The following is a 218,678-nucleotide window of genomic DNA, read 5'->3' on the forward strand; positions in this document are numbered from 1 at the left end:
CCACTTCTCCGTCCAACGTGAGGCCGAGTCCCACGTACAGCAACTAGAAGGATGTGAACCTATGACATACAACTATCTACTGGGGCTTTGGGGGGAAAAAACTGAATAAATAAAATCTTTAAAAAAAAAAAAAAAAAAAAAAAAAGGTCAGGACAGCTGTGTGGGACAGGGAACAAAGTAAAATTTTGCTACATGGGGTTCATCTCAATAGAAATCGTGCATCTATTGAATAAACGAAGGACTCATTCCGTATTTCCTGTTCATGTCCATTACAGGTAAAAGTTATTAAAAGTTAAATTGTGACATATTGCCTGATAGCTTAGTATGTATTCACTGTTTTCAAAGAGACATGACATGAGAAGGTCTGCATTTTCTCATTTTGCTTTGTCCCATTCTCTCCCTGATGTTGCTGATTAGAACACAGCCCTCTCCAGGAAGTGCTACAATTGGATCAATGTGGAAAAGCAAAATGAGATGAAGGGCAGGCGCAGGGAATAAATATGGAAAGAAGAGCCTCTGTTCTCTAAAGATTTCTTTTGTACAATTCGGCTTTCAACAGCTGTACGGCCAAAGATTATACCACCCTGACATTTAAACACACAAAAATGCTACAAATTCCAACAATTTTTTGTCGAATATTAAAGAATGGTTTTGGTGACTTCGGAAGGAAAATCTCCCTTTGAATGTAACAAATGTCATTCATTTAATTTGGTAGGTGTTTCAGTGATTTTTACAGTGGTGGTTTATAAAATTTATTGAAGTTATAAGGCACTTTTTCAGTTTTCTGTAGCCTTCACATCTCTGATTGGGGAAATTATAAAATTAGTGAAATTCTGTGAATTAGAGATGTTTGTGAAATGTGAATAAGAAATAAACTTCAATATATTTGATATGATTTACCAAAATGTTACACGATTGCCTTGTATTAAAAACCATGTTAATGTTTTAACTATGTAATAGTAAACTGTTTAGTGGTTAACAGACGTTAAAAAGTGTCTACATTTAAGTATGTTTGAACTATCTTGATTCGGTAATAAAGAGCTTGGAGGAAAATAGTCAGAACTTGTGAATGAGATGGAATGAAATTTATATTAGTGCTTCTGTTTTTTTTTTTTTTTTATTGGGGAGGATGCAGGGGAAGGATCATTATTAAGACACATCAGCTTTCCTTAGGAGGTTAGTGTCCAGGTTCTTTGAAAGGAAAAGTTCTGAATGAAGGAGAATGATAAACGAATTTCAAGGAACTAAATTGTGCAGCTTCATTTTTGCGAAATTTTAAATATATTTCTGCCTAGTGTTGTCTTGTAAAATGTTTCTAGGAAGTTTCTTTGGTAACAATTTACTACGCAAAGTGCTTTCTATCAGTAATATAGAGAATTGCTGCAAAATCTATGGAGTTTCAAGATAGTGAGAGACCACTTGTTCTCGTCTGTGGTATTTCATGATTGTTCTGTTGACAACACCAGATAATTTCTGTAACATACACTGTGTACGTTAGAGAAGTATAATCTACAGAGAACTGTTTGGCATGATTCTGACTGTCATGGACATAGTCAAGAAAATGGGTTTACTTAGTTTGGATCAACAGTTTTCATACTCACTCTGTGGATTTCTATTCACCTTTTTTTGTTGGTAGTTTACAAAGGTCTGAGTAAATAGGGGCCAGGGTAGATACCAATAAAGAATAAAAGGTAATTTAAGTAAAGGTAACATGAGTTTGGAGTCATTAGGTATTTTTCCCAGTTACTATTCCTTTGGAACGATTTAAACTTCTATTCATTGTTTTACCTTCTCTGTAATTATCACTCTGTGAAGTCATGTGTATCTGTTAGAATTAGAAAAGCCATAGTATACATCTGGTTCTGTGAGACATTTTGTATTCATTTTCTCATAATCTCAATCCTTGAAGTAGTCCATTTTATATATAAAGAAACTGAGATTCAGAGGCTAAGTAACTTGCCCAAAGTCATATAGCTAATAAGTGCTACAGTCTGAATCAGAGTCCAAATTTTCTTCATTACTCTTCATTACTCTAGCTCAACACCTTGGCATAACCAATGACTATCTTTTTCATAAATTGCTTTTTATAGTACCTCAAAATATTTTTTAAAAATTTTCTGTTTGTATATACTTTAATAAAGCTTTCCTAATTTTGCACTAATGGAAAGTTTGTAATGTGTCTCAATTGTGAAAAACCTATGGCAAAATTGCTTAGAAGTAATCAAATTGCAAAATACTTAAATCCGTTTAATTTAGTATTTAAATCATTTCCCACACCAGGTCAGTGCCTGAGTCCTAATTTGAAGGGACAGATGATCATAAAAACTGTGTGTGTTTTTTTTTCTTGCTGAGGAAGATTCACCCTGAGCTAACATCTGCTGCCAATCTTTCTCTTTTTGTATGTGAGCCACCACCACAGCATGGCCACTGACAAACGAGTGGTGTAGGTCTGTGCCCCAGAATGGAACCCCAGGCTGCCGAAGTGGAGGGTGCCAAACTTAACCACTCAGGCCGGCCCCAAAACGGTGCTTTTTAATTTTTTTTTAAATTTGTGGTACTGTAGTTTGAACAAGAGGCTTTGTTCTATCACATTTTCCAATTTTTCCCTCTAATCTGTAGTTTCTACAGCCAAAAAAGCTGGCTTAGACTATTTATCTTTTTCCCCACGTGGTGATTAAAGTAGCTTTTTCAAGTATATGAAATTAATTTCATGATAGGGAGCTGTAATCTCATCTATTGCTCTTTCCTTTGAAAAGTGAATAAAGAGAGTAAGTAAAATCTTAAAAAACAAAGGCCATTTTTACATGTTAAACCACACTGATCAAGATTGGAAAGAATCAAGGTATTAATGTTATGAGTATTTTTCCTTGCTTTACAAGTCTCTTTAGAAAGTATTTCTTTTGAGCCTTTCAAAGGCAGGAGTAATCACTCAAGTCAGAAGATCACATTTTGATAGGCAGCCATTCAATTATACATGCTTATTTTACGTGGTCTTAAAGATCAATTATCTTTTTAATCATGAGCAAAGAACTGTTTGAAAGGAAATTTAAATTTCAGAGTCATTTAGAAGGTTTTGTTTTCCTGAATGCTGCTGTTTGGGTAGGTGGGTGAATAGAGAGGGTACTAACAATGTAATTATAACTTAGGTGTGTGTCCATGTTAGTTAAGGTATTTTGAGACCTTCAGGGATAGAGTAGCCAAATTTTTAGAGGCAGTTTGGTAATTCTGCCCATGCCCCAGTCTGTAACACTGATCAGCATCGACCGCGTGCCAGGTGTTGTGCTGGCAGGAGCGCTTCCGTGATGAGCATGATACATGGGCCCTGCCCTTGTGGAGCTTACGGTCCAGCAGGAAAAACAGTTTACAATTATGCAAAGTGCCACAAAGACGTGTAGGGTGTTGAAAGGTTGTACATCTAAGTGATGTGTGAGATGAGACCTAGAGGATAAGCTGGAGTTAGACTGGCAAAGAGAAGATATGTGGCAGTGGGCACAGTGTGTGCCCCTGCGTGAAGAAAGCAAGCCTGATGGTTTTGAGGAACTGAGAGAAGGGCGCTTTGGCTGGAGCCATTCTGCTGCAGAGGGGTGGTGTGAAATGAAGTAGGAAAGGTAAACAGGAAGAGGTCGCTCCAGGCTTTGTAGTTCCTGTGAGAGATTCAGACTTCTTAGGGTGTTCTTAGAGCCAGTGGAAAACACCTGAAGTGCTATATGCATGGAATGACTTATAAGTTGCTGTGTGGAAAGAAATGGAGTGGAGGGAGAAGAGGTCAGTTAAAATATTGTTGCTATAATCCAGGTGAGAGAGAATGGTTGTCTGGACTAGGATGAAGACAATGGGGTGTTAAAATATCATGAGAAGCTAAAAGGTAGAAACGACCTGAATGTCCATCAATGGATGAATGGGTAAACAAATTGTGGTCTATACATACAATAGAATATTATTCAACCATGAAAAGGAACGAAGTACTCATACATGCTACGAGGTGGACGAACCTCAAAAACATTGTGCAAGGGAAAGAAGGCAGACACGAAAGGTCACGTATTGTAGGATTCCCTATACATAACATATCAAAATAAGCAAATCCATAGAGACACAAAGCAAATTAGTGGTTACCAGGGGTTGGGGTGAAGGGAATGGGATGTGATTATTTAATGGACATGGAGTATTTTTCCTGGGGTGATAAAGTTTTGAAAATAGAGAGAGGCAATGGTGAAACAACATTGTGAATACACTAAATGCCACTTGATTGTACACTTTAAAATGCATGTGTTAAATGAATTTTACCTCAATTAAAAAAAGGTATCATGAGATGCTTTATCCATAATAGCCCAAAAGTGGAAACAACCCAAATATCCATCAACTGATGAATGGATAAAAATATTGTATATCCATACAATGGAATCTTTTGACCATAAAAAGGAATAAAGTACTATTTGCTATAAAAAGAAATGAAGGAATAAAATATATGCTAGAACATGCATGAACTTTAAAATCGTTATGCTAAGCAAAAGAAGCCAGACACAGCCACGTATTGTATGTTTCCATTTATATGAAATGTCCAGAATAGGCAAACCCGTAGAAAGTAGATTAGTGGTTTCCAGGGGCTGGGCTGGGGGTGGAGGGGTGGGAGGAAGGAATGGGGAATGACTGTTAATGGGTACGGGGTTTCTTTTTGGAGGGATGAAAGTGTTATGGAATTAGTGGTGATGGTTGCACAATTTTGTGAATATACTAAAAACCACTGAATTATACACTTTAAAAGGAGGAATTTCATGGTATGTGAATTATATCTCAATAAAGCTGTCATAAATATATGAGACTATAAAATGTACCGCAAATATCTATTTCTTCCTTAAGGTACAGCCCTTACCTCTATCTTCCTCAGTCAAGTTAAGACTATGGCTGTAAAAGTAAACTGCTGACTGTGACGTTAGCGTGCTAAATTCCATACAAATGAGTAGGAAAAAATCCACCATGTGGGAAAGGTTGGAAATTGCCTGGGAGGAATGAATGACATCTTAGTCTCTAGTGATGCAGAGATCATTAATTTTGAAGAAGCACTTCACAAAGTGAGAAGTTGAGCCACCAACAGTTTTGCTCTTTATTGTAAAAAAGAAAGACGAGCAGATGGATTGTGAGAAAAGCAGGTGCGTATATAGTGTACAAGAAAATCTCAGTTAACCAAAATGTCAGGAATCGGTGGTTTTATTTAATGAACTGCAAGGTAACCAGAAATCCCCTTTTGTTTTCAATCCTTGATGGATTTTTGTCTGATTGCTTCTCTTTTATCATATGCTGAATACGGATGGTAATTCAGGGATTTGTAAAGCCTCATGGGCCATCAGTTATGATGGTTCACACTTTTTGTACGGTACCATAGCTGTAGAGGGTGTGGGGCTTTTGGGTGTATGTACACTGGCCCTAGACATCAGTGGATGTGGATGAGTGTGTGTGTGTGTAATCCTCAGTGTTAGTTTGAAATCTTGTCATTTGCCTCTTTTCTAAAACACAGACTGAAGAGAAAAATCTGATTTACTAAGATTGAGAATCTGTTAACATGATATTGCCTGTATTAGCTAGGTACTTTAATGTTATCTTACTGTATTCTTTCTTTGTGTTCTAGTAGGTTGTTTCAAAAATTGGTGGTTTCATGTGTAAACTATATATAGTCCTGTGAGTTACCACTGTGCTCCAAAATGGTAGGCTATCTCTAAGGACATGATATTCCTAAATTATTGTTATATTTTTAATATATATCAGTATATCTATCTTTCCTGCCATAAACAAGTAGAACATGTTTTTAGAAAATACTAGCAAAATTTGGTATTCTGGAAAGAGATTCTGTGAGTTGAAAGAACTCAGCCCCTTTGCAAGGCTAGTAATTCACATACACGTAATTGTTAGTCTTCAGACATGAATTAGAGCTGCTGACAGGGTGATTGTCCGTTTGTAAGAGGGTGGATGGAAACCTGGCAAAGAACCACGGTCCTTTCATCTCCAATAGCGCTCACATTCTGGCTATAGTTACATCTTACTCCCAGATATGAGGATTTGTCTCTGTAATCATGGCCTTGTACCTCAGTGTCTCCCCTCACCCTTACCAAGAATATAAAGCTTTTTTGTCATGCTAAATCAGAACCATTCATCTTATTTATCTTTGTTGTGTTTTGAAACTTTTGCTCTTTTAGATCATTACCTATGTCTGATAAATGTTGTTACTAATATTTATAGCAACCTTTACTGTGCCAGGTATTGCATTAAGTACTTTACATACAATGTATCATTTATTTACAACCGTCTTGTCTTGTGTGGTCGGTATTTATAAAGTTAAGATTTTTTTTTTTGGTTGCAAGCAACACAAAACTCAATACACAGCAGGTTCAACCTTAAAGACATTGTTAACAAGAAATCTGGAGCTAGGTGGACCAAGGTTGGCTCAATAGATCAGTGCTGTCCCCAAGGCCCTAGGCTCTTTTGGTCCTTCTACCCTGCCATCTTCATGTGTCAGTGATGGTTCCCCTCATGTTCAAGAGATGGCTGCCACGGCACCAAACGGCATGTCGCAGCAACAGCATCCAGATCAGGAAGCAAGGGAACAAAGGCAGATGGACCTTCTCTTCATGTGTCTCTCTTATCAGAGAGCAAAATCTTTCTCAGAAGCTTCTGGCAGATTTCCCCCTTGGTGTCCTTGGCCTGGATTAGGTCACATGCTTTCCTGTAGACCCTGTAAACCAGTCACTGACAACAGGAATGGAGGATTTAGATGAATGCGACGCATCTGCTGGGATTACGTACATCAGGACCCGAACAAAATCAGGATTTTTTCTTGTTGTTGTTGTTGTTAGCAAGGAAGAAGAGGGAAATGGCTGTTGGGCAGGCAACCAGGGTCTGCCCTTATATTCTTTTCCCTGTTTTACAGATGAGGAAACTGAGGCTCAGAAAGATTAAGTAAGTAAGGTAAAACCATAGTGACAGACCCAGGGTTCAAACCCCATCTGTCTGCCTCCAAAGCAGTTTGCTGTTACGTTACTCGCTTTAGCCTGGAACTTGCTATGAGGCAGAGCTACTACAGATCATATCAAAGGGATTTATTACTGAAAGTGTCAGAAAAACTGCTTTCTAACAGTGACTAATACACAATGAAGTCTCAAAGCCAGGAATCTTTGGGCAATGGCGATCCATGGATAACCAGATATGATTAGCTATAAATTTTGCTATCGTGCTCTGAAAAAAGAAACTGGGTGAGAAAAAATACACAAAGAAACATATTAAAAGAAAGCAAATGTTTATAATCCTGTTTTGTAGGCATCCTCAGTCTTTTCATTTTGTACTTTTTTCCCTATTGACTTTCCAGAAATGGCCGATTTCTCTCAAATGCTGTATACTGGAAAAATCCAAAGGATTCATCAGATGAACACATGTCAAAGAACCACTACCAGTTTTTTTTCTCAAGAAATGCATCAAGCATCTGATTTGCTGCTGATAAATTCTCTGTAAGTAGCATTATAATTAAGCGCACACAAAACTGTTCTGTGTCTCCAAGAATACAGCTGGGCTGGCACTGATCTGGTGATGGCGCACGGGCACCGAGTGGGAGGTTCCAATGCATCTCAACTACCATGTACCTTCTTTGTGCCGCCACCAATCTGTCTCCCCCGCCCCCGACACCCTGTGAATCACAGGCCATTGCCCATTCACCCCATGTCTGTCACTGAGCTAGTTTACTGGGCTCCTTCACTGAGCCTTGAGGCTGGCTGTCCTGCTTCCAGGCTCTGGTCAGGAAAAAGGCCAGGAAACTGAAGTGGTACCCCTCTCCCAGTGTGAGCCTCCACCACCCCCAGACTGGTAGACTTGGCCTGGGAAATGAAACAATGGTATTTGACAAAACTGGGGAAAGAGAGAGGCAGTGGGGGGGGAGGCGGCAGGAAAGGCCAGAGTGGTCAGACCGGGCTTCCACACCTGGTGTCACCACTGCTGGCCTGCATGGCTTTGGCAAGCTACCTTACATCCTCAAGCCTCAGTTTCCTCATATGTAAAACGGGGAACCACAGCACCTGCCTCGAAGACTGATTGTAAGAATTAGCAATGATTTACGTAAAACACATGGTATAAGATAAAAGCTCAATCTATTATAGCACTTATTATTACCAGTGCCTTAGTAAAATGTTGAAGGCTGTTAGCATGGAAAGATTTAGCCTGTGTTGTTATTGTTGTTATGGTTGTTCTTGGATATATAAAAGATATATTTGCTTTAATTTTTAATGCATCATAAAGTACATAACCCTTTGTGGGAAATGCAGCATGTAGGCAAATGAAAAGCAAGTAGCCTGGGGGTGTTGTGTGTATAGAAGCCAACAGTGGCAACCCCATCTCTCCCTGGCTTCTGTGCAAACAGTTTCTTTTACAAATGTGTTTTTGGTATGCAAATCACTCTATGCAGATTTCTGTGTGCAAAATACAGCATAGAAAAATGGCCCTCTTGCCAAGGAAGATAGGAGATGTTGGCTGCCATCAAATGAATAGCAGCAAATTTTAGATTTCTTTTCCTACTGCTCTTTCTAACAATGTATGGGGTGAGTATATTTTTGGCACATTAAACCGAACTATTTTGGCTTTAGATTGTGTGTTCTTGTGGTAAAAGTGTGCTTATTGAAGCTGTAACTACTTTTTGAAGCCATAATAATGCTTAGTGGTATTTAATTTAGTATTTCACAACAGTGTGCCACCTCTAGTTAGTAAAAATGCTTGTTCTAAAGTCACAGATGGCTTCCTGGCTAAGGTTAGGCTGCTAGTCTCCTGTACTTCCTACTTTTTAATGAAGATTTGTGCTTATTAACAGATTTAAGTGTATATTTCGGAAAATGTTTTCTCCCTAATTAATGTATGTCTTAGCAAGTGAAAGGAATACATTTAATATTAAAATCATCTCTGCGTGAGCATGGGAAGCCAGCACTTAATTCATCAGGCCGTATTGTACCATCCAGGCAGAATAACAACATGTCTCTTTCGTGGTGTTCCTTACCATTTTCAAGGTCTTTTCCTATTGGCTCCTCTTATGAGCTGATGGAAGGAGATGGAATAAACACTCCATCTGAGGTCGCTTGTAACAGAAGACCCAGGCCTGAGTGCTTTGTTTTTCCTGATGGTGCTCAGGGAAAACAGCAACTGTAGGCCAGTGGCCCCGCCAGGCTTCCCCTCTCTCCTCTTCTCTCCTTTCCCTTCCACCCAAGCATTTTTTGCTTGTTTTGGGTGTTTCCAACTTGCCGAATGAGACACTCATTAATTTTATAGAAACAAAGCTTAAATTGAAGGCATTTTTCAAAACAAAGTACCTCATCTGAGAGAGAATGACAAGTGTAGCTTACTTCTATTGGACATCAGGAATGGCTGGAAAAGAGGGAGGAGACTAATGTCTTCATGTACTCATTTACTCATTCATGCATTCATTCATTCTTTCATGCATTGACTCATTCATCAAACATCATGCCTAGTTTGTGTCAGGCATTGCCCCAGGCACAGGAACGCAAAGATGAAAATAGTCCCACCCATTGAGGAGCTCACTGTCTACCGGGAGATGCAGATGTGTAAACAAACTAGAGTGGCATTGATGCCCCAACAGAAGTAGGTACACGGTACAAAGGTGGGATCATTAACTCCATCACACTTGTAGTGAGGAAAGACTTTTTGAAGGAGTCACATCTGAGCAAGGTTTTGAAGGATGAATAGGTGTTCTCCAGGTGGGTGGGGGTGTGTGGGGAAAAGAGCACTTGAGGCAGAGAGAACAGTAAGTACAAAGGCCAGAGGCCTGAACCAGCAAAGGATGGGGAAGCTTTTCTTTGGAGAAATTTCTTTGGCCTAAGAACAGAGAAGGAGAGAGGTATGGGAAATGTTCTCCACATCTCGTGTATTTGTTTCCCCGTTTTAGTTCTACTCCACTACCCATGTTAGGTCGCCTTATGGCTTATCCAAATTGTCGCTGTAGCCTGTAACTGGTCTTGCTGCCTCCAGCTTCTTCCCTCATTAACATAGAACACTTCAAAGGCGCCTGCAGTATTCATCCCCCACCCACATGGACACCACTGTGGACAAAATAAAGCCCACAGCCCTTACCCCAGAGCATTGAGGGCCTGTTATGACTCGGTCCCTCCTGGCCACTGGCATTGGCCGTTTCCCGCTCCACTCCACTGCCCACCCCTCACACTGGCCCTCAGGTCCCAGGCCCTAAGCCTGGTCTGCATGCTTCCACGTCCCCTCCTTTGCCCATGTCAGTCCCGCTGACCAGGCCGTCCATCCCTCACCGATCTTCACTTCAAGCCTGCGAGATTGAGCTCAGGCATCCTTCGTCTGGCTGGACTTGGCTCCAGCCTCCCGTCTGCCAACACTGTGTCAGGGACTGAATGAAGGCTTGGGAGTCCCAAGATGTGGTTCCAGTCTTGGCTCTGGCTTTAGACAAGTTTCTGAGACTCAGTTTCCCCAACTGTAAAAGATGACTGCCTACCTTGCACAGTTGTTCTAGGGTTAACAGAGCATGTTTATTAAGTGCCTGACACATAATCAGTCCTCAGGTATTAGAGCTATTATTATTGTTGTAGTAGTTTAATCTCTCCATGAAATTCAGGCATTGGTAACTACTTTTCTAACTTGCCATGAGGGTCTTATAAACTGATGTATATGAAATTTCTGTAAACTGAAAAGTCCTTTACATAAAGTTAATTGTTGTTCGTATCTCTATTAAGGTATTCATTCATTTTTTTCGTTCATTCATCCATTTCCTCATTTAACGTTTACTAAATTCCCAGTATGTGGTACATCTCAACCTCAGCATGGAGGACAGCAAGATGAGTTTGAAATGCCCTTAAAGAGCGCAGAGCCTCATGGGAAAATCAGACAGGGAGGCAGTCAAGTCTAAAACCAGGTGGGGAACCCCTGGGACCAAGTTGGGTGCGTGGAACATGGGAAGGCTGAGAGCTTGGGGATGAGTTCCAGAAGAGCAGCCCTCTGCTTGGGTCTGGAAGGATGTGAGGAGGCGGCGGAGGTCATGGCAGGTCAAGGGAACTGGGTCAACCTGGGCTCGAGGGTGAGACTGCTTAGAATGTCTGGGACCCGCAGTGTCCACCGAGGAGCCGAGCGTCTGGGGCTGTGGGTTAGAGGGAAGGAGAGTGGAGTGGGGTGGAGTGGACCTGGGGAGACTGCGGCAGGACAAGAGGTTGGGAAGGCAGACTGGGCGGAGGGTGAAGGTTCTGAGAGCCTGTGCGCTTGGGAGGTGCTGAGGGTTCCATGGCCCGGGTGGGCTGAGAGCTCCTAGAAGGCAGAGATGGGTTTCTGTCATCTCTTATTCCCCCCAATCCTCACAGCACGCAGGGCCCAGTGCTGCGCAGTGAGTGCAGAGGGCAGAGTGCGACAGGAAGTCCTCAAGTGCAGCAAGTCAAGCTGCCCCAGCCACCACCCTGGCTGTGCCCCCATGCGCCCCAAAGCCCTCCCTCGAGGCACAGAGGGTGGGGGTGACATGTTTTTGCCAAGGAGCTGTAACATCCATAATGTAATAATACAAGTCAACAGGAAAACAGGGTTTGTGTTACAGAATTTCACCTTGAGTAAATTTTGCTGAAATGTATATAGTTACAAACTGAAGGACAGTCGGCTGCCAGAATGCTTTAAAGCTGCGGAAATGATTCTCTGTGACCTCTTTTCAGAGCCCTTGAAGGTCTGCGGAACAAGGCCAACAACATGTAGGTGTTAAACCTTAACTTGTTGATCACAAAACGGGCTATAGGATACTGACTATAAACTGTCAGAGGTTGAGAATTAATCTTTTTTCCTCCATATGTGGAGAAATAAGCGCTTAGAACAGAAATCCCCTCTATCCAAATACCCGGCATCCAGTCAGGCCTGGTACTATGTTACCACCACCCTCTGAAGGAAAGTTTTGAAAATAAACACTTGAAAGTCTGCCCAGATTGTTATAATCTTATTAATCTAACAAAGAGACTCAGTAACTGCCTCAACCAGGGGGATCGGTGTTTACCATGTAATTTGCAACAAGCTGATAAACACACCCTTGCCCCACTTGCAGAAAAATCTCATGCTCCCTGCAAGGAAGCAGTTGGCAGAAAAACAGTAATAAAGGATTAGAAACCAAAAAACTGTGGTTTAGGTCCTGGGTAAATGGTCGTCTCCCCTACCCGCTGGCCTCCCAGCCCCCTGCCATCTCCAAGTTCAGAGGTACAGGGTGTGGTTTCTCCCTGTCTTGCCCTCCTAAGGGCTCTGTCATGATGCTCTGGCCCTTAGGGCAGTCTGCCAAGATGTCCCTCTGCGGGATTTCTGCCCTGGGGTTTTGCTGGGCCACTCTGAGGTCGTTCTGGATACTGTGGTGGATTTTAGAGCTGTTCTCTCTCCCTAGTCTGAGGGGAGCCCAGATGGCTGTGCTCCTCTCCCCCTGGTCTCTAGGGGGCAGTGATATTCAACAATGCCTTTGAGCTTGGCTCCTCTAAGAGTTCTTGGTTGTGCGGAAATTAAAAGAAACCTAGACTAAACTGGAGTTGGGAAGGCCTGTAGGAGGAGCTCTGGTGCACTATCACAGGTCAATTACTCCAAACGGGAAGAGATGTTGGTTTACCTCCCCAACAGGAAGTACAACTACTTTACTACTGAAGGAAGATTTCTCTCCCCACCTGGCAACAGCCCAGCCAATGAGAAGTGCTGCAGCTCAGCCAATGAGAAGCTGTTGTTGCCCTGAACTGTTACTTTCCCCCAATGGACTTTCCTTTAGAATAGCCCCTCCCTACTCCCCCTTTATCTCTAAAAAAAGCAGGGGCCAGCCAGGCGGCATAGCAGTTAAGTTTGCCCGTTCTGCTTTGACCGCCTGGAGTTTGCAGGTTCAGATCCTGGGTGCAGACCTATGCACCGCTCCTCTAGTTATGCTGAGGCGGAGTCCCACATAGAGCAACTGGAAGGATGTACAACTATGACATACAACTATCTACTGGGGCTTTGGGGAGAAAAAAAGGAAAAAAAAAAACAAAGCAGCCCCCCTCCTTTGTTTTCTGGATTTGCCGATAGTTCGCCATAGCATGTACATGGTGAATTACAATGCTTTTGGCTATACCTGAATAAACTCATTTTGAGGGTAAAATAACAGGTGAATTTGATCTTTAAGTTGACAGTTGCAAACCACTGGACAACCTCTGGCTAACTCAGCAAAAAAAGGAATTTATAGCAAGGGCAGAGGGCAGGAGCCAGAGAGGTTAGGCAACTGGGGTTATGCCAAGTTACCACAGGGACAGTCTGGCTGCCCCACCCCACGGCCCAGCCACCCCTTCCTCCTGGCCACCAGCTCTGCAGATCATCTCTAAGGGTGGTCCTTTGTCTCCCTCCCTCAGGATTAAAATCCCAAGTGGTGGGGGGGGCTGTTTGGCTGCCTCCAGGCCCACTTTCTACCTCCTTTTTGTGGGGGAAGCCCTGCCTCCCACCAGGACCCACACAAGAGGAAGAGATTTGGATGTTGGGTAGTAAAAAAATGAACAATATCCACTTCACTCTTCTGAATAATAATAGCTAGCATTTACTGAGCACTGTGCCAAGCACTTTAAATGGATGAACTAACTCATTGAGTCCTCACAACCAGCCTGTAAGAAAGGGCTCCATTTTACAGATGAGAAACTGAGGCACAAGAAACCAAGTAACATGCTCGAGGTCACACAGCTAGGAAGAGACAGAACTGTGAGTCAGTCTTCACCGTGGGGGGTTGGATGGAGGTCAGTTACTGTCTACAGAGGCTTGAGAAGCTACATGTAAACCTCGCCTAAGGTGAGCCTCTCACATTAGTTGGCTCACCCCAGTTTCCATCTCTAACCTTCTTGTCTTCCTGTGTGCCCTGTTTTGCTTTGCTTCCAGGCTCACTGACTCCCTCGCCCACCTCATCCGTCCAGGCTCTTGGCTTGGCCCTCGTACCCCCATCTGCCTGTGCACGGCCCTTCTCTTATTTAACCCTGGTTCGTGAGAGGATGTGGCCCAAATCGAAAATGCACCAGGATGCCGAACGCCATGATTAACACCTCCACTATATTTTAAAAACTGTTTGTCCTTATGAGGGTCTGTTTCAGGATCTGAATCACTGAGTAAAAAACCATATCAACCTTGACAAATCTGATGTTTCTAATTTTAAAAAAGTGTCTTATCAATCAGTGATTGTAACATGTATAGCAATAGAATTTGACATTAAGGGATTTCTATTCTTTTTTTAAAAATTGATGTGCTTGGAGTCTGGTACATGGTGGGCACCTGATCGATAAATGCTGCATTAAGGTGTGAGAATCAGAGGCCTGTCACTCTGGTAATTGCAGCCTTGATTGAAAGATTGACATTCTTTTTGTGAGCATGTTACAAACAAAGCCTCATTTTCAGCCTTAAAATATCCTGATTTTTTATTCCTTTATTTATTTCCCTGATTCTAACCTCCTTTTGGGTTACTGATTACCTCCACTTTCACCGTTGGGAGAGAGCTTTTTTCTTTAGAAATAATTTTAGTGACCCCCCCACACACACACACAACATGAGAGAGGTCTCCCTGTTCCACGCCATTACTGACATCTAAACACGACTATTTAGATTCTGACTCTACCAGGCGGAATGTGTGTGTCAGTCTGTCTTCTGCATGGCCCATATCCCACTGTGATTTCTCAGCGAGACATAATAATTACCCGTAATTGGAGTGGGCATCACAGACAAAGTTTGAACATTAAACTCATCCTTCTAAAACAAAATACATGCTCTGCACTACAGCTTTGCAGTCCCGAGCTGTGGGCGGAAGGCACCTGACAAGCTCCTTAAACTCAACTCTGAGGAAAGTTTCTAAAATGACATTGGACCAATACTTTAGAAATAAATTTGTTTTGAATGAAAAGAATTTAGGATGTAAGACTCCAGGACTGATATGAAAAGGAAAGGAAAGGCCTCGAGACGCCTTTTCCTAAATCAGAATGACTGAATTCGTGTCCACCAGCTTGATCCTTTCCTGAAGGCGGCAAACCAGAGTACATCCAGTCGCCCTCAAACATCTCATCAATCTCCTGCCACAAAAATGAATCAACGTTACGTCCAGACCCTCATCCTACCTCCCCTCAGCCGGAGCACCCGCCAGGCTGCGTTAGCAGTGAGTGATGCCAGTGCAGATGGACGCCCGTGCTCCAGTCCTGGGGGCCCGCGGAGGGGAGGAGGAGCCCCCACGGCCCAGGCCGCCTCTCCTCCAGACAGTCGGGCTCACACTCCCCGCGGCGTGGAGCTGTCTACCCCATCGTCAGCGGCAGAGCGGGCGGGCAGATGTGTGCGTGGTCAGACGGCTGAGATGCTGCCACCGCGGGGCGGCTGCCAGGGGAGTGTTTCTGCGAGAGAGTGACAGTCTGTCCGCAGCTCAAGATCATCTGGGGGCTCGCCTCTCCCAAGCGTCTAAACCCCGTAAAAGCAGTTTCCTTAAACCTTCTCTGAGTTAAGTCCCTTGAGGGAGCTACTGGGAGTCAGCGCATCCGGAGCATCCATTGAAACCTCTGTGGCCCGACAGCAGCGATCTTCTTCCTGCCTGGACAGGCTGCTGAGAGTCTCCTGAGGTCCCTGGGCCTCCCTGTGGGGCACACAGATCTGGGGTCAGACAGCTGTGGGTTGAGATTCTGGCACAGCCGCTCAGGCAAGTTCCCTAACTTCTCTGAGCCTCGGTTTCCCTACAGGAAAAGTGGAGAGTGATACTCGCCCACAGAGGCTGCTGTGAGGCTCAGATGTGCGCACGTCCGGCACCTGGCCTGGCACCTGGCGCGCTCTGGGTGTCCTGCTTCCTGGACCAGCTTGTTGTCAAGGTCTTTAAGAAGGCCACCTGTGCGGCATTTAAGAAGCTGTACTGAGATCAGAAACAGAGAGGAGCCACCCGGGGGAGAGGCCTCCCCGACTCCGAGAGCCTGGGACTTCTCCTTTCCCCGAGCTCTCCGACAGCGTTCACTCCCGGCCAGGCCCCGGCAGGTGGGCCTCAGCTCCCTCGCGGGTGTACTTAGCTTGCCTTGTGAGAGAGCTTGTGGTCCACCCCATGACTGCTTCTCCTAAATGCCTCTCTTTTCTCGTGTGCTCCTTTCATAGTGGCATGAATGGCTTCAAAGAACCGGAAGGGACTGTAGTGACCATCTGAGTCCCAGATGGGGTAACTGTGGTGACGAGCTGTGGGTGATGTCCCTGGACTCCTGGTCCAGTGCTCCTCCTGTTCTCCACGCTGCCCTGGGCATGCGTGTCCTCAAGTGCGGTTGCCCAGGGAAACGCTCTGCAGCGGTGCTGCTCCTGCTGCCCAGCAGCACAGCCACCCGGTGCAGAAGGGAAGGTGGGCAGCAAATGCTGTGCTTAAAGCAGCTGTTTTGGGGTCTGGCCCCTGTCAACTGGGGAGCCCCTGGAAGACTGAATACGAGTCATCCTGGCACCGACAGTTACTGCCTAGAGACTTAAACGACATGAGCATTGCCCGTGGTTTTCTTCAGATCTTGCAAAGTTTACAGCCTGTGAGCACGTCCTGGCCCCCTCCTCTCCTCACCAGGCCCAGACTCCACCTGCACACCTGTACCCCAGGCCTTCCCGTCACCCTCCTGGCAAACCCCACCCAGGGAAAATCCAATGGGCCCCCTCCTCCATGCCTACCCAGGCTGCTGTGCCCTGCTGGCTTCTGAGCGCTGCTGGCTTCTCAGCACTGCTGGGCTGTTCAGAGCTGTCATTCTCCCTGTTCCACCCAACCTCCAGCTCAACCCCTCACTGCTCTCCTGAACCCTGCCCACTCCCCTCAGCAAATGACTTGGACCTCCCTTCTCAGAGACGACAGAGGATACATGCGCCCTCCCCACCGTATCTCTCCCAGCTTACCTGCACCCACGCCCATCCTGTCTCCTTCCCTTCCAAGCATCTGAGAGGGCCTGTCAGGGATCCAGCCTCAGTGGTCCTCTGTCTCTCCATCCTCATCCTCTTGTTCCCTGGCTCCAACTCTCCCTGGGAAATCTCCTGGGCTAAGGGCCTGGCACCACCAATCACCCTGCTGCCTGGCGTGAAACCTGGGAGTCATCCTTGATTCCCCTCTCCCTTCCCACAGACTGTCCATTCTTCCTCTTGAACAAGTCTCGATGGGCTACCTTCTCTTGGTTAGTGGTCACTATCATCCTGGTTCAGGCCACAGTCACCTTTGGTCTGGGTTCCTACAGTAGCCTCCATGGGCACCCTGCCCCCAGCCTGCCCCCTCCCCCACTGCTCCCCCATACTGAATGGGTTATTTGTCCAAGTCAGACGTCCCTCCCCACCCATGACCCTCAGGGCTCCCCACCCCCCTGGGTGGAGTCTACCCCTGACTTTGGCAATACAGTCATGGCCCTCTGGGGTCTGACCTCTGCCAACCACTCTACCCCTCTGACTTCCTGGGCCTTCTCCATGCAGGTCCCCTGCCTGGCGGCCCTACCTCCCCTCCCAGCCCCCCTTCAGCTGACTGACTCTTTGCTGCCCTTCCAGACCCAGCTCCTGCATCGTCCCCTCCCGGGATGATGGGTTTATGGTTAAGGTTGCAGCCCCTGATCATCCCTCTGTCCAGCCTGGATCACAAGGCGGTGTTGTGGAAAGTTTACGCCTCTGTCTCCCACACATCCCGGGCGTACTTCCAAGGCAGAGGCTGTGCCCCATCCACCTCCAGGTCCCCCAGCCTGGCACGTGGTGGGCGGTCAGTGGCTAACTTGTGGTGACGCTCAGGCTGGAATGTGAATATCCAGTGCTCATGCCTCTGGCCTGCCGGACAGAATAACGTGTCTTACTCACATGGAAGGACCATATCTCCAATTTCATCTTCTACTCCTCTTCAACTCTGACGGCAGGAGCAGGGCTACAGGGTCAGAAGGTCCCCACTTCAATACTGACTCAACCACTGACTGGAGTCGGGCCTTTGGAGAAGATGCTTAACTTCTCTGAGCCTTGGTTTTCCCATGTGTAAAATGGGGATGATCATACCTGTCTCATAGGATCTGATAAAAATTAAATGAAGTGATGCAAATAAGGATCTGGTGGAGGGCCTGCACCTAGTGAACACTGAAAAATGGGAGCTAATATTCCAGTGGGCTTTTTGGTGACCATGTATTAAATTAAACAGAACAGGACTGAATCCTATACGAGGCACTATTGCATTAGCTCCAGAAGCAAACCAGAGGTAAGGGAGTGAGAGCTGGGATAGGAACAAGAAGACCCCAGCTTCACCTCTGTCACCACACCAATGTCCTCATTGGTTTAACAAAAGGGGAGAAGGTCTGATTAAAATGGTAACTAGGTTCACTCCCAGCTCACGGATCGTCTGATCCTAAGATTCCTTAATTCTACAATTTCATGAACTGCCATGTGTAGCCTCCGGCTCTATTGAGGTTTTTAAGGGAAAATGCATCCAAAACTCACTTCTGTTGAAGGGCAGAAGACCAGCATTGGAAGGCCAAGTCAGGCGGCCAGTCCTTACCTGCAAATATTTCCATCCACGTGAGAAGGTGACTTTCCCTCTGAAGGGTTCAGAGACTATAATGCTCAAAACGGCCATTTTGTGAATCCCAACAATGCTTAGCATTCCAGGAATCCCTGTGAATGGCTGGCAGGAGCTTATGTCTGCAAATGCAGCCATCTAGATGAAATTTGCAAGGAAATAGAGGCTTTAGATATTACAGTATTTTCAAATATCATTATTACTGCTCTATAAATATCCCACGCCCACAGTGTTTCAGGTGCCACATGGGAAATATTGGATTCGGTTGGAGATTTTCTTAAAAGACCCATAACAGTACCATATGCCAGTCATATTGGATAATATTTATGTACATGCTGCAGAAGCAAAGATTAGCTGTGTCAATATGTATAGAAAAACCCCACAAAAGAGAGTCTGTGGGATGTATATTATCTGCACTTATGTTCAAAAGTGTTTGCCTAATTTCTTCACTTCTTTAAGAGCTATTTCACGCATAAACTACAGAAAGTTTGGAGGAGTGAGGAATTAATACAGCAATAATCATAGGGAAATTATCAGAGATCCCCGGGGCCTCCTACTGGGAGGAGTTCAGAGCCTCTGCTGCTACAAAGAGCAGTTCCAGAGCTGTGAACAGCAATCAACCCTTCCATTTGCTTTTAACTAATGGGATTCAAACAGTTCATTCCTTTTCGATTGTTCTCATCAGCATACAAAAGAAGAAATTGCTTGGAGGAAAAAAGTTTTTGTATGGGAGACACGCAAGAGGAAAAACTATTCCCACGAATGTTGATTCCAAGCGCAAATTTGCACATGAGCACTGTGCAAACAACCAGTCAGCCATGTTAGTAGATGGGTACTGTGGATTGAACTGTGTCCCCCCAAACTCATATGCTGAAGCCCTAACCCCAATGTGATGGTGTTTGGAGACGGGGCCTTTGGGAGGTAATTATGTTTAGATGAGGCCAATGATGGGATTAGTGCCCTCCTAAGAAGAGACACTGGAGAGCTTGCTTCTTTTCTCTCTCTCTCTGATATATGGCATGTCTACAAGCCAGGAAGAGAGGTCTCCCCAGAAACTGACCAGGCGTCATCCTGACCTCAGACTTCCAGCTTCCAGAACTGTGAGAAATAGATGTCTGTTGTTTAAGCCAGTCTGTGGGATTTTGTCACGGCAGCTCGAACAGACAATGCAATGGGGTTCTTACACTCTGAGCTCTCATCTTGGACGACGACAAGATCAGAATTCAGGATTACATTAAGCAAAGAGACACATGCGAGCAGCCGTGTGGGCAGTGGGGTTACTGCCTTTGACAGGCTGGCGAGGGCAGGGGTCGCTGTCTCCCTATTTTCTTGGTAGAGCTGGTTGTTACGGACTGAAAGTACGTGTGACTCTCTTAGGGAATCAATCCTGAGCTAAAAATATGAAATTGTCCAATTATTTGGACAGCAGAGCAGTACTAAACAGCCTAATGCCAGCAAATGGTTTGAAATTGAGAAGCCACACTGGGGAGCCCAGGCAGGTGGAGGGCAGGGAGAGGGAACAACTTATTTATTATGAATTGTATTTCTCTTTACTGCACAGTTTTATTTTTAATTGCAAAGTGTCCAGTTGAGCAGTTACTAGTGAAATTTACTTTTGTAATAAAAGCTCTTTGTTAAATCATGGTTTTTAACAGTGACATGAACTGGATTTTGCTGGAATAAATAAGATGCTGAAGTGCTTTTAAAATTGGAAAAAACTCAGCAGCACACCCCAAATCTTCATATGACTGTTAAGAAAAAAAAACGGTGACCTAATTAGATTGAGAACTCACGAGTTACTTGTGTTAAGCATGCTAAGGGCTTGGCTGGCCTCAGAAGCCTGGTGGTCTGGATTCAATTTGACCCCAAATAGCTGTGTGACCTGGAGCAAGTCCCTTCCCTTCTCTGGGCCTTAGTTTCGTCATCTGTTGAAAATAACACAAAACAAACACAAAAAAAGAGGCTGAATCTTTCCGTGACAATCTTCCTCAAGCAAAAAAGAGGAAGATTGGCAACAGATGTTAGCTCAGGGCCAATCTTCCTCACCAAAAAAAACCAGGCTGAATCTTTCTGCTCTGACATTCTCCTCAGGAATATGAGTCCACCCAACATCAGGCAGCTCTGAAAGATGAGCTCCCAGACCTGGCAGAAAATGAAGGGTTAGGGCCAGAATTGAAACATAAAAACCATTTACCCAGGTGTGGAAGCCCCAGTCTATCACCATTATTACCCTCTCCTCCGTGGTGCACCAGCTCCAGCCTTCACGTCGTGTTGGCGGCCAGGGGGTGTCCAAAGCCGTGTGTGGGAAGCTCCTGGTCGTGGGAGGAAGGGCCGAGGCCGAGGCACTACAGGGGAGCCTGGCCCAGGAGTGGCCTGTGGAAGCAGGCTGTTCAGAGGTGCCCCCTGGACTGGTTACTTGGGTGCTAGAGGAGGACTATGTGCTCCTGGGAGGGCTGGGCAGGTGTCAGGTAGAGCCCACAGCACAGTGCAGTGACTCCCCCCACCCCAGCCTGAGCCAGCCCAGGGCCACCCCAAGAAGCAGACAGGAAAGGCTCCAGCTGCCCTCGTCCCGGCAGAGCAGGGGAATGTTGGGGTTTGGGGGGTATGTTAGTTTGTTAGAGCTGCCATAACAAGGTAGCACAGACTGGGGGACTTAAGCAACAGACATTTATTTTCTCACAGTTCTGGAGGCTAGAAGTCTGAGATCAAGGTGTCGGCAGAGGTGGTTTCTTTTGAGGCTCTCTCCTTGGCTTGTAGATGGCCGTCTTCTCCTCCTGTCTTCGCATGGTCATCCCTATATCTGTCTGTGTCCAAATATCCTCCTCTTATAAGGCGGATTAGGGCTCACCAGAATGACTTGACTTTAATCACTACTTTAAAGAGCTTATCTCCAAATACGGTCACATTCTGAGGTGCTGGGGGTGAGGACTTCAACATGTGAATTTTGAGGGGGCACAATTCAGCCCATAGCAGAGGTTGTTGATGCTTTGTTTTGATAGGGACCCTGTATTTGTTTCCTACAGCTGCCGTAACAAATTACCACAGACTGGATGGCTTAAAACAACCAAAATTGATTTGGTCTACGGTTCTGGAGGCTGTAAGTCTGAAAGCAAGGTGTTGGCAGGGCCATACTCTCTCTGAAGGCTCTTGAGGAGGTTCCTTCTTTGCCCCTTCCAGGTCTGGTGTTTTCTGGCAATGCTTGGCATTCCTCGGCTTGCAGACACATCATTCCAATCTCTGCCCCCATCTTCACATGACGTTCTCCTCTCTGTGTGTGTCTGTGTCTCAACTTCCCTCTTCTTGTAAGGCCCCTTTCATTTAGTATGACCTCGCTTAACTTGATTATACCTGCAAAACCTTATTTCCAAATAAGGTCACATTTGTAGGTACTGGGAGTTAGGACTTGAACATATCTTTTTGGGGGACACACTTCAACCCACAACAGACCCCTTCTCCTTATGCCCCTGCCCTCCCACCCTCAGAGCTGCTCAGGTATTACTTTTCGCTTAAAGGTTCAGAACTGGCTTCCCTTGTTCGATGCTTTTTTAAATGACTAACATCTTTCTGTTTCCCTGGTCCCTTTTGTCTCCCTCTTCGTCTCTTTTCTTTTGTCTCCCCCTCCGCTCTCCTGTCCTCCCGGGTTTGTATCTATTTGCTCTGCCTCTCTCCCCACTTTCCCACTCTCCTCATCCCAGCCCCTCACTGTCTCCCCTCCTTGCTTAGGTGTCTGAAAAACACCATTTTTGCTCAGACGTGGTGACCAGGAAGAATGTTTCTCAGTTATTATAAAAATCCTGAGTCTCTGCTTTGCTCCAGTGACCATGCGACGGTCTTCTTTCCCAGCTTGTCATGGATTAGGTCTGTTTTTTCAAGCATTTTATAATAATTATTTGGCTTTTTACCCTTCTGAATTTTCTCTGGAATTAATAAAGTTAAAAAAAAAAAAAGAGAGACTGTGCGTTTTCATCTTCTAAAGAAGCCCCAAACTGCGATGGGCCGGTTAATTCCACATGAGACCACTTTGTGCTCAGTGGAGGAGACAATCATGGTCCCTGGCTAATAAGAGCCCGTAGAGAGCCATGTGTGGGGTTTGTACGTGGACACAAGATCGTGCAATCACACCATTTCCTAAATTTTTGTTGCTAACACCCTGAAGCTTCTGCCAGGTTTTTTCTAGGCTGTTCCTGGCTATCTGGTTGGTCTATTCTGGGTCCAGATCTTGTCTCTTCGCCATCATGAAGGAATATGGATGCTTAAGTCCTAAGTAAACCATTAGCAAACCAAATCTAGTGGAGTATTAAAATAATAACAGGTTATGACCAAGTAGGGCTTATCACAAGAATTCAAGGAAGACTTTGAGACACACCACACCACGGATGAATCTTAAAATCATTACTCTGAGTGAAAGAAGCCAGACAAACTGAGAGCACATATAAAACTCTAGAAAGTGCAAACTAATCAATAGCGACAGAAAGCAGACTGGTGCTGACTGGAGAAGGGGGTGCGAGGGAGGGGCCAGGAGGAAGCCGTTACAGAGGGGCATGAGGAGACTCTTGGGGATGACAGATATGCTCTTTCTCTTGATGGAGGAGATGGTTTCACGGAGGGTATGCATGTGCCAAAACATCAAAGTGCACACAAAAAAGATCACAGAAGATTCCCCATTTGAGAAATCCATTAATGCAGCCGCGTGTATAAGGCTTGGTATGAGGGGTCAAGATGTAAATCAAAAGGCACGTGGCCGGTGGGGAGACAGGGATCTCCCGTCCTTCACTCCCACGCGGGTTTATTCAGTGACGGTGGATTCTGGAGCCCAGCCCTCTCCCGAGCTCTCAGCCGTCTCCGCCTGCGGTTATAACCGGGAGACTCGTGTTTGGGCTTTGAGCCTGTCTTCTGCAAAAGGAGGAGAGTAACTGTGAAATGACGACAGTAACGCCCACGACTCGGGCCGTGTGAGGCTGAGAGGTGCACGTGTGAGGCGTTCGTGACAAAGCAGGGCCTCCGTAGGTGGTAACAGTGAGGAAAGGGCTATTCCTCACACCGTCTCCGAGAACCTTCTGTGTGTCTGGTATCACCCAGCAGCTGGGACCCTGAGAGGAAAGACACGGTTCCTGGAGGTGCCTACGTGCAGGAAGAGACGAGGCCTCCGCTGGGTGTGGAGACTGGCCCTTCCATCCTTGGCACATCGATTAGTCAGGGTCTCTTTTACTCATGAGTCTAGCCCAAGACTCCTCACCAGCATCCCAGAAAGTGTTTTGGGATCCTCCAGGGGAGGGAGGCCTTTTCTCACCAGCAAACAAATTTTAACTGTCTGAAAAGCATTTTGAAAGCAGAGAGTAACAATAAACACAGTATAATAAAATATATATTTGAAAGGAAATTCAGATGTGCTTTTGAAAAGAAAGGAAGTCATAGTATTGATCCAGAACAAAGGAGAGCATGACATTGAGGGAGTAAAACACTAAGGACATTTTTTGTTGAGTTTTTAACTTGCAGAATACATACCAAGGTTCTTTCGGTTTTGGAGGGCCTGATTCCATCATTCATACGTGCCATTCCCGGTGGAGGCAGAAACGGGCGATATGGTGGGAGGAGGCACTCTCAGAGGCTGCACGGGGGCTGCGACAGGTGGAGGTCTAGTTGCATGATGGGGCAGGCCCCTTCTTGGATCTGGTCAGGTTGCAGGAGGACAAACCCATCACCATCACCATCACCGTCACCATCACCATAGCAGCAAGCTTATGTTGAGTGCCTCACTGGTGCTGGGCAATGTTTGAAACACTTTCCGTCTTTCATGTACATCTTGTTTAATCCTCACAACAGCCCTGTGAGGCTTACTACTACTATTATCCCTATTTTACAGGTGAGAAAACTGAGGCGTAGAGAGGTTAAGTAGTTGCTAAAATCATATTTGCAGGATGGGGAGGGGGAGGGAGTTGAGACGCAAGCAAGAAGAGTCATTGGGGGGTGTTCTTGTTAATGGACTGTTAATCTAAAATTTTGATTTTAAGGATATTGGCTCCCTAATCCCTAGAAGGATACAGGCCTGGGGACACTCAACCAGTGTGTGTGGGGGGATGCATATCATGACCATTTCAATGATGTTCAGAAAAGAGGAGTAGGGGCAGGACTCTTGACTCCCTGGCCAAGCATGGGGCATGGGGTGACTCCCCAAGTTTTCTGCTCACAGAACATCTGAGTGACCTCACACTTTGCAGAGGAGGAAACTGAGTCCAGAGGAGCTAAATAGCTGGGCCAGGGCCCCAAAGCAGTACAGAGCTGGGACTTGAACTCAGGTCTTCAGGGTGCTGGCTTTGCCACAGCTCTAAGAACTGTGAGAGTCCCCTCTTATTCAGGCCCCAAGAACTGAGGCCCTGAGAGGCGAAGGCTCTTGTTGAGGGCAAGCTAGCCAGAGCCAGGCTCCGAGCCTCTCTGTCTCTCTGATCCTGATCCTTTGTCTCATCCACATGGACCCGACTCCCACAGGCCAGGCCTCACGGCTGTGGATGGTCATGGCTGTGGATGGTCGCGGCTGTGGATGGTCGCGGCTGTGGATGAAGGAGCTTTCTCACCACGGCTGCCCACACCGGGTAAAGAGACAGACCCTTGCAGCTGCCTCCCATGTGGACAAACAGGGCAAGCAGGGGTCCTCACATGTCAGCTGGCCCAGCTGACACCCTGCTGTCTCTGCTGGGCTCAGGAGGGGCAGGCATAATCCAGAAGAGTGGATGCAGCTTTTAAATACCCTTTAATACCTGCTCATTGGAAAAAAGAACATCCACACGAGAAAATTAAACGTATACACTGCTCAAAAGACTTTGGCTGGGGAAGGCTCTTGATCAGATCTGGGAATGCAGCCAGGAAAAAATCATTTCCACAGACCTGCTGGGAATGGAGACAATGACCTGGTTAGAGAAGCCTTTGGGGGGGGGGGCTGTCCTCACTGTCCCCTCCAAAAGGGGCCCCTGCCACCTCTTTTCTCCCAGAACCACATTATCCACACAGGTCTATAGGACCTGTGATTGTTCTCCCTTAAAAAAGAAGGGGGTTGGTCCCTCAACTGGGGACTGGATTAAACCAACTGTGGCACATCCTGACTGCAGAATACCATTCAGCAATAAATAGGAGTGAACTGCCAACACACGCAACGACATCCATGGACCTCAGAAACAACATGCTGAGTGAAAGAAGCCACCCTCGGAAGGATCTATACTGTACTGCTCCATCGCTGTGAAATTCTGGACCAGGCAAAGCCGTCGTGATGGAGATGGAGGGGCCTGTGTGGCCCGGGCTGGGGCGGGGAGACATCAACTGCAAAGGGTCCCAGGGAACTTTTGGGGATGATGGAAACACTGTTTTGTGGGGTGGTGGTTACACTTTGTCAAAACTTCTCCAACTGTGGTAAGTAGGTAAACTCTATTGTATGAGAATTAGACCTCAACACGGCTGAGTGAAGATCACTGATAAATAGATAAATAATAAATGAAGGGTAGCAGGCACAGCTGCTGGTCCCAGTCCCAACCTTCATAGTCTTGAGGGAGGGTCCCTTCAGGGTCTTTCTGGGGAGGGGCAGCCCTGTGGAGCCCTCGCCAGGCCCAGCCCCTCTGGCACTGACACACACACTTGTGTGTGAATGAATGAATCCAGAGACAGCTCACCTCTGACCACAGCTCCCACAGATAAGGTGGACGGCGAGTCCCCAACCTCTGCCCAGGGGGCTGCCTGGAGACACTGTCCTGGCTGGCTTCCCCAGGACTGCCTGCTTCCTTGGCCCCACCCTCCACAGAGCCCCTCCAGGGTGCCAGGCCCTGTGCAGGTGCTGGGGACAGGGCCCTCCCTGGAGGGGCTCACGCGCTGGCGGGAGTGGCAGAGGAAGCTGCAGACAATTCTGACAGGCGGGACCGGGAGAATCCTCCGACTGTGGAACCCCAGGGAGGGGCTGATGCTGATGGGAGGTCAGAGGGGCTTCCTGGAGGAGGTGACAATCGGGCTAAGCTGGGACGGGGTGAGGAGGGGTGAGCCAGTGGGAGGCCAGGGGGACATCATGGCCAGGACAGGCATGAGGCAGCTTGGCATGCAGGAGGGAGGCCAGGAAGGAGACGGTGGTTGGTTCCTTCTGAAGAATGACAGAGGAGGCTCCGGTAACAACCCTCTCGGGTCCTGAAGGCTCCTGAGTCTCTTGGACTTTGGACACTCCCGAGGCACTGGTGAGGCCCCTGGAGAGCAACGTTGTCGGGTCTTCACTGCAGAAAAATCCCCGCGGCAGGGGGTTGACAGGAGCCAAGGGCAACACACGAAAGACGCGGCCAGCTCTTGCAGGGCGCCTGTGTGAGCGCCGTCTCCCGTGACACATGCAGAGCGCTTTGGGAGTTCTGTACGGAGATGACCCACCTCACACAACCCTGGAAGCCAGCAAGGGTTTGAACCCACCTCACGGGCGGGCAGACGAGGCCCAGGCATTTTGGGGTGGGCCCCGTTGGAGCCTGGCTGGTTCCTCTCCACCAGCCTGCTGAAGAGGGAGGGAGAGAATGTCACTCACACATCTCCGTGTTCAGTGGTTGGGTGCCGTCTCCCCTGGGGTGCCACCTGCCCAAGCCCAGGAGGACAGCCTGGCAGGCCTGAGAGCAGAGCAGGTCTACATGGCCCTCCGAGCCCCTGTCCACACAGCGAGTGCGTGGCGTGACAATTGGGCCTATGGCCAGCAGGGGGCGCGCCAGGACAGACGACTTCTTTGGACTGGACCACAAGGATCACCCGGGAATTGTGTCCTTCATACACTCAAAACCAGCGTCCCTGCTCTTCCTCTTCTTCCCAAAGCCCAGACAGTCAGGTGTCATCAATAAATCATGTTTGGAAAAGCCCTTCCCTTCAGAGAGAGAGGTCCTTGAAAAGCCCCCACCAGGAGGTTTTTCCGAGATAATTGGTCAGTCCCATTTATCAAAGGAAGGGGGACAGACAATCTTAGGGTGAGGGCTGGGGGGATGCTGATTAAAAGAGGTTTCGGGGGCACCCGATCGGCATTTACCAGAGCCATTTCTTGGAGCCCACTCAACCTGCTCCCTCACCAGGCCCCTCACTCTCAGGGGATCTACATGCCAGGAGGGGTGTCGGAATCTTGGGACCCTCTCCCATGACACCCTTGCTGGGCAGATTTGGCTCTGACCCAAGGCCAAGGGTCTGGGTCAGGTTCATCCTGAAGTCAGTTCCAAGGTTAGCCCAGCACTGCCCTGGGATGGCAGAAGGGACTGCAGGGCTGGAGGGAGGTCTTCTCTACTTATTTTAGGGTGAGAACAGGCGGCCTTGCTCAGGAGTGTGCAATGTGCTGTGCAGATAAGCATCAGATGAGCAGAGGTCAGTGCTGTAATTAAATACTGCACACAACAAAGTGAATCCCACACCTACTTAAAGATGCATGTGATGGTGACCATGTGGCATGATAATTGGGCAGAAATAGAAAACGTGTTGTGTAAATGACTGTAATTAATGCTGCTTTTGCTCTGCAAACCTTTTTACAGCTTCCTGTCCTCTGCTAGTGCTTTTCTGTCTAAAGGCAGGGTTGACAATGAGTCATCATAGTTGTACGTAAACTGACACCAGTTTCATGTCCATCCTACCCACCCTGACAAAGATATTGATTTTCCTGGAGGAAGCTTCCTTCCCCTACTTGCAGTCCATGTGGTTTAGATGGTGCTGACTCTATGCCTAACCTCAGGGGTGAGCATGTGACCCAGACATGCCCAGTTAGAACATTGCATACACCTGTGCCCCAGTGACTAGTTTAGGAATGTGCACACAATCCAGTGACGGTCAATGAAACTCAACTCTTAAACTCTGGTTAGATCTGTTGAGAAGAAAGAAATCTCTCTTTCTGCTGGCCTTGATGTGGGGAAAGTGAGGCCAACCCACATTATGCTGATGAGGACAAAAAACAAAGCAGAGAGACCAGGTCCTATTGGCATTGTTTGATCTCCTGGATCCAGCCATGCCTGAAGCCATTCTGAACTTTTTAGTTATGTGAACCAATAAATTCAATTTTTGGCTTAAGCCGATTTGAGTTAGGTATTTGTCACTTGCCACTAAAAATCTCCTGTCTGCTACACATTAGGGAAGTTTAAGGCCAAAGGAAGATAGGTAGAAAATGAGAGGGAACCAGTCAGATGAGGGCCTGAACTTGGACAGGTACTAGGGAGAGAGAGAAGTGGACAGATCCAAGAAGAACTTAGCAGGCAGCATCAATGGGACTCCCTGAAGGACTGGATTTGTTGTGAGAGAGAGAGAGAGAGGAGTGAGGATAAGCCAGGGGCCAGGGTCGTGCTGTTCACCAAGACAGAGAGTATGAGGAGGGGCGGGTACGTGGAAAGACAGCAGCTTCCGCTTTGCAAATGTGCGGTTTGGGTGCTCCTGGGCATCCTGGCAGTTGTCCAGTGGGCTGCTGGCCGTGTGGTCTGAGCAGGCACTGTGGTGGTCAGCAGAGGGGAGCATCTGGAAGCGTTGAGAGTGGAAACATCGCCCAAGGAGAGGGGAGAGGGGACAGAGGAGCTGAGGCCAGGCGCTGAGGGCCACCTATGTTAAGGGAGGACAAAACACTGGAAACAGACAGAGAAAAGGGTTTGGAGATGACAACTCCAGAGAGCCTGCCAGAGTCATCACCAGCTGCCACCAGGCTGTCTCAGGGCAGAGCCCGTGTCTGATTCATTCCCCAGGGTATCCTCAGCACCAGCCCGCGCCTGGCGTGTGAGGGGTGCTCAGTAACCATTTGCTGGATGAATGAGTGAACGAACGAGGGAAAAGCAGACGGGCTGGTGGACTACAGATATGAATTTGGTCCAACTTCTTAACAAAAAAATCAGATTGGGACATTAGGACACCAGGTTGGCTTGTTCCTTGGGATGGGCACTTTGTCTGGCACCTCTGAGAGGGCCTCGATTCTCGGGCCAGGGTCCTCCCCGACTCCCCTTCTCTCCCTTATGCCATCTCAAGTCACAGCCAGGAAGGAGCTGGCAGGGAAACAGGCCACTCACTTTCATTTCCCTTTTCAAGAGCCTGGTCTTCCCTTAACTTAACTTCCGTTAACTGACGTCTCTCCGACTTCAGGCCCTTGAATCTGGCTGGTTCATGCTCACTCTTTACCCACCCTCCTCTGGCTCCCAAGATCCCCTGATGACACCCCAAGTGCAAGCGGCAACCAGCCTGCCCCCACTCCCACCCCGGTCCCTGGATCCTCTGGACCGCAGAGTCTGCTGCTGTCATTCCCCAAAGCAGCCTTTGTTATTCCCTCTCCTTCCCTATCCCTGCCTGGGCTCCAGACACTGTCCTGCCCAAAGAGGGTTAAATCAACTCCTGAACACGCAGGTGGGTGTTTGGGGTGTTGGGATGGAAGCCATGGGAGGAGAAAGGGGGCAGACAGCCTCCTTCACACTGCCAGCAGGTTGTGAGCCAAGCTGACTGTACTGCCTGGGAGCCAACAACTCAAAGTGGAGGCACCCTAGTGGGTGTGGCATCTCCTTGTGGTTTTGATCTGCACGTCCCTAACGACCGATGACTTGGAGTGTCTGCATGGACTCATTTGCCCTTCCTGTATGCTCTTTGGTGCAGTGTCTGTTCAAGTCTTTTGGTCAATTTTTAAAATTGAGTTTTTATCATCTTATTGAGTTGCAAGAATTCTTTATATATCCTAGATACAAGCCCTTTGTTGGATATATGTTTTTTTTGTTTATAGCTTTATTGAGATGTAATTCATATACCGTAAATTTCACTCTTTTAAAACGTATACTTCAGTGGCTTAGAGTATATTCGGAGAGTTGTGCATTGATCATCACGATGTCAGATCTATGTTTGCAAATATTTTCTCCTGGTCTGTGGCTTGCTTTTTCATTTTCTTAACAGATTCTTTTGAAGAACAAACCTTTATGATTTTGATGAAATCCAATTCATTGATTTTTTTCTTTTGTAATTTGTAGTTTTTGTATCGTATGTAAGAAATCTTTGCAAAACCCAAGGTCATGAAAATTTTCTCCTAGAAGTTTTATAGTTTTAGCTATTACATTTAGGCCTATGATTCTTTTCAGATTAATTTTTGTATAGGGTGTGAGGTAAGAGCCAAGGTTCATTTTTTTTTGTCACTTTGGTCATAAAATTGTTCCAGCTCCGTTTTGTGGAAAAAAGCATCATTTCACTTTTTTCACTTTCTCAAAAATCAATTGACCAGTATATGCATGGGTCATTTTCTTGATTCTCTATTCTGCTTCATTGATTTATTTGTGTATTTTTATACTGACACTACACTGTCTTGACTACTGTGGCCTTAAAATACATCTTGAATCCAGGTAGTGTATATCCCCCAAGTTTGTTCTTCTCTTTCAAAGTGGTTTTGGCTATTTCAGATCCTTTGCATTTACATATAAATTTTGGAATCAGCTTTTCAATTTCCACATCCTTGCAAAAAAGCATGCTGGGTTTTGATACGAGTGCATTGAATCTATAGATCATTGACATCTTAACAACATAGAGTCTTCTGATCCATGAACATGGTCTATTTCTCCTTTTACTTGGGTCTTAATTTCTCTCAGTAATGTTTTTTAATTTTCAATGTTTAGGTCTTGAATATCTTTTGACAAATTTATCTTAACTATTTCATATTTTTGATGCCATGGTGTGATATTGATTTTAAAATATCAATCTCTAATTGTTTATTTCTAATATGTAGAAATACAATTGATTCTTGTACATTGGCCTTGTATCCCACAACTTTGTTAAACTCCCTTATTATTTCTAGGAGCTTTTTTGGAGGAGATGTAAGATTCTCTACATATATGTTCATGTCATTTGTGAATAAAGAAGTTTTACTTCTTCCTTTCCAATCTGCAAGCATTTTATTTCTTTTTCTTGTCTTATTGCAGTGGCCAGAGCCTCCAGCATAATGTTAAGTAGGACTGATAGAGAAGATATCCTTGCCTTGTTCCTGATCTTAGAAGGCATTCAGCTTTCTTAGATAGCATTCAGTCTTTCACTGTTAAGTATGATATTAACTGAAGGTTTTTTGTAGCTGCCTTTTATCGGGTTGAGAAAGTTCCCTTCTATCCTTAGTTTACTGGGGGCAATTTTTATCATGAATGGAGACTAGATTTTGTCAAAATTTTTTTCTTTTATTAAGATGATCATATGTTTTTCTTTTTTAGTCTGTTAATATGGTGAATTACATTGATTTTTGAATATTAAACTAACCTTATATTCCTAGGATAAACTCTACTTAATCAAGATGTGTTACGCTTTTTATATATTGTTGGATTCCTTCTGGTAAAATTTTGTTAATAATTTTGCATCTGAATCTGATTTCTGTTCTATTGGTGCTTCTAAGAAGGCTATAAACTTCCTTGTGGCAGGAAACATCACTCTATATTTTATTTTTAAATCACATGCTATTAATACTCTCAGGCAGTATATTTGCTCAATCTTTGTTTATGGATTCTTGCAACATATAAATTATGTGACCCTCCTCATATATCTGCCAATGTGAAATAAATTGCAGGTTCTCAAAGGGAAAAAAAAAAAGAATTTTGCATCTACAGCTGGTGGGAACACTAACACTTCCCTATCTGTGTGAGCTCGTGTCCCTTGTTCCTTTGGGCAGCTCTTTCCGCAGCCTCAGTTTGCTCCTCGCACACACCTGCATCTGTTCTCAGCTGAGGCTCGAGGGAGGCCGATCTCCAGAGCTTTCTCTCGGGGCAGCTCCGTCCTCCCTGTCCTCTGCCCCTCAAGCTCTAGTCATCTTGGCTCCTGGACTTTGTCTCCTCGGCTCAGGGGACCCGGCTCCACCTGGGCTCCCCTCTGCACCACAGCCCAAAAACTCTCTCCAGGCAGGAGGCTGGGCAATCAAAGGCTCACTCCTCAGGGGTGCCTCCTCTCTCAGTGGTCACTGTCCTGTGCTGCCTTGTGTTCAATGTCCGAAAGCCATTGTTTCATGTATTTTGTCTAGTGTTTCAGCTGTTTCAGGTGGGAGGGTAAATCTGGCCCCTGCTACTCCATCTTGGATGGAAACGTAATTCCTGTCTTTTTTCTAAAAGAAATGTCAGTGTTTAGGTAGTCAAGATCATGTTTTTCTCACTCAGCATTTCAACATAAGCATGCTTGTGGGGCTGTAAACTTTCCAGAGATGTCACTGTGAGGGCTGAGAAATATTCTGTCAGAGGTGTGGCCAAGTTTCACTGATCCTGCCCCTAAGTCGGGACAATCCCCATACCGGCCATGTGGAAGGAGGTGCGGCCTTCCCACTTCAGGACTCTGCCCACTCCTCAGACTCTGCCCACCACCGATGCACTTCCTCACAGGAAGACATTATGTACCACAAACTTCAATGAGGTGGTGATTAAGGAATGCAGAAGAAGCGCTTTTCAATTTAAACCTACTTTTTTCCTGAATGGAGCAGGTGTCTGAAAGTCACAGTTAAGGAAATGAAAGGATCATATTATTCACCATGTTCCTGTAATTAAACTCATCCACTTTCTGAATGAGGCCCTATGCCCAACATAATAATAACTATAGCTCCCGCTTGGGGGACCCTCCCTGTCTGTGCACCGGCACCCGGTTAGGCACCAGAGCCAGGCTGGGGTTTGCTCCAGATACTAGTGAACCACAAGAAGTCCTCTCCTGGGAGCCCAGAGCAGGCCAAGGTCTGATGTCAGCTGAACTCCTGCCCGGACTGCGTTTCCTCTCCTCTGGTGCCGGCAGAGACCTGGGGGAGGAGATAAAGGGAGCACGTTACAAAAGGATTGACAAGATAAACTCAGCAACAACATAATAATTACTATCATTTCTTAAGACTGAGTGCTAAGTGCTTAATCCTCACAAAAACCCTGTGACGGACAGACTGAGAAATTATAGTTCAGAGATATAAATTAACTTGATCAAGGTCACGCAGCAAGTTGGTGTTACTGGGATTCTAACCTGGGCAATCTAACTCCAAAATCATTTCTTTTAACCACTATGATTTGTTTAGCTAATAGAAGTCCCTTACCCCCAATCCTCACCCACCCTTCTCTCCACAAGAAGCCCAGGGATGCTCAGGTGACTGGGACAGCCTGAGAAGTGCTGATCCCCAGGAGAACGGCGGTCCTGGGAAGTGACTGCAAGTGACCAGAGCACACCTAAAGCCAAGAGCACACAGAGGCCACACTTCCTTCCTGGAGGAGCCGAGTTGGCCCACTGCCCAGTGCGGGTCTCTCCTGTCCCCAGGCCCACACTCTACCCCAAGTCCCAGGGCCGTTTTCCTGCCCTGAGCTCTGAGGGAACCAGACAGTCCTTTAGTGAAGCCAGTCGTTGTCCTGCCAACCCACACTCCCGGCGCGGTGCATGACGGTACTCTCTTTTGGAATTCTCTGGGTATTGTTCTTCCAGCTTTACTGACGAGGAAACCATGGCTAGGGAGTGGGAGACGATTTGTCCAAAGACAGTGAAGGAAACAGGATTTGAACTAAGGTCTGAGATCCTGTCGTCTTGTTCCGAAATATGACCCACTGGTGGCGAAATTCTGCGTCATTTATCAAGAGCCTCCATGTCCCTTATGCCACGCTTGACTCACAACTGCTAAGAGAGTGGAGAACAGAAGGCGCTCTGTCCCTCCCAGGGGGCGTGTGGAGGATCAGATCGATAACGGATATTACCCTCTTAAGCCCGGGCAGCCCTGACCACACAAATTGATTCTGAAGCTTCCTCTAAACCGTTCTGTGGATTAATTACGGTCAGAGTCTTTGGCTAAGGACAACAAAAACAGACTTGAGCAACTGGAGCAGAAAAGGGGCTTGTTGAAAGGATATTGACTTGAGCCAAAGGGGCCGGGCTCCTGAGGACCTAACCACAACCGTGCCGCAGAATCAGGCTGCTCATGTCGTCCCTGCCCCACGACTGGACGTCCCTCCATCACAAAGAGCAGCACAGCCGACCTTCCCTGAGTGCTCACCAGGTCCAGGCACGCGCCAAATGCTTTACCCGTGTAACTCATTTTATAGATGGGGAAACCGAGGGAGAGAAAGGCCGAGCGATTGCCTTAACAGCCAATAAGTGGAAGGGTCAGGATTCCACCTGACTGGCTATTTCCCGAGCCCGTGCTCCTCACCACCATGGTTTGCTTTCTTGCTGCCATCCCTGATGGTCCTTTCTGCCTTGTGTCCCTCCTTCAGGACCCCAGGTCCCAGCAGGGTTCTGAGCTAAGCCCATGTCCCAGCTTTCAGTGAGAGGAGAGGAGGCCACCTGTTCTGCCTAGGTTTCCAAAGTGGAAGGCGTGGCCCTGCATTCCAACTATCTTGAGACTCCCCCAAATGTGCAAGGGGATTCAGATGCTGGGTAACCCTCAGACGTCAATGGCCCCTACGGACTGAGATGACTCCTGATGACGACTGTCTGCTACGTCCAGCCCTCAAACCTTCAGCCCCCAGCTGAAACCTAGATACACCAACTTTGGGCTTCTTAGCAAATAAGTTCCTGGGTTCCAGGGTAGAATGGGTAACTTGTGGCATGGGCTGGTGGTCCTTCATGGGAACAGCTGGGCTGGGGTCCCCTGGATGCCTGGGGGGCCTTTTCCATACAGGCCAGGAAGCCATGTTTCCCAGATCAGTGTCGTCATCCCTCACCCCATTTTCCTGAGAGGCGGCGGCACCTGCCTCCCCATTCCTGGAGGCACATCTCAAGGAGAGCAGAGCTGCTATCTTTGTTTCGCATTTTTCAACGTCAGCAGCAGAGAAGCAAAATCTGCCCAAAGGGCTGTTTAATTGCAATATGTAAAATCATGCTTTTTCAAGGGAAAAAAGGAGAGTTCTCCACCCCTTCAGTTTCCAGCGCAGTATCATATCTGCTGATTCGGTCCCATTCAAAGGCAAACGAGCACATTCATCATCGCAGAAACTGCCATTCACGTGCATGCTCTCCACAGGGCTGGATTTCGCCTCAAATATTCCCAAACCCAATTAAGCCTGGCGCAAGCTACTGAAGCCCAGCAGGGTGGGCGTGGAGAACACCCTCTGGCTCCTCTGGTTCCCCCAGGGCAGGAGGAAAGTCAGCAGGCACCCCTGGCTGAGTCAAAAGTCCTGGCCCAAATGCCAGCTGGGACCTGGGGCGTATCCCTTCCCCTCTCTGGGGCTTAATTCCCTCTCTGTAAAATCAGAAGGTCAGGCTGGGTCAGGGATGGCAAGTATGTGAACCTGGCACCCCCAGTCTCCCGTACCTTGCCCATGCCAACATCTCTATTACTCAAGGCTTTATTTACTGAGCCCAGCTTTGGTCTCAGAATCCTTCTCAACACAGCACTTCAGGCAACTGGCCCTTGAGATGAAGCATAGTAGTAACAGCCAACAGGCCCTTGCCATGTGCCTTCTGTGGGCCAGACAGCGTTCTGAGCGCTCGGCCCATGTGAATACTTCACCCACTCAACAGCCTCATGAGTGTTACTAACGGCCATACTTTATGGAGGGGCAGAGACTGGCCCAAGGTGACACAGCTGGCGAGTAGAGGATAGGGATTCAGACTCAGGTCGTCATGTTCTTGACTCTGAGCTTCTAACCCCTGGCTACTGTGTAGGTCAGTCAACAAAGAACCTAGGGAGAGTTAGGGGCCCCCCTGGGTCATTGTTATGTGCCCAGCACTCTGCCTTCGACAAATGTTTGTTGAATAATCAAATGAATGAATGAATGAAGTGGAAACTAGAAAAATGCTGGGAACAACACAATAATAACAGTAATAATGGCTGCCATTTATTAAGCACTTACTGTCTCCCAGACGTGACCTCCCTCCCCTTGGGAGGAGCTCAATAAATATTTGTAGAAAAATGAGAGTAGTTACTAACATAATCTCCCCACACTCCTTTGAGGTAAGAGCCCCACGGCCTCATTAATCGAGGAGAGAATGGACCAAGATTCCTCTTTTAGCAATGAGCAGAGCTGGGCCCAGGTCTGACCCTAAATCCGGCCCCTTCTGGACTCTCCTGAAGCGCTATGGGAGGCCCAGGGAGAGGGCAGCTGGAGATCTTGGAGGGGACTGTGTCCTTGTTAATCCTGTCCTGGAAACCCCTCAAGCTGCTGAGAAGGAGAAAGTTAGAGGCCAGCCTGGAGCAGCCTCGGGGTTTCTTCTGTTGTGTCCAGTGCTTGCTCTGCCTGGTGCTCTGTGACAGGAGGCCTGGCCTGGGGGAGGCACGTGGAGAGTAGCAGCGCCCTCGGGAACCAGCACCTCCGCTCCCGCTTCATCAACTCGAGCCACCAGGGAAGGAAAGATCCTGACCGTGCTCAGACAGAGGCTCTTCAATCCTTTGACTGCGACCCACAGAAAGAAATTTGTTTTATACACACATTCCGAGGCAACAGTCCCACAGAACAATATTTACCCCTTCTAATTGCGGAGTGTTGTGACAACTTTATTCTATTCTATTCTATCAAAAGAACACACCAGTGGTGATGCACTAAGTTGATTCCATGGCCCATTAGTGGGCTGTGTGATTTGAATTATATCACTCTAGGGTCATGCACAAATAGCAGCTAATATTAATTGAGCGCTCACTACCAACTGTGCAGGGAAGAACCCATTTGACCCAGGCAACAGCCCTATAGGTAGGTCACTACTGTTTCTATGTTTCCGATGAGAGAACTGGGCCCAGAGAGCTGGAGCACCTCAGCAGTGCAGATCTGATGTATCTGTCAGCTACGGCTGCAGAACGAGCAGCCTCAGAAGCTCAATGGTGCCAGACAATAAGCACGAATTTCTCACTCCCCAGTTTGTGGGTTGGCTGGAGTGGCTCTGCTCCACAGGTCTCGTCCTTGTCCTGGGACAGCAGGCCTAACAGTGGCAGGGGCACACAGGCCCCACCGCAAAGTACATTTCCAGCCCCTGTGCGCGTCACATCTGCCAACTCCCAAGTCACGGGGATGCACTGCTGCACTTCACTTCAGTGAAGGCTCTGGGCTCCTTGGAGGAAGAGAAAAGAGCAGACCTAGGTGTGTCAGCACAGCGGCAGTTCACGCTCCATCAGACAGCTTTTTGGGTGTGGAGTCAAATAAAAACAGCATTTAAACATCGTCCATTTACATAATCTATGGCAAGACTTATAATTCTTTCTGTGCTTCTAATGAATTCATTCCTTTAAGAAGGAAGGCAGGCAGGCAGGCAGGCAGGAAGGAAGGAAGAGGGAGAGAGAACGCAGTGGGTGGGCAAATGGCCTCGTCTCTGAACTGAAATTTCTTCACCTTTAAAATGATGACACAGATGAATACGTTTTAACACATTGAGTGACAAAAGTAGGTTACAGCACAACACGTAGAGTACTGTCTCCTTTCTGCAGCTCTATATTCCTATTTAATATACACGCACGTGTGTATGTATTTAAGTGCATAGAGACATGTTTGAAAGAGGTTCAGCTAATTCTTACCAGTGGTTATTGTGCAATGGTGAAATTTGGAGTGATTTTTATTTTTTCTGTTTACTTTCTCTGCTCTGCATGAATGCTTTTACCAGGAGCACATATTACGTAGATCATCAGAGAAAGCAACAAGCAATCGCGTTTTGCTAAACAAAACCACAGTCACCAGTGCCTGTGTTCCGTCCCAGTGCCCTCAGGTGGCGGTGGCCCCACCTGCTCGCCGGCCCTCTTTCAGAGCCCAGGCCTGCTCATCCCCCACACGGGGCGCGGGCCCACGCACACTGCCCCCACAGTCTGGCCTTGTGTCCTTGTTCCTGCTCGCTGCCCAGAACACTCTGGACACCTTATCTCTCACATTCCATTTCCCTTCCCCATTCCCATGACCTTCAACCACATGGAGTTCCATCTTCGCTAACACTCTATGAGGTTGGAATTCATTCTTTCCTTCATTCATTTGTCCATACATTCATTCATCTATCCATCCATTCACCAACATTTACTGGTGCCCACTCTGTACCAGGCTCCTTGCTGGATGCCAGAGACCCAGAGACAAATCAGATGCCAGCCCTCAAAGTACTCTCAGTCTACCATGTGGCACGTACCAGCTACGACACAGGAGCACAGAGGGAGACTTTGATTTTCCTGGTCTAACCCTCAAGTTTACACACAGAGAAATCTTAGCACCTCCATTCTTCAGAGAAGCATGATGGAGGCCCCAGTGTCGGAGCCAGAAAGCCCTGAGAGGCATCTTTCAGGGATGGTAAATACGTGGTGCGTGTAGCATCACTCCTCCCATCCTGTAACCATGGCAAACGTCACTGATCCAACAGGCATCTTCCCCCACGGACCCGGGGCTCCTTTGAGTCAATGTCCACTCTCCGTCCCAGGCAGCCATGCCAGGCGACTGTAGTTGCCATGTGTATTTCAAGTCCAATCCTGGATGGGGGAGTGGAGACTTAGAGAGGCTCAGAGGTGCTGAAGGTCACTCCACAGGTTAACTTCCTGACTCCTTGCTCTCAGAAACAGAGGGGACTGACTGCAGAGGGGCTAGGTCAGGCTTTGCTGTGTGTTACTCCAACCTGCCTCCCTGCACGCTGACAGGTGAGCTCTCGGCTTTCGCCATTCTCTGCCCCGAGACAGGCAAGGAGGGCTGATCCTCAACTGAAGCAATCTGGGAGGCATTGCGGCAGGGCGGCTTGTTGGCGGGCCCGTGAATTGCCAAGTGGATTAGGAAGGACACAAAAGCCGGAAGACACCAGGCCCACACACGGTAACAGGCACAGTTTGGACATATTTCATTTCTGATCACACCGGAACAGAGCAAGAATTATGGACAAAGTTCATAAACCTAAGTGGCCGTGCCTGATAATTTACACTCCTCAATGTCATTTTTAATGCGCCGTGTCTGCCTTTCTCCAAGCTGGGAAACACTCAATCCGGCCGCTTGAAGAACCCTTCGTGCTACGATATGCCAAGAGTCTTTCCAAGACTTGGCTCGGCTCCCATGATAGCCTCCTCACACCCCGCAACCCTGCTGTGGGGACGAAACAAGAGAAGGAGTCTGGCAGAGGGGCACCCGGCACAGTCTGTACCTTGGCCACCGAGCACACACACAAGCCCATATCCACACCCCTTCTCTCTCAGGCCCCATCACACTTTAGGCACTAGAACAAGATGGGAGCATAGGCTTTGTGCTCACATGGACTTGGATTCGAGTCCTAACCCCAACACCCATGAAGGGTAGGACTTGGGACAAGACACTTAATGTTTCAGCCTCAGTGCCCTCATTTGAAAATGGGCTAATAAGATCGACTTGGTGGGGTTACCGTGGGGAGTCCGTGCTGAGAGTATGTGTCTGACACAGCACAGCTCATGGCACTCAGTTAGTACTTTAAGCATGACCATTATTATCATGGTTATTGTCTAGACACAGGATGAGGGATCTGCCCCTTGGGGCCTGTCTGAGATGCCCTCCAGGCCAGCATTCACAGAGCCCCCAGCTGGACACAGGATGGACTCTGTATATATTGGATGGATGGATGGATGGATGGATGGATGGATGGAAGGATGGATAGATGGACAGGTGAATGGCTAGATGGAAGGATATTTGAATTGGTTCTATTTCTGGCACAGAAAACATCAAAGCAGGAATTTGAGAAGGCCCAAGTTCGGCCTGCCTGAAGTCAATCCCAAAGGTGACATTTCCTGCTTCCCTCAGTAACCCATCTCTCACCCACCAGTAGAGAATTTCCCTAAGCTCTTCCCAAACCTATCCAGGTCCTCAGCAGGACTGCATAGCCCTGCCCCGTCCCCGCCTTGTTCTGCCTCATCTAGTCCAAAATCCTAAACTTAGCACGGAGACCACTGTAGCCAGGCCTGTCCACTCACCCCCTGAGCTGGGCACAGCAGGGGTCTCTGTGGAGGGCAGGGTGGGCTCTGTGAGGTGTTGAGAGCCCTGCTCTGGCTCAGCTGTTAGAGCTGAGGCATCTGGGGGAGGTGCCCTGCCTGCAGGGTGACTGGGGTGAGGCTCTGGGCCCCTTCAAATCTGCAGAGCTGTTCAGGGTCTGGTTCTCCGCTCACTTGGGCCCATGGGCACCATTCCTTCCCAGCTTTAATCAACGGCTGTGAGTGCCCCTGCTTGGCAGCCTACCATCTCAGCCAGATGCCCAAGGTGGCGCAGGGCAGGGCCTTCTTTGTATCTCCTGCGGTCACTTGACACACAGTAAATTGCTTTTCATGAACTGGGTAGGAGGCAGTCCAGGGGGAGCCGCTGCTTCGTGTGACATTCGTAAGGTGCAATCTTCATTCCGCGCAGGCAGGCTTGGGGCTGCCTGGCATGGGGAGCCTGCAGCAGCGCGGCTGCTGTACCAGGGCCCGGGGCCAAGCGCATCCACCAGCAGGGCTCCACCGGGGACAGACATCAACAGAGACACAGGTGGAGGTGGGTGAGGTGCCCTGAAGGGACCAGTGCCAGCTGCCCGCTGCTAGCTCCGAGCCTTGGTTTCCTCCTCTTTAAAATGAGTGCACTGGCCTCTCCCACTTCACTATATTTTCTGAGGATCAGACAAACAGAAGGCATAACAATGAGAACAATGCCTGCATTTGTGCAGCATTCTACAGTTAACAAAGGCCCTTTCCTTGCCAGGAATACGATTCAATAAACATTCTCCCCTCACCTGTGAACTGCTGCCTAAAATTCCACTGTGAGAGTCGAGTTCCTCTATCCTAAGCCTTTATTGCTCCCCCCTGCCCCTTCCCAGAGGGCAGCGTTTTGCCAGCTCCAGAATGGAATGTTCAGGGAGGAGAAGCAGCAGCTGCTGGCTCCCCAGCTCGGGCTCTGGCCTCTACACCCCGCTGGTCTCCTTCCACCCTTGCTGCGGGCGGGTTTAACGAGGAGCAGGAAGGTGCTCGGGGCCTCCCTGCAGGGGGAAGGCCAGGACAGGTGGTCTGGGACGCCGCAGAGGAAGCTAGCTCTTCTACCTGGGGAGGATGAAGGGAAGGGAACTGTCACCCCAAGTGCCGCCTGTTCCCAGATATGCCCTGGGCATTTCACAAACTGTCATGCGATGCTCCCGACAACCACTGCTGGGTAGACACAGCTTAATACCCCCATTTACAGGGGGAAACGGAGACTCAGAAGGGCAGGGAGCACGTCCCAGCCACAGGGTAGGAGGTGGCCGAGCCAGTGTTCAGATCCGCTCCATCTGAGGTGGGGGAGGGTGGATGGGGGAACAGAAGACAATTTGATGGGTCTGGGATCAGTGGATAGACAGACAGGTGAGTAGGGAACGGAATGGCGGTGGATGGTGAAGGGTGGAATTTGGAGGGTGCAGGTTAAGCCACAAGTTAATAGCGCAAGACTGAGCCAGGCTTCACCCCTGCAGCTCAGGGTCCCGGACTTCTCCAGCCTGGGCCCGGGTCAGCGCAGGAGAGGCTTCACCTGGGCACAGTCTCCAGGAAGCCTGGAGCGCCCCCGGGGGTAGGGGTAAGAACAGTAGAGGAGGTGGACTTCCTTCCACTCCCATCACGGAGGGGCGCCCCCTCCTCCTGCCCCCTGTCCCCGAGGTGTGAGGGCACAGCCGAGGGCCCTCTGGCAGGAGAGCTGCAGCGGGAAGAGCGCCGGGTGGAAGTGATATTAGAGAGGCTCCTGGCTGCTGGAGCAGAGGAAGCCCCCGGGGGGGAAGGGCTCCCCTGGGAGGCCTGCAGTGGCCTGGAATAGACCCTCCCCTCATCAAAGACTCAGCCTCCACCCTTATTCACCAGGCCCCGGCTGCCCCCCCAGATCCACACGCACTGGGGTCCACTCCTCCCCCGGCTCCTTTCACTCCTTTCACCCGGGAGCCTTGCACATCAAACGCCTCCCTCTCTGTGCCCTGTTTCATTTTTAAATACACTCATTTCCTGCCTCATCTCCTAATCCATCTGCAGGGGCAGCTTTTCCTTCCAGTTGCCCAGACCAGAAACCCTGGGATCCTCCTGGAAGACTCTGTCTCACCCACCCACGTCCAGTCCGTCAGACCTGTGGGCTCGTCCTCCAGCTCCAGGAGCCCCCCACTGCCCCCTGGGCTGGGCCCCCACCGCCTGGACCGGGACAGTCACTGTTGCTGCCCTTTGGTCTCCCTGCTTCTGCCCGTGCCCCCTGCAGCCTCTTCTCAGCTCAGTTTCGAGAATGAGCCTGATCAAATCCAAGTCAGATCACGGCCCCCCGGGCTCAGAACCCTGCGTGGCTCCCACTCACTCGAGCAAAACCCAAAGTCCCCACCGTGGCCCTCAGGCGCCACCTGATCTGACCCTGTCCCCTCTCTGGGTCCCCCGTCCATTCGGTTCCCACCTCACTGGCCTCCTGTCTGCTCCCGGTGCCTGCAGGCACGCCCCCACCTCAGGGTCTTTGCCCTGGCTGTTCCCTCTGGCCGGCACACACACCCTCTTCGATACACGACAGCCTGCCTCCCCAGGGCAGCACGCCCGACCCTTCGCCTGCTCTCCTGTTTCCTCGCTGCAGCTCGTGCCTTCTTACAGCTGCATGGTCACTTATTCACCGTGTCCACTCTTCACTGTTCCTGTGCGGAGGCCACACAGGTGGGGACTTGGGTCTGTCTTACTTGTCCACGTGTCTCAAAGAACCACGCTTGGCCCACTGGAGGTACACACTAAATATTTGTTGGGTGAGTAAAATACAAGTCACTAGAAACGTTCTCACTGTGTAAGTAATCCACCATGTTATAAAAAGAATGGAAACCAGAAAAGAAAGAAGAAACGAAATTACTCCTGGTTTTACCACGTAAACACAGCTGATCCTCAATGTTTTGGGACAGCGTCGTCTAGCCCCTTTTGTTAAAATTTTTATAGCAGGAAACGTGAATTGCTTGTCCACTATGGGCACTGTCCTAGACCACTTCCAAATGTCGTCTCATTCTTTTTCACAACAAGCCACGTGCTAGGTATTGCACGTATTTTTCAAATGAGGAAACAGAGGCCCAGAGCGATGAAGATATTTGCCCAAATTTGAACAACCAGCTTAACAATTGTGTTAGTACTGGAGAGGGCATTTTATCCTGCCCTTTTCACTTCACTACTTCATGATCATGTCCCCATGTCATTAGAACTATTTGTAAACATAATTTTTAATGGCTGGAGAATATTCTGCCCAAAGGACATGCTATTATTTCCCTAACTAATCCCTTGTTGTTTAGAATTTTGGATATTTCTTTTTTTATTATTTTAAATAATAAATGAATATTCTTAAACATAAAGCTTTTCCCACATTTTAAAATTCTTTCATCCAGATTTCAAGAAAGCAAAACCCAAGGGGTAAATTTGTACAAACTTGTAAAAAGTCTCTGGACGCTGTTACCAATGCCGCGATGACGTCTGCAATGGAACGGTTGCGATGTGTGAGTTTGTGTGTGGGGCTCGTCTCAGATGTTTTCCTGGTGTCTGTGTCCCATTCATGGGCCAGAGCCGCTCACGTTTCTCCAGGCGAGGCCCTTGTTCATTATTGAAGCCCCGCCCTCGGTTTGGCTGCAGCCAAGTCTTCTGGCCCACCACATTAATATTTATTGCAGGCAGGGCTCCTGAGGACCTAAATATTTGATCAGAGCATGTGCTGTGCTGTCAGGGAGCCATATTCGGAGCAAATGAGACTCTCCTCCCCTTCTGCAGTTCCCAAAGTGGCGTGAGGCCTGGCCACCGTCAGACATGCGGTCAGCTGTCTGTGGAATCTCATCCCTGTGGGGAAGGCAGGTTAAAACAGCAGCCTCAGCACTCACTCTCCATATCCCACATCTAACAGCCTGCAACAGCATCCCACCCTCTGCAGGGAGGGAAAGGCAAGGTCCACAACAGCCAGCCCGAGGCCTGGCACACAGGAGGCCCCACGTGTTCGTCTGTGAGTGGATGACTTGTCGTTGGAAACTGGGAATGTTCATGTAGTTCATTCTCTCACCAGTTATTAAGAACCTACTGAGTACCAGGCTCTGTGCTATGTACTTTGCAGCGATTATTTTAATTGCACTTAGAATAGTGCCTAACACACTGTGTTTTAAAAGGGTTAGCTATTATAATAATAATAGAGAAATGCTATTATCTCAATTTTATGAGAGAGGCATGATCATTATTCCCATTTTACAGATGAGGAAACAGAGGCTCAGAAACTCAGCTAAGGAGTCAGGAGGCCAATCAGACTTCAACCATTCATCCCAGATCTAGAACTGGGCGTGGATGCCATGGCCCTGGCCTAGGCTCGGGGGTGCCTGGGACTCCACGCCTGCCTGTCCAGGCTCCTCCCTCCCTGGATCCAGCCCCGGGTCCCCTGCACCTGCTCCTCGCCCACCATCGGCTATACGCGGAGAGGGACAGACAAACTCTTGGGGCCAGTGGATCTGCGTCACCTCACAGGCATGGCCCTGAGGGGAGAAGACCCCACTTTCGCAGAGGAGGGGCCCCACCTCAAGCTGGCATCCAGCCTCTCCTCTATTCTGGAGCTACAAGGCCTGGGCAACAGGGCCTGGCAGGAGAACAGGAGCTGCAGGGTTGATGATACAGTGCACAGGATGGTGATGGAGGAGGCCCAAGGCAGATAGCTGGCTCAGGGACACATTTGGCTGTATGACACCACTACAGAGCTGGCACCTCGAGATGAGGCCGTCGGGAGCAGCCTTGTCCTGGGCCCCAGGAACATGTGAAGGTCTGCCCTGCACAGAGTCCAGGGGAGGGGCTCTGTCTAAGAGTCACCACCCCATTGCTGGGCGGCCTCTGCCAGATGTATCCTGCTCCCCATGCTCTCCCATCTCTCTCTGTGACACCATGGGCTGTCTCATGTCCCAAGAATACTAACTAGACCACTTCTAGGAGTGTCTTCTGCAAAATAATCAGGGAAGCGTGTGGATTACTCACAATGGTGTTCATCGTGGTGTAACGATAACGCTACATCCACGTGACTGGACCTGTCCACTCACAGTCACTGATCCTCTCCCTCCCTCATTCATTCATTCGTCAGACATGCTAAGAGGGGCAGAGTACCGCTCCTCTACCTTAAATCCTCCAGTGACTTCCCTTCCTGCTTAGAACCGACATCAAACTCCTGCCCTGGCCTACAAAGCCCTAAATAATCCTCCTGGGCCTATCTCTCCGATGTGTCTCTGTTCCTCCGTTAGGATCTGCTGTTCCCTTTGTCTGAAACCCACCTCCCCACACTTCCCATCACCTTTCAGTCTCAGTTCAGCCTCCCGTCTACCCCGTCATCTTGTTTCAGTTTCTCAATAAATTATCTTATTTAGTAATTTACTTGTTAGTGGTCCACCCCGATTGTCAAAGCCCCATGAGAACAGGGCCTTGTCCTGCTCCCTGCTGTACGCTGAGTGTGCATGCTTGTGTCTGGCATTGCTGCAGGAAAGAAGAAAGGGAGGGAGGGAGGGAGGAAGGGAGACCAGCGGGTTCTCTGGGCCAGCTCTGAGCGGGTTTGGGGTACAGTTGAGAGGGCCGAGCCAGCAGACTGGGTGGAAGGGAAGGGAAGAACGCTGCATGTACCAGGACCCAGTGGACCCGGGGCTGTGGAGTCTTTATCTGGAGAGAAGAACAGAGCAGCTGTGACTTGGCCCATTTTACAGATGAGCCTTGGAAGAGAGGGACAGGGCCTGGGATCAGAGGCCCGGCTCTCCCCCTTCCTCTGCATCCTCCCTGTATTCTGGGGCGCTCCCCCTCGACTGCCAGGTGCACGGAGCTGGCCAGCCCTGCTTGTCATTCCGGCCACGGCTTCCTTCACTCGCGCACTTCCCACCGCGCCAGGAGTGGGTTTGTGATAACGTCCAAATGAATTATTTAAGCGACTTTCAGTGAAGCGGGGCTGAAACTCCAGGCTGATAACCGGGTAGGGGCTGAGGGGAGGTTCGGGGTTTCTGCGCCAGCTGGCCTGACCGTTTCATCTCTCACCCCCTGCAGGAGCCTCCGCATTACGTGTTAATTACACCCACTGGTGGGGTGGGGACAGGTGTGGGGACATCCTCACTCTTGAGCTCAAAGAACCACGGGCGAACCACGCGGCAGGGAGAACAGGCCGGGACCATAGGCTGAGAGGACCAGAGGGAGCCCCCCAGAAGCCCCCCAAATGGGAAAGTGTTCCTGATACAGGCAGGGCTGGCTCCAGAAGAACTGGGGTGGAAAGCCCCCGTGGGAGTGGGGTGCAGGGAGGGCTGGGAGGGGGGAGTCGGGGGGGAGAGGGGAGGACCTGCAGGAGGAATGTGGTTGTTGCCTGAGGAAATGCCTCTGAATTAGGGGCAGAAATAGAGGCCAGGCCTTTCAAGGGCCCTGTGTTGTCACCACTGGGACCCAAGTGTGCCTGTGGGATGCCGGCAGTCCTTCCACATGGCCAGGCGGGGGGCCCACCAGGGCGAGGGGCTTCAGGCGGGTGACTTGCTCTCTCTCCGTGAGGGTACCAGCACGGCCCCTCAGGACACCAGCGTGGGGAGTGAGGTAACCTGGTGACCAGCGAGTGGGGCTGCTCAAGCCCACGTTCCCGGGTGTGTGAGTAGTACCTTCCCGTTTTTGCCAAGAATCAACTTCATCTGCCCAAGGTGGTGAGAAGAAGAAGGCTAAAGCACAGGCTGGTCCACACCCGTCACTGCACAGTCCCGCTGTCCCCAGCCCCCGGTGCTGGTAGGCCCCGTGGCTCTGAGGCCTCAGGCCTGGGCCCTGGGGTCCTCAGGTCTCTGGAGGGGCTGGAACCATGTGGCCTTTCCTGCTCGAGGGCCCACCTGTCCCCCCAGTGGGGGCTGCAGGCTTTTCCCTCTGGGGAGATTCCTTCCTTCCTCTCCCCAAGCTTCCCTCAGAACCCCCAGCAAGCATGATTTCCATAATGAGCTTTTGAAATCCAGATGAGGAAGGGAAGTGTCTAGCAGACAACTTCTGCTTTGGGCTCTGCCACAAACCTGCCCTGGAGAACAGAGAACAGAGCCCTTGTTTGAAAGAGGATCAAGAGAAGAAAGATACTAGGAGAAAAGCATACACCGCTCTCTCAGATGGTGTTCCTGTAATCCTTGGTGTCAGCAGCGTTCTCTGGGGGCTGCCAAGACTTTATTCCTCCTCTGCACTAAGGTGGGTGACAGGGTAGCCTAGTGGCTTCGAGGGGCGGAGCAGGACCCAGTGGCCCTGGGCAGGAGCAGTGGTGGGAGGAGAGGGATTCTCTGCTAGGGAATGGGGCCCCGAGCCTTGGGTTTCTTTCAAAGTCTCAGGGGAAGTGAGTGCCTACTTGGTGGGCTCTGTTCAGGGTGTCCTTGAAAAGTTTTTGTTTGGGAGACAGTTTGGGGCAAAGGACTCAAGCCAAGTGGGTTCAAGGCCTGGCTGCCATGTGCCAGCTGTATGACCTTGGACCAGTGTTCTGACCTCTCTGAGCCTCCACTGTCCCATGTATAACTTTAATGTAAAGCACCCTCGTGCTCCTCGTGCACCTGTCCAGTCTTGGGCTGGTGCGAGGCCCTCCAGTGCTGAGCACGTAGGAGGTGTTCTGAATCCTGAGGACTTCGAGGAAGGGAGCTGGGGTGGTGGCTGATGGGCTGGTCTAGGAGACGAGGGCGCCAGGAGTGAGACCCGCGTGCAGTATGTGGGGCTGTGTGATCTTCGGAATCTGATTTTAGGAGTCCTTTTCCTGGGCCTCAGTTTCCCTACTATCAGTGGGGATCATAGCCCTGCCCACTTGCAGGACACAGATAAAACAATAACAGCTCATGCTCACGGAGTTCTTCCTGGGGCTCTGCTGCCTGAGAGCCATATGTGTATACCTCACTTCGTGCACACAGCAGCCCTGTGGGGGTAGGCACTATTATCCCACTTTACAGAAGAGGACACAGAGGCACAGAGGACTAAATAACCTGCCCAAAGACACAGGCAACGGTGGCCAACAGTGGCTAAGCTGGCTTCAGAGTCAACGCTCTTAACCATCACATCATGCATGGTGGAGGGATGAGGAGGATTTGCTTTCCAAGTTCTTGGGTTGTCAAAGGTGGCCCTGGCCACCCCCTAAGACCAGACACTGGCAGCACTTTCCAAGGCCCCAGAGCCTGTGGTGGGCTCTGCTCTGCCGCCTCAAAGTGGACCTGGAGGAGGCGGAACCCAAGGACTCAGGCTGCTGGAGCTGCGGTGGGACTGTGGGAGGAGAGAGGAGGGAAGGTTGGGGGTGGGAGGAGAGGACAGACTGTCAACAGGTGGCAGCAGCCTCGCCTCCATCCCCAGTCAAGGTGCAGATCTGTGTCATCGTCACTGGGGCCACCTCCCGCCCCCTGCCAGAACAGAGCAATTGCTCCCCATGAAGAGCAGCTGCTGTGTTGGGAGAGGGGCCCATGGCTGGTGCCGTGTGGGAGGCCGAGGCGTCGGGCCCACCAGGCTCCCAGTTGGAAGGGTGAAAAGAAGGCAGCAACACTCCTACAAAACCTCTGCTGGGCCAAGCCCCCGAAAGCAACGCCTCATTTAGGCCTCACAGCAACCTGCAGCGCGCAAGTGTTATGACAGCCCATTTAACAGAGCAGAAACTGAGGGCTGGAGAGTGTAGGAAGAACAGGCACAATTGAAAGCCAAGGGACAGCCCAGCATGGAGAGTTTGCAGGCCCCAGGCAGGCCCTCAGGAGACACACAGGGCAAAGGCTCAGAGCCAGCATTTCTGAGCCCCTGTTTGTACCCAGCAGTGTGTTGGGGCCATCAGCTCCATTTTACAGAGAAGCAAACTGAGGTTCAGGAAAGAGGAAGTGGCTGCCCTGGGTCACACAGCTGCCTGTGTCAGAGCTGGCTTGAAGCGGTTCTCTGCCCTCCTGGATGGTTTAGTCAATTGGGGGAAACAGATTCATCTCAGACCCAAGGCAACTGAGCTGTGACTGAGATATAAACAGACTCCTTTGGGAGACGGAGACGGGAGGGAGAGTGCCAATCAACAGCGTTTCGTGAAGGAGAAGGAAGTGTCCGGGACATCAGGGCCGTTGTGTACCAGTTTAGAAGGCAGGAGGAGGGGAGGGTGTTCCAGGCATGGCAACAGCAGGAGCGAAGGCACGGAAGCAGAGTGGATCAGGGCAGTGCCCAGAGAATTGTGAAGTGCCCTGGGCAGCTGGAGCGCTGGCCATGACAGTAGGTGGGGGCAGGCAAGGCGGCCCCCTGGTGGGGTCCCGTGGGAGTGGAGAGCCTGTCTGAGGTTTGGAGCAGGGGAAATGGCCACGGAGAGCAAGAGGGGAGACCCGGGTGTGGAGGGAGGCACCGTGGGGCTCCTGGGTTCTGCTGGGACAGTCGTCTTGGACTTAGGCTCTGGCATCAGGCACAGCTGGGTTTGAGTCCTGGTCATGCCCGTACTTGCTGGGTGGCCTTGGGAAGGTGCTTGCCCTCTCTGAGTCCTGGCCTTCCCCTCCGTGAAGGGAAGAGAATCACAGAACTGCCTCCTGGGGTTGTTGTAGAGGCAGCTGGGAACCCAGGGCTTTTCATTTAACAGCTCTGACCTAGGAGGTAGGAGCTGTCATCACCATCCTCTCACAGAAGGGCAAACCGGTGACTGATCGTGGCCAGGATGTGCAGGTCCAGACCCTATGATCCACCGCGGGGTAGTTTAGATGGGCCACAGAGGCTCCAGGGGTGACTGAAGCTCTGTTGGACCAGCATCGCCCTTCAACTCCTCTCTCTACCTAATCCTGCTTCTGCCTCCTCCCTTCCACAGGTGTTGATCCCTGATGAATATCCTCCATGTCAGACTCCGTCTCTGGGTGTGCTCCCGGGCCACCCACCTGCCACAGGGCTCATTTATATTCCAGCCGGCACGGCAATCCTGAGGCCTAGACAGTGCCCACAGACGGTGCTGCTTTTGTGGGCAGCACAGCCTCAGTGGCCAGTCCACCCCCCAACTCAAAGAGGAGCCAGGACCAACCCATGAAAATGAGGAACCTGTCTGCGAGGTGAGCCAGGAAGGGGCCTTTGGAGCAGCCGCACTGGGCCCTGTAGTGGGTTGAATGGTAGCCCCCCAAAAGACACGTCCGTGTCCTAATCCCCAGAACCTGTAAATTTTACCTTGTTTGGGAAGAGGGTCTTTATAGATATATAAATGAAGGATTTTGAGATGAGGAGATGATCCTGGATTATTCAGTTGGGCCCTAAATCCAATGACAGTGTCCTTATGAGTGAAGCAGAGAGGAGAGACGCACATAGAGAAGAGGGTGATGTGAAGACAGGGGTGGAGATTGGAGTGACGTGGCCAACAGCCAAGGAAGCTGGCAGCCACCAGAAGCATAGAAGGAACCCCCTCAGAGCCCCTAGACGGTGCAGCCCTGCCTCCACTGGATTTCAGACTTCTGGCCTCCAAAACTGGGAGAGAATACATTTCTGTTGTTTTAAGACACTCAGTTTGTGGCAATTCAGTACAGCATCCATGGGAAAGGAATACAAGCCCCATACCCAGTTCCTGCCCTACTCCCTTGGGAAGCTTGGACACACTTTCCAGGAAATCCTTGGAGGTCCCCGAGGTTGGGCACCACGCTGGTCTGGGCTGGGGTCAGAAGAGAGGAGGCAGACTCTGCAGAGGAAGTCTTCTTTATCTTGGATTTTGACATTGAGCAGGGAGTCCCATCAGGAAGGGAGGGGAGAAGACAAGTCAGGGGGAAGAACATTGTTTGCAACAGCCTGGAGAATGAAAAATCATGGTGCTTTCCAGAAAACACGACTTGCAGATATGGTGGGAGTGGAAGGTGCCTAGAGGAGAGAAGAGAGGGACATAACTCAACAGGAGGCGAGGCCTGACCTCGGAGGTCACTGGATGCCCATGCAAGGCTTATTTTTCTAAACTTTACATTTTAGAATAGTTTTAAATTTCCAGAAAAATTGCGAAGGTAGTAGATAGGGTTCCCATACACCCAGTTGCCCTTATTATTAACATTTTACATTCGTGGTACATTTGTTACAATTAATGAACCAATATCGATACATTATTATTAAGTAAAGTCCGTGCTTTAGTCAGATTTCCTTAGTTTTTACCTAATATCCTTTTTCTGTCCCAGGATCCCATCCAGGACACCACGTTACATGTAGTCGCCATGTCTCCTTAGGCCCCTCTTGGCTGTGACAGTTTCTTAGTGTTTTGTTGTTTTTGATGACCTTGACGGCTTTGAGGAGAACTAGTCAGGGATTTTGTAGAATGTCCCTCCAGTGGGATTTGTCTGATGCTTTTCTCACGTTAGACTGGGGTTATGGGTTTCGGAGAGGAAGAGCACAGAGATAAAGGGACATTCTCATGACATAGTAACAAGAGCACTTACTGTCAGTGTGACTTGTCACTGTTGATGTTGACCTGACCACCTGCAGAGGTTGTGCCTGTTGGGGTTCTTCACTGTAACTGGAAATTGACCCTTTTTTCCTCCTTTTCATACCAACTCTGGAAGGAGGTCACTGTGTACAGCCCACATACACTCATTGGGTAGGGAGATATGCTGCTCCTCCTTGAGAGGGGAGGGGTTTTAAGGAGAAAATTCACATGGTCAGGTTTTCTTCTTAAAACACAGTTTTGACAAATATGTGGGGCAATAGACACCCTTGTACGCTGTGGGTGGAAGTGTAGACGGGAACGGTGTCTGGAGGGACTGTTTGACGCATCCGTCCACCTGTCAGATGCACACACCCTTTGACCTAGCAGATCAACCCTGCAGAAATGCGCGGGCACAGTGACAGCTGACAAAAAAGCTGGTGGCAGCACTATTGGTAGCCACCAGAAATGTGACACAACCGAACGCCCATTGACATGACAATGGATGAGAAAAATGAGGTGGATTCATATCACAAAATACTAAGCAGCCATCAAAAAGAAGGAGGGAAGTCTATGCATGAGGACATGTGAGGTTCTCCAAGACACCTTACGGGTAAAAAAAGTCCTTGCAGGCTCATATGTGTGATACGATTTCATTTGCATGAATAAAAAAGGTTACATTTACATATGCACTTATGAAGAGGACGTGTGTGGCAGGACCCACAAGAGCCATCAACTGTGGTGGCTCTGAGGGAGGGGACACTGCAGGGGCCAGGGGGAGGGGCATTTTTACTTTTTACTTTGTACCTGTTTGTTTGATGGTTTGTACAGTAAGCAAGTACTGCTTTCATGGTAAAATGTTTTTAACATTAAAAATATTTCTTTGAAGATTTGCATTTTAAGGAGCCCACTGTGGCTACTGGTGAGGGATGAGTCGGGGGAACTAGATGCAGTGGGGAGACCAGTTCGGAGCTATCAGGGTGCTCAGATGACAAGTGGGGGAGACAGGAGAAGAGGGTGGATTTGGGAGTTCCCTACAAGGTACAGTTGAGAGGACTTGGTGATTTTTGTGGGGTGGGGGTGGGAGAAGGTAGAGGGCGTTTGCCACAGGGTCCTGGCAGGAAGCAGATGGCGCACTCACTCTGGGTGATGAGGGAGAGTGTGACAAAGCGGTCGCCTCCAGAAGTCAGGCAGGTTAAGGGGAGCCAACAAAGGTAGGTGCAGCTGCTGGGCTAACCGTCGGCACCCCCAGGCCTAGAGGCAGAGGGACGGCAGGGTCACTGGACAGGACAGCTGCGGGAGAGGGTGCCTGACAAGAGCTGTGGCTCAGAGGGCCCAGCCTGGCCTCCACCTGGCAGGGAGGGAGACGGGGGAGCAAATCCCCAACCTTGCTCCTGCCTCCCCACCTCCCATTGGCCAAACCTGGAAGCCAGAGGGCAAGTTCAGAGCAGGGTAGAGAGGGGCGAGGGGACACAGCAGGAAGAGGGAGGGGTCTGGGTTGATGTCCAGGCTCCTGTTTTGGATGCCTGATGGATGGACATGCCCCTTGAAGGTGGGAACACAGAAGGAGAAGCAGGTTTTCCCGAGGATGAAGAATTCCATTTATGGTCTGTTGCAGGCAGGGTAGCCTACCTGCTTAACAAACAGCCCCAAAATATGTTGTAGGGGATGGGGATTGGGTTGGAGCTTAGATCCCAAATAGTCTAGCTTCCTGTGGTGGTGCCCCGGGCACCTTTTGAGGTCACCCACCTTCCACCCCTACCTGCCTGGATCCCTGCACAGCCCTGCCCAGGCGCCTGCCTGAGTGTGAAGGACGGAATCTGGAGGACTTGTGTTGGGTGGCACACTACCAGGAATGTTGGGCCTCCCCCAGGTCTGCAGGGTGGCCAGGGTGGCTGCTGTGCGACCTGTGGAATCTGTGGGTGTGGCCAGACCCTATGAAGGTAGCCTGGGGAGGTCCTGGGCCACTTCATAACCCCCAGACAGGGGAAGATCTTTCAAGAGAGTTTGGTTGTCTGTGGAGGGGTGGGCTGTGGGAGAGGTGGGGAAGGGCACTGTCCCACCAGCCTGTAGGGGACTGGAGTTCCTCCGGGATGGCAACCCAATCCCCAGAGGAATATAAGACCCCAGAACAATGCAAACAGGGTGTTTGCAGGGAGAACAAGGAACCCATTGGCACTATCAGCACATTCCACAGGATTCTGTAAGAAGATTAGCTCCCAGGAAGGCCCAGGAGAGATGGGAAGATGGGGTGGGGAGAGAAGGTGGGCAGGGAAAAGGCCTGCCCTCTGCACTCTCCTGGGCTTGCCTCCCCCAGTCTAAGTTGTTTCCACCTCACCATCTAATTGTCCTCCTCACTGTCCCTATGAGGAAACTGAGACCCAGAGGGGGAAGGGGGCTTATCCAGGGTCACACAGTGTGAGGATAAGTGGTGACCCCTATCCTGCCCTTCCTCCACGGATGCTATTTCCCCAGCCCCTTTGGGGACAGTCTCATCCCCACCCCACACAGGACCCAGCGCAAAATGAAAAAATAGGGCCCCTTGTTCAAACATTATGAAGAATTTCAAGATGGTGACTGCAGAGCACTAACCTTCCGACGAAGGGGCCCTGCGTGGCTGCACAGATGCAGGAAGCTGGCCCTGGCCCCACGCCCAGCTCAGTGCAGCTTAGTGCTGTTGCTCCTCTGTCCCCCCACCTGGTGAACCCCCAGTCTTCCCTTAGGTCCCAGCACCCGCCATCCCTGGGGAGGAAGCCTCCCTGGGCTCCAGGTGGGTCAGGGGCTCCTCTGAGACTGCAGCCCCCTGGTGGCCCTCGTGGTACTGGGGGGAGGAGCATCATCTCTAGCCATCTGAGAGCTTCCTGAGGGGACTCCCGCAGAGTCCCCAGGGCCCAGCGCAGGCCTGTGGGTATTTGTAAGTGATTGAGCACATTTCTCCTGGCTAGGACATTTAGGGGTACAGCTCAGAAGCTCCCTCCCACTCTGGGTCCCCTGGGGCACAGCAGAGAGAGCTGCCAGGCACAGCACCTCCCTCCAGGCTCACCTGGACCCAAGACCAGGCCTCCCTCCCTCTCCGGTGCCCCAGTGGGGTGGGATGGCCCTCCCTTTCTGGGAAAACGGTGAGGACTAAGGAAGATTAAGGAGATCAGGAGATTTCACAAAGAGTGGCTGGCTGTAAAACTTGGTGACAGGGGTAGGGATTAATAGATTAATATCCAGGGCCAGGCTCCCGGCTCCAGGCTCTGAGCCCAAATCTTTGCCGATAAGTGCTGGCTAAAATTCAAGGAGTTCAAGGAGTACAACTCCTTCCAGACACTCAGTCTGGAACAGGTAACTGGTATTATTCCCCTTGTGCAGGTGAGAAACCGAGGCTAGAGAGGTCAAAACTCTTAAATGTGGCTGAGGTGCAATTTAAACCCAGTTCTGGCCCAAACTGCTCCCCACTGTACTGGGACTCTGAGCTGAGCCAGGCCCTGTCCCCACCCTCATGGCACCCACTGTCTGGTGACTGAGACACACAGGGAACTCAGAGGAAGGAGGGGTCGTTGTGGGCTACGGCAGTCAGAGGAGGCTTCCTGGAGGAGGTGGAGAGACACGTGAGCAGTCTTTGAAAGCTTAACCACCCTCTTCAGGAGAGGGCAAGGGTAGCTACCACCTAGGTAAGCAGAGCAACCTGAGCAAAGGAGTGGAGGAGGGTGGGACATGGGGGGTTGGGGTCTCCACACAGGGCCTGGTAGACCTGAGGTCCTAGCAGGGCCCCAAGTACGCAGCAAGCAGGCTGAGGAGTTTGGCCTCGTCATCTTGGCCAGGGAGCTCTGGACGGGGTCAGGCTGGAGACCCGGGGAGGCTATGAGCAGGCAGGAGATCTGCTCTGGGCTGCAAGGAGCAAGGACCAGTTCAGCTGAAGCAAGTCCACAGGATCCAACCGTGGTCATCCAGGAGTGGCCACAGGAGATAATCGAGGAGCTGATTCTGCAGAATTTACCTGTCAATGAACTCCTGGCCCTTGGCCCAAGGGTCTGCAGAAATCTCAGTTCCAGCAGGTGCCCCCACTGCCTCACGTAGGAGTAGGCCCAGAGCCTTGGGGTCAGTCATCTCCCACTTGAGTGCCTGGCACTTCTCGGCCCCAGGACAGTTACAGAGAGGTAGACAGTGACCAGCAAGCCTCGGGAATGCCCATTTGGCTGATGGGAACACTGAGGCTTGCAGTGGGAAAGGATTTACCCCAGGCAACACAGCTAATGAAGGCAGTGGCAGCCGAGAACATAGTCTAGGATGGGTCTTTTAATTCTCTTTAGGGAGAGGAACAGTCATCGGTGAGCAGGCACAGGTCAGGGGCTTTGGGGGCAGGCATTATTGTCTGTCTTGACCACTTAGGGTGACATCCAAGCTCAGAGAGGCTAAGGCCCTAGCCCAAGGGCACACAGCTAGAAAGTGGGCAGATGACTTCTTTGCCGAGCCTCAGTTTCCCCATCTGTGCAAGGTGGGATCAGGCTGGGAGAGGGTCTCAAGGAACAAAGGAGAGGCCGGGAACCTCTCCACACTTGTCCCCACACCAGGGTTCCAGTGATCCCAGGCCCTGGCACCAGGCCCGAGCCTCCCTATTCCTGGGGTGGAGGGGGGGCCCAGCCTCTTCCCTCCTACACACATTTGTGCTCCTTACAAGTTGCCCCAGCACTCTGCTGCAGTAAAACTCTCCTGTTTATCACAAGGATGTCAACCCCTGCATGAAAGCCTTTGCCTCCCAGTCATCCCCGTTCCCCACAGCTACGCACCTCACCGGCCCCAAAAACCCAACTAGATGAATCCCTGCCCCCAAGGAGCTCATCGTGTGTGTGTGTGTGTGTGTGTGTGTGTGTGTGTGTACACATGTGGTTGGGGGAGGGTGAGGACTGGAGGGGGGAAGAGAGAGCAAAGAAAAGATGGTGATGATATAGATGGCTCAGCACCAGGGAAGGGAGACCAGAGGAGGGAAATCAGCCTGGAGATCAGGGAAGACTTCTTGGAGGAGGAGCCATGGAGGAGGGAAAAGCAGGGGAGGGCATCGTAAGCAAAGGGAGGAGCCAGAGCTCAGGTGGAGAGATGAGGAGCAGCTGTTCTGTCTGGGGACCTGCAGGGGGTTTGGTGGAAGCTGCAGGCTGAAAAGGGGGTGAGGGTGAAATGAGGGAGCCCCAGGTCTGGATGTGGGAGTTGACTCAGTAGTGAGGGAAGCCACTGAAGGTAAGTGTTTCTTAAAAAATATTTTATTATAGGAAATTTCAAATAGGTATACAAGTAAAAAGAATAGAATCGTTAACCCCTCTGTTCCTATCTTTCTGTTTCAACAATTATCTGCTCATGGCCAGGCTTGTTTCATTTTACCTACCCCCACCCCATACCCCAGCACTGGATCGTTTAAAAGCAAACCCCAGGTAGCATATCATTTAATATATTCAAATTTCAGTGCAAAGCTTCAAAAGATAAGGAGTCTTAAAAAACATAATCGCAATTTTTGTGGGCTGAGTTGTGTCCCCCCAAAATTGATATGTTGAAGTCTTAACCCCCATTACCTCAGAATGTGACTGTATTTGGCAATAGGGTCTTTAAAGAGGTAATTAAATTAAAATGAGGTCGTTAGGGTGAGCTCTAATCCAACATGACTGGTGTCCTTATACGAAGAGGAGATTGGGACACGGACACCCACAGGGAAGAAGATATGAAGACTCAGAGAGAAGACGGCCGTCTACCAGCCAAGAGGAGAGGCCTCAGGAGAAACCGACCGGGTCGACACCTTGATCTTGGACTTCTGGCCTCCAGGACTGTGAGAAAATGCATTTCTGTTGTTGAAGCCACACTTACTTGAGTCTGTGGTACCTTGTTATGGCAGCCCATGCAGCCTGATACAACGTTATTGTAACGCCCAAAATATTAATCAGGATTCCTTAATATTGTCAAATATCCAATCCCAATGGTCTCATGCATTTGTTTGCTTAACAATTGGTTTGACTGAAGATTCAAATAAGGTCCGCACACTGCATTAGATTGCTAGAGCTCATAAGTCTGTTAATCTAAAGTTTTCCCCTCTCTTTTTCCCCACCACCTAGATTTTTCTGATTTGCACACCTATAACATTATTTAACGTGTTCCTCTGTCCCCTGCATTTCCTGTAAATTGGTGGTTAGATCCAGAGGCTTGATCACATTCATGCTGATTTTCTGGAAAGAATAATTCATAGGTAGTATTGTGAACTTCCATCAGGAGGAATGAAACGTCTGGTTGGCCTCAATTTGTGATATTAGCAGTCATGGATGCACATTGACTAGACCCATTATGTCGTTAGGGCTTCAAAATGAAGATATTCTGATTCTAGTATTGCTTTATCATTTATTAGCTAGAATATTTCAACAAAGAGAAGCTTCCTTTTATCAACTATTAGGTTACCTTGAGGTACAGGTGTGACAGTCTAAGCAGAAGGGTGATAGGATCAAATTTGCCATTTCTGAAAGAAAATCTAAAAAGACCAAATAGCACACAATATACAAAGGGTATTGTTAAAGAGCTATTCTCCCAAATCACCATACTCTGAAGGTTTACAGCTGGATTCTTCTAAGCCTTTTGGGCATAGACAACTCCAATGCTAAGTAAACTGTCCCGAGCATAGAGGAAGGAGAGCTTCTCATCGTTTTCATCAAGACAGCTTAATGTTGATGACAAACCACAATAAAACACAAAATAGAAAACAATAAATTTATCTCACACAAATATTGGGGATGTTACTATCCTAAGTAAAATGATAGTTTTAGGAATTGTGATGGGTAATTTTATGTGTCAACTTGATTGGTCAGATATTGGACCCAGATATTTGGTCAAACATTATTCTAGGCATATTTGTGAGGATGTTTCTGGATGAGATTAACGTGTGAATTGGTAGACTGAGTAAAGCAGATTGTCCTCCCCAGTGTGGGTGGGCCTCATCCAATCTGCTGAAGGCCTAAATAGAGCAAAAAATGCTGAGGAAGAGAGAATTCTTTCTCTCTACCTATCTTTGAGCGGGGACGCTGATCTTCTCCTGCCTTCAGACTTGGACTCTAACTAGAACTGACACCATCGGCTCTGCTGGTTCTGAACTTCTCAGTCCCCATAATTGCATGAGCCAATTCCTCACGATAAATCCCCCCATATATATACATATGCACACACATCCTATTGATTCTGTTTCCCTGGAGAACCCTGACTGATACAGGAATATGGTTTAGAATCCGGAAGCACTAAGAAAACAACACACTTCTGTAACTAATCTTCACACAGTTCATTTTTAGAAAATCTACTAATGTAGATTAATATCAATAATGTAATATTAATAGAATGTCATCATTAATAGATCAAAAGAGGAATAAAATCATATTTTCTGTATAGATGCTGAAAAGGCATTTGATAAAATTCAACATTAACTCCTGGGTTTTAAAAACCTCTTGATAAAATAGAAATAGATGGATATTTCCTCAGTGGGATAATATATACCAGGGCAAAAGCCATCAGTATGGACAACAGTGAACCACCTGAAGCTCTTCCAATAAATTCATGAGCAAGACAAGGATGTCCCCTCTCCCCAGTTTTGTTTAACATTACTCTGGAAATCTTAGCAGCTATAATTCTGCAAGAATAAGGGGTGTAAATGTTGGAAAGAAAGAAAGAGACAAAAGAATTGTTATTTGCATACAATATGATTATACACTTGAAAAACCCAAGAAAATAGAATAATTATTACAAACAGATAATTTGGTAAGATAACTGAATACAAAATTAAAATATAAAAATTAATAACTTTCCTATACAATGACAATGAGTTATAAAAGACAAGTAAAGAAAAAAATCCTGTCTACAAAAATGGCAAAGAAGATATAGAAGATAAAATATCTAACAACACATTTAATAAGAAAAATGCAAGATCTATATGAAAAAAAATTTAAATGCTATTGGACACCTAAAACAAAACAGGAACAAATGGAAAGAGATACTCTGTTCTTGGATAGGAAGACAAAAGAAATCAGTTTTCCTTACATTTATACATTTAGAATGATTCTAATAAAAATAGGTTTTTAGGAGTATATGTTAATTAGTGTAGGCTACTTGCTTTAACAAACAAACCCTGAGTATATAATGGCTAGAACATGATAGATGTTTATTTCCAGCTTACATAAAGCCCAAAATAGATGATCCTGATTGGTGGGCATCTGTGTGTGTATGTCTCTCAATCAGACTTCTTTAATCTTTAGCTTTGCTATTTTCAACACATGGTTTCCAAGGTTACCGCGCTCATCTGCCTGAAGCTGGCAGAGGACGTGAGTGATCAAGCATGGGAGGTTTTTATGGGCCAGTCCTGGGAGTGGTACACACCACTTCCACTCATACTCCATTGGCTAGAACTCCATCACATGACCACATTTAATTACAAGAAAGGCTGAAATGTGTAGTCTATTGGGTGCTCAGGAAATAGAGGGATTGAGGTGGAAGCACTCTTTGTAATGTGAAAATTCACGGATTCTAAAGTGCACGTGAAAACGTGTGCGAATAGCTGGGGAACATTGTAAACAATTTCATGCAAAACTTGACAACTTAGATGAAATGGACAAGGTCTCTAAAAATGCAACTCTAGGAAAACTGACAAAAGAAGAAATAGAAAACCTAAATAGCCCCATATCTATTAAAGAAATGGAATTTGTAATAAAAATCCTTCCCACAAAGAAAACTCCAGGCCCAGATGAACTTCACTGGTGAATTCTATCAAACATTTAAGAAGAAATAATACTAATTCTATATAAACTCTTTCAGGAAATAGGGCTTTTAAAAATCAGCAATGAATGTTGAATTTTATCATCTATGGAGAAAATAATATGAGCACTTCCAAAATCGTTTTATGAGACCAGAATTACCCTGATAAAGATATTACAAGAAAAGAAAATGCAGACAAATATCCCTCTGAATATAGATATGAAAATCCTTAACAAAATATTAGCAAATAGAATCCAGCAATATATTAAAAGAATAATACATCATAACCAGGTGAGATTTATTCCAGAAATGCAAGGTTAGTTTAACATTCAGAAATCAACTAATATCTTTCACCATATTAACAGAATAAAGGAGAAAACCCACAGGACCATTCCAATAAATGCAGAAAAATCACTGACAAAATTCAAAATCTATTCATGATAAGAACTGTCAGCAAACTAGGAATAGAAAGGAACTTTCTCAATATGATAAAAGGCATCTACAAAAAAACCTGTAGCTAACATCGTACTTAACAATGAAACATTAAGTTTTTCCTAAGTTCAGGAATGAGGCAAGGATGTCCACTCTCACCACTTCTATTTGATATTGAACTGGAAGTTTTAGACAGTGCAATAAAATAAGAAAAAGAAATAAAAGGCATAAAGATTGGAAAGGAATAATTTAAACCGTTGGAACTCACAAATGATACATTGTTTACATAGGAAACCCTATGGAATCTATAAAGAATTACTGTAACTAATAAGTAAATTTAGCAAGGTTGCAGGATATGAGATGAGTTTATAAAAATCAATTTTGTATCTCTTACTAGCAAAAAACATTGGAAAATGAAACAAAAAATACCACTTACATTGTCATCAGAAAACGTCAAATTCTAGGAATATACCTAATAAAATGTGTGAAACTGTATCTAAAAGCTACAAAATATGGCTAAGAGAAATTAAATAAGAATGAAATAAATGGAGAGATGCACCATGGATTTGAAGACTTGATATAGTTAAGATGTCCATACTCCCCAAATGGACCTGCAGATTCAGCACAATCCCTATCCTAATCACAGGAGGCTTTTTTGAAGCTGACAAGCTGATTCTAAAATTCATATGAGAATTTAAGAGTCTATAATAGCTAAAACAATCTTGAAAATGAAGAAGAAGTTTGAAGAACTAACGCTGCCTTGTCTCAAGACTTACTTTAAAGCTATAGTACTTAAAATAACATAGTATCAATGTAAGCATAGACAAATAGATCAAAGGAACAGAATAGAAAATCCAGAACTAGATCTCATGTGTGTGGCCGCTTGAGTTTCAACCAAGGCACCAAAACAATTCATTGGAGAAGGAACATCTTTTTTAACAAATGGTGTTGGAACAACTGAATATCCATATGGGAAAATATTAAACTCAGCCCTTATCTCACTCCAAACACAGACATTAATTTGACGTGGATCATAGACCTGAATGAAAATGACAAAATCATAAAGCTTCTAGAAGAAAACAGGAGAATATATTTGAGACTTTAGAGGTAAGCAAAATTTCTTGGACAGGACGTAAAATAACCATAAATGAAAAATTTGATAAATTAGACTTGGAAATTAAAAGCTTCTGCCATCAAAAGACATCATTGAGAAAATGATTAGGCAAGTCATAGATTGCTAGGAAATATTTGCAAAACATATATATCTGACAAAGGATTGGTATCCAGGATACAGAAAGACCTCCTACAACTCAATAATAAAAAAGACGATCCAATTTTTTAAATAAGCAAAAGATTTAAACAAATACTTCACAAAAGAATTTATGCAAATGGCCAATAAGCAAATGAAGAAGTGTTTGACAGGGTTAGTCATCATGGAAATACAAATTAAACCACAACAAGATATAGCTACACACCCGCCAGAATAGTTTAGAAATTAAAAAAATAATTGACAACAGCAAATATCAGCAAGGTTGTGGAGAAACTGGAATTCTTATATATTGTTGGTGTGAATGTAAAATGGCACAAACATTTTTGGAGAAAAAGTCTGATAGCTTCTCATAAACATACATCTCCCCTCCAACCTAGCAATTCCACCCAAGAGAGATGAAAAATATATATTCACAAAAAGATTTGAATAAGAATGTTTGTAACAGCTCTTCATAGTATTCCCAAACTGGAAACAGGCCAGGTGTCTGTTGATAGGAGACTGGCTAAACTAACTGGAATAGCCAGATAATGGAATACTGTGCAGCAATGAAAAGGAACAAACCACTGATACACACGACAACTGGGGTGAATTTCAAAAGCATTATGCTGAGTCAAAGAAGCCTGAAATAAACATGTGCATACTGTACGATGCCATTTACATGAAATTTTAGAATAAGCAAAAAAATCTATGATGAAAAAACTCAAAGTTGTTGACTGTGGGATGGTGGAGGTGGAGATTGACTGGGAAGGAGCATGAGAGAATCTTCTGGGATGATGGAAATTTCTGTCTTCTTTTGAGTGGTAGTTACACATTTAAAAAATTGCCAAAATTTACTGAAATGAACACTTAAAATCTGTGTATTTTTTTATTGATGTTTTAATAGTTTATAACATTGTGAGATTTTTGGTTGTACATTTTTGATTGTCCATTGCCATATATATGTCTCCCTTCACCCCCGTGCCCACCCTCCACCCCCATTGCCCCTGGTAACCACAATACAGTTTTCTCTGTCCATGTGTTGGTTTATATTCCACATATGAGTGAGATCATACAGTGTTTGTCTTTCTCTTTCTGGCTTATTTCACTTAACATAATACCCTCCAGGTCCATCCATGTTGTTGCAAATGGGACACTTTTGTCTTTTTTACGGCTGAGTAGTATTCCATTGTATATATATACCACATCTTCTTGATCCAATCATCAGTTGGATAGTTGAGGGACATTTGGGTTTCTTCCACTTCTCGGCTATAGTGAATAATGCTGCAATGAACATAGGGGTGCATAAGTCTCTTTGGATTGTTGATTTCAGGTTCTTTGGATAGATTCCCAGTGGTGGGATAGCTGGATCATAGGGTATTTCTGTTTTTAATTTTTTGAGGAATCTCCATACCATAAAATCTGTGTATTTTATTTTATGTAAAAAACAAAAAGAATGGCTGGGAAGATGATAAAAAAGAATCCAGAATTAGACACAAACCCATAGGAAACTTTAATTTGTTAAAGATGTCACTTCAAATGAGTGCGTAAAAATGGATTGTTTAATAAATGATGTTGAGGTAACTGGAAAAAAGTAGGTTGGAACCACATATCACTGCTTACACCAGCATTAATTTTGGATGGATCAAAGATTTAAAGGTAAATAAGTGAAAGTACCGAAGCACACATAGATAATGCTTCTGTGGTTCTTCACTTGGGAAGGGGAAAGTCTTTCTCAAAATGATTCAAGCCAAGAAGCCACAGAAGAAAATATGAATATGACTTCTAGAATTGAACATGTCTGATTGGAAAAAAATACCACAAATAAACTAAAAGAAAACGAACAAACTATCGTGTATAGATAGATAGATAGATAGATAGATAGATAGATAGATAGATAGATAGATATGATAGACCACATGTCAATTTTTTTTAAAGATCAATAACCCCAAAGAAAAATGGGCCCAGGACATGGACAGATGGTTCACAGAAGGTATATACAAGTGGCTTCTAAACATATGGAGATGCCCACGCTCAACTACAGTAAGAGAAATGCCAATAAAAGCGATATCAAGTTACCTTTCCCCATTAGATGGCATTGACCACAATTTCTGATAATATCCTGTGTTGGGAGTGTAGGGGAGCACGCTCTCTCACGCATTGTTGATGGGAGTGTAAATTGTTACAGTTCTTGGGAAGACAATCTGGAGATACCTATCAAATATAAAACTGCACGTACCCTGTGACCCAAACATTCAACTTCTAGGAATTAATTCAACAGATGCACTTCCGCATGTCCGGAAAGACGAATGACAGCGATACCCAGGGCAGCCTTGTTCGCAGTGGCAAACAATGGCCATCAAGAAGAGGCTGGATAAATTAATGACCGTGTCCGAATGTAATGAGATTCCGCGAAACTGCTTGAGTGCGCCAAAGCAGATAAACGTGGTCCCTCAGAACCACAGGCCTGGGTCCTGACCCCAGCCCTGCCACTTACTGGCTGTGTGACCTTGGGCCAGTTACCTAACCTAACCTCTCTGTGCCTCAGTTTTCTTATCTCCAAAATGGAGTTCGTAGCAGCAATAATAATGCCACCTACCTCAAAATGTGGTGCTGAGAAGTAAATGAGTAAAAAAACTGGTCTTAAGGCGTTGAGACCCGCACCCCAGGAACCCCATGGCACATGGCAAGTACCATATATGTGTATACTGTAATTATTACCAACCTGAAACAATCTCCAAAATATATTAGGTACAAAAAACCAAGATGCAGGTCCAGTTGTATAAACCCAAGTGTGCAGGACAGTTATGCTTGTGTGTGCATAAACCACCTCTAGAAGGAGGCACTGGGAACCAGAGACCGCATCTGAGGAGTGATCAGGGGTGGGAGACAGTTCTCACTGACTAACTTTTATACTTTCAAATATTTTTTTACAAAGTATATATATTATCTATTCCAAAATTTTAAAATAAAAAAAAATACATATTTTGAAAAGAAGTCCCTTGGGCTGATGAAACTGTTCCGTGTCCTCATTATGGGGGTGGTTACACAAATCTGTATGTGTGTTGAAATTCATAGAACTGTACATCCAAAGAAAAAAGTAAATTTTACTGTACGAAAATATAAAAAATAAAAATTTAAGAAAGAAAGTCTCTTTGACCTCAATGCATAATACAGAGCAAGCCTGGAGAACAGGAGGCCAGTGAGGAGGTGATTGCATTTTGGGGGAAAAGAAATTCTTAGAGCCCGGGGAAGGAACAACAGCAGTGGGGACAGAGGAGAGAATTCAGAACAGTAGAGGAAGAAAGCGCGTGCTTCCTTCTTTCATGAAACCCATCTGACTGAGCACACGCTGTCCGCTGGGCACCATGCATGTGCTTTCTCCGCATAACAATCCCGAAAGATGACAGTTACTGTCGTCCCAATTTTCCAAATGAGGTTAAAGAGACTTGCCCAAGGTATAAGAGGCAGGGCCTTGGAACTAGGCCTGTCTGACTCCAAAACCTGCACTCTTTTCAGCACAAAAGACTCCTTTTCCCTAAAAAATTAGATCTGGGGGAGTCTGGGAAGGCTTCACAAAGGAGGTGACATTTGGACTGGGGCCTGGAAGAGTTGATCCAGGGTTCTGTCCCGCACAGTTCCAAGCGCTGCCGTTCACAAGGCAGTCTCTGTGACCGGTTCCCCCTGTGGTTGTGCAGTGCACAACCTGCACAGCCATGGGCAGCAGCTCTGAGTTCTTCACACAGGAACGGAGAAGATGCACCAGTTAGATTTTGCTGTCTAACAAATCGCCTCCCAAATTCAGCAGTTGGTTATAAACGATAAGCATTTACAGGTCAGCTGGCCAGTCCTTTTGATCTTAGGTGGGCTTATTCTTGCCCCTGAGTCAGCTGCAGAGTGATCAACCATCCTGGTTTGCCTGGGACTGTCCCTGTCACAGCACTGAAAGACCCGCACCCCAGGAAACCCCCCAGTCCTGGCAAACGGAAACAGCTGTTCACCCTGGTTGATGGGGGCTGTCGGATCTAAGCTGGCCTGGGCTGGGCCGGCTGGGCCCTCCCTCCCTGCTGTCTTTCATCCTCCAGCAGGCTCGCCCAGGCTGTTCTCAAGGCAGCGGCGACACGGGGCCAAGAGAGCCAGTGGAAGCACGCCAGGCCTCTTAGACTCAGAACTGGCCCATCATCGCTTCTGCCACATTCCAGTGATCAAAGCAAGTCATAGGGCCTGGGGTAGGAAAACAACCCCTCCCTTTTTTTGGGGGGTGGGGGGAGGTGAGGAAGATTGGCCCTGAGCTAACATCTGTTGCCAATCCTCCTCTTTTTGCTTGAGGAAGATGGTCCCTGAACTAACATCTGTGCCAATCTTACCCAAATTTTGTATGTGGGACGCCACCACAGCATGGCTTGATGAGTGGTGTAGGTCCACACCTGGGATCTGAACCCATGAACCCCGGGGCTGCCAAAGCAGAGCACGCGAACTCAACCACTACGCCACTAGGCCGGCCCCCTAGCCTCCCCCTCTTGATGGGACGAATTGTAAAGTCACATTTCAAGGGGCATGGATTTTGGGGGCAATGGCAGAGACCCCAGGCCAATTTTGTCATCAGTCTGTCACAGATGGGACGTCCTGACTCAGGTGCAGCAATAAGCCCAGCTGAGCTGTAAATGTTCATTGTTTTAAACCAGCCACTGCATCGGGAGGTGGTTTGTTACACAGCAAAATCTAACTGGTACACCTTCTCCATCTCATGTGGCACATCTGGGGAGAGGCAGGAAGTTCAGTGTGGCTGGGGCATGGTGGGCTGTCAGAAGGTGGGCAGAGAGATAACAATGGCTGAGTCTAAGTGTTTTCTCATCTCCTGGACTGGCAGGATGAGGACAACAGGAGAGGGACCATTATTCCTTTATACAGGTGAGAAAGACTGGGGCCCAGGGAGGGCAGGCATGCCCTCAAGGCCACACAGCCCGTCAGCACGGGCAGATTGGAACCAGGGCTTTCCCTGCTGGGCCCAGGGAGGCCATGCGAGGAAGAGGGGCTTGAAGGTACTTCTGCAATCTCTTTACTTAAGACTGAGAGGCCGTCGCGTATCCATAAAAGAATGGGGCAAGGTGGCCTGATGAAGATGGGCGGGTGTTGAAATCACTGAAACTCCCCTTGGCACCTACACTCCTACAGGACTTCACTTATTTATTCTTTCAATTTGAATGATTGTTTTTTCCTCCAAAAATTCCCTGGGGCTCCCTCTACATCGTTAGCAGCAAATGGATTTGCAGGTGTTTAATTAGGCTGGAAAATTATAGACAGGCAGAAGCCTTGACCAGGATTCCCCCACCTCCTGGAGGGGCCCCCAGGCCAAGAAACCAGGCCAGTTCCGGTGAAAGGGCCTCCCTGCTGATGTCCTGGCCAGCCACACCCCTGTAAATCCACCGACCTGCCAGTAACTTGTGTGGCCTCTGACTCGCTGCTCCCCTCTCTGGGCCTCAGGCTCCTGGTCTGTACCATGAAGATGGGGACGAGCCGAGAAGCGTGTGGTGGGATCTGAGACAGCAAGGAGGCCTGGGGTGAGCAAAGTGGCAGTGGCAGGACTGACCATGAGCTGTGCCAAGGACATTCCAGCCCCCAGCGTGGCGGTGAGGAGCCCACTGTGCTCTGGAGCAGGGAGGAGATGGGAGGGGCTCTGTCCTCTCTTGGAATGGGCAGAGGATATTCTGGTTGACCAGCAAGCCTACTGTGTGCTGGGTTGCACTAGTCTGCACTGACCCACCTCAGCTTCTCCACACCCCTGGAGGGAGTGTGATCTACCCTAGTGGGCAGCCGGGGACAGTGACTGTCCCGTACTGCACAGCAGGTGTGAAGCATGGCAGTCTGACTCTGGCTTCCAGGCTCTTCCCTCAAATCTGCTGACACCCTCCCTACTACGACTGCCCAGGCCTGGACTGGACACCCTCCGTTTGCCCTTGCAGACACACTCTCCACCCTTCGCTCTGCTTCAGACCGCTCACGTGAGCTCCCTCGCCCCCTGGCTTCTGGTTGGTTCAGTGGGTGGGAAGCAGCAGCAGGAGCTGGGAGGCTGGGAAGAGAGAGAGGCTGGGGTTTGTTCCCTGCTCCCTGCTGCCTGGCCAGGTTGTGTTCAGGTGGCCCTCCCCCAGAGCCCCAGCCCTCGCGGGACTCAGACAGGGCTGCCTGCCCTGCCCTTCCGAGCGAGCTGCCTCCCCACTGTGGCTAGTCTCAGGGTGTTTCACCATCCCTTAACCAATCATTAGACTCACTTCCGTCACAACCTTGTGACAGCAGAGACACCCCACAAGGCAGCTCCCACCCCCAAAGAGCTCTGTGCTCTATCACCTCACCCGGAATTTCTCCTCTCCCCTCTTTTTATCCCCCGGGGTCTTCTCCTGTGAACACAGCTGACCAGGGTTGGGAGGAAAGCAGGCTGATCGGACTGGTTCCCTGCAAAGCAGTGTTTCCCACACATCGGTCGCTGCAAATCTCTAGAGCCAGGATTTAATATTTCCCTTTAGTCAACTCTCTTTTCTGTAAAAGATTTTTTCAAAAAAAATTGAATCTGAGTTTTTTAAATATTTTTTTTATTTTAGAATAGTTTTAGATTTACAGAAATACTGTGAAAGTAGTTCAGAGATCTACTTACTTCTTAAACTTGATTTTAAAACGAAACTTTTCATTATTCCTGCAAAAGGAAAACCAGCATGACTTGCCTCAAATAAACTTTAATCTTAAAAATACACAGTGAAAACAAAGCAATGTTATTAAATTTTAAAAATTGAAATAAAAAATTAACAGCCCTATGGAAGTACGAATAAATTTGATTTGATTTATAAAAATGCATTCTGTGCAGAACTGGCTGGGATCTGTGTGTGTGTGTGTGTGTGTGTGTGTGTGTGTGTGTAAGCAAAAGAGGAGGCAGGATGTGAAGGCCTTCACAGCGCAGGGCCATCGCCAGGCACCAGGCGGTGTTCCACCATGACCCACGCTAATGACCCTGCCGGGAGTCTCCAAGGAATGGGCGCCACAGCACAGCCAGCATGCACGGAGCACCCACCGCGGGCGGACAGCGTTCCCGTGGCTTACATCTATTACCTCATCAGAGACTCAGGACAACCTGACAAGGTGGTAGGTACTATTATTACCTCACTTTTCAGGTGGAGAAACTGAGGCAGATTTAGGACCTGGTTCAAGGCCACAGCCAGGAGCCATGCCGAGACAGCCGGCTCCCAAGCCTGCACTTGTACCCGCTGTGGTGTTGCCGAGAGCAGAGAAACAGGGCCTGTCTTTAAGTAGGGGTTCAAGGCAGGTCTCAGTTTTATTTCCCCCAAGCGACTTTGTACTCTGAAATTCCTTAATTACGTAGAAAAGGTAGAAGATCCGAAATGAACACCCCATAACTTTCTCCACGATCCAACAGTTGTTCACATTCTCTCTCTATGTGTGTGTGTTCTTCTGTTTCCACCTGAAATGCTCACAGCCTTTCCCCGTGTGTCCTTGGCAATGATACCAGGTTTGATGTGCTTTTTTTTTTTAAAATACATTTTAAAGTAAATACATTACTGTGCAAATAAGGAGATGTTTGCCTATGTACCTTCTAGAATCACCCTGTGCACCCCTTCTGGTGTGACCACCACGTACTCGGGAAATGAGGCCCTGAACTGGGAGGGATCTCCACGGAGCTCCGTGGTTATTCTCAACAAGGACGCCACCCAAACCCACATGCTCCCTCTGGTGGCAGGGCTGGGGCTGTGTGGGGAAGACACTGTGGGGTCCGGTGGGGAAGGCAGGGGCATCCTGGGCGTCAGGCATCTAGACGGGGACGAAGGCCGTGGGGAGGGATGTGGGGCAGTGCAGACATGGCTTTGCACTGGCTCTTCCCTGTGACTGAACACTCTTCCTGCGAAATTGGAGGCACCCTCCCTCCCTTCAACCCGGTGTCTGCTCAGATGCCCCTCTCAGAGAGGCCTTGCTGACCACCCAGCTACAGTGGCCCCCCGCCCGCTTAACCTGCTTCGTTTTTCTTCAGATCACTTCCAGCCGTGATGCTGTTTTCTGCACTAGTCTGTCAACTCCATAAGAGCAGGGGACACATGTCTCTTTACCCAGCACCACACCCCCGTGCCTGGCACAGAGCCTGACACGAGCACACGCTAAATAAATGATTGTCGAATGAGCAGACGAATGAATGAATCCGTGGCCTGGGGTTCAGATTCAGACTCTAGGCCTGGTGCATCACTAGGGGCAATCCAGCCCCTGCTTGCATGCCCTCTGTGGTGGGGATCTCAGTCCCTACATTCTCAAGAGGTGATCACATTTGGAGAGTTTCTTTCCAGACTTTTTCCATAGACATGATTTTGTATGTTCCTCCAAAAACTGAGACTTATGTGTATTTCAAACAGTAAGGTAACTCCCTGAGGAAATGAAAGGGAGTCTGTGCCCAGCGCGGGGTGCCTGCCAGGGACTCAGGGAGGGCAAGGACCCTCTGCTTTCTCCCAACCCTCATTACGCCTATTTCTGAGCAAGACCCCAGTTCCGCATCAGGATCTGGGCCAGCGGGTCCTCATTCCCCCTCTGTTTGCTCCTCCCCTGACCCTTCCCTATTGGTGGGGAGATGGGAACCTCCTCCTTCTGCCTGGGAGGCCTTGTTGACAAAATCCTGAGCTGGATGGGGCGGTGGAAGGTGCTCCCGCTGAGAGACAGCAGTCCTGGGTTCTCTGCGCAGACTCGCTGGGTAACCTTGGGCCTTGCCTTCCATGCCTGTAAAATGGGGACAAAGAGCTTGTTCTGATCCCGGGGATGGGAACTATTCCAGGTCAGATTTCCAAGCCCCAGGGGCCTTCTGCAAATAGCAGCTGAACCACTCCATCCCCAGAGGCCTCGGGCACAAATCAGCAGCAGAGAGCACTGTGGGGCCCAGTTCGCCAAAGCAAAGGCAGAATTACGGCAGAGCAACCAGGCGAGGGGCTCCCTGCGTGGCCTAATTCAGAGCTGTCAGGGTGAGGTGTGGGACAGATTAAATTCATAAAGTCAGGGTGGGCTGTGGCAACGTGGCCACAAACTGCGCTCCTTGGCCACCTGGGAGCTGACAGAGTTGTGCCTTGGAAGGCCCAGCCCAGTGTCCGCCATGTCCCCCTGCCCTCCCCGCTGGCCATGCAGAGGCTGGCACCAGGCCTTTGTTTAGGCCGTATTCCTGCCCCATGTGCTCAGCCGCACAGCTCCTGGTCAGGGAGCACTGGGCCTGGAGGGAGTTGAGGCACTCGGTGGTGAAGTGCCTGGACCAGTAGTCTGGGTTCAAGGCCCAGTCTTGGGGTGAGGGTTGCCCCCTGTCTGGTGTCCAATGAGTCAGGAGTGAATTAACTCCCAGGCTCCACCAGGAATCCCTCCTATTGGGACTCTCACAGAGTCCCTGTATAGAAACCACCCATCCTTCAAGGTCAACATCAGGACACCTCCTCCAGGAAGCCCTGCTGGAATGGCCCAGAGCCAGCTTCCTGAATCCCAGGCACATGGGCTTATCCCAAGATGGAAGGTCCTGGGCTGGGCCCACCAAGATCTTCCACGGCCACCCTGTGTAAAATTCCAGCATCCTCCTTGCCTCGGCACTTCCAGTTTCCATTCCCTGCTGTATTTTTTGAGCATGGTCCTTATTGCAGTCTGATGCACCTTAGATTTGCTTATTTGTTTATTCTCTGGCTCTCCCACTAGAATGCAAGCTCTCTGAGGGGAGCCTCCTGGTCCTTCTTCTTTGCTTTTGTATCTCTGTGCCTAAGCTGTGCCTGTGACCAGGAGCCTCAAATGTCAGGTAAAAAAAGAATGAATAAAAAGAAGGGTGCATAGTATATGCAAAGGCCCTGAGGTGTGAAAGGGCATGGGAAGGAAGACGGTGCCACAGAATGTAGGATTTCTAGAGTGGGTGGGGGCCTCAAGAGGAGAGAGGGGAGAAGGGAGCAAGGCCTATACTGAGATTATCTCATTTATCATCTCATTTATCCCTCACCATGGCCCTGTGGTTGGGACCCTTTCCATCCCAGGGAAGAAGGGGTAACAGGGAACAGCAGGCCACTTATGGGGTTGCTGGGGGGATTAACTTAATTAACGCAGGTGAAGTGCCTGGGAAAGAGCCTGGCACACAGCAGGCGGTCAATAGCCATCAACGCACGAGTCAGGTACATTCAACAGCAGTGAACTCTGTGGTGAGCAGATGAGGCCTCCAAAGCTGGGAGAGGTTGAGACTTGCCCAAGGTTACAGGGCGAGTGGCTTGGAGAGGATTCTCGAGATGGGGAAACACGTGACTTCCTGCAGTGGGGGCAGCCACCCGGGAGCAGGTTCTGATGAGGGGCCAGGTTCAGAAGAGGGCATCTGTGCAGGGGCAGGGGGAGACTGGGAGGGCAGAGGGCTGGGGTCATGGCAACTGGGTTCTGGGCCTGGTTTCAACTTTGGCTCTTCAGGTTTCCTCCATGCCCTCCCAGCTCTGCAGCTGGTGCCCGGAGGCTGCCACCCTCCACGCTGAACCCAGCACCCTCCATCCCCCTGACGCACCCAGTGGGCCCTCTCCGTCCAGCTCCTCGCCTTACAGATGGGGAAACAAAGGCCCCGAGGAGAGGCAGCCTGCAGGGTGGAGGCGCCTGGGTTTCAAGTCAGACCCACCACGTTCTCATCCCAGCCCTGCCACTTACTAGCTCTGTGACCCTGGCCAAGCCTCTTAACCACCCTGATTCTCTGTTTCCTCATCTTTCATGACCTGTCCCACGCAGAGCCAGCAGTGAGGACGCAGGTCCCAGGGATTCCCGTCCCAGGCTGCTCCCCACCCCCATCCCTCCAGCCCCACCCCAGGGTCTGGTTGGGTGCAAAGGCCATAACCACCAGGTTAGAGAATTAAAGGCTGAGAACAATGCAGGAGCCGCGCCATCCATCTCCCTAGAAACCTGAGGCGGGGGTGGTCCAGCTGATGTGGGGAAGGAGTTGCCATTTGCCTCCTGTCCTCCATCCTCACCTGTGCCTTCCCTCGCCCTCGGTTCCCTGAGCCTAGACCTGGGACCCTACAGCAGGCCCCACAGGAGCCATGACCACACTCTGCCTTCTCCTGACCTATATCCTGCCCTTCAGGTCCTTTCTTAAGTAAGGACACTTTCGTGACATTGTTCCAACACGTTCTCTCCAACTTCTGGGCCTTTTCTCTGACCATCCCCTCTGCCTGAAGGCTCTCCCACACTCTTCCAGAAAGACTTCCTTTTCCCTATAAGCAGTTTGTCCTGTCTTCCTCTGAAATCCTGTGGTCCCCATGACCCCTCTCATGTCCCTGTGACACACCATTGTGATTGTGTATGCATCTGTCTCAACCCCTGGCCTGTGCACCTAATAGTTTTACTCAAGCAAACAATCCCCTCCAAACACACAGCAACACACTCAGAAACATGCAGCCACGCACAAATACACCACAGCTCTCGCCTCATAAGGGACACGCAGACACCCAAAAGCCCAGTTACACAAGGGCACATGCACACATGCATGACCCCCTAGGGAAGACGCCCATGTACATGCTTACCCATGTCAAGCAAGCAACAAAGTGACATCTCTGAGTTTTCACACACACACACACACACACGCACGCACACACTCACAGCAGACATCAAGCACACAGAGACACAGCTACCCACACAGAATCACATACTTCGAACGTCAGCCTTCTGCACACCCGAACACACACACAAATGCACGATCACGCAGAAACACGCACCACAACCAACAGTGGGGTCATACACGGTGGTGCCGAAGTGCACACACTGGAGTCAGTCCTGGGTGGGCTGGCCGGCTCTGGCCCGAGGCTTGGAGGATGTCTCCTCAGAGACGGGCTGGAGGCCCCGTAGCAGGGCCTGGGAAACCAGGCCACCGCCTCCCGCTGAAGCTCCCGGCGGGACGGGAAGATAAATGATGTGTCCATCAGGCTCCTGGGTGGAGGGTCCTGGGTGGGAGGGGGGCTCTTGCGCTGATTCTTGGCTCCTGATTCCTTCTTGCCAGATCACCTTGGGCCCAGCAAGGCCCTGCCCCCAGGCCAGACCCCAAGCCTGGCTCCAGGCACCCTTGGCAGCCTTGTCCTTAAACAATAAAAGTAAATGTAAATAATACATTGCTGAGCACAGGGCCCAACAGGGAGAACTCCCCGCCCTGACAGCACTGACATCATCTCCCAGGATCCTCTGCACACCTCTGACAGGTAGGATCATTCTGCCCATTTTAAAGGTGTGGAAATGGAGGCTCAGAGAGGTGAAGGGACTTTTCCAAAGTGACACAACCAGTGGGACATGGGACGGAAGCTCCTGGGCTCCTGGTCCCTGGGCCCCCAGGCTGGCGCTGGGTCCCCTCAGCCCTCACCCGACACCCAGGGAAGCAGCAGGAGCAGGGAGACCCCAGGTGGGCCGGAGTCTTCCTTTGGGTCTGGGAGGCAGCAGGGTAGATTTTGCTGGGGCGCAGCCCGGCCTTTCCGGCTCTGGGAAGCCACCCCCTTGACACGCCAGGAGAGGGGCTCCAGGTCTGACAGCCACAGACATCAGTGGAACAGCAGTGGTGGGGGCTGGTACCTGTACCCCCAGCCCCACTTCCCAGTCCTGACAGGCTGTGGCCCAGATCCCAGGTAGAGGCAGCATCCCCGGCAGGTTCCTGTGGGACCCCAGGCTCCTGAAACCCCTGACTGGAAGGAGCTGAGTGTCTCAGGCTACCCTGGGCTGCAGGAGACCGGCTGGAGCTGGCGCCAAGGGCTTCAGAGATTATGACGAGAAAAGCTTACAACTAAGAAACCTCCACGCCTGGCTGATTGCCTGTAAGAATTAGGCCAGCCAGCCAGGGGCAGACAGGACTCAGGTTTAGAGGGAGCAGGAAACTGCTCCAGGCCTGACCTCCCCGCCCACCAGGACCCCAGGGAACACCTCTCCTGGGACTCACTGAGTGAGTCACACAGCCTGCCCGTCTCCGGGCCTCAGCCTCCCCAGCTGCAGGGCTTGAGTGGAGACTTTCAAGCTGTGTTCCCCGCTTTGGGAGTGGGCACTGGCGGAGCGCTGCCGGCTGTGGAGCCTGGGACTCCTCTCCGCCCTTCAGCGGAAGCACTCAGTGTAACCACGGGCTCAGAAGGCTTGTTTCTTCTTCCTGGGCCCACAGGCAAACTGCATTTCTTGCCCACCTTGCTAAGGTGGCAGAGGCCAGTAACGGGTTCTTTGGAAGGAGTCTGGGCAGAAGTGACATCTGCTGGTCCCAGGCTGCTTTAAAACCTCTCATGTGAGGCCCTTTGCTCTTTTCTTTGCCTCCCAGGTGACAATGTCATGAAGTTATATCACACATAGGGCACTCACTATAAGATGGAAGGAACTTGGATCCCTGAGTCCCCACGTGGAGGAGAGAGGCTCAGCAGAGCTGCTGACCCCCACCGTGTTTGTGTGAGCAGGAAACAAACTTTTGTTGTGTAACCTCGTTGAGATTTCAGGGTGTATTTGTCACCTCAGCAGAGCCTAGACTAGTACGACTAATACACTCCTCTTTGGTGGATTTATATCTTGAGGTTTCACAAAGATTTTATTGAAGAAAGAACTCTGTGACTAAAATCCCCCATCCAAGGTGTCCGCTGTCAGGGTCTCCCGAATCCCAGGTCCTGAGATTCTGTATTCAGTCAGCCATGGGGCAGTGGAAGTCAAGGGTCTAGAGCTTGTTCATGGATCCCGACTGTGTGGCCTCGGGCAGGCTTCACCCCTCTCTGAGCTCAGTGTCCTCCCCTGTAGAGTAGAGGCAGTGATGCTTCACCTTCCAGGGGTGCGGGAGGATAGACGAGGACCTGTGAAGGGGGACACTGGGCTCTGGGGATGCAGTGACCTGTTGTCATTGTGCACATCCCACCCACCGCACGAGCACAGGCAAAGACGGGGAAAGAGACATCAAGGATTTATTTCTAAGTGGGGTACCTGGAAGTCGTGAAATTCTATTCATTCAGCACATATTTATTGGGTCACTGCTCTGGGAGCAGAGGGTGCAGCTGCAACACCCCACAGTCCTTGCGTCTGGGTGTATATACTGGCGGGGGACACACCCAGCCTGGGCTGGGCCCCAGCCATGAGGCCAGTCTCTCTTCCCAGCTGCAGTCTCCTCTGTGTTGGAGGAGGGGGCGGGGTCTGCTGCAGTAAGAATGAAGGCTCACACCCATCGAGAGTTTATTGTGTTCCCGGCCCTTTATGATTCAATTAAGGTTGATACTTTCCTCATCCTCATTTACAGAGCAGGAAACTGGAGGCCCAGAGAGAATGAGCCACCTGCCCCAGGTTACAAGGCAGGACGTGGGGCAAGGCTGGGATTTGACTCCAGGAAGTCCTCCGCCAGTGCCTGCACACAGGACCGCTGAGCTACTCAGATCTCTGAGCGTTGGCAGGCACAGGTGTGCGGGCGGCGGGCGCGGGATTGGGGAGGGGAGGCTGGCAGGGAGTGGGCTTCCAAGACTAGGCAGAATAGTAAAACTTCTCTGTTGCTTTGTCCCCTTCTGTCTCTCTGACTCTCTCTCCCCAATTTCCTTCTTAATCTCATTTGATACGACTCTTCGTGACTTCACAGCTCTCTTTGCCTCGCTCTAATTCTTTCAGTGCCTCCTCGCCCCTCAGGAGACAGCCCAAGATCCTGGGCTTGGCATTCAAGGCCTCCCTTTCCAGTCTTGCTCCCTGCCGCCGTGGGGCCCGTGCTCTGTGCTCTACCTAAATTGAATTGTGCAAACTGCCCTCCCTGAGCCCGGCTGGCTCCTTCCCACCCCACGGCTCTCTATGTGTCATTCTCTCTGCCTGGAGCATTTTCTCTGCTTTTCCCACCCAGCTCCAGGCAGCCTTCCCTGGCTGCCCAGGTTGGGCTGTGTTCTCTCTTCTGCAGTGCCACAGCCCGGGCTCTCACTGCTCTGATCTTCTGGGTTGTCATAGTCCCCATCTTCGCCTGAACCTTGACAGCTCCTCAAAGCACAACGGGGACGTCAGTGACCCTGGGTGGACCTGGATTGTAGGCGAGGTTTCAGGGACTCTGGAGGATGGCCCCACACAGAGTGACAGGTGGAGAAGAGGGCGGGGTGGGACCCAGGGTAGCCTGGGGTGTGAGGACTAGGGCATGGGGAGGTCAGAGTGGCCAGAAGGGGTCACCTGAGGCCCCAAGGACAGATACCCCGACTGGTTCAGAAGGATGCCAGGGCGAAACCACAAATATCCTATTAGACTGTGGCCAGGTTATGGCCATGGTATTAAAAATTACATATATTATGTAATAATAGATACATATAAAAGAGATGGATGGTGCATTTTTATATGAAATAAATAGGATAGTTGTATAATTTATTATCCAAATCAGGACCTTTCTGAGAAAGAAAGCATATGGGATGAATAATTATGTTGTGACATCAGGTATGAATCAGGACTGTCCTGGGAACACTGGGTGTATGGCCACCCTGGATAGGAAGTGTCATAATGGACACCTGTGAACCCAACGTAAACATGACGGCATGACCAGTACTGTGGGCTTCTTCCTCATCCCCTTCCCCTGCCTTCCCTACAGATGTAACCACCAGCTCGAAGTTCAGGTGAATCATTTCCTCAGTAAACAAACAAACAAACAAAACCCTTGTATCACATATGTATGAAAACCTAAACAATCCAGTTTATTTTTGCTTGTTTCTGAGCCTTATAAATGTCGGATCGTCTCATACGTGGTCTCCTGCGACGAGCTTTTCTCACTCGGCATTATGTTCCTAAGATTCCTTCACACCGTTGGCTGCAGCTACATGTGATTCATTTCCACTGCTGTACAGGATTTCATTACATGGGGATGGCACAATTTATTAATTCATTTCCCTGCTAAGGACATTAGCTTGGTTTCCAGGTTTTCACTGTTATAAATTGCACTACTAGGAGCATCCTCCTACGGGTCTCCTGGTGCTTGTATGCAAGAGTTTCTCTAGGGTTTACACTTAGCAATGATGTCACAATTCCACAGTGGTGGAGCAACTGTCACTGCACTAGGAGCATAGAATTCCTATTGCTTCACCTCCTCACCAAGACTTGTCACTGTCAGACTCCTTTTCTGTGGGAAATCTCATTGTGGTCTTAATTTGCATTTTCCTCATTACTATAGGGTTGAGCATCTTTTCTTCAGGTTTATTTTCCCCTCGTATTTCCTCTGCTGTGAAATGCTCGTTCATATCTTTTGCTATTATTTTAATAGTTATTTGTCTTCTTATCAATTGGTAAGAGTTCTTTACGTATGCTGGGTAGTAATGCTTTGTTCGTCATTTGTGCTGGAGTATATTCTCTCAATTTGTGGCTAGTCTTTTCAACAATCAGAAAAAAATTCACTTGGAGGAAGCAGAGACTATGCACAGTGATAAATATTTTAGCACAAACAACAACAAAACATTATTAACATTAACATACTCAAAGAAGAAAAAATATTGCATCCATGAAAAAAGAACAAGAAACTATAAAAAAGGAAGAGTCCAAGAACAAAAAAGGAGCTCTTGGGAACATAAGAGAAATTAAAAAGAAAAAAATAACTCTGTAGTGGTTTGAAGAGATTTCCCAGAATGGAGAACAAAAAGAGATGAAAAAATATAAGAAATGTAGAAGACCAGTCCAGGAAGGCCAATACTGGAATAATTAAGGAGATCCAGAAAGAAGAAAACAGAGAAAATGGAGGTGAGGAAATCATTATTGAGGTAGTTCTAGAAAATTTTCTCCAAACTGAAGATGAATTTTCAGAATGAGAGGACCAACTGTGTGCTCAGTACAACGAGTGGAAATAGATTTACTCCAAGACACACTGAGGGCACAGGAACCTAAAAGCTTCCAGAGAGAAAGAACAGCATTCCTATAAAAGATTAGGAAACAAAATGGGACTGGATTTTTCAACAGAAACTAGAAGACAATGGAGCAAAACTTCAAAATTCAGAAAGAAAATTATTTCCAACTTAGAATTCTATACCTTGTCAAACTATCGATTAAACGTGAGGCACATTTAGAAATGCAAGGTCTCAAAAAATTTACCTAGAATACCCCCTTTTAGAAAGCTATGGGTAGATGTTCCCCCAAATAGGTTTGAGAGTATAGAAAGAGGAAAACAAGGGATCTAGAAGCAAGAGTTTCAATACTTGAGAAAAGTGCAGAGAAGCCTCCAGATGATGGGGAAGGGAGATCCCACAGAGAGAGCTGAGCAGCTGGCCTCAACATCAACAGTCCAGGAGGGAGCCGTCAGAAATCAGTTGGACTTCTTCCCGACAAATAAGTTGGTAGACTACTTAACATAGACGATTGTATTAAGAGGAGATTTACACTAATGAGGGAGAGTTTGGGAATAAGGGATGAATACATAGAAAACTAAGCAAAAAATAAAACAATCAAACAAAAATATCAATTATTAATTCCAGGAAAAACACAGCTGTGCAGGAAAAAATAGTAATCACGGCACACTGCGATAGCATTAATTTTGTTATGATTGCATAAAAATCCTTTCAAGATATGACAGCAAAACAGAGGCAACAAAAGAAAAAATAGATAAATTGGACTACATCAAAAATAAAAACTGTGTATCAAAGGATACAATCAACAGAGTGAATAGGCTACCCACAGAATGGGACAAAATATTTGCAAATCATATATATGTGATAAGGGGTTAATATCCAGCTTATATAAAGAATTGCTACAACTCAACAACAAAAAACCCCCAAACAACTCAATTAAAAAATAGGCAGAGGACATTTCTTTTAAGAAGGCATACTAATGGCCAATAAGCACATGAAATGATGCTCAACATCACTAATCATCAAGGAAATGCAAATTAACACCATGAGATGCCAACTCACACTCATTAGGATAGCTACTATCAAAACAAAGAAAAACAGAAAATAACAAGCGTTGGCAAGGATGTGGAGAAATTGGAACCCTGTGCACTATTGGTAAGAGTGTAAAATGGCACAGCCATTATGGAAAACAGTATGGCAGTTCCTTGAAAATTTAAAAATAGAATTCCTATATGATCCAGCAATTCCACTTCTGGGTATATACCCAAAAGAATTGAAAACATGGACCTAAAGAGATATTTGTACACCCATGTTCATAACAGCATTAGTCACAAAAGCCAAGACATGGAAGCAACCCAAGTGTCCATTGATGGATGAATGGATAAGCAAAAGTGGAATATATATACAATGGAATATTATTCAGCCTTAAAAAGGAAGGAAACTCTGCAAAATGCTACAATATGGATGAAAATTGAGGACATTATGCTAAGTGAAATAAGCCAGTCATAAAAGGGAAAATACTGCATAATTCCACTTATGTGAGGTACTTAGAGTAGTCAAATCCATAGAGACAGAAAGTAGAATGTGGTTGCCAGGGGCTGGGGACAAAGGAGAATGGGGAGTCATTGTTTAATAGGTTCAGAGTGTCAGTTTTGCAAGACCATTACCAAGCAATGGGCCTGCTCTGCTCGCTCAGTCTGAGCCAATTAATCACAACGAGTTAGGGATCGAGAAAGGAAGTTTTAATTCGATTAGCCAGCACAATTGGGAAGATGGCAGACTAAAGCCTCAAAAACCGTCTTCAAAAATTACAGAATCTTGAGGTAGTTATACAGGGAAAATGGGCAGTAAGGAGGGGGTTTCTTTCAGGCATGATGGACTCCAGAGTCTTTCGTTGTTCCATTCTTCTGTCAGCTGTGATGGATACCTTGTAGGTGTGTTTCCCACCTGTGGTCAGCCTGTTCCTGGAAAGAAACTCATAGAACAAAGTTTTAACCTATTAAGCTATTGGGGAGTATATATGTAAGTGGAGGCCATAAATCAGGAGAGCATGTGAATTTTTTAGAGTATGTGCAGAGTAGTCACACAGAGAAGGGGCTGGGGCCATTTAGCATAAGAAGATGGCCTCACTTATGCTCACTCATGAGATGAAAAGAATGCTGTGGATGGATGGTGGTGATGGTTGCATAACAATGTGAATGCACTTAATGCCACTGAACTGTTCACTTAAAAATGGTTAAGACGGTAAATTTTATGTTATGTGTGTTTTACCACAATTAAAAATGATTTAAAAATTTAAAAAAACTTTTAAAATCACATAATCACAACCATATTGGAAGGATGGGTGGGGTTGACCCACAGAGAGATGGGTGTCTGTATGTGCATGTGTTTGGGGTGCTGGGGGTGTGCGGGAGAGCTAAATCCTCATCTTCGTGGTGGGACATCAAAAGATAGTGCCTAAAATTGAAAGCTCAAGAAACAGAAATAAGTGTGTTATTTAGTGACAGGGAACTAAATTCCAAAAGAATCAGCTAAAGGAGTTGAAAGTGTTTGCTTCTGGGGAGAAGGAAAGGGAGGTGGAGAGTGAACGACTTAAGTTTTTCATAACAAGCCTTGTAGAACTATTTGATTCTTCAAAACAGGTGAAGTAAAACTTTGATAAGAAAAAATAAAATAAAAACTAAACCAAAACAAAAGCAAACGGAAAATTGCTGAGCATCCCCTAGAAGGCCCTGTGACTCAGGCAGGGGGCACTCAATGGCACAGGCTGAGTCACAGGGCCTGGCGGCCTCCAAGTCACCTTGAGGAACTCGTCATGGGGGCAGGGCGGGCAGGGCTCCTGCCCTCCATCCTTTCCCGGATTAAGTGGGGGGACCCAGAGCTGATGGCCCTGAGAAAAGGGAGACACATCTGGATGGACAGAGGAGCATTGTTTATTTGCATAAGCACACATTTATTTTAATGTGTATTGGAAATATATAATTAGCATATCAAACCTGTGATTTCATGGAGATTACTGCTTAGGATGAAGCTTAATTTATTAAGTGAAAGGATTTAAAGGAAAATGCTAGGACGACAGTAGAGGAGGTGAGTGGAAATGGAGAAAGTCATTCGAGGGGATGAGAACCACTGGTTGTGGGAAATACTGACCTAGTCCACGCCCTCATGTTAGGGATGGGGACCCCAAGCTCAGAGAGAGAAAGGGACCTGCCCGGTATCCTAGAGCAAGGCAGCAGAGGAGGCAGACGTGACGCAAGCTTCCTGAGAGTGCACAGCCAGGAGGCGGGAGAGCGAGGCTGGGATTATCCTGCTCTGGCTCTGGTCTGCTCTGAAACCCTGACACGCCTTCATCCTCTGAGTTCCTGGTTGTCTTCCTCTGTATAACGAAGGACTTCTGCAGCTCATAATAATGTTCATGATAATTGCAGATAATCGTTATGAAGTGCTTACTATGCACCAGAAACAACAATAACGATAATAATAGCAAACACTTACATAGAGTATACTGTCTAAGGAACACTCTTCTGGGCACTTTTCATATATTAACTTATTTCATCCTCACTAATCCTATGAGACAGTGTGGCAGCCAGTCTCCAAGATGGCCCACAGTGACTGTCGCCTCCTGGCTGTCACACTCCCACACGGAACAGGGCTGACCTGTGTAACCAAGAGGACACTGCAGAATGATGGATGTGGCTTCTGGTGTTAGGTCATAAAAGACACTGTGACTTCCTCCTCGCTTTCTCTGTCTCTCTCTGGGATCGGTCACTGTGGGGAGGCTGGCTACCATGTTGAGAGCACACTCAAGCAGCCTGTGGAGAGATCCCTGTGGTGAAAAACTGAGTGGTCCCGCCAACGGCCAACGTCAACTTGCCAGCTGTGAGTGAGCCAACCCAGGCCCTCCAGCCCCTGCTAAACCTTCAGAAGACCGCAACCCGGCCTGCATCGAGACCCAACCAAGCTGCTCCCAGATTCCTGACCACAGACACTGTGAGAGATAATAAATATTTACTGTTGTTTTAAGTTGCTAAGTTTTGGGGAATTTGGTTATATAGCAATAGATAATTAATACTCTTAGGTAATATTGTCATCCCCATTTTATGGATGAGGAAATCGAGGCACAGAGAATTCAAGTAACTTGTCCCAGGTCACACAGTGAACAAGTGATTTAAACTGTGGCAGTTTGGATCTGTATAAAGTTCACATAATGAATCAGAATCCTTCTTTCACAGAAATGAAGACACTCTGTCTAGTCAGAGAGAGAGAGAGAGGTGGTGTAGTGGTTGGGTTCACATGCTCCACTTCAGCGGCCCAGGGTTCATGGGTTGGGATCCTGGGTGCAGACCTGCACACCGCTCGTCAAGCCATGCTGTGGCAGGTGTCCCACATATAAAGTAGAGGAAGATGGGCACAGATGTTAGCCCAGGGCCAATCTTCCTCAGCAAAAAGAGGAGGATTGGCAACGGATGTTAGCTAGGGCTGATCTTCCTCACCAAAAAAAAAAAGAGAGAGAGAGAGTTACAGAGAGACAGTGACAAAGAGAAATTGGCAATTGGCTTGCAGTACAGCATGAAGGACTCGGGCTAGACTTCTGTAAAGAGAAGGTAGTGGGCGGTGGGAGATCTCTGCTGCCCTTGCAGCTCGGATGTGATTAACTCTGGGCCGCTGGTTTCTGACCCTGGTTGAGCGGGTGATGCAGCTGTGGGTACCTGGGGTTGGGAATCGGACGCCCCTGAGCAGTCTTCTCTCCGGGGCTCTTATCACCCTGCACTGTCACTTTCTGCCCCCAGACCAGAGATCCTCAAGGGCAGGAATGGAGTCTTGTTTATCTGTGCCCCTCACCTAGCACAAGGCCAGCCAGAGCAGGCGTGGGGAGGTGTATGCAGAGGGCCCTCTGGCCCTGGCCCTGGCCCTGGCCCTGGCCCTGGTCCTGGTGAGAATTCATACGGTCACACTTCCCTTTAACAAGTCATCACTGGGGACACAGCAAGGACTAGGATGACCCCGTTTCTGACTTGAGGAGCCAACACTGACAGCCCAGTGTGAGCAGAGTGATTGGGACACACAGTGTTGTGGGAGCCCAGAGGAGCAGGGAAGACCTCTCTGGAGGAGGCTGGAAGGCTTCCCAGAGGAGGAGGCACTTGAGCTGAGGCCCAAAGGATGAACAGAAGTCAGCCAGTGCAGAAGTGTTCTAGACAGAGGGTATAGCCTGGCAGAGGCCTGAAGCTCCGGTTCTTGGGGAGCAGGATAAGGGGGTAGAGTGTGCATGGGGTGGGCTGCTGAGCCTCTGGTGGCTCTGGAGGTGGGATGTGGAGGCTTGGGTGGGGCAGGGTGCCACGCTGACAGTAGGTGGAATGTCACTTGTTTCTGTCTCATGGGGAATTCATTGCACTTGAGGTTGGGTTTGAGGGTTTTCTCTGGAAATCCAGGAGCGGACAAGGCCCATATACTTGAGTCAGCCCAGGATGGAGAGAGAAGACAGGTGAGGACAAGAAGCGATACCAGGCCCTCAGGACCCATTTGGTGTCTGGTGTGTGCTGAGGGCTAGGCTCCCTCCATTTGCCCCTCACTGAAATTAACCAACTTATGCCCTGAAAAATTTCCAGTTCTGCTATCTGGGTTCGAATGCTGGCTCTGTCATTTGCTAGCTGTGTGCCCTCCCCATTCCTTAGTTTGCTCATCTGTAAAATGGGATAAACGTAAGACCTGCCTCGTGGGGATATTGTAAGGACTAAATGAGTTAAAGCATTTAAAGCACTTAAGACGGTGCCTGTCCCCAGCAAGTGTCCAACAAGCATTAGCGATTATTATTACTTGATAAGGTTCCCTTTCAACTGTTTCAAGTATTTACACATCATTTATCTAACGCTTGTTATGTGCCAAGGCTTGTTTTTATCCTCTGGAAACAAGGATGAGGCAGACATAGTCCTCCGAGGGGTGCAGAAACTTTCAGTAAAAGCAGAAACAAACATTGGTCAGATGTGTCCCAGGCCAGGGACCCAGAATGCAGGAGAGCTGGTTGCTGCTCTCAGAGAGTTTGCAGGCTGACTAGGACAAAGGGAAGTGACCCAGCTGGGTGGGGGCTGAGAGGAGCCTGGAGAACCTTTGATGAGGGTGCTGTCGAGGGACAAGGAGTTGCCCATTTTGGCAACTGGAGTGTGTGAGACATGTGAGCAAAGACCCCCTTTGGAGGGGAGGTCAAGGGATGCCTGGGCTCAATCTTTATTCTTTTTTTTTTTTTTTTTTGGTGAGGAAAATTGGCCCTGAGCTAACATCTGTGCCCACTTCCTCTATTTTTCACATGTGGGACGCCTGCCACAGCATGGCTTGATAAGCAGTGCGTAGGTCTGCGCCCGGGATCCAAACCTGTGAACCTTGGGCCACCTGAGCACGTGAACTTAACCACTATGCCACCAGGCCAGCCCCTCAATCTTTATTCTTGAGGGTTGGGAAGTCATTGGGGTTTTGAATAGGGAATTATGTTTGAACTACACGCTGTGCATACATAATCTCATCTAACATAATCCTCGCAACCCTGTGAGTCCTGTCATCATTCCCATTTTACAGATGAGGAAACTGAGCCACAGAGGTTAAGAGAGTTGCCCAAGGTCACACAGCTAGGAAGGGAAGGAACAGACTCACCCAGAGCCTGTGCTCTTCATCTCCCTACCTTGCTGCCTCTGAACTTCAATCCACACGATAATCTTAAAACTGGAAGGAACCTTGGAAATTCCCTGTCTCCCCCATTTTGCAGATGAGAAACTGAGGCTCAGAAATGGGGACTGACTCTCCTAAGACCACAGAGTGAAGGAGGAGAGGCTGAGCTGGGGGTCAATCTGGGCTGCAGGAGGGGCTCCACAGTCCCAGGCATCCTGCTGTCACAGCGGGCACTGCTGTGCTTGGAACAAAATCCAAACTCCTTGCTGTGTCTACAAAGCCCTCCTGTGATCAGGGCCTCACTGACTCCCTCCGACCTCACCTGGGGCACCCACCCTCTCCTCATCACCAGGCTCCAGCCCACCTCAAGGCCTCTGCACTGCTGTTCCCTCCGCCAGGAACGCCCTTCCACCCGATCTTCACGTGGCTGGGCACTGTCTTCGTCCATTCCCTGCCATAACAAAATGTGACAGACTGGGTGGCTAATAAACAACAAAAATTTAATTCTCACAGTTCTGGAGGCTGGGAAGTCCAGGATTAAGGTGCTGAAAGATCAAGACATGTGAAGATTTGGTGTCTGGTGAGAGCCCACTTCCTCGTTCACAGACGGCCATCTTCTCGCTGTGTCTTCACGTGGCAGAACGGGCCCGAGATCTCTCTGGGGCCTCTTTATAAGGGCACTAATCTCAATCATGTCCTAATTGCCTCCCAAAAGTCCCACCTCCAAATACTGTCACATTAGGGATTAGGTTTCAAGATATGAATTTTGGGAGGACACAAACATTCAATCTATATCAGGCTCCTTCTCGCCATTCAGTGAAATGTCACCTCCTCAGAGAGGCCTTCCCTGATCACCTCTCTAAAGTTACCTCTCATCACTCTCCCATCACCCTGTTTTATTTTTCCATAGCAGTTATGAGGATCTGAAATGATCTTGTTTTTAGTGAGGAAGATTAGCCCTGAGCTAACATCTGTTGCCAATCCTCCTCTTTTTGCTGAGGAAGATTGGCCCTGGCTAACATCCGTGCCCATCTTCCTCTACTTTATATGTGGGACGCCTGCCGCAGCATGGCTTGATAAGTGGTGTGTAGGTCCATGCCCGGGATCTGAACCTGCAAACCCCAGGCCGCCAAAGTGGAGTGTGTGAACTTACCCACTACACCACTGGGCCGGCCCTTGAATGATCTTTTTTGTTTTCTTGCGTTTGTGTCTGTCTCTCCCAACTAAGACGTAAGCTGCAGGAGAGCAGGGAGGAACTGCATCTATTTCTACGCAGTATCCCCAGGCCTCGGACAATGCCTGGCACATAGTAGGTGCTCAGTGAGTTTTTGTTGAAAGTATGCCTGCATTTCACTGTCTGCCTGTTGATGGTGTGTCTCCCCGCCAGTCAGGGACCTCACTGGGGCTGGTAGCAGGTCTGATTTACATTGGTACTCTAGGCCCACGACAGGGTTGGCACAGAGCAGGGCTGGCCTTGTTGGATAACCGAATGAACAAAGGATAGAAGGTGGCAATGGCAGGAGCAGCTGCTGCACTCTCTGAGGTCTGCACCTCTCTCCCGTGGGGTGGCCACGGCCATTGTCGAGGGGGCTGCCCTTTGTGGGAAGTAATAGAGCTCAGGAGGCTGCTAATGAGACAGAGTGGCTTCCAGGCCTGGGGCTAACAGCTCCTGAAGCCCCCTTTCCTGCCCCTCTGCCATAGAGGTGAGGGAGCAACAGGGTAGGGGAGAGCTGACCTACACTGGGCCCAGGCACCTGCAAGCCTGCCTCTGTTAGCTGCCAATGCCCTCAAACCTCATTGTCCAAAAAAGGTTATGTGGGTTGGGCCTCGATTATCAGCAGGCACCTAAAATCTAGTCCCAGGTCTGCCCTCTACACTCTGCACCCTGGCATAAGTGAGGCAGGGCTGCTACCTTCCAGAGGAGGGGGCTTCTCATTCATGCAGAGGCAGCAGAGGTAGACAGAGGCCCTGGGTGTGTGTCCGCTACTGGCAGGGATGACGAATCCCTTCTGTGGTGCCCCACGGTCCTGCCCTCTCCATCACAGCAAGAACTAACATGTTGTCCCTGCTGGTCCCCTGCTTGTCTGCCCCTCTGCCTGGCCCCGTGGAGAGTACCGAATAAGGATGGGTGAATAAAGTCTGTGGGCCAGGCCCAAGCCACCTGCCTCACATCCTTGGCCGTGGTCACATGAGTGTGTAACATGCACAGATGCACATGGCTGCATTAACCAGCTACACAGATGTGTAATATGGGGTTGTAGCCAGTGAGGGGTGCAGAGGTCCCGCCCTGCTCCCCCACCTTCTCGATCACACACATCCTGGTACCCCAACCCCTATCTATCACCACTCCTGCTCCACGTGCACACTGCACAGGCCTGTGCACCGGGGAACATCATCTCCCCACCCGCCCAGGTTCACTCCTAGGCATCCCTCAGCCTCCTGTAAGCCTGTCACCTCCTCCAGGCAGCCTGTGCTGCTTCCTCTGGACTGTCTGCTATCTTTGGGTGGCAGGGGCCTCGCCTGGCTCATCCCAGCGTCTGCGGCGCCCAGCACGCGGGCGGGCCCAGAGCAGGGTCACCAAGCGCCTGCTGAGGAAGGAGGGGACCAAGGACGTGAGGGAGGCAGCAGAGGAGGCGGCGGCGGGAGGGGCGTGGGGCGGAGGCGGCGGCGGGAGGGGCGCGCGCGCCGGCGGCGGCCGCCCAGGGCCGGGGCCGCGCGCCCAGCCTGAGCCCGCCCCGCCGCCGAGCGTCACGGAACCTGCTTGAAATGCAGCCGAGGAGCCGGGGCGGGCGGCAGCGGCGGCGGCGGCGGCGGCGGGGGCAGCGGCAGCCCGGCGCCGCGGCGAGGACTCGGCGGGCTGAGGCGCGGCGGCGGGGGCGGCACCGGGTGCGTGGGGCGCGGCGGCCGGAGCCCGGGGCCCGCCATGGGCCGCCCCGAGCGGGGCGCGCTCCGGCCGCTGGCGCTGCTGCTGCTGCTGCTGCGGCTCCAGCATCTCGCGGCGGCGGCGGATCCACTGCGCGGCGGCCAAGGTGCGTGCGGCCGGAGCCGCCAACAAAGCGCGGCCCGGGGGCCGAAGGGCAGGGGGCGGGGGGCGGCGAGGCCCCGAGCCCAGGCCTGGTCGCGGCGCCCGGGTGGATAGGCTCCTCGGGACCCAGCCATCTCTTCGTTTGCCCTCGACCCCCCGCGGCTCCTGTGTCGTGGGCTCTGCCCTCCGGCACCTGCTCGTGGGGGATGGGCGCAGTGGGGGCCTGGCCTGCCGGGAACTTTGCGGGGGGTGGTTATTGATGGTTTCGGGTGGGCTGTGTGATTCTCGCCGTTGAGGTTTATTTGACACGCGCGCTCCGCGGCGGCGGTGAGCGGAGCCTAGCGACTTCCCTGCCTGACAATGCGTTTCCGGGGACCCCTGCGTGTCGCCTTGAAAGAGGGGCTGTGTGCCAGGGGGATGTGCCCGCAGCGCCCACTGTGGGTGTCCTGGCGTGTTCGGGGTTCCCTGTGGGCTGTGTCTGCGTGGATCTCTGACTGTGGGCCGAGTGTGCGGGTGAGTGTGTCTGAATGGGAGGTATACCTAAGTCGTGTGACACCGACCGTGTGTGCCTAGTCTCCTACCATGGAGCAGCCCGCCATCCCAGGAACCCCCACCATCCTGCCCTCCTTCCGGATCGAGGGTGCCCGAGGCCTCTGGGGCCCTTGGCTCCAGCATCGCCCCCTTTCCTTCATCCTAGTAGATCCCTCCCCGCGGCCAGGACTGCATGGCCCGCGCGGATCCGGCTCATGCCCGCTCTCCCCCGCGCAGGGCCGGTCAAGGAGTGCGAAGAGAACCAGTTCCGGTGCCGGAACGAGCGCTGCATCCCCTCCGTGTGGAGATGCGACGAGGACGACGACTGCTCGGACAACAGCGACGAGGACGACTGCCGTGAGTGGCCGGCCGGGAGGGAACGGTGGGGGGCGCCAGGCTCAGCGCGCACGTGGCTGCAGCCGCCGCCGGGCCAGATGCGTGGACCTCATCGCCGGAGCCCGCAGCCGGGAAGCCAGCTGGGCGCCGCCTCCCTCGGGGCTGAATGGCTCTTAGCGACACGGCGGGAGCTGGGCGGCCGGCGTGTCCTAATGGGGCCGGAGGCGGAGCGCGGGGCGGCGTGGCCCGGGAGAAGGGCGCGCCACGCCCGGCAGGCAGGGCCGGAACTGTGGGCGGGGACTCGGCGGTCCCTGCACGCGTCTAGCTTTCTGCGGTCGGGCCCTCCGGGACTCCTGCCTCGGCCCCACCGAACGCACGCCTGCTTCAAAGTTCCACGCAGCTCCGGGCCTCGCGGCACTCCTTTCCCTGCTCGGTCTGTGAATGAATGGGCTCCCCGGGGCCCCTGATTGGCTGGGCGAGGACCACCCCATAGGCCCCCGTGGCCGGAGCGGCCAATCGTGGAGCGGGCGTGCGTGCAGGTTTCCGGCACCCTGGGCGCAGGGGCCCCGCCCCGGCCACACCCCCGCGCGCATCCCCCGGGAAGTAGGTGCCGCCGAGGCCCGCTGCTTTTCTGCATAGTCACCGTGAAGACCTTTTTGTGCCACCCTGGTTAGCCGACCGCGCTCTCCTGCCCGCCCTGCTCGGGCATGAGTCATGGGGCAGACCAGGAAGGAGGGGGCCAGGAGGAAGAGTTTGTTTCCTGGAAGGGGCCCCGGGATCCCGAGGCCGCGCGTGAACCCCCGCCCGTGTGCGGGCCGCCTCGGCTGGGTGTGATGTTTGTACACGCGGGTGTGACCGCCTTGGGAGTTCTTTCTTGGGGTGCGCCGTCGCGGATGTCTGTGGGACAGGGTGCAGTTAATGGGCAGTTGTCGCCGTGGAAGGAGTGTAGTTCCAGGAACAGAAAAACAGGACGCAGGCAGTCATTCATTCCTGGTCCCTGAGCGCACGCTGTGTGCCGGGCGCTGGGGCACTTTGGGGAACAGCGCACCTGCAGGCCGGGGAGCACAGGGTCTACGGGGGGAGGGGGGCAGACCCACAGCTCCACACAGTGCGGGGAGTGGGGCGGGTATCTGGACAGGCATTGTCTGTGGAGTCCTCGAGGTTTTTTTCTGGGTTTGCTAGTCAGCCTCCGGGTTCACTCTCTCAGACCCAACCGTGAGTGGGCTGTGACTTGGCCACATCCTTCCCTCCCGCCTCAGTCTCCTCACCTGATCGCTGGGCTAGTGATTCCTGCCCTGGTTTTGAGGACCAGTTCTAGTGAGGCGATTGGAAGTAATGACTGATGTGCTGACTGTCAGCTGTGTGCCAGGCCCTGTGGGGAGTGCTTGTCTTATATAAACCCTTCAGTCCTCAGAACGGTCCTGCTGTACAGACGAAACCAGCCGAGGCGCGGGAGATTAGGTCGCTTGCCCCGCAGCTGTGGAACTGCGAAGTAAGAGCTTGAATTCCAGCATCTGACTCCAGAGTTCTTAGCCTAATCGTGACCCTGACCGTTCCCCGGTGCTACTGGGGTTAGGAAAATGGCTGTGCCAGGGTGGAATATTAAAGCGACTCTCATCACTGGGAGTTGTTCTTCTGTGGTCCCCTCATAGAGTGGGTGCCGAGGATGAGGCAGGGAAATAGAAACTGTGCATTTCTGGGCCGGCCCCGTGGCTTAGCGGTTAAGTGCGCACGCTCTGTTACTGGCGGCCCGGGTTCGGATCCCGGGCGCGCACCGACGCACCGCTTCTCCGGCCATACTGAGGCGGCGTCCCACATACAGCAACTAGAGGGATGTGCAGCTATGACATACAGCTATCTACTGGGGCTTTGGGGGAAAAAAAAAAAAGGAGGAGGATTGGCAATAGAGATGTTACCTCAGAGCCGGTCTTCCTCAGCAAAAAGAGGAGGATTAGCATGGAGTTAGCTCAGGGCTGATCTTCCTCACAAAAAAAAAAAAAAAAAGAAACTGCATTTCTGGGCTAGTTTTACCTTATCTCCCTGACTCTATATAACAGTCTTGTGAGGGGGACTGTGAGGAGCAGAAGTTTGTCTTGTCATCCTGTTTGTAGATGAGGACGCTGGCTCAGAGAAGTTGAGTGATTTGCCCAAGGTCACACAGCCAAGTGTCATAACTTGGTCAGGATGTCCGCCTGCCTCCTAGTTCAGGGGCACTGTTGGCTGCGGTGGGGAGTGGGGTGCAGAAGGACCCAGGGGGGTGATCCAGGGACTGGAAAGCCACACTCTGAATCTTGGGCCTGTGGCTTTTCATTTCCACGCGAGGCTCTGGGCAAGATGGAGGAGTGAAGTAGGGGGTGGCTGGGTGACCCCACATGGGACCAGGGAAGCCTGATGGTCAGTCTGGGCTCCTGCTTTGGGTCTGAGATGGAGGGGCGGAATCATAGGCGCAGAGTTAGTGAACAGAAGCAAATGAGGTTGCGGGCGTGGAGGGGAGGGGGCTTTGCTGTTGGTCCCGAGTATCGGTCCCACACGGCTTTACTTCCTGGGCCTGCTTCCTCACCCGCCACGTGGGGGTGGCTGCTCCTGCCCTGGGAAGTCTTCCCACAGGGCTGGCGAGGAGAAGGGAACAGGTGAGTGTTCCCCCCAACAAGGTCTTTTGAGAGGGACCCCTGGGAGCCACAAAGAGAAACCTTGAAGGAAGGGGGTGGGGGCTTCGGGCAGCTGTGTTGGGCCAGGTGTTCGAAAGTGGTCTTTCCTCACCCCTTCCTTCCCCATCTGGGGAGTTCCCCCCATCCTGGGCCGCCTTCTCAAACTGCATTTCTTCAAACTGTCCTCCGCTCGAGGCTGTTGGCTCCTCCCAGCCTTATATCTGACCCCCTCCTTTAGCACTCCAACCCTTCCACTCCGAGAGAGGGCCTGAGCCGCCCCACCTCTGTACCTCTCTGGGCCTGCAAAGTGGGGATTGCAGTTTGTAAGTGAAGTCTGTGTGAGGCAAAATGACTTCAAGCTTCCAAAGGGGCCAGAATGCTGCCGGTGAATACTGAGAGCCCATGGAGGTGGAGGGAGGGAGCTTGTATGTTGAGGAAGCCAAGGAAGGCTTCCTGGAGGAGGAGGCAGCTAAGCCAGGCCTTGAAAGAAATACCATTCCCTCAGGGCTTACCATTTAAAAATAGGTGGTACGGTCCCCATATTATAGAGGAGGAAACTGGGGTTCAGAGAGACTCCCCCAAAGTCCCACAGCTTTTCAGCGTTGGAGCTGGAACTCAAACTAAGACCTTCTAAATCCTAATCCTCATCCACAGCGAGTGGGACTTGGCCCTTTGGAGACACGAATAGAGCTGGCAGGATGGGGAAGGGAAAGGCTCCTGGGGCTTCAGTTCCCTGCTCAAAGGGCCTTCAAAGTGGAGGAAGGGGCTGGAAGCCAGAGGGCCAAGCCCAAGGAAGCCCAGGGGCGGCCCAGCCAGGGGAAGTGGGGTGGGATCCCTGGCTGTGGACCTGGGTCACGTAGGCCAGCTGGCCCCTTGGCCTCAGTTTCCTGTTGCTCCTTGGTGTCGGGGGCAGAGACGGGGGTTCCGGTCCCTGGCCAGCCCTTGGCTCCCAGGGCAATGACAGCACCAGTGGACACGTACTGAGCACTTGCTGTGGAGTGGGCGTTGTGCTGAGACCTTCCGTGCGTCACCTCGTGCTCCTCGCGTCTGTGAAATGGGGCGGCTGCAGGAAGTACCTGCATCACCCCCTCTTACAGAGGCGCAGAGGGGTTCAGGAACTGGGCCAACGGCATGTGGTTTTTAAGTGAAATTGCTGGGGTGTGAATGCAGGTGCCCGCTCTGGAACCTGCGCTGCCTCGAGCACTAGCTGGTGGCCTCGGGCAGGTCCTCCCAGGCCTGTGTTTCCCCGTCTGGAGATGACATCCCGCCCCGGCTCTGGGAGGCTCTGTACTTCTCTTTGTGGATGGGCTGGGTGGACAGGTGGACCGGTTTTGTGCTCAGATGCCTCTACCTTGTTCAGGCTTCTTTCGGCTGCCCTCGTTCCCCCGGCCCCGTCGCCCTGCCTCCCAAGTCTGATAAAGAGTGGCCACGGCGAGTTCTGCCGTGGCTGAGAGCTCATTAGCTGGGCAAGGCCAGGCTGCAGGAGTGCTGAGGCCTGCTGGGAGGCAGCCGTGTAAATAATGAAAGCTCGGCCGCAGCTCCCAGCTGGAGTGCTACCCGCTTCTGGCCTTCAGGGCGCCGCCTGGCCTTGGCCCCATTCTCACACCCCAGCCCCCGGGCCCAGCTGCATCTCCTTTCTTGGATGGAGTCATCAGACAGATAGTGCTTCTCCTCTCTGAACCTCAGTTTCTTCATCTACCCAGGCGACTCCACCATTCAGTCTTCCTGAGGCTCCCACATACCCATAGGTTAGAGTCAGCTTAGATGCCTCTGCATTTGGCCCTCTGTAACCAGCTGTTGCCTACTCCCCTCCAGCCTCTTCCTGCCTCTTTCTATGAGCGTGTGACACCAAACTGTAGCTTCCCTCACACTCTGGCCCTGCTACTGCTTCTCACCTCCAGGTATTTGCAAGTGTCATTCTGTCTGCCTGGAATACCCTTTCTGCTCTCTCACCTGGCTACCTTCTTTTTATCTTAGAAGATTCAGCTCAGGTGTCACCTCCTCCAGGAAGCCCTCCCTGCTACCATCTCTGCCCAAGGCTGAGATACAAGAGTCGAGAGAGGGGACTTAGGGACCTATGTTGAAATCACAACTCAATGGGGCCCTGAATCAGACATACCTGGTCACCTCTGGCTGAATGGCCTTGGGAGTGATAACAGTTTCTCCCTCCTAGAGATGTGAGGATTAAATGAGGTGATGGGCCTGGTAAGCAGTGGGTGTTCAGTGGATGGCAGTAGGTCTGATCGTTGTTGGAGGGAGGAGGTTCCAGGTGCTAGGTCCCTGACTGTGAGACCCCCTGCTTCCCCTGCCCCCATTTGTTAGTCAGATGTCTGAAGGCTCCTGCAGTGGGGGGTGCTTCAGCCGGGGGGTTGCCCCGCCACAGTGGAGGTGGCCCCAAGATGGACCTGGAAGTGAGAAAGGTGTCCAGGGAGGGTCTGAGGGAAGAAATGAGTCAAACAGGCCAGGTTGGTCTCAGTGACTGAGAGGCCTGGGACCCGGAGAGGGGCCGAGGAGCGCTCTCCTCAGGCCATGGGCTTGTCCCCAGGCTGGTTGTCCTGTCTGGCCTTGCACCCTTTCCTCCTGGCTGTTGCTGGGAAGGGGAGGAAGCCCCGCAGCCCCCGGGGCTCTGCCCAGCAGGCTCCAAGCCTCCCTCTTCTCTAGGCCCAGGTCTGTGCCTCCAGGGCTGGCCCCGCAGGCCTTGGAGTGTGTGCAGAAGACTCTCCCGTGGGCCTTCCCACCTGATCTCCTGGGACAGAGTCCCCTCCAGGAGCCCCTCCGGGAGGCTTTCTCAGGCCTGCTGGGGTCCCCAGTGCAGCAGTCCTCCGGGCTGGTCAGCTTGTCCTCCCCAATTGTCTGCAGGCGGCTGACGTGACAGTTTTCCCTCCTTGGGGAAATAGCAGCAGCAGGTGAAGCCAGAGAGAAGCCGCCGGGGAGAGGGTGAGGAGAGCGAGGGCCCAGAGGACTGGCGGAGCAGGGGTGCGTGTGGACTCGTCTATATCCCCCTGGAAGGGATGTGAGCACGTGGAAGCTTTCCTGGCCTCGGGGTTGGTAGTCACACGCCCAGGCCTGTACCGCCCCCCGGAAGCCAGTCCTGGGCCTATGGGAGGGTGTGGGGCTGTGTTCTGGGGGCTGTGGAGCCAGGCCCGGGCCCCAGTTCTGAGCAGCAGTAACACCTGTCCCGCAGGTGCCCGCACATCCAGATCACCCAGTCTTCGAAGGCCTAGTGGAGTTGCCACCCCCCAGGTGGCCTTCCCTGACCCCTCGTCCTCCAGCCCCCCAGTCCCTGAGCTCCTACAGCATGTCCTTGTTCTTCCCTCAGTCTCTGCTCCTCCTCCGTGCTGTCCACTCTGCCAGCCTTGTGCTGGGCACTAGGGATTCCAAAAGAAATCATCCCGAGGGAATTACTAATAACAGATATTGGCTGCTTACCCCACACCTGGCACCGTGTTGGGCAATTTGCATTCATTAGCTTTGCTACTCACAGCCCTGTGAGGGCTGTTTTCTTATTATTCCCATTTTAAAAATTATGAAACTGAGGCTCAAAGAGGAGAAGTGACTCTTAAGCCGAGGTCATGGCTCTTAAGTGGTAGAGCCAGGATTTGACCCAGGTCTGTCTGCTCTGGGGCCTGGACTCTTCCTCAGGCTCTTCCTCCCGAGCTCTCTCCGTCCACCCTGTGGGGGCAGAGGGCCTGGGGCTCTGAGGGTGTGGAGGAAGTGGGTGAGTGGCTGCAGTGTCCAGCACTGCCTCCCTGGGCTACAGGTTTCTGGCCTGGGGGGTGTGGCTGGGAGAGACCCTCTTCTCTGGAGACCCCACAGCCCCAACACAAGGCCCCGCTTGTCCAGCCTCCCGTGGGTGTGACCCTCCACAATTTCCAGAGGCCTCTCTTGGCCATTGCCTGTGAGGTGGTGATTACTCTTTCAACTGCACAGATTAGGGAAACTGAGGACCTAACAATATGTTGCTGATGCAGGTGACCTCAAGGAGTGTCGGCCCCAGTCACTCTAGGAGTGTCATTCCCTCATTCCTGTGGGAATTACCATCATTCCTCCAGAAAAGTCCAAGAGCCCAAGGCATCAAGAGCATCCAAAGTGTGGTCTTCATTTCTCTGAACCCCCATGCCATTCCCTGACTCTGGGTCTTGGCGCGTACTTTCCCCTCTGCCTGATTGTCCTTCCCTCATTCCTACTTATCCTTCAAAACCCAGCTCATTGCCACCTCCGTGAAACCTTCCCCATCTTCCTGGTGTGATGTAACTGCTCCCGTGTCCGGATGCCCATGGCTTTGTGCACCCTTGTCCTACCCATCGTAGGAGCTCCAGGTTGCTCAGGACTGTCTGAGCAGTTTGAGGTGGGGGACCACAGGACCACAGGCCTGGCACAGAGGAGGCATTTGGGGGATGGCGTGTGAATGAGTGAACGGGACTGAGGAGACGTCACCCACTTCCGAGGGTGAGAAGCTGATACTGGTCAGATGTGGGGGGTCTAGGGGCTCCTGAGGGGCCCTTGAGGCTGGAGAGGGAGCTGGGCATCCTTTAGGGACCGTAGCCAGGCCCCCTCTTGTGAGCTGGGTCACCTGAAGCCCAGAGAGCACCAGTGAGTTAGAGGTGGTCACACAGCCTGGGCTGCCTCCCTGCACATGGGGTTCTCAGCGCTCACCCTCAAACGTGGGAGCTTTTCCAGCCCCAGGCTTCAGAAGGTGAAACCAAGGCCCTGGTGGCTGGAAATCGGCTCCAGGTGTCAACGGGGACCCATTCTCAGAACTCGGGTGTCCTCCGTTCCGCAGCAGGATTCAAGTCAGAACAGTAGGCTCCCATCCCCCGCCCGCTGCCACACTCACCCGCCACCCTGCCCTCTCTCCTCCCTGCGGGATCAGGGAACGAGGTATTCTTGGCCAGGCACAGGCTCCTGCCCACAGAAAGGGCTCTGGGCTCCCACGCTGGGGGACCGCAGGCCACCACGCCCCTGGTTGGGCCCTGCCTGCCTGCACCCGGGCTATTGGGAACTCACCTATGATAATAGTGTCAATTGTAATAAGAGTTCATGAGCGTGTCCCCTGCTGGGGGCTTGCTCGAGCAGGACTTCCATCAGCCAGCGCCTTGAAGAGCCATCACTGCCCTTCACAGAGGAAGCAGCCAACAGTGAAGTCACTTGTTCCAGACGGTGGCTGGTCAGTGGCAGGAGTGGGCCACGCCTGTCTGGCTGCAGTCTGAGGCAGGCGAAGGGAGACAGGCATTCACACATCCCCGTCATAACAACAGTGTGAGTGTCTGCGGCCCTCTGCCCCTGCCAGGGGTGTCCGGCTCCCCCTGAGCAGCTCTGGCCCCTGGGTGCCCTCAGGCAGGAGGTGGGCCCCTTGGGCAGCAGTTTTAACTATCAGCCATGCTCGCCCTGGCTCCTCTCACCAGCTGCTGTGTGTCACAGGCCCCAGGAATAGCCCCTCAGCCAGGGTGGTTCAGGATGGGGCCCCGACTGTGAGCTCCCCGCCTGCTGTGCCTGGTCTGACCTCTGTGTCCCTGGCAGGGCCCAGCTCAGGTGCCTACAACCCGGCCGCTTTGGGGGTACAGAACCCAGCATACTGTTCGTCCCCTTGGGACATCCTTGGTGACTGGGAGAGTCGCTCAGAGAGGCAGGGCTCTGGAGCTCCAGGTCCACGCAGTTCCCGTGACCCCCCCATCGCCTCCACACACCTGCCCCTTGGAACGTGGCAGGACGGACAGCCCCAAAGCCTCTTGGGACTGTCAGTCCGGGAGTCCACGGGAGTGGTCCTGTGGCCACCCTCCTCCTCTGGTCACTGGCCTTGATGTGCCACAAGGGACTTTATCCCAGCCACTCTGGAGAGTGTTTCCAGCCCTCTCAGCCTGTTAGAACCATAGTGTTTGTGTGTCACAGCCATCCTGGGAGGAGGATAGTGCAGGACCTAGTTATCATCTCCCTTTTCCTGATGAGGAATTGGAGGCCTGGGGGCCAGCCCGGTGGCACAGTGGTTAAGTTTGGTGTGCTCTGCTTTGGCAGCCTGGGTTCACGGGTTCACATCCCAGGCACAGACCTACACCACTCATCAAGCCATGCTGTGGCAGTGACCCACATACAAAACAGAGGAAGATTGGCACAGATGTTAGCTCAGGGCTAATCTTCCTCACCAAAAAAAAAAAGGGGGGGGGAATTGGAGGCTTGGGGACGGCTGGGGCTTACCCAGGGCCACACGGTTTTTGTTGGTGCTGAAGCTAAAACTCACTTCAACTGATTTTATTTATTTATTTTTCCAATGGCAGTAATTTTCTCTGATTATATAAAAGTAATTTCATACTTGTAATAAAAAAATCATAGATAATACAGAAAAGTGAAAAGAGGAAGGTAACAGTCAGCTGGGGTTATACCACCCTGTCAGCAGCACATCCTCCCAGAGGTTTTTCTCTGCATGTGAGCTGGTGTGCATGAACACGTTGGTTAATTTTTTAACAAAAATGAGGATGTGTTATGACAGTTGTTTTCTCCTGACACATCCACGTCTTTCCGTGTCAATAACTGTAGATTCATATCATTGTTTTCAAGGGCCAGATCGTATTCCATTGCGTGAATCTTCCATAACTTGATGACTCAGTCTCCTGTTGATGGACGTACGTTTAGTGCGTTCTGTTTTTTTTTTCCTATTCTATGTAGTGCTGGGGTGAACATCCTTGTACTACACCTCTGTGCGTTGGTCTGATTCCTTCCTTAAGATAAATTCTGAGGAAAGGCATTGCCAAGCATGTGCATATTCATCCTCGCCATGTTGCTCCCTCTCGAGGAGACGTTTGCCGCCTCACAACTGCACCCCTAACTCCCCATGGCCCTTCCCAGCCAGGCAGGCAGCCCACAGGACCTCGCTCTTCCTTGAGCACAGGGCCACCTCATCCTGGCCGCGTGGGGCAGACAAAGTAGCCACAGCCAGGTCGTACAGAGCAAAGCAAAGAGAAAGGACAACTGTGTTCTGGCCCCAAGGACTCCCCACCCCCACCAAAGAAGTCAAAAGGCAACAAAACTGGTCTTCATTCTTCTCAAGAAATTTGTAGCATCCATCTCCTCCACAGCATTATAATGGTTGTTCTGTCTCTGCCCCTGACTTGCTGTGTGACCCTGGGCGCGTGGCTCTCCCTCTCTGAACTTTGTTTCCCCTTGACCCATTGGTCCTTGCTCCACTGCACTGCAGCCAGCACCTGAGCAGATTCCTTCTCCCTGGAGCTGGGCTCAGGGCCGGTCCTGGCCTGGGGGTGGGGGTGGGGGTGGGGGGGCTCCTTACTGCCTAGTGAGGGTTGGTAGGAGTGTAGCTAGCTTGGTAGCTGGATTCTGGGCAGGCAGATGGAGGGTAGCTGGACTTTTTAGGGTCCACTTCCAGAACTCGGCCCTGAGGCCCGGGTTCCTTGGCCACTTTCCTTTCTGCCTTCTTCCTGTGCCCGTGATTGGGGTGGATGCAGTGAGCGATGCAGAAAAGTGGTGTCAGGCCCACCGCCCCCACGGCCCACTAGCTGGGGTCCCTGGCGTGGGCCTTACATTCTGAGCTTTAGATCCTGGTCTGTGGAGCAGGATAAGGAGCCCAGCTCTCAGAGTGTGCAGGCTGATGTCAAGTGTTCTGCCCAGAACCCAGCCCTGACAGTGAGCATCCGCGTTCCCTTTCCCAAGCCCGTGACCCCTGCACAGGGACGGCCGAGTAGAAGGGACCATCAGCAGCTTTTCTCCTCCTCCACCAAGGACACAAGAGGGCAGCTGCTGAAATAGCAGCAGGAGAGATGTAGGTCAGCTGGCCAGGCGGGAGGCCATGGCTGCCTGGGAGAACAGCAGCTCTCGGATTGGGAGGGATGTAGGAATCATCTTGTCCCTCTCCCGTCCGCATTGGGGGCCCCACGGTGGCTGCCTCCCAGGTGGCCTGGGGGAACTGGTTAAGCAGAGGGAGCCAAGGAGAGCTGCTTAACCGGCCCTGCCTGGCATGGTTAGTTATCCAGGTTGACATCAGAGAGTTGGCAGCTGATGACAGGCTGGAGGGCCCCGTCAGGCCCAGGTTAAGCTGCTCAAGTGAACAGCTGGAGGCCAAGGGTGGGCTTTCCTGGTGGCGTGAATCCAGGGACATTTGGGCTGGTGCTCCTTCCTCCTTCCTTCACTTCCTGGACCCCGAGCTGCCATCTGCTGCCCTCTCACCCTCAGAGCCCTCTCTCAGCCACATGCATCAGCACAGGTGCGTGTGCAGGGGGTGTGTGTGCTCGAGGAGGGGGTGTATACCAGGAGGAAGGTGATTCTTCTGGACACACGAAGGCTGCAGGGCCAAGGTGACACTCTTCCTCCCACGGCTGCTAAGGGCAGCCGAGTCGGGCCAAAGCCACAGCCCCCCACTGGGCTGTTTGTGGCGGGGAATTATTTGTAGCTGGAGAGGCGCCAGTAGTCTCTGTTCCCAGCCTGCCCCCCCCGCCCCACCCCCCACCCCTGCAGCCTCTCCCCACCAAGCCTCAGCCTGCAGCCTGCGGACGGGCCCTCACCCCGCCCGCCCCCCAGAGGGCTGAGGTGGGTATACACTCTGTGGCCCAGGGGCCATCGGCAGGTCCCTGCCCCTCTTGGGGTCTCTGCTCATTGGGAGTGGGGGCATCTCCAGGCCCCTCTCAGCCCTAGTTCTCTGGGATTCTTTTGTTTTCCCCTGAGAGCCAGGGTGAGCTGAAGTCCGCCACTGCTAGGCCCAAGGTGTGGGGGGGTCCAAGGAGCAACCCTGTCCCCTGAGGCCCAGGGGGCCCAGAGCAGGGAGCAGAGGCTGTGAAATCCAACTCCTCACACAGGGGACATGGCCTAAACTGTATGTGCGAAGCCTGAACCAACTGTTTATAGCAGAACCTACATCCATGCGAGGGTTTCTGCCTGTTTATTTTTTGCTGAGTCCGACCAGGCCGATTCTTTAATACCTGTGAGCAGCCAGAGCAGACTTGATGTCAGTTGCAAGGGGGACACTGTCTGTGTCCCTTCCCTGTCCCCTTCCCCCGCCTGCCACGACTGCCTGCTTCTCGAGGGTGCGGGGACAAGCGTGGCCTCCCAGTGTCACCAGACCGGGGTTTCCACTGTAGTCCTTCCACATCCTAGTTGGCCTGTGGCGAGTCCCTCGAACTGGGGCCTCGGACTCCTGCTCATACACGTGGGTAATGAGCAACTCCTGGCCCATGTGAAGTCCTCGAGACCTCGCTGGGTCAGTGGAGCCAGTCGGTTCTTCCTACCCCAGGGATGGGGCCACACCAGGGCGCAGAGGTCTGTCCGCCCCCGCCCGTGTGGTTGCAGCCCCTGTTCTCTTCACCACCTCCTCTCCCAGACCCCTGCCACACTTGCAGATTCTGTACTGAGTTCTCCCCCCGGGAACAGAGGCCTGAGCCCTTGTCGCTGTTGGTTACTCGAACCCCATTGAGAGCCGGTCCCCCCAGGCTCTCTGCCCCACCGCACCAAGAACCGGGTGGCCTTGCCTTGTCACCAACTTGCTGAGTGACCTGGGCAAGTCTCTGCTCCTCCCTGGGCCTCAGTCTCCCCACCTGTCCTGGGAAGGAGTTAGGGTTGGATCAGGAGTTTGAGTCACTTTGGGCAACCTTTGAAATTCAGATTCCCTGGCCGCTGTCCAGGCCTGACTCCAAACCTCTGCCTGCTGTGCAGCCAAGTGGGAGCCACAGACATGAAGACCCCCAGGACCCCCTAACCTCTGACTGCTCCTGCACACACAGCCTCACCCATGAGAGGCTCCACCATGACACAGATGACACAGGGCCTCTAACCAGGCTGCTGGGGAGAGGTCCATACTTTCCCGCTTCCTGGCTGTGGGACCCTGGGCGGGTTACTCACCTCTCTGAGCACGTGCCTCATCTGTAAAATGGAGCCGTCAATACCTAACCTTCAAGGTGGCTGGACGACCATGTGAGTTAATTTACGAGGAGTACTAAGAGCAGTGCCTGGCACACGATCGGTGCTCAAGTCCAGATTCGCTGGGCTTATTTTGACCTCCTTCTCTGAACCTCCATCTCCCGCCTGTCCTTCAGCCTCCTGTGCGGGCTGCTGCACTGATGGGTGGAATGGGAGGGGTAGGGAGCCCCCCAAAAGGCTCTTTGTCCCCCCTTCTTCCCGTGGCCCCAGGCCATAACTTACTGTCCTAATTTAATTAGGAAGAGTTCTTCCGGGAACCTCGTTAGGAAATGAGCCCAGAGCCTCGGGGACCTCTGGGGAGGTGGGGGAGGTGCAGGAGGAGGTTGCATTGTGTCTGACCCTGCCCAGCCCTTGGCCCTGTGCCCCAGAAGATAAGGGAGCTTGGTCCCTTAGAGGGGAGGACGCAGACCTGTGACATGGAGCGTGGGCAGCCGGAGCCTCCATCCTCTGTCCCCTGCCCAGCTCCGGCCTCATGTCCCCTGGTTGGGGGAGGGGAAGGTTGAGAGAGGAGTCTTCTCTGGTTCTGCCCCACCCACCCCCAGTGCCTGTTGTCCCTGGCCTGGCAGAGCAGGCCTTAGTGAATGTGCGTTGAGTGAATGAATGAGTGAGCTGTGGCTCTTAGGGCTGGAGCAGCCTCCCCAGTGGGCCAGTGTGTAGCCTCCCCACCCCCATCCCAATGCAGGAATTCCCTCATCAGCAGGGGGTGGAGTGGCGGGTGTCCAATGTCTGCTTGAATGCCTCCAGGGACAGGGAGCTCACTAACCAAAAGATAGTTTCTTGGACACCTCTTCCTGTTAGAAAATGTCTTCCTTTCAATCACAGATCTGCCTCCGGTGACTCTCCTGCCCCCCTCTGGTCCCAGCTCTGTTTCTGGGGCCTCTGCCTCCTGCCTTCACCACAAGCCTGTTCTGTGTCCCTTACTGGCCTGTGATAGCTGACATGCTGTGTGGCTTCGGGTAAAGCCCATTCTCTCTTGGGCTGCTGCTTCTCAGGGCCTGGTGGGCTGCACATGCTTGGGCTCTGTAAACGCTGCCTGCCCCTGTAACTGCAGCCCCCTTCCCAGGGAAGTGGAGGGTGCCGTGCCTAGAGGTAAAGGTGACATCTCGATAGACAGCTTGGTCTCCTGGTGAGCAAGATGGCAGTGCCCAGACCCTGTGATGACCTGCGGCCCAGCACACAGGCACTGGGGGGCTGTGGATAGACCTCTTGTGCCCTGAGACCAGTGCCCAGCATGAGCATTGCCCAGGCCTTGGTCAGGACTCTGGGAGTCATTGCAGCCCCTCTCCCCCTCTCCTCTGAAGGCTGCCAAGTCCTTGGATTCCTCCCCTGCCACCTGCCAGGTCCTTTCCCCATCCTTCTGTGGCCCCCCCTGGACACTGCAGCACACCAACCTGATCTCTCCCTCCATCTGTCCTCCGCTCTGCAGCCGAGTGCTCTTAGACATGCAGAGCTGTGTCCCGCCCTTGCTGAGCATCCTACAGTGATGTTCCCCACTCATAGGATCAAGTCTGCTTGCCTGACATTCAAGGCCCTTCAAGACCTAATACGCACCTGGCATCTCTCCAGCCCCAGACCTCACCATCCACATGTGCCCCAAACCCCATGACTCGATGCTCCAGCCATACCCTAAACAAGGAATAATGCCGCAGGGATCACACTCTCACATGTGGTTCTCTCTGCCTGGAAGGCCCTTCCTCTGCCTGTCCAACCACACTTTACCTCAAGAGTCACCATTTCCAGGAGCCTTCCCTGCCGGGTGGGTCAGAGCCTCCTCTGGGCTCCCCTGTCCCTGTGTCTCCCTCCATCTCTGCCCTTGCCACTCTGCACCGGGATGGTCTGATTAAGAGTCTGCGGTTCACACCAGACCACGGGCCTCAGGGGGAGGAGGCAAGGGGACCTGGCCAGGGCCTGCGGAGGAGGGAGGAGGAGAGGAAGAGGGGTGTGCTCTCTAACTTTGCATATGCCCAGTGCCCCTCCCACCCTGTGCTGTGTTTCTGCTCCTCATGCTGCGTGTGCCGGGCGTGCGTGTTTCTGTGAGTCCCGGGGAAGCGCCTGGTGTGGATGGGAGCCTTGAGTCCGAGCTCCAGCCTTCACTGCAGTTCAGTTCTGTGCCAGTGCCCCGCCAGGACCGGGAGGCTCTGGAGAGGGAAAAGCCAGGCCCTGTCTGCTGAGTGTTGGCCCCCTAACTCAATGAGCGACCTTGGGCAATTGGCTTCCCTTCTCTGAACCTCAAGTTTGCTTGGCTGTGAAGGGGGTGAAGGACCCAAGACCCCTCCTCCTCTTCCTTGGGCACATCTGTGCTGTGATTGGTGTCAGACGGGGCCCCACGGGACCCGAGACTGCAGCTAGACCAGAACTTCCTCTCCGTCGGGCCTCTGGGGCCTTGACCAAGCTTCACAGGTGTGGGGAGTGAGCAGGGTTTTGCTCTCTGTTCAGTGAAAACACCCACCCCCGCATTTGCCCAGCACTTAGGTGTTGCCAAGTGTCTACTCCCCGGTAGGGTGACCAACTCGGCCGGGTTTGCTGGGAACTGTCCCAGTTTTAAAACTAAAGGTCCTATGTCAAACGAAACATTGACCAGTCGCCCTGCGCCCCGCAGACTCTGGCCGCTGCCCCTCCAGGCCTGCAGCAGGGCTTCCCCCTTACCTATGGGCCACGGTGCCAGTTGTGCAGGGCTCACTTAAAAAAAAGGGAAAAGCTGATTTCTTTCCCACATTTTGGGAGAAATAGAGCCTCTTGAAAGATCTGGAAGAGCCAGGGCCAAGCATCCTGGTTGGGGTGCTGGCATGGACAGGGCCAGGATGCCTGGCCATTGCTCCCATCCAGCCTCTGACACAGCTGTGTGACCACTCTCTGGGCCTCAGTTTCCCCAACTCTGCCCTGCTTACCTCACGTTAATGCAGTAAGGATCATTACCTTGATGGCCCTGCCTTGCCTTCCTGCTGCCATTTATGTCCTTCGAGGCATTTTTCTGTCTGTTCATGTCCCATTCTTGCCTCACTACCCCCAAGAGGAGGGCAGACTGGGTCTTTATTCCCACATTAAATAGGTAGAAGCTGGGGACACCAACCATTAGCCTTGCACAAGGCTATCCAGTTTACAAAGCCCTTTCCACGACTGCCTCTGGGCTCCTAGTATCCCTTGGGAGGTGAACCTGGCAGGATTGACTACACCAGTTGTAGAGATGGGGACCCTGAGGCCACAATCACACAAGAGTCCAACTCCTTAAGGACGAGGAGAAGGTAAGGGATGAAGACAAATGGTTGGCTGTACTGTGTGGTGGTTACAAGTAAGTGAAGGTTGCTGCTGGCTAGGCCTCTTCCCCTCCCCACTCCCACTTTGTCAATGTCTTCATCAGCAGGAAAAGATGGAGACAGACAGAAGGGGAAGGAAGACAGAGAGCAGGGGGAGAGAGGACACAGGGTGGCGGGAGAGTGCTGGAGAGGCAGGGGGAGGGAGGGTCCAAGCAGAGTCGCTACTTCCTCTTGTGGTTCTCACAGTCTGTCTGCACCGATTCCTGACAGATGGAGGGAAGGGGAGAGCTGGTGCCAAGAGGCTGTCACCACAGGCGGGCAGAGCTGGGGGGAGGGTGCTTTGTGGCCAGGGTTTGTATGGGGAGGGGGCAGCAGCTGGTGGTCTGGCTGCTGGGCCTCCTTGGAGCCTGCTTCCTGGGAACCATAGTTGGGTGGGCATGGATGCTGTGGGGCAGGAAAGTGGGCAAGTGGTGAGCCCCCTACCTGCCTGGGACTGGCTGTGCCCTTGCCCCTGTCCAAGCAGAGACAGCCACTCCTCCCTCCTCCACCCCAGCAGTGCCCTCCCTCCAAGGGCACCTCCTACTCACCCCTCACTGGGTATCGGGTGACAGGAGCTCTGGGAGCTGGCGCTGAGCTATGGTCAAGGTGGACCAGGCCAAGGAGAGCATAGGCACTGGGAGGCCCTTGGGGTCATGGGGCCATGGGGGCTCAGAGCAGGCTGGGGCCTGGCCTCATGTCTGCTGGGCTAGAGCTCAGCCCCTCTTTGAGCTGCCCGGGTGTTTCCCAAGCCCTCTTGGTGGCAAAGGGCCTCTTGCCTTTCTCCAGGCTCTGACACATTTACAGGAGCAGGCAGGCCTGACCCAGCACTGGTTTGGCACCCTCGGCATCTGTTGCCTTTTTATAGTGTGGGTTTGTCTGGGTGGGATTGGGTGTCAGGCTCTCTTTCCCTACCCCCAGTGCCCAAAACAGGGCCCAGCACAGAGGGAGGGGTCCAGTGAATGCTTGTTGAATGAATGGACGGATCCCCTGCTTGCACACCTCCTGGGATGGAGACCTCACTTCTTTATAAGGCAGTTCTTTCTATTTCCAGAAGCAGAGATCTTTCTGATTCTGTCCTGAGAGGCCCCGTGGTCCCAGGCCTGTCGCAGGGGCCATGCAGAGCCATCTGGCTAATCCTGCTGCCTTAGAGCAGCCCTGTAAAGACCAGAGACACCCCGAGCCCACTTAGCTCCACAGTGGCACCTGCCAGGGCTGGGTCTCCACTGCACAGATCTCTGAGTTGTCAGTAATCGTAGCTCTCGTTCACTGAGCCCTCACGCAGTCCCGGGCCGTATCTCATTCGATCCTCACATCAGCCCCATGAGACAAGTACTGTTTTTATCTCCCATCTTAGAGGAGAGAAATGAGGTAGAAGGCAATGAGGGGCTTCCTCAAGGTCGTATGGCTAGTGTTTGAGTCAGCAGGTGGGGGGCTGCTGGGGTCCGGGAACGCCTCTGGAGCAGGGCATTGTGGCAGGGCTGGGACATGTGGAGCTTGGCAGGGCTGAGGAGGGGTCACACTCTGGAGGTAGGTCCACCCCTGCCCCAGCCCCCTCCTCTCCCTCCCCACACGATTCCCAGGCAGATCCTTGACACCGCAACTCCAACTGGGCGGTGCCTTAGGAGAGAGCGGGGGACCCTGGAGACAAGGGTGTGGGTGTGCTCCAGGTGGAGCCCGAGGGCCTTAACACGCCTGTCCTGTCAGTGACCTGAGACGTGTGCAGGGTGATGGCTGGGAGCCCGAGGTGTCGGGGTCGGGGGGTGGGAGCTGTGTCTCCTTCCTGCTGCTCTTTAAAGTTGGTTCTGGTCAGAGGTGTCCTCCCCATTAATATTAATAGTGGCAGTCATTAATGATAAATTGCAGCGTGCCCACCCGTGCCAGGGCTGGGCTGGGCGCCCTAGGGGAAGCTGAGGAGGCAGTACCAGTCCTGAGAGCAGGGCTGCGCCTTCCACTGCCTTTGTCTCTGCCCCAGAGCCTGACAGAGGCTGGGCACTAGGGGGGCGGCTCAGCAAAGTCTCAAGTGGTTGAAAAACAGGTGTCTGGGCCTCTGGTGGGACACTTGTCCCCTTCCTCCATCATTCACAGATTGGTTCCACAGACATTATTGCCAGGCCCTGTGCCCACCCCAGCGTGGCCCCTGCTGCCGGACCTTGCCCCTCACCTTGCACCTCTGGATCCTTCCAGGGGCTCTGCAGTGAGTGTAGGGGGAAGCTGTGGTCCCCTCGTCCCCGCTGACTACCTGTGTGACCTTGGGCAAATCCCCTCCCCTCCCAGTACCTTGGTGTCCTCATCTGTATGGTGGGTTATCGTGGTCCCTACCTCAGAGGACTTTCGGGAGGGTTAAGTGAGATGATGGGCGCAGCACACAGTAATCGCTCAGTAATGCTCACTCCTATGCTTATGATGGCGTGGAGGAAACGAGGAACTCAGAGCACCTCTGCCCTCTGTGCATGACCTCGTGGATCCTCCGACAGCCATGGGAGGGGGGATTTGTCCTGTCCCTTTGCTGGCAGGGAGGGTGAGGCACAGAGAGGTGGGTGACTCACCTAAGGTCCCTCAGCGTGTGAGAGGCAGATTCAAACCCTGGTCTCTTGGACTCCTATGCGTTGCCACTGTGCCAGGCAAGGACGAAAGACTTAGCCTGAAAGCTCCTTTGGAATTGGAGTTGCAGAGCTCTGGCATCCTGTGCTGATCTGCTTGTGCAAGCCTCCAGCCCCCAGATCCCAAATCCCTCCTAATCCTGGGAAAGAGGCAGCCCCTGGTCACGTCTGTCAGCAGCTCTGAGAGCCCTCTCTGGGCCTCTCACCGCCCACGTGAGCAGGGAAGCAGCAGGCAAGGGCCTGGGCTGCGAGGATGGGGGATTTTCCGACTCCAGTTGAGATCTGTCACAACATTAATGTTAATTAAGCCTTGTTAATTCAGCCCTCTGCTTACGCAGAGCTCCTGACAGCAAATTACTCATAAGTGAGGCAGTAAATTTATTGCTGCGTTTTCCCAAACACTAAGCAGCAAAAAACGTGCCCCCAGGAAAGTCAGAGGAAGGGCCTGGAGGGTGAGCACTGCGCGGTTCCTGCCAGCCTGAACCACTGGGGCTGCGTGGCCCAGAGAACAGGTCGGGCTTGAAGGGAAAGGTGGGTGAGAATGGACTCTGGTCCAGTCAGAGCAGGCTGCCTGGAGATGTAGTGAGCTCCCCCTCCCTGGAGGTGTGTAAGCAGGAGGGCAGGGAGCATTGGGACCTGCCCATCATCCTTCCACCTCATCCATCTCACGTGGCAGACTTCTGTGGCTCTGTGCTTTGTTTCCTCCTACAGTGCCTTGAAGTCACATGTTAGGGCTTGTAAAAGGGCGAGCTTGGATCTGGAGTCCACCGCGGTGTCTGTGAACACCTTCCTCTGCAGTGCATCTGACAGGAGCCCCGGCGCCTCCTCAGGGGCCGAGCTCCCTGTCTGCTGAGGTGTGCAGGCCAGACAGCCCTGCCAGGGATGCTGCGGGCTGGGGGTTTGGGGGATGGTCTCTCCCTGTCCTGGGTCGTGGGGTGCTCTTGGAACCAGGGTCAGGCCCACGTCTGGGCAGATAGTCATTAAGCCCAGCTACCTTTGCAAGGCTAGGCATCAACCCTCCAGGTGAGGGTGCAGCCTCGCCTGGGTGCAGTGGGAGCCCCTTGCCCTCCGTGACCCCACAGTCCTTCCCCTTAGGTCCTGCTTCCCTCCTTGGCCTTGGGCTGGGCCATGCCTGGGACATTTGGAACAAACCCAGGCCCTGGGTACTTAGGATTTTTTTTTAATTAATTAGAGCATTAAATGGTAGCCCTCTGGGAGAATCCCACCATCTGGCTGTCACAGGAGAGGCAGGAAAATCTATGCATATTTGTCTGTAGTGTGTGTGTGAGCATCACATGAAGCCACCTGTGCATGTGGGGGGGTGTGGTCCGTGTGCTGCAGTGTGTGTGTGCATAGCATGCTGTGTGTGTCTGAGTATGATCTGTACATGGTGCACATCTGAGCATGCCACGTGCACGTACGTGTGCTGTGTGCATGTGCCCGGGGGTCTGCACGTCTGCCTGAGCAGCTTCTGTGCCCAGGCCTGGCTTTCTGGTGCAGTGAGTCAAGCTGGGCTGTGAGCGGAGAGGGCGTGGCCCCTCGACCCGTCCTGGCTGAGGTGATGGTCACACGCACAGATGGGACAGGGGTAGGTTTAGCAAGTGCACAGCTGGCCTGCAGGGGGCGGAATTCTTGCCCCGTTTGACATATGGGGAAACCCAGGCCCTCCCAAGCACAGAGCCAGGGTGTGAGGCTCTGGGCTCCCTGTGCAGTGCTCTCTTTGCTCAGTGGGCTGTTGCTCTGGCCACCGATGCCAAAGATGCCATTGGCATCTTTTATGCTGTTGGATTTTCACGGCCGCTAGGAGGTTCTTGAAGAGGGTATCCCCTCATTGCTCAGGGTTGCTCAGGGGGCAAGGGCAGGACTGCTCTGCAGATCCTGTGTCCTTTTCGTGGAGGAGGCAGCTGGGCTGCGGGCCTGGCCCAGGGTGGTGGTGTCAGTGCAGAACGCTGGGTGGATGGGTGGCCCACTGACTTGTGACTAGGCCCATCCTGTCCCTCTCTGAGCCTCACGGGGTGGTCGTAAGAACTAAATGAGGAGGGGTGTGCAAAGAGCTTTGTAAACCTCAACGTGCAGTGGACAGATGAGGGTCTAGCTCAGAGGCGTCATCACACTATGATCAGGGCCACGTGCCCCCTGGCTTCCCTGAGGAGCAGGCCAGGAGGTGGGGTCCCAGACAGAGGCTGGTGCCCTCCCCAGCCTTAGACTGTGAACCTTTCCCCAGAACCATCTGTCTGGTGCTGGCACAGCCTCCCACATGTGGGTCATGTGGATGAACTGGAGCAGGAACAGGGCTCAGAGAACAGTGGGACCCTCAGTGGGATGAGGCACGCCTCATCCTATAGGTGGTGACACTGAGGCCCAAAGAGGGTGAGTGGCTTGCTCAAGGCCACACAGCAGCTTAGGGGTACAGCTGGCCTCCTGGCCCCCGACTCTGTTCTCCTTGGTACTGCACTGCTGCTATGTCTTGGGAAAGGGAGAAAGGGGACACAGGCAGTTCCTGTACCTGGGGGGAAGGATGTGGGGGTGCCACCAACCTGGAGAGAACTTGGGATCCACTGAAGCCCAGGTCATTATGCATGAATGAAGGATTTTTAAAGCAATGTTTTAATGGCTTTTGTTTTTGCTATATATGCAGAATGCAGGATGGTAGATATGGCTTGTATCTTGGGCTGTAAATTCAGAATAGATAGAAAGACCTAAGCCTCAGAATCGCGTGTTCCTTCCTTCATTCATTCAGCACACAATCCCTGAGCGTTCCCTCAGTGCCCACTGGGTAGACTTTATCCCATCACCAATGAGCTGCTCGTCTGGTGGGGAAAGATAGTTGAGTGACAGCAACATAGGATGATGAGGCTGTGGCCAGAAGAGGCCTCAGATCCCATGTGGGGTCATGGAGGACTTGCCAGCAGAGTGGAGGCACTCCCAAGGAATGAGGCAGACGTGCCCACCAGACACCCTGGCCCCTAGCCTCACATGGCTCCGCCTTGGGTAGGCTCTGCGTTCACCCAGAAGTGGGCAGCTGGGCACCTTCCAGCTCCCCCACCACCCTGCAGCTCTCCCTGGGCCTGGGCCCATGCACAGGAGTGGAGGAGAGACCAGTGTGGGGGCAGGGGTGGAGGTGGCAGGGAATGTTGGTGGCTGGACCTCCTTGTGACCCCCACTCACTGTCTGTGCATCTAGGGGGGGCAGACCTCACTCTGCCCGCTCGGGGCTATAATCATGGTGGGATTAGCCAGGGACGCCACTCCTGAAACAGCCTCTCCTGTGAGCCCCGCTGGCTGCCCAGCGACAACTCCGCCTGGACCGTTTTCTCCAAGAAACAGCGCTTCCACTTTACACATGGAGAAACAGAGCTAGAGAGGAACCAGGCGGCCCAGGACGACAGGGTCCCGCCTCCTGGTGACCTGTAACAGTCGTCACAAAAACTTCCTGAGAGCCTACTTTGGACAAAGTCTGGGCATGAGGGAGCCATTGAGAAGAGTCGGGAGGCATTTCCATCACTGAATATTTTCTAAGCGCCCTGTGTTGGGCACTGATGTACGTTATCTCACAGCCAACCACTCTGCAAGTCAGGATTCATCAGCACAGTTTTAGATGAGGAAGACAGCTCCAAGAGGTCAAGTAACCTGCCTGAGGTCACACAGCTACTAAGGGGCAAAGCCAGGATTTGAGTCATGGTTCCTTACCCTGCACCTGGTGGAAGGAGGGCCACAGCGGGCAGCAGACTAGAATCTTACAAACCTCCGTGCTAGGAGAAAACGTCCACTTGAAGAAAAGACCAGGTGGGTGGAATTGTCGTGGGGCAGTGGGCATGCTCTCAGGGCAGGCTGCTTCAGAAGTGACATCCCTTTCATCTGAGCTGTGGTGGGACCTGTCTTCTTGGGAGAACCATGCTGGCTCAGGACCCCAGGGTGATGGGCACCCTGTCTGAGGGGCTCTGAGAAGTGGCAGAGGTGCCCGAGGTCTTGGCTAGGATGCCAGTGGGAAGAGAGGATCTGCTAGGCACCTGCCCCACTCCCTCCCTCCACTCACCTCCAACAGCCACGTCTGTGTCCTTCTGCCCAGCTCTGGACCAGAGGCCTCATGGCCATCCTGTTAGGCCCCTGGCCATTAACTCTGCCCATGCTGCCTGCCCCATGGCTGGCCTTTAGATAGGGGGGTGGTCTCGGCCAGAGCCCTGAGCCCAGCCCTATAGGACCAACATCCTGAGACATGGCCACCCCTGAAGGTCCTACCAGCACCTAGCAGGGTACTTGGTACATAGTAGGCCCCCTACTTGATTATTTTGGCTTCCAGCAGCAGAGAGCTGAGACTTCTCAGTTAGAACAGGGGACATCAGAAGCTTGGTCCTCCTAGGCTCCCTCCCAGAACACAGCACTGAGGGTGTGCGCTGGAGAGGCTGGGCTAGGGGAGCCCCAGCAGCCCTGCACCGAGCTTTTCCAGGGTGAACCTGGGACCCCCTCTGCCCTGAGCACTTGCCAAGCGGTCCAGTGGCAACACGTGGGGCTGCCCTTCCTCCCCCACTTTGGCATGGCCGTCTCCCAGGAAACGGGGGATTTTCCCTCATTCCCATCATTAGGGTGCCAGGGCAAACAAACAGCTAATCCAGATGAGCCCTGGGCCACAGTCACCTTCTCTTCTGGGGTTTTCTCTTTATTTCTGGCAATTTTGAGAAGGCCAAAGTAATTGGTATTCTGCCCGGGTTAACAGAACTGCTGCCTCCTCAGTACTCTGCCTTAATTCCTTCATCCAGAGCAAGTTGGAATTAATCGCCCCTCTCCTTCCTTTTTCCCACCGAAACCCATTACCAGCCTGTCTGCTGGTTAAAGTCATTTTGTGGCAGCCCTTGGCTCCTTTCCACTTCCCTAGGAATCTTTCTGACCAGAGCCAAAGAACAAGGAGGGGTGAAAAACTCATTTGTACGAAGTGGGGCTCTCCTGTGGAGAACTTATTTCCCTCCCTGTTCAAGAGGAAGGAACGTGTGCACCCTCCAGCCGGCAGGGCTGACTGAGTCCCCTGTCGCTGAGAGCATTCAAGAGGGCAGAATGGCCATATGTTAGTGGTGGGAACAGGGGATTCCTGCACTGGCGGGGTGGGGACAGGCCTTTGCCACTCCTGGAGCCTGGATTAGATTCTGCAATTTGGAGCCTTTAGCGTTCTGTTCTCTATCTGTGAGTTTAAGATTCTCTCTGTGATTTCGAGGTTAGAAAGATTCTGTGAATCCATGGTCCTAACATTGAGCAGTTTGGGTCTAAGTACTTTTCAATTGTGTGTTTTAAGAGTCTAAGATCTCCCCTGGGACTGGAGATTCTGTTCTGATTCTAAGGCTATTTTATGACTCCATGGGCCTCTCAAGCTGCACTTCTGCTCCATGACTGGGTCTTGGGAGGGAGTATAATTGCTTTGCTGAGGCTGCCTTGGGAGTGTGACCTCAGGCTGGCCCAGGCCTTCTCTTGCCTCAGTTTCCCCATTTATGAAATATGAGGTTGAAATGCTAGATGGCCTCCAGGGACTGACCTCCAGGTGTGTTCTGCCTGCAGCCCGTGTTGGCCCCTTCCAAGCCTCCCAGCACAGTACCCCGTTTGCACTGGTCACCTCCTGGCACCTCAGGGCACCCAGAGCTTTTCCCATCTGAGCCAAGCCTCTTGTCCACTTGCCCCCAGCCCTCTCCCGTTCCAGCAGGAAGGCAACCCAGCTCTCCTCCAAAGACCCAGCAGGAAAGCCGGTGGGGGAGATGGTAAGAAATAAACCGATCGCTGACAAGCACTCCATCACCTTTGTGGGCTGTACCACTCACCCTATAATGTCAACACCTACAATCTCCTTTAATTCTCACCCCCTGAAGGGGTGGCCATTGGTTGTTAGCCCCATTTTATAGATGAGGAAACTGAGGCTCTGAGAGGTTAAGTAACTCACTTGTAGGCATACCGGTGCTTCCAGGACCCTAAGTTGCTTGCTGCTAGCAGAGCCGCAGGGCGCCCGCCAGCTGGACTGGAGGGGACGTAAGCAGCTCGAGGCTGGTCAGTGTGATGAGGGAGCTCAGGACCCCAGGCCCACCTCTCCCAGGAATCTGCTGCCGGGCAGGGTTGTGGCCCACACGCTCATACTTCCCCCCGGGACGTTAAAGGGCTTCGGAGAATGGGCCCCTTTTCCTTCCAAATGCACCAAGATGCCAGAAAAGAAACCGCCTTCTCCATCTGCTTTTAGAATCTACCTTTTCCTTCTGGATCAAATAAGATTTCTCAGGGTGGGCTTCCCCAGCCCCACTGCTGCCAGCCAAATCTCCCCTTCTGTGAGGTCCAACTCCAAGGCTCCCAGCTTGGCCCTCTCCTACCACACCAGCCCTCACTCGCAGAGAGAGGAGGCGCTGGTGAGGGCTTAGGGACCCCCAAGTTCAGTGTCCTTGTTCTCAGCTGGGGCCACTGAGGCCCAGTGAGGGGAGATGACCTCACTGCCCTCAGTTCTCATCAGGACCATCTTACCTTATTCGGGGTTGTGGCTGTAATATCTGGGCTCTTGTCTCCTCAGCTTGGCTGTAAATGGTGAGGGAAGGTCCACGCCTCATCTTTTTCTTTCTTTGTAGAGTATTAGGGAAGATGACCCGGGTTCTGGTCCTGCCTCGAGCTCTGTGACCTTGGGACAGTCCATTGCCTTTCAAGGGCTTTGCTTCCTCATCTCTCAAAGTGGGTGATACCCCCCACTTCTTGCCCACCTCATAGAGCTGCTGTGAAGAGCCAGGCTGAGGGGCTGGGGGCTGGGGTCACGCACCTGTCACCCAGCCCCACATCCATTCAGGATCCCAGTTCTGCCAGATTTCCTTTGGGCTCTGCTGAGTTTCCAACCAGACAGTCTCCTTGTCCCCCAGACAGCCCCACGGTTCCCCACCTCTGAGCTGCTGCTCCTCTGTGGCCCTGCTGTCGGGGCCCTTCCCCTCCCTCCATGGAGCCCCTACCCTGGGCCACACACATACTCTGCTGTCCTCATTACCCAGCAGCACACCAGCCGCCCCTCCTAGGAGCGGGTGCAGACCGTGCCGGCTCACAGCATGCAGCCCTGCCCTCACACCCGGAGTGCTCCCGTCTGTCTCTCTCACTCTCAACCTGGTGAGGCGCCCAAGGCAGGTCCATGAATGGTACACATGGAAAACCTGACTCCTTTCTCCTCCGATTTCTGGGTGAGGAGACTGAGGCACAGGGAGGGCAAGGGGCTTGTCCAGGTCACCTCTGAGGTCAGAGGCAGCCTAGGTAGCACCCAGGGTTCCAAGGCCCAGACCACTCAGAGGCTCTGGGTTTGCAGAACTCCCCCTGAGAAGCCCTGTGAAGGGCTTTCCCGCAGCCAAGGGTCCAGCTACAATGAGAGCAGAAGGTTTGCATCTCCCTGAGGCTGGCTCCACAGTGGCAGCGGAGCCACGTGTCACGGGCTCACTGAGCTGTGGGGCTGACTTCCTGAGTCCACTCTGGTCTGGTGGAGCCTCCCCAGGTTGTCAGCAGAGAGATGAGTGCTGCCCAGCAGGGCTGCAGACCTTCACCTCGGCACTGACAGCTGGCGCAGCACAGTCTGGAAGGGCTTGCTGCGGGCGCTGCCCAGGTCTGGCCTGCCACAAAAATGTTGGCAAAATAAGCCCCTGTGGAGCATGGAGCTTGCTAATGTTCTACTCTTGGTGCCCTGGGCCCTGGCGGGGCCTCCACTCCTTCCGGCCTTGTTGGAGATGGAGGGCGTTGTCAGACACCATCAACAGTTGATGCTTGAGCTGGCCTTGAGGAGTGTGGAGAGTTTTGCCAGGTGGAGACGGAAGAAGCTCCTGCCTGGTGGAGCTGCACAAGTAAAGGCACCTGCTGGGCAAGCCCTCGATTTGTCCGTGACTGTGAGTGGGTGTGGGAGGTGGTGGTAGCCAGGGATGGGCCGGAGCAGTTAGCAAGTGTTGCAGCTAGCAACGTGTTCCTGAGAACCCTGCCAAGACACTTGGTCATATTCTAGGGGAGATGGGAAGCCACCAGGACAGGCCTCCAGCAAGACAATGGCTAGTGGCCTGGATTGACAGCATCCCCCCTGAGCCACACGGGTGGACTGGGAGGGCTGGGGACCGAGGTATGGTTCCCTTCCTCTGTCAGCCTTGCTCTGGACCTCACGGTGGGTTAACACCATACCTGAAAAAGAAAGGAACTTAGAGACCATCCTGTCTAATCCAGTCACGTCATGGAGGAAGAGGGAAGGCAGAGAGAAGGCAGAGGACTTATACAAGGTCACACAGTAGAGCCAGGGCTCCAGGCCAGGGGTGGGAGAGAGCCCAATGTTAACCCCATTAGCAGTGAGATAATCTTAACCTCCCTCCAAATAAAAGCCAGCAGCCTCCCCGGTACAGGCCGCAGCCACTTTGCAGAGTGACGCCCTTACCTTCAGGCCTCCTGCTGGGCACACAGTGGGCAGAGGCTCCCTGGATGGCCAGTGAGGGGCTAGGGGTGGCAGAGAGTTCGTACCAGCCTCCTGGGCAAGAAGCCCAGAGCTAGCACAGAGAGGTGCCACAGAGAGGCTGCAGGCCCACCCAGCCCCAGGAGATAGATTTCCCAGTAACAGGGTGTCGCTGCCCATTTGTCACCAGGATGGCCCAGTGGGGCTCCTCTCGGGAAATGCTTCTCTACTAGCCTAACTGGGGAAAGCATTGGCATTTTCTGCTTCGCCAGGGCTGCTTCCCCGCAGTGGTTAGCTGCTGCCTTGTCGGCCAAGAGTGCTGCATCGACATAACTGCAGGGCCAGGGCCTGACTGCCTGTGGGGTGGGGGGAGGGACTGTCCCTCCCCAGTCAGGTGGGGTCATCACTCCATCATTCACTCCCTCATGCCACCTGGCTGCTGGGCAGGAATGACTGACCACCTCTCCTGCTGCCTTAGCAAACCCGATCCAGGCTGTTGACAGGCAGTGTCTGTCCCACCTGGTGTCTGGTGTGGCCTCCTGACCCCTGGCTGCAGGGTTCTGCCCAGGGAGCCCTGGGTTTGCCACTCAAAGTCAGTGTGGACAGAGGTAGCAGAGCCCAGAGAAGCCTGCTCAGTGTCACCCAGTATGTTGGTGGCAGAGCCCAGCTGGAATGAGACCTGGAGCCTTTTCCTCAGCTGCAGAAGAGGAGGCAGAGAGCTGTTCCTCCTCTCATCTGGGGCTAGTGGCAGAAAAGGGCCTTGGCAGGCTCCGAGGTCTGCCTGAGGGAGGTGGTGCCATGGATCACCCCGGTTCGGTGGCCTGGCTGGGGTTAGATAGGAAAGTCCCCTGTCAGAGGAGGCTGAGTACCCACTGGGGCCAGCCAAGTGCTCCCCGCCTGAGCAGAGGGGCACTGTGTGGCTGGAGGTCGTAGAGGGTTTCCTGGCCATGCCTCCTGCCCTCTGGAGGCTTCTCCTCTGAGGATACCATGAGTTTCCCTCCAGCTGTTTCCTCGGGACCTAAAATCCCAGTGCCGAGTGGGTGGCCCACATCCAGAGTGGGCAGTCCTGAGCCTGGAAGATGGGCAGAGGAATGGCCATCTTCTCTGCGCTGTCTGCTCCTCTAAGCAGCACCCCTTACATGATGCTTGGTCCTTGTGCAGGTGCCAGCCGGGGACCCCTGCTGATCCCATCCACCTCTCCCCAAACCTGTTCTCCCTCCCACCCCCTCACAGCTGTCGCTGGCTCAGTACCTCCTGCATCCACAAATCACTGTGACGGGAAGACCCTTTGTCGTCTGTCCCTTGGAGACGCGCATCTTCCCCGTGGCGACAGGGAGTCCCACATACCCCAGCGAGGGCTTGGACCTCCCTTGGTGACAGTGGGGCCAGGGTCAGGCAGCGTCTGAGAGCAGCTGGGATGTGCTGGGGCCTGGAAGAGGGACTTAGCTGTGGGAAGCCCCTGGCGGCCCTTTTGGAGGGGCATCACCGTGAACCACAACCCGTCTGTGGAACGTCAGCTGGAGGGGTCCTTAAAGATCTGTTCACATGAGGAAACTGAGGCCCAGAATGGGAAGAGGTCACACCGCCCATCAGAGATGTGGGGCCATAGGTGTTCTTTGAGCACCCGCTTGGTGTCAGACCCTGTGTGAGGGGGACACTGAGATGAAGGAAATGATGGGGAAGCCCCGGTGTGGGGCCAGGTGGACACCCAGGGTGAGGACATTGGGGAAAGAGCCCTGGACCAGGGGAGAGGGGGCCCGGGTTCAAGTCTGGCCAGGAAGTCTCACTTAAGTCCCTCCTCTTTCTGGGGCTCCCCCTCTGTCCTCATCTCGTGGTCTCTAAGGACCCCCAGCTGAGGGCAGCCTGGAGACCCCGTCTCTTCATTTGGGACAAGGTGGTGTAGGCAGCTCACAGAGCGACATCTGTGTCCTCTGCCATAGCCATGAGACGCTGCACAGACACTGACACTCCCCATGTCATCCCTCAGCTGCTGCCTGGAACAGCTGCCCCGCCTCCAGCTGGGGAATCTGGCCCAGCCCAAGTGCCACCTCCTCCGGGAAGATGGCTCTGTGACTGCCTCCCATCCAGCCTCCCCTCTGACCTCCCAACCCTCCAAACCTCATTTCTTCACCTTGTTTTTGTTTTGTCTTATGATCTGGACTGGTTAAAAATGTGTAGCTCCTTAGTGGAATGGGCCGGGGCAGGAGAGAACTTGGAAAATTTTGAGGGAAATTTTGTCCAGTTTAAAAGCAAAGATGCCCTCGCCCGAGAGTGGTCCTCCCGCGCCCGCCCTTCATCCTTTCATCTTCCTCAAACTCCTCACTCGTCCACCCCTCCCCCTCAGTACCTGCTGCTGCTTCCTTTCCTCTTTCTCCCCAGGTGGGATGAGAGGGTGGGGGAGAAAGTGGCCTCAGGTGTCACCTGCTGATGGATGGTGGTGGCCTGTGCCCTGGAGCCCGCTGGGCAGCACAAAGCCGCAGGCTGAGCCCCGCCCACCACACTCCGTGGGCGTCAGGACACTGTGGGAACCGGCTGCCTTTCCCGCACCGCCAAGAGCCTTGAATCTGATTGTCAGCGTGTGGACACTGGGGCTCAGAGGCACAGTCCCTTACAGGGATGGAACCAGGGGCCATCAACAGCTTATCGACATGTGTGACTCACGCAGTAACTGTCCTGGAGTCCCGTCACGGGGCTGAGGGTGAGCTGATGGGAGTGGTGCAGTCTTAGAACCTGGGGTCCTTAGAGAGTTAGAACCTTAAACCCATGGAAGATGTTCTAAATGTTATATTAGACCTATGGGATCTTTAAACCGAAGGTTTTGGGGAGGGGTCGGGGTTTTAACCCAGTGCTGCTGGACCCCAAATCTGCTGGTGATGGGCTGTGAGCCCAGGATTTCATGGCTGCACCACGGCTTTTAAGGGGATAACGGGGAACAGCTGATGGGGTCCCCCCTCGCCTCGCTTCCAGTAATGCAGATCCCTTTTTATTTACTTTGTGTGTTGGGATTTCACTTGGTAAAAGGGTTCCTCTGCTTAAAAATAAAGAAGCAAGTTTTCCAGGCCCTGCGCTGCCGCTACACGCCAGGACCCGCCGCAGCCTGAGAGGCTGGCTCTGGCTGGTGGGTCAACAGGCAGGCAGACCAGGGCCTCCCGAGAGGGGGTTCAGGTTGCTCTAGGCCACCGTCTCCTCCCCCTCTCACTCCTGCTGTGTTGTTGCCGCAGCCAGAGAACACTCTGGGTCTGTCATCCTGTTGACTGGGGTGACAGTTTAATAGTAGCTTCCTGGGCTGTCATTTAAATCTGTCTGCCAGGTTAGTAGGCCAGGGGCGGGCTGGCACACCCCCTGCCCCCACCCCGGATCTTCCTTCTGCTGGCAGCAGTTGTCTTGGCAACAAACGCCAGGGCCTGGCAAGCACTGCAAAAGGGTAACCATAGAGGGAGCAGCCCTTTCATCTCCCCGACCCGGGTACCCGTGGCCCAGCTGCCTTAGGGCTGGGCTGCAGGGCCGGAGCCAGGCTACCCTGTGCTGGTCCAGGTCGGGAGAGGAAGTGGGAACACATGAGTCCCTTCTGGGCGCTGGTCTCCAAAGTGGGGGCTTTCCGTCTTGACTCTCTCAGTCTCAACTACCCCAGGCGCCTCAGCAATCATGTTGAGCTGGAATCCCTTTCCAATAGGTCTCTGCTCTGCCCTCAAAGAATATTCCCTGGGGCCCACAGCCTATTTGCAGAGCACTGAGGGCAGACAGAGCCTGCATCCCTGACATCTCTCTGTCCCATTTGGCCTGGTGTCAATCCCCCTCCCCGATCTTGGGCTCTCCTCTGGACATGTCCCTGCCCTGAGGACTGGGGTCTCCCAGTGGAGTCCCCTCAGCTTCACTCTGGGCCAAGTGCTCTGTGAAGACCTGAAAAATAAGAGACTATTTTTCATGATTTGTGGAGCTGGCCAAGAGACAGAAATCTGGGTACCAGCTTCTGTTGTGTGACCATAGGCCACTCCTTCCCCCTTCTGAGTCTCATCTTCTTATCTGAGGATGAGGGGCTTGCACTACAGCAGTGTCTCCTTGGGTATGATTCATTGGACCACTTGTTTCTTGGGAAATTAACAGACACGGCATCCAAAATAGGAGATCCTTGGCTAAACGAGTTTGGGAAGTGCTGGAGGAAACAGTCAGTCTGATGTCTTCACTGCAGGCCTTCTCAGGGCCTTTAGTAAGGCAGTGGGCATCATGACTCTCCAAGGGGGAAAATAATGTCTTATCCCAAACGTCTAGGTGGATGGCCCGTCGCTTTCCGTCCTGCCCTCTGCCCCTCTCTTCCTCAGCTCGGGGCTGATGGTCCGTGTAGCACGGCCTCACCAAATCCTGAAGGAAGCCCCGGCAGCTAAACAGCAGCCCTGAGCTTAGCAGAGGCTGGGTGAGCTCAGGGAAAGCCTGGCCCCTGCACTGGGCCTCTGAGGGGCAGCGTGGTGCCAGGGGGGGCGAGTTGGCCCCTGGCCTAGTGGAGCTCCCAGGTCCCTTGCCACTTGCCTCCACCCCGGCCCTGAATGGCCATTGTACGTCATATCCCAGGCCCTGTTATCCCTCTCCCTGGAATGCCCTTCATCGCTCTCCTCACTCCCACTGCTTGGCTGACTCCTCTTCCCTGAACATGGTCCCCTCCTCCAGGAAGCCTTCCCTGACCCCTGGGCTGGGTCAGGTGGCCCTCCCCTGCTTCCTGGCCACACAGTGGGACCGGGAGTCAGGATCCCTGGATTCAGGTGCAGCCATCGCACAGACACGTCGCACACACTTTGAGCAGCCAATTCTCTCTGCGCCCTGGTTTTCCGGCTTATAGACTGGGAGAGCTGTATAGGGCCTTCAAGACCCCGGGCTCCAACATGATGTGACTGCTAAGAGGGAGCCACATGAGCAGCTCCTCCTGGCAGCCCTGACTCATCTTTGTTCTGAAGCCCCCTGTCTGCACTGGGGCTGCGGATGAGGGTGGGTGGAAGCAATAGTGTGAAGGATGCATATTGTCTCAGGGAAGGACGCCTCTGGGGGTGGGGAAGCTGGGAGGTGCTGAGTGATCATCATAATTTCACAAGATCATAGACTGGATGCGGAGAGGGGCTTAAGAGTCAGTCAGCACCACGCCTCCGTTTCCAGATGAGGAGGCAGGCCCAGTGTGTCTGCTGGGCCCAGTGTCACACACACAGCAGCTGGGGCCGATGGCTGCGTGCCTCAAACTTGCACCTTCATGGTTTTCAGTTAATAAAGTCTTGGCGCCATCCTTAGCCCATTTGCGCCTCACAACAACCCTGTGTGGAGAAGCAGGGACATTATCCCCGAATGCAGATGAAGAAGGTGAGGCTCAGAGAAGTTGTACAACTTGCAAAAGGTCACACAGCCACAAGTGGCAGAGCAGAGTTCAATCTGCCACAGACTGTCTGACGCTGTCCTCAGCCTGCGTTCTTGTTACAAATAGCAGCTCCCTCTTCCTTTGTCCTGGATTTCCCATTCTCCCACTCTGCCCCGGGGTTGGCCCCTCCCCACTGCCCTCTGGAATCCCAAGTCCTTTGTAGCAGCCCATCTGTTGCCATGGCACCAGATTATGATGTCGCAGACCCTGGATGACTATGTACTGCTCCTGGGCTGTGGAGTACAGGGACTCACAGAGGTGGGCATTGTCCAAGGGGCGACTGGCATGGAGGGACATAAATCCCTGGCAACAGGGAGCCACAGCCTCGAGCCCAGCTGGGGAATCACCTGGGAGCGGGAGCCAAGGCTGCCGAGGCCAGGAGGTGGGGGTCTGGCATGGCTTGCTCTGACAGCCTCGAAGCACGGCCCAGCCCTCCTCTCTTGGCAGAGCTGATGTAGCCTCTTGACGAGGGCTGCCGGGCTCCTTACACTAACAACCCGACACTGCAATGCTTGCTCAGATCCCTCAGGAGAGCCTTTCTGCCTTCTGTCCTTATGGCAGTGCTGCGTGGGAGAGTCACCATCCCCACTTGCCCAGAGAGGGACGGAACTTGCCCAAGGTCACCCAGAGAGAAGGTGGCTGTGCCAGGATTCGGTCTCAGCCCTGACTCCAAATCCTTCCACATGGTTACCCTTCAGACAGGGCCCACCAAGGTGGTTTAGTCTAGTCCTCAACCTGAAAGGGACCATGCTGCCTCAGTTTCCCTAGGGCAGTCCATTAGCAGAGCACAAGTTGTCATAAGCCCAGGTTTATTCTGCTGCACCCTTCTGGGCACATTCCAGGCGACACCTCACGCAGGCACCTCTGAGCTGTGGCTGATCTGCCCCCCTGCCTTGTCCTGTGGCCCCTGGGACCTGGTCACACTGAGGACCTCCATGGGGGTCCTCAGTCTTAGCCTGGTAATGCTGAGGTGACCGAGGGCCTTAGTAGACTAAAGAGCCCAAGCTTTGGCAGCTGCTGCATGGAATTGAAATCCCACTTCTGCCACCTGCCACCCTCACCTCTTTGAGCCTCAGTTTCTTCTTCTGTAAAATAGGATTAACAACTACTGCCAGGAGAGCTGTGAGGAGTCATTGGGATGTTGGGTAAAAGGTGCCAGGGCAGAGCCAGGGTGGAAAATGTCCTAACTGGCCATGACAGGGAACAAACCTGTTCCCCAGAACACCACCATGGGACCTCCATCCCTGAGGCCGCCATTTCCTGGGCCCGGCTGGCTTTGAGGCTGCCCTTCAGGACTGTGATGATGCTTTTGGCTGCTCTCGCCCCCTTGCCCGGTGCCTACCAGGGCTTGGCACACGGTGGGAGGCCAAGCTCCCTCCCAGGCTCCCAGAACGCCAGGGAGGACAGATCCCTGGAGAGCGGGTGGTGGCCCAGGCCCAGCGAGGGAGCCCCTTCATCGCCTTCTTCATCAAGCCTGCCTTGCTCTTCTGGGGTCCACCCAGTTGTGCACTCATGCTGAGCTCCAGGGGGCAGGGTGGGCTGAGTTCTCCCCTGTGTGCTCAGGGCACAGATGCAGGCTCTTTGAATGCCAGACTGAAGCTTCCATGGGACTGTCCCACCTACTCTGGGACTTTTCTTCTACATCCGATGCCGCTGGGCGTTTTGTTTGAGGAGCCATGGGTGGGGAAGAGGGGCGTCTGATGTGAGGTCAAATTGTGGCCCTGCTCCCACCCAGATGTGACCATGGGCATGTAGCTTAACGCCCCTGGGCCTGGATTTCCTCGTGTGTCAAGTGGAGACATAACAGGCCCTTTGTCGTGGGGTTTCCTGAGTAACGTACCCAGCCCAGAGCCTGGCACACAGGATGCACTCAGAGAACATTAGAGCAGGAAAAAGAAAACACTGGGATATACGCCTCTTTTTGGATGCCGAGCGTCTTGTGGAGGGAACACTCTGGTGCTCGTTAGGAAATGCCCCAGGTGCTGTGGCTGGTTCATAACTGTACTTATGTTAGGATGATTATGGGCTGTGATTTACTGAAAGGCGGTATTGGTGTCTGTTTCCCACAACGATCCCTCAGTGCAGGGCTCAGGGAGGGCTGCTCAGGGTTCTGGTCCCTGCCTTGCTATGTTTCCCTACACCAGACCCTTTCCCTCTCTGGGCCTCAGGGCCCCCATCTGCAGGTGGACTCGGATTCCTCTGGTTTCTTCTAGCCCTGCACAGACAGAGGTGTTCTTCTAAGGAAAGTGTGAAGAAAACTCATCTTAGAACACAGATGTACTGCAAGAATTCCATTGAAAAGCAAGGGAGAAATGGAACGGATTCAGGAGACACAGTGTCTGTCCCCAAACCCCTGTCAGGCTGCTTAGGGCAGGGGGAGCAGTCACGTGTCCCCAGAGGCAGCCAGAGGGCCCGTGGGAGGATTTACACAGCCACGGCTGGCCTGGCCGCTGGGAAGGAACTTCCTGGGGTGAGTGAAGGTGAGCACCGGCCCTGGAGGTGTGGGAGCAGAGGCTGGACAGCCAGGATGCCAGGGTGCAGGGCCCCCACTGCGCTCTCCCCTGAGCTGGGTCCTGTGCTGGATCTCACACAGGCCCTGCACCGGAGGAGCCTCAGGCCAGTGGAGGGACAGGGAGGGAGCAAACCTTGCCGGTCCTGTGTTCTTGTCCCAGGTCAGCTTCCAGCTGTGAGATCTCAGCCTGCTACCCACATCCCCTGTGAGGGCACAGACACCCCATTTTCTTTGCTTCTAATTAAGACTTAAACCATACAAACAGTAATAGCTGCTCCTCACCTAGCATCTGCCATGTGCCAGGATCTCTGTTGCATGTTCCTCATACATTATAACTTCTTGTTACTCCTCGTCAGAGCTTTTTGTTTTCTTCTCCCCATTATATAGATAAGAAAACAGAGGCTCAGAGGTTAAGTAACATCCCCAAGGTCACCTAGATAGAGAGGGGCAGAACTGAGATTCAAGCCCCCGTGTGGGGCCTCCCCCTCCAGGCATTGAGCGCCTTGGGGGCAGAGACAGATGGAGTGTCTTGCCCAGTAGATGCTCTTTCTACCACTGTGAACAGAATATACCTTATTAATCTTGCCACAAAATAACTGTTTGCCTTCAGGATTCACTATCAGAAGCTCCCTGGTGCTTGCAGAAGGGGCCTCGACTTCGTTCTGGTTGGGAAGAGTAGGACAGGCGCGTAAAGGGCCTAAGAACCGGCTGAAGGGGCTAAAGCAGCTGCCACGGGTGATCAGGGAAGGCTTCCTGGAGGAGGTGGCAGTTGGACTGGACTTTGGGGAAAGAGAAGGGTGTGACAGGGTAACAGGCGTTCCCTTGGTGGATGGATCCTGTCACTCTTGTTGGACTTGAACTCCTGGACTTGGAGGGCAGGGCCAGGTGTCGCTTGTCTCCAGGTGGAATGAATAAGCCTTTCTCTCCTGTGCTTTCCTTCTGGCTGGAGAGGCGCTCCATGTCCTGGTGGGGCTGTGGGAGGTCATGTGGTCCAGCTTTCAAACCGAGCACATTCTGGTCGCCCCGTAGCCACCTGACTGCGTGTCCTAGAAAAGCTGTGCCCACCAGGCCCCTCACGCTCTTCTCCTTGCCCTGCAGCCAAGAAGACCTGTGCGGACAGCGACTTCACCTGTGACAACGGCCACTGCATCCCCGAGCGGTGGAAGTGTGATGGCGAGGAGGAGTGTCCCGACGGTTCCGATGAGTCCGAGGCCACTTGCAGTGAGTCCTGCCCCTTGGGCTGGGGGAGGGGGGCCTCCTTCTGGACCTCAGTTTTCTCATCAGATCTTTGTTGGGAGGTTGAGAGGCTCAAGGGAGGTGACCTGTCAAACAGCTCACTTTGTGCCACGCCCTCGGGGGCTCCCGACAGACATTCAGGGGGATCTAGGTGCTGTGGCTAGTGCCCTGTTTCTGGGCTTTCTTCACAGGCCTTCTGCAGGTTGGGCGCCGCTCCTGTAGGACCAGCTAGAAGTAGCCCTTCTGCCCAGACATAGCCATAGCACATCCTCCCGGCCTCCCCTTAGCCTCCCCCACTTTTTTTCTTGAGGACCTGAATCATTATTCTACTAGCGGGTGCTCGTTAAGCATTTACTGTGTGCCAGGCACTGTGCTAAGCTCTTTTATGCATTAATTCATCTTGTCTTCACAGCAGCCTCATGAGACAGGTACTGTCACTTCCTGAATTTTGCAGAGGAGGACACTGAGGCTCAGAGAGGTTAAGTGACTTGCCCAAGCTACCCAGCCAGGACTCTGAGGCCCCAGCTCTTTCCTCTGCCCTGGCAGCTGAGCCCAGGAGCCCCGGCCTCCATGGCAGGAGGGTGGCAGCCACGGCAGCCAGAGGTGAGGCGGAGGGCCAGAGCCGAGCCCCAGGCCCGCCTCCCACACTCAGGGCTTTGTCTCTCTCTGATTTCTTTTCCAGGCCCTAATCCTCAAAGCAAACTTACACCCGGCAGGTCATTCTGTGACATTTGTTAAATTAAAAAGGAGATGAGAGGGGGGCGGGGAAGGACCCAGCATCCTGGAGGCAGAGTGAGCCTGAGACAAAAGGCTGGGGGGAGCACGTGGAGGATGGGGGGCTTGTGAGGACCGCACCCGGGTCCTTGTTAGGGGTCACAGTCACCCCTGAGGCAGAGGCGGGGACGATGGAGGCCAGCATCTCATGTAGGGCTGTGGCTGGTGATAACTGGGTTTCCTTGTCTCCTAGCAACAGAGCTACCAGTCTCCGCGGGAGAGAGAAGGGAGAACAGGAGCACCCCCCGCCCGACACAGGGCTCCTCGTTTCCCTGCGCAGCTGCCCCCACCTCCCCGGTCATGTTGTGGCATGGGTCATGTTATGTCCTGTCGTGCCGCAGGCCCTACCCTTTCCTTCCCCCACCAAGGAGCCACACCCGGTGCTGGCCTGGAGGTGCCTGGGCAGGGGGCAGCCCAGCGCTTTGTTAGTCCTGATCGTCCTGAGCTTCGGAAGGCACAAAGCCCAGCCATGCCCACTCGTGACTCTCATCCTTGGGCAACCTTGGGAGGGGGTGGATCCCTGTTTAGAGGGAAGGAAACTGAGGCCCAGGGCTGCCCAGCTAACAAGGGGCAGAGTCATGTGCAGCCTGGAGTGTGTGTGTGGGGATGGGGGCGGTGGCAGTGGGGGGCTTTTCCACCATTGCAATCAGCCAGCTTGGCTCCCCCAGCAGTGACCCTGGACACTGGGGGCAGAAGGGGAGGGGAAGCCTCATTATGATTGTTATTGAGGTCTGTCCTGCTGCCTGAGAGCTGTGCCCCCTTCTCCCCATGTGTGTCTCTGTGCGTTGCTGTCCCTTTTCATCCTCCTCCTGCCCCCTGGGGTCCTGCCCACCTGCTCTCTTGGGCTCCCTCCCCTCCCTGCCTGCCCCTGTCCTCATCCTCCCTCTTGCTGTCTCTCTCCCTGCCCTGTCCCGTGTCTCCCTCTGTCTTTCCCCCTCTTGCCCATCCCAGCACTTGCTGCCTTCCTATCCTCCGGGCTGTGCAGGGGCCCTCTGGCCTCACCCCTCCTTCCTCCCAGGCCCACTTTGTGCCCAGCTGTAAGGCAAGGTTCTTTGACAGCTGAGTAACTGGAGGCACAGAGAAGTTGAGGGCCTTGGTTTCAAGACACACAAGTTGTTCATGGCTCGTCTGCCTTCTATGAAAACACACAGGCTTCTCAGGCTCTCTGAGGCTTGACAGAGCGCCCCGTGGAAGCAGCAGCCAAGACTTAGCTCTCTGGGCTCTCCCAGTGATTCTCTATGAGGTCCTGCATACTTTACCCCCACCTCTGGGCCCCCGTTTCTAACATTCCAGAATTCCAAAGACTATGATTCTAAGATTCTTGGACTCTTAGGGTTCTGAGACCCTCTTTCTCCCTTGTCTGTGCCCAGCTGGGGCCCAGGACCCAGATCCCACTTCCTGTGCAGAGTTACATTGGTCATAGGTGGGCAAGGCCTGTGGGTGGGGAGGGCTGCCTGGATGAGGTGGGCCAGAGTGGGACCTGGACGGTCAGGCAGAATTTGGGGCAGCAAGACCTGGTAGCAGGCTGCTCACAGCTTCCCGACCAAATGGGAACCCGGCAGCCAACCTGTTGCCTATTTAATTGGCGTAGCCATAGCAACCTCCGCAGCCTACCAGGTTCCTGGGGACTGTGCCAGCTCCCAGGACAGAGCCCCCTCCCCACCCTCAAAGATTATAGGCAGTAGTAAAGTGTAGTGGTTTTGGTGTCGGATATATTTGGGCTCAGGTCCTCTAACCTGTGAGACCTCAGGCAAGTTGCTCAACCTCCCTGAGCCTCAGTTTATTCATCTGTAAAATGGGGTAATGGTACCTGCCTTACAGGATTGTGAGGGTCAGATAAAATAAATGCAAGCCAAGTGTCAGTGCAGTGTTATTTTTATTACTAGATTTTGACTCCAGGCCCTCTTCCCCACATACACCAATTTAAAATCTTAGAATAGTGTAAGTGAGAGGGGTTTGCATCGAGAGGGAGAGGGATTTGGGAGCAGGTCCCCATTCTTGTGTTCCCTCACTATGTCGTCTGCCCCTAGCTGGCTGGGATTTCTCCCAGCTCTCTTTCCTTCTGGTTCTGGATTCTGTCTATCAAATACAGCCAAGAGTCACCGTAGGAAATCCCAGGACATTTGCCTAATGAAGCAACAACATTTCAGCTCTAATTGTAGCTCACTTGATTGGGGACGGCTTCTGACCCAACTTCAGGCGTCTGTTGGGAGGGGTGCGGGGTGGGGGTGGAGGTTGGTTCAAGGTGAATGACTTACAATTCTGGGTGCTGCTTATTGAAAATGGGGTTTTATTCATGCAGCTTAGAACTATCCACCTGGAAGGGGGACCTCATGGATTAACCAAGTGTACCTCCCTATTACAGATCAGGAAGTGGAAGCCCAGAGATTTTCTGGGCTCACCCAGCGAGTAGGGGCTGACTCAGCTGCAAATGCTTTGCCTGTGTGAAGGAGCTTGGTGTAATCGCCCCCTCTGCACGTGCGGTGGTCCTAGGCCGTGCTGTCTGGAGCAGGAGCTGGACAATAGGAGTGCCCACTGCTTGAGTCTCTGGCCCTTTGGAGCTGGGGTCCTCATTTGGAGGTTGTCTGGCCCTAAGCCTCACGTGGCCTGACACTGCAGATGCACCCACTCTAAGCAGCTGTCAAATACTTTCATTCTTTTATTCAACAGACATTTCTCTTTTATTAATTTGTGAACTTATGAATTAGAGAAAGTACCAGTGGATCTGGATTTCTGGGGCAGGATCCTCTGGGAATTTATAAATGCCTACAGCCACTCCAGATGCACTTTTAGGCCCTTGCTGACTTTGGAGGATTCCTGATGTCTGAGAGATAGTGGGTTATTCCCTCCTGCCTCTCAAAACCTAGGGACACTTGGACAGCAGGCCAAAGGCACCCCTTGGGGCATCTGTCTCCCAGGGAGAGAGAGAGAGGCATTCCATGGTGGGGGCTGCATCGTAGTAGGCCCTGCGGACTCTGAAATGTGCATCCCCAGGGATGAGACCAGGGTCTTCCAGCCCTTTGCTTCTGCATTTCATAAAATAAAACAAGGGCAAACAAGAATTTGTTCCAGGCTCTGAGTGTAGGGATTTCCATATGTTTCCTCTTTTAAACCACCCACCAACTCTAAGAGATTATGTAACCCTGTTTTCAGATGAGGGGAGCCAAGGTGCAAAGAGGTTATGTGACTTGCCAAAGGACCTTTGTGTAAGTAAATGAGATTGGACCCAGGTCTGTCCAGCTCCAGAATCCACACTCTTGTCTCCTGCATTGTGCTACTGGGGGGCCTCTGGCTTCAGTTATCCTGAAAGTGGATATCAGACGGCCATCTGCCATCTTGCAGACCTGGCCTGAGCCAAGGCCTGGTGAGCCTCCTCCCTCTCATGTGCAGTGGTTAAGTGCAATAAGTTAAGCAGTGCATTTGGAATTCAGAGAGACCTGGGATGGAAATCCAGCTCTGCCCCTCACCACGGACTTTGGGCAAACAACTTACCCTCTCTGGGCTTTGCTCTCTCATCCGTAAAATGGAGATAATAATAGTACCCACCTCATCAGGAGATACTGCACATCAACACTTGCCCAGACCAGCTTCCCAGGGCTAGGCAAGGAGAGGCCTGACCCAGGAGCCCGGAGAGTGAGGTTCACATCCTGGCTTTGCGAAGAGCTGTGTCCCAACATAGACAGTGAGGTTCCAGGAGAGACAGCCAGTTGGACGACTGGCATCCAGTAACCTAGGCAGGTCTCTTCCCCTCTCTGGGCCTCTGTCTCCTGTCACTCCAGTGGATGCTCCTCAATGTCACCTCCAAGGCCTCTTGTGTCCTCGCATTTCAAGACGGTACCTTGGTTCTTTGAGGGTAGGAGGGCTGGTGTCAGGCACTGCTGAATCCTTGAGAGCCTGTCATTAGAGCTGTCTATTTAGGGACACAGCAAATGTCTTATTAATTATAAAGAAAGGAAACAGACGGATTGTTTAATCATTGTCCTTGCTGAAAGGTTATGCAATTAACTGTATAAATATTCATTAAAAGTTCAAGCAGCTGCCTGCTGCACTCGGGTCTGCAGAACCAGGCCTCCAGAGGTGGTGCAGCCGGTCAAGCCCATTTCAGTCGCCTGGGCTTTGGGCGGAGAGTTTGGGGCTGGTTCTGGGCCACTTCTCTACCCACAGGAACATGTGGGGTTTGAGGGAAAGGGCAGGGCTCTAATCAGAGGAACCTGGACTCTGCCTCTCACTGCTGTGCATCCCTGGGCCAGTTACTTGGTCTCTCTGAGCCTCAGTTTCCTCATCTGTAAAATGGAATGCTTATCTGCAAGGCCGCTGCCCTGCTCCATTCCAGGGGCGCCGCTGACATGAGGATCTTTGTGAATGGTGCCCCTGGAGTTTGCACTCACAGCCTGCAGGGCTTGCTTACCTGGCAGGGTGAGGATAAGTGTGAAAGGGGAAAATATCAAATCATCAGCACAGTGCAGCCTGACACAGTAGGTGCTCAGTAAATATGAGCTTCCTTTCAACTCCTCTGTGAGGTTCTCTTTCCTGAGACCTGGCTCTGGGATATATGGTCGCCTTGTCCCTCCATCCCATTGCTCTCTCAGGGCTCACAAACATACAGAATGCTTCTATCGCTTTTCTGCGAGTGAGTTTAAAAGAGATGAAATATCCTATATCTTTTGAACTTGCAGAATAATAACCCAGGGGTTTTCAAATGGGTGCATGGGAATCGTGGTGGGGTTGGCGGGGAGGACAGGTGGCGAGTTCTAAAATGCAGATTCCTGGGCTCTCTCCTTGAAGTCTGGATTCTGTCTAGTAAGAGCTGGGGCCCAGGAACCTGCACTTCTAACAGCCCCTCCCCACCTTAGTCAGGACTCTGGGAAACACGGGTGGCTTCAGCTCCCTCGTCTTCTGGTGGCCCAGGAGGGGCAGTGCTTACTGAGGTCCCGCAGAGTGTTGGTGCCAGTGGTGCTCTGGAAGGGCCCCACTCCCAACTCCCAGGCCCCTTCGCCACCCTGCACTACAGGCCCAAGGCGGCATCTGTAAAAGGCCTTTGCGTGTCAGCGCTTTCCAGGGCTCCACCTGAGTTACTTGTAAAGGGAAATTTCTGTAAAATGGATCCGTGTATCCTATACTCTCAATGGGTTGCCTCATATTTCATGAAGTGGATTCCTAGGGATAACTTTGGGGTTCACACTTGGGCGTCTGAGGTATTCCTCTCCCATGGCATAGTAGTGTCAGGGGCCTTGACTCAGACACCTGCCCCCCACCCCATCTTGTCTGTGCCCTTTTCTCTATCTCTTGTGGCCTCTCATCCCAGCCATGGAAGTAAGAGGAGGGGAAACTGGTCTGAGGTCAGAGAGAAAAATTGAGGGTAAGGCACCGAAACCCACTGCCTCTGGGGTGCAGCAGACTGTGCCCAGTCTCTGGCATTGGTCATGGCTGACTTAGAACCCTCACTCGTTCTTTACCAGCAGTGTGACTCAGACCCGGGGCTACCACCGTGTAGCACAGCAGTGCTCAGTAGGTGCTCAATGAGGGAATAAACAAGTCCTCATCTGTTAATGTGGAGAATAATAGTAGGTATCACTAATGAGCACTGGGCTGGGCCTTCTCTGAGTGCTTTATGGACGTTAACTTAGTCATCATAACAATCCCATGAGACAGGGAATAGTACTGGCATAGAGATAAGGACTGTTGACCGGGGTAGATAGGCACTGAGTGATGGAGCTAGGATTTGAACCCAGGCTGCCAGGCTCCAGAGCCCGTGCCCTCGACCTCTGTGCTGGAGGCCACGTCATAATCCTCACCCTGGTGGGTTATTGTGAAGATTAAATGGAAGCATCTAGCACTGGGCCTGGCACATCCTAGAGACCACTGAGTTCAGGCCTCCTGTACTCCCTGAAAGGCAGCAGGGAGCCAGCCGTGCAGGTCTGAGATGCATCTGCCTCGGCAGAGTCTGTCACATGGGTCATCCTGGGACGCTCAGGATGAGAGCCATCCCCAGCGCTGATCAGGGTTCTCATTCTTTCTTCCAAATTGAGAATCAAGCCTGGGGCTTCGGGCCCCTGATTGAGTCAGACTCTGATTGCAGCTGCAGTAATTATAGCTGTGTGGTCCCGCCGGGCCCTGCCACGCGGCGACTGCGCTCAGCAGCGGGCTCAGCATCATCGCCGGGGGTGAAGGCTTGGAGTGGGGTGGGTCATACCAGGGGAGTCATTGGGGCCTTGGTGAGCCCTTCAAATCTACAGGTTCAGATCATGGAGTCATTGATCTGGAAGGCAAAAAGAGGCCCAATGGGGCATATCTCGCTCAAGGGCATACAGCTGGGAAATGGCAGAGAAGAATGCGGGGTACAGTGGCTCCATGTTGCTGGAGCTTAAAGGGAGGGTTGGAGGGGGGAGGTGGGGCCGGTGAGGCAGGCAGGGGTTGGTCGGATCAAGGAGGGTCTTGCGTGCCAGGGACCAGGGGGCCATGAAAGGGTGTTAGGCAGGGCAGTGGTGGGGTCCCATGTAGGATTTGCAAAGTCTTAGGGGCAAACAGGGGCTTCTTCTCAGATGAAGAAACAGACATGGGGTAGGAAGGCCCTGATGGATTCCCAGGGCCTCAGGCCAGGTGGCTGGGGCCGGGCAGTAGGACTGGTTGGCACCATATCCTGTGTCCCCCTTGACTAAGACATGCGCGTGTATCTGTCTCCACAGCCAAGCAGGTGTGTCCCGCAGAGAAGCTGAGCTGTGGACCCACCAGCCACAAGTGTGTGCCCGCCTCGTGGCGCTGTGATGGGGAGAAGGACTGCGAGAGTGGAGCAGACGAGGCCGGCTGTGCCACCTGTGAGTCCAGGGTCTCATCCTCAGGGTCTGCCAAGCGTGGTGAGGCAGCTCAGGGAGCAGCGGCTGCTTCTGGGAGGGTCCTGGCTCTCCAGGGGGCGTGGGGGGTAGAGAGGAAAGGGTACTGATCAGAACACTAGTAATGGCCAGGCACTTTGCAGACATTTTCTTCCTTCATCCTCACAATCACCTCATCAGCAGCCGTTATCATCTGCATTTTATGAGTGAGGAAACTGAGGCTCAGACAGATGAGGAAAAGGACCCAAAGCTGAGTGATGGGACTGAGATTCAAACTCAGGTCTGGACAGCAAAGCCCCCATGAGTTCTTACCATGCTGACATCTGCTCATCCATTCCATAAGTCTCTACCGATCTCTGAGCAAGGGCAGGGAGACCAGGGTGGGGGCCGTGGTGAGAACTGGTGGTGGCCTGGGCCAAGGCACTGGAAGTGTCGGGGGGAGGGGGACAGATTCCTGAGGTGTGAAGGACGACTGTTGCTGAAATCTCAGATTTGAGCACAAATGTCACAGGGCGGGGAAGACATTCCCAGCAACCTCGGCAGTGACAGATGGAAGTGGTCACTGGGACTGTTCCACATCACTGAGCCTCAAACACAGGCTTATCTCCTTCCCAGGGAGCAGGCCAGCAGGTTGTGGGCCAGTGGGGCTGTGCTTGTTTCAATTTGATGGGCACCTACTGTGTGCCAGGCCTGGAGCCAGGCTCTGGAAGGGACGATGAGGTGAATCCTACACAGTCCTCCCTCTGGGAGCTCACGATAAATGGGGGAGACAGACTGGCTGTCGATAACTAGGCTGTGATCTGGGCGGTCACTTCTGCCAGGCACTTGCCCGCCCCAGCCCACTCCCTCCACCAGCCTCTGTATTTGCATCCTATCCATCCTTCCTGGCCCAGGGGAAATGCCATCTCTGGAAGCTTCTGAGTCACAGCACTCTGATTCTAAGTCTGGAGTTTGGATGTGTCTGAAGCAGGAAGCATCTGGGTATGCAGGAGATCCTGGCTGGGTCCAGCAGTTTCAAAGCCGCAGTGACGGCACTGGCTTGTTCCTTCAGCTGTGATAATTTTGTGGGGCCTCAGTGATCAATGAGAATCCTCTTCCCTCCTCACCCCCCATAATCAGATGTTTCCTCAGTCATAAGGGTCCTCAGCCACTAGGGCAGGGGATGGGAACAGCCCTGACTAGGGCATGTTGTGGCAGGAATGTTCCCTGTTAACTATAGGAGACGGGTGTTAGAAGGTCTTACTGGGCTTCTCTGCTACAGCTGCCAACCACTTGGGCAAAGGAAAAGGAATTTTCCCTTCTCTCATCCCTCAGATCTTCTTCCATTTGTGAATGCTGCGAGTGGGGTGTCTGGGTGTAGGCTGGAGAATATAGATCTCAAAATTGCTGTCAGCTTCAAAACCTCAGGGAGAATTCAGTATAAAGAAGCACTTCCTCCCAGAACTCTGAACACAGTGAGTCCTCCCTCCCCGGACGTGTACAAGCTGAGTCTGGACAGGAAGGAGGAGAGCTAATCTAGGCATCAGAATAATCTTCAGAGGCAGACATCACAGGGTAGTGTGTGCTTTTCCCACCATCCCAACATCCCGAAAGCCCAGAAGGGGGAAAAATACATCTGTCAGAAACTTGATAGAGCTGTCAGCAACACCTGACAAGAGCTGCCTACATTGTGAAACTGAAGACATCATTCTATTTTATGTTCAATAACAATGAAAAAAGGACATTTTTCTGTCAGAAAATAAAAATACGGACTCTGGGCGCCCCCATGTGGAGAGATCTGGTGCTGCCACCACCATGTTACCTGTGGCCACAGCCACTACATCCGCACCCCACATGGGCCCTCAGACCTCTTCTTGGGCTGTCTGAGGACAGGAAGGAGGGAAGGAGGCATGGAGGTCACTGATCTGAAAACAACTTAATTCTAGGAAGGGAGGAGAAAACCAGAAGGCCGAGAGGAGTCAGAGTAGGAAGGAAGAGCCGCAAACCTGGGATCTGGTTCCTTCGTCACCGTGGACTGACTGTGTGACCCTGGGCAAGCTGCTCCCCTCTCTGGGCCTCGGTTTCCCCATGTGTAAATTGGCAGTTGGTCTGGTGGTCTCTAAGGCCCTCCTAACCTCTGAGCTCAGAGCAGTCCACCAGAGAGGGGAAGCCCAGGGCCGCAGGCAGGGCCAGTGATCTGTGCCCTTAACTGCTGAACGTCCCTTACTTACTCCTCACACCGAGCTGGTCCAGCATCCATCCACTTCACATCCACCCACTGCAGGGAGCTCTGTGCCAGGCCCTCAGGGCAAGGTGGGTCAGTCTCGCAGTTGGTCCCCAGGCAGCTTGTGATGGGGGGGCAGATGAAGAAGGACATGAGACCCAGACACCTGAGCAGCCTGTGAAGGGCACCTGAAAGGAGAGCAGAGGTGGAGGGAGACCTCCCAAGCAGAGGAGCACAAAGCGTTTTATGAAAGAGGTGGAATTTGGGTCCTTGAAGAAGGAGAACTCATCACTGTGGAATGTAGAGATGGTGGGCGCGAGGTGGGTACCCAGCAGAGAACAGCTTGGGCAAAGGCCCAGAGGTGGGAACATGTGCAGATGGTCTAGTGTTGCTGAAGCCAGGGTGTGTGAGGTGATGGAGCAGAGCAGTGGCTCCAGGCCAGTGGCCTTGGATGGCAGGCCCCGGCACTCAGATGGGCTAGTGCTGGGGGCGAGGTGGGCCCTGAGCTGTGCTGTATGGAAACAGCCCCACACCTTGTTCCCTGGAAGGGTCAGTGCCATGTTACCTTTCCTAGGAACATCACCAAGTCCTTCAAGACAGGCACTGCTCTGCAGCTTTAGAGACTCTCCTGGTCCCACCATCCTGCTGGCAGCAGGCAGGAATTCTCAGTCCCAGTGAGGCTGGGGAGGCTGGGGGTGGGGGGCGGCAGGGTGTTGCCCAAGGTCACCAGCATGACCCTGGCAGGACCCGGAACGGAAGCCCCCTTTGCCGTCTCTGACCACATGGCCACCATTCGGTCCCCAGGCGGGGCTCCTTCTGGCCCAGAGGTGAGGGTCAGGGCCCCTGCAGCAAGACCGGCGGGCCCGGGTAGCCGGGATGTGGTCCGGCGGGCCGACCGGCTCTCTGTCCCGCGCAGTGTGCGCCCCGCACGAGTTCCAGTGCAGCAACCGCTCGTGCCTGGCCGCCGTGTTCGTGTGCGATGGCGACGACGACTGCGGCGACGGCAGCGACGAGCGCGGCTGCGCCGACCCGGCCTGCGGGCCCCGCGAGTTCCGCTGCGGCGGCGACGGCGGCGCCTGCATCCCCGAGCGCTGGGTCTGCGACCGCCAGTTCGACTGCGAGGACCGCGCCGACGAGGCGGCCCAGCTGTGCGGCCGCGCCCGGGGCCCACGCCTGCGCCCGCCGCCTGCACCGCCGCCGCCCAGTTCGCCTGCCGCAGCGGCGAGTGCGTGCACCTGGGCTGGCGCTGCGACGGCGACCGCGACTGCAAGGACAAGTCGGACGAGGCCGACTGCCGTAAGCCCCCGCCGCCCCGTATCGCGCGGCCCCGCCGCTCGGCCTGGCACCCGTCCACCAGGCGCGGCCTCCTAACTCGCCTGCGGAGGAGAGTGAGCCTGGGAAAAGTGAAGTGACGTGGCTCAGGTCACTTGGCTCCTGAGCTGCGGAGCTCAGGTCTAACTCCAGAGGCCAAGGGTCTTCACGGGTACCTGTGTCCTTTGGTGATGGCCTCCCTGTCATACTTCCCACTGCTGCCTTTCTCCGTCCCAGGCAGTCCCCCACTGGTTCCAGTGCCTGGAGACCTGGGTAACGCCCCCAACCCTCCCTACCCGCTGGGCCTGCTGTCCTTTAAGGCCTGGCCCAGACTCCTCCCACCTTCCCAGCTGGGCTGGGTGTCTCCCCTGGGCCACCGCAGGTGCCTGAGACACCCTCTCTTACAGCACATCTCCCACTGTGCGGTCCTCAGCTGTTCATTCCTCAGCTCCCCTCTGCACCCTGAGCTCCTAGAGGGTGAGGAGGCTCCTAGCAGTCTCTGGGTTCCCCACTCCAGCACAGTGCCCCCAAACGCAGTGGGTACCCAGGAAGGGTTTGCTGAAGGGATGAAGTCATTAAGTAATGAACACGAAACTCAAAAGAAGGCCAGGTGTCTGCCCTGGGGGGGTGGCTCTGGGGAGAGGCGGTGGAGGAGAAACAGGAGACCTGAGTTTTAGTCCTGGCTCTGCCAGCCAGAGTGCTGTGTGACCCTGGGTGAGGCCTTGCCTCTCTCTGAGCTTCAGTCTCCCCATCTGTATACTGGAAGTGCCTCGGCCAGGTGTCCTTGAGGACTCCCAAGCTCAGCCACTGGTTCTGATCTTGCCAGGGGTGGATATGGGGTGGGGGGAGGACAGCTGTCCCGATACCCCAGTGGCTCTGACTCTCTCCTCTTGTCCTCTCTTGGCAGCACTGGGGACCTGCCGTGGGGACGAGTTCCAGTGTGGGGATGGGACTTGTGTCCCTGCAGTCAAGCTCTGCAACCAGGAACAGGACTGTCCAGACGGGAGTGACGAAGCTGGCTGCCTGCAGGGTGCGTGTGGAGGCAAGGGGCAGCATCCTCCGTGAGGAAAAGCCCTGAGCTCTCCCCTGGCTCGGAGAGCAGAGCTGGGAGAGGTCTCCCCTTGGTCCCTGAGATGCGTCTTCCCGCAGAGCATCACCTGCCCCTAAATCACCCGGATCCCCTCCCTGGGGTCCTAGTGGCACCAGAACTAGATTTTTAAGGACTTTGCAAAAGCTGAAAGGGGGTCATGTCCCCCCCCAGGGAGACACGAACGGGCACTGCAGGAAGTCCAGCCCCCACCATTTGTCCACGTCCAAGCCTCCAAGCAGGTCTCCCACTAGTTCCCAGTCTGAGCAGAGGCAGGGTCCTGTTCCCCAGGGAGCCCCCTTAATTCTCAGATGGCTCTCTGGTCATCACTCACCCCCTGTAGGAGCAGGGACCCTGACCTACTGGTCATCTGTGGAAATGGATAAAGGGTTGGGCAGTAAGGCAGCGTCCCCTATCCAGGGCCTCTGGGGCAAAGGTCCCCCTCAGAAGCTCAGTCCAGTCCCCAGGATCTCTGTAGAGCTGCTGCTTTTTCCTCCCAGGGCCCCAGGACTGCCAGATCAGATGCAGACCCCTGGCCCTGCCAAGCTAGTTGATGCTTGGGTTCCTGATTATCCCTAGGGTCCTGTCCTGTGAGCAGAGCTCTCATCAACCCTGTATTCAGCGGTCTGTCCTGGGCCACCCTCTAGAGACCAGTGGGGACTGGGGCTGGGACTCTGCTTGCCTCTCATGGGCCCGGCCCAGCCCAGCCCTCCCTGCCCAAGGCCTCACAGGTGCTGTCCACTCTTTTGTCTGGCCCGACAGAGTCAACATGTGAGGGTCCGCGCAGATTTCAGTGTAAGAGTGGCGAGTGTGTGGACGGCGGGAAAGTGTGTGATGCTCAGAGGGACTGCCGGGACTGGTCGGATGAGCCTCTGAAAGAGTGTGGTACAGTACCTGTCTACAGAACCTGTCTACTGCTGGACTAACCCTCCCTGCCACGCCGCCTCCTGGCATCTGGGCCAAGGCCCCCGCCTCCCCTCTGCATATTTTCTCCTCTGACCCTCTCTCTGGACTCATGCGCTGTCCTGTGGCCTCAGGCAGGGCTCTCTGCCTTTGGGGCCTCTTGTTCTGCATCTCTACAAATCTAAGGGCTTTTCCTTTCCACCCCAGGTGCTCAAAAATCATGTTTCCTCTCACAAACCCGGCCTCTCCTCCTCAGTCCTTCTACATTCAGTAGTCTAAAATGTCCTCTCTTCCTCAGTGTTTCTGCCCTGGCCTGTGAGGACTTCCAGCCCCCTGCAGGAGTTCCTGCAGAGGGAGAGGTGGGACAGTAGGCAGTTGGCCAATTAAGGCACATCTCAAGGCCACCTAGCTCAGGCCAGGCCTGGGTAAGAGCAGTGCAGACCCAGCAGCAGAAGGGGGCACCATCCTGAGCCCTGAGGAGCTTGGACTTTCTGAGAGACCACACTTACATGCTGGACATGAGTGAGGAGCAGAATGAGGTGGCTGTCCTCATGGCTAGAGCTGTCAGGGTAGGTTCCAAGGTAAAAAGAACGGGAGAGTCTGGGCTGTAGGTGTGGTGGGCATCCCAGAGAACATGCTGGAAACCCAGTAAGGGCTCCAGGAAGGTTCACTTCTGAGGTCAGGGGTTTGGCCAGAGAATTCCTGGTAAGACAGAGCCTACCTTCCTGGCAGACCCATTCACCCAGTACCTCCCCTCTTGGGCACTCAGAGGAGCTTCATTCTCTGGAGCCCCCCAAGAACAGAATGTTTCTGCCCCTTTTGAAGATTTAAAAATTGATTTTGAAGGAAGAGTAGCTGGGCGAAGGTCACTCAGCCTCCATCTGAGCTTGTAGGAGACAGACTCCCCACTACCCCCTTAGAAGCCCTGCCCAGAAAAGTCCCAGAAGAAGGAACCTATGGAAAGGAGGATAGGGAAGCAGGAGAACTGAGCCTAGACCCCTGCTCCACCCAGCTTTGGAGCTAGCCAGGGACTACTAACCGACTAGACTCTCTTCTCTCTTGTCTTTTGCATGACACACCAAAGAGAAGTAGGTACGCATGCGTTTGTGTCTCTGTGCTGGTGAGAGGTCAGTATCTGTATCCATGACTCCTTCTCTGAGTAAAGCAAGGGAACTGCATCACATGTCTGTCTCTGTGTGTGTTCCCCCGTCTGAGAATGTGGAGTGCATGGGCCTGTCTGCGCCTCTGCACGTAAGCTTGTGTGTGTGTGTGTGTGTGTGTGTGTGTGTGTATGCGCGTGTGTGTTTATGCATGCAGGTGTGCGCATGCAGGTGTATGCACGTGCTGGGGAAAGTGACACTGCCCCTTCCTTCCATGGTGGACCTCTCTGGAGCACTGCCCCTCTCCTCCCCTGCAGGCCTCCCAGCAGAATCACTTCCTGGCTAGATAGACTTGGGAAGGCCCAGAGAATCCCTTTCAGCCTCTGCCTTGGTGCTGGCCTTCCAGGGAAGGGGACACAGATGGACAGGTCCAGACCCATTACCCATTCTCTAGCCCCAACCTACTTCAGCCCTGGAGGACTCTGTGCCTTCCTCTTTCATAGACAACTGAATCACCTTGAGCTCTCTCCTTTCCCCTTTCAGAGCCATCCTACACATGCCAGTCCATCAAGTGCTCAGTAAATACAGTTGTTGAGTTGCTGCTACCTGCAAAAGGAGAGGGAGGAAGTGGGTAGATGCATGAATGAGACAGTGAGTGAGTCGGCGAACAAATGAATGGATGGCGCTAGGGGAATAATATGGTGTGGGAGTGGTCAAGAAAGGCTGGAGTGACAGATTCCTGGAGGTGGTACCCCACAGAGACCACCCCAAAGTTCATGGCTCAGCCTACCCTGAGAGGCTGGGGCTTCCCAGGGCTGGGCCTGGCTGAGTCACCCCCGGCCCCTCAGTCATGAGGTTGCTGTGGTCTTGTTCTTTCAGTTCCGCCAACGTCCTGGGGAAACAGGAGGAGGCCCAGGGGTAAAGGGGGACATTCCCTAAGCATGGCTCAGGCTGGAGGTGGGGCACCCACAGCTGTGCATGGCCTGGGGTGGGCAGCTCAGACCAGCTGTGTTCATGGCCATGGCTGGCTCAGCTCAGCTCTGCTTGGCTTGGCTGGAGTGGTGGTGCATGAGCCTGGTGGGCAGAGGGGTGGCATGGCACCTTCCCTTGGCTTGCAGAATTAACCCTCTGTGATTCTAAAGCTCAGAAGATGCTGTGAGAACTGGGTGAGCCTTGGTCCTAGCCTCCCTGACCTCCCCTAGGACCCTGCCAGAAGGTGGGGGGAGTGTAGGTCGGGGGAAGCAGATGTCCTCCTGGCGTCCCTTCATCCCTTGTAGCAGTTGGTAATCCCAGGACCAGGCCCGTGACTAAGTATAGGAATAGAGATAGGTGCTAAGAGCAGAGGAAGTGAAAAAAAATCCATCATATTAGTTTGTGGTAGAAGAGAATTGACTCAGCAATAGCTCTGTGTAGAAAAGGGCCTGGGAGTCGCAGATAACCAAAAGCTCAACAGGGGCCAACCTTTGTTGTTCAGACCCCTTCTGGGTGGCAGACTAGCTCTGGGCCCTGTCCAGAGAGGGACATGGACAGATGGAGTGTATCCAGAGAAAGCCACCTGAATGGCAGGGGACCAGAAATCAGTGCTTTTAGGAGATTCTGAGGGAGCCATTGGACTGTGGCTAACCCCACACAGCAGAGCTGGGAGTGGGGGCAGAAGCTAAAGGGTGGCCGATCCTGTGAGGAAGAACTTTATAACAGGCAGTGCTGTTCCAGGGGTAACTAGCTGCCTCAGGAGGGAAGTGGGCTCCCTGAGGCTGGAGATGTTCAAGTAAGGGCACTTCAGAAGGATTCTTGGGGTATCCTGAGGGTTGAACATGGTACACGCAGGCCCCTTGAACTCTAAGGTCACGAGGAATGAGGAGCTGTAAGAAACGTGTTTGTGAAAGGAAAGACCTTAGTTAGCCTAGCTGCCTCCAGCCTGGTGGTGGACAGAGCCCTGGCCTGAGAGGCAGAGGACCTGAGTTCTGGTTCCACTCTGTCCCTGTCTGTGTGTCTGGCCTTGAGCCAGGATCTGCCCCTCTCTGCACCTCCTCTCGCCCAGTCACCTGGTTAATGAGCCTGAGGCTTGATGAGGTTGCAGAGCACACTGGCTCCGTGGCAGTTCTGCTGCCCTGAGTCTGCTGCAGCTCTAGGCCCCACCCCTGCCCTGCCTCCACCCCAGTCTGGGCTCTTGGACCCTCAGGAGCCCACGTCCCTCCCCAGGGCTGAACGAGTGTCTGCACAACAATGGTGGCTGCTCCCACATCTGCTCCGACCTCAAGATTGGCTTTGAGTGCACATGCCCAGCAGGCTACCGGCTCTTGGACCAGAAGACCTGTGGCGGTGAGACCCTCCCCTCACCCCCTCAAGCAGAGGCAGATCCTCCTGCCAGTTCTGACCTCTGCTTCTCCCCACAGACATTGACGAGTGTGAGGACCCAGACGCCTGCAGCCAGATCTGTGTCAACTACAAAGGCTACTTTAAGTGCGAGTGCCACCCTGGCTACGAGATGGACACACTGACCAAGAACTGCAAGGCTGTCGGTATGGACATGCAAAGGTGGGGGGCAGGCAGGCAGCTCTGAGGGGGTACAGAAAGCAGCACGTTTCCACATATGTGAGGAGCGGATGTGCGTGCATGCATGCGTGGGCAGACACTGTGCTCAGAGTGCAAATATATGTTATACGCACAATGCACTGCACACTAACACCCACACAGACACTGCAGAGAGCCACCCAGTCAGCCCACAGAGATTGCACTCGCACAGGACCCAACGTATAGACACAAACTGGACTACACAGCCTGGGCAGCCCACACACAGAGCATGACACGTGCAGACCTATTCATTGATCAGTTCAGCCAACTGAACTCTCATTTTATTCAATTCTTTATACTGAGCACCTAACGTTGTAGACACTGGGGATTCAGCAGTAAGCAAAATCCCTGTCTGCCCTCATGGGACTTACATCCTCGGGGGTGAGACAAACAAGAAATCAGATAAATAGATCAAATACAGGGCATGGCAGATGGTGATCAGGGTTCAGGAGAAACGTAAAGTAAGGAAGGGGACAGGGAGATCCAGGAGGGCAGTGGGTCACAGTTTTAGATGGAGTGGTCAAGGAACCCCTCACTGACATTTGAGTAAAGACCTGAAGGAGGTAAAGGAGTGAGCCATGCACTTATGTACAGGAACTGCATTTCAGGCCGAAGGAACAGAAAGTGCAGAGACCCTAAGGCAGGAGCATGCCTGGTGTATTCAGATAACAACGAGGAAGCCAGTGCCACTGGAGCAAGAAGAATAGGAGGAGATGAAGTCAGAGAGGTGACTCAAAGGCCTTCTAGACCATTATAAGGGCTGACTTCCGATTTTACTCTAAGTCAGGGGGGAGCCTTTGAGAGTTTTGAGTAGAGGAGGGACATGGTGTGCCTTACATTTTAACAGGCTCTCTCTGGTTGCTGTGTTGAAAATAGACTGTAGGGGACAAGGGAGGAAGCAGGGAAACCATTTAAGAGGTTTTTGCAAGACAGTCACGTGCCACATAATGATGCTTCAGTCAACGAAACACATATATGACGGACCACATATTTGACGGTGGCCCCATAAGATTAGTACCATATAGCCTGGGTGTGTAGTAGGCTACACCATCTAGGTTTGTGTAAGTACACTCTATGGTGTTCGCACAACAATGAAATCGCCTAACGACGCATTTCTCAGAACATATCCCATCACATGACTATAATCCAGAAGAGAGGCAGGCGATGGTGGCTTGGACCAGGGTGTTGCAGTAGGAATAATGAGAAGCGGACAGACTGGATATATTTGGAAGATCAGGATTTATTTTCAAGCAACAGGATTTGTATGAATTGAATGTGGGATGTGAGAGAAAACAAGGAGTCCAAGATGACTCCAAGGTTTTTGGCCAAGCAATTAGAAAAATACCATTGCTATTTATGGACTTGGGAAAAATGGTGAGAAAAGCAGGTTTGGGGGAATATTACACTGATTTGGACATGATAAGTTTAAGAAAACTGTTCAGACATCTAAGTGGAAGTACTGAATAGGCAGTTGGATATATGAGTCTGGAGTTCAGATGTACAACACAATACACAATGCATAGATTATAACAAGACAGCAGGCGCAGTAATTGACATGTAGCCCATATACCCAAAAACATACCACCCAAACTGTATAACACATATATTAGCACATCACATGTAACATGCAACCTGTGTTTACCACCACTTGGGACACGTGATATACAACACGGATTATATACATGCAGTGGAGACAACACACAACTGCTCATGTATACACAAAACCCCCACAGATGAATATCTGAAGTGCAGTTACACGAGAATTCAAACCATAAACACACAGGGTTCCTGTCATAGTCACAGCTCTCAGTAAAAATCACCACAAGATACCCTGTGACCCAGCTCCTGCCTTGAGGAAGACCAAGTGTGTCATCGCTCTCATTTTGGGATGAGGAAAGTCAGTTTGTCAGTGGCAGAGCTGGGCCCTGAACCCAGCGCTCCTCCTGTCTCCTTCCTGTACTGGGAGCCCTATTTTCCTGTGCTCTCTGTTGTACCACGCCCTTGCTCTCACCCTCACCCTGCTTGGAAATAGTCTCCATCACTACACACGGGTCATAGCCCCCACCCGGGGCCCCACATGGCTCTGTGCTGATCCCACCCTGCCCCGGGAAACACATTAGCCTGGCACAGAAGCACAGTGACAGGGACCAGGTGGCCTGCAGAAGTGTCAGCTGGAAAACAAGATGGGGAGAAGGCATAGGTAGCTCCAGGGACAGGTGTTACCCCTCAGTGTTGGTGCTTGAGAGTAGCCCGATACATCTGAGAACAGGCTGGGGGAGTGGCACCTGTGCTGGGTGCCCTCCTAGGCCTGTGGGACAGTGACCCTCCCTATGGAGCAGCCAGGAATGTCTGGGTCGCTGATGATCTTTCTAAAATCTAATCCTAAGTCTGAAAATGAGTTTGTGTATACATAGGCAGTTGTGTGTTGTCTCCATTACATGTATATAATCTGTCATATATTACACACATCCTACCCCAGCTAGTGGCTCAGAATAAAGTGCAGACTCTTCACCTAGCTCACAGACCCTTTGTGATCTGGCCCTGCCAGCCTCTGCAGCTTCATCTCTTGCCATGTCCCCAAATACTCTCTCTGTATAAACTAAGGACTCACAACGACCTCCTTAAATCTCCTCCCTCGAGTCTCACCCCTAGCCCTGATGTCTGTTCTCTGCACTGCAGCCTCATTCATCTTTCTAAAATACTTAATGCTCACGTTTGCCCCTTCTTGAACATTGCAGTGGGGCCCTAAGCAGAGGAGGTGGTAGTTGCTGGGGAGAAATGCATTCTAGATAGAGGGGATGACTTGAGCAAAGGCCCCGAGGCAGCAAAGCTCTGCTGTGGCTATGTAATGACAGGCAGTCTGGTGGCTGGAATCAAGGTGTGTTAGGAGGGGTGAGTGATGAGGCAGGATGGCGAGCTTGGGGTCACACTGCAGAAGGCCTTCAGTGCAAGCCCACGGAAGAAATGGAGAATCATAAAAGATTTTGAGGGACTTTGTGTCTAAGAAGAAGAATAAAAATCCTCCTGTTATGTGTGGTGCTTTGCATCTTATGATTTTTGTACCCATTAGTTCATCTGCTCCTCTAACCTGTGAGGTAGGAATTGTCACTCCTTTTTAATAGGAAAATGAGGCATCACCCAGCAAACCAGTGGCAGAGCCTTGGTCTCCAGACTCCCTGCCTCTTGCACTGACCCTTTCTCTCTTGACCTCCCTGCATGGCAGCTGGCAGAAGTCCGTCGCTAATCTTCACCAACCGGCACGAAGTACGGAGGATAGACCTGGTGAAGCGGGACTACTTGCGCCTCATCCCCATGCTCAAGAACGTCGTGGCACTGGATGTCGAAGTTGCCACCAATCGCATCTACTGGTGTGACCTCTCCTACCGCAAGATCTACAGGTGAGCAGTGGCAGGTGTCCTGCATCCAGGCCTGGGTGGGGGCAGGGGCTGACAGAGGAGGAGAAGAAGGGCAGCCTCTGCACCCCTTTTGCCTCCAGGATTCCCCAGGACAGAGTTGGGGCTTGGGAAGGGATGCAGGATCACAGTGGATATGGAACTGCTGGGACTTCTCCACCCCCTGGGCGGGCCTAGGCTGAGGGCTCAGTTGGGAGAGCAGCTTTGAGCCCCACACACCTGGGCTTTGACTGACCTCTGGTGGCGTAGTGGGGCAGTGCAGGACACAGGAAATGTTCAGCCAGAGCAGAAAGGAAGAAATCCCTGGCTTTGGTGAGGAATTTCAAAGCAGCTCACATATCCGTGTGTTGGATCCTGGGGACTCAAAGATGACTCAAACCTGATCCTGCCTGGAGGATCCCACTCATAACACAGTGACATCCACTGTGATAATCATGCAGGGAAAGTACAGAGGAGGCCTCTGACTCAATCTGGGGGTCAGGGAAATCTTCCTGGATGGCACTACCCGCAATCTAGCCCTTCACACCAGTCAGTGGACCTTGGCTCTCAGGAAGGCTCCTCACACACATGAGGAGGCTTTCTGCTAGGTCTTTCTCAGATACCACAAGCCTGCCTCCTTGCATGCTCAGGCCCCCTTCTGGCAGCCATGTCCTTTCTTTAACCTGAGTCCCATGTGACAGGACAGGCTCTGGCTAGACTGTTGTAAGAAGGATGGGATTGGGCCGGCCCCGTGGCTTAGCGGTTAAGTGCGCGCGCTCCGCTGCTGGCGGCCCGGCGGCCTGGGTTCGGATCCCGGGCGCGCACCGACGCACCGCTTCTCCGGCCATGCTGAGGCCGCGTCCCACATACAGCAACTAGAAGGATGTGCAGCTATGACACACAACTATCTACTGGGGCTTTGGGGGAAAAAATAAATAAATAAAAATTTAAAAAAATTTAAAAACAAAAGAAGGATGGGATGGATGGATGGCAGCAAGTATACCAAGTGCTCCTCACGGACAACTCAAAGCCTGCCACACCCCAAACACCCAGAGACACACACTGAGTTCACAGTCACACCCAGAAACAGCTAGAGCAGTGCCTGTCCATCAGCTGTGACTGAAAGAGGCAGGATTTGATGACAGACTGGATATGGGGCTGAAGGAGGAAGAGTAAAAATGAACTCCTGGGGTCACTTTGGGAGTTTCGATTTCTGGCTTGGGAGGTTTCGTGGACAGTGGTGCTGTTCTCTGAGATGGGGGCAGTGGAGGGGGTGGAGTGGGGGCTGGGCAGTCTGCCTGGCTGGCTGAGGGAAGGGGAATGGGGATGAGCAGTTTTGCATGTGTTGAGTTCAAGGTGTCCATGGGGCATCCGAGGCAAGCCAGTTGGCTTTCCAACCTGGAGCTTAAGAGAGTTGTTGGGATGGGAAGGTGAGAGTTGTGGATGGCAGTGGGCACTGTGGAACAAATTGCCCAGAGAGAGGGTGTGGGAGAGAAGCGTTTGGGAGACAGGCAGTCCTGTAAGGTTGCCTCCTGAGTGTCTACTGTATTATCAGCCCCTTCTCTCCATTCTCACTGGCACAACCCTTCTGCAGACCCTCTTCATCTCTCACCTGGATGCTGGATGCTGTAACAGCCTCCTAACCAGTCTCCTGCCTTCATTCCATCCCCTTCCAATCCAGCTCATATTCCATGGGTGCCACAGTGATCTAACATGCCTATCTGACCATGTCCTTCGACCTATTCAGTTACCCTCTCCAGGATAAAATCCTGACTCCTTAGTATGGCATGCAGAGCCTGTCAGGATGTGGCCCCTGCCTGTAGTTACTTCCAGTCTTACATCCCACATATCCCGCTCTACCCCCACTGAATATCTCACTATTCCAGAATGCACACCTCTGGGCATTTGCACATGCTGTTCCCTCTGCTTTCTGTTCTCTGTGTTCCTGGTAAACTAGTCCTTCAGGACTCAACTACAAAGCCTTCTCCAACCCTCCAGGATGATATAGTCTCCATTTCTCTACTGCTATAGCCTCTAATGCTTTCTGTAATCATCTTGTACTGTAATTATCTGGCTGTACATTTCTATTCCCCACTAAACTTAGCTCCTCGAGGCCAGAGGCTCTGGCTGATTCAAGCCTGTATCTTTCCCTGGTGGCCCAGGGAGTGTGTTGAACAGAAATTAGCCAAGTTCCTCTGAAATCCACTGCCATGGCACAGAGGGAAGAAAGAGAGGGGAAGGGTGCACAGGCAGCTCCAGACAGACCATGGGTGGAACACCTGCCCCATGGCCAGCTCTGGTTGCTCCTAGCGCCTACATGGACAAGGCCAGTGACCCGGCAGAGCAGGAGGTCCTCATTGATGAGCAGCTGCACTCTCCAGAGGGCCTGGCAGTGGACTGGGTCCACAAGCACATCTACTGGACTGACTCGGGCAACAAGACCATCTCAGTGGCCAAAGTCGATGGCAGCCGCCGTTGCACTCTCTTCAGCCATAACCTCAGTGAACCCCGGGCCATTGCTGTTGACCCCCTGCAAGGGTGAGTGTCCCCACTTGGAACTTGCCATTCTCCCACTGCAGGTGCTCAGTCCTCATGTGTCTGTCACAAGAGCTATCTTGAGGGCTTCGGAAGGTTCTGGGCCACTCAGACACAGCCCATAGGGAAGAAAGTCCACGTAGGCCCCTCAGCCTGTTAACCCCTGACCAAGAGTTCTTTGGACATTTGTCACCAGGGTTCTCCTGAGACTCAGCTGCTCACTCATCATATCGTAGAATCAGAGCATCTCGGAGCAGAATAGGGCTCTAGAGATTGCCTAGTAGAAGCTCCTAGTGGAAAGTCTTTCCTCAGGCTATTGCATGCTGCAGGTGGGCATCTGGTGGCTGCTCACACACTTCCAGAGAAACAGGGAGCTCATTACTTCCCATAGGGCCTGATTCATTTTGGAGCAGCTTTGCCCATTGGAAAGAGGTTTTTTTTTTCTCATATTCTCAAATCTGTCTCCCTTTGACTTCCTCCAATGGCTTCTGGAGTCACATCAAACATGTCTACTCCCTGCTCTGCAGGACAGCCAGCGAGATTTGAGGACCAAGATCACTGGGTCTCCTCTGCTCCAGGCTGCCGAACTCCTCCTCACCTCTGTTGCCCACAGTCTCTGGGCCCCTCACCACCCAGGCTGCCCTGCTCTGGCCACACCTCCATATTGTGGGTAGTGGATTCTGAACAGAGCAGGACCGCATCCCTCCCTCAGTGGGGATGTCCTAAGATGGCTTGGTTTTTCAGCAGCTATATCATATTAAGTTTACCAGCATCACCAGCTTCTTCTTGCTGCTGTTTCCATAAGTGTCGAACAGGGGTAAGAAAACCCTCTTCTTCCAGTGAAGGCAGCTGGGGGCGAGGGTGGCCACCTGAGGATGTACAAGGCCTTGGGAAGTGACTGACAGCTGCCATTTAATGAGCATGCATCAGGTGCACACAGCACAGTACTAGGCACTCGAGACACGTACTGAGTCTGTAGTAGGGAGGGTCACCTTCAGAGCATTAGCCAGCCAGAGGCAATGCTGTAGGGGAAGGTTGGGGGGATAAATATACTGACCTCTGTCTCCTTCTCCCCCTCCAATATTTTGCTCTACACAACTGGAAGCCAGAAGGCTAGGGAGCCAAGCCCATTGATGTCATTCCCACATGGGTCAGCTTTTTGGTGTACAGAGCAGAATGGAGATGAGTAGAGAGTAAATACAAAGTGGCAAATGGAAGTTATCCAGGACAACCACTCAGCCCCCTAGCACGGGGTCAGCCTTGGCTTGACACCAGGTTTCAGCAGAGGCAGTTTTGAGGAGGATTAAGCACACAGGCTTTAGAGTCCAGTTTGCATTTGAGTTTGAAGCCTGGCTCCGCTACTTATTAACAATGTGATCTTCGGGAAGTCAACCCCTCTGAGCCACAATTTATTCATCTGTAAAATGGGACTAATAATTATACCCTCCTGTGGCTGCTATGAGGCTAAAATGAAAACATTACTTTGTTCAACAAATATTATTAAATAAGGACCTATTATATGCCACACATGAGCTACCTGCCAGTTATAAAATGAGGAATAAGAAAGACGAGGAGCCTACCCTCAATGGAGCTTACAGACCAGTGGGGAAAACAGACAGTAAACAAATACACTGCACTACCCGAATGCAGACATCAATAACCAGTTGTGTAAGTGCTGTGGAGGGCAAGAACAGGGGGCTTTAGGAGGTAATAACAGGGAGAACCTGCTTACATTGAGGGGTCAGAGAAAGAGTCTCTACTGAAGACATTTATACTAACCAGGAAAAGAGTGGGGGCCAGAGGCCTTCGAAGGCCTGGAGTGAGAAAGGCTTGGTGCCCTAGAGGAACTAAGAGAAACCTGTGGGGCAGGTATGGCGTTTGGAAGGGAGGTGGAGGGTGGTGGCAGGAGAGACAGCCAAAGAGGCAGGCAGGGGCCCGATCATGCAGAGCCCTATTAGCTGTGGTAAGGATTTGGGATTTTGTTTTAAGGGCAATAAGAGAAGCTGCTGTCAAGTTTAAAACCAGCAGAGTGATAGATCTTAAAAGTTCTCATCACAAGAAAAAAAATTTTAACTGTGTGTGGTGATGGATGTTAACTAGACTTATTATGGTGACCATTTCACACTATATACAAATGTCGAATCATTATGTTGTACACTTGAAACTAATAATGTTATATGTCAATTATATCTCAATTACAAAAAAAAAAACAGGAGAGTGACAACTTATTTCCATTTTTAGAAGCTCATGTTGTCTGTTCTGTAGGGACAGATTAGAGGGGCAGTGATCACTGCATTTGTAAGTACGTGAGGTGAAACCACTCAGCCCAGAGCCTGGCACCTAATAAGTACTCAATAAGCGTTCAAGAAAAGAGAGAGAGAAGGCCTGGACAGAGTTTTAGCTGTGTGACCCCGGGGAGGTCGTCTACTTTCTCCACTGTAGACCAGGAAAGTAAGAGAGGGTCGACAAGGGCCCTTCCTGCTCTGGCAGGCTAGGGCTCTAGTTGGAGCTGCCGGAAGCAGAAGAGATGGGCTCACAGGCTGTTCAGCTGAGGCCGGGTGGATTCTCGGGGCATACAGGCTTCCCCAGGTGCTCAGATGAAAAGTGCCTACCAGCTCTAAGATTTGATGGTTCCAGTGGATTTCAGAGGTCTTCCCAGTCCCCACTAAGCATAATCTTCAACAATCAGTGGGTCATTGAGCCCTTGTGACCCAGACCACCCCAATCCTGTTCCCTGACAAGAAGCCCAATTGGGTTCTTCTCTGTTTTAGGTTCATGTATTGGTCTGACTGGGGGTACCAGGCCAAGATCGAGAAATCTGGGCTCAACGGTGTGGACCGACAAACACTGGTGTCAGACAATATTGAGTGGCCCAACGGAATCACCTTGGGTGAGCTGCCTTCCCTGGACTGGGAGCCTCTCCCAACACCTGGTCCTGCCCACCGTGTGGAGCTCTGCCTGGGTCTTGTTTCTGTGTCCCCTCATAGTGCCAGTGCCTGTGTTTCCTGATGGTTGCCCCAGGCTGGCCTCAGTCTGAGGCCAGCCTGGAGATGTGGGCAGGGAGAGGCACAGAGGAGCAGAGATCCAGGCTGCAGTCCCAGGCTCATGACCTGATCCCCCATCTCCTTTCTCCTCCCAAAGATTTGTTGAACCAGCGCTTGTACTGGGTAGACTCCAAGCTGCACCAGCTGTCCAGCATTGACTTCAGTGGAAGCAACAGAAAGATGCTGATTTCCTCCCCTGACTTCCTGAGCCACCCTTTTGGGATAGCTGTGTTTGAGGTGAGCCCTGTGAGGGGAGGCATGGCCCCATCAGGAAGCTGAAGCTTAGAAAAGGCTTATTCAAATAGGACGACTCGCTGAGATTTGTCTAAATGGAAACAAAGGGACAGGGAAGCCAACTGACTTGTTTGTACACAATTTGTGAGCTGCCTACAAACAAAGGCTTTGCAGCTCGTCGTCCACCTGGCAGCCTTTCCTGTGCTCCCGTCCCAAGACCCTCTCTCAGAGCACTTCTCACAGATAAGTTGCTAGACCATGTATGTTTCCTCTCTGTACCTGCAGCACCCAGCACTATACCCACATGTACAGAAGGTATCCAATAAAGGGAGGGAGGGAAGAAGGAATATACATTTCCTTAGTATGATTTACTCAGGAAATGGCCCGAAAGTTGCTATTCAATTCAGCACACTTTCACTGACCTTTGCTGGACACTGGGGTCATAGAAGTGAATCAGACATCATCCCAGTCCTCAAGAAGCCCCCAGGAGGGTGAAGAGTCAAGACTCTCCTGTGTTCTGACCCTAACAACCTTTCTCCTCGGGAAATGAGGAAGCCAGAACCAACCAAGTTCTCACACACCTACCCCTTCCTCAAAACTAACTCTGCCTTAAGGGGAGGGAAAGCAAGGGGACAGTGGGCATTGACAATATTTGCTTGGAGTGACATCACCCAGCACCACTCTGAAATTGTGGGCAAAGCCCACCTCCAAGTCCAGCCCTTTCTTCAAAAGACAGGTGTGTTTGGACATGTGTATGTGCTTGTGCATATATGTGGCGTGTACGTGTAAAGTATATGTATGTGCATGTGTATACATAAATGCATCCATTTAAAAGCGTGCATTCCTGTACGTGCTGGTGCTTGTGAGTGTTAATACATATACCAATACTTAGACGAGTGATTATTTAGAGACAAGTGTGCCTTTGTGTGTGTAGATGAGCATGTGGGTATGTGTCTAGATCTGAGTATGAGGCTGCATGGTTGAACCCATAAATGTGGATTCCAACAGATGCACATCTAGGCTTATATGGGCTAACCACTGGATGCATACGTGTGTATATCCAGAGGCTGTAGGAGACCCAGCAGGGAATGCTCCTCAGGAGCTCACACATCCCCTCCAATCTTGGTCCCAGGCCCCAGTAATGGTAACAGCTATAGAGACCCAGCCGTGGGTTTCTGCTGGACCCCAGGAGGCAGGCCCAGCTCAGCATTAATGAGCAACCTTCAGGCCAGAGCACGGAATCACTGAAGAACCGTCTGAGACAGAAGGGGACCAGAGCTTATGCCACAGATCAGAGGCTGAGTCCCACTCTGTATCTGTGAATAGGAGAGCTCAGGGAGGATGTCAAGGCAGTTCTTGTGACTGTGGTTTGGGGCTGAGCCCTCAGATTGAGGTCACAGGTTTAGGCTCTAGGACTCCCATCCCCTGCATCTGTACCCCACAGGACAAGGTGTTCTGGACAGATCTGGAGAATGAGGCCATTTTCAGTGCAAATCGGCTCAATGGCCTGGAAATCTCCGTCCTAGCTGAGAACCTCAATAACCCACATGACATTGTCATCTTCCATGAGCTGAAGCAGCCAAGAGGTGAGCCTTCCCTGGTCCCAAGTCCCCTGCCCATGTCCCTTCCCTCCACTAGGCAGGCTGTGTTCATGTTCATGTCATGTCTCAGCACCCTCATGAGTAATAGCAACAATCCCTCTCACTGGGAGAGTGCTTTGCTGTCACATATTTTATTTCATTTTGCCTCAAGCTTTTGGTGAAATAAGTCTGGGTACAAGTAAATAAATATATAATGTCCATTTATGCCAATCCTACAAAGTGTGGGTTTTACTGTTCTCATTTAACAATTGAGGAAACTGTAGCTCAAAGAGGTAAAATAATGTTAGCAGGTGGCACAACTAAAACCCAACTTAGGTCTGTCTGATTCCAGAGGTCCTTCTGCCGTGAAGGAGCACACTGCTTCTCCTTTATCATTTGTACCCATTTTGAAGTAGTATGAGCTAACATATCTTAGAGCCATACAGTAAGTCAGCCTGTTGCTTGGGAATATAAGCCAGGAATCTTAGTACTAGGTTGTCCCCTCCTCTATCACTAGGATATACTCATTCTAACTATAACTGAGGTGCTGGCTGCCAGGGTGAAGGTGGGAAAGCATAGTGGGTAAGGAGATAAAGTTGGTGGCCTGATTCTAGATCTAGAAATTTAAATAAGAGACATGGTATGTGTCATAGGGGGAAAAAACCACAGACTTTGGAATTCAACAGACCTCAATTTAAATTGTCTCCAAAATTACTAGAGGTATAGCTTTGACAAATTTGTGCTTTTTGAGCCCAGGTGTCTTTTATCTGTCAGTCTGGGGTATGATATCCACCTCTCAGAGTTGTTGTCAGGATTAAATGAACGTGTGGGGATAAAATACCAGGTACAGTGCTGGAAGAGGCCCAATAAAAGTAGCAGAGAAAGCTTTTTGAGCAAGCCGAGTGAGAAGGGCCTCACCCTTGGGAGGAGGGAAGACCTGGCATGTCCCATCTGTGCCCCAACTCTCTCTCAATCTCTCTCCCACTTTAGCTGCAGATGCCTGCGAGCTGAGTGCCCAGCCCAATGGAGGCTGTGAGTACTTGTGCCTTCCTGCCCCTCAGATCTCCAGCCACTCTCCCAAGTACACGTGTGCCTGTCCTGACACAATGTGGCTGGGCCCAGACATGAAGAGGTGCTACCGAGGTAAGCAGACCTACCAGGAAGGGTGGCCCCTGGCAATACCAGGCCCCATCCTGCTGAAATCTTCCCTTGGCTTCTGGGACACCATATGCTCCTGGTTTTCCTGCATCTTCTCTGGCTACTTGTTGCCTTTGCAGGCTCCTTTTTTATCTTCCTTGAATGCTGGTGTCCCCCAGGGTCCTTCCAAGGCTTTCTCTTCTCACTCCCAAGAAAAATGCATGTCTACACACAACATTTTAAATTCGGTTTCAGGGGGTTTCTGGAACCCCTTGGAAACCTCAAATTGAGAACCCTTGATCCCCATAGCTTCAGTTACTATTTATATGCAGGTGACTATTTATATGCAGGTGATTATGAGCTTGCCTATTTCTCGGCTAGAACTTAACACACTACATTGAAGCCCTTTTGTGATATGATTGGGACTAATAGTCGGTTAATACTTCAACCAGATAAATTTATATTCATTCCCCAATCTTTATGTAGGGCCAAGGCCTTTTGTTTGAGCTTAAGTCTGCTGCATCATTTATGATTTCCAGATTAAATTGTTTAAAATGGAGTGAGAATGTAAACCTAATGATGTAACAATATGCATATAAAATCCTTCTAGATTTCTGTAATTTCCCCTCGTCCCAGTTTGTTACAGTGGTCTTGCCCACACCTGATTCTACAGCATTGTTTTAATGACTCATCTTTATCAAATCAATATGCAGTATAAACACATATAAGGTGCTTGGGATTCAGCTGGAGAAAAGATCACAGCCCACTCAGGAAGATTAGGGAAGGCTTCACAGAAGTGGCATTTGAGCTGAGCCATGAGAATGAGTTCAGAGTATAATAAAGAGGCAGTAATTTAGGCACAAAATTCTCTGTCCAAGTGACCTCCATGGTATTTCCCCTCTAGCACCTCAATCTACCTCAACTACGACGTTAGCCTCTACCACGACGAGGACAGTAGCCGACACCACAGGAGCCCCTGGGACCACCATCCACAGCCCCACCTACCAGAACCACAGCACAGAGACACCGAGCCTGGCAGCTGCGGTCCCAAGCTCAGTTAGTGTCCCCAGGGCTCCCAGCATCAGCCCGTCTACCCCAAGCCCTGCAACCAGCAACCACTCCCAGCACTGTAAGGAAATGAGTTCTACCTTCTTTCGTGACATGGGAGGGGTCCTAGGGAAACCAACATGGGGGATCTGTGGGCAGAAGTGATCGTACCAGAGCTGAATATTGGATATCTCTGAGGAGGAAGCAGAGGCAGATAGAGTGCCCACCTGCAATTTAAGAGTCTTAGGAGCCCCTAAGTTATAGAGGGTCTTGAGGGAAGCTACCTCCTGTCTCTGAGCCTCAGTTTCCTCACCTACAAAATGGGAATAATAATAACCTTTCCCTTACCTGCTTCACAAGATTGCCATGAGAGGCAAAGGAGACGGTGTAAACAGAAGTGCTCATGCACACAGCCTCTGCTGACTCTGGGTGTGTGTCTGTGTTACATGTTACTGACGTGTATAAGGGAGTGTCCCTCAGATTTGGAAACTTCAAAAGCTCTGGTCTCAGTTCTCAGCACCCTCAGTAGGTTCCCCAGATAATAATATCCATAACTGTGGTCTGCTCGTGCCTCTTTCCAAACCCTGGGATGAAAATAATTAAGTTCACCACTTACTAAATCATCAGGAGCAGGATTGTCACTGCTAGAAATGTTCTGTCTCATTAACCAGCAAATGCTTTTTTTTTTTTTTTTTGGTGAGGAAGATTAGCCCTGAGCTAACATCTGTTGCCAATCCTCTTTTTGCTGAGGAAGATTGGCACTGAGTTAACATCTGTACCCATCTTCCTCTATTTTATGTGGGATGCCTGCCACAGCATGGCTTGAAAGCAGTGCGTAGGTCCGCGCCCAGGATCAAAACCTGTGAACCCTGGGCCACCAAAGCAGAATGTGCAAACTTAACCACTACACCACTGGGCCGGCCCCCAAATACCTTTTTAATTGAGATACCTGCCAGGGGAAGTTTAAGAGGATAAACTATCTTTTAAATTTTTTGCATACATGCATGGCCCACAACCTAAGCAGCTTGGCAGCACTTTTCCAGTTGGGCCTGTCTTGCCAGCAGAAGCTGGTTTTTCAGAGTTGAGCACTTACCCTGAAGTTTGGACAGGGTGGAGTGCCTCTCATCTGGGGCAGAGCCGCTGACTAGGGAGTCTCCCCACTGGCTTCATCACACTCTAGGCTTTAATACCGCTGTCCATGTTTGCTCAGGCCCTGAGTGAGAGGACAGCAGCATTTCCACAGTGAGCTTTGTAAGCAATGCAGCTCTCTTCTCCCCTTCGTGATAGGTTCCCTTACAGTAACTTGGAGAAACAGACATACTGAGAGGGTGGCATTTGCCATTGCCACGGGCAGTCATCTCCTCTCTTGGAGGAAGTGTAGATGATAGCTCCTCTTCACGCCTCAGAGGGTTGTCATGAGGATCCAAGGGAAAAATGCCTTTTAAACTACAAAGTGCTGTACAAATGCTATGATGAAGATTGTTGTAAGAGTGAAAAAATGGTACAACATACTTTTTAAAAAATACAGTACACTTTCCACACACTTTTCAGTTTAGAATGTGCATTTATAAACCCTATTTTATTTAGGCCTCACAACAACCCCTCCCCCAGTCCCCACCCTCTTTGAACTAGGCAAGGCTGTGCCAGGCACTGTGCCAAGTAAGCATTTTACATGAATTATTTCATCTTCACAATACTCCTAGGAGGTAGGTAATATCATTATCCCCATTTTAAAGATAAAGAAATATAATATTTATAATATATAATAACTTGTCCAAGGTCACACAAGTAGTGAGTAGTAGAGCTAGGATGTGAACCCAAAAAGTCTGACCCAGGAGCCTATGCTCTTGATTTCACTACATTATACTGTGTCTCATTTTAATTACTTATTAAAAATAAACTGATAATGTAGATGGACAGACAGACCACCAGAAACAACAGAGACGAAGCAACAGATACTGGATGAAAAGGGCAACTGCCCGTCAGTCAGCAACATAAAGACCTAGGTGCTCACTCTGCCAAGCACAGCCCCAGCTTCCTACCACCATAATACTGTGGAAAGGGTGAGGGACTTGGGTCACAAGTCCTGGGTTTGAGTCCCAGCTCTGCCGCTTATCTGTGAGTTCCTAAAACCCCAATAAGACTCAATTTCCCCATCCATGAAATGGAGATAACCTCTGTCCTGCTCACCTCAGTGGAGTTTTGATAGGATCTGGAAAGATGGCATTACTAAGCATTAGCCGGGATCATTATTTGGAATGAGGGCAGGGAGCAGCTAGGGAGTTCTTACTGCTTGAGGGCAGCAAGGACTTGGACTCACAGTGATGGAGCATCATTCTGCAAATATTTGTGTTTTGCAGATGGGAATGAAGGCGGCAAGATGGGCTCAACAGTTACTGCTGCTGTCATTGGGATCATCGTGCCCATCGGTGAGTGTGGCTCCAAGTCACTGGCAAGAAAAGAGAGACCCTACACAGGGTATGGAGAAAAGCACTAGGATAGAGCACTTAGCACACGACCTGTCCCATTGGCTTTTTCTGCCCTGGCAGCCTTCCTGCCCCCCTCTCGGTCTTGATTTAATTTGGTTTCTCAGCTTGGCACATAAGGCCCTTCAGGACCTGGCCCCAGGCAACTGTCCAGATGCATCTCTCATTACCCCTGCATTCACACTCTGCACGCCAGCCATGTGAAGCCGAACTGTAGGCTCCATGGGGACAGGGCTGGTGTCTCTCTTGCTCACCACTCTCCCCAGCTCCTAGCAGTGTCTGGCACATGGTAGCAAATAAAATATTTGTTGAATTAATGAGTAGAGCTACTTGCCATTCCTTTAATCGTGCTATCTTGCTTTCTTTCTGTTTGGTTTTCAACAAACATTTACCAAGCAGCTACGATGTACCAGACTCTGTGATAAGGGGAGGGAACGTGGTTAAAAATGAGTAAGACATGGTTCTTGTCTTCCAAAAGTTTATAGTCTTGTCAGAGACACACAAAAATAAGATAATTTGATTATGACATGCTAAGTCCTAAAATTAAGCCATATGTGGTTCAGTGGAAGTGCCAAAGCAGCACTTACCTTGGAATTGGGAGAGAAGAGAAGCAGGCAGGGAAGGTTTCCCAGTGGAAATGATATTTGAGCTGAGGCAGCCATGTGAAGAAGGATCAAGCAATAAAGACAGTAGGAGCAAAGCCAAGAATGGGAAATGGCATGGGAGAGTGGAGGTGGGGTTGGGTTTGGAACTAGCTCAGTATGGCCAGAATATAACATTTAGTTAAACAGAGAGCCATGGGGGCTGGTTCATTCTCTCCCACCCTGATGTTCACACAGTATCCTATACATCCGTCTCTCATACCAGTCTCATCTCTTGGCGGAATCTTTGAATTGTGATTGTCCATTCATAGGTCTATCTCCCCTACTTGCCCATGAGTACCTCAAGGACAAGGACTCTGCCCTTTTATCCTGGGAATCCCCAATATGGTGGTGAGTTAGTGAGTAAATGTTTTAAAAACTTCTACACTGTGCAAGGGACTATGTCAAGGAACCAGGGAAGAAAACGATAAAAGCCTTTAAGAGCTTTCAGTCTTTAATCAGCTTAGTCACGAAAGAGTGATACAAGAGAGGTGTTAACACATATTATAAGGTTCTACAAGAGAGGCACGATTCTCTGTGGAGGAGAGGAAGAGGTACTTCTGGAGAGGATGGTATTTGAATTGGCCTGAAACGCTTCAACAGTAAAGATGATAGCGCGACTATTCCAGACTTACTTGGAGTAGTTTTGTTCTTAGTGCTATCGAGTCGATTCCGACTCCTAGCGCCCCTGTGTACAGTAGAGCTGAACCCGGCCTGGTCTTTTTGCGCTATCCTCTCACCTGGTGCTATATCAGACAATGCTCTGCTGCTATTCACAGGGTTTTCATGGCCAACTTTTTTGGAAGTGGGTGGCCAGGTCCTTCTTCCTAGTCTGTCTTAGTCTGGAAGCTCTGCTGAGACCTGTCCACCATGGGGACCCTGCTGGTATTTGAAATCCTGCTGGCATAGCTTTCAGCATCACAGCAGCACACAGCCGCCACAGTATGACAACTGACAGACGGGTGGTGTGGTTCCCTGACTGGTAACAAATCGAGGCTGCAGCAGTGAAAGCACTGAAGCTTAACCAGTAGACCAGCAGGGCTAGTCATTTTGGGTGAAGTGAGTGGAAGATACTCTGAGCATAGTTTAGTGAAAGAAAAATCAACCCCTTTCCTGCCTTCCTCTGCTCTACAGAAGGGCATGTGTGTGCTGTTTTCCTGATACAATCAGTATTTTCAATTTCTGCTAACCTGAGGGGAGAAAAATGAGTATTCTTTCTCTGATACTTCGCTGTGAGAGAATCTTTTCATAAGCTTGTTGGTCATTTACATTACATCCTTTATGAATTGCCTATTCACAGTCTTATTTTTCTATTGATTCTTTGTCCTATTCTTATTTGTAGAAATATTTATACATAATATATGTATGAATTTATGAATGAATGAATGAATTTATATATAATGAATGTTAAACCATTGGAATATATGTTACAAATATTTTCTCCCATAGTGCCACTTGATTTTTAAATTTCTTTATGGTATCTTTTACCATGCATAAATTTAAAAATTTTTTTAAGTATCAGATTTGTTAATCTTTTGATTAACAAATGATTATGGTTATGGTTATGATTTCTGGGTTTTGTGTCTTACTTAGGAAGGTCTGCCTCTCTCTAAATTATTAAAATATCTCCCTATATATTTTTCTACTACTTTAAACATTTTTTAGTATTTAGATATTAATCCATTTAGAATTTATTTCAGAGTATGGTGTGAGATAGAGATTTAACTATTTTTGTCCTACACGCCTGTCTGGTTTTCCGAAGACCATTATTGAAATAGTCCCTCCTTTCCTTCTGACTTGAATTGTCAACTTTGTTATAAACTACATGCCCATATGTACTTTGATCTGCTTCTAGGCTATTTATTCTCCTCCACCAACTATTTGTCTATTCCTATATACTAGAAACACAACTTTGTGATATGTTTTAATATCTAATAGGGCATTATTATTCTCGCGACATTTTCTTAGCTATTTTTATTCAATTTCTCTTCTAGGTGAACTTTAGAATCATCTTGTTAATTCTATAAAAATTATTATGGAATCTTATGCTTGGCATATATAAATTGATGTGAGAGAATTTACGTTTTTACCATATCAAAGCTTCCCATCAATGAACATGACATATCTCTCTATTTATTTGAGCCTTCTTTTATGTCCTTCAGTAGAATTTTATAGATCATATAGGACTTGCACATTTATTAGTGGGTTATCCCAGGTATTTCATAGTTTTTTGTTGGGCTATTATGAATGTGTTCTTATTCCATTCCATTGTCTACTTGGTTATTGCTGATTAATAAGAAAGCTATGACTTTTTTATGTTGATTCTTGATGAACTAAAATTACTTCTAATAGTTTTTCATCTGCTTTCCTAAGATTTTCTAAACACACAATATCTGTTAATAGTAACAGTTCAGTTTCTCCATTTCCCGTATATGTACCTTCAATTCTTTATCTGGTCTTACTGCATAGCTAAGATCTCTGGGACAATAAATAGAAGTGAAAACAGGCATCCTTGCCTTCTTCCTATCTTTAATGGGTATCAATTATTATAATCTTACCAAAGTAGAAACCCCCTCTATAGCATCCTGGATAGCTATCAGGCAGCTTCCACTTGAATGCTCAGGGTGACTGCTTACTATCTTATGAAGCTACTTGCCCCATTTTTGCCCAGCTCTGTGGCAGAAGTTTCTCCTTTACTCATCGATATATTCATTGATTCTAACTCAGAGCCTGTGTTTCCCTGCTGTGTCCCCTTCTAGAGATGCTTCTCTTCTTGCAAAGCCCCAGCTTTGGAAAGAAACACCCCACCCCATCCATCCCCCTCCAATTGTGGGAGAGAATGGTTTTCTTAGAGAAATCCAGGGAAGCAGCAGCATTAGGGCAAAGGTGTGGTAAAGAAATTCACTCATTCTCTCAGCATATGTTACTGAACACCTGCTCAGTGCTAGGCACTGGGCATAGAGAGATAAAGAAGACACAGTTCCTGCCCTCAAATAGCTCAGTCCTCAAATAACTGGGGGTACACGTAAATAAAGGACAATACTGTGGTCTAGGAATGCAGGTGAGGGAACAACTGATACCTCAAGAAGTTGAGGAAGACTTCACATTTGAGCTGGATCTTGAAGGATGAATAGTTAATGAAGAAAGAGATGGGAGAAGGGCTTCCAAGCAGTAAAAAAAGAACACCCAGAAACAGGGCCTAAGGAACAAGGGGCAGTAAAGATGAAGAGGTGGCAAGAAACGTACTGATGTCTGAGCAATGGGCTAGAGCCTGCTGGAGGTCCAGTGTAATGTGTCTCTTCCTCCAGCGGTAATTGCCCTGCTGTGCATGAGCGGCTACCTGATCTGGAGAAACTGGAAGCGGAAGAACACCAAGAGCATGAATTTTGACAACCCAGTGTACAGGAAAACAACAGAAGAAGAGGACGAGGATGAGCTCCACATAGGGAGGACTGCTCAGATTGGCCATGTCTATCCTGCAGTAAGTATTCCCTGCTGGAAGAATTCCTTCCTTCCTTCCTTCCCCTCTTCCTTCCTTTCCTCCCTCCCTTCCTTCCTTCTTCAAACATTTATAAAGAACCTACCATGTGCCAGGCACTGTTCTGGGCCCTGGGGACACAAAAATGCTGGGGCAGGTGGTTGGGGTAGAAGGGTATCAGGACTACCTTGTACCTAGAGGCTCATCCTTAAATAAAGAAGCCAAATGTCTTTCTTTCAGCTGAGTAAGTTTTTAGAACCTTTAGCCTGGAAAGGTACTGTGGCCATTCAATTCAAATGTATTCCTTTCAGCAAATACCGTATGCTGGTTACATGCTAAGCACTGCATTAGATATCAAGTGTTCAAAAGGAAGGAAGGAATGTACTTGCTCCCCAGGAGCTGGTGGTGGAGTGAGAGATAATCACTTACTATTGTACAACTGTGTGCTAAGTGCCATGGTAGAAGCTCAGGAGTCCCCTCTTCTAGGAAGCTTTCCCGGTTTCTTTGTTCTCTCACAGCCTATCTCCATCACAGCACTTGTCACACTATAGTCTACTTGTCTTTTTACTCATTGGTCTCCCCACTAGACCGTGAGCTCCTTGAGGGCAGGATTGTCTGATTAATTTTTCCCTGGTGCCTAGCACAGCATAGCTGGCTCCTAGTAAATATTTGTTGAACAAATGCTATGGAAACATTAACAAGGGAGCTGTTAATTCTGTTTAGGAAATCAGGCAGGGAATGCCTCACAGAGGAGGTGACAGATGTACTGTGTCCTTGAAAGATTAATAGCAGTTTTCCAAGTAGAGGAGGAGGAACATGGCATTCCAGAAAGAAGCATGTACAAAGGCTGAGAGGCACAACAGGGCATGGCCTGGGGGAACAAGAACCATAAAGTGGCTGGAGTAGATGTCATGATTGTATAGCAGAGTCAGGGGGCTGAGTGTGACCTCATAGGTCATCCAGTCCATCCCCCTGTCAGGCAATCAGCAGCTTTGATCACCCACTGTGGGCAGAGCCCTGTCTTGGGGAGACCAGAGAACTGGAAGACCCAGCCCCTGCCCTCAAGGAGGTTTTTGTCTTGCCGGGGGAACCAAGGTCACAGCTGCACCAACTCCCGAAGAACCCTCTTTCCGAGCTGCCTGTCGTCAAGTGCAAGGTAGGGCAGTGCCACTCTGAGTCTGAGGGGCTGGTGAGTGAGGTCGTGAACCCAGGTAGGTGCAGCCAATCCTAGAAGGCTTTCTGGTTCTGGAAGGCTGCAAACTATAAGCTAGGTGTCAGAACAAAGAGGAAAGATGGGTTAGTTGCAGACCGAGGAAATGGTGTGTGGAAGAAATGATCAAGTATTGGGCAGGGCAGACTGAACTGCTGCTGAAGCAAATTATTCATGAAGGGGAGACATGGGAAATGAAGCTGAGCAAGTGAGCAAGGTTAGCAGATGGCCTTGAGCATCCTTATCCACACATAGAGTTGCTTAACCAATTTTCAAAGATCAGAGAGGGCACAGTGGAAGAAGCATTGAGCTTAGAGTAAGGAGATGCCTCCCAGTTTCACTATTCCACAGCCCTGTGATCTTAGTCACTTCCCGTTGCTCACTGTTATTTGTAAAATGGGAATAATAACCCCCATTCTATCTGCCTCCTAAATTTATAAAGTTCAAGCGAGATAGCACATGTGAGAGTGCTTTGTGAGTTATAAAGCACTGGGCACATGTAAAGTGGCATTGTTTCCAGAGAAGGAAATAACCACTCAGGAGGAGCTAATCCTGACGAATCTAAGGCCCAGGGAGTAGGCTCCTGCCAGTTGCACAGAAATAGAGCAGGAGAGTGAGGAAATCAATAGTTAGTGAGAACCTACCATGTGTCAGACACTACTTGGTGTTTTATATACATTTTCTCATTTAGTCTTCACAATGACCTTATGAAGTTGGTCTTATTAGCCCCATTTTGCAGATGAGGAAACAAAGACTCAGAGAAACTGAATAACTTGCCTAGGGTCACAATTAGGAAGTGGCAGAACCAGGATTCAAACTCCAGTCTGTATGTACACAAAAGCCCGTGCACTATATCACAGGCTAAATAGCCGTGAAGCTCTGGAAATCAGTATTCTCAAGAACCTGTTCTCTCCTCTGTCCTTTCTCAGGTAGCTCCACCATCACTGCTGGGGCCTGCCTTTGGCCTAGAGATCTGTCTTGAAGAGAGTGGGAGGGTAACTGGACTAGAAGAAGATAGTCTCAAACATCTATGCTAGTGGAGCAAGGCCATGGCATTCATGCAAAACCACAAATAATCCAAAGATGATCTGAAAGGCAATGGAGTTACTTTTTATTGTATGTAGAATATCCAGAGATGGAAAATGCTAGTCTGGTTCTATTTTGTGCTGGTTACGTTGATCTAGAATACTCTAGCACCATGTGTGTTAGATACTATATTAAGCACTCTACATACATTATCTCATTTGATTTCCCAACAATCCTATGAGCTAGGTCCCCCATTTGACAGATGATGAAACCAAGGCCCAGAGAGAGGTACAGTGGTTAGCCCAAATTCACACAGCTATGAGAAAGATACTGAAGCACTCTGTCCAAAGGAGGGTATCCAGGCAGTGGAAGAGTGGGAAACAGGATTACATCAGGACCAGTTGGGGAAAGCTAGATGTGGAACCTAGAGAAGAAAACACTAAGAGGGAAGAGAAGGGAATTCACACACTGTCTGCAAATTTCAAGGGTTGCCTGTGTAGAACTCTCTAAGAGATAGAATCAGGGAACATCAGAAGATATAAAGAAACAGATTTCATGTCAATATAGGAAGGAATTTAAGTCCACTGTCCACAATGGAATAGACCGGCTCAGGGGTTAGTGGGTTCACCCTCTAGTGGTCAGCCGTTTGTGGCAGAGGGAAGTCTAGCATCTAATGACAAGAAGGAGGGGTGAGGGAAAGAGGAGTTGAATTTAATTGACCTGCACTGCCTTCCAGTTCTGTATAATAAGTTGGGAGGGGTGCAGCAGATTGCCTTCCTAATTGTGATTAGCATGCTAATGCCTGGGATTAAACATTTGCCGAAGCTAACCTACTGAAGTTGAGCAAACCTAAAATCGTATAAGGGAGGATTGAGAAAGTTTAGATCTCTGCAGCCCTCCTTTACAAAGAGGCAGAGCAGAATGATGAAAAAAGCTACAGCTCTGGATTCACACAGATCTGGGTTCAAATTTTAGTTCACCCACTTACTATGTGATCCAGGATAGACGTTGTTTAAGCTCATTGAGTCTCAGTTTTCTCATCTGTAAAATAAATATGACAAACTTGGCTCTGGGGGTAGTTTGAAGAGTATGTGAGCTAATGCCTGTAAAGTAACAGAATGTCTGGTACCTTGTGGGTACTCAATAAATAACTCCTATGGTTCTAATGATGATTTCTTTGCTCTGTCTCCCCAGCGAGTGGCATTAAGCCTTGAAGATGATGGACTGCCCTGAGGATGGGACCACTCCCTTCGTGCCTCATGGAATTAAGTCCCATGCACTATACACTGGATGGTGTATGCCTGGATGAAAGGGTTTCTGTATATGGGTCTCTGTGAGTGAGTGCGTGTGTGTGTGTGTGTGTGTGTGTGTGTGTAATTTTTTTTAATTTATGTTGCGGAAAGGTAACCACAAAGTTATGATGAACTGCAAACATCCAAAGGATGTGAGAGTTTTTATATGTATAATGTTTTATACACTTTTTAACTGGTTGCACTACCCATGAGGAATTCATGGAATGGCTACTGTTGAGTGACTAACATGATGTACATGACCAAATGGGGCCGATGGTACAGTAGCTTACTCATCATTTAAAACTATATTTACAGACGGTATTTGATTTGGGGGGCTTTTTTAGGTTTTGGAGTTTTGTTTTTTTTGTAAATAAAAGGATTATGCTTTGTGGCTATCCATCAACATAAGTAAAAAAAAGAAAAAAACACTTCAACTCCCTCCCTCATTTAGATTATTTATTAACATATTTCAAAAATAAGATTAGTTCTATAAATAATTTAGAGACATGAGAGTATTTATTTTTGGTATGATTGGCCCACCATGCGGACTCTGTGTGCATTTATGTTTATGTGTGTATGTATGTGAGAGAGAAAAATCTGTAGAGGAGAGGTGCACCTATGGCTATTGTTCAAATACATAAAGATAAATATATTTTAAAACCGTCCACAAAAAAGGTATCTGGTTTTCAGAAAAGCCTTTGGAAATTTGGCTCAGGAAACAGATACCATGGTTTATGCAAACATGTAGTGGAAGAGACAGATCTTTTCCACCTCTGGCTATTCCTGGGACCCCAGTCAGTCAGGAAAAACCCTTCTGCTCACCCATGGCTGCTGTGACTCCCACCTGGGCTTTCTCTTCTCTGGCGAAGGCCAGTGTGCAGACTTGACACAATGCCAGAAGTTCTCATGAGCTCAAGGAGAACATGCCTGCATTTCAGCTATTCCTTATTTTAAAGTTCAACTATTTGAGTAACTTCAGTTTCCTTCAGGACACTTGAGTTGAATTCAGTAAGTTTCCTCTGGAGCACCCTGAGGTGCCATCCTAGAGAGAGCTAAGTGGAGACATTTCTACAACAGCCTCAGTTTACTCTAGGGACTGGCTCAGGCAGTCCTCTGAGATATGCTATGGATGAGGATAAGGATGATGGAATTGGTTTTATTACATCTCTGTTGCTCCCTTCCCCTTATTCTCTACCATTTCCTTTAGGTGAGGAAAACATTTCAAAGTAATACATAGGTTTGTTACCATCATGTGTTCATATAGATGAAACTAATTTTTGGCTTAAGTCAGAAAAAGTGACCAAACCTGAAGTCATATTTGACAGAGGAAGTGGCATACGCAATATTATAATATATTAGATATATATGTTCACACAGGGATTTGGTTTACTGTTTTATAAATAAAAGGAAAAACTCTGGGTATATGTATAGATTTTTTTCATTATGGACACTGTCTTTGCTTTTCCTGGGCCTTGGGGGAGCCAGGGAGAAGTGCTCTTTTCCCTTTGTGGGGTCTACCATTGGAAACCATTGTAATCCTACAGTCCCAGAAGGAATTCAGTCCCTGCTGGCTCTTTCATGCAAGGTGTGGTCTTTTCTTGACTCTGCTGTTCTGCTACTTCACTCCCACTGGACAACCTGGGACAAGGTGTGACACAGAAGTGTTTGGCTTAAGTAGGAGCAGAGGACGTGTATCTAACCTTAACATACTTGGAACTTGACACAGTTAAGCAAACTCCTCCCCTCTTCTCCCTGGCTGCCCCCAATTCAGTGAAGTTTGGATGTCTCACCAGCATGATACTTTTTCCAGGCAGACATTCTGGAGTTCTATCACCCTATTCCTAGGACCTTCCTCTACATCACTCATGGTCTCCTAACCTCTGAGAAAACAACTGTGTTCTGGAGCCTGGGCACTGTGCTTTGCATAAACAGGCAATTTCCTCGTGATGCGCATGTGTTGATAGTCCTGAAACAGTCATTGAGAGGGTAAATGCAAGTGACCTAGAATGACCAATACCAAACAGAATTTTAAGAACAGGTGTCCAACTCCTATGGAGCTTAAATCACTTACTACTATTCTTTCAAGAATGGAAAGTAACATTATTTTTGACTGAAGAAAAATGATGAAAGTGAAAAACACTGAAATTTACACAAAACAAGCAACTTTTTCTGTAACCTGCCTCCACAGAAATAGCATTTCCTGGGGAAATAATAACAGTGACTCATGCATAGTTTCCAAACTTTCAGTCAGATCCTCGTCTTCCCAGAAAAAAGTAATAATGAATGGAGTCAGGACAATTCAGCTTGAGATCTCAAAATGATGACAAAACACAACTTTCTCAGAGACATCCATGTTTTCTGAATATGCCACAACTGCGGTTTGAAAGAGGCGGCTATGGGAACAACCTATAAAAAACCAACTGTGGAATACTCATGTGTTGGATGGCAGTAAGTAAGATGAAATCTGGGGAGTTCTGTCCATCCATCTCCTATTCTTGGAGGCCTTTGAGCCTTATTTTGAGGTGTAGTTGCATTTCTGTTGCCTTTTAGCCCTGTGCCATTATATCTACAGCCAATAACAGATCATAGAGTCATTGGACTATAGAGCTGGAAGGAAGCTTAGAGATAATGCCAGGAGGACAGAAAATTAATTTATCAGACATTTTTTCTCTATTTAAAAGAAATGGTCGCAGTCCTTTGCTTCTTTCCTTCTTCAGGAGACTACTTTGGGCTGCTTGAACATTGAACATCTTATGGCTTATCTTTCCAGCGGAATCATTAAGGCACTGGCTGGAATGGCCTTCCAGAAACAGGAAAAACTAAAATTTTATTTATTTACTCTTGATATCATGATTATTTATAAAACAGATTGAGATTCTGTAACCTGGGAATGAGATTGGATTTAAATTAATGGCAATATGTACTACTGATCCCTCCAGTTTTCTCTCTGTGATTACAGTATATTCATTCACTGAAACCATTTGCTAGGTACCAACTAAGAGCCAGGCACTGCAGATGTACAGGTCAATCAAAGGTTTTCTATCCTTATGGAGCTCACAGTAACAACAGAGGAAGACGTGTGCGGAAACAAAAAAGGAATAGATTCTTTTCGAGGTAATGTTAGGGTACAAAGGAGAGGTCATTTCTACCTGAGGAGATAAGGAATGGGGTCAAGAAAGGCATTGCAGGAGAAGTGACCTGAAGCTAAGTCTTAAGTACTGGTGTCCAGGCTGCTTCAGGCAGAGGAGACACTGAGCTAAGACAGGCATGAAACAGCATGGGGACTTTAAGGAACTGCATGTAATTCATTATAACGAGCAAAAGGCTCAAGGGAGACTTAGCAAAAGATGAAGCTGGATGGAAAGACAGGTTCAATGTAAGCACTTTATGGAATACTTCTATTTAATTTCCGAGTCAATTAAGCAAATACTTCTTGGTCATTTATTGTACACAAGGCACTAAGTGCATCATGGGAAATTCATCAGGATGCATTGCCAGCACTTTGCAGACATGATAGTCTTCAGCCTCAAGCTTTCCAGTGGCCAAAGGGAAACACTGACTGCTTTTCATATATTTGAGTCAAAGTTTTCGATATGGTCAATGAAAACTAATATAAGGGCAGTGGGATTTTCACAGAAGCATTCCACGTTGTCAGGAGCCTCTGAGATTTTCTCAACAGTGAGAAAGAAAACTGGAAATTTTGAAGACGTGGAGTCTGGAGAGGGGACCCCAAGTACTGTCCAGTCAGGCACTGGTGGCAATGGGGAGAGGGCACAGGAATGTGAGCCTCCCTACCCCACCCCTGAACTCCAACCATACACTCATCATTTCACAGAATATAAATGAGTTACCAGTTAAACGTTTTCAGAGTAAATATTTCCTTTCCCCTCAATGCATGAAGATAGAGTATCAGAGTCTTATCACACTGTATTTTTAGAAGTATTGGGGATTTTCAGGATATGGAGAACTTAGGAGGTGGAAGAATTACAGCTTCAAATTTTCAGTTAATAAAAGAAATCAGGAAGCTCTGTTCATTCAGGCTATGCACCATGTGCATAGTCAAGAATCAGCAGAAACCCTCTGCATTTGCAAACCCTTTGTGCTATAAAAAGTAATTTTAGAAAAGCCACCTGTACATATATATATATATTTAAAAACATGAAGGTTTTGATACTTTTTTACAAAAACTACAAGAGAAAAATACCTGTACAAACCATGTGTTTTAAAATAGCATTTTGTTCTATACAAGCTGTTAATTTGGGAGTGAAGTACTGGTTTGCAAACTCCATCACATTGTACCCAAATGGATTTTACTTGTTTGTCTACCCCCACACATACACACCCAAATTACCGTATTTGATATAACAGGCATATTAGAATGTTGGGTCCCACTAACTGTTTCTCCTCTTTTTGTCTTGTCATTCCAAGTTCCGTTAGCTTCTGTATTCGGTGCCCTTTGCAGTCTGGTTTCTCTTCCAGAGGCAAAAAGGGACAGAGGCTGGTGTGCTGCGTCTTCTCTAGCTGTACTGACATCATCTTGGTGAACTAAAAACCAAATGTGGACATTTGTAAAATCAGTGCACTGTTTCTAGAGAGAGATTAAATTCATTTTTTTAAATCTGAAAATATTGTTTCATTGCAATGCTTTAATGAGTGAACGATCATTGATTGAGTTGCTAATATGTACTCGATACTCTACATAAATTATCTCAATCTTCATCAACAATCTTGTGAGATAAATACTACCAATATTATCATTCCCATTTTATAGACAAAGAAATGGGTGCAGTAACTGCCCAAAGTCACAGTTATGTTTAGTGCCCCAAAGGACACGTAGCACAGGTAGCATTCATGTACACGTAGTGCACTCTGCCTAGATATCCCTTGTCTGCTGCTTCATCTGGCTAACTCCTATTTGTCTCTGTGTACTGCACTTAGGAGTACTCCTCCAGAAAGCCACCCCTGTTCTCTCAGACTGGGTTAGCTAACTCCATGCTTCCACAACAAATTTTGCTTACTTGTATCCCAGTACTTCTGCCCTGCCTCTCACTCCAATGCCATTGAGGTTGTTTTTACCAAGGTCACCCTGGACCTCCTTGATTATAAATCTTGTAAATACTTTCAGTCCTATCTTCCTTAACCTGGAAGCAATATTTAACACTGTTGGCTCTCCTTTCTGGGAATACTCTTATTTTGGCTTACATGTCACCATACTCCTGGTTTTTCCCCTACCTCTCTGGCCACATCTTAATCTCCTTTGCCCACCCCTTAAATTAGGTATTCCATCTCAAATCCATCCACTTTTCTATCTCCATTGCCACTTCCTGAGCATAGGTCACCATCATCTTGGACTTTCACCATCATAGATTACTTTAACAGTTACTTATCTGAATTTCATACTTCTAATCTTTCTACTTTTCCAAACCAGTCTACCACATTGCAGCCAAAGTGATCTTTCTAAAATGCAATAGGTCATATCACCACCACCACCCCCATTCCACGTTCCTGCTTCAAGTCCTTCATCTGTTTCCCTTGCATTAAAATCTAATACCCTTGGGGTTTAGCCCAAACTCCTTAATATGGCTTGTAAGGTCCTTCATGATTTGGCTTCTGCCCCTTCCCCAACCTCATCACTATATTTGCAATCTCATTCTGTATTTTAACCACACAGTTCTGGGCCCTCTATCTGGAACATTTCCTTCAGGAAGACTTCCCTTAGGCCCTTAGACTGGATTAGGAGCCACACTATGTGTTTCCAGAGTTTTCTGTGCTTCCCCTATTTGTAACCTTTATTCCTACATTATAATTGCTTGTATGCTCCTTAATTGCCTCCTCTGCAAGCTCTATAAAGGTCTGCCCTGCTCACCATTGTATCCCCAGCACACGACGCAGTAGATACTCAGTAAATTATGCTGAATTCAGGCACATCAGACACACAGACTATGCTCTTTCAGCTATACCATGTTGTCTCATACCCAAAAAACTGGATCACTTTACAGCCTGACTGGAGTCTGGTGTCTTAAATTTTCTCAGCACTTGCGTTATTTGCCACATCTACAGATGCCCAGATTCACCAGTTACGTTCTAATTTCACTCTTGGGAAATAACCTTGTAGTAATTACCTGATGTCTCTATATACTTAACTCCAATTACCACCTCAAGATGGTTCTGAAAATTCAAAGAACAAGTACTTGTAAATGGGCTCAACCTAGGAGCTGACATTTATTAAAAGGTGTTTAATACCTGGTGAGTCCTTTCTCTTTTTTTTATAATTCCCTTGTTACCACCCATATCCAGTGTTTTGTAATAAAATGCCTTATGGTTTTATACCAATGTACAGTTTTCCAATTTCCAAGACATTGTTTCTTATCCTTACAACAGTTCTGCCTGGTATCTAACATTATGTTCATTTTAAAGATAAGGAACCTAAGGTCCGAAAAATTCAATCAGTTCACCTTCGGTCACAGTCAATCACTGTCACACAAGGGATATTTTAACTGAAGTCTCCAGTGACTTGCCCCCCCCCCCCACATACACCCACTCCACACTCTGCCACCAATGCTTTTTCAGGGAGAAAAGGAGTAGTGGCAAGACGGAGAATGAGAATCAGAGACCCCTGGCCTGATTAGCATACAGTTATAGTCACCAGGCCCTGAGAACGATGCCATCTCAGCACTCTCTCGAGAACCAATTCCATTCCCCCTCTGTGGCTGGAACTTGCATGAGCTAAGGCAGGCTTCCATAATTAGGATTTGATCGCCCTTGGCCTATTCGACAAGTAAAATTTTCTCACAGCCAGAAAGCCTTCACAGAGGTCAACCACTTTGTAGAGCCTCTTGGGCAGTAGTCCTTAACCCTGAGCCACCCGGAGAGCTTTGCAGAAAAATCCGGACGCCCAGGTCTAGGGGGGTGGGGGGTGGACACGAGTGGAGGGATGCACTTATATGGTGACTGACAAACAATAACGTACAACAAAAATTTCACAATAAAAAAACAACTATAAAAAAAAAAAAATCCGGACCCCAGGGCCACCGGGAGAGATTTTGATCTAACTGGTTTGGGGCGGGGCGCAGGCTCAGTACTTTTTAGCTGTTTGAGGTGATTCTCCCCTGCAGCCAGGGCTGGCAATCACCGCTGGGTAAGCACTGCAGAGACTGGGGAGTGGGACACCAAATATTCAACTTCTACACACAGCACGTGCTCTAGAGACCAGTGAGGTAGAGGGAAAGGGAGAAATTAAAAGGTAGAAAGAGATAAAATGGGAAAGCGCGCGCGCGCCTTAGTTTCACGGAAATGGCGGTCTCCACTGTGCACTCGGAAAGCGTCGCCGACAACGGTCCTGAACCGGTCGGAGCCAGCTTTGGACACACGCACCGTCGTGCGCGGCGCTCTCCTGTGAGGTCGGGTCATTTTACCCCATTTCACTGTCGAGGCGACCTAGGTCCAGAGACGGTGAAGGGCCTTGTCCGACTCACACAAGTCGGGTGCATTTTCAATGGAGGCTGGCCCCGGACGGACGCAGGACTCTGGGGCTTCACCCCCAGGTCTTGAGGCGAGGTGTCCAGACGCCCCGCCGAAGCCCAGCGGCCCTCGGACGCCTTGCCCTCACGCCTCGGAGAACCCGGGCGGGCGAGCCCCAGCCGTGTTCCCGCCTCGGGCTGGGGGGGCGGGGCTGCGCTGACCCCGCCCCCGGATGAAAGGCGCCATGTTTCCGCCGGAGGGCTGGGCAGCCTCGTCCCCACCTCCCGGCGCGGGGGTGGAGGAAGCCCTCCTCCACGGGCGACGGCGTTGCCTTGACGTCACTTCCGCGCGCCGCCGTAAACGTCAGTATCGGGCGCATACGGCGGCGGTGTGGGTTGCTGTTAAAGTTCGATCTCGGTTAGTTTTTGCGAGCCATGGAGAGTGACTTTTATCTGCGTTACTACGTGGGTCACAAGGGCAAGTTCGGCCACGAGTTCTTGGAGTTTGAGTTCCGACCCGACGGTAAGAGAGGCCTCCCGCCTCCCGGGAGTGAGGACTAGGCCTGGGGGCGGGCGAGTCGGGAGGCCTGGGGTCCGGGAAGTGCGAGGGACTAGGAGAAGGGAATGAGATGTGTGCAGTGCGGATCTGAAAGGAACGCGCCTGTGTCCTCACCGCTGGTTGTTTTGTCCATGTGCAGGGACTTCTGTTTAGTGACATTTTTGACCAGAGTGCTTTCATTAACAAACATTGATTGAACGCCCACTTCGCGCCAGGTTCTGTTCCACAATCTGGGATACGGGAGTGAGCGATAGACAAGCTTCCTCTGCGTGGAACTTGTAGTCAAGTGCTGGGAGAGAGATCATAAACAAAAAAGATTCCAGATAGTGATGAGTGGTCAAAAAATAAAACAAAATGATGGAATAATTGCGAGTGGGCTGCTTTTAGATAGAGTGGCCATTGGAGAGCTCTCTGAAGAGGGGAAATTTGAACTCAGCCCTGATTGACAAGAAGGAGCCAGCCTTGTGAAGCTCAGAAGGAAGAGCATTCTAGACTAAACGGAATAACAGGTGTCAAGGCCATAGGGCAGGAATGAGCTAGGCATGTTTCAGGTGTCCAATGTGACTGAAGAGTAGTGAGCTCTGGAGAGAATAATATGAGATGATATCGGATAAGTAGGCAGGGGTCACACCACGTAGGTCTTTATGGGCGGTGGTAAAGAGTTTGGATTTTATTTTAAGTGCAGCAGGAAACACTTGGAAAGTTTTAAGCAGAGAAGAGATGTGATCTGTTCTTGAAAAAGTATTCTAATTATTGGGTGCAGAATGGGCAAGAGGGGAAACAAAGTGGAGAAAAGAATTTACGATGCTGTGGGAGACAGAACCAATAGGACTTTGCTGATAGAATTTGGGGGAGGGGGCACTGTGGTGAAGGAAAGAGGAATCAAAGATGACAGAAATCTCCCCCTAAATGGGGGCATGGAGATGAATCTGACAAGCCCAATTGTGAAGGAGATAGATTTGTAAAGAAACAGTGAAAAAACAATGTAATAGGTGCTGTGGTAGAAAGAAATGGAAGAGACTCTGGGAGCAGAAAGAAGGCACCTAACCTAGCCGGAGGGTCAGAGAAGGCTTCCTGCATAAAATGACTTGGGGCAGAGGGGGTGTAAGTCTTTAGTAATGTGTAGGGGTTGGTTAGGCAGATGACAGTCAAGAAGGCATTTTGGAGCCAGCCCTGATGGCCTAGTGGTTAAAGTTGGGTGCTCACTGCTTCGAGGCCCGGGTTGGCTTCCCGGTCTCGGAACCACACCACGTGTCTGTCAGTTGCCATGCTGTGGCGGCAGCTCATATAGAAGAACTAGCAGGACTTACAACTGGGATGTACAACCACGTACTGGGGCTTTGGGGAGGGGAAAAAAAAAGAGAAAATTGGCAACAGATGTTGGCCCAGGGCGAATCTTTCCCTGCAAAAAAATAAATAAATATGGGCCGGCCCGGTTGGCGCAAGCGGTTAAGTGCACGCGCTCCACTGTGGCTGCCCCGGGTTTGCCGGTTCGGAATCCTGGGTGCGCACCGACGCACCGCTTGTCAAGCCATGCTGTGGCGGCGTCCCATATAAAGTGGAGGAAGATGGGCATGGATGTTAGCCCAGGGCCAGTCTTCCTCAGCAAAAAGAGGAGGATTGGCAGATGTTAGCTCAGGGCCGATCTTCCTCACAAAAAAAAATAAATAAATAAATAAAAGGCATTTTGGACAGCATTAAAGGCAGAGGCTGAAAACCAAAAAGGGGCATGGCATGTATTGGGCAGAAACCAAGTAGTTCGATTAACTCCGGCCGTGTGAGAGAGGAATCTTGCAGGAGTGACACTGGAAAGGCAGGGAGGGGCTCAGCTTAGCAGTATGCCATGTTGAGGAATTTGGATTTTATCAAGAAGACAGTGGGAAACCATTGTCAGTATCAAAATATTAGAGTAACCTAATCAGATAGATTGTTACTACATCACTTTGTCCACTGTATGGAGAGTAAACCGAAAGGAGGAAGATGAGACTGACAGTGCAGAGGCTGTGGAAATAATTTGACTCTTCGCACATGTATGCCTCTATTCTACAGAGAAGAAATCATCTGTTTTCTTTTATCTTCTCATTCGTACCCACCATATACCCAAATTAGCCTGTTGGATGCACATATGCACAAAAGGCTGGTATACCAAACGTGCAATAATAAAACCACAACTTTTCCATCACCGGAATAAATCAGAGTGTTGCACGGTCACTTGATAATATATGCAAACAGTATTTTACAGTTTTCAGAATGCTTTCTACGACTCATTTAAGCCTCAGGAGGCCCTGTGTGCGGGTAAGTTATCAATTACTATCGTTATTTTCAGCTGAGGACATTAACCTGCAGAGAGATGATTTGCCCAAGTCACCAAGAGCCTGCTGATGTTCTTTTATCACACCTGAGCTGCCTTTTGCAAGAACTGTAATTCAGTGTCAGCTGTATTTTTGGCTGTGAGGCTATTTAATTAAAGTGAAGAACTGAAAAAACTAGTATTGTTGAAACACCAAAGGTGTAAATAGTAAATCTGTTAGACACTTTGAAGGGACAGTTAGGATACATTTTAAGCAACAGCTGATAGTGTTGGTAGGCTAAATGCTCTATTCATTTGTTTTTATTATACATTGAATTTGTTTTTTTGTCCCTCACAGGGAAATTGAGATATGCCAACAACAGCAATTACAAAAATGATGTCATGATCAGAAAAGAGGTAATGAGCCTTCTGAGAGCCTTTCATTCACTACAGTTTAGCCTTTTGTATTTTTGTTCTTTCTGGGAGTAGTGTTGAAAGATAAAGAATAGAGAAGTATAGACACATGTCTGTAGACTGCTTTTAAAGTTTTTCTCAAATCTTCTTTTAGTTTATATTTTCTTTCACTATGCTGAGTCAATTACTGGTAATCATTTGAATCTTGGTTTGAACCCTGAATCTGCTACTTACTAACCATGTGACCTTGGGCAGCTTCCCTGGCTGAACTCGATAAGTCTCAGTTTGTTCATCTGCAAAGACAGAAATAATAAAACCTACTCTCTACTCCCCCAGTGCTGTTGTGGAATTAAATATGTAATACTTAAAGTGTTTGGTATATTCTTTGGCACATAGCACTCAATAGAGAGAGCTATTTAATTTGCATCTGAATGGGGAAAGGGAGCATGGGAAAGCAGTTAACATCATTGAATGCATGTTCAATGCCAGGTGTGGCACTAGGTATTTTACATACCTGATCTTATTTAATGCTGATTGTAAGTCTGTGTGATGGGTGGTATTATATACCCTTTACAGATAAGAAAATGAAGGCCCAGATGTTAATTATGGGGCTTGCAAGTAAGAGGTAGAAGGGAAGTTCAGACCTGTGCCTGCCTCTGTCAAGTCCATGTGCTCCATTGTGCCCTGATTTCTACCACACCATTAGGTTTCATCAAAGCTGCTCTTTCTTTTTAACCATCTTGTCTCAAATGTCTTAACAGTCAGTATATTTTCATACTATTTAGCAATCAATTTTATGCTTACCCACACATATCAGCATCCTCACATACGTTTTTACAGGGACTAGTATGCAAAGTGTATTTCAAAAGAAATGTCTCTGCTCTTCAGAAGCATGTCATCTAGTTAAGAATAACCATCGTTACTCACAGAGCTTTTGTTTTGGGTTCAAGTGTGAGTTGGGTAGTAGGCAAGGAGAAGGTCCATGTGAGCAGGGTGTGCCAAGAAGTAGAAACAACTGGATGGGGGTCTGAGGTGTAGTCATTGGGCTCTTCTGACCCCGCCCTCTTCTTCAGCATGCTGAGGTCAAGCCTGAATGTCTTCCCACTTACAGAGGTGTCAGAAATCAGCCTTCAGGAGCAATGTTTTTTAATCTTTCGTTGCTATCTGAGTCAGAGCTCTGCTTAAGGATACAACTTAAATTCTGTTTTTTAACTTGCTTTCAGGCTTATGTACATAAAAGTGTGATGGAGGAACTGAAGAGAATAATTGATGACAGTGAAATTACCAAAGAGGATGATGCTTTGTGGCCTCCTCCTGACAGAGTGGGCCGGCAGGTGAGTGTTTTAGTAACTAGCCTGTAGAGCAGAAATGTTACCAATAAGATGAGGTTTACTGCTCTGCATATGACGTTGAATCCACTCGTGTGTGTGTGTCTGTGTGTGAAGAACCCTGTACAAAGGAGATTACCAGCACTTTGGTCTAAGGAAGCATTAATCCCACAGGAAGAACAATGAGAGCGAGTGGTGCTGCTGACCACCTAGAGCCCAGCCCTGAATTTCTTCTTGTGACCCCCACCCCCCTTCTCAGTTTTTGCTGCCTACCTCACTTACTGAGTAACTACTATGGACAAAGCATTGTGGAGATACAAAGATAAATAGAACATAGTCATTTCAGTGATCTAATGGAAGGAAAATTGTACAAGCAACTAAGTATATGTGTTTAAATTCATGGCTTATGTATTCATTCTGAAGACCATTTTGATAGTTAAAAAATAAAAGCCACTGTCATATTTGACTAAATTAACAGGAAAGATATTTCTCTCTACCTCAATTGCAACTATCCTAATCCAGACTTCTAATTGATTTCTTTGTTTCTCCTCTTGTCCTGTACAGCCCATTTTTTCACTCTGAAACCAGAGTAATCTTTTTTTTTTTGCTGAGGAAGATTCACCCTGAGCTAACATCTGTTGCCAATCTTACTCTTTTTGTATGTGAGCCACCGCCACAACATAGCCACTGACAGATGACTGGTGTAGGTCTGCGCCTGGGAACCAAACCTGGGCTGCCGAAGCAGAGCGCACCAAACTTAACCAAACACTAGGCCACCAGGGCAGGCCCAGAGTAGTCTTTAAAAATGTAAATTTGTTTATGTATTCTGCTGATTTTAAGCTCTCCATTGGCTTCCCACTGCATTTAAAATAAGATCCAAAGTCTCATCTTACCTTCTACCGTTCTCATGCTCTCTCACTGTGTTCAAACCTCACTGGCCTTATTTCTGTTCCTCAGACACACCTAGGTTGCTCTTAGTTTAGGAGCTTTGCGTTTGCCACATGCTGCCTGGAATGTTCTATCTAAGCCAGTTGATTATCGGGGTCTTCAAATGTCACTTCCTCCCTGATATCTTGCCTGTCCATCCAATCTACAAAGCATCTCTCTGCCGGCCCAGGAGCCTTAAGTTCATGTGCTCTACTTTGGCGGCCCGGGGTTCACAGGTTCAGATCCCAGGTGCAGACCTACGCACCACTTGTCAAGCCATGCTGTGGCAGGCATCCCACTTATAAAAAGTAGAGGAAGATGGGCACGGATGTTAGCCCAGAGCAAATCTTCCTCAGTAAAAAGAGGAGGATTGGCAACAGATGTTAGCTCAGGGCTAACCTTCTTCATCAAATAAATAAATAAATAAAATAAAAAGCATTGCCCCATCTTTTTTTTTTTTAACTAAGATCTGTTTTATTGTCTTCATAGTGTTTATTATAATATTGTCTGAAATTGTCTTGTTTGCTTTTCTTTACATATTTTTCTTCCTCCCCTACCTCACCACAATGGACATACAGTACAAGGATTTTACCTGTTTTTCCTCACTGCTATATCTCTAGTGACTAAAATAGTGCCAGTGTGTAGTAAAAACTCTATCTTTATTAAATTAATATGAAAACCCATATAAGCTCATTCCTAATTAACCTCAAAATAATGGGCCAATTCTTTTTGTGTGTGTGTGTGACGAAGAACAGCCCTGAGCTAACATCCATGCCAATCCTCCTCTTTTTGCTGAGGAAGACTGGCCCTGGGCTAACATCTGTGCCCATCTTCCTCTACTTCATATGGCACGCTGCCACAGCATGGCCTGACAAGCAGTGCATTGGTGTGTGCCTGGGATCTGAACCCGGGCTGCCAGCAGTGGAGCGCGCGCACTTAACCGCTACGCCACGGGGCAGGCCTGGGCCAATTTTTGAAGAGTGAAAAAAAAAATCCTATCTTCAGTACTTATTAAAATTAACTTTTTTTTTTGCTGAGGAAGATTTGCCCTGAGCTAATATCCAGTGCCAATCTTCCTCTTTTTTTGCTTGAGGAAGATTAGCCCTGAGCTATCATCTGTGCCAGTCTTCCTCTATTTTGTATATGGGTCGCCGCCACAGCACAGATGAGTGGTGTAGGTTGCACTTGGGATCCAAACCCACGAATCTGGGCTGCCAAAGCAGAGCACACTGAACTTAACCACTATGCCACAGGGCCAGCCCCTAAAGTTAACTTTTTAATTTATGTCCATGAGATGTCAGTAATACCATATATATGTGTTCTGCTTACCATTTATAAAATTTCCAGCTCCATTGACTCATTCAGTCATCACAGCAATCCTGTAAAGAGGGCAGGGCATACTCTTGTACACCAGCAATAATCTGTTGGACAGTGTAATTAAAAAGAAAATCCCATTCATAATAGCAACAAAAGCTATAAAGAATTTGGGAATAAATTTAACAAGATGTACAAAACTTATCAGAAAGAGCTTTATAGAAAGACAAAAATATGTGTCACTCTTATAGATGAGTGGATTCAATATTATATAGATATTCACCAAAGTAATTTATAAATTCATTCCCATTAAAATCAAATTCATAACAGGATTTTTCCTAGAACCTAACAGAGGATTAAATTCATGGAAGATCAAAGGGGCAAGAGTAACCAATATAATTTTGAAGATTTGTTGTAAAGCTATAGTCATTTGTACTGTGGTATTGCCTCAGGAATTGACAGCTGGAACAGAATAGAGTGCCCAGAAACAAACCCATGAATATATGGGAACTTGGAACAGTCTATGACAGAGGAGGACTTTCAAATTAATAGAAAGTTTAACAAATTGTACCAGGACAATTGGCAATGTATTTATGGAATATTTTTAAATTAGACCATTTATAGAAATGAAGCAAAAATTTCAAACATAGGTGAAAATATAGATTGTTTTATTATTTCTGGGTAGAGAAGAAGTTTTTTAAACTCCTCAAAGGAAATGATTGGTAAATTTAACTTCTTTTAAATTTAAAATTTCTGTTTGGCTAAGGACATCAAGATAAAGTTGATAGGTAGGCCACAGACGGGAAGAAATTTGCAAAATGTATAACTAGCAAAGGGTTTATATCCAGAATATATAAAGACCTACAAATTAAAAAGAAAACGTAGCAGAATGTGTACAGGTTATGAATAGGCAATTTATAGACCTGGAAAAATAGTGGCCAATAAATATATGAAAATATTTACAGCTTAATTTGAAAATAAAAATTAGGACAACAATGAGATACCATCTCAGACCTATTAGAATGGCAAAGAAAAAAAAAAAAAACGGCACCAAGTTTTAAAAAGGATATGAGAAAGAAAAAGGGGATTCGTATATATTGGTGGGAATAAAATTGATAAAACTACTTTAGGGAGCAATCTGGTAGTATCTGGGAGAGTTGAAAATACTTCTACCCTACTTCTAGGAGTTTTCCTAGAGACATTTTCACATACATACAAGGAAATGCGTAGAAGAATATTCTTGCCACATTGTTTCTAGTAATAAAAATTGGGAACTTAAGTCTGCTTCAATAGGAGAGTGAATGGCATATTCTAAAGCATTTAAAACTAATGAACTAGATCCACATACAAAAACAATCTTGAATGAAAAAAGCAAAAAGATATGTATAGTGTGTTCATTTATGTAAATTTTTAAAACATACTACGAAATCTAAAATCACAAATGGAAAGACTATACCCCAACTTCTGGGGATGCAGGAAGGAGAATGGAATGGGAGGCGGATCTAAACTTTGTAATGTTTTATTTCTTTAAGAAAAAAATCTGACACAAGTATGACAAAATACTAACCTTTTTAAAATCTGATTGAGATTTGATTTTAATGTTGAGAACATTAGTCTCATAGTTTTTCTATTTTCTGTTTGAATTCTTTTCATAATTAAAAAACTGTAAATCAAAAAGAAATAGGAAAAAAAGAAGAAAAATAAGTAGGGCTTACTAGATTGTAAGTTCCACAAGAGCAGAGGTCTGTCTTTGGTTTTGCTGCTCTGTCCCAGGCACCGAGAACACACACACAGTAGGCATCCCCCATAGATATTTTTTAAAGGTTTATGGTACTCGTGTTGCTGTTTAGAAATTGAGACCCAAGGTCTGGAATGCTTCTCCTTGTCTCATGTTGTCCAGAAAGGTTAGATTCCTGGTATTTGTAAAACACAGATCTATCCATGTTACTCCACATTGCTAACAACGAAAACTCATATACAAAACTCATGTATTGTATATGTGTGTGAAATGGTGGAGCCTTGCAGGCACAGTTTCCTTTAAGAGTATGAGCTACAGAAGGGCTAAACCAGTATTTGATTTATTCTTTTGTTTCCAGTGGCCGCACAGTCTAGTGCTGGAGTGAACTTGCCTTTTGTATGTGGCTATCTGTAGTTGTTTGTGTGATTTGGCAGATGATGAGTCCTTCTGTGGGCTTGATGAAAAATCTAATTCAGCTTGACTTCGTTTTTTAAATATCTTCAGGAGCTTGAAATTGTCATTGGAGATGAACACATTTCTTTCACAACATCAAAAATTGGTTCCCTTATTGATGTCAATCAATCCAAGTAAGTGTACATGATTCTTATATCCAGTTGTGTCTGTTTTAGAGTAGATTGATATGAAACCCTTATCCAAATTGGGACCATTATATAATCTGGTGCAAATGCAAGACAGAGGGGTCTGCTTTGTCCCCCTCATGAGAGACTCCAAATTATTTGTGAGGGTTTGCTCCTATTGCTTTTGGTGTTTTATTCATCATTGCTAATAAGAGCTTCTCAATGACACACACACAGAGTAATGCCATAGGAGCAGCCAGAGTGGGTAAGAATCTGGCCAGCATAGAAAATCAAATATGCTAAAACAAGTGCTTGAGATAAACTGTCGAGTCACTGAGTCTGAATACCTTCCTCAGTGTTGGCCATTCACACTAGCACTTTTTTTTTTTTTTTTTTTTTTTTTTTTTTTTTGCTGAGGAAGATTCACCCTGAGCTAACATCCATGCCAATCTTCCTATGTTTTTTAGTATGTGGGCCACCAGCACAGCATGACTGCTAACAGAGCAGTGTAGGTCCATGCCTGGGAACGGAACCCAGGCTGCTGAAGCGGAGCACACCGAACTTAACCACTAGGCCATGGGGGCTGGCCCACACTAGCACATCTTAAAGTCTGACTTCGGTGAAACTTGAAATTATTTGGAATATAAATTTTTAAATTCATGTTCTCATTAGGGCAAATTGTAAAGTTGAGGCATGGATCTGTATGCTGCAAAGAGTCCTTAGAATTTGGCAACCACTTTGGCTCTTGTGCTTTGAAGGATTTGGTATTAGATATGGCTCACTTTCAGTACATGTTGGACATAACTATCTTCCTTTGGACAGTCTCCATGTTCTTAGCCAGTTATGCCATAAAAATCTTCAGCCTCTTGGTCCTGCTTAGTATCACTTTAAAAATAAAGTTTTCCTAATTCTGAAAGTAATACATGCTCATTGTAGAAAATACAGGAAATGTAGAAAAGTAGAAAGGGAAAAATTGCCCAGAAACTTATCAGTTAGACAACTGTTAATATCTTGAAGTATTTCCTTCTTTTTTCTGTGCATTAAAAAATATATAGTTTTTTTAAAGCACAAAAAATATAATTGAGATCAACCATCTGTTATTTTAATCATGATTTTTTTCATTTAATATGATATAAGCATTTCCCCATTAAACAAAACCTTAACATTTTAACTGACCTCATAATATTCCATTTTAATATATAGCCTTTTCCTTCTTTCTGAACACTTGGTTGTTTTCAAAGTTTTAATTCTGTGAATGCTTTTATGAGGAGCTTGTTGGTATGTAAATAATCTGGGTTATGAAATGGTATTTTTTTTGCCAGTTTTTCTCAGCTTTTTAAACATTTTTTTCCCCTTGCATTTTAGGGATCCAGAAGGCCTACGAGTATTTTATTATCTTGTCCAGGACCTGAAGTGTTTGGTCTTCAGTCTTATTGGATTACACTTCAAGATTAAGCCAATCTAGATTGAATATTGGTGTGGACACAAGGGGGTGGGAATAGCTGTTTTTAATTACCATTATCAGGAAATTTTTGTGTATAGGGCAATATTTTTTTTATAAACTATAAATGATTGTCTTTAATAAATATGTGACAAAATGCAATTTTTGTTATTTTATAAAGATCCAAACGTGAACTCTTCTCAATTACTTTTTAAAACACTAACATCTTATGTGAAGCATTGCCCCCAAAAATCTAATCAACTCTGTAGATATAGGTACCAATTTACAGGAAATAATAGAGAAACATATTAAAAAATTACCGTGAGAATCCAATCAGCAATATCCAGAAGAAACTAGGGCAAAAGATCTGGTTTCTTCAATAAATAAATTGCAAACATAAACAAACAGAGCAGGAACCTACAGAATAAAAGATTTAAGAGACAATCAATATAATGTTTGGACCCTATTTGGATCATGATTCAAAAGATGTAAAATTGACATCACTAAGGAAGTGATATTAATGAAGTGTTATTAATGTTTTAGGTGTGAAATGGTATTGTGGGTTTTTTTTCTCCAGCTTTTTTGAGATATAATTAAGGTTGGGGTTTTTTTAATCATCTTTTATAGATACACCTGTAGCTATTTCAGTATGGGGAAATACTTTGGTTTAAAGGGATAAAATGCCTGGTCTCATAAAAGTTTTCCAATAATCCACTTTAAAATCAGAATACCAACAGCCAGCCATTAAGAACTGAGACCTAGTTGGTACAGATAGTGTGAAGAATTTGTTCAGCAAGTAGGAACTTTTGCTGCTAAAGTGCATGGCTTCCTTAGGCAGATTGCTGGTTGAACAGACTGTGGGCGCTGAAAGGAACTGGGCCTTGATAAGCCTTATTTGACTAAGGGGAAGTGATTAGGCTAAGCTCACATCCCTCGTGACAGACCAAATTGGGACAAGTCCCAAGTCTTCTGACTCCTAGGCCAGTGCTTGCTCACGCATACACGTGCACACACAAAGATTACAGTGCAGCAAGTCAGGTGCAGAGCTGGGGTCTGAGGTGTCAGGGTCCCTGACTCCAGTGCACCCCCTGCTACAGAAGGTTACGTGGGGCAATGAGGAAAGTTGGTGGTAGACATCGAAAATAGTCACTCCAAATTTTAAAGAAATGACATCAGAAGGCTATAAAGGAGTCTCAAATCGGCTGTTCCTTGTAACACAACTCCTGTAAGGTCTCAAATGTGCCTTTGACAAGAGGACAGGTAAAAACGCTCACTAAATGCATGCTGTAAGGAAAAACGAGATGGGAGCCCAGAGAAGAGCCAGCTGAAGGGGAGTGTAGAGTCGTGGAGACCACCCTCTGGAGAGGGGCCTAGAGAGCGGGTCTCCTTGGGGAAAGAGGGAGGAGCAGTTTGGAGGAAAAGGCCCCATCCCTCAAGTCTTCCATGCTGGCCCTGGGCAGAAGGAACTGACGTGATCTAAGAAGCCTAGGAGGGCAGGCAGGGACCAAGTGCGAGGTTGGGTGAGGAACGCAGAGTAGTGAAGAACCAGCAAAGAGAAGGGAGCGGCAGGAAGAAGGCCTGGCAGAGGTTTCGGGCAGGGACTGTCTTGTTTGCTGCGACATCCCTTAAGACTAGCTTAGCGCTGGCACGAGCTCGACGTTCACTGAATATCTGGAATTACTGATTTCCGGAGGCAGGCTTTCGCGGGTCGGACCACCAGCTAATTACATACTCCAGCTACCTCCGCAGGTTTCACGTCACCTAACGAAAAACCTCCCCTACCGGGGAAGCAGCGGAGCGCAAAGATCCCGCCCCCGCGCCCCGCCCGGCGCACGCGCGAGGTCCACACCACGGGTTTACGTTGCCATTTACGACCGGCCGGAAAGTAGCGGCCGCAGGCAGCGCCAAGCTGAGTTGGGCCGCCATGGGGGTGAGGCGGAGGCGAGCTGCCGCCGGGACAGGGACGGGGAGGTGGCAAGGTTCTGGGAGGCAGGGGCTCGCGCCAGGAGGGAATGAGGGGAGTGGGCTCGCGCTGAGGAGGAGCTAGGGGCGGAGCTCGTGCAGAAGGGGCGGGGCAAGGGGCTGAGGCTGGGCGTGGGGCTGCGCAGGCGCGGCTGATGCAGTCCCTCTGGCCTTCCTCTTTCGCAGAAAATCGCGCTGCAGCTCAAAGCCACGCTTGAGAACGTCACCCACCTCCGGCCTGTGGGCGAGGACTTCCGGTGGTACCTGAAGGTGTGGCTGGAGGGGCGGGGTCCTAGAGTGGAGAAGGATGGAGCGTCCGAGAGGCTGTAGGCGCTTCGAGGTTCCGGGTGGGGGCGCCAGGGGGCTGGGCCGGGGAAAAGGCTCCCCATCCTCGTCGCAGGGTTGAACAGGAGCTTTCTCCGGCAAAATGAGAAATGTATAGTTATTAAATGTTCTTTTTTTTTCTGGGTAGAATTTTATGTTTACTTTTTAAATTTATTGGTTAATCCTTAATTGGCAGCGTCTTGGAACTCCTTTTGTAATTTTTCTCTGGTTAAATATGGTCTGTAAACAGACACTAAACTAAAGGCTACTTGAAGGTATCTTCTGATTATCTGGTAAGGTGAATAATTTCACCTTCAGTTTTATTTGTTGATTAGGTTTTATTTATTGTGAAGTAGTTGAATTTTGTGCCTGGCTCCACCTTACTTCCCCACCCATGCTGGTAAATCTGGTATCCTAGTGGCATGGTCTACCGAAGTCCCCTCTTACCCGAGCAGTTTGAGGCCCTTCACTCTCCCAGATCCCAGAGCTTCTGCTCTGTTTCCCTCCTGATCTAAATCCCAGCATCCTTCAGTACCTGGCAAAAGCCCTGTCTCTTTCAGGAAGCCTTTTGACCACCTTTATTTACAAATATTTTGAAGGCTGAGTGCCAGGGCTAATTTGGGGAATTGATGTTCTTTGGCTTCAAAAAGCACGGAGTCTAGAAAGAGACAGAGAAATAGTGTAACAACAGAGTGATAAGTACCTTTACCAGGGACCTACAGGGCCTGTGGCAACACGGGAAGCTCCAACGCAGCGGAGTGGGTGGGTGGGGAGTGGGTGGGGGGGGCCTGTCGAGGCCATTTCTGTACCACTTGAGCTTTGAATTCCAAGCCAGGCTGATACTTCTTGGAGGAGAGGGGTACACCAGCTCCAGAAACACATTGACCTGTTCTCTGTCCAGAGATAAATCTGGTTATGTCTTTGGTGGGGCTGGTTGTAAGGATGAGATGAAATTGACCCCTTCCCACCATCCTTACCCTTCCCTCAGTGGCCAGTTACTTTACTAATACTCTTTTTTCCCCCCAAGATGAAATGTGGCAACTGTGGTGAGATTTCAGAGAAGTGGCAATACATCCGGCTGATGGTAACTGCTCCCCCCACCACCATACACACACCCCTCTGGGTAGGGATTTGGGGAACCTGTGGCCCTAATCTCTCCTGTCTTTGGACCCTGCTTTTTGTGGTTTGGGAAGTCAGGCATTAGTGTGATCAACACTGGGAACAACAGGCTTCTTTGGGTTATGAGACAGAGTTCAAAATCAAGGAGAATCCCTTTCCTCAGTCTCAAGAAGCCTCCCCAGGATTCTTGTCCTGGCACGTCACTCACCCTCTCTGGGTCTTGTCTCTTCAACTGGATAATAAGTGGTGGAACTGGGTCTCCTCAGGTCCCTTACGTTTAACTGATATGTGACTAGGGGTTCTGTTTACTCCTTGCCAGGACAATGTGGCACTGAAGGGAGGCCGTGGCAGTGCCTCTATGGTCCAGAAGTGCAAGCTGTGCTCGAGGGAAAACTCCATTGGTAGGTCAGGCCGTGAATACTGAGCTCTGCCAGGCTCGCCTAGCTTCCTGCTACCAGACTGAAAGCAGGCTCACGTTACCTGTGGGTGGACCCAGGCCTGAGGTGCCCAAGCTTCTGCAGCGGACTCTTTGTTTCCAAGAGCCACACCTGGGCACCTTAGTGGGACCAGGGTATGAACTCAAGTCAACTTTGTCTTCTCTTTTATGTTTCAGAGATTTTGAGCAGCACCATCAAATCTTACGATGTAAGTTTCCTGCTGTAGTGGCAGGTGCGGTGGGATTAAATCTAAGCTGGGAGCTAGGAGGTTTGGGATCTAGTTATATCTGCCGCAGAGTAACCTGCCATGGGACATTCATTCATGTATTTATTTGTTCATTCACTCACTCAGTCAGTCATTCGTTCACTCTATGGGTCATTTATTCACCACCCACTGACTGAGTGCTTGCTAGGGAAAAGACTCATCAACAGGCTATTGCAACCTTCTTACAAGCACTGGGCTGGGAGCTTGGGGGCCTCTCACCCAACCTGGCCACTCATTTTCCATCACTGGGAGCACTTGCCTTGTTTGCCTCTTGGGGGACTAGTGAGCCTTCTCTGAAACCATGGGGGGGACAGTTCTTTGAATGGTGCATACCATCCTCCATATTGTCAATATTATTATGTAGTTATCTATTACGGCGTAACAAATTAGTCCAAAGGTGAGGGGGGGTGTGCTTTGGGTCTCTTGGTTTAAAGGAGGGCATTTACTTGTATTCAATCCATTCTTTATTTGGATTTTTTCTTAGGTATCTGATTTATGCTAAATTCTTGTCTTTGCCTTGAAGTTAAAGAGAGAAATCATAGGAGGACTTGCCCTCAAGTAAACCATACTCTAGTGGAAGAGACAGACCAGCAAACAAAAAATAAACCAGGGCCTCCAGAGAAGTGCCTCATCAGTGCCAGGCATATGGTTGGTGTGCAGGAAATGATTTTACAGTGAAGGACAGAATGACAATGAATGTGGGGTGTGGTGCTTGCGGTCTCTGAGCCCATGGGTCTGGTAGGCATGAATTTCCTGGCTACACTGCCCCGCTCAGAGGTGCCCCCTACACATGCAAATCCCATTTCAAAGGCTTTAAGTCAGCCTCCTGCCTTCACTGCATGGCAGATGGTTAGCGAAAGGCTGCAGCTAACTGTATTGGGGCCGGTTGGATGATCTGGAGACTTTGTAGCTTAGTATTCTTGTTCATATATTTTTTTTTGGTGAAGAAGATTGGCCCTGAGCTAACATCTGTTGCCAGTCTTCCTCTCTTTGGTTGAGGAAGATTATCACTGAGCTAATATCTGTGCCAGTCTTCCTCTATTTTATGTGTGGGATGCCACCACAGCGTGGCTTAATGAGCGGTGCGTAGGTCTGCACCAGGATCCGAACCTGCAAACCCCAGGGCACTGAAGTGGAGCGTGAGAACTTAACCACTATACCACCAGGCCAGCCCCTCTTGTTCATATTTTTGACGTTGATAATTTTATCCACCGTTTATTGAGCATAGTGTCGGGTACTATGCTGGGCACTCTACAAATATTTCAAATTCTCACACTAACTTTGCGGTGGTTTCCTCAGCTCCTTTTGACGGTCTTAGGCCCAGAGGGGAAGAGGGGCAGAGCCAGCCTCACGTCTAGGCAGGCTGACCCCAAAGTTCACTCTTTGTTCTGCAGCATCCATGTCTAAGAAGGTCTCGTGGGGAGCAGGTGCCCAAGGCGGGCTTCTTCCAGGAGGGGAGGAGTTGCTCCTGGGTCCCATTCTGGGCTCACAGGAGCAGTAAGGGCCCTCTTGGCAGGAAGGGCAGGGGCCATGGGGTCATCCTGAGAGCCCAGTTGGGCTCACCTCCTCAACACACTTCCTTTCTAGGCTGAAGACAATGAGAAGTTCAAGACGATAGTAGAATTTGAGTGCCGGGGCCTTGAACCAGTTGATTTCCAGCCCCAGGTGTGTGTGCCTTCCTGGGGAACCTGTGTTTTTGGGGAGGGCATACAGGAAGTGACAGCAGAACTTTGCTTCCCACAGAGACCAAGAACTAGGAATTCTTTCTAAGAGGAATAACTGTCATTTATTAAGCACCTGCTATATGTTGGGTACCATGCCTGTCTCTTTCACATGTTACCTCATTTAATCCTCACAGTAACCCTGTGAAGTTATTCATCCTATTTTTCAGATGAGGAAAGAACTTCAGAGATTTTGCCACTTGCCTAGGGTGACACAGTTAGTAAGCAACAGAGCTGTAACTTGAACCCAGGTCTAACTCCAGAGCCAGTGCTCATCTCACTTTGTTTTTGCGGCATTTTCACCTCACAGCAAATCTGTGAGGTAGGCAGAAGAGATAGTATTGTCATCCTGTTTCATAAATAAGAAAACTGAGGTCGAGAGAGGGAGGGATGTGCCCAGGGTCTTGCGGAAAATCAGAGGTAGTTGAAGGGTTTCCCCCGCCTCCTGCCTTCTGGTTCCAGGCTCTGATTTGGAGGAACTTATAGGACAGCTGCCCACACTGCGTCTCTGTCCTCCCATCCCAAAGGTGGTATGAAAAGAGCCAGATCCCTGGCAAGGCCTCACATGCCAGTCAGGTGCCTCCCCCGAGACTAACTGCTGCCTCCCTGTCACCTGCAGGCCGGGTTTGCTGCCGAGGGTGTGGAATCGGGGACAGTCTTCAGTGACATTAATCTGCAGGAGAAGGTACGGGACTTGGGGGCCTTGCAGGGTGCTGTAGGGCAACTGGTGGGAATTACCCTTTTAGTGAACAAGGCTCATCAGTGGAAAGCTGACTCTGCATTTTTGTGCTTTTTGTCGGTGAGTTTGTTGTTTAAGATGGCCCAGGGTGTGGTGCTGAAGTGCTGTCTGGTGTTCCACGCGCCAGAAGGCTAGGATGTGCCTGATGGAGAAAATAAGTGTTGGATAAGCTTTGTTCAGGCAGGAGTGATAGTGCTGTTGGCTGTGAGCTCAATGTTAATGAATCAACAATATATATTAAATAAAGTGTTTTAAAACAGAAACATACATAAAACTAGTTATGTATCGATTGGTGGAAAACAGTGTGACCAGAGGCTCACAGGAACCTAACCCGGTATTTCCCCTGGGAGCAGTGGTGCAGTGTTCACTAATTCATTGTTCATGGTGACTTTGTAGAATATAATTACCAGGAATAATGAGAATCGGCGGTGTTACTGGACATGTTACTGCCTTGCAGATAAGGAAGCCTTGTGGTCAGGCCTCAGGAAGGACAGACACTTCCTGCAGTCTGTGTAGCACCTAATACTAACAGTAGCTGGCGTTTCCTGAGCTCTTGTATATGCCCGGCACTAGGCTAAGTACTTTTACATGTGCTACTCGTCTGCTTCTTTGGACATTCAGCATGAAGTCTACTGTTGTCCCTTTTTTAATAGAGAACAGAACTGGGGCTCAGGGAAGTGAAGTGACTTGCTCAAAATCAAACAGCTGGAAGAGCTGAAAATCAGAGCAGTCTGGCTCTGTTCTGGGTCATCCATGTCCATGAATATCTGAGTCAGAGCCTGACCTGGGCCTTTTAAGCCCAAGTTCTCCACTCTCCACACTGTCCTAGGCTGCCTCATGAGGCTGACACTGCTGTTTTATTCCACAGGACTGGACTGACTATGACGAAAAGGCTCAGGAGTCTGTGGGAATCTACGAGGTCACCCACCAGTTTGTGAAGTGCTGAACCCTCTTCTTGCACACTTGCCTCCAAGAACTGAGAAGGGAAAGTGTGCCCCCAGCAGCTGAGCCCACTGAGGCTGGGTCCCTTCTCCCTCGTTTCCTGGCTGCTGTCCATGCCCTAATAGTCTGCATGCTGGGCTCTATCAGAGCTTCCCAAGCCCTGCCAATAAAGCCCCTGTTTGTGCTGCACTTGTGCATGAAGGTAGAGTCAGGTAGCAGCCACTCCCTCTACAAATAAGAATTCATGTTGGAGGTCTTTGCCTGCTGGCGCCTTTCCGCAGTATAGAATCTTACACCTGATCCAATTTGCAAAATATGCAGGAGCACACAGCTCCTGAGGGCTCTCCAGCTCTTGGGGAATGGGCAGGTCAACCCAGAAGACCAAAGGTGTCAAGGCCAATGGACTGAGCCTGTAGAATGATGTCACAAGCCCCAAAGTCCTGAGCCCAAACACTGCATTGACCAGCTTGGCTCTCAGGTAAACCCAAGCATCTCTGTTAGCTGGTGTCACTTCATATTCCAGAGCCAAGAGGGACTTCAGAGACCAGCAGTCCAGTCCTGGCATGAATCTGCTCTCCAGAACTCCAGCCAGATGGTCCTCAGGACTCTGCTCACTTGCTGTAATGGGGCACTCCCCTCCCATGAGAGAAGTCAGGGTGAAAGTTCTTCCTTATGCTGAGTCAGCCTCTATGCTCCCTGTATCTTCCGCTAGTCCTAGTTTGTCCCCTTTGTGGCCATACTTCTGTGTTCTGCCTGGCCCGAACAGCCCTGTGGAGGTGTCAAGACAACAGTCACGGCCCCTAAGTCTCATGGGCCTGGTTCCTTGGGGCTGAAGATCCTACACACAGTGGACAGAGTTGTTCAGTGCACAGTCAGGACGTGAGGGCCTGCTCATCCTTCACACTGGTGAATCTGCCATTTGGAAAACCTGTTATGAGTTTCTCCAGTGTTCTGCTGGAGCCTGGAATTCTTCAGTATCTTCATTTTCTGAGTGGCCCACTGGGAAAGGGTCTGCCCACTCCCAGGCTGGTTGTGGGGCACTAGGAAGGGGATCCTCAGATTTCAGGTAAAGCTGGCCATGTCCAGGGGTGATGAAGAGGTGTCTGCCTTGTCCCCTTTCCAGTCTGGCAGCCATACCGTGTTTCCTCTAGGTCTCCTGTGTTCCTGGCCCCTGGGCCTGCTCTTTTCTGCACCTAACAGAGTAGGGTGCTTTGGCCCTCCCTCAGGCAGCAGTCTACGTCTCCCCCCCTCCCCCACTGCCCCGCCACACACACACTGGGTCCAGGCCACTGCCTAGCCTGGAAGGAAATAAGTAGAAGCATTAGGCTGGGTAAGCAGCCTTTCTGTTTTTAGTCTCTATACCAGCCAGTGTGTGTTAACCTCATAAAGACAAACACTAAAAGGATCTCAAGGTTTTCTTTATATTTTAAATTATTTTCTCATCTTTCAGGAGGTAGGGGAACCCAAATAATCATTAACAGATTAAAGGAGAAATAAAATGGGTTATGTCAATAGATGCAGAAAAAGTATTCAGTATTCAACACCCATTTCAACAAAAACAACAAACCATTGAAACTCTTAGCAAACTAGGAATAGAAAGAAACCACCCTAACCTTGCAAAGGACATCAACAGAAAACCTAGAGTGAATGAAATGTTTGAAGTATTCCATTCAAGATCAGAGTGAGATGAGGACACCCTCGATAGTGCTGTTCATCACTGTGCTGGAGGACCCACCCAGTGTGATCAGACGAAAGTAAGGTGAATGGATTGCAAAGGAAGAAACTCACTTTTCACAGATGATGCCTTTCCACTTAGAAAATCCAAAAGCATTAATTAGTACTGGATTGAAGATCAATATACAGACACCAAATGCATTTCAGTACACTGGCAATATGCAAAATACATTCAAGAAAAAGGACCATTTATAATAGCAATGAAACCCCCAAAAGTAACTAAGAATTAAGTCTATCAAAGACGTTCATGTCCTTAGTGGAGAAATTATTCAACTTTGCTGAAAGGTATTGAGGAAAGCCTAAATTAATGGAGACATATACTATACTGATGGATGGGAAGACTTGATATTGTAAAGATCATTTTCAACAAATATATTTATAAAATTCTTGTTGAAAATTTCAACTTTGTTTAACAGAACTGAAGTTGATTCTGAAACCTATATGGTACGACACAGGTGGGAGACTTCCTCTACCAGATACCCCAATGTATTTATAAAGCAGTGGCAATTAAGCCACCATGATATTGCCACTGTGATACACAAATAGACCACTGGAACAGTAGATGAACAGACCCATGATGTATGAAACTGGTTAATGACAGGTAGTGGTGCAGATTGGTGGGGAAATTATCAACTCATCAATAAATGGTGCTGGGGCAACTGTTTAACTTTGTGCAATAAAATAAAATTGGAACCCTACTTCACTGCGCATACACAAGTCTATTCCAACGTTAGTTATCTTGATTGCTTTGGTTCAGCAGCATGTTGGGGTAGAAGAGCCCTGGGCTCAGTGTGTGACTCACTGTAAACTCCTGGGCAAGTACTTCCCCTCTCAGGACTTCATTTTCTCCATGTGAAAAATGAGGGCGCTTTAGCACTGACATTGTGTTACTCAGTGAGATTAGTCAGAATGGTGGTGGCATGTCTGAGCCCTGCCCCTCATCACCCGGAAAGTTAGTTCCCGGCCCCGCACTCCAGGACAGCAGTCTCCTGTCCACGTAGTAGAAGTTACAGCTACTAGAAGTGGGGACAGTGGGAGATGAGACTGGTTGAGTTGTTAAGTCCCCTACCATCTCTTGTTTGGACATTCCATGTCTTCAGTATGCTTTTCTTACATCATCCCTGAACAGCTGTTTAAAAGATACCATCTTTATCCAATAGCATTTTTCGTAACTAGGCCTGTGTATAAGAACGTGGCTTTTAGTGAATTACAATGAGATGAAAGTTGGGTAAGGTTAGGCTGCAGTTCTCTTGTACAATAGTCATTTCTGTTGTTTCCCAGAAAGGGCAGAGGCACCCTGCAGGGTCTTTGCCTGCCTTGGCAGCCTGAGTGATCATTTCACAACGCTGTCCCCATTCCTCTGTCAGCCAGGTCCCCCTGGGCTGAGCCCTTTCCCTGGTTAGTCCATCAGAGCTCCAGAGGAGGCTGCTTTATGTCCGGCCTTCAGAAAGCTACAGGACTCACAATACTGGACATCTTCACTCTCCTGGCACCTGTCGTGCATCTGAACATTCATTTGGAACATCATCCTTGAGGGCTCCTGCTGCAGCATGCTCTAGAGGGAGGAAGTTGAATCAGACCCAGGCTCTCTTGTTCAGGAGCCAAGCGAGGTATAAGCCACTAACTGTAACAGTCACTCCCAAACACAGCTGTGCATTGGGTCACTGGGAAAACTTTTGAAAAAGACAAGTTTCCTGGCCCCGCTTCATTCCTACTAAATCAGAATCTCTGGGGCTAATGCCTGAGATTTTCTTTTATTTAAAAGCACTCTCAGGTGAATCTGATGTATCCAGACCACCAGAATCACTAGCTCAGCTTTCATAGCGGGGTACGCTCTGCGCTGCTGCGGAGACTAAATGAGATAATGTAGGCAACATGTTCAGCACGATGTCGGGGGCAGAGTATGCTCAGGAGCGAATGGAAGCGGTTATGATTTGATTAGAAAGGCAAACAGTCTCCTGTGTTTTCTAATGACCAAGAAACCACATGGAGCTGCTCCCTAACCTGAGAAACCACTGGATAACTAACCTGCCCGAATTCCTCAGGGAAGGGGCTGTGAGAGCTCCCTCTTCTGGGCCTACTGCTTCCTGTTTACAAAGAATTGGTTTGGAACAAAAGATAAAATCTAACAAGAAGGACAAATGCCAGGTGTTGATTATAAAAGCCAACTACTTATATTTATAGCAGATAAGGATTGATTTTCATGGGGAAAGACCTGTGGGGTTTGGTTAATCATAATCTCACCCTAAACCAACTGTAAACTGGCTGTGAATTAGAAGCGATCACAGGCCAGATCAAAAGAAATAATGGCAAGATGAAAGGACAGACCCTCCCTCCCCCAGATGGGTTAGTCCATGCTGTGGTAAACTGTCCCATTTGGTGCTCTGCACTTTAATGAAATTACAAACAAAACTCACGAGGCCTGGAGATCATTTCCTGTGAGGTATAGTTGTGAAAACAGGAGAGGTTTATCTAGGGGGAAGCCCTAGCAAGGTGGGAGGAGGGGCAGACAGGATGGCCTTTACAGAGCTGAAGGATTGGCCTATGGAAAAAGGCAAAGACAGTTATACTCTATAGGGGAAAACTAGCACCAAGTGGAGAGTTTCAGGAGGATAGATTTCAGCTCAATATAAGGGAGACTATCCTAATGTCTGTCCAGAATTGGAATGTGATACATTGTAGCCAGTGAGCTCCCAATCCCTGGAGGTATTCAAGAGGAACAGATTATGAGGATTTAAGCCTCAGATGTGACTTACACAAAACCAGATTTATTAAATCAGAATTCCAATTCCGATGCATCCAGGCAGGAATTACTGGGCTAGACAGTCCAGTAATTACAGGACTGTAGGAATTTTACAACCTTCAGTTAAGAATTGCTACTACAGACAAATAAAGGGAGTTGAATTGTCAAAGGCTAATCAGTGGGAAAACCAAAGACTTTTTTACTCTTTTGATATATCAGAGATAACAATGTTTTAACAATAACTAGAGGGGGAAATGAATCTGCAATCAATTTCATTCAATTAACTAGCTCCTTTAGGAGACCTGGGCTCTCATCAGTTCGTTTCTACTTTTCCTGTTCATTTGGCGTTAGAATAGAGAGGCCGCTTCAGAGTACATTCTACATACTTAACCGTAAGCACTGTTGTTCACTGTCTGCTGCCCAGCTCAGGAACTTCTCACTACAACAGTCACCATCTTGCTCTTCAATGGACCGCACAGCTCATGGGCCACGCACTGTGCTGAACATGGAGATACATGATATATCCCTCAGCCCTCAAGATGTCCGCTTGGGCAGATAATCACAATACAGGGCTTCAGGGGGATATTCAGTCAGTCCCCAAATATTTAATGAGCCCCACTTTATGCTGAGCCCCCGGGGCCCCTCCCGTTGCCTACAGTCCAGTAATGGAGACAGTTGCAGTAACTGAAAAGCACTGTGATAAAGGTTAGATTGTCAGGATGCTTTGGGCATACACAGGAGGAGCATTAACTAATTCAGTCTTAGAGGGGTGGGGTGACCGAAGGTTTCCCAGAGGAGGTAAAGTCTAGCTGAAACCTGCAAGTTGAGCAGAAGACAGCTGAAAGGGCAGAGAGGGGGCTATGCTCCAAGCAGAGGCAACAGTAAACGGCATGGTGTCCCTGGAGAAGTGTAAGCTGCTGGGAGAGGACCAGCTCCATCAGGGCCTCAACTGTCACATTAAAGGGTATGGACTTCTTTCCAAGGGTAATGGAAAACCATTGAAGAGCAGGGATATGATCAGACTCGTACATGAGAAAAATCACAGGCTGCAGTGCGGAGAATGGACTGGAGGGAATGTGTGGAGACTAGAGGCAGGAGGGCCAGTTAGGAGTGGAGATATAGACTCCACCTCCTGATAGGAGGAGCTGCAAAGTCACCTTGCAAAGGTGTGGGTGCCAGGAGGGAACAATGCACGATCTCCAACAATAACCCACTGTGTGTCAGGCCCCTTGCTGGCTAAAACAGAAGTTGAAGCTAGGAGTAGCAGGAGGATGGAGGAAGGGATGACCCATTCTTCCAGGGAGACCCCATGAACATGGCTTCATAGAAGGGCCACTTGAGCTAGGCTAAAAAGAACAAGGAAGAATTTGGCAGAGGATATGCTGGGGCCAAGGGCATTCCAGGGATAGAGGATGGCATATGTGAGGTACAGAGCCACCGTAAAGATAGCCATGTCTGAGACCAATGGGAGGTTTTGTGTGGCTGAAGCATGAGGAGTGAGGAGGGCTGGTGAGGAAGTGAGGGGCTGCTAATGTGAATCCTTTTTTTCCTTTTTGCCTGATGACTGGGTATTGCACAAACAGTATTATAGCAATAAAGGAAAAAAGATAAAGAAATAAACATTTTCTTAAACCCCACCATCCCAGCTCCCTAAGACAAATGTGTTTATTTTCCCCTGTTCTCTTTGGGGCTTATCTACACACAGACAGGTTTATATATGGCTGTAATCCTAGCACAGATAAGTTTATATTAAACTGTTTTCCACTTAATATCGTGAATGCCAAATGTGATTCTGCTTATTCAGCATCCCTGTCTTCTTTATAATGGGAGAGTCCCAGAAAGGAAATATATTTGTAACCAACTCCACTCAAACACTCCTCTGAGCTCTCTTCTCTGCTGGAGAATGGATGTTGTTGGGCTCCCTTCAACCCTTTTGGCATCAAGCCCCAGCGGTGTCTCTGGCAACACCCCAAACTCTCTCCCTTTCTCCACCCACCACCTGTCTCATGTCTACCTCCTCAAATCCTGGCTTCCGTTCTTCTTCGTCAGTTGTCACATGAAGATAATTGGATAGGTGTCACTAGATTTGGAAAGTATGTTTGAGGTGGTCTAACTTAAAAGAGAAGTTAATAAAAACCACAAGGTGATACCAGTTCACACCCACCAGAATGGCTATAATCAAAAGAGATAGATGATAACAAGAGTAGGTGAGGATGTCAAGAAATCAGAACTTTCATACTCTGCTGGTGGGAATGTAAAATGGTGCGGCCACATTGGAAAACTCCCTGGCAGTTCCTTAAGTGATTAAACACAAAGTTACTACGTGACCCAGCAATTCCACTCTTAGGTATATACCCAAGAGAAATGAAAACGTATGTCCACATAAAAACTTATACACTAATGTTCATAGCAGCATTATTCATAAAAGCCAAAAAGTGGAAACAACCCAAATGACCGTAAACTGATGAATGAATAAATAAAATGTGGTATAGCCATACACTGGAATAGTATTCAGCAATAAAAAGAAAATAAGTACTGATACATGATAGAACATGGATAAACTGAAAACATTATGCTAAGTGAAAGAAGTCAATCACAGAAGGCCACACATTGTATGATTCCATTTATATGAAATGTCCAGAATAGGAAAATCTATAGAGACAGGAAGTAGATTAGTGTCTGTCTAGAGTTTTGGGGGACTTGGGAGGTTGGGATAAAAGCGGAGGGACTGCTGATGGATGCATTTCTTTTTGGGATGAAAATGTTCTTAAATTGTGGTAATGGTTGCACAACTCTGTGAAGACGCTAAAAATGATTGAATGGTACACTTTAAACAGATGGAATGTATAGTATGTGAAGTATATCTCAGTAAAGCTGTTTTTTTTTGGAAAACATAAGCTATATGGTATCCACAAAACTCACTTTGGGGATCCTGGGGGCACCTCAAAGAGAAGCAGATGCTCTCTAGAGAGGCTTGTGTGGCTGTGGGTCTGGAGATGTGCCATACTTGTTCAGGAGTCACAAACAGAGAAAGCCACCTGGACAGAGCTTGCTGATTCCCAAAGAGCTGCTCCTCACATGGGAAGGTCCACATGGGAGCTGCTTTAGGGTCAGGAGCAGCAGGGATTAATTTAACAAAGTTCACTCTCCTGAGTTGGGAGGCCAGCTAGTTTAAGATCTAACTACTGGAAGCCTAGACAAACAGAAATATAATAGAAAGAACACCAGACAAGGAATCAAAAGAGCTGGTCCTAATCCTACTACTTATTAAGTGACCTGGTTTAAGCTCTCCCAACCTATCCATCTTCTGTATGTAAAATGGGGATAATAACTTCTGTCCATTCCAGACTTGAGGGGATCAAACCAGCTGATGCTTTACAAATGGGTGAGTTCTGTACAAACATGCAAGACGTGTGTGTGAGCCCCAACTGGGTTGAGACTTAATAGTTGTGTTTTTGCCATCCTAGCTACCATTGTAGAATCCTTCATAGCATGAATCCAAGACCAGAAGGAAGAGTGGGTGAAGTTATAAGTAGGAATGCCAGTAGGAGAGACCCCCTTCAAGAACTGCACGCACCCAAGGTGTACTGCCCAAGGGTACATTCACCCCAAACGTAAGCATGAAATATAATTTTTCAGCCCTGCAAGTTTCAATAGAGGCCTTGATCTTCAGAGCTCGTGCTCTGGGGCACTTGCAATTCAAACGGGCTCAGCACTTCAACAAGGAATGGAACAGCAGCAGCAGAGACATCACAGAGCAAGAGACCACAGATTTAGCTTCAACTATATACCAGGTGCTTTACCTATACTGTTATAGTTAATCCTCGTTACAGCCCCATGCTATACGAATTATCCTCATTTACAGAGAGGAACTCACAGACCAGCGAGGCAAAATAACTTGCCTGTGGTCATAAAGTGAAGGACATAGTGGAACCAGGACACCAGGCATTCAGGTGTTCCTAGTTACGTTCATGAGAGCAGCAATATATTTATGTGCATCAGCAGCCGTCAATTGTCTCTCTCTGATCAAACCATGGAATACAGAGGACCGGGTACCTGTCAGGGATTCACTAAAAGATTACTGAGTGAAGGATGGGTGGAGTCAGCTAAGACATGCAGGCGTGTTTATAGGAACTGTAAGGAGGATTAAATGAGATAATGCATTGGAAGTGCTTTGTGACTGGCTCATATCAAAATTCAAATCCCAGCTGTCCAATAACTCACTGGACAAGCCACTGAGAATGCAGGTAAAATTAAACACAGACTCTTCCTTTTCAAAAAACAAAACAGAACAAAACATCCTTCCTTTCATGTTACCACTGTGTTCTAACAATAAATTGGACAGCAATGTTCTAACAAAAATTCTGTGTCACTTCACTCAATGGAGAAGTTTCAACTGCGAAATGTAGAGTGATCGCTTCTACATTAGGCCGTAATGAGCACATGAGATTCACCTGGTTAAAATAAATAGACACCAATTATAAATCCTCATTTGGCTGGAAGAACAGTAAAATAGCACTGACTAAATTCATGGGAATAGCCATTATTGCAGCAGGACTATCAGAATCAAGCGGCAGCTCACTCCTTAGAAAAATGAAGAGGATTTTTAAAGAGAGGCTGTCCCAGGAGAGGGAGCAAGTTTACAGGGAGGATGAAACAGCGTTTCCCACCATCACCTGAAGAGCCCAGAGTCAATGGGAACTTACTGCTACCTGAACTTACTGAACTTACTATTGTTCCTTGTGGGGATTAGGAAATTAGGTAAAAAAAAAACTAAGAGGAACCATCTCCAACAATTAAATTTTATTTCTGCTTCAACAATAAATACACTTGTTATTTTTCCAAATCCCACCTCTTGATCAAATGCCGTTGAAATTGAAATCTCACATCATCTTTAGTTGTGATCCAGTCCCACTTGGAAATCACATGTTTAGCTTTAAAAGCATGATTTTAAAGCTCGAACGTTATAGCCCTGGCTACTCGGGTACCTCATGATTAGTTTCATTAGTCACAGAATAGCACGTATTGGTTACACAGGCCCCAATTTTCATGTTGATGAAGTGATGGAGGCTTTTCACCAGCCCAGAAGCTAAGTTTTGATGGATTTGCCTTCTAAGGCATCAAACATGTCTTCTAAGGCCTTCTCCACACACTGGAGAAACTCTCGGCCATTGCGGCCTGGGTAGGAGGAGACATTGCAGCCTATCCAGTCGTCATGAACAGCATACCCAATGCCAAAGCCATCGGGGACCACGGGGGCAAAGCCACCAAAGTTCACCGTGGGGCTGGTCAGCGTGCTCGTGGACAGGATGTTGTGGTTTATGCGGCCATACGCAGGGTCCAGGAATAGCTCGGGCAGGGAAATCCCTTTGGCTGCTGCCAAGTACCGCAAAGCAAACAAGTGTCGGTCAAAGCCCTGGCCTGTCAGAGACAAAATGGAAAACCAGTCTCAGAATCTCAGGACTGAAAAGGACCTTAGTAAAACCTCCCCCCATGGGAGGAATCCCCTTCCCAGCATCCTTGAGAGCAGAAGAAGGGTCTGTCTACCTCTGCATGCACGCTTCCAGCTCACTAACCTCTGGAGCAGTTCATTCTAGAACATTTCCTTTTAAAAAAGCCATCAACAGCTGAGCTAAAAATGAGCCTAAAACAAAAGCGTGATTTTTAAAATTCTGAAACTGAACAGTTTAGTCAGTCAAAAAAAGTATGTCAAGAGAGCTATGGACTCAAAAACTAAGATAAAAACTCAAAGTCTAAGTCAAGTGTAAAAGACAAGACTGAGTCAGTGGAACAAAATGGAAAGGGTATTTGACAGGCTTCTAATCTCAGCCTCACTGCTAACTTGCTGTGTAACCTGGGCCAGTGGCCTCAGTTTCCTACCTATAAAATGGAGAAGAATGGGACCAGAATGTCTTGGAGGTTCCTTTCAGTTCCAGGACTTTTGGCTACATGAAAGGACTGGACTATGTGATCCTCCAGGCCCTTTCCCGGTCTCGAATTTTACCACAAAGAGGCAAAGAAGGATGACGCTTAGATTTGGGAAGAGTTTCTGAGATGGGCTATTTACTGGGAGCTAACACACTGCAACCGAGGTGAAGTAAGAGGGGCTGCGGGCTTAGAAATCCTAAACTTTCAAAAGTGAGTCTGATGATCAGTAACTAATAGGAAAACCAGATGTGAGATAGAACATTACTGAGGCTTACCCCAGCACTGAGGGCAATGAGACCCAAGGGCATGCTCCCACCCGTCTCACCCATTGCTGCTTCTTTGGTCAGCTGGCCGTGGTACTTGGAGCACTCAGCTATCATCTGCTGAAGCTCTCCAGCACTGTGCTTGGAGGGTGCCCTGACAAAGGCCTCGGAGCACCTCTTTGTGAAGGTGGAGGCTGGGCGGATGGTCTCGGTGCGGCCGTGCTTGAATGCCGCAGTGCTGCAGGACTCATAGGTGGCCACTGTTTGCCCATACTGGCGCAGAAAGGCCATCTGGAAGGCCAGCTGGGCCACTGAGTCAGGGCTCAGCTTCTGCTTCTTCAAGAATTCTTTGCCACCTCTCTGAAACCGGATGAGGTCAACGGTGAGGGTTTTCATGGTGGCGTCAAACTTTTCCTTAGCAGCACTGATACCAGTCTTTAAGGTATCATTCAACTTGAAGTTGAGTTTCTGCACAGCGACAGAGGAGTCGGTTCTGGCCGGCTGGCTCTGTGGAGTGACAGCAGGGGCCTGAGTGCTGTCTTTAAACACTTCATTAAAGAACCTGAGCACTGCAACACCATCGCCCCAGGCATGCTCAAAGTGGACAGCGGCAGTGCCGTCCTGAGCTATGATGAGGTTAAAGGATTTATCAAACCAGCGGTTTGTGCCATCACCATGAAGCATGCTGTGGGACAAGTGGACAAGGTCCTTGATGGGGAAGTCATCTAGGCAGAGACAGAATACAGCAGAGTCCACTTTCCTCAGGGTCTCCTCGTTGCCCCCATTCACCAGCTTCTGCCTGAGCGCTGCCCAGATGTCTCGGTTCTCACTGGTCAGATATGCCAGCGGAAACTCAGGGGCAGGGCTATTGTCTGAGAGAATGTACTTCAGATGAGCCTGGATTTCGGAGGTGCTCACAATGTTCCCATCTTGATCAAGAACATCAAAGACATAGAAATGTCCTTTTCTTAGGACCAGGAGGTGTCTGGCCTTGTCATCAGTAAAGAGTTCATCCCGACTGGGTCTGGGTAAACGAGTTGAATTGAAAAGCCGAAAATACTGGGACATATCCAGGGGGTATGCATTGACCAAGTAGGCACCATACCAGGACAGAGAGGAAGGCACAAAGCGTATAAGTCTCTTGAAGGTATCTGTGTCACTTTTGGCAGGGTTCAAGTGGAACACTTCTGGCTCCAAAAGGCCAGCCTGCAGTGTCTTCAGGAACCGGATGGAAGAAACAGTCATGTTGGTTGCCCGGGTGAGCTGGTCATTATACTCGGACTTTGGGTCAGGATTGAATGCCATAAAAGGATTAAAGTTCAGGACAATGGAGTCTCGAGCAGTTAAGTACATATCAAACCAGGGGCCTAAACAATAAAAATAAAAAAGAACAACATAAAAAGTTAACACAGTCCCTAAAAATAAAATTTGAGAAAGAAAAAAAAGTCAAGCCTATGCAGAATAAATGACATCAACCTCCAGAGGATAGAATTTCCTGATTATTTTTTTGCTCTGCAATCATTCATGACATATAAACAGGATCATACAATATGTGGTCTTTTGCATCCGGCTTGTAACACTTAATAAGGTTTTTGAGGTTCATCAATGTCGTAGCATATATCAGTTCTTTATTTCTTTTCATTGCTGAATAATATCCCTTTATATGGATATACCACATTTTGTCTATCCATTCATCAGTCTATGGACATTTGGGTTGTTTCCACTTTTTGGTTATTATGAATAATGCTGCTATGTACAAGTTTTTGCATGGATATATGTTCTCAATTCTCCCGGGGATATAGCCAGGAGTGGAATTGCTAGGACATGTGGTAAGTCTGTGTTTAACCTTTTGAGGAACTGTCAGAGTGTTTTCCAAAATGGCTGCACCATTACAACCAGCAGCGTCATGAGGGTTCCAATTTCTCCACATCCTTGGCAACATTTGTTATTGTTATTTTCTGTCTGTTTGACTGGAGCCATTCTAGTGAGTATATCATTGTGGTTTTGATTTGCATTTCCCTAAAGTTTATTAATTGCTTTTTCTTCTTCATATTCTGTTTCCTTTCTTGGCTCTTAAAGGAATAAAATACAATAACAACTCACTTGTATTCACGCTGGAACAGAATATTTGTGAAGTCCCACCCATCTCCTCATGTTTCTCTTGCTTCATCTCCTTTTAGGGACAACGCTCACACTTGACTGACTCCCTGATGTGGAGGAATCTTCACCATCATTCTGTGTACTATGTACATTTGTGTACTCCCTCTTTTAGGAAATGCTCGTAAAGCAATTAGAAATAACTATCAGTGTGTGTGGATCACTCGAACTAGTCCTCTGCATTGCTGTGGATGTTTTGCCTGTAAAAATTCCAGAAGCAATATTTTATCAGAAAATGTGTCTTTAAGGAAAGTTCCTGCCAGGATTAGCAAGCACGGATAAACTCTACAAATAAGGACCATCTTCCACTGGAGGAAATCATTTTCACATGTAAAGCAGTGGGGAAAGGATTAATGGACATAAATGTATCTATTATTCATTTGTTGGCCCATTCATTCCATTTCATTCCTTGAGAATCAGTGCTGTGCCAGGCCCTAATCCAGGGGATATAGAGAGGAATAGGACATGGACCTTGATTCGGAAGAACTCTGGTGAAGGAGACAAACAGAATTAAAACAGAATTAAAACAGAATGCAGTGTACTACTACCATGGTAAAAGATAAGAAGTACTGGGGGGTAAGATATGTTTGATGAAAGAAGACATGAATTTATGCCTCTGATCCCTTCAGTAAAAGCATTTTAAAGAGACATAAACTAATAAGGCAAAGAGAATGAGAGATGAGAAAAGAGCAAATATTGGGGGCCGGCCCAGTGGCACAGGGGTTAAGTTCGCGTTGCTCCACTGGAGTTCGCCAGTTTGGATCACGGGTGTGGACCTACTCACCGCTCATCAAGCCACGCTGAGGCAGCGTCCCACGTGGAAGAGCCACAACTCTACAACTATGACACACAACTATGTACTGGGGCTTTGGAGAGAAAAAGAAAAAGAGGAAGACTGGCAACAGATGTTAGCACAGGGCCAATCCTCCTCAAAAAAAAAAAGAGCAAATATTGGAAGCTGGAAAGCATTTAGGCAACTGGTAATGACTAAAGCAGACTCAGAAAGCCCAGCCTAAGCTGTCGGCAGAGAAAGCCAAGAAATAATAGGATTTACACAGCAGAACCCCCAGAGGGCTCAGGAATTGGCAGCCTAGACAGATCTGGTTGAAAGGCTATTTAATCAGACCCTCACTCCCAACCCCCAGATTCCCTCCCCACTCTAGTAAAGACTTAAGTTTTATTCTCTGGAGGAAGTAAAATTGGGGGACATAAGTCACAGCTGAGACCCCAAGCCTCTTCCCTTACCACACGCCTACAACACTAGCAACCAGGAGAATACCTTTTGGCAGTTTCCTGGCAAAGCCTTCCCTGGGAGTCTACCCCAGGGAATGGTCTAGCCAGATCATGTCACAGTGGAAGCTGTGACTGACGAGGCCCACCCTCACCCAGAGCTTCCAACAGCTTTTTAATGTCTCACTCATATCTAAGACAACAGAGGGAATAGGAAGCATATGAAGAAAGAAAAAGGGCAAAACAAACGGAAAAAAAGCCACTTGGTGACAGACTATGACAGAAGATAACTTAAAAAAAAATTCCCCGATAAATTATTAAGCACATAGAAAGCTGAACAGAAGAAAGTTTAAGATAATTAACTTCATAGAAAACAAAAAGTTTGTATATGAAAGGAAAAACAATCCCAATATGCTACATGACTCAGCTGACAATAGCGTGTATATAACCATCAGAGTGTAAAAACACTAAATACTGAGCTAACCAAAATCGCAATAACTACAGTGTGAAAACGGGGAAGAGGAAGTGTGCATGGAGCTCATCTGTGTGGTGGGGATATAAGAGACTGCTAAGTTCTTATCTTCTGTAGTGAGATGTCAATAGATAATGCCTAAAACTGAGAGTTAAGATGCAGTAATGTAAGTGTGTCATTTAGACAACGGCGCTATGCATCAAAAGAATCAGAGAGCAGCTGAAGTGAGAAGTGAGAAACAAGGGGAGAGTTAGGAAACTGCTGTTTTTCCTAACAAGCCTGACAGAACTATTTGATTCTTTAAACTATGTTCATGTATAACCTAAATAAAAATATAAACTAAATTAAAAGAAGTGTTGTGGGAACCGAGGTGGAAGCAACTAACTGTGAATGGAGAGGGAGAAAGACCAATGGGTTTCACAGAAAAACCATCCTACTTGGGTTTTAAGAATTTGCCAGGTAAAAAATGGCTGTGGGAACAACATGGATAATGGCACAGAAGAATAAAAGACTAATGGGCTGAGGGAACAATGAGGTGCTCAGTTTTGTTGAAGCATGAAGTATGTCAGGGAGATTGATAAGAGATACAGCTGGAGAGGGCAGTTAGGCCAGACCATGAAGGATCAAGAATGATACAAGACATAGGACTTGTAGGACTTAGTCCTGCATCCTTTTCAGACGGAACCAATGATTAGGTTGTCTTGGTCCTTCCCACAGAGGAGGCAAGCCACTGCTCTTGAGCACGGACTCCAGTCAACACCTTAGTGGAGAAGGAACTCACTCAGCCTTAATATTTACCCCAGGAAGAGAGGATGAGGCATCACTTCAATGCTGGTCTCACCAAAAATATTTGTGAGACCAAAACAGGAGAGAAGATGCCTTATTTTCCACTGTGGAGGGCTCTGGGAAAAATCACACCCACAGCCCAGCCTACCCACCTGAAATGTAGCTCGTATGTTTGTTCTGCTTGTCCTGAGCAACCAGCTGCTTTTGCAGTTCTTTTCCAATACCATTTTCAAAACTCTTGCAAAATTGTTCTGTTTTCCTGAAATATTTAAGAAAAGATAGAATCAAACCATGGCAGGGAATACATGATTTTTAGATTCATAGTCAAGAACTCATATACAGAGCTTTGAGTCCCCAGCAGCATATCTCTAGAACGCGGGACTGAGATCAGAAAGTACCTATGACCAGAAGAACAGGAATCAATCTAAAATGAATAAATCTAGGATATCTTCTTAAAATGACTGCTCGGGAAGATCAATCAACATCCCATAAAACAATCTGTAATCTAGGAGGCAGCTTGGCATGGAGAAAAGGACATAATAAGGTTTGGAGTCAAAAAGAGCTAAGTCTGAATTCTAGCTCTGTCACTTTCAAACTGTGTGACCTCGGACAAGTTACTTGATCTCTCTGAGTCTCAGTTTCTTTACGTGTAAAATAGTGATAATATACCACTTTACAAGATTAAAAAAATGTTTATAAAGCTAAGGATTTAGGGTAGTTTGAAACTAATACTTAATAACTGGTAGCTATTAAATCATTACCATATCAAGAGAAGCTTCAAGTGACTAATAAGGAATATTTAAAAGCAGAGGACTAGATGGGGCCGGCCCCGTGGCATAGCGGTTAAGTGCACGCGCTCTGCTGCTGGCGGCCCAGGTTCGGATCCCGGGCGCACACCGAGGCACCGCTTGTCAGGCCATGCTGTGGTGGCGTCCCACATAAAGTGGAGGAAGATGAGCACGATGTTAGCTCAGGGCCAATCTTCCTCAGCAAAAACAGGAGGACTGGCATCGATGTTAGCTCAGGGCTGATCTTCCTCACAGAAAAAAAAAAAAAAAGCAGAGGACTAGATTATGAACAGTTCATCTATGTTTTTCCATCAATGTCCAGTGAAGGACTGTGATTCCAATGACAATGTCAGTTATTTGCACAAAAAAATTCCCATTATGGAAAAAGAGTACCTTACTAGGACACAAGAGCTTAATGTAATCCCCTTTTTGACAATATCCAATATTATTTTCTAATTCCATACTGTATTAGTTTCCTAGGACTGCCATAACAAAGTATACAAACTGGATGGCTTAAAATAACAGAAATTTATCCTATCACAGTTCTGGAGGCTAGAAGTACAAAATCAAGGTGTTGACAGGACCATATTCCCTCTGAAGACTCTAGGGGAGACTCTGTTCCTTTCTCTTAGCTTCTGGTGTTATCAGCTATCCTTGGCATTCCTTCGCTTGTTGACGCCCTCTAGTCTCTGCCTCCATCATCACATGCCTGTCTCTGTGTCTTTTTTCCTCTTCTTATAGGGACACCAGTCGTATTGGATTAAGGACACACCCTACTCCAAGTATGACCTCATCTTAACTAATTACATGTGCAACAACCCTATTTCCAAATAAGGTCACATACTGAGGTTCTGAGAAGAGCATGAATTTTGGGGGCACACTATCTAACTCAGTACACACGCTCACCAAACAAACTTCTGGTTTACAATATGCTCTCCTCAATGGACTTCCCTATCAGGAGTACATGCTCTCTGCAAATGACCAGTACTAACTAGCCTCCCAGGTACGCCTACCAAAATATAGTACAAATTTGGCATTCTGGCTTATAAGCCATCACCTGTTGAGTCTGGTTAGAGAGACTCTCACCTCAGGGCTTGGTCAGCCTGTTATGAGCGAATAATCTATTTCCTGAATTTGCAAACATAGAGACTAGTCCCAGGTTCCTGGAGACCCAATCAAATCACAGATACTCCAGAAGCTTGGTCCACCACTACTTGCCAGCCTCTCTTGAACTGCCCAACCATCGTCATTCAGGGTTCTCAGCATTTACCTGAACTGGCTGTCATCCAAGAGAGGCTTCTGCGCATTGAGGTATCTCCTAATGGTGTCTTCAAGTTTGGGAATAGGCAGCCTGGGGAGAAAGCAAGGTTGGTGTAGGGTGACAATATGTGGAAGACGTCAATTAGCTTCACAACCCAAACTAATAAACTAATTACTACTGGATAATTAATTTCATTCTGAAAAAAACAACAATGGGAAGCCACTGGCAAATCATAATCAATGGATTTACTAACATAAATATCAATGGTAACTTTATTTTTAAATAAAATAACTTTTTAATGTATTTATGATGAATTTCATAAGTTAAATTAACAAATACACTAATAGATTTAAAATGGAGAAGCAGGGGCCAGCCCAGTGGCATAGTGGTTAAGTTCGTGTGCTCCACTTCAGCAGCCCGGGGGTTCACCGGTTCAGATCCCGGGTGTGGACCTACATACTGCTCATCAAGCCATGCTGTTGCGGCATCCCACATACAAAACAGAGGAAGATGGGCACGGATGTTAGCTCAGGACTAATCTTCCTCAGCAAAAAAATTAAAAAATAAAATGGAGAAGCAGAAGCTGCCCACAGCACTCCTGTTTCCTGGTCACAATGATAATACCTATGCTAACTCTATATTGGCACCAATTTTAATTGTACCCTTAGTTTGAACAACTGCATTTTTCTCCCCCAAGATGAATTTAAAAAGTTCTATTTTTTATTTTCTTGTGCATTTTATGACAGAGAATTATACAAAAGTGAAACACAGGTCTGTCTAAGGGCCAGCCAAATATAGGACCGACCATCGAGCCATGCCCAGCCACCAGGAACCCTATGAGGAAGAACCAGATTTTCCCATGTGCTTACTTATTCATCATTCTCTACCAGGAGGTTCCCAGGGATGGCTGTGGTGATGAAGTTACTGGTCCACAGTGAAATGAAAATACATGGACAGTATAGTGAGGTGTACCTTCTTTTTCATTTCAATAATTTTACTGAAAGATATATCCCCCAGTACCAAAACTTAATCGTAGTTGGTTAGGTTACCTCTGCCAACTCAAAATTAACATTGCTATATTCAAAATATCTAAATATGGCAGCCATGTTAGGAAAACTGAAAAGTTATCCACAAAACATAGTTTAAACCTTAATATTAGATATACTGTGGTTCTTCTGTTTATTTTTCAATGCATGTTTATCCAAAAGATGATGTTAAAAATAAATCTGAATGATTTACAGCCATCATGGACTTAGGCTGCACTAAGTAACCATTCGTGACACTTCAATACTGTAGATCCCTTACATCCATGGACTTACACGGAAAATCCCAACACTACCTCAGCTACCTCATAACATCCACGTTATCTACTTACTTTTCTCAGGACTTTGACACAGTAGGGTCATTAATAAAAGTTTACCTTCTTTTTAAACAAAATTCTAAATTAGAGGCAATGGCAGTTTTATAAAAAGAGTCCTTACTAAAAAGCTTCTGAACTGTTAACTCTAGCCTGAACTCATTTTAGTGGGGCAAAGCAAGTTTCCAAAGCGATGATTTAGTTTTGAGTTACTAATACAACAGAAACTGAATTTTATCAATGGGATTAAATCAAGGCAGTATAGATTCTGCACAAAAATTTTTATCACGGATACAAAAATCACCTGCTTTCTATAAAAATTATTAAAGATAACTTAATGAATATGCCCAACTTACCAGGTCTATATTTTGCCTTATATAAAATGCCCTCAATGTAAATGCCATATAGCAATACAGTCCATGTCACTGAATTAAATAATACTTGACTGATGATGGTCATGCTCATGAAGTTACTGGTTCACAGTGAAATAAAAAAACAGTATAGTGAGTTTTCACAAGCTAAATTTACTAAATTTAAAAGTCTATCCTTAATTCTGAGATTGTCCCTTTTTTTTTTTTTTGGATGGGGGATGGGGTTCATTAAAGGTCCTTCCTTTTAAGAAATAATGTTGATAACAATATTTTCCCTCCATAATTTTACTGATCTGTGAAGTCAAAAAGTATAAGAACTACTGACACAGTGGAAAGATGAGATTTAGAATCAGACCTAGGCTTGAGTTCCAGCTCTGCCACTTAATCTCTAGTTATACGGTTAAAGGTAGCAAATTACCTGATGTCCCTCAGACTCCATTTCCTGCTTATGAGTTGGAGAGAACTGCCTCACAGAGAGATCTGAAATCCTGTCTGTCAAGTTCAACCCCAGCTGGCACAAGTCCATCACTAGCACATCTGGTATATGGAGAGGTTAAGTTCACAGCCTTTGCAATCTCACAGATCTGGGTTTGCATCCTAGACTCTGTCACTTACTATCCATATGATTTTAGGCAAATTTCTTACCTCTCTGGCCCCTCTTTCTCTGTTTGTTAAATAATAGCTCACTGGGCTATTATGAGGATTAAATGAAATAATACACAAAGAAGTTAGCAAGGTATCTGACATACAGTAAGCATTAAACATACAGCACACACTGAATGTATACTTATAGTCATCCAGATACCTTTCGATACCTATCGATAGCTCACTCTATCTCCTTTCCTTTTCCCTTCTAGTTTTCTGCTTCCCTCCTATTTCGACACCTCCCACGTTAGGCACAAACCCCGTCCCCAACTATTTCCTTCCATCTGCTCAGCAACAGCCAGTTTGGCCCCACACAGCTATTATCCGTCACTAGCCACTTCCACTGTACCTTTTAGAACCCCCATTCTGTTCTGAATAAAATATTCTATATTCCGTAACTTCTTCTCCAGTATTTCTCTTACCTCCTCATCTTTCTTAAAATCTGACTATTCTGACAATACCACTTGCTTTCATATTTCTCTCCAAAGAAAGCCACCCCCCAGCTTCTAGGAAGGACCAGCACCCTCCTGACCCCCACCACCTACCACCAACATTAAACAAGTTTCTTTCCTCCCAAAGCCAATCATACCACCCTCTCCCCATCCTCATCTCTGTTATCCACCCCAAAGAATGCTGGGTTAGCAAACCAGCTCTCCAGTGGGTAGGGGGTGAAGCCCTGATTTGTACTATTTACCGATTTCTGTAAATCTCCCACCAGGCCATTTTCAGGCTACCAACATGATGTCACTGAATGTGGAGCTGAGAAGAAATGCATGGAAACGGCTCTCATGATTATGGTGATGTATAGAGAGAGGGCCTCACCACTCATTAGGATTTTTCCTCTGAAACCCCTTCTCTGACCTCTACTGGCACATGGGCCGGCACAGAATAGGTACTTAATAAATGTATGCTAAGTGAATGAGTTGATTACTCCTTACTTTACCCTCCAACCCATCCCAGGACCCCACATTCTTCTCGATCACATTTAGTGGCATGTATGTATTTATGTCTCTCCCCCATCAGACTGCAGGCTGTGAGATCCTTAAAGGATGTAGAAGATGGAGTTAGACATTCTTTCTTCCCACCCTGTTGGTTTTGACATCATCTTCTTCTGAGTCTCTTTTCCCTCATTATGTCCTCTTACTCTAAAAGTGCACATTTTCTCAAGACTGGGTCCCCTGCCCTCTTCTGATTGTATACTCTGTCAGTAAGCCCCTCTGATCTGATAGTTGCAACCTGGACACTTACTCAAGCTCCTCCAAGCAGGTAGTGCGGGAGAAAATTGAAGGTATGCAAGGGAGCATGATCCTTCCAACTGTAGATGTATTCTTTGTTTAGGGACAGTATGGTATGCTGGAAAAAACATAAGCTCTGAAGCCAGACAAACCTGAGTCCAAATTTTAAACAAGTCACCTTTCAGAAGGTAGATCAGTGGTTACCCGGGGTGGGAGGGGGGATGGGAGTGACTGCTAATGAGTATGGGTGTTTTTTGGGGGGATAATGAAATGAATTAGATAGTGGTGATGTTTGCACAACTCTGTGATTATACAAAAAAACCCCACTAAATTGTATACTTTAAAAGAGTGAATTTTATAGCATGTGAATTGTATCTCAATAAAGCTATTAAATTTTTTTAAACAAGTCACTTTTCATCTCTGGTGATCATTTTTTTCCTCATTAAGATGAAGGAACTGAAAGAGATGGTCTCTAAGGCCCCTTTACAATTCTGGGACTGCAACCTCAGGAGTCATGTAGATTCCTCCCCCTGCAAGGCAGCAGAACTGCACGATGGTTGAAAGCAGACTCTGGCTTCATCATTCACAGCTGTGTGACTCTGGGCATGCTGCCCACCTTGTACCTAAGTTTCCTCATCTATAAAATGGGGATAATATTAACATGTACCTCCTAGGGTTCTGTGCTGATTAAATGAGCACACATCACTGACTCAGAACAGTGCCTGGCACACAGTAAGCACTTAATAAATTCTAGGTTTCATTATCTACTCAGTCCTCAAGTCCTGTAGATCCAAACTCTGTCACTAGCCTTTTCACGTCCCTAGGGAACTAGCTCATCATCTCTCTCTCAGTGCCTAGTACAGTATTTCACCATTTCTGTTGTTTTGCCTGCCCCCATCCATTCTCCCTCCTTCCAGAACAGCACTCCTTCCTATTCAGGTCCCTGTGGTTCAGGTGAAGCTGACTCCACCCCAACTCCCAGGGGTGGGCTTAGAGCTTACTGGTTCAGACCCAATGAGACCCAGCGGTAATCTTTAAGACTTAATTACAGGATTTTTGAACTGTTTTTGAACCGTTAGGAAGGGAGAATCTCTAAAAGCTGAGGTCACTGAGATTAGGATTTAAGCTATGCCTTAAATGATGCCTGCCACTTCGTCACCATGAAGAGAGAGCCTCCCTGAGAACTGAGTCACATAAATGAAAAGAGTTGAGTGGGAAGGCAAAACAGAGTCTTGATGACATCATATGCGCCCCCTGAACCATCCTGGATTTTTTAGGTCTGTGAGCTCATACATTCCTTTTTGCTTAAGCCAATTTAATTGGAGTTTCTGTAACTTGTTACTACAAAGGCCCTTACCGTGACAATTTCCTTTTCAGTAAGTGTCACTTACAGTCAACATTTATTCTCTGCTCTTTAAAAATCAAGCTGTGAGGTCACCTCCAGTCTCTTTGCACTACCTTGCTTTCTCCAGTTCCTCAAAGAACACCAAAAGCGGTTTCATGGGCACACCTGCAGTTCCTTGAGCCCCGTGATGTAATTCGCCAGGTGCCTTGAAAAAGGTCGAGTTAGGGCCTGAGCGATGCATGGCAGTTCCACCATAACCACGTAGGTTCTCCTTCGCCACCCCCATCTAAAGAACCCCATCCCCATCTAAACAGCGTTTGCCTTAATAAAGGTGGAAGAAAAGTAAGCGCTAGCAGATTTATCTCACTTATTACCTCTCGTCTAAGTGCCTCTGTGTAAGTGACCTGCTATCATTACCTAACTGGCCTCCAAACAGCAGGCGCTTTATTGTTCTTCCTGCAGGAACACAGCTAAAAGTCTTTTGTATTTTTATACAATCTAGTTATCATTCGGATAAAGTCATTCTGGATGTTAATCTATCTGAAGGACATACCTTTGGGGCCCAGAACATTACTGTTTCTATCTGTTATCCTGCACAGCCTGGAAACTCAAGGTATTCAATTCTAACAACCCTGAGAGGAAGGTAATATTATGATTCCCATTTTTAGGTGAGATAACTTGCTCACAGCCATGCAGCTAGTAAGAAGTGGAGCTGGATTAAATCAGATCTGACTCCTGTCTCACGATCTTAACCACCAGGAAATGCTGCTTCCCACTTACCACATGATATCTTCACTATCTGTTGACCTGTCAAATCTCCCCCACTATACAGTAAGCTCCTCACCATGACTGATTGGTCTCCAAATCCATATCAATAAATGTTTATCAAATTAACAGTGCGAATGAGTAGGTCAGGCTGATCTACCTTGTGTCTCCTCAGGACTTGCAGTTTTATATTCTGAGGCTAACTGTTCAGTGTACATCAATATAACCCTCAGAAATAACAACTAACTGAACTGTACACATAAAAATGGTTAAAATGGTAAATTTTATGTGTATTTGACCACGCTAAAAAAGAGCAAAGAAAAAAATGTAACACCTAAAAAACAAGCAGATGATAGTACGAGGGTTCCTAGAGGAAAGCAAGTCCAAGGCCATTTGGCTAAAAGGCAGCAATGATATGACAAGAACAGGAAGAGGGAGGGAGGGAGGGAGGGAGGGAAGGACATCCAGCTGGACTACCTAATACAAAGGGACTGTCCTTCCCCCTGCCAATGAATTAGGATAGTTCCTATCTTTGGCATCTTATCTCTCTACAAACTGGGTATTCCATTCCCACTTTACAGGTGAGAACTGAGGCTCAAAGAAGTTAACTGAATTGCCTGAAGTTAGACATAAAGAGTATCAGATCCAGAATCTGAAACTAAGTTCTACCAGACTTCAAAGCCAGGGCTTTTTACCAAGTGTGACACCAAATTGAGTGTCAAAGACAGTGCATTTTACAAGTCTAGAATCTCAGAGATAAAAGGAATCTCATCTAACCCCCAATTTCCAGCAGAGGTAATGGAATCCTGGGGGAGTCGTCATTTAGGTTACACATGGGTGACGAGTGCTATTGTTGGTAGCTCCAGACTCCTACAGATCTTTGTGTGGTGGATCAGAGGACATGATCTTGAATATTTTCCAGCCTTCCAATTCTAAAGTGGAGAAAACCCCTCTGATCTCAAACCTGGATAGTGCCCAGGCTTGCCGGAAAGTCAAAAGCCACGTGCCACTGGGCTTGGCAAGAGAAGACAGGTTCTGTCCTTTTTCACCTTTCCCCCACATACTGGCTCAGCTCACACACAGGTGGTCAAGGAGGAGGCCTGTTCCAGGCTTCTCTCACAGACATAAAAATCCTTTTTCTTTCTCTCTCCCTTCCTCCTGCCAAATTTAAACAGTGGAGATTGGGCTAGATAATCTCATTTTAGGTTGTTTAGATGTTTGCACACTGCAATTTCACAAGAATCACCTCAGATGATCTTCCTGAGAGTGTGGGGGTGGGCTAAATGGTTCCTGGATGTGGAGAAAAACAGCAACCTAGCCTGTAGTTGGGGCGGTGCTTGTGATACAAAGTTTGCTCTGAATTGTACATGGCGGTGGGGTCAGGGGGACGGACGGGATGGGGACATGCTGGACAATGACCAGCAAGATAGAAACAAGCTGGAAAAAAAAGAAAAGTCAAAAAAAGCTTTGGAGTCTGATAAACTTGGCCTTCTAGCCCCTGGACTGGGAGATCCCTGGTGGCAGTTTAGTGAGAAAGGGAGGGGGAAGGGTCTTGGAGACAAATTTGGAACTTGGCACCAGGAACTAACTGGTGACTGAGTAGAGTAGTTAGGGTTTGGTTTTAGAGGGTAAAGGAATTTGGGGAAATTTCTAATAATGGAGAGGGAGACCCGGCAGTTCAGATGAAGGCTGGGAGTTCAAAGGTCAGGAAAAGCAGGGGCCAGCCCGGTGGCCTAGTGGTTAAAGTTCGTAGCACTCTGTTTCAGTGGCCCGGGTTTGTAGGTTCAGGACCCACACCACTGTCAGCCATGCTGTGGTGGCATCCCACATACAAAAGAGAGAAAGACTGACACAGATGTTAGCTCAGGGCCAATCTTCCTCAAGCACAAAAAAGAGGAAGATTGGTGACAGATGTTAGCTCAGGGTGACTCTTCCTTGGCAAAAAAAAAAAAAAACACAATGGAAAACTGGAAGCTGAATTTAGGAAAACACTGGGTGAGGGAAGGGGAGAGGAGGATTTATTGGGGCTGTTTTCATAGGGGAAGGAGATTCTGGGTGAAGTGTTTAGAAGGGGGGAGCTATGGTGAGGAGGAATAGAGAACTTGGGGGGGCTCTGGGGCTACTGAATGAATGTTTGGGAGGGGTGCTGAGGGTGATGTCTAGAATTCTGTGAGGGTGGGCTGCAAATGCGGGGGGGGGGTATGGGTGAGGGAGGACACTTTAGGGAGAGGAAACTGGGGGTGAATGTCGAGGAAGGTTTGGCGGCCTGAGAAGTTTCCAGGTGAAGACTGCACTTAGAATGCTGAGAAGGACCTGGGGGAGGGTAGGTGAACACCTGAAGGCTGGGCTTGAGGGGACCGACGGGGTGCTAAAAGGGCAGAGCGCTGGAGGCACGGGGAACGGGGCCCAGGGGTCTGAGTAACAGGGGTGAAGAGCGTCGGGAGGAGTTGAGGGAGGGTAACTATTATGCATGGGAAATTAGGCCTATCCGTACTCTGGGCAGGAATGCGGGGCAGCCATGAAAGTACTTCGGGGGACACCCTAGCTGGAGGGGTTAGGGTGGAGTTGGAGACATGCAGGTTGGATATTTTTCATGGAGAAATGTGAGGGAGTCTTAGGGTATCTGGTTGGAAGTTGGGTTATGGGAGAGGGAGTCTGAGAAGGGTTCAAGAGAGAATCTGAGAGAGCGGGGGGGTGGGGGCGGTTCTGGAAGAGAATTTGAGCGTTCTGAGGTTCCTGTGCCAGGAGATTCTGAAAGTCACGGGATTTCCAGATTGGGAGATGCGGCAGCGTCCTGGGCAGGAGTTCAGTAGAAGAGTCGTGGGTGACTGGAGTGCGGCGGGGGCCGGGAGGCCGGGCTCACCTGGGCAGGCTGTTCTGGTAGTGCATGGTGGGCACGATGCTGCGCTGCAGGTACTGGTCGGGCCTGGAGCCGGCGCTGAGGGGCCGACGGGGGGCTCCCGGGCCAACGCCAGGGCGCCGGGGCCAGGCGCGCAGCAGCAGGCGGGCCACCATCGTCCTGGGAGGCTGCGGCGCCCAGAACCCGGGGGACAGGGATTCCTGGTACACAGAGACAGGACCACCGCCCTCAGGGCCCCCGGGACGCTGCGTCAGACACGCCCGTCCAGCTCCCTCCCATCTGCGGAGCCACTTCCGGCCCGCGCCTCCCGTCGGCCCCGCCCACGGACAGGCCCCGCCCACAGGCCCATCCGGGAGCCGAGGGTCCGGCTCGCTGCCCGGCGGGTAGGGGCGCCGCCTCCGGTCTCGGCTGGTCTCCTTTCCGCTCCCGAGGTGGCGGGAAACAGAGCCGCGAAGCTACTCCCTTCTGTTTTGGAGCAAGATAGAAACGAGCTGAAGAAAAAAGAAAAGACGAAAAAAGCTTTGGAATCTGATAAACCTAAATTTGATCCAGGCTCCGTCCCTCAAAGATCATGGGCAAAAATTTAAACCTCTGTTTCCTCGTCTAGGAGATAGAGATCATGATCATTCAACGTTACCTCCCACGATTCCACATATGAAGCACTTTAGTATGTACAGTGCCTGGCGCTGTAAGCAGTAAATGGTGGCTATTGTGATTGTGGTTACTAGGGTCCCGTGCGTTTGCCCAGCCGAAGACCTTTGCCATACCGTGATTAACCGCACAGCTGCCCTGCGAGCTCACCTGAGCTGGTATTAGAGAAAATGTGTGCAGAAGCCGGAAACCATGGAGTCTCCCATCCAGCCATCTCTTCTGTGCAGAAAGGCCGGTTAAAGCGGGATCTCTTCAGCTTGAACATCCTTTTTCAGCTTGAACATTTCCAAAGACAGGAAGCTGCCTCTGGCGCTAGGAAGTGTTCCATACTCAGTCGGCCACGAGAGGTTGCCTGTCACCACAGATCACCTCCAATGTTCCCTCCAGCTGTAACTCTAAGATTCTACGACTTGAACAAAGATCCGTCATCCCTCACCCATCACAAAACAAACGACCCCACCACACCGCAGTCTCTGCTGTAGCTGCAGCTGAAGGATTAAGTAGGTGCTGCTCCCAATTTACAGAAGAAGAAAGGGAGGTATTAAAAGACATAAAATCATACCGTCTGGCTTGAGATACAACACAGAATTGATTCTGAGAACACGGCCTTCCCTTAGCCCCAGCTCTCAATCACGACCCTGTGGGTGTGAGGTAGACAAGTACATTTGGTCTGTCCCATAACTAGCTAGGCCAGAAACGAGCACTCCAGAAAGAGCACTGGACTGGGAGTCAGGACACCTGAGTTTTGGTCTCAGCTCTGTCCTTATCTGGTTAAGTAACCCCCTGGTTGAACAGGAAGACCACTAACAAGCTCACACTCATTCAGTGGTGATTGCAAATCCTTAAGAACTAAACATGGAACTCAAAAAAGACTGAACACCTAGTCCTCCCTTGGGAGAACAGACTGAGCTGACCCAAGTCCAGAACATCAGTGCCATTTGCCTACAGTGTATGGGGCCAGAGGGAGACTACCAAATCCTTTCTGAAAAAGATCACTCAATGCCAAATCCAGACAGTTTTCAAAGCCTCGAAACCTGAGGCAAACCTCAGGAGCTGTGTAGAGCCAAGGGGATCAGAGGACCCGGAAGAAACAGTGGACCCGGAAGAAGAGCAGTGGCTCAGTTCTAGAGACGGAGGACCAAGGAATAGTGCCCAACCAATCTAACAGCTGAAGAGGTC

General features: G+C 49.5%; 4 protein-coding genes across 5 annotated transcripts; 3 read left to right on the forward strand and 1 right to left on the reverse strand.

Annotated features, from left to right (window-relative positions):
- The first annotated feature begins 88,378 nt into the window (after nt 1–88,378).
- Nucleotides 88,379–166,774, forward strand: LRP8 (LDL receptor related protein 8). Its single transcript, XM_087445912.1, is given in 21 exon segments — nt 88,379–88,592; nt 89,357–89,476; nt 125,329–125,451; nt 132,927–133,055; nt 136,190–136,432; nt 136,435–136,569; nt 137,492–137,614; nt 138,434–138,556; nt 141,877–141,996; nt 142,071–142,196; nt 145,472–145,646; nt 147,951–148,178; nt 150,947–151,065; nt 151,317–151,456; nt 152,898–153,039; nt 154,024–154,176; nt 155,075–155,299; nt 157,578–157,646; nt 161,653–161,825; nt 162,802–162,978; nt 165,253–166,774. Coding segments are annotated over 21 exon segments (2,988 nt in total). The 5' UTR covers nt 88,379–88,486; the 3' UTR covers nt 165,292–166,774.
- A 6,396-nt stretch (nt 166,775–173,170) lies between these two features.
- Nucleotides 173,171–183,561, forward strand: MAGOH (mago homolog, exon junction complex subunit). Its single transcript, XM_004438573.3, has 5 exons — nt 173,171–173,333; nt 176,018–176,076; nt 177,297–177,407; nt 181,885–181,967; nt 183,324–183,561. The coding sequence occupies exons 1-5, from the start codon at nt 173,246–173,248 to the stop codon at nt 183,421–183,423; spliced, it is 441 nt and encodes a 146-aa protein (XP_004438630.1). The 5' UTR covers nt 173,171–173,245; the 3' UTR covers nt 183,424–183,561.
- A 1,663-nt stretch (nt 183,562–185,224) lies between these two features.
- On the forward strand, nt 185,225–193,029 carry CZIB (CXXC motif containing zinc binding protein). Its single transcript, XM_004438572.3, has 8 exons — nt 185,225–185,329; nt 185,548–185,631; nt 186,713–186,769; nt 187,124–187,205; nt 187,418–187,449; nt 189,094–189,171; nt 189,847–189,912; nt 190,835–193,029. The coding sequence occupies exons 1-8, from the start codon at nt 185,324–185,326 to the stop codon at nt 190,910–190,912; spliced, it is 483 nt and encodes a 160-aa protein (XP_004438629.1). The 5' UTR covers nt 185,225–185,323; the 3' UTR covers nt 190,913–193,029.
- Nucleotides 193,030–200,173: 7,144 nt separating this feature from the next.
- On the reverse strand, nt 200,174–217,129 carry CPT2 (carnitine palmitoyltransferase 2). 2 transcript variants are annotated; one of them, XM_004438571.3, is made up of 5 exons: nt 216,852–217,122; nt 208,280–208,360; nt 206,374–206,480; nt 201,639–202,943; nt 200,174–200,806 (listed from the first exon to the last, which is right to left on the reverse strand). In XM_004438571.3, exons 1-5 carry the CDS (start codon nt 217,001–217,003, stop codon nt 200,475–200,477), a joined length of 1,977 nt encoding a protein of 658 aa, XP_004438628.1. In that variant the 5' UTR covers nt 217,004–217,122; the 3' UTR covers nt 200,174–200,474. The 2 variants fall into 2 exon arrangements, with proteins under 2 accessions (XP_004438628.1, XP_087302039.1); XM_087445913.1 differs by having other exon boundaries at nt 200,564–200,806; nt 201,589–202,943; nt 216,852–217,129.
- Nucleotides 217,130–218,678: the final 1,549 nt, after the last annotated feature.

Source organism: Ceratotherium simum, chromosome 22 (assembly GCF_057802395.1).
Source record: "Ceratotherium simum simum isolate JZ-2026a chromosome 22, ASM5780239v1, whole genome shotgun sequence".
Lineage (NCBI taxonomy): Eukaryota > Metazoa > Chordata > Mammalia > Perissodactyla > Rhinocerotidae > Ceratotherium > Ceratotherium simum.

Bases quoted from the DNA above. Each gene is read 5' to 3' on its own strand.
- MAGOH (XM_004438573.3), top strand. From the start codon at position 173,246: ATGGAGAGTGACTTTTATCTGCGTTACTACGTGGGTCACAAGGGCAAG. The intron at 176,077-177,296 runs GTAATGAGCCTT...ACTTGCTTTCAG, and splicing joins ATGTCATGATCAGAAAAGAG to GCTTATGTACATAAAAGTGT. The intron at 181,968-183,323 runs GTAAGTGTACAT...CTTGCATTTTAG, and splicing joins ATTGATGTCAATCAATCCAA to GGATCCAGAAGGCCTACGAG.
- CZIB (XM_004438572.3), top strand. The intron at 186,770-187,123 runs GTAACTGCTCCC...ACTCCTTGCCAG, and splicing joins GGCAATACATCCGGCTGATG to GACAATGTGGCACTGAAGGG. The intron at 187,450-189,093 runs GTAAGTTTCCTG...CTTCCTTTCTAG, and splicing joins GCACCATCAAATCTTACGAT to GCTGAAGACAATGAGAAGTT.
- CPT2 (XM_004438571.3), bottom strand. From the start codon at position 217,003: ATGGTGGCCCGCCTGCTGCTGCGCGCCTGGCCCCGGCGCCCTGGCGTT. The intron at 208,361-216,851 runs GTGAGCCCGGCC...CTTTCTCCCCAG, and splicing joins TACCAGAACAGCCTGCCCAG to GCTGCCTATTCCCAAACTTG. The intron at 202,944-206,373 runs GTGGGTAGGCTG...TTTATTGTTTAG, and splicing joins ACATACGAGCTACATTTCAG to GCCCCTGGTTTGATATGTAC.